Source organism: Idiotropiscis lumnitzeri, chromosome 9 (genome assembly GCF_059441095.1).
Source record: "Idiotropiscis lumnitzeri isolate Australia: NSW breed Sydney's pygmy pipehorse chromosome 9, RoL_Ilum_1.0, whole genome shotgun sequence".
Classification (NCBI taxonomy): Eukaryota; Metazoa; Chordata; class Actinopteri; order Syngnathiformes; family Syngnathidae; genus Idiotropiscis; species Idiotropiscis lumnitzeri.
Genome location: NC_142399.1, coordinates 10,294,848 through 10,582,017, shown reverse-complemented (window position 1 = coordinate 10,582,017; position 287,170 = coordinate 10,294,848). Strand labels below are relative to the sequence as shown.

Sequence of the window (287,170 nt, the reverse complement as noted above, 5' to 3'; positions counted from 1 at the left end):
ACTCATTCGGAAACTGAAGGAATTGTTTAGAAGCTTATAAATAACTCATTGATTATATTAACTAAAGCTATTGGAACACTTGCAGTGCAGCAACAGATTTTATTTGAAATATTTTTTTAATATTGTATTGTATATACTTTGTGAAAAATTACTGAGTTTACTGAAAATTTGTGACTGGGGCCTGAACGATTATACGCCCAGTCGATTTAATGGGCTAGTATGAGCTCATTTGAAATCAGCAAAAATCTGTCGATTTAATTATTTTCCTTTTTAAAAAAAGAAAGAAAATATAAACACATTTCAACATATCTTTGTCAGGACATTCAAACATCCTCCCAAAAACATTTTGGGGCTATTTTTTCTCTCTGTGTTGAAGTTAAGTTATGTGTGAAAACATTAAGGGAAGAAAACAGTTTTATTAATAATTTATTTTGAAATTAATCAGCCAATTAAAATGGTTAGCTGAATTTTATGCTACCAAATATCTGAATCAGATTCGGCTTAAAAAAAAAAAAGAAAAAAAAAAAGGTATTTAAGTCCCTTTAAATTTTTCAGGAAGCTACAATCAAGAGCACTGTCAAGTTCTCCACGCGCTGTTGTCTAATTTAGAAATATCATCCATGTGAAAGGTTCTGGTTAGCAGTCCAGGAACTCAAGAAACGGCCTATCCGAGAAGTCCCAACTCGGGTTCAGGAGATCTGGCAGGAGTTTTTGGCTCCGGGTGCACCCAGTGCCATCAACGTGGACTCCAAGAGCTACGACAAAACCACTCAGAATGTCAAAGACCCGGGACGCTATGCCTTTGAAGACGCACAGGTACGCGACTCCGTCGTGTCCCATCTGCACGCTTGTGGTCCCATAATGTCCAGACGAATATTTGACTCATTGCCAGACGTCTGCCGCAACGTCTTCATTCCTGCTTACAAATGAGTCACGGCGCGTTGTGAAGCTATTCAGTGTAAATACCATGTGACACCCGTGTTGGATGTTTTTATGCATTACTGTCATGCGTTACAGGAACACATCTACAAGTTGATGAAGAGTGATTCCTACAGCCGCTTCATTCGGTCCAGTGCCTACCAAGAGTTATTGCAGGCCAAGAAGAAGGTAACAAATTTACATTTGGATTGTTCTTGGCCGATATAGCGCAATTTGAAAAGGGTGGGTGGAAACAAAATCTTATTTATGTATTTTTACACATTAACAAATAATACATAAATGATTGTATTTTTTATGTCTACATTATAATGTGCTTGTTTTGGTGCCAGTACAACTTTTTCTACAATTCCAAAGTTATTTTCAATGCCAAAAGCTTAATGGATGTCGTGTTCTGGCGCCATCCGAGTTCAACTGATTTATAACAATTGGCTCTAATTTTTTTTTTAACTTGCCAAAATATTACTGCATTTTTTAAATGTAATTTATTATTATAATTTATTTATATTTACATCACAGTAAACATGAATGAAGAAAGATAATGACATTCAAATACGTTCACCCCCGCAAAATAAATCTGCACAGAATTATCCGGATTTTCAAGTTTTACACATGCTAAAGGACAAAGCATCGTCAAATGTTGTGCTTGTAATTTATCTTTATTGTTGTACACATTAAGACACCAAAAAAAAAGTTATTTTATCCTTTATATACCTTTACAAATAAATGGACCAATAGATTATCAGATTTTTATCCAGCCAAAAATCATAATCAGCCTAAAAAAAATTCATACTACTTTTAAAAACCTAAACATTTAAGTTCAACACATACATTTACAAACCACTATTTTTTTTCTTGGCGTTCCTGCACAGGACTGTTGGTTTCATTTCTCACTATATCGACTTAGCCTCACTTAAACATTACCATAAAGATGCCCACGCGAGTTCCAGTGCTGCATTTTCATTCTTCGGGATATGAAAACGCTGCCCTCCTGGTATGCAGTCACACTTTTTCAAAGTGCGTTAGCTCACACGTTAAACCTAATCCCTCCACATCGAGCCAAACCAAAACGTGGAGGTGCTGTTGCTCGCACTTGCATGAGCGCAAGGTCAGCGTACCAAGTTGTGCAAATATCCGATTTGAAAAAAAAAACACAAGAGTTTTTGTCAACACAAAAACTCCATATCAACCCACTGATATCCGTCTTTTGGGAAAATTCCAGCCAGGAATGAAGAGAAGGCGATCAAAAATTTGCATGATTGCAACATTTGCTTTTGTGCCCATGGGGACAAGATGCATGCATAAAATTGCTTAGTATGTATGATACGCGCTGAATAATGTCCATTGTGTGGTTTCTTAATGGTTGGTGACTCTTATCGGCATCATGCGTTTTTTTTAACCATTAAAAACAGCCCCAACAACCGCGAACCTTTCACACCTTTCATTTTCTATCAATATCTTTTGTTTTTCTCGACAGTGATGGCCTACTATTAAAAAAAAACTAATTGTGATGTCACGAATTGGCAAAAATTCTGGATGACGTTGCCCCAAAATAGTTCCTTTTTTTTAGACTAGTTGTATTCAAATAATAAAAAAGTCACTTTTCCGTTAATCTCCTTCATAAATTGTAAACATGTATTTAATTAGCACATTTGCTTATAGAAACAGTCTCAGCCAACACTTATTTCCATGCAATAATGTTGATCATTAAGCAACCAAATAATATCACAAAATGATAGCGCTGCAGTGTATGATATGTACGAACAGGCTAATGTAAATTAATTAAGCGTCGTGCTTTGCGGCAGTGGATGAAAAAAATGAGACTGACCTTGTGCTCATTACGCCAAAGGTCTTCTTGAGCTTGCTGGAAGATTCTGTCGTCGATGTAATTTGTTCATCTATTAGTTGCACCTGCTAGCAACAATCCTGCTAGTTTCCTGCTGATGCTAACGCCACTATGAGATTTATGACAGCTCGCGCGAGAGCGGGGGAGAGAGATTCTCTATAGGTCTGATGTCTTGTGATGCGTGTGTAAAAATAAATACAGCCTACAGACATATAGTCACACACAGCAACCTTCTTGTGGAAAAAAATCGGAAATAGACGTATGACAAAAAAGAAAATTAGAAATCACACTTTAGGAGACCCAGGAATTTATATCTAAACAAAAAGTGCTCTTCACACAATATGACCCCTTTAAGTGCAACAAGGCATTCCCTTTAATGTTGGGTCGTTCTTGAAAGATTCGTTCAAAAAGAAGGAATCTTTTCAGTGAACGTAAGTGAATGGATCACTTCCTTCCTGATTCGTTCTTTTCTCAGTTCATTTGAGCTCAGGAACGGGCATTTAGTCAATCGTCGCGCACGACCAATCAGCAGCCAGGGTCAGATGGACGAGGGATTTTACTGAGCATGCTGCAACGCTATTGGCGTTCACGGAATCAGTGGGGTAATTTCACGTTCGAGATTCAGTGTGTGAACGTGATGCCACGTCCAGTTAACGAACGATTCGGTGAGTGAATGTGCTGCCATTTCCCGCTCACGTACGATTCGGTGAAAGAAAGTGATTTCCTTTCCCATTCACCAACGATTCAGTAAGTGAAAGTGCTGTGCCACCATTCTCGTTTGGACACTACAGATGTTGTTTTTAATAAAAATAATAACGTTAACAATACAGTTACGCCACCTACAGCATGGGATGCTTGAAAATGCATTTTCTCACAGAAAGACCACTTTGCTTTGCCAGTAATGAATAAGTCCCATTTGGCTACGGTTTAGTTTCCATTGCCTTCTGGAACAAAAGCAGAGCTGGGTGTTGTTTCTCTAATCCACCCCCCTCCCGCTCCCCTCCGCTTGGTATCAGGAATAAACCTCACACAGGTTCACAGGCAGTTCAATGTGAGTGACGTGAAGTACACATCCCCTGTGTGTGCAGAAACTATATCTGTGCAGCATAGAACAACCGCAGAGGACAGTCGTGAACGATTCCGAGTTGCTGAAACGTGCAAAGCGCCGGTCAAAGCAAAGGACGTGGCAAACAAAAGAGGCACCCACGCGCCAGTCATACCAATGAGGTGCACAGGGAGGATAAAAGACGCTTATTAATAGACTTTATTTTCAGGTGGGGAGGACTCGGCACTTCATCAGGCCTCCCGTCTGGCATCTAGGCCACAATGAAGAATAGCATTGAATTGTGAGGCTGTCGTCATTCTATTAATCAGCGAGCGCTTCTAATTAGTTTGAGACGCTTCTTCTACTTGATATCCCGGCAAAGAGAACGTTGCCATTGAGGTTACAAATTGTAACAACATGGGCTCACTAATGAGGATGTGGGTTTTCTTTGCTGTAGAATTTTGTTGCAAATACACAAACACTAATAATTATCATCCAACTTTATTTGCACAAGTACCTGCACATATCTTTAATAGTGTGCCGAGACTCTAGGTCTGCACTCCGAATTGGTCTTGAAAAATCCCTGATACTACCGCATCTGTTCTCCACCTGTCATTTACAAACTACTATATGATTCTGTCCTCCCTGAGCGTGCTGTGCACAGTTTGGCAGATAGCAAACAGTTCTTTAGAAAGGTCAACGTTTGCTTGCTTCGCATTTATTGACGCTCCAGTTTTAGTTTACTGTGAAAGCAAACACACAAAGCATAAAGATAAAAAAAAGAATGCCATTGATTGGGTGACAAATCACAATGTCAACTTCTATATAATCAATATTGGAGCACAAATGACGCAGCAAGAAAGAGAGTGTAAGAATATGCACCCAATTTAAAAAAAAAAAAAGATTTTTAATAATAATGAACAAAGTGTCATATTTGAGTGACATGTGTTCAATGTTATTTTCAATTTTATATTTGTGTGTGTTATATTTGACTAAAACGTCATGTTCACCCAAAAGTGTGTGTTTTACAAATAAAACTAATTTTCATCGAAATTATCACGGATCCGTACTTCGTATCGACGAGTACTCAAACATGAATACTCGATCTGAAAAAGTGGCATTGCTGCACCCCTAGTCCTTTCATATTCCTTTGAACTCTGAATTTCATTTTCAGTTATATCATTCAAATTCTTTAAAATGTTTTATATTGTCTAAATAACGGTCTCCACTGTTTATGACGGTACACTTCACACATGTGAAATTCCATCATTTATAATTTATTGACTTGGAAATGAAAAGTGATATTTGCCCAAGTTTCTGCAATGCACATGCTCATAAAAACGTCTGTCTTTTTTCCCCCTTATAGAAGAGCAAGAACCTCTTCTAAAAGCTGTACTTTCCAGGTAAGGCCGGAGAATAAAACATGATGGCTTTTCCGTACTGGTTATGCTTCGATTTTGTAATGCGCTTGTCCTCATTGGGGAACTGGGACCCATCCCAACGAGTATGAAGGAATCCAAATTGAGCGTTATCGTCTTTGTAAAGGACACATTTTTGATGCAGCTCTTACTTTCATGAGATCCTATTAGATGGTGCAGGTGTACCTAATGTTGTGGCTGCAGTATAATACTGTAAAAGCTTTTTTTCCTCCCATAATGCCACTGGGTATTGACTTGCTCAAATAAAAAAAATATTTAATTTTTATTTAGTATTTGGCCGATAACACTTTATACCATTACGTCCAAAAATTAAGTATTTAGGATGTATTAGAATTCTGTTCGGCATTAAGGAAGAAATGTTTATAGCGGTTAGCTTACCAATACGTTTTGAATGAACTTGCGAGCGTTTGAACATACATTGTACAATTTAAATACAAGTGACTGGCAAATATGTTCCAACGTAAGTACATTGGAACACATTTGGGAGTCAAAATATTTTTTACTCCACATTGGCAGCTCCACGTTTCTGTAGCATTTTAGGTTTTTAAAGGGGTCAATTTTTTTTGTATTTCGTTCAGTGATTCTTTCGCATACCACTAGAGGGAGCCCGGGTGCCACATTTTGTGACTCTTCACTGTTATGCAATAAAATGCGTTTTTAATTCGGCCATCTACATATTTGTGTGTTTTTTCACCGTAGGAGAGGACTACCAAGTGACGGACCAGCCGTGTGCCATCATGCTTCAAAAAAAAAAAGAAAAAAGAAAAGGAAAAAAAAATAAAATAAAGAATGCCATCTCTCTCTCTCTCTGGGACATGGAGAGCAGCCACGTCATCTCTCCATCCCCATCGTCGCCTCTCGGCTCAGCTCGGCGGCAAGTGAGCCAGGCCCGATCTGTTCGTCTGTCATCCACCGGCCGTTGCACGTCCACCGAGAGCGGCGGGATGCTCCTTCCGCTCGCTTGCTCCTCTTAGTCACTGACATTGGGGAAAAGAAAAAAAACAACAAGAGGAATCACTGGACTTGTGAGGAAGCTGACAAACTTGGTGGGATACAAAAAAAATATATATATACGGTTTTGTTCCGGTTTCATCCTCACAACCGGATCGGAGGCCTTCCTTCGTTCACTTCGGCAAAAACAAATGATGTCAGAGAGAGAGAGGAAAAAGCGAAAATCAAGTCAATTAAAACACACACAGAAAATAAATCAGCTTCAAATGATAAATCTAGCCAGTGTCATTGCTTTCCATGATGACAATGTCAAAGAGACTTTTGTCACACTTTGGGAAAGCGTTGTGCAAAATGAATATACAATATATATACACACACACCTATATTACTATGATTGTTTAATGTGCATTTATTTATCTATTTATTTTTGCTTGGGAATATTTCATTGCACTCCAATAAATCGGCAGATCATTGGTCTCCACTGCACTTGTAAAAGTCCCATCCAAAACTCCAGGATACTTACTTCCTGTCTGCTGTCTTCTGTCAAACATCACTACGTTTTTTTTCTCTCTCTGCGTTTATTTTTCTACCATATTTAAAGACACTTTGACTTACTTGTATGATTAAAGTCGGCCCTCTGTCTGTTCTTGTGGCTCGTGTGTGCGTGCGTGGGTCGGGCTCCTCGGTCGGCCAGCGTGCAGGATGCGCTTTCAACCGCTAGAGGGGGCTAGGTTACTTGCCAAAGAAATGAAAGAAAGAAAATGGAAGAAGAGGGACCGCTCACGACAACACAGTGGAATGCTGGAGAAAGATTAGTCAGGCAAATGTTTTTACTGGGTATTATTTTTTTTAATCCTTGTTAATAATTACTGCTAGGCGCTTTCAAAAAATGTTTTATGATTTGGTGGCTTTTTCCATTAGGGGGTGTTTTTCCTCTTTTACTTTTCACATTTTTCCCATTTATTTATTATGTATTGTTTTCCTTTTACCCTTTTCCATTCTTTTGGTTTCCCCCCTTTTTTCTATTTGTTTTGTGAGTAGGTTTTTGTTCTTTTGCAATTTTCCATTGTATGGTATGTTTTACATTTAGTTTTATTTTTGTTTTATTTTTCTTCTTTTTCAATTTTGTTTGTTTTCAATTTGCTGGTTATTCCACTCAGTTTTTTTTTCAGTTTATTTCACTTTTTTCCCCTGATTATTTTTCCCCATTTTTTTGTTGAAACAATTGCTCCCCCCCCCCAACCTTCAGTTAATATTTTCCCCATTTCCCCTCTTTCATTTTCAAGTCATTTTTAATTCAAATTCATATTATTAATTGGTCTTTGTTTGTTTGCAGTATTGGCATTTTCTCAGTCATACCATTGGAATGCTCTATAACAGAGAGCCCCTCTCTGCCCTGTTTTGGATGTCTTCCTCCTCTTGCACACCCGATTCAAATGATCAGCTCATCAGCAAGTTTTGCAGAGGCCGGATAACAATCCTGAGCGCTTGAATGAGTTCTGTTGGAGGGGGGAAACATCTAAAAACAGACTGGATAGAGGCTCTCGAGGGCCGCATTTGGGCACCAGTGTTCTACAAGTTATGGTTCATTACACCCTACCACGATTTCAACACACAATATAGCATTTAAGATCCTTAAAATATCATCCAGTGACTAAAGTCAAAATATGATACATCTTCTAAAGTATATATACACAAGTAAAGCTTGGCTCAAGAAAGATTGAAGGGGGAAAAATGACTGTCATTCTTTATCAAGAGGCAAGGACCAAGAATCACACACGCGCTCACAAATAAAAGGAGTGAAGGCTACTTGAATCACACAATGAGCAGGGCCAATAGGAAAAAAAGCCTCCCATTCTTGAGGAGGGAAGGGGCTGGTGGTGATTCAAAGTAAGTCGAAAGGCTTTACAGTCAGTGGAACACTCTCACTGCCTCACGACACAAATACACACACATACACACTGAGAGCCGTGAGATGGTTTCACAGTAAGACCTGGAGCTGCTCTCTAGAACCTTCATCAAGGAGACATCATCACCACAGATGACAGCGATATGACAGACAACTCGGCATTTTCAAGACATTGACTGTCAAAGAAGAGCAAGGGGCGAGGAAGCAAGCCTTGGGGATACTTACGGACTTTGTTGTCATGGAAACCGGAGCCTGGCAGCGGACGCAAGGACCGCTGAAGGTGGAATGACCTGCCCAGACCGCATCCTTGACACGTTACTGTCACGCTGAGAGGTATTACTCATTTTACACACGCTTCAGCACTTGAATGCAACACATGGAGCTGAAATTATGAATCAAATTAAATTAGAGCTGAAATGTTCGCTTAGAGTTTGTTAAATTGAGACAGTGTAGCAATCTGTCGTTTTCATGGGAAAAGAATTGTGCCTAGATTCTTCAATGCTGATTTTTTTTTTTTTTTTTTTTGTGCTTCATTTTGTCTTCGATGGGTGTGAGTTGTGGACCAAATGTTAAAGCAGCTTTCCAAATTTGGGGACATTTAAGAGGTGGAAGAGATATCTTGTGGTGTTTATAAGTTATGTTTATAAAAAAACAAAACAAAAAAAGAAAACAACAATAATCCTTTAGACTACTGGAAAAGGCAGTCCAGATTCCAGAATTCTGTACTTTTTTTCTCGGAGAGTAAACCGATTTTGAGAATTTGAAAAGAAAAACCGCCCTCCCTCCACTACGGCGTCTGAACGAAATTACTCTCCCCAAAGAACTAAACGATATGAAATGGATCGGTCCATTTCTTACAAAAATAGTCACTTCAACTTGTACATAGAAAAAGACGTATTCAGACTTTTGCACTTTTCTATAAGGCAAACCTTGAAAAAAAAAAATTATAACACTCTTCCAAAAGTATTGAAGAGTGTGTGGGGTGGGGTGACGGACACAATATGAAATTCAATGTTTAGGGCTGCTTCCAGTGAGCAGGACGTGACTCCTTGTTCCAAAGCAGCGTGTAATCGGAGCATCTGTGCTTATTGAGTAAGTCAATGTGGGCTGTTTGACTCCCACCGGCGGCCCACCCAGAGTCCAAATCTCCAACTTGAAGGGACTCTGGATAAAAGTGTCGTGCAGAATGACTGTAATTAGCGGCCACAGATCGCTGGGAATTAGCGTTGCCCGTTTGCCGATGACAGTACGTCTCAGTGAGATTAAGAGCGGTTATGGAAAAAAAAAATTGATATGGAACACACACACACACACTTCATAGTTTCACGCAGTGTTCTCTCTTAACGCATTGCACCGCTTAAAGAGCGTTTTGCCTTCTGATCCGTCTTACCGCACCGGCGACTGCACCACCTTGTACCATCTGCGTCAACGTTAAAAGAGGATTTGCTCGCTGACACGTTACGCTTTCTTTAGTGACACACAAGTCCTTTTACCAAAGGCTAAAGATTTCCAAACTGCAGTTTGATTTGGTGCTTTGACACGAGAGGAAAAGGGAGGCCACAAGCCTGCGCTGCATAAAACTGCTTTGTTTTGGCTCGCTTACAATTAATCACACCATTTTGGCAAAATTCAACACCTTTCACTTGATAACATTAAATTTGGTGGGCAGGCCAATCAAATCGTAGACAAGTCATACAATATGGTTTAAATCGGATGTTTTAGGTTTCCAGCCAAGATTCTTTCAAAAACTTGTTCGATTTGTCAGACAATTTGTCTTACTCTTGGCGTTTTCATCCTGGGCCCCACAAAAAATGGTTTAGTTGCGCCCGCTAGAATTTGTTTTTGGAAATTTGCGCTCCTGGAGATAGCTTAAATTAGCCACATAAAATTTAGTCAGCAAGTCTATCATTGGAAGCCTGACAAAAAATTCTCAAGAACACAACGGAAGTGAGATGTGTTGGTTTAATATAATTTTCTTTTTGCCATTTTTATGAGCCCACAAAAAAATGTACGCTTGCTGCCAGATTTGAAGGACAGATTGGCAAAATTAAATTGTGAAAAAAAAAATCTTTTGAGATTGTGCCCATTTTATGCTCCAAATTATCCATTTAAATATTTTGGGGGGGAAAGGCAACTCCCAAAGTCTGACTTCATCTTCATCCCCACAAAAAAAAAAAAAAAAACCATAGCAGGAAAAGACGTGTGAAATGTGTCGTTTTGGTTTAAAGCACAAATTGAAGGCTTTGTTTCCAGATGTCCTTCAAAGACGAACTTGTCAGAGAAAGAGAGACTGAATTTTGACAAACATTTTCATCATTGCGGCTGGACAGAATACTGCATTCAAATTTGGTGGCATGTCACAAAACCTGATAGGCGCTCAAAAATGTATGGAAGCAATAACTCTGCTCATGGTTCTCCCATTTTCCTCAAAGTCGGCAGACTTGCATCAAATCTTCTGTTAGTCACATCTCCCAAATTTCATGACAAAGTCGAAAGGTTAGTGCTCAGAAGTTCGTCCACATCAACCTCATCCAAGAATCCGATTTCAAGCGCTTGCATAAAGCGGCAAACTGTTCCTATAAAACATAAATGTCCAAATGAATCAAGTCCACATTGATTGATTAATTATCTTAATCAATGAAATGACATTAAATGGAATGAAATTGGGGGAATGTTTACGTTTGTGGCTTTTGGATAAAAGCCAAAAGAAAGCAGCTTCAAAGGCGTTATTAAGCGGCCCCCGTCTTGATTGAACACTCGAAACCGCGAAGTATCTGTAATTGGCCGTCATTCACTTGGAAAAGCGTTCCATTTGGCTGCCGGGGCCGAGGCGTTTTCTTGCACTCAAGTCGGTACTTTACAGGCAAAAGCTCAATATCTGAGAGTCATTATCAAGATGGATTGTGGTGACAAACAGGCGGCCCAAAGTGCCTGGAGCAACCTCCTGGCGATGCGAGCGTTTGACACATTGACACAGCCGAGCGGACTCCGCCTTTCTCCTCTCTCCTGGAAAAAAACCCCCCAAAACATTCATCCATCCCAACTGTTAATGCAACAACTGCCGAATGGATTTTGGGAAAATCCAACCATCCAACAAACGCGGATAATGACACACTTCCTCTTTAAGTGGAATTTCGCCAGGCTGTGCGGTCACGCGTGCAAGTGTGAGTTAAACGTAGCTCTCCTATAATTAAACACACTTTGCGGCATGTGTCTGAGGCGCTGCGATAATTGAGACATCGGGTTGTGTTTGTTTACAGTTTCCTTTGCAGACGGGTCGCGACAATGCCGTTTAATACGTCGTCTTTTAAAATATCCTGCCGGGGCTTTGGAAGGAGCGCCATTAGCGTACAGCGATGCTATTTCAAGTGCCGCTGTGGAAAATAAAATGCTGCAAAAGCCTAATGGTTGTTCTCTCTCTGGTATTTGGTTCTGGTATTTGTAATTTCATTAGAGGCCTGAATTTTGGAAGCAAGGTCTGCCACACTCCAGTGAAGCGTGTCCCCCAAAGTATTTGCGGTTGCGCTGCAGTCACAGAGATGTTTACGTGGGCGATATTAGTCGAAAGCAGACGGAGAGGTCGGCTTCGCTTTGGTTTTTTCCACCACAGTCTCCTTCCGCCGGCGGGATCCTGGAATGATTAGTGCAAGCGTCAGACGGAGTGACAGAGTGGAGAATGTTGGGAGGGGAGGAAAAAAATTAAGTTGCGGGGAGAGACCCCAAACCTCAACATCTCCTCGTCCCCCTTCCTACTGTCTCCATACTCAGACCACGAACCGCCCCACCGCAGAAGTCCCCCTCCCTTTGCAAAGCCTCAAATCCCTCAACCGAAGCCTCAGATTGTTCAACCGCAGGATTGATGAGGAGAGCTTGTCAGGACTGGCACCGTCAGGCCCGCTTCTTAGGCGTGGAGACAGGAAGCTCGGCTGCAGACTCGAGGGGCCATCTGTCAAATTGCGCGTACACGGTCGGGCCGATCGGCAACTCTGAGTCCTTTGGGGAGTTTGAATTTCAAGGAAGGGATGCTCATCGGGATGAGTAGTTAGCAGTGCTCCATCACAGCAAGAAGCTTCTATGTTTCAACCTGTGCAGTTTGTGTTGTCCAGACAGCTGACGTGGTTTCCTTGCGCAAGACGGACAAACATTATCCCAAGCTGGATAACGGCTAAAAGTGGACGGATGAGAGTCCGACCAGGAGAAATAGATTTTGCGCTTCAGACCAGGACTTAGACTCATGATTTTTTTTTTATTTGTGGAAATGCAGGGCGTTTTTTTTTCGGTTTATGAGGGAGCTCCATAGCTACCGCGATGATGTAACCACAAATTTGTACGGCACATAAGCTGGAATGGGCCGTAGTCTATCACTAAATCGCTGACCAAAACTCAGAGATCTGATAGTTGGCTCTCTTCAAGATGGAAGGGCGCTCTTAAAAGGCTATCAGACGGAGCAGTCCAACAGTTCCGGCAGGTGAATTTAGGATTCTTCTATTAAGCGATGACCACTGTACTCCTCCTTTAATGAGGGATACCCGTCCCAAATCAGGGACATGGTCCAAATTTGTCATAGTAGTCTACCACTAGCCTACACGATAGCGGGGATCACATGATTTCCTGAACCCACGGGCAACGTTGGTTCAACCCAACGCTGCTGTTCCTACTTGACCATAAATTTTGTACATCTTATTTGTTAGACGCTATTAAATAAGGCAAGTTTAGTGTATCAGAATTTCATTTGGACACAAGAACCCGGGAATTCCTCTGTGGGTACTTTCTCCCCGACGAGGTTGCATGGAGCTCCCCTGGGGGGCGTGTCTAGGAATTCCTAACACATTCGTAGGCCATATAAAAAACAATCAGTAAGTTCAGCAGTATCGCATGTCCCTGACTCAAACTCTGAGATTTGTGAACAATGAACTTGTTCCAAATCCTAGAAATGAAGAAAGGACACATTCAATGAAGGAAGATGCTTACTAGAAATCATCTGGCATCCCAACACAATGGATGAACGGCTGCCGACGGCAAAGTCTAGAGCAAGCGTCACTGAGAAGAGATCGCACGACGACACGGCTGCCATGACATCAGGATCACGAGCAGCACAAAAAGGAGTCAAAATCCCAAAGCGGATTGCCGTTAAGTAATTTGTTCCAGGACCGGGTGACTCGCAGGTCGCAGAGAGGAAGACGGGATACGTTCGCTGAGCGAAAGAGGACTCGCTCGATAGACGCGCACGATGGCCTTGAGGCTTTTTGGTTCGTTGTTGGTCCTTTTCGGGAACATCTGCTCGAAAGATGCTTGAGTGATGGTCAAAAATGTGCTGGCGCAAAACACTGACAGCATGCACGCTGGCAGACGCGGGATCAATTCTCCCTTTATGACGTGAGGACGATATAGAAGACGATCGGAGAGACGGCAGGTCATTCTCAGTGCAGTCTTAAAACAATAGCGTATCAGCAAAGACAATAAAACAAGGACTGGGTACTGGGGGGGGGGGGCAGTCGTCCTTCCCTAATGGCATGCAGATGGGCCTGTCCAATGCCCGCTTACATATTTGCGGCATAGTTCATGACTAACGTAAACAAAGGCCCAATTATTTTACCCGGCGACTAGACCAATAAAAATCAACTTCCCCTTCTCATTATGTGCGCGTAACGACATCATTTGATTGGAGGGCTTTGTTAAATTTTCGGGGAGGGTTGTAAAACCGAGAGAAAAGGCAAACACAGGGAACCCCGACTATGGGTGGGAGATGAGGATCGAGCCCTGCAGCGAACAGTGAAAAAGCACGAGAAATTGACGCCAGCCACAAAAATGTTGAGAATCGCAAAATTGTATTTTCATCTACAGTTTACTTTTGAACTGTACAATAACCCTAAAACAGTTTGATATCATTTCAAACCCTTAAATATAAATGGCTGACGGATTTCATTTAGAAGAAATGCACAGACACGCACGCGGCAAAGACATACATACATACAGAGCTTCTCTCTTCGTCAAGATTTATCACTTTGACGTACTTCGTTCACACTAGCTTCTGTGCTGACATTTATTTATTTTTTTTTAAAGACAATTCATAGTTTTGCATTCTTTTCTGCGACTTATACTCAGGTGCAACTTGCATAAATGAAAATTAGATCTCAAACTCAAACCCAAAATCTCCATTCCTTTGTCATAGATTGGATTTGAAACTTCCACTTCTAACGAAAGAAATCTTTGTAAATCCTTGTCGTGGCAAAAGATCTTTGTTGCGGTGTGAGGCAGCAATCAGCGTTTTTAGCACTTCTTCAGTGAAGCTTGGTGATGATAGTGTCATGACGTGAGCAAGTGAGGCTTGCAACGAAACCGATCCCCTCGTATTTATCGAGCAGGATGAATTCGGAAGGCAATGTGATGATCTTCGAATATTCAGCCAAATGCTTACAAACTTGTCAGATGGCGCGTCACAGTACAGATGGACAATGACTGGAAGCATATTGTGAAAGCGCTTTTGAAGGCAAACAAATGTAATGTTATACAAGTGCCAAGTCAGTCATCTGACCTTCATTTGCATTTTACTTGCTGGAGACGAAAGTGAAGGGAAATGGCCCAAGAACAAGCAGGAACTGAAAACATGGAGAGGAGAGGTCTTACAAAGCATCACCAGCGATGAAATCCATCTGGTATGTGTTCCAGACTTCAGGCTGAAATTGACTGCAAAGGATTTGTAAGTTTATGCAATCCATTTTGAGGCCTAAAGACAAAAATGAGAAGCGTGCAGATGTCCCAATATTTTTGGAACTGACTGTATGTGGTATTGTTGAGGGGTAGATGTCTGGCGGCTGTGCAAACAAGATGTGTCAGAAAAGTTCCAGGACTGGTGTCACAAGAGATACATTTTTCAATCCTCCTGATGTCCAACACACTTTTCCAGCCTCTGCCACACCTTTATGCACTTCTGGAAGAATTCTTCCAGCATCCTCTGGAACTCTGTCGTCACGGCCATCTTGAAGTCGTCCACATATTCAAAACGGTTCCCCTTTGATGACTCCCTTGAGGTTGGGCGAGAGGAAAAAAAATAAATAAAATAAATCACACAAAGCCAGGTGAGGAGGGAGATTACTCCAGATGGGCGGGGGTCTTCTTGGCCAGGAACTGTCAGATCCTCGGGCCATTGTCAGGGTGAAGCAGCCACGAGTTGCACACACACACACAATTTGCCTCTTCTCACGCACTGAACAAATCAAATCTTGTTGGTTGAACGTCTGGCCCACATTGAAGAGGGAAAATTATAGTTCTGTTTGAAATCTTTTATGATGTCAGTCGTTTTCAGAAAAAAACAAATATGTGGATACTGTTCATATATTAAACTATGTACGAATGCATTTCAAATTGCTCTCCTTGATGGATCATTCATCTTACATAATGGTGAGGTGAACAGCGGAGTTTGTGAATAGCCAAGGGTTTGACACGCTGATGCTGACAAATGAATTTCAGCATAGCCAGAATGTAAAAGGTGGTGAGCGTGAACGCGTGCTATGAATCTTCTCTAATGGTGCAAGAACAGATGTTTTACTTTTTGTTCCTAACACACGCTCATTTGTCTCTGTCCGATCTAGAATGCTGTGGAGAATAACCATCGCGGTCATATTGGCCGGGGTGCTCTGCATCACGGCAGAAAGCAAAAAGTCCCGGCCGCAGGGCTACATCCCGTCACCGTACAAGACCAAAGGCAACCTGTCCTCCGAGCGCCACCAGCGGCTACTGCAGCCCAAGCCCGAGGTGCTCTCATCCAGTCGCGAGGCCTTGGTGGTGACCGAGCGCCGCTACCTGCGCAGGGACTGGTGCAAGACCCAACCTCTGCGCCAGACCATCAGCGAGGACGGCTGCCGCAGCCGCACGGTGGTCAACCGCTTCTGCTACGGCCAGTGCAACTCCTTCTACATCCCCCGACACATGGGGCCCAGCGGCTCGGGCCACAATCGAGGCCCAGGACGGAAAGGCCACAACAAAGCCCAGGAGCCGTTTCAGTCGTGCTCCTTCTGCAGGCCGCACCGCGTCACGCAGCTCACCGTGCAGCTGGATTGCCCCGATCTGCAGCCTCCTTTCCGGCACCGCAAAGTTCAGAGGGTCAAACAGTGTCGCTGCATGTCTGTGGACGTGAGCGGCCACGGAAAGCTGTGAAGGCGACAACTCACAAATGAAGCCAAAAAAAACAAACAAAAAAAAAAAAACAGCCTGTCCCTTTGTTTGGAACTTAATTAAGCAGAAGGAGAAGACACAGATTCAATCAAAGACTCGAGGACATGTGAAGAGACTGGTACATGTCAGTCTGGACCTGACATTTTCCTTTGCTACCAGGGGGAGCAGTCCCAAATCGAAATAATATCCTGGACCTAAACTGTGAAAAGGTGTCTAACTGTAAGATGTTCAGAATCCTTCGCCTTGTCTTTAAGTGATGCACAATCGGTTGTCAAGAGGCAACACCCAAAAACTTTTGCCTGTTTGGACACACATATACTGCAAAAACAAATAAGAAGAAACAAACAAAAAATACTGCTCAACATGTTCTCACAAGAATTTAGGAGGAAATCACACAAAAAAAAATATGGTGAACACGCTTCAATGTATTTTTTTTGTATTTGGTTAAATTTTAAGTGTTCTGCATGAACATTGATGAAAATGTTTTTTAGAAAAAATATATTATTTCCAAGAAATTCCCAAATTCACATTTCTCTTGAGAAAATTTGTTTTTGTACAAAATCAGACTAAATTCATGTGAGAACAGGCTGTACTGCTGCATGCGTAATTTAAGTGCAATGCAATATATCATACAATATAAACATTTTACCCATGTGTGCATATGTGAAAAAGTATATTAAATCTATTTCATATAATCCGTTTCTTTTGTGTGTGTGTGGGCGTGTGTGTGTGTGTGTGTGTGTGTTGCCCGGCCGCTAATGAAAAGGAACAGCAAAAACCCACCAAAATGTAAAATTAATGTAAATTATTTTATTCAATAAATATATATATATATATATCTTTTTCGTGGTCAAAAGGTGTTTCATCCAAAACATGTCATGTGATCCTCTTCCTCCTTTAGCACATCGCTCGATGATAATACGACAAAATATCAAAATGAGCCGCGTTAGGATTAAAACAAAGCCAGCGATTTGAGCATGATGACATCACATCACGTCACTTGCGGCCTGTTGAGGATGAGCGGATGCAGAGAAGGGGGGACTAAACACGTGTCCACCAGAATGCAACCAGATAAAAGAGAAGTCATGTTTTTGTCACTTTTCCTTTCAATACAAATATAAAATTCCAAATTATGTCTTCTAAAATCCATGTTGTCCAGCACTCATTTGTCAACTTGTGTCTGTGAGATAAGGCACTGTGAAAAACTGATATCACACTCAAAGAAAAAAAAAAAAATCCTCTCCATATGGCTTTTAAAAATCCAACGCACGAATTCAATGTTGCTACGAATTTGCACTGAGTATTTTCTGGCATCTACGCTCTAATCCCCAAGGCTCGAGTTTGTCATTTGCAAGCAATAATTCAATAAGTGCTGCCAGAAATGGGCTGAGCATTCCGCGCTCGATACGCTTAAAATGGGCCAACTTGCGATAAACAACACTATTAAATTGACTTGTAAAAAATAATAGTTTGGAGTAAAAATGACTGATGCGTCACATCTGATTGTACTTGCGCAGTAGCCTCGGTGATAACCGGTCTCTGCTTTACATCTTCTGGCCCAGCTTGGATTTCTGTGGAAAAGAAACAAGATATATTTTTTTTTTTCATGAGACGACTTGAGAGAAAGCAGAGTAGAACAGAAGAAGTCAGACAAAGAAAATCAACGACGTACTATTCCGGTTGCATGTTTGGGTTTGACATTGTAGGATGCTTTCTCCTTGGCCTGTCTGAAACAATCCTCCGCCATCTTCAGCCTGATGAAAAATGTAGAAACACAGAATAAACATTATTTCTGAAACATACTTTGGCACATGTAAAAATTCATAAAAATTTAACTTGGTGTGGCTGTCTGTGAAATATGAGCCACATTCAAAAGAAAAAAATAGCATATCCTAAATATGATAGGGGAAAAGTAGGACTTTCTTCGTAGAACAAAGTAATATTTTTACACAGCAAAATTAAGCCATCACTTTAGAAGGGAAAAATTATTTTCACTTGAAATTCTATCAGAATTTTCCCAACACAAAGTCAGTAATCATAGGATACAAAATTGCACAATAAAAGAATACAGAATTAATTTGAACTAGGATGAGGAAAAAACATGATCATCATGAGAAAAAAAGTTAGCATTTTCAATTGATTAAAAAAAATATATATATATATATATATATATTACTTTTTAAAGTATTAGATTTCAATTTAGTAAGCGTTTCCCCAGGAAGTAACCTTGTGTCAAAAATATTATATTATATTACAAAGGGTCAATAACAAAATCCCCAAACAGTTAAAGCCTTCAAATGTCGTTTGTCTTCTTTCCTACCAACGGTTTACTCAGGGCCCTTTTGACGAGTATCACGATGTGATCTTCTTGTGGCAGAATGGACCAATTTGCTTTCTGTTGTCATGCATTGTTATCAGCGTATCCATCATAGCACTGGAAGCCAAGTGGATGCTGCGTGTGTTCTTTTCATTACAGTGCCGAAGAATCCGAATGACCATGATAGGATCTTCAGAATGCAAGATACACTTGAACTTGCTCAATTGTTGAATTCTGGGACACTCAAGTAGAATTAATGACAGTCAAAAAGGTCACAAAGGGGATATTACCTTTCCAAAGACAAAACGAAACAAGATTTGATTTCGGACACTCTAAAAATGTTTACGTTCAGCATGAATTTGAGCTGAATGTGCTTTTTTTTTTTTTCTTTCTTTATTTCGCATCTCTAGACGAGCGTAAATGGCACAAAGACAGCCATTAGTTTACTACAAAAATAAAGAAAAATGAAAAATGACAAAAATAAAGGCAAGCTAGTAAACAAGCAAGCTCATCATCAACCATCCATACTTACCGTTCCTTTAGCATCAGCTTGTTCTGCTTCTTCCACTGTTCTTTAAAATCCGTCGAAAACTCATGCCAAAGGCTGAAAACAGTATTGGGTGATGCCTCCTTTTCTCCTGATTTGGGCTTGACCGAGAAAGACGTGCTCAGTGCCAAGAAGCTGAAGGAAGATGAGAACAAAAAAGAAAACATGACCATCCGGACAAAACTATTGAGATAAAACAACAAGTCGGTTATTACAAAAAAAAAAAATTGGCGTCGGCGAGCAAATGTGTGGAATCCAGACGCTTATCTAGGAATTTGATGCTTTTTCGAAACAAAACAGTCAATTCAGAGAACAGACACAGATTTGGACTTAAGTCAGAACGCGCTGTATTGTATCACTTTGCTATGCTAACACAGTAGTAAAGTCATCCATCCATACTTCATCATCGATTCCTGTCTTGGAGCCTTTCCTGGCTCACTTTGGGTGTGACACAGAGAGGAGGATGAAGGTCGGAATGCAATTTAAATTATTGCAATATTAATGAACAATAAATGAACTATCTAAATCTAGCTGAAACTTACTAATTCTTCAGTCAATAGAAGGGTTTGACTTTAGTGCCCAAAAATAATAGTAATGGGAAGACATGCTAATCAAAATTACAACAGATTTGTTTGTTCCTCGCAACCACAGCAACAGCTTGGGGTGAAAAGGAGAGTTGGGCAGCAAAAGTTGTCTTCGGTGTTTGGCTTTTCTTCTGGGTGGGTGTCAAATCCCTGATGAAGCTCAAACTCAAAATCATTCACTACCAGACGAGTAAAAAAATAAAATATATAAATAAAAAAAAAAAAAAAGGATGTTTGACGTCTTTAGCCGTCAATGGCAGTGAATGAGTTAAGATGATTGACATGAACAACCAATAGCATTGATATGGATGGATATGCCAAAGTGTAATGCTCCAAGCCGAATTTCTCATTTGGGAGATGTAGCTTGAACCTCGATGGACACGTGTTTAGGTGTTTTTAGGGAGGGCCACGCACCAACGATCCATCAGAAGCGCTGGTGCCGCGCGATGACGCATGTCAAGGTGTTGAACAGGGGGGAGCCGTTTGCAGTGGATCAATACGGTGGACAGGTTGGGCTCTCTTTGTTTGGAGTGTGCTGTAGGAACACATTCCTCGCCAGCCGTAACAGAAACCTGGAGCCAAGGCTGTCTACTCTCGCTCCGCTTAGATAAACAACGCAGACACCGCACAGGGGGGCCTCCCGTCTACTGAGGCCCCCCCGGAACGATGGCCCGCACCTTCCTTATAACCGAGGGAACCAGAAGCCCTAAACATTGACAAAGCGGCAAGATTATGTTCTTCTGTGAATATGGCATTTAAAGCTTTGTTGGATTTATCATCCTGTGTTGCCTTTGCTTCCAAACTCACAAATCAGGGCTTTGACGCACAAGCGCAGGCCCTTATGTAACCTGTGAAATGGAATAAGAGGAATCACCGACCAGAGAGAGGTGAAGAAGCTGCGGGAAAATCATGAAAGAAAGATCAAGGGCTTACGTGTTTTGAGTGTCGGCCAGTAGTTTCTCCTGCGTTTCCAGCTCAGTTTTGGCTGAAAAAGACAAGAAAAGAAAAGACATTTTGTAGGAAAATGAGAGCCATGCAAGGAATGCGTGCATGGATGAGATCACTGGCCGGCGAACTTGTATGTACACGAGCGTTCCCGCCTGCCACCGTCGCTTAAACCAACAGTCGTCTTAGCCGTCGCTGGAGTGCCACAGAGCGTCTCGAGCGGCGGTTCGCTTCGCTGTTGCACAACTGACAAAAGATACGTGCCGAGTGCGGCACAAGCGCCTCTTTGTGCAGTTGCCTCCAAATGGAGACAGATGGCTGTGCGGTCGTTAGTGCGAGAGGTGCGAGATGGAACGGGAAGGGTGATGAAATTGAAATTAGCACATGACAGTCTACGAGCCCAGCAGGTCCCAATCAGGACCAGTTGGAGACCAAAGAAAAAACATTTCATCGATCCTTAAAGTGTGTTTGCTTTTAAGGGGAGTCAACCTAGTGAGTGACATCAGGACCTGAAGTGGGTTTTGCCGGGGTAGTTCAAAGCGAGTGTCGGCGTGTGAGTGATGGCCTACAGCAGCTCGTTGCGAGTTTTCTCATTCTAAATTTGTTTCTGTGACTGTTGAATTTCCCATTTAACTCGTTCACTACAGAACATTTTGACATTGTCAAAATTCCAGGATTATATTAACACTGAATGTAACAATAAGCTCTTCTTTCACCACGAAGAAAAACAACATTTTGTTTCAGCATTTTGGTTTAGCTTGCACAAAAGGCAGCTATTTTTTCCTCAGTGGACTCACAAATTAAGCTGATCTAATTTCTAAAATGTAGCATTGATGCCATCTACTGGTGGCTTTGCATAAATAAAGTCGGTGACAACTTCAGATTTAATAGCAGATGCAAAACGTAATTGACAAGTATACTCGTCAATGGCAGTGAATGTAATAAAAAGCTCAAAGTTCATCGGCCACTGCGGATCCCCTTCAGGACATTATTGTAACTTCGTGGCCCCATTACAACTTTCCCCGAGCGGTGACCGGCTCATTTGAACAGAAACAACCGCAGGGCTCCCATTAATCACGATATTCAGCGTAACGGTGAAGTTAGGTCAGTATTTTTAGTCATGATTTGTCACTTTGCTAGTCCGTCAAAATATTGCTTCACATGAAACTGGTCGCTGGTGCACAAAAGACACCGCTGCACTCTTGGAAATTTCAAGCAGGCTACAGAGCGCCAATCTCAGCGGCCATCGAGGTCACTTGGAATGGCGGTGAAGTGTGACAGCCTGGCTCGACGTAGGTTAACTTATCTCATTTCTGATCCGCAGGCTGCCTGTTTTCAAATACAAGAAGAGCATCAACGGATTCGATCCAGCGGTATGTTTTTCCCACTTGGTTCATACCGTCACTCGCGCATAATCGTCAAATAGGGAGACAGTTGTCTTTGCGGCCCCCTCACGGTCAATAAATGTATGCTAAAGCTGCGTTAAACTGTCAATGATTGGCCATGAACTAAAGTCAAGTCTCCTCATGGGTTCTTTTTGCGAGGCAGACATGACAGCAGATAGAACAGATAATCTTTCCTGGCGCAAATATATGTTGAGCTCTTATCCCGGGAATATCTGGTTGCGATGTGTAATTGAAGCCAGAGCACCATCTAAAGATCTCGGAGAAAACCCACTGGGAACGGCGCAATTCCACGGCGCTAAATCACCCATCAGCCCACAGTCCCGTGCCTGCGGGATGACAGCTCGTCAATATATTACGATAAATCTGTAAATAATATTCATGGGGCTTGATATCAGGAAGTTGCTTTGTTCCTTGAGAAAGCTAACTAAGTAGTAAAACACATGAACATTAATGAGAGATGCAGTACCCGTCCGATATCAGTTGGGTTCTTCATTAGACAGAGCAATACTCCCCAGAGTTTTCTTATAAAATTGGAGCGCTGAAAGGTGAACCCAAGTGACATTGACCAGTTACGAAAACTCTGACAAAGAACGTTTGATGCAGATGAGCGGAGGACTGCAGACTGAAGATGGCGATAAAAATTTCCATCATTAAGTGGTTGATGCGTTGTTGTGGTTGCCATCAAATCTTAAGACACATGTAGATCCACCCATCCGTTATCTGTACCGCTTCTCCTCGCAAGGTCACTGGAGGGTATCCCAGCAATCTTCGGACAGTAGGCGGGGTACACCCTGAACTGGTTGCCAGCCAATCACAGGGCACACATAGACGAAAACCCTCTTCGCTCACAAACACAACGAGGGGCAATTTAGAGTGTCCAATCAATCTGCCACGCATGTTTTTGGAATGTGGGAGGAAACCGGAGTACCCGGAGAAAACCCACGCAGGCACGGGGAGAACATGCAATCACCACACAGGAAGACCGAAGCCGGAATTGAAGCCAGGACCTTTGCACTGCTCTGTGAGGCCATCGTGCTAACCAGTTGTCCACTGTGCCACCCGCACATATACAGGCAACTGCAAAAGTTTGAGAGGTTTTTACATGAGAAACCACAGCAAATAGAAGACTACGCATATAGTAACTTTGAAAAGATATATTCTTCAAAGTCGAGGCTTGTTGCTTGAAGCCCGCTGGGATGAGAATTTAGCAAAACCACTTCCAGGACAACCACAGCAGTCCAATTGCGATTGAGTTAATTCGCTAAGAATCGACTCCTAAAGATACAAATTCAGTTCTACTTAATTTATCATTGTGGAAAATAAAATTTCATGTGTACATTGAACATTTGTTCAGATTTCAGATGGAAAACCATCTGGGCAACATTGTGAACTGTGGTTAAGCATGTCTGTCTGGCACATCTGTGTCACAGTTCCGAAGTTTGGGGTTTGAATCTCAGCTATGGCTTTCGCTGGTGTAGTTTTTTTTTCATGTTTCACGTTTTCTCCAGGTACTCAAAAAAAAAAAATCTAGTGTTGCGTGAATTGAAAACTGTAAATTATCTGTGAATGGTTGTCGAGACGTGCACTTGACCGCCAACCAATCCACAGACTAAACGAACAGGATGGTTGATTGATTTTTTTTTCGGCCTACTTTCTAACTTGTCAGTCTGATGAAAAAAATTGTATCTCCAAATGTAGCAATTTGAGTGTTAGACAGAAAACAACCAATTTTATTTGCGTCTGACAAAACATGGCGATACGTGCGTTTCCATTGGTCAGTGATGATAGACCAGTAACAATAATAATTTCGCTTAGTAATAATATGGTGAGCAAAACATCAAAAACATCTCACGATTGTTTTTAGAAGAATTGGGGGCGAATGGATGCAATCCCATCCTCTCGTAATCTGGAGGTCTATCAGAAACAGATTATCCTGTGACTGCGCCTCAAAGAGCGGCGAGAGACTTTGTCAAGCGAGCGGCAAAAATGGAGCGAGACCAAACAACGCATTTCCAGCTTGTCCGCTTCCACTGTTATTCTGTGGTTAGTTTCATGGTCAGAAAACAAACAAAGGCGGTTTTAAACTATGGAGCCAGAAACAGTTTAACCCCCGCTTTTTTTTTCGCTTTTGGAGATTAGCGAAATAACAAAAAAATATGACATTTGGCTCTCTTCTTGTTTTGTTTCGAGTCCTCTTTCTACCGCCACAGTGGCGGAACCCCAAGAATCCCGTCTGGAGCCATGTGAGTGAAACTTCCACGCTCTCAATCGTCTCTCAGAGGAAAAACCTTGTCATGTGAATCAAAGCGGGAGCTCCCATATTTCTCTCCACAACCCAGAAAGGGAGCGAATAAGAGAGGGACGGAGGGGAGTGAGGAGGGGGTGGGCCAGCGACCGAGGGCGCCAGGAGCTTTCATCTGCAGACTTGCCTTAAAAAACGGACAGCGAGCTTTACCGCCGAGCCACATATGCTCCGCGTTAGACTTCCTCATTTGAATACAAAAGCAGTCGGTGCGAAGCCTGTGGCATGTTCCTTCAGAGAGATTGGTCACAGTCAGTTAAATGTAGGCTGGGTCAAAGCCAACAGAAGGCAAATACATTTATTGTGATGTAAAAACACCCAGCAAACAATGTTGCGCAATGCTTTGCTGCTGTTGCACTCGGTTGGACAACAAAAGCGACACAGTAGCGCTTTCTCAATCTGGACTGTGATGTCAGTGTTTTGACCTTCAAATGCAGCCTTCTTTTTAGATTTTTGTTGCAGGATGCACGTCAATCATTCTTCACGGCCCTCAAAGTTTTTCCAAATATTTAAAAGCCTGATTATGAAAATGCGCCACTGCACACCCCGCCCCCTTAACTTCTGGGCCATTACCAAGCAAGGATTTCATTACCATGACGACCGGAGGGCGGAGACAGGGGGTTGCGATGAGGTGAAAGACTTGTTGAATCGAAGAGCAATGTGTGATGGGAAAAAAAATAAAAGTGTGTGGCCACGATTGTACTTTAGGGTGGACAAAAATTGACTCCACCATACGATGCTGTCTCTATACAATTATTATACAGTGTCAATTTCATTGGGCAGTGGGTTAAACATCTTTTTGCTTCAGAGAGAAACCACAGAAGAATTGGATGTTAAGATGCGGTTGTTATCATATTTCTAAAATATCAACTATATCAGGGCAAACTACGGCCCGGGGGCCTCATGCGGCCCGTTAGACGTTTTAATCCGGCCCGCCGAACTTGGAAAAAAAAAATTAATAAACCTTGTTAAGTTTTTATTTTTTAAATACTGTGGTTTTACAAAGACATATATATTGTTGTAAAGCTTTTGTTCACTTTCATTTAAAATTAAATGTATTTTTTTTTCTCAGATGAGGTGAGATTACCAAAACACTCCATCCATCTGCTCCTGGTCCGGCCCCACTGAAAAATTTTAGAACCCATTGTGGCCCGCCAATCAAAAAGTTTGCCCACCCCTGAACTAGATCAACATATTTGTGTTGATGTGGTGATGAACATTTTTAAACTTCAAAATGCACTGTATTTAATTTACTGCAGCATTACATAAAGTACAATGCCGGCTCCCAACTGTACTCCTGCAGTAAATAGTTTCAGTTTAGTATTTTTTGGTAGTTTTTGCCCGGCTGACAACAAATCTGATGATGCGTTTGGAGTGACATAAGGAGGGTGGAAGAAAAAAAATATTTAAAAAAAACAAATCTGTTTTCAATTTTTGGGACTTTTCTTCTAATCTGTGATACTGGGTTATTTAAACAGTCATTGAAGCAAAACCATGTGAGACCAAGGCGATGGAAAACCACTTTTGGTGTGGCTGTTGACATCTGAAACATGAGACCAAGTCTACAAGCGGCTTTTTGGAAGATGGATTCTACTGATTATAACAGCCGCATTATTAAAATGAAGCCGCATTGGTAGGGTGAAACGGCATAAATTAAACTACTTTCTTACGACGTCGTTATTGTGTAATGGAAAGCGTGAAAGAGGAAGTGCACATCAATTCATCGTCATCATTTGAACAGCCCTTTTGGTAAACATCTCATTGCAGAGGTTTATTTGATTTAGATCAGCGCAGAGATAGAGAGAATTCAGCAAGGTGACTGTTTATTTATATATATATTTTTTGTTTCCAATATTTCCCCCTCTCAGATCCATCCATTCAATGTCTGCAGTGCTAATCCTCATTGCGTTGGCTGGTGAGCTCAAACCTATCCCGAGGCGGGGTACACCCTGAACTGGTTGTCAGCCTGATTGCGGTTCGCGTATCAAGACTGTCATTCACACTTATGACCAATTTAGCGCGGGGGGGGGCCCAAGTTCGGTCCTCGAGAGCCCCCATCCAGCCAATTTTAGATATCTCCCTCCTCCAACACATCGAATTCAAATGATCAGCTCACCAGCAGGCTGTGCAGAAGCCTGATAAATGAGGTAAATATTGGCATATGCAGGCGGAAGGGAAGAAAAGTGTAAATCAGAAAAGAATAAAGCTAGACTATGTACTGGAGGGTGTACTTTTAATAAACTTTGTGTGGATGTATGTCCTACAGGTCAGAGGAACTCACCCTGGCTAACAAAAGCATCCATCTTGTCCTTGAAAGGCTGCAGGTTGTCTTCCGAGGACAGCTTGCATACTTTTTCGGTCTCTCTGGAGCTCGCTGAAAGAAAAGGATGCGATCAGCATGTGTGGCGGAGCAAATGTCACCACAGGCTTCAAGTTTTTTTTTCTTTTTTTTTTACGCTAAATGCTGTGCAGGCAACAAAATGCAAATACTTTGTTACTGTACTTGAGCAGATTTGTCAGGTAGCTCAAATTTATGTGAGTATTTATATTTGAAGAGTTTTTAAATTTCACTTTTGAAACCAGACTTCTGCACTTTCTGTTCCTGACTTAATTTCCACAGATAATGACAAAGAAAAAAAGTCAACACAAAGAGGCAAAGTCAACCATGATTGCGAGTTTGATTGATTGAGATGTTGGCGCCATATAAGGTGAAAAAACTGGCTAATCAGATCCTAATCAGATGCCCGAGCGACCTCATCTGGATCCTTTAAAATTGAGTCCAATAATTTTATTCTTCATAAGAGGTCTTTTGCTATCTTAACATACGTTCAGAGTACGATATAAACGAGAGAAGCCGGTCACTTTTCAAAATAAAATATTTTTTACCCTCGAATAATAAATAAAGCGGCAGTACTGCCAATTTTTTTTCTTTCATCTGTGCGGCCCGCCGCTAAAGTGGCGCTCGGACCGGTACCGGGCCGCGCGCCGGTGGTTGGGCACCGTGGCTCTAATAGATACACATCTACAAGACCTAAAAGGAGCGAAGGATGTGTTTGTGTATGAAATTCAGAAACCATATGTCGCCTCTCCTAATGACTTCTGCTTGTGTTCTCCGCACTAGCCGAGGTCATTTTAACTCTTATCGGAACACCCCAGCATCCCATTCGGGAAGCCGGCGTCTGTTGGAGAATTCAGCACCCGCTCTGTAATGACGATCTCCGCAGGTTGAGCAGGTGATGAGGTTTTTACGTGCGGTCAGTTTGCGACAACGCCGCCCGGAGGGGGGGTGACAGACAAGTCCATTCTCCGACCCCGACGTGAGGGATTAAATGTTCGTGATTTACAAATTACGACGTTAAAAAAAAAAACAAAAAAAAAAAAAACATTATTTAGCAAAGCGTATCCCACAAGCTAGATTGGTTTAGCAGCAAAGACGCATAAAACTTCCCAGAGACCAGACCTTGCTTGGGGAATTGCCGATGGAGACAAACTCCCGCTTTATTATTTGCAAAAAAATACATTTGTAACCGCCCGAGGACATGTCAGCACTTGGAAAGTGCTGCCGAATGCTTCGAGAAAGAGAAATGAGCCATTTCCCGGCCGTCGCATTCGTAAGGTCTTCACTTCCTTGTCAAAGCGCAAGCCAAGCAGCAGACTTTCTTCCAGAGATCTTGATCAATAAATAAAATGTGTTTTCCATGTGTTTAGCCGGATCGAGGTATCTTCTCCATTTTGAACTAGAAAAGACTATTGCCTTCTGACATGAGGAAGAGATGCTGTTGCCAAAAGCAAAATTAATTGAGAGCTATTGACGATGAAGACATCACAGCATATTTTTTAAATCCGCAGATGCCACGAAAATGACTGACAAACAACGCATTCCTGTTTGTTTGGGGGTTTTTTTTGTCTCCGTTGATGATGACGTCACATTATGTATGGCATCTGAAATCTTTCCTTGTCAGAGGTCAATCAAAATCCCGGATTATGCATCCATTCAATTTCTGTACTGGTGCTCGCAATGAGGCCGAGGGGGGTGACTCACAGGGTGATCCTGACTGGAGCGTCGAGTGGGAAATGACATCAGTTAAGTGAACAACTATACCGCAAATGGCCGTGGGGTGGATCATACGATTTTATTTCCCTACATGAGAGAAATGTCCCTTCATATTATGCAATGTAGTACATCATTATAGAGTAGAACCACCACCAGAATTTGTTCTTAGACCCTAAAGATCGTTGGGTTTCACATGAAAACGTGTTGTTCGGCAATGTGAACCACGAAACTACCAAAGGACCTGCGGCTAGTATGTTGATTTCGCTACATGAATCATGTCTGTGATGCAATGTCGTCCTAAATCAATATGTCAATTAAAACAACCGCCACATTTTTGTTCTGACATGCATCAGGGATTTTTAGGCTACAAATACGACGACTTTTATTTTGATTACGGTTAGTTGGTTTGGCTACATGAGAGAAACATGACTCATCACGATAAAGTACCACACCCACGACAACGAATGCAACCATGTCAGGTTATGTGAAGCACTATCCTACCAATGGCCGCGGACCTTTTGTGCGGAAGATTTCAGTTTTGCAACAAGAACAGGTTTCAGTCGATACAATAAAGTCCAACATCAATAATGAAGATGTGGTCTCATGGTCTCAGATAAAAACTACCAAGCGCGTTTAGGATTGGTCGGAAAAACGTGTGACCCAATAATGCAAACATTTGGGATTTTCCGTGCCCATCCGCCATCTTTGCAGAGGATGCCGCAGGAGCGAACCAAACACAATGTTGAAATCTTGCTATCAAATGTTCTACTCATTTCTTCAAGAGTTTACTCTGGGTGAAAGTAAAAGGAGCAGCGCCATTATGTATGCTGATCTCAATTTCATGAGGAGCTCTGCTGAACCCATGGGGGTCTCGTCCTGAACCATTCACATCTGTTTCTGCTTGTCGTCTCGACAACAACCAGATGTTATCTCGCCGTTGACACACCTCCGCCAATCTGACCGCGGCCGTAGCATGCTCGGCTTTTGAGAAAATTAGTTTCCGTTTCCGCGCGAGAAGTTATGTTAAAGGCCTCATGCATAATTCATGGCTCCACATGTTTTCCTCACGCGTTGCCCATAAACAAATAACACCTCAGGGTCAAGTTAAGCAGCTGGAAAGGCAGGACGGCAAGCGAATGTCCAGGCTGCTCAGAAACAGGACGGTGGAGTGCCATCGGGTGAGCTTACCGGTCAGGTCTCTCCGTAGCTTGCGTAGATCCTTTTCAAAGTCCTCGAACTTCATCTGGGAGGCCTGGAAGAGGTCGTGCGGCTCGGGTAGAGGGTAGGCGCATGTCTCTCTTCCAGCGTTCTGGAGAAGCACAACACACTCATTCATGCAAGCTGGTCCACTTGGGGAAGGCCTCGCTTGTATACATTACGAACGCCGAGCCAGATTGATACAAATGTGTTAAATGGCCCTTGTGCACTTACGGACAATTCAAACAAGTCTGCGAGGATATGTTTGATTTTGCAACACATTTAGGGCAAATTAAGCAAAGAGAAAAAAAATCATCACAATCCTCTCCATCACTGTCGCTCCAAGGCCATTATGAGTTCTGCGAGCATATAACGCAGGTTGATTTTGGCAAGCAGCACTCGGGGCTGAGTTCATCTCATCTGGCGAAAACTAATTATTTACAACAGCGCCTCTTTAGATGGCGTGCCAGCGAACGGACGACCAGTTTGAACGAACCCAGGCCGAGAGATGAAGAGTGAAACGCAGACAGAAAATCGTGAGGCAGCCAGAGAAGGAGAAGGAGGAGGAGGAAGGAGATTTCAGTTTGCCGTATATACGGAAAAGAAAAATAAATAATTTGATAAAGGATAAGTCATTGTATCCTCTGGCGAGAGAGGAGATGAAAAGCGCGCTCTGGAAGGATTTCTGAGGGAATCAGACCCGAACGGAAAAGTGATTCAAATAAACAGAAATGAAAACATACCTCATCAAAGTGCTTCAGATAGTAAGCAACCACGTAGGACAAAAGACTCTGGGAGTTATCCTGAAAGAAAGGAAAAGACCAAAATAAATAAACCCTAATCCTTTATTTATTAATCTAATCATCTCGGAGCAGGACGTTTCAATTTGTGCGTGGGCACACCAAAATAGAAACAGCAGCCGTAGGAGGGGAGCATCAATCATGACATTAGGGGAACAATGTAACAACACGCTTGGCTGGCTGTCATAATTCAGAGCGGGATGTTCTTTATGGATGCAACGCTCGGTCCACCTCCAGCGCAGCGCAAAGCATCATGGCCTTATATGGCGGTGCCAAGGGCAGACTGGGACCACTGTGATATTGAGCGAGAAGAGTAAACACGATGGCCTCTCCTCCAAAGCTCCGCAGCTCATGCGGACCAGAAGTTCCAAGACCGGACTCTAATTCCAGGTTGGGGGAGCCACTGGAGGTCAACATTTTCCGATGACTTTCTCCAGACTATTTTTATATCCAGTGGAACCTCCAAAGCGGAACGCAATCTGTTATTCTCATTTTGAAAACTTTTTGTCCAACGGGATGTAATGTAAAGTGAATTGATTCATTGCAGGCGCAAACGTCATCATACAACATGTGCGGGTAAACAAAAGCAGATTTCAAGAATTCCGTCTAAAACTAACATACATTACTCGCCATATGAAGGCACCTGACATATTCATTCACGTAATCATTAGCATCATACGTTCTGCTTCATGCCAAGTTAATTTCTGTATGACATTGATACTCAATTCATTGTATTGCTCAAAGTCTACTAAGCAACCACTTCCCGTATTTTACGGCTAATAAGGCACACTTAATGTCCTTTAATTTTCTCAAAAATCGACAGTGCGCCTTGTGTATGGATGTTGGAATCAAAGTTTGATGTACTGGTTTGTTTCCCTTAAATGTGCAGTAATGTGCCTTATAACCTACTGCACATTATATGGAAATTTCCAAATATGAGACTCCGCCTTGTAATCCGATGTAGCGCTTATAATATGGCAGTTGTGTTATGAGATCTTATCACATTATTCATGATTGGCATCATTCAACAGTGGCATCACAAAACAATACAAGAAATTGCAAATTACTATTGAGGCCAATTTCAAATAGTACAACTTTTGATTTGGCTTTTCTCGTGAAAAGTTTCCCCCTTCTTGAAGAAACAACATGACAGTTCTGTTCCCGTAAGAACTTACGCTGCTTTTAACATCCTTCAGTTTGGGCAGAATGTCCAAGGTGAAGCCATCAGCCTGCCCGCGGGTTCGATTACCTCCATTCATGAAGTTGCCAAAAGCCAAAACCAGACCCAGGACCTGCAAAACACACTTGCCACTCTGAAGAGACTAAAACACATTCAAATATAAAAGTCAGAGTGGCTCCCATAATAATAATTGAAATTTTTAAAAAAAAAAGTTCAAGATTAAGGTTTGCTCACCTTGCACATTCTTTGTAGGATTTCCATTTTACGGACAATAGAGGTGATGCATTCGTAGAAAGTGGACTGGTAAAGGATGCAGAAGACCCTTTCGGAGAAGTTAGGGATCTCAGATAACTGCAACAAGAACCTGAAGAAGGAATTTTCAACGATGTTCACTTTCATCCTGTGAGACGACATGGTGAGTCGCACAGAGACTCACTGCTCGGGCTTGTCCAGTGGTTTTGCGCCTTCCTTGTCTTGCGCAGACTTGACGTGTTTTGTGATGTTCTCCATCTCGTCATTTTGAGCTCTCTGATCGATGGAAAATGGTTTTAGTTTTTAATTGAAATGATATGTGTTTAAACACAACACAGACGGTCGCTTGAAGGTGGTTCTGGATCTTTGCCCAGCCCAGTCGCCAAGTCAGAGAAACGTGGTGAGCGACAACTTTATGTATACGAACACTCCCATAACATATCAAGAAAACACTTTATCTTTAACACTAAAATCATGTCAGCCACACATGATGATGATGATGATGATGATGACACGGACCGTGAAAGTGCCACCGCCCCGCTTGTCGGTCGGCCTTCGCGTGGATCCTTGGTGGACATCAAAAACCGAGCATCAAACACTCCCGGGGTCCAATTAGTATTCTGCACACCGCCGCCTTCTTCGGGCGAGGGTGAGCTCTCTTTCGCCCTCCTCTTGAGACGTTTTCAAGTGTAAATATATTTAACACAAAGCAGATCCCTTTCAAAGGGCCCAGCAGTGTTTGCCGTAATTGGGGACAAGTAGGCATTAGCGTGTGATCTTTGAATTGCAAGGGCATGTTGCAACGGTTGTTACCATGGGAAATACAGTCCCATGTGGAATATCAAATGCAAAGGAATGTAGGATGATATTCCGTGATGCCAGATTTCGGGCGGTAGTTGGCCAAGTGGTATTCATTACCCGCTTTTCTAGTTCAGGCCAAAGGGAGCCGACTATGGCTAATTCTCTCATTTATGTCACTCCGTTTCCCGTTTATGAGAGTCTCTGTGCACTGAAGTGCAAAGAATACTTTCCAAATGAGCGAGGGTATAATGTCATAAACATACAAAGACATCAGAAGCCACAAGCTATGAAGGAAATCAAGAGGTGATCATTAAAAGATCGTACCAGAGGGGCCGTGGTTCTGACTGACCTGCGTGACATTTCGCTACCGTCAGCAATCTGAGCTTCAGACAGCCAGTCTGGGCCCAGATTACGGCTTGCGATATTGCAAGGGAGGGAGTCGTTTCCCACTATCACTGCCACCCCCCTTTTAATGGCTTATTGTTCAAAGCACAGGAGCGACTATAATCCGCAAGATCGCAGACTGAGCGACTCTATGGCCGCAGAAAGGGGAAAAAAAAGAAAATTCTGTGTGCTCGGTTTCAGTTTGTTTGCGAGCGTGTTTGTGTCGAGCTGAGGCGAGGCGAGGAGAGTGAGGGAGAGCAGCTTTCCCTTTTTGCGCAGCCAGAGAGCGAGCAAGCGAGCGAGCGAGGGCGTAACCATTAGAAGCCCCCTTGCATTCCTCAAGACAGGCTGACTGTGCTGCCAACTGTGGTTTAGGGGTCTGGAGACCCACAGACAGGATGGAGTCTCGCAATACAAAAGGGAAACAATTTGGCTCCTCCACTCAATAACACAGCCCGAGGCAGCGAAGAGGGTGGGGGGGTGTCGGGGGGTTAGAGCGAGCAAGGGCGAGAGTGCTTCCAAATCATGGGGTGAGCGGTTGAGAGGTTAGAGGAGACTCTTGACATGTCGGTTCAGAACGGCAGCTTGTCTTGTTCCCATGATCAACATCAGCGATATGCAGCGTAGCCACGCCGCCCATTTGCGGTTCGAGTTATTTTTCCGTAGAACCTTATCCTCGGGTGCTTGCTGAAAATGTCACCTATTCCGTATGTTTTGCACCCTTTCTTTAATACCCTGACACCCTCTTCACACTGCACTTAGCAGGGTGCAGCGTGCCAACGTCCGTCAAAGCCATTCATTGTGCATTTGGTGAGGGGCCCGAACCACGGAACGGAGCTTCGCGGTGACGTCAGGCAAAGCCCGACAATAAGAGAGGGGCTGACGGAGCAATTTAGTGCCATTTCGGCAGCCTTATTTACAGGTAACGGCATGAGGACAGTGTTGCGTATATCTCAAAGCCGTCTCGCAGGAACTGTATCTTACAATCGAGATCATGGGTGCGTACGGAAACACGCTCTGAGGATGCTCGACTCCACTGCTCGGAAACTCAAATGTGCTGTACGGTTATTCAGAGTGCCCAAAAAAACCGTCAAAGTTGCTTGTTGGTGTATAACGTAGGCTACGTTCGGAAACTCAAGGAACGGAAGCCCTGCCTTTCCCAAACACAGATTCTCTCAAACAAATTTTCAAAAACCAGAACTGATATAAAGTGATCAGAGCATGTATGTTGTGATGGCTTTAAGTGGTCATGTTGACAACCTTTGTGCAAATGAATTAATTTTACATCCAAGTGAGTATGCAATTCTTTAGAAGTACAAGAAAAATTGTGCTTATATTTTGATTTTTCAAAAGTATCGGTACAGCCAGTTAGCAGTATCGGGACCCAAAAAGTGTTATCGGAACAACACTAGTTTTGTGGTATATTTATGGTTTAAACTATTAATACAGGCAATTCCAAACATTTTTAGAGAGGACATTCATGACTTGCGGCCTTTGAATAAGTAGCGGGTGTTTTGAGAGCTTTTTTCACCACCATCTTCAAAGTGGAACACATGCTCATTTATAGCCCCCGTTCTTTATTGTGGGGGCTCCCAACGGTTTTCTACTGCCCCCTTTTGAATACAAGATGTAATTTTATCGTCGGAGCATTGAAACGTACCGATGATAGGCACTGATGCAAATATGATGAAGGCACAATGCGCATGCACATTCTCGGCAAACATTTTGAGAGAGGAGGAGGGGGAGCAGGAGCAAAAGTGGAGGCGATCAGATCCAGCGTGACAAAAACATATTTACCGTGTTAAATCATCGCTCCCCTATTCAGGCCCACTTCTAACATCACACGCTTTGTGGCGAGCCGCTTTGCTTTGGTGCCTAATGCCCATGTCCTTTCGTTCAACCCTTTGCAGGGAGGCAGGAAACTCTGAAGTGAAAAATCTCTTCACAGTACAGTGGTGTCGAGTGGAAAAACATGCCGCTTGATTCTGGAAACACAACAGCCTAATTGAATTGATTTGTTTTTTCTTCTTTTTGCAAAAGTTGAGCTTTTTGCTTTTGAAGGACATGCTATTGTGTGAATTGCGGTTTCACAAGTAAAAAAAAAAAAAAAAACTAACAAAAAAAAAAAACAATGCTAACAGCTGACGCTCGCCTACTTGGAAGTGCGATGAATCACATCTCGCCAAATCCTTCTTCTGTCATAAAATAACATCTAGTTTATTTATGTCGGTGCGGTAAAATGTGCAAGCGTGTCTTTCTGTTTGCCGCAAGCGACGGTTTCAAAATAAAAGCAATACGGGAAGAAGACGGCCAAAACTGCTTAGCTGTGTTCTTGTGTGTTTATGTATTTTTGCGCTGGCGGGAAGGTGCCGAAATGTTTACGGCTCGAGATTGATGACACAAACCGCCGTCTGTGCCAGACTCGTTCGTCTTTCCGTTCAAGATAAAAACAACATGTAACGGTTTCAGAGCGACTGTGAGCCGGCCCGATGTTTTTGATACTCACATTCTCATAAAGTGCTTGTAGGGTCTCCAGATCCACGACTGTGTTGTCCATATTGAGGACGGCTGAGGGAGAAAAGAGACGGCATTAAAACCATGAGGCAACGTCAAAATTGATTGATTTATCGCCAACTAATTGATTATCGACAACTACTTTGGAGAGTACGCCAGCCTTCACCTTGACCATTTGCTAGGCAAAATGGCATGTACATATTTTGTTACCCAGACAACAGGACCGTGCTAGCCGGCTGCACTAAGAGCACCAAAGATAGAAAAATGACCCAACTGAGAAGTAGACACAATGACAGCATGGATTCGATTTTGCCTTGTGGAGGATGCTTGTCAAATTACAAGTACAACTTCACCGAGCATTTGGTGCAAGGCTCAGCATTCACATTTGGACAAAAGTAGGGATTTTCTGTCTGGTGACATGTCAGGGAACCATGTCAAAGTGAGTTGAGAGCTTCATTTTGACAAAAGTAGTGCTTTGTCGCTATTTTTCAGCATTTTGGTGCCTCGTCTACTTTTGTATTTTAATCCAGTTTGTTTTACGTGTTGGTCTTTTTACCCCATTTGTGTTTTTACTTTGTATTTTACCCTGTACAGCGCCCTGGAGTGTCCTGAAAGGCACTTCCAAATCTAATTTATTATTATTATTATCATAAGGAACAATGTTAAAGTGAGTTGAGGAACTTTGTTGACACAAACGTAGTGCTTTGCCACCATCTTGGTCCCAAAAAACTATGTCAAAGTGAGTTTAAAGCTTCATTTTGACAAAAGTAGTGCCTTGTCGCTATCTTACGGCATCTTGGTCGCAAGAAATTATGTTTAAGTGAGTTGAAGAGCATCATTATGACAAAAGTAGTGCTTTGACGCCATCTCTGTGTCAGGGAACTATTTTGAAATGGCTTGAGGACATTAAGACAAAAGGAGTGCTTGGATGACATCTTGTGGTATCTATCATCAAACTATTTGAGGGAGGTGTTCACTGCGTTGCTTAGCAACAAAACCTGTTCATGAAGGTAACCGGTGTCTCCCAAAAACACTTACAGCTCTGCTTACCTCACCTCTTTGCGTTCAGGTAAAAAAAAAATGATGCTTTTCGCAAAGCTGACAAATTTTACCATAAGGTTGAAAGTGGCTCTGCATCTTCACCCGGCATAACTGATCATTACTGGCGGGAGGTGGTTATTATGGAAATGTTGAACAACATTAATGTAACAGTGGGGAACAGCTCACTCACGCACACTTTTTAGTCGTAGACAGAGAAAAGATTTACTGGGTTGTATAATTTCACACTTGATGCTTGAAAAGGCACTCGAGAGACACCCAACTATTTGTACACAGGCAATAAAAAGTCAAATTCCCATAATCCGGCCCATTGATGATAGCTGAGAGCTCAACTGCGGTTTGAAGCTGTACGGAAACACGACTCGTATCCCCAAACCCCGCGTCAACAAGAGGCCACTTTCATATTTATCAGCTCTCGTCGCCGGCGAACGGTTCCGCAAAGTACAACATTAATAGAGAGGTCTTACAAATGTGTCGGTGCAACGCTGACGTGTGTTTGAACTCGCGTGTTTGAATTCCTGCCGTCGCCTTTTTGTCTCGGCGTGAGGACGCAGGCGCCCGCGAGCATTAATCCTTTGAAAGTAAATGTTTAAAGACAAACACAGCCCCCGGGGTCTGCGGCGTTGACGCCGATGCGTTGTTGCTATGTGTGCATAATTGCACGGCAAAACACAACACCAATGCGCTTCATATGTTCGGGGTTTCATCATGCCACCTTAGACTCCCCCTTGTATTCTTGTGCAAGGTGTCAGGCGTGTAAATGGAACAAGGTGTAATTGACGTTCACACTTTGTTTCGCGGTTTGGGTGTGAAACAGCACTGCACTTCATTATCAGTCAAGTGGAACACGCCAACGTGGTGAGACCCACGTTCAAACACGCTTAAAGTTGTACAGTTTGGAGTTGGGCCAGAAATTTTTAACATATTTCGGGAGGCATCACTGATCGTCAGGAGAGGCAACCCTGCATATGTGCTTTGTCGCCCTCTCTCAAAGCAAACATGGTGAAGCAGCATTTAGCTGTTATGCTGCACGCAAACAAAAAAAGATGCCAACAGAATTGGAATTAGACCAAAGTGTAAAAGCTTTTCAATCCAGGTTAAAAACTCAGCCTTTTTTTCCATATCTGCCCCATAAGGCCTTTGAAAGTATTATTAAAATATTTGTTTTCCAAAACCTTGATATCTATAAGATACTTTTGATTTCCTCATTGTAGTTTCCTTTTTTTTTTTTTTTTTTTACATGACTGAGGGTTTCAGTTCAGACTGAAAGATTTTGAAAGCTAATCTAATTAAAATTTTGTTGTCCTCAAAATTGAAAATTGCAATTATTTTTTTCTAGGTCCTCATCCCAAGTATTTTTTTTAACAAACAAGCAATAAATTAATCTGTATTACAATAAACAATATAAAATTTACTATATGTGAATATTTCATTCTTATGTTAGGCTAATGCAAAAATAAAGAATTGAAGCATGAATTAAATGAAAGAGTGTATTTATCATCTTTGACACTCTTACCAGTTTTAGTATAGGATATTTCTACTTTGTTTTTTTTTTGGTTCCACAATTGATAGCCGGATAGCCTGAATTGTACAGCTTTTTGTGTGAGCCAATACCTTACTTAGATTTTTTATTTATTTATTTTTTTTTTACTGGCATTTAAATCTGTTGGTCAATTTAGCATCTCACTCTGATAACTTGCTAGCTTAGCACCAACTGGCTAAATTCAACGGACAAAAATAAAACTGAGGCTATCACAAATCCAGATATTTTTTGCGGGGTTGGTGATGGAATGGATGAAAGGCATTTCATTTATTTGTGTAAAATTCAAAGTCAAGTTCACTCTAGTGAGTTGCTGTTATCAAGAAATGTCTTGGTACAAGCTGTCTTGAGTGCATAATACGTCCCCTTCGAAATTTTGCTTTTACGAGGGAGTCTGTTTGTATTCTGGGATGAATTATTCCAAATTTAATTGTTCTCATTCGCGTAAATTTGTTTTGAAATTGAGTGTTAAGGATTGTGGTCATGCAAGATGGCGGCACGACTGCAAAAGTAGCGCCTTGAACAGCTGATGCAATAAGATCTGCAGAACGTCTTCAGCGTCGGTATCCGACATCTCTTACGAGTCCAAGGATATCCGAAATCGTGGTTCTTCACGCCATTCACAAATAAGTTTCTTCGTTGGCCCGGAGTCTCGCTTGCTTCTCCTCAGGCCATTTGGTTTTCATTCCAAACTGAATCAGAATCTGGCACGCTGTTTTCCATGAAGGCACGTTTGAAAAGATTGCAACACGGATCGACCGGCACGTTGAAATCACGGGATGATCTGGGTGGACACGAGACAACAAACAACAGCCATGTGTTGACTGGTCACTGAGCAACAGCGCCGACATACACAAGGGAGCATCTGAACATGTGAATCACAAGTGGTTTTTCCTTTGGAGATGTTGAAACCATGACAGCCGGCGCCGTCTTTATCATCGGCAAATAAAACGCATGATTCACGGCGTCAAAAGTGACAATTACTCAAGCATGTAAACTCTGGTTCATTTCACCATCTCATGAAAACCTATAATTTTTAATCCTGAGAGCATTTTCTTATTTTGGTGTTTTTGTACCAAAGACAACGGCACACATCCAAACACGACTCCGGACACTATCAGCAGGTTGAGCTTGGACACGAAAATGTCACTTTGTGCTTTTTTGACATAGCTGGGGGAGGGGAACTTTTAATTGCACACTTATTCAAATCTTTTGTGGGTATGGTGTTCCCTTCGCCACTTTGTGAGTCCGTATGGCGGAATGCATCGTTTCAAAGAGAGGAAAAGAGAGAATAGATACCCATGGGCAATCATGCAAGGCACGTGATTGGTCCCCAGCTGGGAGCTCGACCAATGAGAGCACGAGTGGATTTATCCCGTGAGCTTATTGGCTGCGATGACTCACCAACTTCCCAGTCTTGGTCACGTTAACAAAAAAAAAAAAAGGAACGGCACAACGAAACATAACATTAAAAAATGTCGTTCAATTAGCCAGAGTCAACCCAGATAAGCGAATAGTAGTAGCAACGGCGTAATAGAGGCGTACATCCCCCCCAAAAATTAAATTTTACAATTTCAATTTCAAATAATGTTAACTTTTTTAATCCATAAAACGCATGTTTACAAATCTTCAGAAATTTAGCCCTTGCCTACCAAAGACGTATTTATACGTCTTGTTATTTTTTTATGCAAGAGTGTACAGGACGGTCGCACACAGCTTCTGACTGACGGATAAAGGTCGACTGCAATGTTATTTAAAATAAAAATGGCCAGCAGGTAGCAGCAAGTATAAGATCAGCCAGTAATCACCCAAGGGTCATTATGAAGGAGAAGAGAATGGTGGACTTGTAGGAGTGGCCGTGGTGGAGAAGCTTGGTGAGAGCAGAGAGCGCATAGGAGTAGTCATAGTAGTAGTAGCGATGGACAAAACGAAACAATGTACCCTAGAGGACTGCTTTTTGACAAGAAAAAGCCTCCACATCCAAGCAAGACATCAGCTCTCGAGTTGAAAACACAACGAGCGATAACTGCTCAAACCACTGCCGCTCCTTTCAATTTACTCAGTAAAATGGATGCTAGGCAATAACCAGTACTTAAGTCATGTTCTGTAACAAAATAAAACAATTATTTACAACACGCAATCAAGTTTGCGCTACATTACATCAGGCTCACTGTCGGGGTTTGACTAACTTCACCAAAGCTCTTGCGTCGTCTCTCTCATCTTGTTCTCTGTGATATCCAATCAAGGCTAATGGTCTGCTACGGTAAAAGTTGTCTTAACATTTGAGATGAACGACGGTGCTGATGAGCGTGGCCCTCGCGTGCCCTCCAGCGCCGACGTCTGACGGATGTGCTCACATTCAAAACCGAATTGCAAACATTGCAAATGCTTTGCGGGCAACATCACACCTCAGGGTGAATTACCGACGCCAAAAAATTGAAGTAACTAGGATTTTTTCCCCCCACGTATTAAATCCATTTTGATGAAAGCTTCACGCACAGCGAGGCTTCTTTGACGAGTGCGAGTGTTTAGACACGTCGATGAGTGACGACGGCGGAGCAATCATAGACAAACTAAAACAGGAAGACAGTCCGTTCTCGTCATCATCATCTCCCGACTGACATCACTTCGACAAAAGGCGGCTCGACAGGATGGTGACAAGTCGGAGAAAACAGAAGCGCACTAATGCTGGGAGGAAGGAGGCACGGACGCGCTACACGAATTGCAACCTTTTAGATTTGTATAAAAATGGAAGCACGGTGGTCTCGTGCAGAATAAATTTTGATGAAAATTTTGACTGTTGCAGCTCAGTTTTAAGTTGTAATAACAGCGTTCACCACTAGATGGCATACATAATTCAAGGGCGCTTCCAATGGCAGGACTGTGCTTCATTCAAGAAGAAGAGCAAGCAGGTCCTGGCCAGTAGACCAGACCAAATTAGGTTGAGAAAATTATTTTGTTGAATCATGAAATGTTCACCAAACCTTTCTGCTTAGTTTGCTCGGAAACGATATCGGCTATGGAAGATTTCAACAAGCAGAACTTATTATTTTCTGAAAGCTTGTGAAATGCAACATTTTGATGAAATCTCATTTGACAAATTAATCCACTTTTGATTGAAATCCACAAAAAAAAAAAATACTTGGACTTAATTGTTCTCCATTCATCACTCACCATTCTGGATGTCCTTCATGTCAAGATGGATGCTGGACATCAGGATACCGACGGCCTGAGAACGCTTGTTGCTCAAAAGCTTCACCACCTACAATCAATGACCAAAAAAAAAAAAAAACGTGTGAGAGTAACAGCAAAGAAAAAAATAAAAAGAACTAGTGAAAGCATTTAATAATTGACATGTTACAAAAGACAGGATCATTATCCAACCACCCCCTAAGACCCCCTTTTGACATTTTCCTTGTGCGGGAGTGCAACACAAGCCGACTAACCACAAACATTTCGACAAAATTATAATGCTGTCTCGTTGATTTACGACATCTCAATTGACTTTACCGCCACCGTCATCTCCATCAGTCATCTCCCACTCGTGACGAACAACGTCGAGGGCGGGTAGAAAAAAGAAATCGTTTATAATATCATGTTATTAGTCTCGAACCAAGACAAAGACGGCGGAAGGTCACGCTGACGACGAAAGAAAAATGATACGGCTTGAATAAACAAACATTAAATCAGAGACTTTTAGTTTCTCTGAGAAAAAAAAATATGACTGCGGTAATTTTCTCAACTATGATGCCTCCTTTAGCATGTTACGCAATGAGGATACAAAACTGCCTTTCAAAGTTGCTGCCGTCCATCATCATTCTTCCTTTTCAAGATGAGCGCCAGATTCTCAATAGGGTTGAAGTCAGGGGATGTTGCAAATGCTTTAATTGTGCATAGCCCCCCGCACCCCCCAAAAAAAAAACGTCTACCACTGCCAGCCATCCAGACGTTCATCCGTCTGCACCATCCAAAGTTGCACGGCATAGGCGAATACTAGACCTCGTTCAAAATGAGTCTCCAGACCCCGCTGAAAATGTATCTCCTTATGAAATTGGTTAGCGGGTGGTCAAAGTGTAGATTCTGCTCTGACACAGAAAAACTAGTTCACGTTTTTATTTTCGGCAGGCTGTACTGTAATGTTGTTTTCATCGGTCTTAATAAAAAAAAAAAAATAAATAAATAAATCAGGCAACTGCAGCTGATCCAAAACACCTGTTCTCAAATCACTACGCTTGCTTCCTGTAAATTAAAGAGTAGATTTTAAAATCTTGATGCTGGCCTATAAATCTCAAAAATATTCGAGGAGCAAAATACATGCAAGATGTTCGAGTACCCGACAAAGCATCCAGACTCCTCAGGTGGTCTGGGAATGCTCACTCGTGTGTTCCCAAAACCAGAAGCAAACAACGTGAAGAGGCATTTCGTTACGATGCTGCCCGAGAAACTAAACTCAACTGTCACTTCTTTGAAAACATTGTTAATTGCAGCATTCTCGCAAATTTTGTCTTTTATTTTTATTTTAGATTATCTTACTGTGATTTTTGCAATGATTTAATATTATATTTCTCTTTCTGCAATGCTTTTAAAGCTTTATGTAAAGCACATTGAATTGTCTTGTACATGAGATGTGCTTTACATATTGACATGCTTTGCCTTTCCTTATGAAACCAATCAAGATTTCAAACGACAGTCCACATTTGGAATTTTATAATAAAACAAACTTCACAAGAAAAAAGTCGGAATAATTTTCATCGTTGTGTTTGAGAACATCCAAAAGCAGTTGCCACGCTGCCATGACCGCTGGGATTGCATCGACCACATCCATCAATTTGTCTCTCCTAATTGTGTCATCTGTCTCTCCTAATTAGTCATTCATCTTTGCTAATAGTGGAACGGACGGCAGCAGGGAAGAGAGAATTGCTTGGTGATGTCCTCGCTTTTAGGATTTACAGGAAACAGAAAATCCTGGATCATGCATCTCTTTGGTAAAGCAATGCTTGATGCATAAAAAAAAAAAAAAATCCATTGTTGACCTCTACAAGGAAAAATACATAAAATAAAAAAAAAATAAATAAATAAAAATAAATACAATAAATAAATAAAATAGCCAGAGAATGAACAGTCGGTGATTTTAGGCATAACGGTACAAAGCATTCCTTTTGAAAGCCAAGAGCTTGGTACAATTACACTTAGACAAAATCTGGTTCAAAATGTTCAAACAGAAGAAAAGAGAGCACAACACTTTGAGGCCCATGGTTGCAAATGTTTGGCGACATCGCGACGTTCACAGAGAGTGACGAACGGAAGATTAAAGTGATTTAAAGTCCACTTAACTGTTCTCAGAACTCCTTGATATGTTTAAATGAAAAAGAACAGAGGGCGGATAGCAAAAAAAAAAAAAAAGAATTCAAAGGTTTTGACATGAGATGGCACCCAGAAAAGAAGTCCATTTGACTTTTTTCTCTTTTTTTTTCCGCAATAAATGTTCAAGGAAGTGTCCAACTTTCACTTCAACGGAAAGTTTTCGGGAGATGTTCACATGTCGCTTGGAAGTCACCCACTCCCATGAAATCATTTTCATTCCTGAAAAACCACATTTCCTCTTCGCAAACTGTCAGATGAGTCCTCGCGGATGGGAAAACGCACTTCCCCGGAACAATATTATTTGTGCTATTTGCGACTGAAACACGTAATTTAGCTGTTAAATACATTAAACATACAAATTCTGACAAGAACATGTTTGAATTGCAGATCAAACATTTCTTCGCTGGCTGATTGATGGAGTTGCATGAAGCATGCTGGCAAAGAGAGACGCTCTGGCTCAGAAAAGTGAATCACACAGCGAGCACAATGGGAGGAACCACATCATGAAATACGGCTCCCAGGCCTCACTTTCTTTTTCTCCCCCTGCTCTCGATGAGGAGTCATCTCCACCGTGAGGTTTCTTTTCGCCGCACGCGAAATACTGGCCGGCTGCCATCACATGGTCAGGCGTGAGTCTGACGGGAGCCAGAGCTCACGCCACATAACTTGCCTGCCTGCCTGGAAGCACTCCTCAGTGGGACGAGAAAAGAGCCCTGAGGTATCCCCAATCACAGGCATCCAAGTACATATCTCTATTGGAGTTTTCAAAGATCCTACCTGCTTGGCTTTGGATTTGCTGATCGTGTCAGAAATGGGCTTTTTCTTTTCTTTGACGGCACTTTTGGAGAAGAGATCCACAAATTCTTCAAAGTCCACCGTTGGTTCTTGAATTTTCTCCCACACTAATGAGCCGCTCTGCCTATAGAGGGACAGAAATTATGTGAAGTGAAGACACAACAAATGCAATACCGCACAAAAGCTATTACTTGGTCAGTTTTAAACCTTTTCGACGGCAGTGTTGGCCTGTTAAAATTTGCTAGTGTCACAAAGACCAAGAAAGAATCCACTCAATTGCTTGTACAAATCCGGAGGAAGGTCTAATCTGAGATTCGAGGATGAACCTTAGAACTGTAAGGTAGCCACGCTAACCACGAGTCAGCTGTGCTGATTTATGAATTGGGAATTTCTGGGAATTAGACAGACTCATTCTCGATTTGACTGTTGCATAACAATTCATTTGCGGTCACAGTGCCCGGACTGCATCGCATCCATTTTCCGCAAGGTTTAGCATCCCTATCGCCTCACAGTATGCAGCAGATCTTTATCTTAAGTGGACAAGTTTCCTCTCTCCTATGAGGAGAATAGCGCAGTGCCAGCGATGCCTATCTGACTTTGTGTTCTTACTTTTTAGCGTGCAGCTGAATGCGCGTCCAGTAGAGGGGCTTCATTGGCTTGGGGGGCTCAATCACAGCCTTGGCAGGGGCGGCTTCCTGGACCATTGTGGAGAACCCGGGGCCCGGCGGTGGAGGCAGTGGGGGGCCGAGGCCTGGGGGCGGAGGTGGAGGAGGTGGGCCCATTCCGGGAGGTGGTGGCGGCGGCGGGGGGCCCATACCTGGGGGAGGAGGAGGTGGGGGCGGAGCTCCAAAACCAGGCGGTGGAGGTGGAGGTGGAGGAGGCGGGGGACAGGATCCAAACCCGGGTAAAGGTGGTGGAGGAGGAGGACAGGATCCAAGTCCAGGTAAAGGTGGTGGTGGAGGAGGACAGGATCCAAGTCCAGGTAAAGGTGGTGGTGGAGGAGGACAGGATCCAAGTCCAGGTAAAGGGGGAGGTGGAGGAGGGATTATCTTTTTCTGCTGCCCCTGCTGACACGTGCAGACAAAGCCCCCCTCAGGTTTGGGGAGGCCAGTGATCACATCCAATTTACGCCCATCTCCCAGCGGCGAGGTCTGGACAAACGCCTCCTGGCTCCTGCTGTCATCCCCGCTGGCCTTCGTGGAGGAAACCTGCTGACTCTGCAGCACGGCCATCTTCACACGCAGGTCAAGGATGGTCTTCTCCAACTGAGCTACGATGCCGCCACCATCCTCGGAGGACGACTGAGCTGACTTTAACCTGCTGGGATCTGTCTGTCAGCGCGCAAAGCACAAGAAACCATGACCAAGTAAAATATACAGTGCTTAACACATTCATCAAACCAATGTTGCCTAACCTTTACTGAGCCAAGGCACATATTTTACATTTGAAAAATCCCAAAACGAATACTGAAATAATAAGGACCTCGTCTCAATTTACTAACAAATTGACTTAATGTGAACTCTCGGTCTGTTTAGTTGAATGTAAAAATTGACCTAGTGACAGATAGTAAAATATTCTTAAAATGTGCAAATCCAAAATCAGGGTCTCACTGTATTCTGTTGGATGAATGGGAAAATTGCAATACAAAGGTTAATTATACTGAAATGCAAGCTACTGGAATTTGCTGTGCCTGTCACTGTACATCGCTGGCAGAGATTAACTAAGATTACGTGTTAAAAATGGCAAATTATTTTTGGAACAATTGAATGAAACTGGATAATTTTCTGTGACACACAAAAATGACAAAATAGCAGCCAGCTTCATGCGATGCTTGATGCGTCTATTTGTTCAATCAAACACATCCAAGCTTGGTTCTTTGTATGGTGATGGACTTTTCTGGACATAGTATCCATTATCTTGCATATGAATCCCAAAGATCCAAATTAAAAAAAAAAACGAGCCAAGTTTTAGCTACATGCAGTCTCCAATGTCTAGACTCCAACAGACCTCATGGCTCCAGACTGGATGAGTGGGATAGCGAGAGATTTGACCCCACAGACAGCGAGTCTCGTTGGGCCTCAAATGAGGCGAGGGGCAGGGTGGACCACAAAGACCACAACACATTTGAAAGTTGTGCTCACATAGTTGAATGTAAAGTCAATGTTCAGCCACCCTCTTATTTATTAGTTCCTGTACTAAACAAGGGGTCCCCTGTGCTTGGTCAAATGAGACAAGACTGCCCTCTGGTGGCAGCTTTTGGATTTTGCGAGCGTTTCCATATACAGAAGCAGTATTACCGGACATGCCTAGCCAAGATTTTGGGTCATCAACCACACAAGGCAGTATCGTTGACTGCAACTAACCTGAGGGTGAGCTGGTACTGCCGCTTTGGCCTTCAAAGGTACCGGTAATCTGGAACTTTGTGCTCTGGCTGGTGTCCTACCACCGTAGAGCTCCCATAGGTGCGAGGACACAGGCAGCCCCACAGTGGCCCAGGTGTACAGCTGCTCCCCCTGCATGCGGGCAAAACATAATGCCAAACACAAGGTTGTGTGTTGATAAGTCACTTCCTATGACAAAGAAACAAACTGCACGTTCCCTCTTTCCATCCAGAATTATTTTTATGTAGCGCTTGTCCTCATTAACGTTGGGGCTTCTTGCCAACTTGGAGCTTTCCATAGGACTGGCATTATGGACTAGCATTCTATTGAAATTTTTTATTTAAATGTAACAACAGTTCTACAGCAATTTATGTGTATTGCAAGTGAACATGTGGTTTCTTCATATAAGGAAATCAAACCTGAATTCATATGTTAGCAACTTTTTTTATTTTTAAAATAAAATGGATTTATCAAATTATTTCTATTCATTTATTTTTTGGTTTTGTAACCCTCCCCCCCAAAAAAATTGTTTGAATAATCGTTCAATTGTCACTAAAATAATCTTTTGTATTTTTTTTTTTTCATAATTGAGCAGCTCTACCCTTTATTGCAACCACATGTTGTGGAATATAATTCATTTCAACTTATGGCGTTGAGCTATCTTCAATTAGCTAACAATGTCAAGTTTACCGGAGACTTACATAATTTTTCAAATTAAATTATGCCCAAACATATTTGCTTTGGCCAATTAGCCAAATTGATGCCAAACATAATATTAACAGCATAAAATAAAAAAGGGTTTCTTTTCAGGAGTAAATGAAATGCAATGTTATTTCTTTCTTTCAGTTAACACCCTGCACTTCAATTATTACAAACAAAAGCACAACTCATACCTAATGTCTCCCTGAAGCTAATTCATTTCAGTCACTTTTGCCTTATGTCCAATAAACGTAATTAAATGGTCCAGTGTTTCCTTCCATTTATCCCCCTCACATGTAAAACATCCGTCGCCATCTCTAGTATGCACAGCATGATTTAAAAAATAAAATGCAAAAGTGAGACAAATTGAATGCATGTTGGGCTGGGTTATTTCTGTCAAAGCTGACTAATTGAATAATGAAGTAGTGTGCCGGTCTAAACCTCAGACATTTCCCGGGAAGAGCAGGCGGGCTAAGATGGATGGAGGCACGTGGCGCTCTTACAATAACACGGTCAGCAGATGGTCTACGCGAGCATCGCTGATTGTGACCGTGTGAGTGGGTGTCGGAGACGTTTTAATCCAGTCATGCGCGGAAAGGCCATGAACATGGAGGAGAGTGTTTCAGGACGGCCTTTTGTATAAAAAGAATGGCTTTTAACAGGAAGCTCGCATCGCCGGAAGAGATTATGTTGAAAAGCGAAGCAACTACAGCGCGCTTGTGACCACTCTAGGTTTTAAAGAACGATCGACGAGAGCAAGATTGTAACATTTGACCTTGGCAACATGCTGACATGCTCAATAAAATTGACAAGAGTAAATTTGCAGAAATTTGTGATGCTTTTCTAGTATAAATTGTATTCATCTCCCTTGCTAACTACGAGGCATAGAACTAGCAAACAGAAACAGAACAAAAAGACCTAGCTGAGAGAATTCAGTAGCGTCCAGAGTTTTAATTGACCGTGCATTCAAAGGAAAAAACAAAACTTCAAACCATACCAATACCATTTGTTATGTAACACTATTACGGAGGCATCATGCCACCAACGTAGCAGCTGACGTTAGCTTGTTCACAAAGCTAGCAGTATCATAGTGTTACGAGAGCTGCTGTTTTGTTGAAGCTGGACATTTGCTTTTTGTGACTAGTTATCAATATATTTTGTATATTTTGACTTGGGGTGGATCCCATAAATCTGAAAACAGATGTATACTCTATTTGAAATAGCTTGTTTGAAAGAAGAAAATTAAGCTAGCTCTTGCTTAAAAAAAAGAGAACATGCAGCATGTGTCAACTGAATTATTATTATTTTTTTAATGATTTTGATTTTTTTTCCCAAGAATATTATGTATTTATTTATTTTTGTTTGACCTATAAAAGTTCGCGCAATATGGATTTTACCATGAGTTGTATTTTATAGCCACGAAGAAAAAATGTTCACTAAATTATTCCATGGACATTATTTTGATGAAAAGCTGATGTGATAGATTTAAAAATTTTTTTTTTTTAAAAATCGAGGGCATATAAAAAAAAGGCAGAAAAGTTTACTTACATCTATGATTACAAAAAATTGTAAGTTTGTTGACCAGTATAATTAAGAGAAACATATTTTCAACTTGTCCGATTTCAGTGTCTCAACATTATTTTGACTAAAGCACAGAATGTGACTACATTTACCACCTAAGCTCACAACCGTAATGAGGACAACCACCACAAAAAAAAACAAAAAAAAATGAATGTCTTGATACATGAAGGTGACGATATCAAGCAATGCGCGCTATCATGTGAATTTACGTTCCTATTTGGGTCGTGCAGGCTTACATTAAAAGCGGGTTTGGCGTCGCCGTGGCGGTCACCGCCGTTGTCGCTGAAGGGGTGCAGCAGGCCCTGAGTCAACATTCGCTGACACATTTCCTTGGCCTGCTCCTCTGAGGATCCCTCATCCTGGTTCATACACAGCCTGTCCAGCAGAGTACGGCCTGAAGACAAATTTCTATTAATGGCGGCAAGACTGTTATGCTTCAGACACAGAATGCGGTAGATTAAAGCCGATTGTTTAAAATAGACGTGAGAGTTTGGGATGTGATAATTAAACACTCGCGTGCAAACTCCTGCCACTTGCTGTGGAGGTGTTAATGGTGCTGCTCCACTTTATATAGAAAGGGAGAAAAGTGCTCATCTTTGTATCTGTAGATGCATTATGCTCAACATAAATGTAAGAAGTCGCTTCAATTAGTTTTAGCCTCTTTTTGAGAACGCGCTGGTGCTGATTTGTGTGACTTGACGTGATAGTAAATGCTAATTTTCAGGAGGCCATTTATGGTGTTCTGTAATATACGGTATCATTAAGTGGACAGACTCGAGTTAATAATTATGGTTTGGATGAACATTTCACTTTTTTCACATTCTGCTTATGTTTTTCCATACCAGATTTACTGTAAACTTCAACTGGGAGCGACACACCACTTGAAGCAAGCACGCTAGGCCTCTTATTGGAGAACTGTACGAGCCAGAGTCAGAACAGGTAACGAGCGCTAGCACTTTAAAAAGTGTGTTTTAATTGCTGCTATATTTTACCCATATTGGAAACAAAGGATAAATCGGAATTTAATCCAATTTTTCACTGGCAACTTCATTCGGTAAAGCAACACATTCTGATGCAATCCAATACAAGAGCTGTGCAAAAAGCCATTCCACAAATAACTTTGAATATGCTATATAATTTCAACCTTTTCCCCTCTGAGAACCCATATCAGTATCGTGCAGCAAACGCCCCCCAAAAAAATGAACGGGACCTATCTGGCAGCGTCAATCAAAACCGAGCATCGGTAACTTTGCAAAGGCCGAATTTTTGATGCTCCAGTCCCGGGAGAAATGGAGTTCAAGAAATGAAAGAGAATAATGTCAATTTTTCCTCATGGCTGGTTGTTGCAAATAATTTGGGCTCTGCTACCCACTTAGATGTCTTCCCTCCTCGGGGCTGCGTGTGACCTGAAAAGCTCCACAAATTCCGCAGCATCACATGCAGTGCAGACGGAGTGCATGGTAAGACAAATCAGCACACACACAAACGCACGCACATATATATATATATATATAATGTCTGACTTTTTGAGATTTGCTGCACCTAAATGCCGCGAATGCAACTTGTTTGTTATAATAATGCGCCTCTTTGTCGGGTTCAGTCTGATGAAATGTGAAATGACGTCACGTCATGACTCATATTTGCCACGCAGATAAACTGTCACTTTGGCTCAGTGTCTCCAATGATGCATTGTGGGTAAATGTGTGTATTGCTATGTCGTCTCACACACACACACACCCCCGCACACACACGTACGCGCACACACAGACAGACAGCAGAAAGCAGCTGAGCTCATCCAGCGCATCAGAAGGGGAACAAGGTGGCATTGTTTTAATAGACAGGCCTCATAATGACAAACTCAGTAGAGAACATGGACTGTTTTACTCGGCCTTCACATGTAATCGGATTTTCTTGCAATATTCATGTTCACAATGGGATTTTTTTTTTGGGGGGGGGGGGGGCTTTAGGCTTGAATTCACAATGCAATTATGAGAGACTTTTTTTTTTAACTGCTCCATAATAATATTCTTGTGTCAAATACAGATTGAGCTTTAAAGTACATAAATGACGAAAAACCAGCACAGCCGCATTGATGTAAACGTCAAATACGACACAGTGTGACCAAAAAATGCATTTTAAAAAAAGGAAAATTTTGTTGTTGGCCACTAGAAAGACCAGGAAACGAAAACATTTTGTCACAATATTGCAGAAAAAAAATTGTCAAGTGGTTGCACAAAATTGTCTGAATACAGATTCACTTTTTTTTAAAGAAGACTATACACTTCAAAAAAAATTATCTGGACTTCGATCATTTTATTTTGCACAGCCACTTGACAAAGTAAAATTGAGTAAGTTTCATTTTATTCAGTATACGCACGAATAAAGTATTTAGGATTGGGGATGAATAAGAATTAAAAAATCAAATGGAATGTCTTGGTTTTTTTTATTCTATTATTTTCTTTCTTAATTTCATTTAACAAAAATGATTTTCAAGAAATGAAATTTTCAACATCTTCAATTCGAGTTCCGACATTAGTAATGTAAACCTCGATGCGCCATTTATAAAAAAAAATATGTAGCATATGAAAATTTTAATTAATTTAATTTAAAATTGCAAAAGCAAGACGGCGACAGACTTCCTTGAAAATCTGTGAATTTACAATTTCAATTTTCGTGTCTGTGTCCAGAATTTGAGGACATTATTTATTTATTTATTTTATAGAATCGTCTTGTGAGTCACATGCTAGCCTTTGTGGACACATTCAGTGCATTACAGAGATTAAATAAACTAAAACCTGATGTTTCTTTTCATTAGATTTTTTTTAAAATTATTTTTAATCTGGTTTTCTCAGGGGCACTTTGCAACTTCAGCAGATGTCTTGCTTTACGCTCCACTTCCAGTGGGACACGCCTCCAAGCACTTCTTCATTCATACTTTATTGAGCAAGTCTTGAAAGGCACCATGCTAGCGTACATCAATAATTTAATAAATTGGTCTTGTGCTAACTACTCAATACGTTCAAGTGACTGTTTACGGATCAAAATTCCCAAGACTGAGACAGAATTTGGCAAAACCGTTTTCAGAATCACAAACGACGGATGCTTCATCACGACTCACCAGAGAAGATGTCCAGGTAGGAAGCTGCCCCCCTGGGCGACCTGGAGTGTCCATACGGGGCTCTCCTGGAGCCCAGTGTCCAGTAAGCGCCAGCTGTAGCTCCCTTCTCCGGTTGCTCCTGTTCCAAGAAGACGGCTCCATCTCCGCCGTCCAGCTCTCCGCACCAGTCCGCCGATGTGCCGAGGGGCCCCGCGATGGAGCTGGACCTCTGCTTGCGCCCCCTCACTCCCTGGGACCCTTCGGGTTCACCCGTGTCGGTTCTCCGAGGGACACAGGGGCTGGTGAGCGGCGAGCCGATGGGGGAGGTGAGTTGCCTGGTGGTGGTCTTCACGTAGGAGGGGTGAACTGGGGGGTAAAGTTTGACTGTGGACGGGGAGATGGCGGAAGTTGGTCTGGTGGGGCTGTCGGTGGTCAGCAGGCTGATTGATAGACTGCTCTTCTTCCTCAGAGACAGGAAGTTACATCCGACATTGTGGTCTTCCTCCTGTCGCTCCGAAGACAAGTCCATGAAGCTTGCACTTTTGTGTGCAACCACGGGCCCTGCAGCAGCAGGTTCGATCTGGACACACGGCACATCTGGTAATTTGCCTTGAGCAGTCCAGTTATCTTGACTGCGACGCGAGACCGGGATCTCCAGATCATCGTCAGCACTCTCATAAGAGGAGGGCGTGGTGGTCAAAGTGTCCGGGAAGCTGTAGGTGCTATTGGTCTTTGGGAAAAGGCTTCCACTGCTCCTCTCCGTGTCCGGCGCCGAGGACGGTCCACTCTCACTCAGTGATCCGGGAACGGAAAGATCTCTAGTCATGAGCGCGCTTTCGTTTGTGGACTTGTCGATCAGACGGGAAGCGACGTCCTTGTCGAAGCTCAAAGCTTGGGATGGAACCTGCTCGGCAGGACTGATTCCTTGGAAAGTCGAGTCTTCACGCTGGACCCTCATGGCTTGCTGGATGTCCGACAAAAGATCTTCGGTGTCGGCCGCAGCCGAGTGGAAACTGTAGATGTCCACATCGGATCCCGAGCCGGCCTTATTGTACGATTCATCCATGAAGGATTGCTGGCTGCCTGCCGTCAAGCGGCTCAGATCGCCCTCAAAATCCGACAGCATTCCCATCTCATCGGCAGACAGGCTGGCCTGCGTTCCGGGTTTAAGACCTGCTTTTGATGACCTTTCGTTCGCCAGCAAGTCATCCTTGGACAATCCCTTGGCCTTGGAAGTCTTCCTGATTTTCATCCCGGAGAACACTGAAACCATGGAATCCGACTTGGATTTCTTCTTCTCATTTTGCTCCCCTTTGCTGGTCTTGCCGGACTTTTTGGATTTCTTTTCTGCTTCCCTCTCGCCGGCCTCGCACGAGCCATCCTTGCCTCCTCCGCCATTGCCTCCTTTCTTTTGCTTGGCCTCCTGGTTGCCCATGCTGCGGAGCAGGCGGACCCCCCTGGCTAAGAAGCCGTGCTGCTGGGGTCGAGAGTGGGCATGCGGCCGGGCGTCCTCGCGGGCTCCTCCGCCAGATCCCGCCTGGTTTCGCAGCGCAGTCGAAGGCAGCTGCGAGGAGGCTGCTGCCGATGATGACGAGAGGAGGCGGAGACTGGCGCTGACCGCCGCGGGCTCGCCGCCACCGAGGCTCATCCCTCGCTCGCCCCCCCTCCCAGTCAGGACTTCTCTGACGCTCTGATCCCCATCCCCCCTTCGCCCCTCCTTTCTGTCCCCATCTGTGCTCCTCCATTCTGATCTGATGCATAACGGGCTGCTGTTGGAGCGTAGGCGCCGCTGCCCGGAGGGTAAAGCGTAGAGATGCTCAGGAAGACCGGAAACGTACGCCGCTTGCGGCTGTTGCTGAGGTCCGAAAGAGTGCTGTTGTCGGCGCAGGATGCTGGTGGCGCTGCTCTTCCGCTTGTCTTTGAAGGTGCTGGTGAAGAAACTCTCTTTGAGAAAAGGAACTTGAGTCTCCACGGTCTGAATCGTCTGCATTTTGGTGTCTGTGGCGTCACCCTCGGGGGAAGGACTGGCGAGGTTCGCTGACGGAAAGGGAGGAAATGGAAAAAGTTTAGTTGATTCATTTGATTGCAAAGCCTCTTGAGAAAAGAAAAAGGCTAACGTTATGTGCTTTGTTTTTTTTTGTATTTTTATATTGTGATGGATATTTATTCAGGAAAGCAATCAGACAGGACAAAAAAAAAAGCGAAAGCGGTCAGGCAGAAAAAAAAGAGTACAGAGCTAAAATTGAAGAATAAAAAACTGAGGACAAAAGGAAGATAAAACACTACGTATGACTACTGGTTCTATGCTCCATTACAGGGGTCCTCAATCCTATTCCCCGAGGGCCGTCGTCCCGCCTGTTTTCCATCTTTCCCACCTGGTTCAAATGATCAGATAATCAGCAAGGTCTGCAGAAGCTAAATAATGATACTGATCATTTGAATCAACTGTGTCACAGCAGGGAGAAATGAGAAACAGGACAGTGGCCCTCGAGGAACAGGATTGAAGAACCCTGCTCTGTTATAGGGACTGGGAAGCCAGTGCAGCACCCTGTGAGGAAGGGCTGCAACAAGGAGCAAATAGAAAAGCAGAAGACAAGGCAGGACGGGACAGGGAGGTGACAGGACAGGACAGGACAGGACAGGACGGTGACGGGACGGTGACAGGACGAAATGGATTTTCAACTAGGTGATTACAGTTTAAAAAATACAGTGTTTGCATCTGTTAATACAGATTAAATTATAGTAAAAGGAAAAATAGGAAACAGACATAATTAGAAATTTAAAAGCAAAGCTAAAAGAAAAAAAGTATAAATAAAAGTTTGTTGTTAATTATGTTGATTCAAAGATAGTGACAAATGTTTCAATTCTTGCATACAATTCCACTCACAGACTAAGCGTTTGAGTCTCTAAGTGTCCTTAAGTTCTCTGAAAGTCATTATGCGATTCAAACATGCTATTATTATTGTGAATATGAAAATGGAGAACAATTCATTTCTAATATTTTTTCAAAATTACTTTTGTTTTCTCTGCTTTGCTTCTGAATGTCATTAACTGTTGTTTTTGTAAACGCTTGTAGGTGTTGTGTCGTTACTAGCTCTCTGTAGCAAATGTAAATAGTTTATTAAATTTAGTTGGCAGAAGTTCTTAAATACATCACTGAGACGTTGAGTGAGAAATTCTTGTTTTCCAAAATACACATGATACCATTTTGCAATCTCGATGTCAGCTGACATGTAAATACAGAAGCTGAAAGTTAAAACCTTCACTTTGAATTAAGTCTTATTTTCCAAAATATATTTGTTAGCTTTTTAAAAGTATGCCAAGGTTATCACGCCTTTGGGTGTGGTGCAGAAAAAAAAGCACAGGCCAACATTCATGATAAGATGTACTTTCTCTTCATGTGATTTTAAATTTGACTCAAGTGTGCCAAAAACATGACAAAATATAAATCGTACAGGCGGGATGTCCGATACGTGGACAAACATGTCAAAGAAAAGGTTCAAGGATTTAAACCCATGCATTGAAGCTTCCCCCTGAACGCCTCCAAACATGTGCTCACCTTCTAATCAAACAAAGCAACTTTAAAAACCAGCATTAAGTTAAATGTTAAACACGATCAAATGAGAAGACAGAAAGGAGAGTGAACTTGCCTGAACGCAGCGCTGGCAGACTGACTGAAGAAAACAACACAAACGGCTGTTTGTCCTCTTCTACAAGCCTCTCCTTAGCCGTGGGTCACATGAAGTTGCTGTTTGCCTCATCACATGTCTGCTTTGCTCGGCCATCTCCCATTAGAACCCCCCCTACCACCGCCACACCCACACCCAGCAGTACCTTTAAGGGCAGCCTCAGCTATGAGAATCCAACACCAGTGGGAGAAATCACAAATCACACATTAAGGGCTCATGTTTGTTGCAGTGTTATGTCACATTGTGGAGAAAGAAGAACAAACACATGGAAGACAGCAGAGTGATGAGTGGCACACGTCCTGGTGCCGCTTTGTAGGCCGTCCCATTAATCAGGGCACAGGTGACCCTGACCAAGGCATTATCCAATCAGCTGTGAATGTCTTTGGTTGGTGTCTCCCAACTTCTATCGGGGCAGGGCACATATTTTGCATTAGAAAAAACTGATCAGTGTGGGAAACAGAACTTGGATTTTGGAGAAATTTGACCATTTTAAATGAAGCAAGGTCTCTAAACCATTAATTGATCAAAATACTTCTCAATTAATTGGATAATCAATTACCTCTTGATGACATGACAAATGGCTGTATTGCAAATAAAAAAATAATTTAGCTCAATGAATGTCAGCAAAGGTTAATTGTATATCTGTCATCTGGTGCAGTGGTTCTTAAACTTCTTACCTACAGAACCAAAAATATTTTGCTCTCCAAATACCATCATAATGAGCAACATTAAAATACAGAAGAATAATAAGCCAAAGCATTCTGCAAAAATAAGGTATGGGTTTTATTCCGAAGTATTTTCTGCACTAATGTAAGCTAATGAAACATTATGCACAATTGCTCTTACATATTTAAAAAAAATGAAGGTGAAATCGGCTTTTTGTAAAATTGACTGCACAAACATAAGTTGAATAAAAAATGTTATCAAAAGAAATATTTGAAAGGTCTGAATGCTAAGGTATTGTCGAACACAACTGTACTGGATTTTATTTCAAGTTCAAAGCACAGAACTTGGGGCACAGTTTGAGCATCAAATGCATTAATTCTTATTGACCACCAGAGGGAGCAAGCGCGCCACTCACCTAACGTTATGCCTGTGACGTTACGTTCACAAGTGGCAGGTCAAAGTGAACGAAGCCCCAGTAGCAATAAAATAAATTCTGGAAATAACACACGACTAATTTGTGAGACAATCATTCGGAACAGTTTATTGACTTAAAAGACGAGTATGATTGGCATACTGGAAACGTAACAAAAAGACATTTGAGTTCACCATGTTGACATTCCGGACATTTGAGAACAAATGTTCCCCACCGATGTAAAAAGTCTGTGTTGAATGCATATCAAATACCGAGTGTTGAAAGAACAACTTTTTTCTTAATTTTTTTGTATACAATACACAAAAGTACAATGGCAGCCGTCCGTCGACGCCTTTGTACAATATTCATCGTGACACATTAGGGTGCTGCAAAGTGCAAGCAAACTCTGTACATAAAGATGGACACAACAACGGCAGCTGTCAATCATGATGTCACATTCCCTTTTTATGCTAACAAATTCATCCATCCAGCTTGTGTTCTCCGAGCTCACTTGAGGCGAGAGGAGGAGTGGTCACCAGTTGATCTCAGAGCAAATAAAAAGAAAAACAAACATTCACACATATTCATTAGTTTGTGTACACATTATATTTCATGGATTACGTATTTTAAATGAACTCTGTATCTAACATCTCGGATTTTGGGAGTGATAACTTGGAATTTTGAGTAGCGAACAGTTATTTTGTAAAGTGTGGTAACTGAAGCATAAATGTATCAAATTGCGTGCTTTTTTAAAGCATTTAAATCAGGGGTGGGCAATTTTTTTGATTGGCGGGCCACAATGAGTTTTAAAATTTGACAGAGGGGCCGGATGAGGAGCAAATGGGTGGAGTGTTTTGGTCATCTCACCTCATCGGAGAAAAAAAAAGACATTTAATTTTAAATGAGAGTGAACAAAAGCATTACAACAATATATATCTCTTTGAAAAACCACAGTATTTAGAAAATAAAACATTAACAGGGTTTATTCATTATTTTTTTTTCAAGTTTGGCGGACCGGATTAAAACATTTAACGGGCCGCTTGTGGCCCCCGAGTCATAGTTTTCCCATGGCTGATTTAAATGATTCGTTAACTCATTTTCTCCACCAGTGTGACTGCTTTGTTGTCTCTGTGTGCCCTGCCATTGACTGGTGACCAGTCCAGAAGGTGACCCGTACCAAAAATTAGCTGGGACAGGCTCCAGCTCACCCGTGACTCCAACGCGATATCGAAAATGGGATTTGTGAGTCGTGTTCAATGTGTCCTCTCCAGCATTTGTTTCCTACAAGGTGTGCTGTTTTTGGCCTTTTCCACAAGTGGCCACCAAAGATTATTCAACAGTTTAAAATGAACATTTTGTCCATATTTTATACACAGACAACCCAAAAGATTTCAAGACGTTTTGATCATGTGGATTAAAATCAGTCTATAAATAAAATACAGTTCATAGAAGCAGTATACATGGTATCATCAAGTTGGCGTGGTCAATTCCAATCAATTACAGAAACACAATCTGAATGATAAAAGATTCCCTTTTCTTTCTTTTCTTTTTTTTTTTTTTTTTAAAACAAACTCTCTTCTAAAGGTTTACTGGGCTTGTGAGTGAAACCGCACTACAGGCGAGCTCAACTGGCAGTGAGCATGTAAGGTACTCCTCTCACCACTAGAGGGTGCCCTAGCTCCACAATTAAGCCCCAAAAAAAACTATATTGCATACAGACAAAAGCATTATAGCAGAAAGTTCAAACAAGGCCGTGTTCGACATCTTTGTATGTGTGAAAGCTGCAGAAGTACACCAACATAATATCATCATCATCATCATCATCTTTATCACAATGACATCAAGTACGTGAACACAACCGGATGTACTCGTCGCCGCCATTGTTTCAAAAAGCACAACAATCACATTGCACATGACAGCGGTTCACTGACTGTGGTGCCACAGTACTCGTAAAACGAGAGTGATTTTCAGATTGGCTCAAAAGTTCAAATTGACGAGCGCAAAAATAAAAACTCTGTCAGATACCAGGGAAGAATATTTTTAGATCCCATCAAACACAAGTTATATCTAGGTAGGAAGGCAATGCACAGAAGATTCGATAAAAAAAAAAAAAAAAAGAAAAAAACATGCCGGTCAAAAAGTCGAGGCCCAGTTAACACAACACATTGTATGCCTTGGCTTTTGGTTACAAATTCCAGATGCAAAGTTCCGTTTGTTTACAAAGGCAAAAGCACTCAAGTCCGCACGTGACAAATCTAGCTCAACACGAAGAGAAAAACGATAAGAAGCAACAAGACCTAACCGTGTGACAAAGCTTTCCTTTTACCCTTGAGTCAATTGCACTTTAATACTCGCGCCCAAAACTGAAGACGTTGGGTTCTTTGTTAAAGCCCTTTTCAAGCACAACTCACTCGGTTTCCTCAAAGATAAACCTGCATGAAATGGTCGATGTCTTCAAGACCAGATAGTCGTCTTGCGTTTCTGCTAACACCTTGCGCAGCCCTTTGTTGCGTGCACATGGACATGAGGACGAACATCGAAAGCACCTCAAATGCTGCGGGTGCCCTAGACAAACTCCCGAATTTTTCATTCCATCATCGCGCCACTCTGCCGTCCCTTACGTGGACTCTCGGGGAATCCTCCTGTGGAAGACCACAGACTGCCTTTGCTGGAACTGCAGTTTCCGGCGTTTTCTCTGGTCCCAGCGGCACAGCAGAATCATCTTAAAGGTCGTACGGAACGTCTTGTTGCACAGGGCGTAGCACATGGGGTTGACGGTGCTGTTGACGTAGCATAGCCAGTAGCCCACGGCCCACAAGGTGTCCGGAATGGCCGCTTTGCAGAAGGCATTGATCAGGACCATAATGTTGTACGGCGTCCACGTGATGATGAACGCAAAGAGAATGGCGCTGAGCGTTTGAGCGGCTTTCTTCTCTTTCACTAAGGACATACGCTTTCTCTTGGAGATCTGAGTCCGAGCTCGGGCCGCAAAACGCTTGGCGAGAGCTGCCTCTTTGAACGACATCGGAACCGAGGGCGATTTGGTGGATGTGCCGGCGGCGGTAGAGTCGTTGGCCGCGGCCGGCGCGTCATCCAAGGAACCAGAGTTCGAGGTAGCCTGGATGGTCGGCAAGGACTGGATCTTGCGCGAACAGAAGCGTTGGTGGTAGCTGTTTTCAGAGCTATTAGTCCCATCGGGACTGGTGGACGCACTGGCGTTTGTCGCGACCGTGTCCAGGCTGTTTCTGTTGTATTCCGCCCCCCTTAGTGGGTCCTGTTCTGAGGCTTGATCCAGGTCCTCGCAGGAAGTGAGCTGGGAGTTGACAGCCGCCTTGATGCCAGGTAGGCTGAGAACAATGGAGAAAATAGTGTGGCTGTCTCGGCCCCCGCAGTCTTCGTCATCGGATGAGCCCGACTGGTCCAATGAAATTGCGTTATCGTTGTTGTTCCAGCTGTCACTACTGCTTTGGTCCGGATCTCTCTCTCCTTGCCGGATACTGCCAGGCCTCCAGGATTGAACCCCAGGCCAGCAGTGCAGGCGGCTGACCAACTCCCGACAGGCGCTCTTTCGTTGAGACAACCGGGTCAACTCGTAGCTGTTGCAACTTCTGGAACTCCCGGTATGACGCGCAAAACGGGCTCTGTCGACCCCGCCGTTGCCGTTTCTTGCCGCGATCCCGCCACCGCCGCGGGCCCCTGAACCCTGCAGTCCGGCTAACTCTTTGGAGCGGTTTTCAGTCTCCTTGTAAATCCGCCAGTAAAGCACACTCATGATGGTCACGGGCAGGTAGAAAGCTGCCATGGCTGTGCAGAAGGTTATTATGGGCTGCTGGAGGAACTGAATGTAGCACTTATTCGGCGGCACTGTCCTTTGACCCTCAAAGTACTGCCACAGAAGGATGGCCGGAGCCCATAGAACCAGAGAAACAAACCAGGCCAGCCCGATCATGATCCCGGCTCGCTTTGTTGTCCGTTTGGCCCGGTAAGTCAAAGGCCTGGTTACTGAAAAGTAGCGGTCAAAGCTGATGACCAGCAAGTTCATAACCGAAGCGTTGCTGGCCACATAGTCAATCGCCAGCCACAGGTCGCACGCCCAGTTCCCCAAGGCCCAGTAATCCATCACAAGATAAGCCGTGTAGAGGTTCATGGAGATGACCCCTATGATGAGGTCAGCCACCGCCAAGCTCAGCAGGAAGTAGTTGTTGACCGTCTTTAGTTGGCGATTGACCTTGAAGGACACCACCACCAGGATGTTCCCGATGATGGTGACCAGCGAGAGCGTTCCCGTCAGCAGGACAATGAGGACCACCTGCCACACGGTGTGCCCCCCTAAGGGATCCCGGGCCGACGTCCCGTTCCCACCTTGTGATTGGGTGGAGTTTAAAAGGGAATTCACAGAAGAGGAATTGGCGCTTGGGGTGGTCACGTGAAAAACCAACCATGGTCCCGTCCCCGCTTGATGGAAAGAATTGGCTTGTGGAGACAATCCTACTGCTGGGAAGGTGTTGGAAATCAGGAAGAGACCAGAAGAGTCTGTGCTGTTGGAGGTCATTGTTATGTCCTGGCATGTTCTGATGAAGAGAAACAGGAAAGAGGGAGAGAGACGGAAGGGACACGGGTGAACACGTCTTCTCAAAAAGCAGTTGCGTTAAGTGTCCACTAGGTGACGGTAGAAAGCTACTTCATCTTTGATCCCATTCACTACTCACTTATATAACTGCTCTCCACTGCGTGACTGATAAATACTTCTGGACAGTGTGAAATCACGTTTTATAGATTCCAGTCAATATTATTATCAGATTAATAGACATACTGCACACCACTTATTTTAATCATCCATATAATTTGCACTCATTGTTCAGATGGGACTGAATGAGTTTATTTAATTATTCAACATTCATATGCATGCAGTTTCATACACGCTACATAATAAGTGTATATTTCCGCGAGTCATCATTTTAACATTGTCAAGAATTTTGTATTTCCCACTTTGCACTAATTGCAGACCATATGGATTACTTTCCACAAATAAACATGTAACATTGTAATTTATATTCTTTTTTTCACTTTCCATTTGATTAAAATTTAAAAATTGCTTCTCAGTGCTACTTTTCACTGAGTAACACCATGAGCATTGTAGGGTCAGGAAGCATTTTGAGGTAAAACAGCGCAAGAAACCAAATCCCCCCTCCCCCCTAAAAAAAAAGATTTCTTTCCTCAATTTATTAATATGCTTATACCTGTCAGATTTTGTAACATCATGCACAGTTTGCACATTGAAGTGTTAAACCTAAATAAAGCAAATATTTCTTAAAGATTAAATTAAAATGCATTAACTTTAAAAGTTAAATACAACTGAACTGTAATTCAGGCTGTGATTCGTCTGCGTGCCACAAGAGGGAGTCTGCATACCATGCCATACTCTCGGAATACTTAGCTTCTTTATTGAGCTATTCATCTATCAATTTTGTCAAAATGTAGCTCAATTTGTCTACGAGTGTTCACTTTAGAAAGGTCCGTAAGGACAGACTGAATGGCATATTTCTCTTGATTTGAGTTAAAAATGAAGCCACCATTAGTCTATGATTCAGAAACACGGGCGTGCTACGCAGGCACTAAAACGAAAGCAATGAAAGACTTGATAACTAATGGCGCGTAAGTGGTGTTTGCAATTTAGTTTGAGGGTCACTTAAGTAAGCCCGAGCCAACAACAAACATGAGATCTCGCTTTTCCTGTCAAAGCAATTTCTTGATAATTGCATTATACATTAGTTGAGTGGCACCATGTTTTGCCTTGTAACTACCATTTGCATTCAAATGTTTTGCACGTCCCAAGCAAAACATTGCATCGGTTGCCGAGCAGTTATACTGAAACCGGATCTCACCTTGCTTTGATCCAGGAGAGGAATAATGATGCGTGTTCCAACGGGTATCAATGATTTGACGATAGCACCAGATATCATACTAGAATACGTACTATATAGGTAAGCAGAGCTGCATCGTGTTTGGTTGGCTGCACCAATTAACGCTTGCTAACAGGTTTCGCGTCTGATATGTGGCGTGCAGTGGTGGATTACTCGTTGAAGATGTTGTTTGTGATACCATACCAGATTTTCATATCGTCATATACTCATTGTTATTAAACAGGAAATTGTTATAAATAGCGAAAAATACACAATACGCCTCCCTTAAAACTGACAGGCAGCTTTTGTGATGAGGAAGGGCAAGGAGGCAGAATCCAACCAGGCTCTACACACAACTTTGAATTATTAAAAAAAAAAAAAAAATCCTGATAGGCACCACCACTCACACAATGCCACTTGTGCACAAACACGAACGCATCGAGCAAGTCATCCCACTGGGAAAGGTATTTGGAGCTGACAGCGCTCCCACCGAGCAGGTAAAGAACCCAAATAGCCCAAAGCAGCAACACAGCTCAGGCACATCTCAGTGTGGGGACTTCATAATGTTTGGGCTCATGCTGAACTCCGCGTGAACCCTATATATACATAGACATCTATATTCTAAGAGGCAACATTCTTAAGGCGGCCACTTACGGGTGTGACAGCAACACATTGGTGTCACAATCAAATAGAAGCGGAGAGCTTACCGCAACAAAAGGAGCCAGAGTCACGACTAGAATTGGGTGGGTTGGGGTGGGTGGAGTGCAGAGTGCTTTTCAGGGCGCAGCAGAAAGAAGCAAATGATGAGATGAACCGTACGTATTCCTCTTGTGACTCTTTCTGGAAATGTTTCCATAGAACTTAAAATTCATGGCAATGTAAATAAATGGTTGTGGCATCACTCACTCACTCTCTCACTCTCTCTCTCTCACTCTCTCACTCTCTCACTCTCTCACTCTCTCTCTCTCTCTCTCTCTCTCTCTCACTCTCTCTCTCTCTCTCTCTCTCTCTCTCTCTCTCTCTCTCTCTCTCTCTCGACAGATAGATTGTATATTGATAATACAAATTATTATCAGGATGATGCAGTGTAGTTATAAACATGTTATAAACCTGACAGCTTGAAAGTGGAAAATGACATTAGTTATGCACATTTTAAAAAAGGGCTCGTACATAAAATACAGTGTGCACTTAATATCATAGCCAATGAGTGTAAAGTAGGCCGGTGAATCTAACGGGTGTTATGGGAGAGTCCAAACAACAATAAATTGGCTTCTAAGAATAATTACAGACTAAGACAATTCCAAAACATTTGACAGACTAAAAGGTATCCAGTAGACATATTCTGGAAAAAGTCTTCACAGCCAGCACACATCAGCATGCACTTGCATGTGTTAAACATTTTTTAATTGGCTCAAAATGTGTCGGCGTGAAGATAGGAGCTCTCCCCCTTGGGCTGCTGTAAACACAAGCGGAAGTCTTGCGTACCAGAAGGATCTCGAAAAATCTGACAAATAGGAAACGGGTTCCATCCGGAGAGCTGAGACAACGCCATGACGTCTCACTATTTTTGCTCCCCAAGTCCTCCGTTGAGATCGCAGGTTATATCGGTGGCCACAAGCGGAGGCGACGCTGACTTAACGAGACGATAGCGACCGTTTGTCACTCAAGAAGTCCTGCGCAAAAAGAACGCCTTTGCCTTATTTCAATACGGATAACAAGTGAGTTGTTGTCGTTTGTTTTCAAAGTTGTTTGTTAGTTGGAGCCAAGATGCAATTTGGCCTCAACATTAGCAAAGCATCATCCACCTTTTGGGATTTTGAACATTTTTTTTTGTCATATGGGGCAGGACCCACATGCTGTGTATCAGTTGAAGGTTCACTTTTATGGCAGTGGCGTGGGATTTGTGATCACATGAAACTGAGCTTGTGTGAGAAATGTCAAGCCAATCAAACCTTGGAGGTGCGGCCTGTGAAACGCTGCGACGGTAGGGCCTGTATAGCAAAGTTTTAGTACCACGGAGCTGATTGCTGAGAGAAGTCAAATTTTTACGACCCTGAATGGAGGCGTTCAGAAGAAGTGGAAGAGGAAGAAGCCACTTGGGGTAGGGGGGGGGGCAATATGCAAATTTGGGATTCCTATAAAAGGTCTATAAAGAAGGCTGAAAAGCTGACGTCCAACTGAAATGCAGTCCAATTTATCGAAATGTTGAATCAAAATTGTACAATTGTAAATATGTCCATTTTTTTTTTCCACGGGAAATGAGGAATGCAAAAGGTGGCGAGAGGTTCATATTACGGCAAATATTTTTTAGTCCGAGCATTTTCTGATTTAAAAGGTGGAATTTTGGCAATCTTGAGATGACTTAAAAGCAGAAAATAATTCTCAAGAAGTTCTGAATTATAGATATATATTTTTTAATGTCTCACTCAATCGTCTGTTTTGAGCGTCATACTCATGCCGACTGCTTCATTTGCAAATGAGACCTTTATCATTTCACCATGTTTATAGCGTATAATTTCATCACGACTCGGTGAATCATCACCGTCAAAATGTTTGATTTTCTATTGGACAAACACATCTGCTGAGATGTGAATGTCCTGCTGATCCTTAGTGTGCTGCAAATGGCCCCAAAGACTAACAAATCCAATGACGTGCTGTACAAACAAGACTATAACACGTTATGACGTTATGATAGTTTGCTCGACCGTACGAAGCCGTATATTTCCAATTTCAGGTCCGTAGGTGTGATGGGCTCAGGTACACAAGGGGAAAAAAATTCACGATGATGTAACACCACGCATCAGGAATCCATCAGCAGTGACCGCACCGTATGATGTCCGCGATCACCCCCCCCCTTTCTAGGACTTCATGCTATGTTGCTGGGTTGAAAATAAGCACTTTAAACTCAAGACTCATGTCAATCAATCTCAAAAGTTCATTCTAAAGCGGTACATGTTACATAAGCTAATTCGGAGATAACTGTGCAGAATTGCTGCCGTACAGGATGCAAATTATCGCTGAGTGACCGCAGAACAGGAAGTACACGCTGATTAATCACTCGTTGACAACGCACACACCACGTTTGTGTACGCACGCACAAACGACGACCTAGTAGAGTACTTCAAAACCACTTTGCCCGTTGCAGATCATCAGGTAGAGCGTGGAAATAAACCGGTTTCACTTCCATCCAGCCGTTTATTATCTGAAGTTCATATTTATTCAAAAATCTATATTGTTGCTCAACTCGCACACCTGGGTGTTATCGTTACACATTGACCAATCTAAAGTGTTAAAAATGACTTGCTGATTGAACAAACGTGCCAAGGACCAATCGCCATTTACCTATTTTCTGAAGCTGAGTCATTTCCTGAGTCCTTAGCAAAAAAAAAAAAAAAAAAAAGGCAAAATGGCCGCCCCCCCCGGCTGGCTAAAAACGTGAGGATTATGCCATACAATAACATAATATTATTCAGAACGCCGTGTTTCGATTAGCGGGCCTGCGTAGAACATTCTCGTCAAAAATTTGTGGGGCTTTACTTCCCCTTTAATACATAATATATATTATGTCATTTATTCATCACCCAAAATCTCTGTAGGACAGGAAAATTCTTGATACAGCAGTACACCACTACATTTTGTAAATTAGAAGTAAATGAAATGTAAATGAGTAATTCCGTGTAGCGTACCTGAGCGCATCATTAGATAACTCAAACTATTTATCAGCAACATAAGCGGCGAGAAACGAGCATTAAATGTGCGCTTGAGCGTCCCGGCTCCACTAATGAGTTGAGTTTCTCAAAAATTGCTGTGGATAAATTGATTCGCTTTCACCGTAGCGTGACTGCTTAGCTCGTTCACCTCGGCGAAGCACGAACGCAGACTCCTCCAAAAGACGGGAGAGACTTGAACTTCTACATGAACTTCCCCTTTTAGCACTTGAACATAAAACTCTGTTTGTAAAGGAAGATAGTAAAGATAGTAAAGGTGAAATCTGTTGCTGCAAACTCACCAAATGTGACATCCAGCAGGGCATCCCAACCACTCCAGCAAGACATTTGTAGGCTCATAAATGTCCTCAAACGTCTCTTTATTGTCAAGATGGCGGAGGAAGGATTGCTCAGTGTAAATAGTTTCAACCAACTGAATTTAGTCACCTCATTTGACCAATATCATTGAAATGAACCACCTGAAACGGGCGCCTACATGTTTTGGTAAAATAATGACGGATTGGCAAGTCAAGGCATGAATTCAATGTATGGACCAGTAGAAAAAATTAAATTAAACAGTGTATATTTAAACACTGTTTGTTTTTTTGTAATGAAAATGAGCTAACTTAATGCTAACATTTGATATGAAATGCCATAGACGGGCTAATGGAAATTAGCATTCTGCATATCTTCCACAAGATCTCGGTGCCGCCCGACATATTGCGGCAGACGATTTGGACGGAGCCCTGTAGCGAACAGCTGAAAGCCTTGACTAATTAATACCCCCCGCCAACCCCACCCCTCCTTAAAGAGTTTTTAATTGCACATAAACGCCATAAGATGGTGGCAAATCACTTAAAACCGAAAGGATCATAAAGCGTTAACATGTCACAAAACCACGTTAGAAAACGACTGAATCCACTCGTTAAATTATTCATCACAAACAAAGCACTTTCACATGCGGCTCATTGGTAGTTATTTGTTAGCATGCCGGCCTAAACAACACGCAAGGACCAATTGCCGTGACAACACACGGCAAAATAAATAAATCACACTTTCCGTAATATGGTGACGGTGTAGTAGACAATAAGGAACATTCGTATGCAGAACCAGAATCTGGCTTTCTCAAAATAAAAAAGAAATTTAAAAAAAATTGCGCGCAGGACTCGTGCAAGAGCACAAGGCCATGTGTCAAGTCCTCCCCACTGACAAGAACCAGCCAAGACGGAAGAAGATGGATTTGCTGCAACTGAGCGCAGATCATCCGACTTGGCTCTTGAAGTTGACACATTGTCCGTGAGGCAGATTTAAGGGAGGGAAGCTTTTGCTCCTCGCCATTGGCTGCAAGCCAAGAACTACGCCGGCGTGCACTACGGCAAGGTGGAGGGGGACCCGGACGGCGAATACGGACGGACATCAAAAGCAGGTCGACCACGAGCCTGGAGGGGAAACCATCTGCTTGGTCCATCTCTCCAGCTGTCTCTAATTACAGACGGGAATTGACCAACGGGTAAATCGTGCACCGACGTGAGCTTATCACTTGCGTTTATCTTTGACTAAGTCCCACTTAAAACTATTATAGAATTTGCGGCTTTTGCAGATTTTCCCTTTAAGAACTGGATCGTCTGTGTGGAAATTAAAGATGATAGGCTATGTCTGTACGCCAAATCCCTCCGGCCGCCCGATCTCGTGCTTTGGTTTTGTCCGTCTCGTCTGTTGCATGCTTCAGCCCACGTTTTGCCTACTCAAAACATTCCACCATTTGACTGTAAATTCATTTTATTCTGAGATTTAAAGCTTGAATGTGCTACGATCTGTATGTTTTTACTGTTTTTGAAGATAGATAACACTTTGTCAATAGTACTGTGTGCAACGTACTTCAAAGTGTTAATTATTAGTTTTGTTCCACGTACATGCGTGTTAGGAGAATATGTGATTCAATTTTTGCGCGGTGACAAATTGTGATCATACCAAGTAACCGTAGTCTGATTACTTTACCAAGTTACATGTTACTGGTATCACTGGAGGGCGGTATTATTTTTCTTTCAGTTCAGATATTTCCATCTGTGACGATAGACGCTATCATTGTTTCCTCGATTTTCTGTAGCCACGTGTTCCCATTAAAAATTAAAAGTGAATCAAAATGCGCCATATAAACACCTCATTCGGACTAAAACGGCAAATCTGAATTTTATTTCATTCGGGTGGTATTTTCCTTTGGCCAATCCGGACAGTCAGGCTGTGTCCGGTTGGAATAGGTCACATGAACACAGCTGACCAGCCATTCCATCTTCGGAATGGCAAAAAAAAAAAAAAAAAAAAAAAAGTATGTGCAGTTAAGATGCCACATCCTTCTTAATCCATCGCTTTTAATATGATATCAGCGCACCCCTTTCCCGCCATAACAGCCTCGACTGTCTTTCCACAAGCTTTGAAAGTTGTTTTTAAGTGCTGTCATCCCGAAGGTGTTCCATCGGGTTGAGGTCAGGACTGCACAGGCCAGTCATCCACATCCAACTCACTCATCCATGCCGTGACGGACCTTGCGTGGTGCACCGGTGCGCAGCCACGATGCCACAGCAAGGGGTCAATCTCTCGGTTATGCTGAAGGATTTCGCTTTCACTGGAACGAAGACGCCATCCGTATAGTTGTTTTGTCAATTGGTGCGCTGTGAATAAAATTGACGACATGTTCCTGTTTTCTCAAATGGTGGTATGGAATCTATGATCTCGCGCCTCAGGGAGATTACGTCTTAGACATTAATCACTTTGTAATTACCACCTGGAAACGTTGCAGCGTGGCTCGCTCCCTGCGAGCCTCAATGGCCCTTTAAGGAGGCTTTTATCGCAGCGTGTTTTTCGAGTGCTCTCGCCGTGTATTCAGCAAACACCAAACACCAATGGGAGAATGTTTATGATTGTTTGAAAGTGGGAGGAAAACCAAGGTCACAAGTTCAACGCTATAAATTATTCCGTGCTAGGCTTTTTTTTTTTTTTTTTTGTCGTCGCTTTACAGTAATCCGTCTTTGTTTTGTTATTTTCATGAGGTTTTTCACCGAACTCCGTGTTGATATGATAAACGAGAAAACAGTAGAATGCATCCGAGCATTAGCAAAGACGTTAATTGGCGTTCCAATTAGCCACTTTGTTGGATCGCGAGCATTTCGCTCTCCTTTTTTGGGCTGTCTCTGTGTTTTTCAATAAATAAATATTGTGCATGTTTTTAAATGCTCGTATTGGACCTGCTAAAAGAGAAAAATTTCATGACGGAACAACACTTTGGCATTATTTTACATTATTGAACAATTCCCATGAGCATATAAGTGCTGTGGATGTGATGAGAGTGCTTTACAGACTTCATTTGGCGATGAGTGGGCCTTCGCACTCACGTTTCGGTGACAAGTCCTCAAAACGGTCATCAAATTGCGACTCATCCTCCAGCAGGAGTACAAATTCAAGTTCTGGAATTCACCCAAAATGGCTGCTTCAAACCAAAATGGACTCGGCTACGTTCCATTTCGGGGATTTTCTAACTTTCCGCAGAGTACATCCGGGTGAGTTTTTGGGGGTCATATTGAAGACCTCAAAATTATTGCTATGACACACGCACTGAGGAAAGTTGATAATTGAGAAATTAATTGGAAGAAAAATACACAAATCCAAGAGGGCCTCGGCACTATTTCGTACTTGGGCTAAGTTGATCAATTCCGGGTAAGTTTGTAGAAGTGGTTTCAAGATTTACAAGTTGAATTCACGAATGTTGCTGTTGGTGGAAAATAATGCAGAAACAAAATAAATTCCAACGAAATCTGTCCGGTATTCGACGACAGAATCAGCTCGCATGGAGACCTCCCCGCCATCAACCTCACCCCCCCAATGGTGTCGTGACGCAAGCTTGGCCAACAACAAAACAGCAGAGTGAAGTTTGTTTATTTATTTATTTGCTGTTCACACGTTCAGTTTCCACGCCAACCCGCGGGAGGCGTGCATGAACTCTTGCGTAACGCATCATTTATTTAACACCACATTTGCAAGTTTTCAGATATTTCGGTCCTTGCACGGGCCGCAATCCACCTTAAGTTTTTTTTTTGTAAAATTGATGGAATGCTGCTTGCAGCAACATACTGTACCGCATAACAACCCTTTTATGAGTCAGACTCAACATGTTAGGTGCAAGACATGACCTCTAAAGGATTGCTCTGTGTATTGGACTGACAAAGTCATGCCAGTCCCTTAATACCAGGAAGCAGCTCAGCATAATTATTCTGCCTAACCTTGTTTATTCTCCTTTATGATCCCGGGCAGCCAGGAGTTGCTCTTTTATTGAGGTGACTCGCTGCTGCTGCTGCAATCCAGATTAGTGGAGCAGAGAGGCTTCTCACTCTGGCACCGACAGCTCCAGGAACAGACGGCGGCTTGACGGGGGCTGGCTGCACGTACGAAACAAAGCGGGGAACTGGAATCATAAGAATATTCATGAGAGTGAGAGGTTACGTCGGGTGCCAGGGATGTCTGCAAGTGGAATCCCGCTGAAAGCAGTTAGCCAGAAAGACTGTTTACCCCCCCGCCCCCAAAAAAAAGATGCATTACATGAGTAATTTAGACATCACTGTATAATTTAGGTTCAGCTCAAAATAAAAATTGCGTGATTGCAAAAAGTGACCTCATTTAACCAGGCTGGGATAATCATGTTCATTTTATGTTCAAATAAAATTAAATAAAATTAAATAAAATTAAATAAAATTAAATAAAATTAAATAAAATTAAATAAAATTAAATAAAACAGCCCCCAGGTTGAACCTCAAATGCAAACCTTAACATGCTAACTCAATTTGAGCTTCTCTAAACTTGCTAATGCATTAAATATCCAACCGTTCAATGTTTTAATACTTTCCGCAGCTGAATTGGAGCTGAAGCGCAAAACTGACAAGCGTTGAGTACAAACATCGACCAGTCCTTACAATTGATATTCAAAACTAGTCATGCACTTCACATTTTGACATCCTGAGACTAAGACAACACCTAACAATTGACCAAACAGAAAAAATTTTTTCACTCTTGATGGCGCTTTTGGTTTAAAAAAAAAAAGGGTTTAAAAAAATGCAAAATCAGTGTACGTTCACCCCAATGTTGAAAAGAGAATTCCATCTTGAGAAGTTAAAAAAATGCAACTGGTTCATGAAGCAAATTTGAAGCTTCGTTTTCCCAGCATTAAGTCTAGGATTTCAAACAGGTACTTCAAGTGACACAGCAGGTGGTAACAGAAATAGAGATGAGATGTGGCAACAGGAGAGGCAACTCGGGCAATTACAGGTTGGGAATCCCCGCATGGGGCCCCCATACGAGCTGTTATTAGTTGGTGGCTTGTATTGCGTAATGTGATATTTGATTTGGCCATATCAACGACACGACCGGAAACATCAAGATTCAAACATCTTCCTAATGGGCCAAACAACTAGCATGCTTATCTTAATGTTTATTTATTTTATCTAATTGATGCAATGACTGAGTTGTCCGATTTTTGTATCTTTTTGGAGTGCTCCGTGTTTCTTCTTGCCGGTGAGATTTGGACTTAAAATAGCAGGTGAGAAGAAAAATATAAACCAAGATGTGTTGTGAGCAGCACTGAAGGCTCATGGGATTTCACACACTTCCTCACCTCTGCGGTGGGTCTCGGCTTCTGACAGTCAGAGCAACAAGCGTCTGGAACTCTTTGGACATGGCACTCGACTACATCGAGAAATGCCTGTGCAATGTGAGCGTCACGTGAAGAGAAATATCAAGAGTGCCGAAGAAAAACGGGGATGTGTCAAAGCGAAACGCTTGAAGATGCCTAAGCTTCCAGCGCTGCCTTCTTTCGTTCTTCCTCTTCCAGTAAATATGCAATTGGATGAGGGCCAGCGCATGCCTGGCTTCAAAAACAAAAGTGGCTGCATTATAAATTAGCCTCGAGTTTCTTTTACGGTCATGTCAACGCGGAGCGCCGTTGGCCGACCGACGGCTCAATCCAAACTTTGAAATACCAACCTGCCAGCCTTGGCGATTTGTTTTCACGTGACGGTTAATTCTGCCGTGTGACGCTTTGTGCCTGTTTGGGGGCCTTTGGGTGAACACACGCAGATGCTACACACATGTCGGTAACGGGCAATGGGCGATGAATCCTTAAAAGGAAGTGCAAACGTACGTCTATTGGAGGCATACCGGAGAGACGAGGGAAGGGTGGGGGGTGGTGAGCGTTCACACTCGCTGGAGTGTAAACAAGCTTGAGCATGACGAGAGGACTCTTGAAATGAGACGCATACAAACCGATAATCGGGCAGAAATTGAGTATTCCCCTGAAAAGGCCTGACGGATGGATGCCTAAAACAGACTATGGGGAGGATTTTTTTTTTTTTCCCATCGGGAAAAACAACCCTGGGCGCTGCCATGGGCAAGTGTGCGGCAAAGGATCCTGGAGGTTAAAGTAAGCTAGTTTAAACTAAAAAGGAAAAGCGTTCCGTCGCTTGACGCGGCAACATTAGGGCGTCGGTCGTCTTGGTACGCCCCGCTTTCAAAGTGTGAATATGAAGTCTTTTGGACGACATACGGCGTAAATAAATCGCTTTATAAGTGCACTCTATTCACCGTTATGATCAAATTGGATTCTTCATTTTTGTTTTTCAGCAAAACTGAGCTCTAGTCAGGCGGAATCCTCACATGTCAAAAACTGCAACTTCTCAGGAAGTGGGAAAAAAACCCTCATCTTTCTTGAGTTTCCAAAGACTGCCTCATAAAAGTCCGTACTATACCGTATATTGCTATCATATACATACATACAAAATCATGCTTGATTGCAAAATGATTACACTGATCACGAGAGGGTCATATGGTGCGCTCACAATTTTCAAGGAGGACAAGTAAGTGGAAAAAAAACAAAAAAAAAAAAAAAAAACCTCTCGGTCTGATTTTGCATTTGCTGCAACGCGTAGGCACCAAAACAGCAGCAAGCCAACAGAGCTGTCACATGTGACGGAGCCCATTGCTACAGAACACACGCGCAAACACGCACTTACATAAGAACGCCACTAGAAATCGAGGAACTACGCATACCGCGCGCTTCTCATTCGTTCACTCAAGACATTTACAGGAATGCAAACACAGACGTCGTCGCGCTGTCATCGCTCGAAAACGCCAAAGAAGCAGACAATCAACAAAGTGATGGAAAAGAGTCAGGACAACTTCAAGTGGAAGGATAATTTCAAACTTTCAAATGGGATCGAAGCCACCATAGCAGAAAGTTAACCACAAGGAAATGAACCGTTGAATGTTGCAGTGATGGCAGCAGAAGACTTTACTAAAAAAAAAATAATAATAATTAGGATACAGTTGATTTTATTCTGCGTGACCACCTGACCATTTAAAATTGCGTGAATTTAACATCAATATTTTAGTGGGCAGTTGTCATGGTAACGAATGGCCTAGAAGTAAATGCTCACCCCTTCTCCAAAAAAAGTCAACAGTTATAATTAATTAGTGATAAGTAAAGTTTTGAGTAATTCTTGATCCTTGAATAAAGTGGTTCTTGAATAATAATACGTTGAATACAAAAAAGTCATTTTAATCTTGGATTATGATGATGCATTTATAACTGGAAAAATATTCTTTTGTCCACACTCCAATGAGATGTGAAATATGGACGCACCGCACACACCGTACACCAACGGGCTCCTCATGCCTCCCCTTGCTCCCGTCAAGCGCACGGCAGCCCCACAGAACACCCCCCGATGCATATATTCCATCCTCTATTTCAACCAATCACGGCAAACCCAGGTGACGTGACTGTACCTGACACCAGCGCCTAAAATAGCTTTTAAATTCGATTTCCCAATTCTCCAGAGGGAAGTCATGGTGGTTTCATCTCATCTCCAAGCTCATTCTGTGATAACCAGCAGCACCACATGAACACCGCGTCGTCGCAGCCGCAGCCGCAGGCCAAATCTGTTATGGCAGCTCCAAGAAAGAAAAAAAAAAAAAGATGACGGAGCTGTTGCAAAGAGGAAGGCCACAGAACACCCGGACTGCAGCCGAAGCGCCATATGAAATGAAACACTTGGAGTTGGCGAAAATGGAGGATTAGCTACAATCAACTGAAGTCCGCTTAAAATAAACTTGACAACCAGTTTAGCCAAAACTTAATTTGAAGTATTTTTTTTCAACAGTGGTGTTGAAAAACTAACAATTTTAATGAAACATAAAATAAAGACAACCTTTCTTGACTTAACGTAAGTCATTATTATTATTTGAAATTCATTTCAACGAACATAAATGACTACTTGTTTTTATTAGAAAAATAATAATCATAAATAAATAAATGAATAAAAATTCTAGATTTCATTAAACATATTTTATTGCCATATTTATTTCTTAATATTTTCATGGCAAACTGTTCATAAATACAACAATTCAATTTGGGGACCTCGTACAGAGACAAAGCCTTGTGGGTCTCTCTTCTAACGGACTGGGTGTCGTTTTTGAAGCTAGATAACACTTTGTCAACAGCACAGAATGTACAGGTACATATTTTTTTTTTAGCTAACAAAAACGCAAAATTGTGACTGTATTTCAAGATTGAAAACGTGAATCTTCACGTGGTCGACAGGAATGCATATTGAGAAGTCTCAGAGTGCTTCAGTTGAAGTTCTAGACCCTGTTTAAATTATTTTTATAAGACACCGTTTTCTTTGTGTCTTCAGCTAAGAATGGGGTCTCTTGCTGCATTTTATTATTTGAAAACTGTGATTGTCAAATGTCAGTTACGGGCACTACCACTTAAAAATGAATGTTATGTGGCACTTAGTTTTTTATTTGATTATTATGATCGTTAACCATAATATAGTCACAAATTCTGACTTTGCAAATCAGAAAAACTGGAAATGTTTGGGTCACATGTTGTTTTCTAACGCAAGATCGCCATCATTGTTAATATTGTGCAGTATATTTCTTTGTGGCTGCACATTAACAACACACGGTTGAGCACGATAATGTGGAATGAAGCAGCAGGAGCGCCGGCCGGGTTGATGACTTCTCACTAGATGTGATCAATACTCAACGTCCTTGCCAACGCAGCATCTTCGGTGCACTATTTTGGACTGTGGCTGTATTCTTGTTCAGCGCCGTGCTATTATTACTTTCAGCCGGCTCTGACCTTCAACTATCAACCGGCTGATACTGAAACCACTGAACGTTCCGCAATTAAAACTGTTCTGGTGAGACAGCCTGGCTGAGGTAACGTTTTTATTTTGGAGTGACAAAAACAACAACAACCATGCTTAATTGTATTTTTTCTTTTCTTTACGGCATGTTTTGGGCTCGGAGGACTAGAAAGTATAAAACACCATAAAGAAGCATGAGCCTTGAACGCAGGTCGTTACATTTTCAATTCCCATTACAGCATTATTTCCATAAGCAGCGTTATTATGAAGCGCAAAAGTCATTTTCCAATGCAATTGTTGCTCTTGTTAATATTACTGTACATTTAAACACTCGGTTATTAAAAGACAATTAAGAAATGTGCATGCATAAATATGAAATACCATTAGCGAGACTGGCCTCTTTCGATTCCACATTCAGCAGGTGGCGGTGCTCCGGTGGCCTCACAAAGTTTATAGCCTATAATTATATTTTAGATATGATGAGCTGGCTGTTTAATGAGGCTTGAATGGTAAAGTAATGGATCTGCAAAGAAAGAAAGAAACTAAGAAAATAAAATCATCCAGGGCAGCAGGGGGCGACGACGAGAAAACGCCATGAAGACACAAATGTGAAAATATCAGGACGGCGATCCGTCCAATCACGCCCGAAGGCTACGACAGAGCACGAGAGGCGCCAGGCGTCCAAACGATGCAAAAAAACCCACGATGCTAAATCACCGCCGGGCTAATACGCGGCGTCATAAAAGTGCCAGTATTTACGTGGGCCCCTGACTGATGATCTGTGGCGTGTAATAGTCGCCCTCCGCCGCAACTGGCAGGGACATTAGCAGGATGGAGAGTGATGAGAACGCTGGCTGATGACATACGTACTGTACCCAATGTGGCTAATAAGAGTGGGAAGGTACAACATCCAAGAAGACGACGTGGGTGGCCTAGCCATAGAAATCATTCTCAGCGAACCAAATTGCAGCTTCTAATGATTCTCACGATGCAGAAAGAAGTCTCCCCCTCTGGTGCGATTAACTTCAGGCTTTGCAAAGTGTTTCCAAACTTCAATTTTGGTCAGGAAGTTGAAGTACGGACAAAGACCGAGTCACATGCACAGTCTTCAGTTAAACTACAGTTTGTTTATTGCACGCAATGATTATCGATCGCAAATTTTGAACAGTTTTGCCATTTTTCGATTGTCGGTCCCAACTGTTTCTGAACAGGTCACGGTAGGAAAATCCCTTTCAACTCTTTCTTTTACGTTTGACAAACGTAAACTATTTGCACACTATTCAGCAGTAGTATTTTGTAGTGTGTGGGCGAGCATGTGTGCGTACGCACATTACCTTGCTGCTTCTAGTTCCGAATTGAAATGAGCTCCCTCAACGTTTCTTTATTTTGCAACACCCTTTGCGTAGATATTATGTGCCAAACAGCTTTGATCAATCACAAGCGGCTTGCAACGATCGCATTTCCAGAGCGCCGCAATGTTTTCGTAGCTTACACGCATTTGTGACACACAGTGAGCAGTGGATGCAGATGGCAATTGACATTGGTGACAATTGACGTCGATGGCACTTCTGGTTAGGATTGTCACTGAAGGTATTTCATGTCAAGGATCACATTTTAGGGCTCTTTTCATGAAAAGTGCGGCTGCGCTCAAGGGCACGTCTTGATTTTCATTCCAGTAGAAGCCTCATTGTGCCTGTTTAGGAATTTAGTTCATCTCTGCTATGCTGGTGCATTTTCATAGGAAATTCTTAGGTAAAGAAATTGTTGTCTGGAGAAAGTGATGAACTAAAACTAAAAATAAATCTCGCTAATTTTGGTTGCACGTTTTTGATATAATTTGTATAGTTGGGGTAAACATCGAATAAATCCCTCCTATAGTCTTGTGGAAAAACATTACTTTCTTCACAAAGTAGAACAGAAAATGTCATCACATGACCATAATTAATTACAATAAATTTGCATCAAAATGTTTACTTAAGTCATGATGTTGAAGTTCATTTTGTCACGTTATTCATATGCTACCATACTGAATTATTATTATTATTACATATTATGCGTGGAACACAGGTGTTCCCCTTAAGAAAGTTCACCAAAGAGGAGAAAGTTGTACATCAAATCTAATTGTATTCACTGTAATGACAGGAACCATCATTCCAGTACCTCCCCCTCGAAGGTCCCCAGCTTGTCTCGCTTTCGGGACGTCAACCGCAAGCGAGGAGGCTTGTAGGCCCTTCAGCTTATTTAAACAGCGCTGAGAGCGATTATATTAGTCCAAAGCTGAAGTCAGTGCTCGGAGATAAACAGTGAATATAAGAACAGCGTTTGTTCCCGCAGAAGCGAGACCACATCTTGCGATGGAGAAATTCAAAATAAGATGTAGCTTTGATGGCTTCATCTTCTATTACTTAACTGACGTCGGTGTCTCGATGACGACAGAGCAAAAACGTGGGGGGAAAAGGAATGAAAAGAGAAACATATACATATATATATATATATATATATATATATATATATGACTCTGTCCTCCTCTGCTTTGTGTCCATGAGCTGCGACAGGAGACTCTGTAGTAAACTCTGTGCTTCATTAAGTCACTTAAAGATCACAACATAAAGTCGCCCGCGTGGGGTGATGCACTTCCTTCACTGCCAGCCACACGCACTTTTACAATGACAATCAGATTTATCCGGTTTATACAGCAGCGATCAATAAAAATTGAGTAAACACACAAAGAGTTTGAACCAGGAAATTAAGGTTGAATCCACATCCGGGATGTGAGCGATTAATAGATGAACGTGAGCCTACATGACCATTTTGTTTGTCTAGGTGATGTCATCAGGCGTCCTCGTGCATTGTGGGCAGTCTCCTTTGTAAACAGTAGACAACTCAAACAATTGATGTTGATCAAATGTTTTTTTCATTGCGCGACTGACAGTATTTTTGATGTGGAAAAGACAAATGGAGCTTTCCTGGCAGATTCGTCAACCTCTCACGTTATGAGCCTGAGCTCCGACCATGACTTTCACATTTGCTCTCTTGTACATTGGTTATCGTCATAACATTTAATTGGCAGCGTTGTCATTGCTGTCGATTATTTTCCACATCAGCTTTTAGGGAGCTTCAACATTACTGGAAATTAATTTTAGCAAGCGTGTTTACACCCGTGAAAACGTACGAACTTGGGGGTACCAAAATTGACTCCAAAAAATGACATTGTCAGAGATGACCTATTGCTAGAGTTCCGTCTCAGCGGATCCACAGTTGCAGTCAATCTGTCTTCATAGAATCAGACCAGAAGCAGTGACATCCCGCCTCAGGCTCAGTAGACTTAGCCAGCGCCGCTGTTAGATCATGTTCACATCTCGCATTAGCTTCCCAGGTGATCGTCAGCGCCATAGAAAACTGGCTGTGGGCATAATGGCACTATGTGGAAAAAAAAAAAAATCAGATTCACTTGTTCATGTTGCTGAGCTCCAAATTTGTGTAAAGTCGACAAAGCAAATGGCTCCAACCGGAGCAACCCTCACAAGTCACAAACACGGTCTCGAACCCAGAACATCTGAGTCTGACAAACTAACTATCAGGTCCCATGCCGCCAGAGAAGGACAATTCAGATCTCATGTCTCTTGTGAGGCAACCACCTCGGCTGGTGTGAAACAACCATATTCTTGTGTTATTCGTGTTGTTTTCTCACTTCTCTCTCTTGAAAGATCATTTAAGGCAAATGGGAGACGAGTTTTCATACAGTTTCTCACTTTCACACCATTCAGCCTCAATGCGACAGAACATCTGAACTGTGGCTTAAAATAACAGCTTCAGTGCATGAGAATATTGTCATTGCCATGGCAACCGACATTTTTCAGCTGTATCACAATCATCCAAAAAAATATAGATTTTTAAATGCCGATGCTGTCTTCTACATGAAACAATATGAACTCAAGGTCAAAATAATATTCCTCCTAAAATGTGTCTGGCAGAGAGAGAATCAGGTAACGGGATATTAATTAACATCCCGTGACCTGATCAAAAGACTTAAAGAGATATGAGGATAAAAGAGCAATGACGGACGGACCGAACCTGCGATTAGCATGTTCAAACACGCTCGTCATCTTGTTTATTTTTATCTGTTCAATCAAGTTTGCCACTAAATGACGAAACTCCTCGGCACTTATCTCTTCATATCATCCTCGTGTGGATGACAGAGAAGACTCGACCACTGAAATAGACTCTCTGGAACAGTCCGTAAAAAGATTCAGGTTTTGTTTAGAAGGCCGGAGTTATTTTGTTTGATTGGCAGTTAAGCACCTGACAGAGTGGCCATAATCTATGGTGTGCCGCAGGGGTCAGTTCTTGGTCCTCTTCTGTTCTGTTCTTTTATTTGCATAGGACAAATAATCCACAAATTTATGTGTCTGCGTCACCAGATGACGGCAGCCCAACGAATGTGCCAGTGTCTGGAGCAAATAAATACTTGGATGAGAGAGAACTAAATGAAGACAAAATTGAAATTATTTTAGCAGGACATCCGCCTGAAAAGAAATAAAAACATTTGACTCCAAAAAGGGACTGGGGCTCAGGAAATAATAAAAATAAAAATAAAAGTAAAAATAATAATAATAATCAGTGGCTCTATTTGACAGTTTTTTGTCGACAGTTTCAAAATGAAATCAACATTAACGTTCCTTTTCCCGGTTTTATTTGCTTATTTCCTTAACGCTTGCTCTTTTCCAAACAGCAACTCCGAGTTTGAGTTGTCAGTGATGCTCCCTTGAACCAACAGGCCTGTCAGGTTAATAGCTGTTGACTTTTCATTTCAAATTATTTACAGTTCATTGTCACAGGATACTCGCAAATGAGTCGACGGCCGTTCTGCACCGCGAGCGCCACGTCGGCTTTGCTAAGCGACATGTTCAAAGAGGAACCGTCTTCTCCTATTAACCATCTTTTATTGCAAAGAGACTCCTCGTTTATCTTTTGTACACGGCAGGCTAGAAAAAGAAACTTTTACAGCAACGCAATGGTTCCTTGCCAGCCCCGCCCCCAAAATGATTTGTGTTAACTTTGACAGACTTTTTTGGACTGCTCAATAAACAGCATTCCGTTTTATGACTTTCGCTGTGCACGTCAGATGTCAGGGACAAAACAAATTATTTGTCTGGCATTTGACAGCTAAATAACAAAAACTTTTTTGTTTTGTTTTTTTCCAATCTGTGTTATTACACATTGAAGGACAACCAAACTTTTGAATTAGTTATCCGCAAATTGAACTCAACACGACACGACAATGTGAAGACAAAAGTGAAGTATGGAGTGCAATCACCGCTTAGTTTGCTCCCCAAAACTAATTTGATGATGCCGTGGAGATGATGCAATTTGCATGCAATGCATAATAAGCGTTTTCCCAAACTGGAGTGAGACTCCTTTTTCGACAGACGCATTTGAGGCGGCGTGAGACGACACTCACCAGGCGCAGCACGTGCATATCCAAATAAGATTCAGGACAAAAGGGGACTTTGCAAAAATAACACTCAGTCGGTGCTGAAATGCAGAAAAACACAAATTTAGATCATAGCCAATGCCGGAATTTTGTCCCTACCGTTTATGCATTATTCAGTGAAAAGTTAAGCAAAATCAATTCTGGGATCTGCGCGTTTTTTTAATTAAACCAACAAAATCAAAGAAATAGGTTATTACTGAGATCGATGTAGCTATATTTTAATAATACACAGAAACAAAACGGGCAAGAAATATAGGTGAGTTTTGATATTTGAGAAGCTGTTGGCAATGATCGCACCAGTCATTGCACTTGTGCATTTTGGCGAGAGACTCTCCACACTTTGCTTTTCAGCCACAGATACTGAACATATGAATATTGACATTCTGGGCCAAAAGTCTCCCTCCATCTCTCTCGCTCGACCTCCCTCCCTCCCTCGCCCTCTCCATCTCTGAGAAAATCAAACAAGAAGATGAACAAAAAGGTACAAATGGGCTAATAAAGACAGAAACACACGACAGCAGAGGTCGCCAAGGCCAACACGGGTGCCCAGTGAGCCATCGTACAATGATGTGAGGTGAAGGTAAAAAGGAGGCAAAATATAAGCACATTAAACAAAAAAACAAAAAACAAACAACAGTGACATCCTCTAATGGAGTCAGGCGATTATGTGTTGAGGCACTCTGAGCTAAATAGCGTGTGACTGCCTCGTGTGTCCATCATCGAATCTCTACGGTTAATTAACAGCCAGTTCCACCTCACTACGCCGCCTCGTCCTCCTCTATGCTCCAGCACCAAGTAGGGAAAAAGTTCCGATTGCCACAATTGCATGCAGCAGCGCTATTCCTCTCTATGGGGCTGATTCTTCAATTCCAGTTCCAAATTATTCATGGAGCGATATCGGAATAATAAGTCTTAGTTAAACAGCAAGTTTTTGGGGGCATCTAACAAAGCTGTCGTTATGAGAAGTCCCCGCCTTGCCTTTCCAATAAAAGGATGTTCCTTTGTTCCCCGGGAAACACAATGGTGCAGATAATACGAATAATACGACGGCGAGGCTCCTTTTATCGAGTCGTGCACTTTCCATCAAGCCCCTTTATTTATTTTGGATTACAATGCTGACATTCATTGTGTGCGCTGTCATTCAGAGTCACCCGGAAAGGAAATAGAATGAACACCCCACACGCATTCACACTTGCTGCAGTCATGCTGGGAAATAATCATCTCTTCAAAAAGCTTGTCATTTGCTGAGCTAATTGCACAACAGGGGGATGATGCTTCATCTTTTGCGGGCTCATTAGGTAGCGCAGGTATTCATTTGAGCCCGACTCCTGGGCTGAATGATAATGGATCTGCATCAAAATGTCTGATGCCACATTGCTTTGACATTACCAAGGCGTTACTACTCACCCTTCGCGTTAATAATGAGCGTATTTTGAATTCGGGCAATCACGGACAATTAAAGTGGACGGCCTTTACAAGTCAGAGTCCAGATTTAATAAGACAAGTGTGGCCCTTGGCAAGAATTGTTGGTCTAAATCACGTTTCGGGTTGTCATTTGATGCGTTAAATGGCTTTTGTAGTGCTCGGGAACAGCACAGGAGGCCAAAGGCGATTAAAACAGCAGTAGGAATTAAGGCTGCGAGTAGGGATGAACGGGCACTCGTGGCCTTTTTTGCAAGCAGAATCCACGATTATGAAACTAGAAGGCTTAGGCAAAAAAAAAAAAAAAAAAAGCTTCACTATTTAGCATCGCCCATCTGTCGAGGATCGGGCATCATTTCCACCAATTTCCAAGTAGGAGTTCATCCAAAATACATTTTTTAAACCAAAATGGCCGAATCCCCGTATGGGTCTTTGATGCATTTCAAGCCCACTCAAAATTGTGTTGATCCGAGATCCTTGAATCTTTTTTCAAATTTTGACGCCATCCTCCACCCACAATAGACAAAATTTCTCATCGGGACTCATTTGCACAAATTACCAAGTGAAAGTTTGCTAAAGAACAAGCGCAACAATAAGCCTCAAATGGGCACTTAATGTCCTACTAGCCTTCATTGTGACGTTTGGGAGTGTATCTTGAGAAAATACTTTTTAACCAGAATACCGTCACAGGTGTGGGTCAAACCCAAACACAGGACACTGGATTAAAGGAATACTTGGAACTTACTTAAGAGCTGCAGCAACCGCGGGTGAGTAGCAATAAAGTTACCTTCAAAGTCCTGATAAGAAGTCTTTCAAGGTTGCGAATTATTTGTGGCCAAGGCATGAAACGCTCAAAAACAAACTGATAGCAGGACGGGGGGGGGGAGTTTATATTTTGTTGTTGTTGAAGCAAAACATCAAGCAGCTATGGGGACAGGCAAACATGCTAAGGCAGAACTCATGGTCGAACGTCAGAAGACTGAGGGGAGCTCAGGTAATTTATGTGTTTGAATAAATATGAACCAAATAAATTCCAAGATAGCCCTAAATACATATTTGTTGTAAGAGCAGGGGTGATAAATACCAATAAAAGTAGTAATTCTGCAATTTGTAAGATAGAAAACTCTGGTCACAAGGCATTAATGTTAGCATTAGCGCTATTGCTAACACACTACAGGAAGTATTACAAGTTGTGTCCAACAGATAAACGACCCCAAAAAGTCAGGTCGCTGACGCCACGAAGTGTCGTTACCACAAGACCAACTGCCTGAAAAGCAGACGTGGCATCTGTAAAGCTGACATTTACAGTTGTGTTTAGAAATGAAATATATTTTAGCGTTGATGTTTTGCATTCTTTTTTGGGCCGATTCGTTCAAAACAGTGCGAGGAGGGGCAAAGTATTTTCAGCGCGGAAAGGCTGGGATAAGATTTCATGCGAATGGTGAAATAATGTTCCCAATGTGGGAGGTGAGACAACACAATCAAGTCGAGTATTTAAAAAAAAAATAAAAAAAGAACAGCACCCCTCGACCCAACTGAAATGTGAGACATTCATAAAGCTTAAACATCAGCTTGTGTTATATATTTTAGAGTCGTCTTCCTCCGCCTCCCACGTCGCCGATGGACGCGCCGATTGCACAGCACATGCGACACAACACAAAACGAGCTATTTCCGTCTGTCGGGTCAGGTGTCGGTTACACCCGCTGCGATTGTGTCTTTGCTGATGTGTGCAGTCGCAGTCAAGCTGAACTTGACGTGGCTCGCTGTCGTCTATTATGCCACCCGAACAGAAGGCCGTGTGGGTCACAACAAATCGAATGACGCAGATTATCTCTGTGGTCGCATATGCAAATATATTCTGTTATTATTTGTTCAGTCACTTTCCGAACAACTTTAAGGTTATTTCCAGAGCTTTATTCAATGGAATTCGTCTTTTCGATGATTTTGGCGCGTCATGAATATTGAGTGTCACGTTGGCGCAGGGCTGGCGACGCAAAGGCATTTATTTCCGCACATGCTGCGACTCCTGATTAAAAGCGCAGAGAGTTGAGGACTGTTTGGGAATACGCTCAATATTAGTCTTCGTCCTCAGTGCAGCTGCGTACAAATCCGCATCAGACCACATTGTGACGGGCCCCTGCTTGAGGTAGTGAGTAGTATTTACCATTCAGCGTTGCATCTTTGGCCACAAATTAATAAGCGGCGTGCCCGCCCGCCACCTTTGCCATCAACTTTTGCATTATGTCTTTTGAAAAAAAAAAAGGCCGCCAAGCTGCTCGGGGCGGTGAGGTTCGTGATCTCTGTTGACGGCGACGGACAATCGCCACCGTCTCCGAGCTCTTTGTCTAAGCGTGGTGCAGGTGCAGGCGTATAATCACTTCAATTCGTCGAGGGCGAGCCGCCCAGGATTAGAAGAGATTCCGCCGCCTCGCCAATCGGCCCGTTGGCACGGCGAGACACATCGTGAAAAAAAAAAAAAAAAAAGTGAGAGATTGGCCCAGCTAAGCAATACAAGCAGTAATGTGAGCCAGACAGGAAATCGAGACAAAAATCTATGAGGCGACCAGTCGTGCGGCTGGTTTCATTGACGCTAAGTCGGATTGACTTGCGCTGCGTTCGTGCTATATACGTTTTTTTACTCGCTTTGCTTGGCTTTTGAATGACTTTGCTGTTCTGCTCGTAAATGCTTTTAGATGTTCTGCTTTTGCGACGCACATTGAGTTGCCTGTGCTATAGAAATAAAGTTTCCTTGTCTTGCCAAGGTTAAATGTGAGCATCTGTTGTCTTTGCTTTTGATGAGAGGCCCTCAGGACCGCCTATGAAATATTTCACCCTTGAAGAGCCGCGAAGAAACTCTGAACGGACAGACTTTAAGTCCATTCCGATCTAATGATGAGGACTTCAAGTATAATGACACCTTTGTTTCTCAACTGAACGTTTCATTATCTCCATTATTTATTTCCCCATCGGCTTTTCATTCAAACAAGCTCAGTCAGGGATGTTTTATTCAAAGGATAAACATTTTGAACAGTAAATGTTTGCTATGTTAATGCGCCGACCATTGGGACGGATCTTACCAAGGTCAGGACGTTAAAGAAAATACACAAGTGGACATTTCAAGGTAAATCGTTATCCCTGTGCGTGAGGATTTAACAGCTGAACTGCTTGCTGATCACAATCGATCTCCATATATACGCCCACCCAGTAGACCCCGCCCCCTCCCCCACCCCCAAAACTCTTTTAATCCTGCAGGATGCAACGTAACCTCAGTATTGGAAGCTCTCCAACAGCGGAGTTGCTCATCCTAAAAATGCTGATGGAAGGATTTTGGTGCCATCTGGCCACCACTGTGAATATAAAAGTGCATCCTTAAGGTCATTTCTGACTAAATAAAGCACGGTGAACCAAAAAAAGCGTCGACGTGAAACACACGAGCGGCGATGTAGGTTCAGTTAAGGTTCATATTTGCTGCTTGGTGAACATCTTCAGCGAGCACTCCAGTGCATTTGGCTCTCTGACAAGCATCCCCAGGGCAGACGGAATCTTTCAGAAAGGGTTTTTCTCCCTCCCGGATTGACGGAATGCATTAATTACGGGCGGCATCGTTGCCTGTGCGATAACTCACAGAGGAAGCAGCCGTGAGCTTTAATGTAGTGCACTAATCACACGGGCAGTTATCTCAGTTGATGGACAAGGTGCAGCCAGCCTTGAATGTTCCGCGGAAATTAAGCAGAAAAATAATACATTAGAGTTGAAGCCTCATTAAATCACTTTGAATAAGAGCTCTATGCTTGACTAATCAATAATAAGCCTCAGACATGGAAGGTTAGATTAAAAAGATACGAAATTGAGACATATTAGGAATTATTTTACAAATGTTAAACAGTTCCCAGTTGTCTTAGCAGACCTTTAGAAGGACTACACACACGATTTGAGAATTTGGAGCCGCTTGTTGCGGGGCGTATACACCTTTAAGAGGGCGGGGCCTGCTGGGAAGGTATGTGAGGCTGTCAAGTCTGTGTGTGAGTGGTTGGGTGTGAGCTCTGACCAACAGCAGCGTCTATGTGAGTGTGCTCATTGCATTCTCAAGACAGTTGGATAAAAAAAATAAATAATAATAATAATTCAAAGTGGGTCAAAAAGGGACCAAAGCAAATTAAAAAAAAAAAAAATCAATAAGTCGGGTCAAATGAGCAACCCAAAAAACAATCCCAAAATTGGGATGTTTTGTGATCTACTCCCAACCCCCAACATTGGGTTTTATTTTGTGGTTTATTCGTTTGAACCGCCAAGTTTTGGGGTAAATATAAATAACCCAAAAAGTGGAGATGATCCACTATCAACCCAGTACAGGTTATTTTGCTTTTAGAGTGTGTGTTTTGCTGATTTTCTGGTGTTTAAAAAGAGATTAAAAAGCGCATAAGCGACTGTGGCGCTCCTTTCACACGTGCGAGGGTATCACAATAAGGATATTGTAAAAAAAAAAAATTTCTATAAAACACAGCTTCTCTTTCAGGTACTCAACATATTTTGGGAAATGAGACATGATTAGGGTGTAAAATGTCCCACCGCAAAACACAACAATCCATCTTGTGATTCTCCTTGTGACGCACACAAACTCTTTATCAAGCGATCTTGACCTGATCAGCTACAAACAAAGCACAAGAATTTAACGTGGCAAGTTTGTTTGGTTTATTTCCTGCCCGAGGTGGTGATGTAAAATAGCAAAGTTGTTATGGTGGCTTCGAGCGGCGCTATCGCAGATCGGCGGCGGCTGATGCAGCTGCTCCCTCGTAAAAAGCCACTCTTGCAAAGCGCGGAGAGGCGAGGAGGCAGGTAACGAGTGGAATTAGCTTGTTTAATGGACGGGCTCGGCTGCTCGGGGGAGATCTGACCTCGGAAGTCGACTAAGTTCTCGCCTTCGCTGCTGACGGGCGACGTACACGCGGCATTTTTATTAGCCAGGTTAAATTGGGTCAATTGCTGCGAGTCAAAATTGTCACATATAAGCTTCTAGTTTTATTTCCAATTTATGGACGCAAGGATAAATAAGAAAGACCTCCAACAATGACTGCATGCCATTTCCTAAGACATTACCACAAACTTCTACAGTCCTCAGCTGACGAATCGCCCAGAATTTTAATTTATTCATCTATTTTTGCACAATTATTTCAAAATTAAAAAACAAAAGCTCTCTCGTGAAGGTAATATCCTTTCAGTGGAGATTGAAAGCTATTGTAAGTGAGCACTTGGAAGGACAAGTCGCAGCAATTACTGGTGCTCCTCTGTGATTGCGGTAACGTAATTACACAGGACATTATTTCCATTGATGAAATGACTGATAAGCTGACACGGAGACCGACTTGGGGGGTGGGGGGAATCGATCATTTAGAGGAAGCTTTATTGGACATAGACAATGTTGGCCAGGCGAAGTAATGCAATCATTGGTTTTCTGTAAAGTGCAGCGCGGGTCACACGGTGGTGGCGAGCAGTCAGACGCCCAAACTTCAAGCCCTACATTTATAAACACAAACAATTTATTGCCAACAGTCTTTTGTCTCCATTTCGTAGCTCGTCTTAGCTGCGCTGCTTCCAATCATTAGTGGGTTATTTTATTTTTTTATGTTTTGCCCAATCAGATTTCAGCTATGATATTTTCCCAACGCCTTCAGAATCTCGACTGCTGACGACAACCACACACACACACACACAAACACAGTTGAGATTGCTGTTGTTGTTTTTTTTTAACCAATCAGAAGTTGGATTCACCACTCAATGGCGTCCTCTCACTTGTTTGGCCACAGGTGTCAAACTCTGGTCCTCGAGGGTCGCTATCCTGCATGTTTTACATGCTTTCCTCCTTCAACGCACCTGATTCAAATGATCACCATCGTTATGAGGATTGTACGGAGCTTGCTAATGAGCTGATCATTTGAATCAGGCGTGTTGGAGGAGGGAAACATCAAAAACATGCAGGACAGCGGCCCTCGAGGACCTGAGTTTGACACCCGTGGGTCAGGCTACGTTTGTCCCGCTTATTGGTGGAGCCTAAAATGTGCAGAAACAAAGCTATCCCTCGAGAGTCGCTCGCCAGCCTGTTTTTGATGTCTCCCTCCTCCAACACACCTGATTCCAATGATCAGGATTGTTATTATTAAGCTTGCTGATGGCTGGATAGAGGATGGAGACATCTAAAACTGGCTGAATAGGGGCTCTCGAGGAGCGGACTTGGTCCTACTAAAACCCTAATGATGTCTTGAACTGGAATCATAACTAGTCAGACCCAAAATATGGCTGTCTCAAATTGGAATTACAAATAACTACAAAACTGTTGCAGATATCCGTGTTTCACATACCAGATGAATCCAAGTGAATTTCAATGAGAAACCCCATAGACATGAATGTCAACTGTGACGCCATTTCGGACGGGAAAGAATGTCGCAGTGGATATCCAAAAGGTTCTTTTTGACCAGGTAAAAGTGAATTACAGATATCGTCAATAAATATTTTGTTGACTGTTAAAAGGTCCTATTCAAGGACAACATTGTTTTTTTCCGTGGAATTCCCAAATCAATCGCTCTGAGTGCAAAGGATTACAGTAAGTTAACATCTCTGAATTCTAAATAATAGCTAATTGCAAATTATCCCAAGCCTCCCGTCCCCAAGCGGGTGGTGATTATGTTAATTGGAGAATATTTCCTCTCAAAGTGAAGCGAGCAGGTGGAAATTCCTGCTCCAAGGCAGCAAAGCGGGGACGAGTGGCGCGGAATAAGCGGGAGGCCGGATGGATTGGCAAGTACGCACGCGTTTATCCGCACGGCCGTGTGTCGGCATTTGGTATCAGGCCTGCAGACGCCGCTGCCATTTGCTCCCCTGCCAATCAAAGGCCGCCGAGAATGTCAGTCCCTCAGAGGATCGCGTTACAGGCAGCTCACCTGTCAGCCATCGCATCCTCCTCACCTCCTCGCGAACATACCGGCGCATTCATTAGTCACCAGGCGTATTGCGAAGGAGAATTTTGGAACGCAAGAAAGATGGCGGTATGTCACCCTCGGACAGGAATTTGCAGAAAAATATAGGCAGTCGACTGAAAAGCCTCACCGCAGCTATCTGAAGCATCTTTTGATCACATATCGTCCCAAATTTGAAAAGTTGTACCTGTTAAATATCTTACCTAACCATGTATCCCGCTGCTTCTCAATTCGGCAAAAATCGCTTCAAGCGTTAACATGTGATTATCAATCCAGCAAATGTCATTAAAAAAATCAAATAAAATCTGATACTTACATTTCGAAATGAAAAGTTGTAGACGAGCAAAAGGGCATTCTAAAAATGTTTATGATGCTATGAAAGGGTCACAATTTTCCTTTGCAATGCTGCAATTAGTACAAACTTTTGCTGTAATTAGGTGCAGTTGTAAAAACATGAATATTTACATGAAGAATTGAAGCCAATACAGTTACATTCTTCATGTACATTTTATTTTGTTTTATTTAACATGACCTGCTCAAAACGATAAATACATCTGCCTTCATGCTTGTTGGCGCTGACTTCACTGCTTCCGCCATTTTGTTTTGATACGCTACTTTCGCTTCGGGACAAAATCTGCGTAAATTTATGGGGAAAAAGACATTCGTAAAAGTACCGATATATGGTTTGATGAATCAATATCGGGCTACGAAAAGGAAAAACGATACAAATAGCTTTGATTTCTTTTTTGTTTTTTTTTTAAACCCAGCCCTAGTAAATGCGCAAACAGGTAGCCATAGCATATGTTGGTATCAAACAAGTCATGAAAAATCGGCGGCTAAAGTTCCTGTGACATCACCCTGACCAGCCATCACCTGAAAGAATTCACTCGCAAGTGATGAGCGTAATTACCGGGTGAAAAAGTTGTTTGCAAAAGAACACTAAGATGTTTTTGTTTTTCTTTTGGCGAGAGATAAGAGCTTTGTGCATTTATCATCGCAGAGGGTCGAAAAAGTGCCTGGCGGGAAAATGGCTTTTTCAAGCTATTGACACACTGGTAATGAAGTGTCTTTAGGTTCACTAGCTTTAGGTTAATGGAAGCACATCAACAAATCACAACAGCAGTTGGAGATGCTGTTGCCTGTGTCTGTACATGCCCCAAAAAGTACCCCCACTCATCCGATTCCAAAAGGTGAAACGAGGATAGCGGATGATGTATTGGCCATCATCTGACACTTCAATCCATCAAGGGTCAGCTCATTTGTTTTAGAAGGAACTGATAAAAGATGACTCATATTTCCAGATCACGGTCACCGGTGAGAATTTTGGTGTTTTATTACGTAAATGACCCGACTGCTGCCTGAGAGTGGGGCGGAAGTGCAAGAAAGGCTCGCTCGAAGACACATTTTCAAAAAATAGGTCGATGAGAAAATATTTATTTGGTTGATGGGTGGGGGCAGGCAATCCAGAACTTTGTATCCAAGCTGGTAAAAGTCAAATATCCATAATATGCTCCCCTGATGGATGACACAAGTACAAGAAAAGGCCTTCAGGTGCATCGTGGTGGGGGGGCAGGGGGTGGAAAAAAAAAAAAAAAGGTATCCGTCACAATTGCATTGCTGATTCTGGCACAGATTAGCATAGCCTGTAAAGAATTGCTGATATCACTAAAACAGGCTATACTAATTAAAGCCAGAATCATCAATCACCGATCTTCGGACCCGGTCATCCCTCAAAGTGGAGGAGTGCGTTTGCGTTCCGAGCTGAAGCTGAAGTTGGAAGTGAATCAAACGTTAGTGTCAGGAGAGGAGCAAAGAAGACGGCTCGAAAAAAGAAAGCTTATTCAGGGCTGAAATGTGACCAGGTGCTTTCAATCCATACGTCCCTTTTCACGGCGGACTAAAGGCTTTGAGGAGTCCCAACAATTTGTTTGCCGTCCGTCGCAACGTGATCGACCACAATTCGGAAGTAGAGAGCAAGTCCCGAGGACACATTCCGTGTTCCCTCGCTTGCTCTTATTCATCACACAGACGCCACGTCAGAGTTGTACGGCATTGCAAAGCCGACTCCTGCTTTGTAATGACACAACGTTGCCTCAGTTTGCTTCGGTTTGCTCTCAGAATCTTTTGTCAAATTAATAAGCACGCGGTACAGCCGTTCATCAGGATTGTCCCACAAGCCCGAACACTTCAATTCCTGACCCGCGTCAGTGACAACTTATCATCATGACCGTGCAGACCAAAGATCAAATTCTCACCACCATGTTTTTATCATGAACTCAAGCGAGAAGAAATTTCTGCGGAATTTTGTAAACCAAATACGAAAACTGATATGTTTGACGGTCTGTTCGACAGAAAGGGCTGACACGAGACTCCAATTTGATGTATTGCCGTACGAACACGACCTTTACGTAGATTTGTCCCGCTAAAAATGTGTGATTGTGTAATTGTATTGAGGAGACTTTGTTGCCTATTTCAAAAAGGTTGATTGCTTCTTTGATACTTTGATTCAACTAAGAAGTGTGCCAAAGAGTGCCATACGTGGGCAAGTCCGCAGCAAAAGCAATCAACCGGGCCGGCTATTACGAGGCTGAGCAGGAAGAGGCGAACCTAATGTGGACAAGCAATAGAAATAAAAATTAGTCTAAAACCAACACATGACATTAAAAGTAAAAGATTGTAACCTCCAAACAATTCAAAACAAAAGGAAGTATTGCTCGAAGCATTGTCACTGTCATCAAGAATTCATCCTCCCGGGATAACAATTTGACTGCATTGCGCGTTCACGACGTCTTTTGTGGTTGCAGCAGCATTTTTGGGAAGAGATTTAGCAGAAGATGCAGATGGCGCTTGACAGGTTTAGAAAAGCAAAAGAGCGCTGAGGGCAGTTTATCGCTGCGCAAGGTGGAATTGTTGACATTTTTTCTTACTTGTAGGAGCAAATGGGGTCTGAAAATGTGTTTTGGGATAATCCCCAATGGAGAGCACGGAGCATTAAAAATACACAGCGTTAAAATCTTGAGTAGGAACCGTTGGGATTTGGGAGCGGGGGAATTGAAGAAGGTAAATTCTCACGACAACTACGTTCGTGTTCACGTTGCGATCTGGAAAATGGAGATACCCGACGGACACAAACGAAGCATTAACTTCTCACCATTTCCAACGGTTGGAATGAAAAATATATAAGTTGGATTTCATATGTGCCTCGGTAGAAGTATGGGAAATCAATTTTCAAGCCGACGTGATCAAGTCAACCGGCTTTCTCAAGGAAAATTAAATTGAAAAAAAATGATAATGCCGTGAGGTATAATAACTGAGCAAACTTTATAAAGACACGTAGCCGGAGGGCATAACAAGGAAAGTCAAGTCAAAACAAGAAATGAGAAAAGCGGCCAACAAAAGTGTGCGCTTCAGGAAAAGCGGTCACCGGATGAGTTATGAAGGTGACACTTTACTTTTTGGAGCTGTGCAATCCGGTCGGCAATCTAATTAGAGTCATTACACGCTACCTCATGTGTGCGCGAGCTCGTCCTGGAAAAATAAAAGTCAAGGTGAGAAGAGACTGGACGCTAACGGTCATTGTTTAGTAAACGCTGCAAAGCTCTTGTTGTACATCTGAATTTTAAAACACAGAAAACTAACGGTAATTTGAGGATTGTTTTTTTTTTTAAATGTTCGGCTTTTCAAATGATTTTAGACCACCACGAAGACAAATAGCTTCATTAAGTTCCTAAAATAGTGTCACTATATTTTGCTTTGATGCATGTCACCATACATATGAGCGCACTGCAATTCGGAAAACACGGAAAAAGATCGTTTGGAATTAGATTTCAAATTACCAACGGAAATTGAAATTTATCAGTCATTGGTTGTTGCCACACTGAACATGGTTGGGAATGCTACATTTACACTCGCGTTACGTTACATCGAGGCAACGCGAAAAGCTGCGATTGCCGTGGATGCCTGGTGATATTTCTAAAAGTGTTCGGCCGATTCAACCTGTAGATTAAAGTCAGACTGTCGGGGTAAATGAGCTCTGTGATTGGCTGTTAGCTAGCGAATCAGTGCACTGGACAAGAACCGGACGTGACCAAAGCGGAAAAAATGTAAAAATTGAAGCTATTTCCAGAGAACTAAATGAACTTTGCTCATTTCACATCTCCTCAATGGACATAACGGCTCGCTGGACAGAAGAGTGCGAAGACGAAATAATCACTCTCATTCACGAAAGACGTTATTCGACATCACCGTGAATGGCTAGGTACTACTTCTCACGCATGTCCGGATATCCAAATAAAACAAAAACCGGGACCAAAAAGAGACTGGACAAACTAGTGAGAAGGGCCAGCTCTGTCCTGGGCTGCTCCCTGGACTCTGTGGACTCAGTGGGGGGCAGGAGGATGACGGCAAAACTGTCATCAATGCTGGACAACCCAGCCCACCAACTCAATGACACTCTGAGAACACTCCACAGCTCCTTCAGTGAAAGACTGTTACACCCTCGCTGTACCAAAGAGAGATTTCGCCGCTCCTTCCTGCCAATTGCTGTCAGACTTTTTAACAAGAACATTGGGTCAGGCCTACAAACGGGAGGGCATTAGTGCAATTGTGCAGTCCTAGGATGCAATATACACTACTACTGTATTTCAGCCAAAGGTGTACTTAAATATTGACCAATGATGTATTTTGTTTACCATTACAGTATTCTTATTACAGTACTTTTATCATTGCAGTATTTTCTATCATTGCAGTACTTTGCTATCATTTCAGTACTCTTACCATGACAGTACTTTTATCATTGCAATATTTTTATCATTGCAGTATTTTCAATCATTCAGTAGTTTTTATCATTACAGCGTTTCCCCCTCTGTATAATGGACAGGCATTAGGAGTGTTTCCTTACACTTAGATACGTTTATACTGTGTATATTTGCATGCTTTTTATGAATGTCTGCTGCTAATGTTATACATTAACGGCTACATTACGCCGCCGACTCTGTGTGATTTATATCTTTGCTGCTGTAACACCTAAAATTTCTCCATTGTGGGACTAATAAAGGACATCTTTATCTTTATCTTTATCATTCTACTGGCTGCCTGCGATTGAAACATGAGTCAGCAGGTATTCCTGCACAGGAAACTTTTGTTTGAAGGGCTTTCTGCGTGGCATCTCGCAACGATTAAAATCGAGCCTGAACCTTCCCCTGAAAACATAAACGCCATATAAATTTGGCCAAACGTTCCCGAGCAGCTCCATGGCTTGAGACAGGTAATTACAGTGGAAGGAATGAAGTGACACAAGTGGTTTATCCGCGTCTTCCCGCCTTAGCCCACCCAAACGTGCTTGTTGGTATCTCTCGTAACACCAACCTCTCGGCAGCGCCCGGCCAAATGAAGTGCACGCTGAATTCTATCCAACGCTCCGCTGCTCGTAAAGCATGACTCACACGCAAACACACGCACGCATATAAACGCACGGCGGGCGACACGTAAACTCGCTGAACTCCAAATCACACTAAAGGCATTTACATTCGAATCGCTTCGATTAATGAAAATGATGGCTTTCAGTTTTGCGCTGTTAGTTTCACTTCCGGAGACGTTGCATTGTCGACAACCCCGAGCTAAGCCAGCAACGGAATACATGAATGCAAATGGAAGCAACACTTGATTTCCTAACGGCAAAAAGCATTTTTTTTAATTTTTTTTATGGGAGATAAAACCGTTCAATCCTTTAACCGACTCATTGACAAGCAAGAATTTTTTTTTCTTTTTTTGGGGGCGGGGGGTCCTCTTTAAATGTGTGTAAATGACGCTTTTTGTCATAATATTTACTTTTCCGCCAAAGTGCTCCATTTTTTCAGAATTGACTGACATGTCTGTAGAACGTTTAGACCTCGTTCCCAAAACATGATAAAAGGCAAAAAATGTATGCAGACATACTATTCATTGTGCAGATTCCTTTACCTGTCGTTGAACATTAAAGGTTTTTCCCAAGGATCAATTCCTTGGCCCATTCTTTTATGTTTCACAACACAGCGTGTTGTATCCACCAAATAAAATTTTAGGCACAAGCTCGTATGGAAATTGGTGTGCAAATGTGATTTATCCTTTCCGATTTTGGATGCTTAAGCAATAAATATTGTCGCTTCGCCTTGTGGTGTTCACGAGAATCGAAACGGGCTCAACTTACCAAACATTTTGAGGAGGCGAAGTGTCACTGGAGGTCACGTTTCAGCCGGATGCCTTTCAGTGTCACCGTTGTCTTTTGGGGGGGCCAGACCATCCTCCTCGCGGTGGATCATGGCGTCTACGTGGCAGGCAGGGAGTAGAGAGAGGGTACAAAAAGAAACATAAAACACTTGTACGTGACTAAATTTGGAAATGCGTCTATGGCACCCGTAAGCAAAAAAATAATCCAAAACAAGTGCTGAAACAACATAATGTCCTGTGTATAATGTACCACGTCACTCCCAAACAGCTCCGATTGCACCAAACCATCACGTTCTTTATTTATGCAATGTGATTTCATCAAGGTTGTTCTTGAGTAGAGTAACGGGCGCTCCAGACTGGATAATACGTGTCAAAGGAAAGAATGGCACGTCTTTATGTCTCGTGAAGTCTTCATGCCTTATATAGCCTCGGTCTCGCGTTGCACATTGCTGGATGGAGCCAGAGGTGGCGGTGGTGGTGGGGGGCGGGGAACCAAGCGCACCCAAAGACAGACAGCTCATTAGGCTCGAGTCTCCCCAAGTACAAGGACACAATAATGGAGTCACACTCAAAAGAGATTTGTTAACACGGAAGTTGTGTCTCATCAAAATGGCCTAATGTACCCACATATACATATATACGTGTACGTTTATGTAGTGCGCGGACAGACTGAGGCAGTGTAATAAGAGTCAAGGAGATGACCAACAAAAGCAGCAAGCAAAAGTGTCTCATTTTCACGCTACAAATTGAGCCGCGAAAGGTCAATGAAGCAAACATTCATCATCTGATAGGAGGAAGCGTGACATTTATCACTTTGGCACCGCAACCATTTTTAATTATTCCGACGTACTCCACAAACCTTCTTAAACAACATGGGAATTGGCAACAAATTTCATTCAAAGTAAGTTTTAAGACAACTTTTAAAAATGGGAATTGAGGGGGCTTGCCTCATGTTTAGAGGGAGCTCATTCCAAAGAGAGGGAACGGCAACGGAAAAGGCTCAATCCTTAGTCTTCCGTACCTCTAATCGGGTCTGGTTCTCAGGTCTGAGGCAAGGTGCGTAGGGGTGGACCATTTAAATATTTGAAAACAAATAATAGGATCTTAAAAAGAACTCAAAATTTTACAGGGGGCCAGTGAAGGGACGCCAAAGTTAGAGTTATGTGTTCCCTCTTACGAGTAGCAGTCAAGAGGCGAGCAGCAGCATTTTGGGCCAACTGGAGACGCTTGATGGAGGATTGGCTGACTCCAAAATAAAGTGCATTACAGTAGTTTTTCTTGATAAGGTTGGCAAATTCATTTGATGAACAACATGGAGCATGAAAAATAGTCATTTGAATTTTTTTCTCCTCATTATTGGGATTATTATTTTATTCAAGGTCCTCTTCGTTTGTATTTTTTTAAACAAATAAAAGCAACACATTAATCTATTTTACAATAAAGCTGAAGTACACTCACATGATTTGATCTCATCGGTTAGGCTCATGTTGTAAAAAAGGCAAATGAAGCAGAATTAAAATGAAAGACGTTTTTTTTTTTATCTACGACGTTTAGTGTTGATAAGATACAAAACACTTTGACTTGCAGTGTTCACTGAGACAGCTTCACAAAATTCTACCAATCAACTCAACTTTTCACGTTTCGTGAAACTATGATCTGTAACAAGTAGAGATTGTTTTGTTTCTAAAAAACTGCAGCCTTTGCAATTTGAAACTTTCATTCGACATAATGTCCATTGATTGTTCATCCGTATGACAGATTGGGCCTCAAAAAGGTCAATGAAGTAAACAATCCTCGTCTGATCGGAAGCAGTGTGACATTTCTCCCGACCATTTTTAATTATTCCAACCATACGCTACTCACCAGCACGCCCCCTTTTCACATTTCAAGCCTCACTAAGCTTTCGTTAAGGACATAAAATTTCGTCTCTTTGCCGCTGTTGCCGTTTGGTGCCACATTTCCGCTCCCAGAATAAATCCCAAGGTATGGCAATTAACTTGGCAGCCATCCGGATGGTGTACAGTCGCTCATCAGTCATCAGAAATAGAAATAACTAGTGCACAATGTGGAGAAGAAGAAAGGTCATGTCATTAGATGGCACTTCACTACTCTGTCTTGGAGCAAATTACTTTCCAGAAAGAAAATCTTTCATTTGCACTTTTTTTTTTATAAAAAAAAGAGGTGCGTCAATCGCTCATATGCATATCAGTTGGTTTAACCATGCAGCCCAACAACAGCTAATTAGGTTACTGGATACACTTAAAAAAATTGTTGAATGCACTCAATTTTATTTGGTCAAGTGGCTGCACAAAATAAAATCATCCGGATATTTTTTTTTTAAAGTGGATGTAAAGTTTACTTGTGATCAATTGAATGTGTGATTTTATTTAGTGCAACCACTTGGCAAGAAAATTAAGTAAATTCAACAAATATTTTTGTTGGCGTACAAAACAGGCAAAAAATGTGTCCATTGATATCTAAAGCCATCATAATTGCCGTTGAGTACATTCTGCTCGTCGGCTGTTTAAAATATTTTCATGAGTACTAAGGCTCGTTTTTGCTGCGGCCTCGCAGCTCCTGAAGGAGTGTGCAGGCTCCTCTGCATGCATTATGCAACAGTCCGATGTGAAAAATGCAGACTTGCTGACGTGACGCATATTAAAGCAGGCCGGCGGCTTCCTTCCGTCAACAGAGTGGCGGGCACCCGAGTAGCGCCCGCCATCATTCCTCCTCCTTATTGCCCAGCTCCGTCTCACTGGGAGGAATCAACCAAATGCTTTTTGGATTTATTTCTGAAATTACATTGATATTCCTCTCGGTGCTGTGTTCAACACAAGTTGTAGTAGCAAATGAAGAGAGAATGTGGGGAAAGGAAATGGAACACTGCAGCAAAGTGGAGACTCTGGAGTATAAAAAAAAAAAAACGCATTGAAAACAATAGACGCTAACAAGCAAGGTTGACAAAATTTCCTTCCTCATATTCAGGTCAAACATTAACCAAAAAGTGGCTGATTGTTGCCATAAAACAGACCACTGCAGCAATGTGGAGACTGTGGAGCATCATCTTTACTTTGATCATTTTGAGCAGCTTGCTTTAAATGTTACAATGTGTGATTTACATCACCCATATTCAGGGATGGATGAATACGATACCTGGTATCGGTATTGAGCCTTGCTTCAGGTATCATAATAATAATATAATATAATATAATAATAATAATGTAATATTCCCTTTATTAGTCCCACAATGGGGAAATTCGAGATTCGAACCCAGGCCTCCTGGGGAGACTGGGTCCTGAACGCAGCGCCTTAGACCACTCGGCCATCCTGGCAGCCATACGCTTGTGGAGGCTGCCGATCAAAAAAAAAAAATAAATAAAAAATAAAAAATACCTGACATCAATCAAGTCCGCCTCTGCAGTAGTTAGCGCTATACTTGACACATCGTGAATCATCATCTGTTATATCAAAAACACGAGTAGTATCGGTACTTGGTATCAGTCACCATTCAAAGAGTGATCACTCAGTCCGCAAAAAAAAAATGGTGGTATCAAATTTCACTACCCAAATGGAAGCGGGTGACCTTGTTTTTTGAGCCGGGCAAAAGCATCAATGGAGAATGGAGTCATGTCGAGAGGACTGAATGAGCTTAATGCCACAAACAGAAATTAATTAGACCGATTTAACGAACGCTGAGACTGCCGGCGACATGAATCGATGCAAGTGACAAGTGCTGCGGTTCCTAAATCGACGCCGCAGCCAATCCTCCCGGTGAGACAATCGGGCTTCAGAATTATTTATGAAGGGATATAAAAAAAGAAAAAAAGAAAAAACGAGAGCTTTCTGGCATATCACAAGCACCATATTTCACTTTCTCTCCGCACGCCTTTTTGCCTTGTTCTGCTTAGAAAAAGAGGAGTCGCGAAAAAGACAAAGGGGAATACACGGTCACAATAAAACAAACGCATGAGACAGACAGGCAGACAGAGGAGAAAGGCGCCAATCTCAAAAGATAGCGTCAGATTAAACACTCACAAAGGAGCAATAAAAGCACCAATAGTGTTTGCCCAAGTGGGACGACTGTTTTTTTTTCCCCCCAACTGTGCAGTGTCCGCTGTATGTATGTGCGGAGTGAAACATTTAAAAAGCTCCCAAACGAGCATTATTTAAGTTTCACTTTTTTTCTCGCTCTCTCTCTAAATCAGACTTTTTGGATTGTGGGCAGCGGACTCTTTGGTGTAACTACAGCCGAGCATCACATCGTGCGACGCTTGCTGCTAAATGAGCCGTCGCCGGTGGAAGTGGAGCACTTGGCAGGAAATGAAAGCAAATTGATTAGGAAACAGATGGAAGAGGGGCTGACTCCATGACAGATGCCGACGCCGTGAAGCGAGCAACGCTGGAGACCACCAATAGACGCTCGTCATAAAATATTAGCGATATTTGCCTTTCAGCATGAACTCAAAACGCGATATAATCCAAACAGGTGAACTTGATATGACTTTCTCTAATCATTTCATTCCCCCCCCCCAAAAAAAACAGGATGATTGAAGGTAGTGTACAAAGTGCTATTCTGTGCATGAAAAAAAAAAATCGCCACACTTTGAGCTACATTTAAAGAAGAAAAGTAAGATCGCCACGATCCACCCCAAGTCGTCATGGTTACGCAATCGTGGGTGCGGCATGCATGACCAGTGGCTCATTTTCATGAGACAATAACAACCCCTTAAAACAGGCTCCAGGCATGTTACAAAACACACACAGTAAAACCTGTCTTTTAAAAAAAGAAGCAGAAAATAATCCTTCAGACAAACAATTTAAATTAATACAAAATAAAACATCAATGAATGCATTACGACTGCATGAATGGACACAAATATTTAAAAAACAGCGCTCAGGTTAACGCAGTACAGTTTTTACACCACAGATTGTTAAATCAACAACTCTCCTACAGTGTTAAAATTAACCGATTACTCCAAAAACTAATCGATTACCAAATTAAGTGACAACTTTAATAATCGAATAATCGTTAAGAGCTATAGATTCATTTAAATTTCTACAAATCCTCTGATGTCAACACATCAACAACTCTTTCGTTTTAACCCAATCGGCATGTGATGTCACTATGACATCCATTGGATGACTTGGAAGACATATTGAAGTTGAATAGACATCACATGCCCACTGGGGACCTTCGCAATCAGAAAGTGTGCGCAGGTCACTTATAGCAGCATGAGGTACTTATAGCTTTGATAGCAATGATCCTTGAAGCCACACATACAAACAGAGGCGGGACATGATTGGCCGTGCAATAAATGGCTCGTTAAGCTTCAAAATACCTGCTGGCTTCACACTACAAGGCCATTCAGAAAAGGAAAAAAAAAAAGATCGTCATCATAGCAGATGACTCACAGCCAGCGGTAATGACCGTCAAGCACGCATACACGCGTGTACGCAGAAGCGAATGGGGTGAAAGAAGCAGTCAAATACAGTCCTGACATTTTCGATTGTATTATTTTAATAATTTTTTTGTGTTTGTGACTTGCTACGCATTTGACTGGATGAGGATGTGTGTTTATTGTTCTACTTATTTATTTTGCTCAAATGGAACAATTTTTTTTGGGGGGGGGTGAAAATATTTATCCATCTATGTTCCAAAGCACTTGCCCCCATGACCTTTGCGAGCAATTTAGAGCTTCTCTCAGCCAAATACGGGCGAGAGGAGAGGGACACCCTGCATTGGTCGGCAGCCAACCGCACGGCACATTGAGACAAACAAATGTTCACACCCATGGCCAACTTTGAATCGACTGCATGTTTCAGGGATGTAAGAGGACGCCAGAGTACAACTACACTGCAATGGCTTTAAAATGGTTCTGCGTGTCACAGCTAAGTATGTTGAATTGGATTAGGTGTACCTTATAAAGTGAAAAGAGTTCTTTTATGCTGCGATGCTCTCACAGCGAGAGCAAAAGATGAAATGGAAGCAGCAGAAGCGTAGTGAATTGATCTCTGGAATGTTCTCTCACACCAGGACACTTCACACTCACTTTTTGTAGGCAAGTGTGCATCCTCATCACGTCTGCAGCCTCTTTGTTGTCAAGCGCGGGGTTGTTTAGTGGCAATGCATGACTGAGCAGCAGTCAGATGAATGCGCTCAAAATATACCACAAAGTGCAAATCATCTGGGAGCCTGAATTAGAAATTCTGAAGAAATGAGAGCGTTCTCTTCACATCATTAACCTCAGGGTAACGCATTGACCCCGCCGCGGCGGCCCGATTCTCATCGCGTTCAGTCGAGTGAGGGAGAAAAGTGGGTCAGGATTGAAATGGTTGCCCCTTTTGATGCCTTAACGCCCAATGTCTTTCATCTCGGGCAGAGCAAAGGAGAGCGAGCCGAGCTGTCCAAAAACTCAATTAGTGGCGCTCTGAAAGTAAGTGGACAGCCTAAGAGGAGGCGTGAGGCGTGGAGGTGTGATCTGCGGTGGAAGAAACAAATGGGACGAGCGGAGCCGCCATAAAGAGGTTTCAAGGATGAGAGCTGCTCTCGTGAACAAACAGGAAGCTAATTTTCGGGATTAATGTGTCATCGTGTGCAAATAAGCGCCTCGTCCCTTGATGATCGCAACATTCCGTACGCGATTAAAAGCAGCCTTGTCCACAATAATGTAGATAAACCAACATGAGCTTCTAACACCCACCAAAACATCCTCACTGACACTCAGACATTCAGCAAAGCCACTATGTTCCAAATATTAACTAATTAGATAACTAACTAACGAGCTAAATAGATCAATAACTCATAAAATAGCTAGCCTGATTATTAGATAGGCAGTCGCTTGCCTACATATATACTAACATTAGCTACAATCTAACTACCTAACTTTCCAGCTAACTACTTACTAGCCAACTCGCTAACTACACAACTAGCTAACTATGTTGCTAGGTAGGAAGCTAACAATGTAGCTAGACAGCTAACTTGAGTTAGTGTGTAAGCTAACTAATAGTAGCTTGGCAGCTAACAAACAACAAATACTAAACAAACTAACTGACTTGGAGCACGTTCAGAAATACGTTTCGAGCGCGTACTGGTTTACTCCGACTGGTCAGAAACTCAGAGCGTTGTTGAAATGTGCCGTTCGGTTATTCAGTGTGCACCAAAAAGAGAGTGCCACGACATGCTTTAAGCGTGTTCCGAAATTAACGGGAGGAGAGCGCACTCTCCCGCTCCGAACACACCCAGAGTAGTGCATGGCCATCAGAATTTATTTCAGAATGTGTCCCATATAGCTAGAAAGAAAACTTACTTTGCTAGCAAACAGTCAAGCTTACAGAATTTGCTAGCCTACATCTACCCTCCATTTTTCTAGACTGGGGTGTGCTGGAACCAGTTGACTTACACAATCGCTCTGAACTGAACTAGACATTTATCAATTATTTAAATATCTAGACAACTACTTTGCAAACAACCTCCATCACAAATTAGCTTGACCGCTCGAAAACTTGCTCACTAATAACAATTTAAAAATTTTTTTTTTTTTTAATTTTTTTTTTAGACGTGACATTTCCCAATTTAGGCCCAGTTTGACCCTGAAAGAGATTGATTGTTTTTCCTTTATTTCCTATGGGAAAAACATGGGAGGAAAACAATAAAACGTAAAAAAAAAATTAAAAAAGTAATAGTTCCTTAATATCTTTTGGGGATCGCGGTTGCGTTGATAGAACTGGCACGAGAGACAGAGTTTAAGTGCCAGTGTCGTCCCAGCTGTGATGAGCTGCGGTGAGAGTAGACACGGACAAGTGGAGGCCTGAGGCGAAAAGATGCTCGCCTAAATTGCAGAGCATCTTTTCAGCGGGCAGCGCTGACATTCCTCTTGACGCACGCCAATGCAAAACGCACGCAGGCACAACAAAACCTTGAGCTAGCGCATCTTTCGACAAGATTTTGTCCATTCATCCAGAAAAACATTTGTGTGGTCACATGTCACTGATGCAGAATCTTCTTCAATAAACTCATCCTAAAAATGTTTTCGCAGACCTTGCTTTGCGAAAAGCAAAAGTTGGTCAAAACTCCACAAGGGTCGTATTGGGGAATCTTTCTAAAGGAAATTTGTGCTGAGTCATTTTAAGCCCCAACCCCCCCCCGCCCCCCCTTAAATTCTAAAAATAAAAAAATTGAAGCTGTGAGAGACCAAAACATCCCGTTTTCATGGCAACACTTTGAAATAATCAAACTTTGATGTCATGATCCGCCCGCATTCACAAAGTGAGTCGATGGGTGAAACTGGTCATGGGGGGGCTGGGGCGGCCTCCGGGACGAGTGACTGTGGATGCGTTTGGTACATTACACATCCAGCCAGGAGTCTTCACTTTTTCAAACAAAGCAAAACCTGTTTCAAACAGCTGAGGTCTTTTTGCCCGTTACGACGCCGGCATTAAAAAAAAAAAAAAAACTTAAACTGTGACACACACACACACACACACACGCGCACCCCCCCCCACACACACAATGCAGTAAGCCAATCGGGTTGAATAAAATTTCCCCCTCGAGGTTCCCGTTTGGCTCATAAACAGCAACGATGAAACTAACTCCGAAACCATTGCTTCAACTCCCAAAATATTTATGTTTATTCATTTCTTTTTAACACACTTATTTTGTCATCAAAGGGCACACAAAAAAATTAATTGGCCTTTTCTGTCCTCGGGAAGCAGGCGTCCCCCACAGCAAGCGCAAAGGGTTGACGGCGAGCATCAGAGCGGCTTTGAAGTGATGGTCACGAGCTAAGCACAGACGGACAGCTATCAAGGCCACCGCGGATGTTTCGGTCCAATGCCACACAACGTGACTGTCTGGTCTGGACACTTTATTCATAATAGAATGATACTGAACCCCAAATGCAATCAACAAACCCTTACAGTCACGTAGCTGGTCATTTTATATGAGCAATTATCTGTAGATGGGGTAAAAAAAAAAAAAAAAAAAAAAAAAAACACAGAGGAAGACGACAAACCAGGACAACGGTAGTGCACTGCCATGACAAAAATGATGTTAGCCCACTTGTTGCTAGGCAGAATTCATAGGGCAGCATATTAAGCTGTTTTGGGAGCAAAAAAACTTCATCCATCCATCCATTATCAGAGCCGCTTCCAATCATGAGGGTCACGGGCGAGCTGGAGCCTATCCCAGCTGTCTTCAGTTCAGGGGTACACCCTGGACAGGTTGCCAGCCAATCGCAGGGCACACAGAGACGAACAAATATCTGCACTCATAATCACTCCTAGGGGCAATATAGACTGCAGGGGTGGGCGAACGTTTTGATTGACGGGCCACAAAAGGTTCTAAAATTTGATAGAAGGGCCGGACCAGGAGCAGATGAATGGAGTGTTTTGGTAAACCTCACCTCACCGGAGAAAAAAAAAAAATAGATTTAATTATACATGAAAGTGAACAAAAGCATTACAACAATATATGTCTTTGAAAAACCACAGTATTTAGAAAACAAAACATTAACAAGGTTTATTCATTCAATTTTTTTCAAGTTCGGCGGGCCGGATTAAAACGTTTAATGGGCCGCATGTGGCCCCCGGGCAGTAGTTTGCCCACCGCTGATTTAGAGTGTTCAATCACCCTGCCGTGCATGTTTTTGGAATGTGGGAGGAAACCTGAGAACCTGTAGGAAACCCACGCAGGCATGTGAAGAACATGCAAACTCCACACAGGAAGGTCAGAACCAGAATCGAACTCTTCACCTCTGCACTTTGAGGCGGACGTGCAAACCAGTCGCCCACCGTGCCACACAAACACACCGAATACTGAAAATGAACATGGAGATGTGATTTTTATTGGGTAGTAATGTGCTAGTTGCCAACACAAAGCTGTCTGAATGACAAACAAGGGGCTAAATGCTTCTCGCTACTCTGTAATAAATACAAACCGCAATAAGACAAAAGGAAAAACAAGCTCACTCCACCCCGAAAGCTGAGTCCAATTGGTCATAAAGGCTAATCTGCAGTAAAAGAAATGCATATAAAAAGCAGACACTTCTGTCTCTTGGGGGGGGGGGGGCGGATTGTGATGTCAAATTGACTTTTGAATGGCTTGCAGACAAATAGTTGGTTGTCTGGAGTGGCTGTGCGCCCATTAAGTGGGAAATGAAACAACCGGGTAAATCTTTCCTTTTCATCCCCGTTTGCTGCAAATGTCTCCGTGAAGGAGCAGTTTTGCACTTCTTCTTGACAAATGCCGGACTCGTCACAGACCTAGCAATATGGGCGGCACGCTATTCAGTTGTCAGCCAAGAAATTGGACGCCTAGCGTCTTATAATTCTTGATCCTTGGCGGGTATTGGATGAAAACATGTCACAGGTGAAGAAAACATGCCATTATAATTTCCATGGTACCTTCCGAGCGTCGTCCTCACATCGAGCCTGAATGCGAGAGAGAAGCTCTTTCGAGTTGATGTAAACATGTTTGAGAGGAGGCGCCGTTAAATAAAAAAAAGTTGTAGTTTAAACGTCTGTGCAGTCAGACGTGCCCTTTCTCTTCCCGACTTAGCATGAAAAAAGGTTGTGTTTTGCCGTCACACTGAAGTTTGACCTTTCTCATACGAGGGGCCGTCCAGTGCGCTGTAATATGACACCGGGGGTGCTGCAAAACCAGTGTGTCATATTGTGAGGTTGCATTGTTGTGGCTGCCTGGCGCATCATACTATTCTCCGTGTTACGGTTGAAAAGATTGCACGCGAGAGGGAAAAAAATAATAATGTAAAAAATGATTTAGGGATGGGCAAGTCAGATTTGTCAAATGTTCAGCCAGTAAAACCACAAAAACACGCACCAGCGGGCGTATCCTGATTAGAAACCCGTTCACTCTCTCCTATTTGTTTGCTGTTCCGAATGAAAGGAACACAGAAAAGCTTCTGCTCGTGTGAGTCTTTAGACGGAGTCTTAATTCTGCGGCGAGCTGCGAGTGACAGCGGCGAATGAATGATTCATGACGCCCATTGTGGCCGTGCAGTCGGGAAATGGATTTGACACAGCCGCTCAATACATATTTTTCCCATATGACAAAAAAAAAATAATAATAAATTCACATTGAAAATAAACACCATGTCGTTCTAAAATGCCATGTTCAGGTTTGCAGGAAATGATCACTTCGTCTGACAGAAAGAAGCTCCCCCGTCGTGCATTATAAATGTGACGGATGGTTTGCAGCTCGACGCACGCTTCCATTTGGATTTTCAAAGGCGGCACATCCACCCATCCATCCATTTCATACAGATGAGGTGGCTCGGGCATCTCGCCAAGAATGCAGCCTGAATGCCACCCTGGTGAGGTGTTCCGATCGCGTCCCACGGGGAGGAGACCCCGGAAATGACACAGGACACGCTGGAGAGACGATGGGCTCTTTTTTCGTAGGCAGCGCACGTAGGCTTGGGCATCAAACCTGCAGCATCTTCCTTTTGCCTGTTTGGAGATTTGGCAGACCCCGCCGAGTCTTTTACATGCTCCTGGCGCACCTGACTATTTGGTGGCAGTGACAAAAAAAAAAGCAGGTCTAAGTTGAGGTGCAGCTCGTATAACACTATTTGGGTGGATTGGATCAATAAGTGTGGTGTCTGTCTTCGTACTTTGTTTTAATTGTGACAACATCAGGCATCAAAACCTCACATCGGCTTTGAACTTGCATTTCCTTATAAACGCACTTTTGCATGCATTGGTCTCCTGTACGGACTCCAGTGAGTCCGTTTATGCTGCCGCTATGTAGACCGTGCGCCTTTTCTGCACTGATTTTGAAGGTAATGAGAGGAACGGCTTCCATTGAGCAGGAAGCAAGTTGGCTGTGTTTACTCCCACAACGGCGAACACTACCGGCTGGACTGAGAACGCCTCGGGGTCGCCCCACAAAATCTGGACCCAACGGAGACTAGAGAAAGAAATTTGGGCTTTCCTGCCTAAAATGGTACCAGCTCAACTGCTTTTATAAAAATAAAAAATAAAAAACTCAAGTGACCCCAATGAAGACAAACCTGAAAGAAATTGAATGGATGAATGTGTGACAATATTCCTCACTTAGTTCCCGGGTTCCAACATAGACCCTGAGGAGCAAAGTCAGGACTCGGCCGACAGATTCACTTGAGGTGCACAAAACCGTCCAATCGCAGCACGTGCATTTTCCATTAAAGAAATACACTGTTGTGTTCTGACGGATGGCGTGCTTGCAGACAAGTTCTGGCTGCCTCTGAATTCCCGGCACATCGTCGGAATACAAAAGCTCTTTTGAGATTGGCACACGTCTGCAAACCTCTTAATCTCCCGTGTCCACAGATCACCAGCGGGCTGTAAACTCAGCCGAGCGTCACAGATCGCAATCGTGCTTCCCCGGCTTCTATTTTAGGGCGGATCATGTTTTACGCTTGCAAATGTTACATCATGCCCTCCCCTGCTGCAACCTTTGCCTTTCCTGGTTTTTTTTTGCCACAAAAAGATAGGACTTAATTATTCAACACAGGATCATTTGAGGCAAAACAAAGACGTAATTAAAGGCTCTGCAAAGTAAGGATGGCCTCAAGGATCCATTCATTGATTAATTGACCTTTCGAATTCGGCTGATTTATGTGAATGGCCCCTTCAAGCAATTGAGGCAAAATGGAGTGCGCTTCTTGCCGAATAATAGAGGCTCCGTTGATCCACTCAACTAGTTTGCTGGCTAAAGAAGTCCAAAATGAGCGTCAGCGATGGGAAGTTCACTAAAGCAGAACTCAGGTCAGCGTTAGTCTGCGCAATACAACACTTGGAGTAAAACACCATTTGCAAACATTCAAATAAAAATATCTTATTCTATATTTCAAGGTTGACTAACAATGACCAGTGAGTGGAAGTACAAGCCATGGCTCTTCAATCCTGTTCCTTGAGGGCCGCCGTCTTGCCTATTTTGTATCCCTCCATGCTGCAACACACCTGATTCAAATGCTCAGGATCGTTATCTAGCTTCTGCAGGCCTTGCTGATTATCTGATCATTTGAATCAGGCGTGTTGCAGCAGGCCGAGATGGAAAACGGGCAGGACACCGGCCTTCGGGGAACAGGATTGAGGACCTCTGGTCGAAACAAATCCCTCGGAATTCTTTTGAAACTTGCGGAAATAAATGATCAAAGGTGGGTGGCTACATTAGGCACCAGAGTGGCTTTATGCACATTTCATTGTCAGTTATTAATACAATGCTTTGATGAAGCCATGGCTTTTGTGAAATGTTCAGAATTGCCGAATTAGTAGTTTTAGCTATAAATGAAGCATAAGTCTCTATATATGTCTCTCAGTCAAAAAGCACAAAAGATTTTGAACAGATAATAAGCTCCGACCCATGTGGATTTTTTTTAGGCCGATGAGGCAGATTTGATTCCGGTAACTGATAAATTGCTCGATTAATTGAAAAAAATATATATAATTAATGAATTTTTTTTTCCTTTACAATAAAATATATAAATTGCAGGAAAAACATATGACTGTTTTACAATACTTTTTCAACTGAATCAATTTGGCAAAAATTGCAAGATATTTTATTTTATTTGCATTTTTTGTTGTTGTTGTGATGTGTTAATGTTTCAGAAAAAATGGGTGAAAATCTAAAAAAAAAAAAAAAAAACTGATTGTCCGTTAGGCACATGAGGTCGTCTGTCTTTTAGTAAGATTTTCCGAAATGTCTCTGCAACCGTGCAATATGGAGCGGCAAGCCTCCAGACCTCACGCCAACCATCTTCACGCGTCACTCTGATGGATGAGACGGGAGCAGAGATCAACGCACCTGGCTGTCTGAATGAGCCGAGCGTTAGCGTGGGCCGCGTCATGTCACTGCCGCTCGCTGACGAATGGGCGCAGGAAACACAAAAGGCGTGTGGCCTCGGCAGGGATTTCGTTTCCCCCCTCAAGGGAATTGAAAGCTAATCAACGCGAAATGAGCGTGCGTGTCAAGCTCCATCAATCAGAGAGAAAATAGAAGACAAGTGCAATGAGCGTTGGCGTTTGAGCCAAATAAAGAAACAATGGCCCACCAGCGCGTTGGGAAACTGACAAAAATATTCCAGGCCTGTGAGCCGGTACGACATGCAGACCTCCGAAGAATGCCGAAGCAACACTAGCCGTAAATCAAACGGCATTTGGGCTCCGACGGGTCGCACAACAATGTGACATAATTGCAGCTGCTCCGCTTACTTTATTACAAAACAAACTAAAAGCGAGCAGCGTTTTTAACAAAGCATGATTATATTAGGATTTGAATTGTCGCCGCTAAAACCAGGATGCTATGATAACAACGTTACATAACACAACGGTGAATGTTTACGCTCAGCTAAAACGGAGATGGGTGTCATTTTGCCGGGAAAATGACAGAGCAAAAAAAAAAAAAAAATGGCTTCTAGTTGAGGCGGTGCTGAGGTGCGACGCTGCTTGAGAGAGCGATTCCCGTCGGAGGTCAAGGGACGCGAAAAACAAACAGCTGTGTCTGAAACTTCCGTCCACACAGTTTGTTCTGATTAAATAACTCGATTAGAACACACTCGCTCCCAGCAGGCTTCATCCTTCAAAGGTGTTTGTGTGTGCCGGGCAAAGGGACAAATGTTATTTTAGGAGCCTTGCGTCGAGAAAGCTTTTTTTTTTTTTTTTTCTTTTTTTTTTTCCAACGGTTCATATTTTCCCCAAGGTTGGCAGCTCAGGAACTTAATTTAACGCAATTTACAATTTGAACTTTTCACTTCTGCCACCCATGTGCAATCATATTTGCTCAAAATATTCTTCTCTCAGTTTCATACAATTGGAATTAAAACTGTGAGGGGCGATGAAGGGGCCCTCGCACCCCCCATGCAAAGGATTCAAACTGGGATGTTCTACAATCTCTTGTGCTAATTCAGACAACTTCAGACCCCTCGACAGAGACATTTGGTCAACTTTTAGAGTTTTGTGTTTTATGTCAATGAAATGTTTCCATGATGCTCCACCCACACACAATAACAGGAACTCAAATCCTTTTTCGTTAAGTCGAACCCCACTTCTTTAAATCAAAATGGCCGACTTCCACTCTTTTCAGGCTTGAGACTGGTGAGGTTTGACTTTGTAAGGTGAGTTATTTGGCCGAGGAATAGCAATCCATACATTTCAAGAGGGCCTTCGAACTAGTGATGGAAAAATGAAGCTTCAAAATTGCTTCATGAACCAGTTGTTGTATTTTTGGAGTCCTGTAGATGGCACTGTTGGATTAAATAAAGGTTTTAAAAAATGGCAAGTCATTGTGCTTTCAGACCAATATTGAACAGAGTGCCATCTACTGGAATCCAAAAATACTGCAACTAAGCAGATTTTTAGCTTCATTTACCCATCACTACTTCGAACTAGCCAGTTAGAATTAGAAACCTAAGAAGATTTTTTTTGGAGGAAAAAAAAAAAAATCTCAGCGCATAAAAAATGCCAATGAACTTTGATCCAAAGTCGACGTAGGCTTCATGCATTAGCAATTATTAGCCGCTAGCTTGGAGTCAAAGTGAGGCGTGTGTGTGATGCTGCATTGAAGACTGCTCCAAAGTTTGAAATATCGCACTTTGAGCATACGGAAAACAAATCTCCAGTCACACATAAACATTTTTGGCAACTGCAATAAACGAGTATTTAATCGCTCATTTGACAGCCAGCGGTTCTGACAGCAAATCAAATCATTTCAAAAGCTTTTGAAAATTCATCACGTGGGATACTTTTGCGCAGTGATGCAATAGCTAAATATCTTCACACTTGTCCTTGACAACAACGACTTCATTGAAAACACACTGATAAGCTCCCCAACATTAAAGGACAACACATAAATGGAAAACTGAATGGCATCAGAAGATGATGCACTCATCCAAAATCCGTCCTGACCGTTGGTTGAGGTTGTTGCTGCCAAACAAGCTCAACCAAACACTTTTCTCAGCCCGCACTGATGCTTACATGTGTTGAATAAAAAAACGAATGCGCACATGCCCGATTCCCACCAATGTCCAATAAGTGGAGCTTAATGAAGAATCGGATAAGTAGCAGGGCGGGAATTAAATAGGAAGCCAAACATTGTCTTGTGGACAGTGCAAACAACCTCTGCCACATCCTGATTATGATCAATGGATGTCAAAAGTCGCCGCTGTTAAAAAAGCGAGCGCGGGCAAACAAGGAAGACGCCTCGTTTCCATTGACCCGGTCGAGAGGTGGCTCTGTTTTGTTGACTGGTGAGGTCATCTTAAGCGCTCGGAACGACAAAGCGAGAGCGGAACGTGCGTCACATGGTTACTCCTCTCCGGTGGTTCTCAGTGGGATTAAATACACAATTGTGATGAGATGGGATTAAAGGGCGAAAAAAAAAAAAAGAACTGCTCAACTAATATGATCCGATCGCCTTTTCAACTGTTTGAGTCGTTAAGGAGTGAAAATAACAAACGGGCAATCGGAGATCCGACATCATGTTTTGGTTCATGGAAGAAAAAAAAAAGACGAAAAAGAAGATGTCGCTATAAATATTTTTCTTCCTTCCTTTTCCCTGCAGTTTTTTTTTTTTAATTCAAGACTCTCTTACTGTACGTTATGGACGGATGCTGCAGCTAAATCTCTCTGCTCGTGAAATTTCTTCATGAGATATATTTATATATTTTTTAAGGTATGATGGACGACGGGTTAGCACGTCAGCCTCACAGTTCTGAGGTGTAAGTTTCGATTCCAGCTCTGGCCTTCTTGAGTGGAGTTTGCATGTTCTCCCCGTGCTGGCGTGGATTTTTTCCCGGTCAATGCATTGTAGGTTGATTGGACACTCTAAATTGCCCCTAGGTGTGATTGTGAGCGTGGATGGTTGTTTGTCGTTGTGTGTCCTGCGATTGGCTGCCAACCAGTTCAGGGTGTACTTCTCGACGACAGCTGAGATCGGATCCGGTACCCACGCGACCCTCGTGAGGGGAAGCGGTACAGATAATGATGGATGAACTTTATTGGTGTTGGAGTGCGCCAACGCCGCCCTTTGTCATTGGCTCTGCTCATTATCCATCCATCCAATTTCATTATCGCACCGGTGAGCGTGCGCCAACCTCATCTGACTTTAAGCGAGAGGTGATGTCCACCTTGGCAAAATTGGCAGCTCGTTGCAGGGCATATTGACAAGCATTCACAATTTAGAGTCTTCAACGTGCCTAACCTGGATGTTGTTTAGAATGTGAAAGGAAGCCAGAGTATATGCAGAAAACGACAGAGATGTTCCAACAGAGATTTAAACCCAGATCTCCAGCCTGTGAGGCGGACATGCTAATCATTATTGCAACTTGAGGTGGGCAAAATCCAGCCATCCCTGCTTGAGCTGCTCTCTCTGCTGCCTGGACGCAATGTCTCCATTTCGCTATGCCCAGATTGAAACTCAATTCAAACAAGAGCAACAATAGTTCCTTCATCCTGGGCTGGTACGGGTCAGCAGGACAAGCAAACTGAAGCGTCATCTCATAGCCCAAGTTTGTCATTTAGATCCAGGCTTCATAAATCTAAATTGGGCTGCCGCCATTTTGTATTTTCATGTTTACGTTGTGTGGGGGACTGAAATATTGATGAACAAAACTCCAGTGTATTGCTTGTATATGCAATAAATATGTCCAGCTCGAAAAGACAGCAAAGAGCAAGCTAATAAACACTGACACTTTTTTTTTTTATGCCAACACAACCCTGCCAAAAGAAGTTCAGTATGGAGCAACGCCAAGACTTCATGCTAGAATTTGTGTCTTGTCTCCACCGACAAAAGCAGCCTGTCTGCTCTTCGCTTATGGAGAATAAGTTTGTCCTTCCCAGTTTGATTGAGATCATTTCTGACGTCAAGCTACAACACTTGGTATGGCTCCTGCTCACATTTAATATTGCAAATACTGTACTCTGAAAATCAGCACCATGTGGCAATTTTATTTAGAAAGAACAACTTTGAATGGATTTTGATGAGGCGCTGATTCGAGAGCAGCAGCGGCGTCATTGCCATCGTGCAATCGCCATCTTTAGTCGTTTTTAAACATGGCCAGCCAAAACATATTCTCATATTGTTATCGGTGCTAACGTTACATTGGCGTGAAGCACTGGGACAAAGTTTGCCTCTCGCAAAAACAACGGATATCATGTTTGTTCATTGGTTAATTATAATGATAAAATATAAGGCTTCAACAATCTAAAAAATATTAAATATAATTCCATAATGGGACTAATAAATGTTACCTTATCTTAAATTGCAATTGGGAAAAAATGTACTAATACAAAATAAAATACAAATAATAACAATAATAAAAAATTTTTTTAATTAGAATAAGCAAGATGTGATCGTTTTGGGCCGTAAAAACAAACATTGCACACAACTCAAAACAGTAACATTAGCGCTGACGCTAAATGTTTGCACAACACAACTTGTTACTGGCCACAAAATGCCGTTCTGCATAATGCAACCAAACTAAATCGCAAGTAAAATTCTGAAAAACAATCAAATCAATTCTTATTTGCCATGTTGCTGCAATCGAAGTTCTAAAGGGGAACTTCTGGAGAAATTCTCTGAAAGAACTCCTCGGACGGCCGTGACACACGCTTTCATGTAAATGTCAGCAGAGGTTTCGTTTCCGTGGGCCTGCGGGCAATGTTGCGCTCATTCATTTTCCTAGACAGATTTCGAGCCTCGGGGTATTCACTCCCGCTCTCATTGTGACTGCTACAAGTGCTACTACTGCTCTGCTACGTCAATCAATGTCAGGGAAAGAGACGAACTGACGTGTGACGGCTACACTGACATTGAGAGCTGTTACTTGGCTGTACAGTGAACCACAGCCATTCCGCAGATTTTTAAGTCAGCGTTTTGTTTTGTTTTTTACCGCATAACTAGATTTGAGCCCTTTAGTGTAGCAAAGTTGTGAGCGAGAGTTAGCACTTTGGTTTAAAATGACCGTAAGATTCATGCTAATTCTAGTTAGCCGGTTAGCAGTAAGCAAGTGGACTTTCAGTAGATGAAATTATATGGTTTGGTTGAACGATATACAATGTTTAACCCTCTGTTGTTTATGGCTCAGTTTTAAAGCAAATTTCAACTGAGAGTGACAAATAAACAGCTTGAGGCACACACATTTTGCCTCTTTGGAGAACTATAAGCTACAGCTAATAGTCACAATACTTTAAATAAAAAAGTGTGTCTTAAGTTAAAATGTTTCAAAAACCTGAACCGGAAAAATAGCAGCGCAAATCGTATATTGTGCGGCTTGGACTGGAATTGTGCACTGGCCAATTACCGGTTAGATGGTTTAAAAGACAAGATTTCAACAACCGCTAAAACCGGCATGGTGCATCTCGCCTCAATGTTATTGGCTGCTTGCAGAGATTAAGACAATCGCAAATAAAAAAAACTTTGAGGTTTCTCCTTCTTGGCTGAGCAGAGAGGGGAGTGGTGAGAAGTAACACACACACACACACACACGCACACACACGCACACTCCCATGCACACGCATACGCACACACACGCCCACACCCACACACCACAAGGAGAGGGAGGGGAGTAGGAGCGAGGCGGGAAAGAGCAATGGCGCCAAAATAAAATAGATTGTGTTCAGTGGATAAAAAAGAAAAATCTGCTTTTATTTACACAATGTTCGCTCACGGTTATTATCCGGTCAGAATCTAATATTGTCCCCCTTTGCCTATTTGGAATGTATCAACTGCGATACTTTGAGGTTTTCACTGCACTTCCTGCCAAAAATTAATTTGACCAATCAGGTGACGCTTTAAGTCAGTCTTGCAATCTGTCATGGCGTCTTCCCCAAAACGGACACAGGTGCACAATTTCCAAATTCATCACAAACGCTTTGCCGTCCGTCGCCTGTAGTGAAGCAGCTGTGTCTCACGGCAACTAGGCCCAAAATCTTGTCACGCATTCAGCTGGCAGCGGCATGGCGTGCAAACTCCTTCCCATTGCTCGCAACACAACCAAAATGTCAAAGTTCCGAATCCACCGTAAAGGAAAAAAAATGCTCAAAAATGAAAAAAAAAAATAATAATCCATGAAATTTGAAGACGCTCAATAGAAAATCGTGATTAATTCATGAAGTGTCCCCGCTGCCGTTGATTTGCGCTTTCCCGATTAAATTCAGAAAAGGCTGATGATTGGATGTCTCTTAAAGATGGCCATGCTTATCCCTACCAGTGCCACTCATCAATGTCAGCAAACACTTTTGGCATGTTTACACGTATGATGCTTCAACACACACAGTTTAACATCGTCTTTGACAGACGTCATTATGCAGGATAACCTGCGGTCGCTTTGAGAGAAGCCGCTGAGTGTGTGAGTGTCAGACGGTATGCTCCATGACTGGAGGCAGTTTGCTTCTCAGTAAAAGCCTTCACACACACACACACACTCATACACATTCGCTTATGTCGTGCTGATGATAAAATATTTTGTGGAGATAACACAAGATGAGTGCAGCATTCAGGGCCACAGTGGAACCTTGAATTTGGGAGGACGTGGAAAGGCAGATAAAAGCAGTGTTCCCGGAGAGCACTGCACAAAAGTAGAATTACAGTTGCCAAAGAGAATTGATTTCAGTTGAAAAAAAAAATGAATAAAAATGTTGATTCCGGTGCGGTGTCAATTAGCGGAAGACAACAAACAACCTAATTTGCTACTCACTCGTCTTTTATCAACACTTGTAAATTGTGATTGATGAAGTCTCTCGGTGACTTGATTGGGACCAAATGCTCATATTGTGCTTTGGGGCTCCTATATTGTTTTATCGTTGTCTTCTGTGAGTTTCTATACAGATGCAATTATGATGATATACGAATTGTCAAACACGGGAATTTTTTATATATATATATTATTATGATTGCCTCGTATCTCAGAATTCAAAATGTCTCCAAATGTGGAGCCGTGGCCAAGAGTTGGCCAGATAGTGACGAGGGGTGGCCAGGCCACTGCTGGCCACCATGAAGCTCCGCCCCTGATGGACAGTTGGCGGTACAAATGATACAACACAAGATAAAAAGAGTAGAAAATTCCAGATGTCACATAATAAACTTGTGCAACTTGTTCCAACACGTTAGCTCTTGGTCCACAATGTTTTCTCTGGGCTAATTCTATTAAGCGCAACATAAAGCCCAAACACTGGCATCGGCGCTAACTTTAAGAACAGATTTGTTTTGTGCTACTGTATCGTTTTTTTTTTTTTATTCCCACATGAGCGCCTTCCATCTGTCTTGTTTTGCACAGCACAAGTCATCAACTTGTGTTTGCAGGCATCGAGCCGCCTCTTTCCTTATGCGCCCTCTTAAAAAAAAAAAAGCGTTCAGCTGTCACTGGCAGGAAAGCAGAGGACGGACGATCACGGCCATCATTATCTTGACTTCAACCTTTCAACCACATGGTTGAAAATCATAGAAAGCGCTCGCCGGTGCATAGCATCACAGATCCCTGGAGCAAATTTATCTTCGTCCAACTGCATACGTTTTATGGGAAAGTCAAGTTTCTGGATCTGGATGCCGAAGAATTAGAAAAGAAAGACGCAGAAAAAAACAGTTGAATCTGAATGAGCCCTTGTGGAACAAGAATATTTTTCAATGGAGGAGGTGTATTCTTCCTCCCTCTTTTATTTTTTTGGAGTGAAAATTTTCTTTAAAAACAAATAGCGTTTCACTTATTTCTATATTGTTGGCAATCTACGTACTAATTTTTAACCACAAACTGGTTTAAAAAAAAAAGAAAAAGAAGGGAGGTATAATTTAGTGTTGGGGCTGGAACGGATTAATTGCATTTCTATTCATTTCAATGGGAAACATTACCTCAATTTCTGAATGGTTCAGATTACAAACTGGATCACAGAACCAATTGAGTTAGCAACTTGAAATTCCTATGAGTTTCTAAAAAAAAAGAATAAAATACAGTTCAGTGCTAATTTAATTCATCATTATGCTGTAGTAAAAATGGCGTGCTGGTGGTGTTTATAAATCGATGTGTAATCTGATCATTACTGTGAGTAGCCACCACCTCACTTGATTATAAATAAGACGTCAACATGGGTGCAGATGCACCCGTCACCTTAATTGATCCCTTTCTGACATACTCTCATGACATTTGTTATTGACGAAATGAGGCTGATTTGTTATTGATTTATTTAGCCGCTGTAGACCGAGCACGACGCAGAAAAGAGCAGTCACGTATTAGACATGAATCAGAATTTACCGAGCGAGGGAAAGGAAAAGATGACAGGGGAGGAAAAAAAGAAGCGCTAAAATAAAAACTGTTTGAAGCTTTGTCATCTGTGCAGCTCGTGCAGCGTTTGTATGGAAATTGTCAACCGAGTAGCGGCCCTGCAGGCTTTTCTCTCAACTCCTCCACCCATCAAATATGTGAGCACGCTTCGATTTTTTGGGGCGCGGGCTGTTTTTTTTCCAAATGTCGTGGTGTCAAGCCATGTCAACAAAAACACTTTGGAGTTGGGGAAACAGGTAGAGGTTTTGTGGCAATCTTCCATCAATCAGTCAATTGGACATCTTTGAATGGATAAATTGATAAATTGTTGGCTGTCGGATGCCAAAGCAACAGAAGACGCACTAACACCCAACCATGAGGTCAATATTAAATTACATAATGCCACATCATTTTCAGAATTGTGTTTCCCGTGACCTAAAACGTTTCTTTTCCAAGTTAACAACTGGTCCAAATGCTTCTTTGAACTTCAACGCGTCACCCTCCCTTGTCCTTGCCCATGCCCCGATCTTTGCACATCAGCGCACACACGCGTTTCTATTATCTGGCGAGGTGCGTGCACTGCTGTGTGCCGAACATACACAATATCTCAAGACAAACATGGAGTGGCACCGCTAACGGCCCTAAAGTGAGCGCCTAATTGCCGCTGTGCGTGTGACAGCGAGATAAAGGTCGAAGACAGACAGTGTCAGTGTGGCATGCATCATTAGTTTGCAATAAAAAAAAGTTTCCTTGGTAATATAATGTACGCGTCATGACGGCAGTCAGCAATTCCAATGTCAACAATCAAATATTTGTGTCAGCTATAACTCATTCACGACCAGCCGAGTGGGGGAAAAAAAAAAAGCAATTTGGACGTCTTTAGCCGTCAATGGCAGTAAATGACTTAAAATAGGATTATGAGAAAACACCATCTGGGTTGTATCCAAATTAATGGAGGTCACACATCATGAAGAATTTAGCTTTTCGGTTGCTAGATAGTTCCGAAGTGGAGTGGGTGGGCACCCATCAAGTGGGAAATCTTTAGTGAGCGCCCTATTTCTGAAAAAAATTATTTTGATAGCATGTGGGAGTGGTGTGACGTAAATGAGCCGAAACGGGAAATCACTGGTCAGCTCATTTGCATAATACCACCAGCGTATCAAGTTCCTCCGCTGCACTCTCTCGAGCGTCTATCATGTCTGAGCCAATAGGTAAGCAGAGCTGCATTGTGTTTTGTTGGATGCAGAGAGTCACATTAGACATTTGCTTGGGATAATCAACACATTTGATTGCTCGACAAAGTTGCCAATGCAGCGCGGTAATTTTTGTGTGCTGATGTCTCCACCGCACACGGAATCCGTACATGAATTCATATTACCGTACGAATAAAATCAACAATTTCTAAATAGTTTATTTAAATACACTCTGGGTATGTTTTTAAACCATTATGACACTCAGACAAGATCTTTACACTTTCAAACTCTACAAACAACGTAAACGCATACTGCGAGAAAAATATTGTAAATATTGTAAAAACAGGAATCCCTCTACTAAGAGTAAAAAAAATGTTGTTGTTTCCAAACTAACAAACTTATGAGCTCACAATATCAATAATCATGCCTAAAGATCTATATTTTCGCTCTTCGTAGGTGCGAAAAGCAGGATCGAAGAGGACTTGGCATTCAATAATCATCAGCAAAAAATGAAATAAAGTACTTCCTCTTTTCAATCTTCTTTTGTCTAGTTTAGCGTCACACTCAATATTGTGCCAACATCTAACGGTTGAGAGTGATATTACACCCAAAATTAACGCGAGGCAGAAATAAAACACAGATAAATTACTCAAATCAATTTGGTGATGAATTACTGCCTCCACGAGGGAAAATGCAACCCATCTTGGTGGCGAAAAACTATGTTCAAGTGAAGAAAAGAGCTTCATCAGGTCAAAGAATAGCCTTGACCAATAGGAGATAGTGCTTTGGCGCCATCTGGTGTCAAGGAAGTATTTAAGATAAGATAAGATGCCCTTTATTAGTCCCACAATGGGGAAATTCGAGATTCGAACCCAGGCCTCCTGGGGAGACTGGGTCCTGAACGCGGCGCCTTAGACCACTCGGCCATCCTGGCCTTTTGACGTGAGTTGAGGAGTTTCATTCCGACATAGGTACTGCTTTGCTGGCATCGATTCGGGTTTCCCCGTACCTGCGTTAGGAAAGCCAGTGAGGGACTCGGCTCCATCCAGGCTAAAAGTCATCATTAGCACGGATGAGCAGACGTTGGTCGGCCTCTTTCACAGACGACATTTAATGGACGACTTCAGTGGTTACATGCTATTGTTTTAATTATGGAAGCCAAAGGCCTGCGCTTGTGCGCCGTCTAAACATAGCCGCCACCGCTCGCTCCACTGCGGTCTGCGAGGCTGCGAAAGTTGATTAGGCGGGCTTTAACATCAAGACCAGCTCTAATGAAACCCAATGGGGGATGTCAGCCCGTCTGTTGGACCAGCTGACTCCTGTAAAATAGCAATCAGTGGCTCCTACGACTCTAGACGAGGAAATTGCTCAAATGGTGCCATGCTGTGCCCGGGTGGCCTTGACGGAGGGGCGGCGCGGTAGGACGGGTCATGGTTGTTTGGGGTCGCACAGCTGTTGAAGACAGCAACCGGCCCTTTCAATACGTCATAAGGTGAAGCGACACAGCGGCGTATCATCTTTTTACTTACAACGACCACCAAAAAAAAAAAAAATCAATTGTCTGTAATTAGCTTTCATTTAAGCAACAATTTGCAAGTGTCAAGCCAGTAGGAAGCGCCACCTACATGTCATTATCACACCAATTATATATCCTCCTCATTTGAATAAAATTAAAAATAGCTCAGCGACCAAGAGGAGGAAGTATCACGACGCCGGAGAGGCTTTACAAGACTGACAAGTCAAATTAATTTCCTCACCAAGCGAGTTAATTAATTCATTAAAACGCTACGGTTTTGTAATATAGAAATTAGCAATGCATTGTATGAAAACAAAAGTGGAGCTCATCTACTTAATAACCTCCCACATGCCAAATTTCTCTGCCCACTATTTCATCAGCTAGTCCGAGGAAAATCCAGAGCCACTTTCAAGCATTGACTGGATTCCAGCTGCTGGACTACACTGTATAAAAGTCTAACCTGCAAAAACAGAATCCTGTCAAAGTCAAAAGGTAAGCAGAGCTGCATTGAGTTTAGTTGAGCGCATAAATTAGCTCCTGCGAAGTGGCACACTCGAATGCTCAGTGAAGTTGCCTGCATGGTTGCAGCAGAGGCAGAGAGAGGTCCACACACACAGTGTAGCAAATGAAGTGCTGCCCGCAAAAGTGAAAATAACAATGCCTTTTTTTCCTCACCCTCCACACGAGCAGTATACGGGGCTGGGTGTTAAACTGCTCCCGAGCATCTGACAGGAGCGCTGTCTCAAAGATGCTAATTTGAGCATTCCTAGAAATAAGGTGTGTTAAGTGTGCTATAATTTTTGCGACTTTAAGTATTTTGACAAAAGTACATAGAAAACATTTTATTAACACACATTAAGAACTGTGAAAAAAAATAAAGCGCACAATGCTGCTGGTCTCCTACAAACACATTTGTTAAACCAATAAACCGCCTTGTGTGCGCAGTAAAATGATGAGCGATTGCTCAATAAACAAGCAATGTTAGCAGGTCCTCAGCCTGTGGCAACCGCAATTAAATAGGAAAACCTCACATATGGCACAAGTGGGGTCATTCCCATGTGGGAGCAAGTCAGAGCTTGATTCTCCAGTTGTTCCAAAAATTATATTATCTATTTACTTTTAAAGAATGCGTCTTTCTTCATCTATCTATGTCAGCAACATACACTGACAGGCAAAACAATTCAACATGTTGCCGTTCAGACGACAACACACGGACCGAGTACATCCATCCATCCATTATCTGAACCGATATATTGTGACTAAATGAAGACCAGGACATTATTTAGGGATGTTTATCTTTTGTGACATTTTTTTGTTTGGCGGGTCGCCGTGGTGATTTTTTTTCTCTCATGCAAAATAATGGGCACGCTCAAAAGCGTCCACCCACAATTTGAAGGGGGCGCATCATCATCATGAAGATCAATACAGAGGTGGAGGAAAGTGCAACAAGAAGGATCTATCAAGCTCGGAACACCCTGTTTGCCTTCTTGTCATTCGTAGTCGAGTCTGTAGCGGGGAAGTCCAAATAAACACATTCCTGCACCACCTCCAACACACCAGACGCACAATCAGTGTGTGTGTGTGTATGTATATATTTTTTTTTTTTTTGACCAAAAAAAAAAATCACAGAATGACGTATGCAAACTGTGTTATGCTACAATAGCTTCATTTGTTAAGTCCAGCTCAGTTGTATTTAACTTTTAATTTTTTGTTTACATATTTTAGCAAAATTTGTACCTTTTTATAGTAAAGGAATCATTATGTACTGTAAGCTCAGTGCTAGTGTCCAAATTGTGCTTAATGCTGTAAAGCCTTTGCCTTGTTTTTGATGAATGCTGAGGCCTACTAAATTACTACTAATTACTTACTGTATATATGCATATATATATATATATATATATATATATATATATATATATATATATATATATATATATATATATATATATATATATATATATATATATATATATATATATGCATATATATATATATATATGCATATATATATAATATATATAATATATATATATGCATATATATATAATATATATATATATATATATATAATATATATAATATATATATATATATATATAATATATATATATAATATATATATATAAATATATAATATATATATATAATATATATATATATATATATATATAATATAATATATATATATAATATATATATATATATATATAATATATATAATATAATATATATATATAATATATATATATATATATATAATATATATATATATATAATATATATATATATATATATATATATATATATATATAAAGAGTGGTGTTGATAAAACCATGCAACCATCAGTTGATGTCAAACCCTCAACTGATGAATAACTGCAGCCACCGTGGTCAGAGGAAAATATTTGCACTGTGGCACACACACGGATGCCATTGCCTCTGCTCTTAATCATCACCGCCATCACCACACAGCATGGTACATGGCAAAACAAGCCCAGTGTCTCTCGTGCGGGAAGCGGGTATCATTCCTACAACAAGCGTGTGGCCATGTACGGGCATCACAAACAAATAAGATGGCAAATTGATGGAACAATTTGCCACAGGGATATTTGAAGTCTTCTCCTTGTACTTATTTTTTACGAGTAGTAATAAATTAGGCTATTTGGTAAAGGGTGACATCACTAGTTTACCAAACTTTTACAAAAGCAAAATCAGCCTTGAGCATCATTCAGCCATTTTTTGCAACTTCAATGCACGTCACGTAAACTTTTCCAATTTCCATCCGCTTACCTTTCAAACATTGGCTGCTGCGCACAGAACGGGACAGGAGTGACAATCCAAAACAAATCAAGCCGGTCCGAGTCCACTGGCGCCGTCCCGAAGAGGATGAGGAGGAGGCTGGGCGCCTTGTGCAGAATCGGAGTGGTGCGTTTGGAGTCAGGCAGGCAGCGAGGAGCGAGCCCGAGCGCGCTCTGGATGTGTGTGGAGACAGCACAGGCAGGAGGGACGTCCAAAAAGACGCGCGCACGCATGCATGCACGTAGAGGAGGCGCGCAAAGGAGGCGCGCCCGGATTGGCCAGTGAGGCGATGACGCGCCGGCAGGTGACTCCTCCGTCCGATACGTTTTAATAATGTCCGCTCGGTGGTGCTTCATTAAGAACACTGAAAAGAAATGATGCCATGTTAGTGCCCTCAGGAAAAAGCCGTGCCTATTACGCGATGGGCATAACATTATTTGATATTTCCACGCTTGCCTCTGGCTTTTATTCACCAGTTGTTGCTTCACTCGTACTCTAGTTTGTAGTAGCAGAAATGCACTGCATCATTTTTTTTTCAAATCACCCTGCAGTGAGTAAACTCCACTATTAAATTTAAAGCGCTTGAAATAATATAAAACATAACATACTGAGACAACAAGAGCAATTGATAAGACCCTCGTTTTCAGTAAACATTTTCTTCCATACTAACACACTTAACTAATCTCACACTAGCTATCAATAATCGTGCTCAAAGTTGTACATTATCAAATTAAACTAAATTCGTCACTTACTGTCGGCATAGAAAGCAGCGTGACAGCGTGTAGTTGAATAACATTCAAGAAAAAAAAAACTCGGCTGGGCTGAAGTACTTCCGGTTTCGTTCTTCTTTCAAATTTGGTCTCAAAATTAAATAAGTGTGGCTGCCATCTAACGGTCATGAATGAATTACACACAAAAAATTGCGTTTAGAATAAAGTTAACTCTACCAAAAAAAAAAAAAAATCACTGAAACAGAAGGACTGTGAACTTTGAACCCGCAGCAGAGGGAGGTTAATTGAATACTGATTAAAATAGTTAAATCATGAGGAGTAGGAATATACGATCATGCGGCACAAGAAAACATGCTCCATTACTGCCATAATTACTGTCTTTACTTTATTCTTTACTGTCTGCATTTTTTATGTAAAGATTTACAACAATGAGGACTTTACTCTAAGAGTAGCGAACCGACAGCCAAGCATAAGAATAAATTGTTTCCTCAATATTCAAAGTAACAATGGGAACATTAATTAGACAATAATTGTAGCCCAAAAGACAGCGATGTAAACATAAAAACAAGAATAATTGTGTCCTCGCAACACCTTTTTCGTGCACGATCATCCAATATTGACAGCATGCTCCTCCCACGTTAGACAGTCAAGACAAAACTATTTGCAATTTTGCTTTGCCTGTCTGAGGAGGACACCCGAATCCAGTTGGGACTCATTTGGGAAATTTCCCTGATTAGAAAAGTTCGGAAATGTTTGCTTCAAAGCAAAATGGCTGACTTTTTCCGTTTCCGTTTTGCAAATAGGCCCTTGAGACTTTTTTGTGGGTTCTGTTATGATAGAAATGCCCACCAAAATGCGTGTCGTGTTGTGGAACTGGTATTCAGGGTTTTTTTTTTTTTTTTTTTAATTCTTTTCTGAGAGTGCTCGATTTTTCAAGGGAGGTGTTGTGTTTGGGACCCCTAAAACAATTTTTACCAGGCTATGTGTGCTTGCAAGCATTGATGACTTTCGAGTAAATCTACTTGTACAACTTGTACTCAGAAAAATGTGAATTCCAAAAATATATATGTAAAATAATAATTGTGGTTTACTCAATTGTTGTGACACTTGCCTGAGAAGTAATTCCCGTCCCAAAGCCAATGTTTGAACATATTTTTTCTAAACAAATATGGCACCAGGGCTAATCCTGACAGGAATGTGTGTAAGCCAATTACAGCTGTTTCTTGTGCAGGGACCCGAGGAATGGAGCCTTGCAGTTTGCTGTTCAGCCTCACTGCGCGCTTTCTAAAACACGCACGCACACGCTGCATGCATTTGGGTGAAAACGCACACGCTTGTCACAGGGATGCATGAACGGGACATCCTTCTCTCACTGCAATGTGTTTTATGGCGATGCAAGTTTACAGGCTTACATAAGAGGGTGTCTGCTATAGGTGAGAAAGAGGTCAAACAGATGCTGATCTGGTTAGTTGCAGCTGTTGACAGTGATGCCGGTAATGCGTTGCTAAAGTTGTACGTTACTCAATAATGACTCATTACTCGATTCTCTATTGCCAGTAAGCTGAGAAAGTGAGTAAGTTAAGGCGCAAGTTATTGATCACCCAGCTGCGCTTTGCACATGCAACAAAACTAATAGCTAAAAAATAATTAAAATTAAGGAGGTAAAACAACAACAACCACTTACGAACTAACAGTCAGCATGATGGGATGAGGTCAACCACAGGGGAGTGACGGTCTCGTATGCGCCAAATCACGTTTTCGGCACTACTACATCCGTGTCACATACTGCACGAATGAAGGAATGTTTTGTTGCCTTTGTAATAGCTGAAGGTAAATTCATGAAGGATGATTGTGCACTCCATACTGTAAACAAAGTGTTATCTAGCTTTAAAAAAAAATAAAAAAATCAACTTTGAAGACTGATTTGGAGATGCAGTAAGGCTCTCTCTCTCTCTCTCCGCTCTCTCTCTCTCCTCTCTCTCTCTCGCTCTCTCTCTCTCTCTCGCTCTCTCTCTCGCTCTCTCTCTCTCTCTCTCTCTCTCTCTCTCTCTCTCTCTCTCTCTCTCTCTCTCTCTCTCTCTCTCTCTCTCTCTCTCTCTCTCTCTCTCTCTCTCTCTCTCTCTCTCTCTCTCTCTCTCTCTCTCTCTTCTCTCTCTCTCAGGAAGAGGACCTTGAAAAAAAAAATATCTTAAATTGCACAAAAAAAAAAACCACTCAAATAAACACAAGTGAGTCTGCAAGATTGATGAGAGTCGGGAGGTGCCAACAAACTGGCAGCGGCAGCAGCGGAGGAGTTGGACACTTGAGAGCAACTCACCTTCTTTCTATAAACACACTCCTTCGGTCCGAGCTCCGCGTTGGCTTTCCTGCAATTTCACACCGTCTGACTCCACCGAGAGCTGCATGAACACACTGATAACCGAGGCACCCGGTGCACGCTCACCTTGACGGAGGCCCTCCTCCTCCTTTGCCGCATTCGCCCGACTCGTCAATCTCCGGAGTGTCAACAGAATATCAGATAACGGGCAAATAAAGTGGAACTTGCAAAGAAGAAGTTTTGGTTTGCGTGATACCTGCCCCCAAAAAACGTAAAAGAGGATTTTGTCATGTTTATTTCGTAGGATTACGGGCCAAACGTATTGCGCGGGCCCACTTATTCCAAAACTTCTTCTCAGGTTCACTCCAGACTGAGTATCCAATTGTGTGAATGTGAACAGTTGTCTTTCTAGATGTGCATCGCGATTGACTACTACTTTTACAAACTCCTCCAAAAAGACACTTGCATTGTATGTTCTTTCAGTGATTTTAATTTCTTTACTTTGTGTTCAAATGTTTCTTCAACTGTGTGAAACACATTGTGCTAGCTTGTGTAAGAAACGTACAGAAATAAAGATGACTTGCCATGCCTATCTTGAGAAAAAAAATCCAATATTAAATTGTGATCGTAATATTGAGGGGGGATCACTAGTCGATTATTTTTCAAAAGCCTTCAGCGCAATTTGTTAAGTGGAGTTTAGTTGTATTTAACTCTTTTGTAAAAAAAGATGTTGCATTTACTTTTAGAAGTGTTTCATTTCAGACATTTGTGGGATTTTTTTTTAGTGTACATTGTGAATAATCATTCACTTCAAGTAACATTTTTTGTTTCTTTGTTTTTTTAAATTTTCTATATTCGAGCACAATGTTACCACTTATTTTGCCGCTTTGTTAGCCTAAGCTTTTTTTTGGTCCCAGCATGTCAACATTTTTGTATGACTTTTACATATTTTTAGAATTTAAAGTCATGCAAACTTTTGCTACTCAAACCAAGTTTTGAAATTTGCTTTTTATTTCTTTTTTTGGGTGACATTTAAATCCAAAAAGAAGTGCAGAATTCAAAGGAGCATCATACTGTATATGATGTTACGTCGACAACACAAGACTTCAGTTGTCATGTTCTATCTATCTAAACTATGTTCTCCTTAGTGAAACATCCTCTTCAATGTCTCGCGACAGCAATCACAACTCTGCATTATTGCTCCATGATGTGGTCTATTCCATCTCCAAGCATAAAGTGATTCATTCCTTCATGTTGAAGGCGACCTGACGTTGAACACGGGCTGCTTGAACCTGAATTGATTAAGGTTGATTTGTGCAAGTGAATACATTTCCCAACAAATCCCGACTGTGCGATGAACAAATGTCTTTCTCCTCAAGAGCTTTCTTTTCCATACAGAAAGCGGGGAGACGGTCCATTGTCAGGAATGCGTCGTTTCTGTAGTGACACATTGAAAAGCACTGGTCTTAATTTGTTTCAGGGAAAATAATCAGGTGCGCGCCCGAGGTGTTTTGTTTTCCTTCCACATGTCATGTGTGCGCTTCCCGTATGCGAATACTAAATCACGTGTTCAATTATCCGATCCGACCTTATTGTCGGCTCTCGCTTCATCACCTTCAGAGTTTGTTCTCCGCCTCGTTTGCCTTGTATAGGCATCTCTTCATCCATCATTCCTGTGAATAAAAGGTTTAATCCTCGCACTTAACGTGTTCATGCGAGTGTACATTTTAGCACCTTGATCAAAGCCTGACGCTTTTATCTTGCGGTTGGGAGAATATACAAGCCAGGTACTCAACGACGGCACTCCGGACATAACCTTTTGCGGGAGGAAGCAGTTGTGTGAGCATGGAATGTTAATTTGTGGCCAGGAAATAATAATGGGTGGTAACAAAGCAAAACATAAATGGTGCGCACCTTTGCAGGCTTCAGCTAAGTAGCGGCGAAAGCCACACGACAGATAGGGGGAGTATGATTGCATTTTATTTTTAGTCTGATAAACATAATAAACAGACATTGTGAAAAGCATATTGACAAGAACAGAATAAGAAAAGACACTTACCTGAAGGACGTGACAAAATGAGGGTTCTGATTCGAGATCAAGGTATGGGGAAAGCATTTGGCAATCAGCCGGTAATCGCACAGAGGCCAACAACCTGCGGTGAGACGCGTTGCGCTGCAGAGAGCAATCACAATCAAAGAGTGTTTACGCGAACGGACAGCTGACGTAAGAGTCAAGTCCATCCATGCGCCGCTTGAAGTGGGAAAGGAACAACGGAAAGCCCCTCAGAAATGAGTCGATGCGTTGATGACATTGCTAAGTGCAGTGTGAAAAGACATACAATGCAAGTATACGGGGGACACACATACTGATTTTTAATAACTTCACCATTTTTTTTTTTTTAAATACAAAAACAAATGACGGAAAAACTATTGAACAAGTTTAACGTTCAGATTGGTTGGGACCAACTGTTTTCTGAGCAGATCAGGACGTGAAAATTTTCCGGATTATACGGTACAATACAATGCAACTTAATTATATGTCGGGTTCATTTGGTCCTAAATTAGCTCCACGTGTAGACTGCCCTGAAAATAGAAAATAAGAAGAATAAGAAAGAAATAAGTTGTTTGACTCCATCTTGTGACCAAGGAACAATGTTGGAGTGATGGGTAGCATTTCAGTAAATCAGGCCACAGCCAAAGTTGTGCTTTGTCACCATTTTGGGGTTGCTTTAATTAATAAAAACATTTTGGGTGGGTGATTTTAACGAGTCACAGCAGAATGAGAAAACGCTACGATTCAGAGTCAAACACAAAATAAAACAGCGAATAGGAAAGTAGTAATTGGTACTTTGACATGCTGCAAAACGGCATAAGATGGTCCTCACATCTAATATTGTAAAATTAATTGATAATTTTTTGTATTTTTAATGTTGAAATTATTTACATGGGAATTAATTTTTTTTAAATTCCAGCAACAACTCAAGGATTTTTGCTGTTGGCCTCAGGCTCGGTGGAGGTTTTAAAAAAAAAACAAACAAAAAAAAAAACAAATCAGTGCACAGGAAAAGTCAAGTCCTCCGGCCTTTGCTATTTCAGTCCATTAAAACATCTCTCCGCATCCAAATGCAATTTCCATCTCAGCCTATCCCATCAAACTACTTTAGAACCTCCGCAAGATGTCAAATTCCTCTTCATTAAACCCGATAAAAATCAGAGCAACTGCACAAGCTCACTGAGAAGCACCCGGAACGCCAGGCCAGCCGCTCCGCCGAACCATCTGCCGCCAGTCAGCATGCTGGAACAAATGCCAGATTTGCCAGAATTTTTCGTGATGATGATGATAATGGAGGCATTAGCTGATGAATAAACATCAACAGAGGTATGGATCGCACTTTTCGATCAAAACCACCGGCTCGCAAATCTGGTACGCTCGCTTGGTCTGCAAGCGCCGCAAGACACGCGTGATCCTCAAAAGTCAAACATGGCCACACCAAGAAATCCCCATTGTAGGCAGCTCTTAACTGTGAGCGTGCACACCCCCCCCCCCACACACACACACACGAAGCAATAACATGCTTACAAACTCACAAAACAAATACGCACAAAAATGAAAACACAAAAACAAGCACAAATACACACATAGAAAACAGACACACACACAACACAAATGCAAAATACAGACACACACACAACCAAAGACACATTTACACAAACACATGCAAAGCACACACACGAAAGACAAATGCAAAAACACACTCACAAACAACTAAAGGCACACAAATGTGCACAAACAAAAAGCACAGATACACACTTAATGCACACCCACGCACACACACACAAATGCAAACACATACACACACACGCACCCACACCCCCCGCACACACACGCACACACGCGTGCACACACACACACACACATTCAACGACAGGCATACAAACAAACCACACACACAAATACACACACACACACACACACACACACCAAACACCGAACCACACTTGAACATACACACACGAAAGCGCAAACACACACACATACACACACAAATAAGCCCCCCCACAAAACAAATAGGTACAAAGTTTAAATTTGCACATACAGTAGAAACACAGACAAACAAAACACGCAAACAGACGCACACACAAACAAAAAAAAAACAACACACAAAGACAAAACACACAAACATATACCAACACATGCGCACACTCTCACCCGCACATACACACACACACCAATACAAATGAGCACAACCAGGATGGACAAAAGCTTTTGTTTGCACCCAAAAGGCCGTTTTCCTCCTCCAGGCAGAATAATGAGGGCTCGCCCAATCTGGCGTGCCAGTGAGTGACTTGAGGATTTGCAGCACGCCCGCCTCAAATGATCAGTCAATAAGTCGCCAAAAATGCCATTCCACTGTCATAGAAAGCTCAGCTCGGTGTCCTCTCGGGGCACAAGTGCGCGCGCTTGATAAGCAATGAGAGCGTCGCAGTGAGAACAACAAAGCAAATAAACATGCAAGGGCAAGGATGGATGGCGCACTAAAGTGGAGAGTTTTCAGGCCTTATATGTAGCGCGTGACGAGCCAGGACAAAAAAGAAAGCGCTCCATTCTTGGCTGAGCTTTGCTACGGACGGCAGATGTTGACGACATGTAGCTCCCCAAAAAAAAAAAAAAAAAAAAAAAAAAAAGCAGCACTTGAGATCCAAGCGATGAGGAGACGGGTGTTCAAAATCCATCCATCCACTTTCTGTTGTGTGAGTCCTCATGAGGTTCGCGACTAAGCTGGAGTCGATCCCGGCGGATTTGGACTGCTTGCCAGTCATTCACAGGAAAAAAAATCATCCAATCCTTTTCAAACATCAACTTCACATTTGTGAGGCAGACGTGCTATCCACCATGCCGACTGAGGGGGTAAAAAAAAATTACCCAATACAAAAATGAAAACGGGATGCGCCGTACTTTTTGGACTCTCAGTCGCTCGGCATTTTCATTTCATTTATTTTACAAAAATGCGAGTCCAAGAACAGAAGAGCTTGGACTCACACCGAGGGTCCCTGAAACCTAGTCGTGCGTGTATTTAGAAATACTGCCACTGTTTCACTCTGACACATCCAAAACTCAGAGTGTTAATCAAAGTGCCCCAAGCGACAGGCAGTAAAAATGCAAACAGTTCTAGAAAGTGATGCGGATTGGTTTATAAGACAGGTTACGTTTGGAAATTAATGCGAGGGGAGCCACATGCTAAACTAGCGACACCTCACACATTCGTGCCTTTCGCTTCTTCTTCCGTTGAACAGATTGGCAAATATCTTCGTTGCAAGAAAATCAACACGGTTGAACAGCGGGAATTTGGAGTGCCATTCTGGTGGTGAAGAACTGGAACGGAGCCGCTCGCTACCGTGGCATGCTCACGGCTGTCTGCACGCGTTTACCTTTTATCTCTTGGCACTTAGACAATCAGGTTAAGTGCTGATGAATTTCCTCTTTCTCTGCAGCTCGACCACAACTGCTCCTGGTTGTCAGGCTCTCGTTAGCTCGGCGTGTGGGAGTAATCAGAGGCATCGCAGTCGAGCTTGCGCTGAATGAGCGTTGCAATCGCTAGCGGATCACTGCAGCTTCGATGCCCCGGAACTCCGCTCGCCGTTCTTAGAAAAGACAAATGGATGAGTGATGGACGTAAAGGTTTTTGACAGCAGAGACAGACCAAGAAAGCAAATATTAGGAAAAAAAAAAAAAAGGAATATATGCCCTGAATATGCCCAAACCTACAGCACAAAAGACAAAAATAGACTCAAGACGTTCCCTCTCTCATGCATGAGTGCCCGTTTTTCTTTTCTTACTGATGCAACGTCAAATACTACGACTTGAAAGAGAACTACAGAGGACGCTTGACAGTCCTCGGCCCGCTGATAGAGTTTGACTCCCTCCCGAACATAAATTCTTAATGCTTGGATAGCTTTTGAGTCTCGCAAGCTGGCCGACGAGAAGCCCCAAAAAAGGCTTACATGCTTCCTCTCGCTGCAGAAAAAGTGTTACGGTACAAAAATCCCAATTGGACACTGACAAAAAAAAAAAAAAAAAAAAAATCAATTTTGCAGGTTTGATTCGAGCGTCTTCTAGGCATGTGCAAGGATGCTGGCTAGTTCTTGTCATCCTTGACGCAACCATGACAACACATGATCTCGCAGAGAGGAAAATAATACTTGAATTGAACGTGCAAACGGGACTTTTTAGCCCTATTTAGAAAATTTGACACCATGTTCCATTTACATTAGCTGGCCTATTTGGAGTTCCTCAAAGCTATGAAATGGGCCCCAAAACGCTCTGCTTGAAACTAAAATGGCTGACTTGCTGTTCAATTGTGGGCATGGATGTCTGAAATTTCTTTTAGTAGGTCCTGTTATGCTAAATGTAAACTGTATTGATTTCAATTATGTTGAGATCCCCTAAAATGCGATTCATTACCTGAAGAAAGCCGATTTGCCCCGAGAAAAATGTAGAAGGAAATCTTTCAAAAAGTTTCGCACCACACAAAGTGTGAGAATAAAAACCACAAAAAATACAATTATTTTTTGTTTGGGTGTTAATTGATGAGCTTCTCATCTTGTTTTTTTTTAATTGCATTCCTTTTCATATGCCACCCGACTGAATTTCAATAAGAAGAATCTTGGGCAAAAAATGTTTGTTTGTTTGTTTATCCCAACTCGTTACATTTAAAATGAAAAACATGTTTTCTTGCAATCACAGCTGAACCGTGAGTAGTCGTAGTTTTTTTTTTTAAGGATTCTAAATTAATCAACAGGCATCTGGAGCAAACAAACATGCCACAAACAGGCTCGGGTGCAATGTTTGTGTTCCTTATTAGGAGGACAAAGAGATATGATGCGCTCACTGCAATTTGGGATGTGCGAGCGGCCCAATTAGCGCTACGTCGGGTGCTTGGCATTCTCATCTCCTCCTGTGCCAATCATCATAATGCAATCTCAGCAGACGCATTAAGCCCAATTTAGTGCCATGCATACAAGAAGTCAGATCATGCAAGATGCTTCAGCGTTTATATATATATATATATATATATATATATATATATATATATATATATATATATACATCCGCGCCATCAAGTGGACTTGTCAACCCTATTTTTTATTTTTTTAAGCCAAACTCACACACAATAATCAAGTTTTATTTGAGCAGGAAATCCCCCCCACACCCCCACCCCTACTCCATTGAGATCAAATTCAGCAAAAATTTGAGTGTCAGACGTCTGAAAGATTCATACGTGACCGTGTGGTGTGGGGTGTGTTACGTTTTTTTTTTTTAGTCCCTGATGCAAACAATCAGGCCAATAATTGTACATTTTAAAGCTATTAGATTTTTACAATCCAGAATAGCTTATGAATATTTACGTCACACAATAAATAATTTTTGGGGAAATCCTGCAAATGAAATATAATTGGTGAGGAAAAGCACGGGCCTCTGAAAAAGAAGAACACGTATCGTTGTGACTTGGTCCTAAAACAGTCAAATTGAACTGAAAATGAATGGAATGAAAACTGCTCGGCCTTGGATACCAAAATATATCCATTATTTTACAAATTCATTCAACTCTCTTTTTGAATTTAATTTACAAGTGAAATGCGAAAGACATGCAACAGATGTCTAAAACGACGATCCAAATTTGAATCCACCTGTGTTGCGTTGCGGGAATCGCCGGGTCAAAAGGATGCTCCCAGTTCATCAAAATAATGAAGCCCCACTTGGACTCCATTTAACCGCCGTGCCAAAAGGGGGGAAATTAGCATGTTTTACGGGAATTAATATGTGGAAAAAGTCAACTCTGGCAGCGAGGAGGGCGAGAGACGAGCAGCATACCAATTTGGCGGTTGGCACTCTCGCGTTTTTGCTAATCTACTGCGGCGAGGGGATTAGGAGGCAGCAATGTCCCGGCGTTTGAACCCGATAGCCACACCCGCTCTATCGATGCCGGAAGACGTACTTGTGGACGGCCTCGTGGGGAGGGGTCAGGGGGGGTTGGCGAGGACAGACAGGATCCCGCTGACTGATTTGAGCAACAGGTTGCAATGCTGCAAATGCATTCTTTGAGTTTGACTTGGAGAATTAACTTTTTTTTTTTTGTCACTGAACTGGAAATTTTAGTTGTAGACAGCGGAATACACAGGTTATCTACTTTTTTTGTTGTTTTTTTTTTAAAAATATGTAATGTGCCATAAAAATCTTGGAAGTTGTAGCTCAAATTGAACAGTTTTTAACTGCTGTGATGTAAACTCGTCTGTGAGACCAAATATTGTTGAATTATGAAATGACCATACGGCTCATTTAAACAATGACCGCCCCCACACCTTTTATTCTGCAACTACGACTGGTGGCGAGGCTTGGAGAAGCTCCAGAGCCACTTTCAAGCCACGCCTGAAGTCCACTGTGACCGTATCATACCGAAGCCAAAAGGGAAGCTGAGCAGAATTTGCACAGTGAATAAAAAAAAAAAAAAAATGCTTTCTTTTCATCTTTTCTGCAAGTAGAGCCGGTCGGCTTCTCACACACCCCCCTGCCTCGCTCTGACCCCGGTCGTCATGGCGATGAAAGCCGTAGTCCACTTTGATTCGGCAATACGGACAGGACTGCCTCTCCAAAACGGGTTGAGTTTCCGGCGGCTTAAATCTTGATACAAAAAGTCTGCTATCAATTTTTTTTTACCTTTGAGCAATTCTGACGCAAGCGTGTTAAAGAAATGTGATCAACACAAATGGGAACTGCTTTAAAAAATGCACAATAAATCCTTGAACAGTACATTGAGTTGGATGAACGAGAGGCCATATCTTACTCGACACCCCCCATAAGCGTTTCATTTTGCCTTTTAACGCCTCGACTGATTAATCGATAGACATTCTTCTGGGGGAGGTTTTTAATCAGAATGGCTTGAAATGTAAATGTTCCCTTGACGGGAATTGACAAACAAGGCACAAAGCATATAATCAACTTGCAACCGAATGAAGACACCAGCCTGTGGGCCTACATTTAATGTAAAGATGCAAAAAATTCCAATGAAATAAAAGTGCGGCATCATACAAAGCTGACAACTGTAAACAAAAATAAAATAAGGGAAGAAAGAAACAAAATGATGTCAACAAAGATCAGCAGCCTTGCAACACGCACAGTCACAATCCAAATCAGGAATTGATTGCAAGACCAACAAGGATGCGACACACTCACACACACATCTTCACCAAGTTGTGATGTGATGCGGCTTTTGTGACGCTGACCACCCGAGTGGACAATAAAAGTGAACGCACTCGCCGACAAATTCATCTCTGAATGTCATCAATCAGACGCGACGCAGCGCACCCGCCATCATTGACACGGCAAATAATCAGCTGGAGGGCTGAATAAAAAATACATTTTATGGAAAAAGGTATTGGCCGAACATGGTCAAGCATGACTACCACCTGAGACGGGTGGGGGGGGGGCTGTAGCGCCTCACAATCTCGTAATCATGTAGAAAGCCGAAACAGTAAAAGCTTGGAAAAGGTCGACAAACTAAAATGAGGAATTAGACGCGCTCTGATAGCATAACCCTTTTCACACAAATTACCTCCAATTTGAGAAGATCAAAAATATATAATAATAATTTTAGTCTTGTAACTCTGACGCAAAGCTTTTCTTTTTTTTTCTTTTTTTTTCTTCCCCCAGAATGAAAAATGACATTCACTCGTATTGACGCGGCATTTTGTGTGCAGCGCGCATTTGCCAGGAAATTCAAATAAGTGCACCAACAGGAAAGCAGATTTGGAAGAGGCATAAAAAAAAAAAATCAAGAGGAAGGCAAAAAAGGTAAATGGCTTTTGTGAAGCTTTTGAGAAAGCTACATTGTCGGAATTTTGATGAATACATCTTTGATTTTTTTTCACCAAGATTCCAGATTGCCTTGGATGCAGTTACTTGATGTAAAAATCGGCTTACAATAAACTCGCACCCGTGTAGAAGAACCACCCCCCAAACCCACTCTTAGAAAGTCCTTTTATTTTCTCCGTACTTGTCTATAGTACGTTCCCGCTGATTTGCTTGTATCCTTTAGTGTTCATCCAGGTTAAAAAAATGATGCTCAAAGTATTTTTGAAATCGTATTTTCAAAAATCTTGCTTTTGTACTGAATGCTCATCCAGTCATTTTAGTAAGCAATTTTTTTCTTCTTATTTTCATTATGTTGTATATGTCATGCACTATAAATCAGTGAGTCTATATTTTTTTTGTACACAAAAGTTTTGTTTCTGATTAAGGTACATGTATAAAATTTTTTTGGGTTCGATTTTTTTTATTCCCAAAATGAGCATTGTGGATGAGATTTTACAATAAATAAATTCTTTCGAAGAAAAAAAAAAAAAACCTCTCCCTGCTTTTTGATGAACACTTGAGCCTACCATCCTACTCTATTCCAATGAAGGCCACGATGGAGATATTTGGAGTACTTTTTTTTTTTGCTCGCAAAACATTTTTCCAACCACTGCAATAGATCACAAGAAAGAAAATGCTGAGGCAAATGTGGACCAGCCCAGAGGATATGAAAGACAAATTAAGAATATTTATAACGAGGATTAGAGGATTTCATTGGCAAGCGCTTATCAGATGCGCTTTCCCGCGTCGACCGTGAACTTTGATCCTTCTCCCCCGAAAGGAAATCTTTGAGATTAGCGTCAGTCATGAGCCGAGTCTCGCGGTGACGTGTGATAACATCGGCATGATAACCTCGCCCCATTGAACAGCCCTTCCGTGACCTTGACGAGGGGGGGGGGTCGCACATTCACGTGCAGACTGCAAAATGTCACAAAATGTACGTTTTGCCTATTTTTTTTTTTTAAGCGTTTCATACGCCGTTGACTCTCTCCCGTCACCACCACACACAATCGGTACAAGCTTATCGTTTTTTTTTTTCTTTTCACAGAAGCTTCGTTCCCAAATGTCCATTTCCCCCCGCAGCCCATTTTGTGCTGATGCACTGTGCTCCGTGTACAGAGTTTGATGAGACACTTTGAAAAAGTGTCCAATTTTGTGAGAGGGTCTGGAGAGGCACAAATCGGAGCTCGGGACTTAATGACAAAAAAGCTTTTTCAATCTGCATCAAAATATTCTGAGTGTCCTCCTTCAGTTATGTTCTATTATCATGCATTATTGATGGAACATGAAGAGCTCTGAAAGAATTCATTAACAAAAAGTCGTTTTCCAAGATATGAGGGATGGTTAATGTCTTCTTATCAATGTGTTTCATCAGAAAATTGCAGAAATGATATTAGAATTGACTGTATGGTGAATGGGATTAAACGGGGGCTTCATTAAAATTAAGTCGTTTCGCGTGTTAAATTGGCATTACTAATCTGGGGGCCGTAATCTATCGGCAGTGTAATTGCCCACAAGCGGGCAGAACCGTGGATTTAGTGGTTAGCTTGTCTACCTCACTGTTCTGAGGTTTGGGGTTCCATTCTCGGTACAGTTGACGGGTATTGATTTTGAAATTTCTAAATATTATACAAATATATATACAAATTCCCATTTCGATCCGATTTTCGATTCACTTTGATTGATTTTCGATTCAATCAAATATTTCACACAGTACCAATTTGCCTTTCGTGTGGAGGTCATTGAAGTTCCAAAATTGTCCATAGATTTGAATGTGCTTGATTGTGTGCCAAGTGTGTCCTCTGATTGGCCACAACAAGATGACACAATCGGAAATAAGATAGTAGTAGCGGTTAGCCCAATTCGCTTTAGTTATTAGTTAATTAAAACACAGAGAAATGGAAAGAGGGCAACAGAAAAATTGAATCATTTGTTTTATTCGTTCCTTTGTCAGTCTGTCAAAATATGCCTCTACGTGAAACCCGTCCATGGCACAAAAACTGTTTTTGGGCCGCTGTACTGGGATGAAAAATAACAATGATGTTAACTTTGGCACCTGATTTGTTTTGTTTTTTTCAATATTTTTTAATTAGAATTTTTTTGGGGAGTTTGTATTCTCCATCTCCCATTTTTGTGGAAAACACATACCGGAAGTTTGTGAGCATTTTTTTTTTCTCCAATGCATTTCAATTGACATCAATTATACGCATATTTTCGCTATGCGTGAGCCGGCCCAGTCCCTCGCCCCGGCGAACTGCGGGAGTCCACTGTACTGGCAAAAATCTGAAGTCGTTCAACCCCTAATTCAAACGTGACCTTTTTGAGCGGGTCATAACTCTGCATGGCTGGGTGAGGGAAAATAAAAATGGGTCACTTCCCAAACTGCCATGGTTTAAACCCCGAGTGAACCAATTTGCCATCCTCAATTATTTAAAGGAGCACCTGTCTCCTTTCGCATTACAATGAATCAGATCGTTGCGCAAACAGTCCCCCAGACAAACTCAGCTGCAGTGCTGGCAAAGCACAAGACAAAAAAAAAAAAAGGTTCCCGGCCTGGACAAGCAATGACGCCGTCACTCAAAGTATCTCCGCACTGGTCGCTCGCCATGCACCATTCCTCTTACTTAGTGAACCTCATCCAGCCAATTCTTGGCATGCTGTTGTCCAATCTAAATGGTAATTTAGAAGGGCTCTTCTCTCATCACTGCTGATAATGCGTGTTTACTGCAAGACACATACTCCATACAAAAATTAAAACTCTAATGAGAACGCATAGGTCAGTCTGACTGTCACGAAACAATACACACCCAAAAATACGATGCTGCACTGTAAGGCCAAAAGCAGCTGAGATAAGGTAGGATTTCTGTCTCCACTCATTGTTTTCCTGAACAACTCCACCTTTACTATTTAGCAAGGAACGATACAAATGAACGTTCCATATTATGAATGCACGACCAAGAGTCTGCTCACATTTCTCCACGTCCCCGTCAGGCAGGCTTCTAGTTTACTTCCTTCATCAGTATGGATGGGGTGAGGAAAGAAAAAAAAATGCAGCAGCCTCCAGCCGGAGCTTAATCTGAGAGGCACAACTGGCCGTGAGGTCCCGCAGAGTATCAAACCAAGCGGCATGTGATCTAATGGGCCGGGCAGACATGAGCTTACAAAAGTGAAATCAGAGAAAAGTGCGGCTCATATTTGATTCGAGGCTCTCAGCCTCAGGTACGAGTGTCATCCGGGCCGACGCTTCCACCCTCCTCGTCCCCGTCTCTCCTCCAGTCATCTCGCATTGATTTACACCACGGATTACGCTTCCATGATAGATTTTGGGGGGAGGGGTTGCGGGCGCGACATCTTCAATATGACGGAGACTATTTGAGGCGCTATTCAAGGCCGTGTGTAATCATTCCACGGGGTCGTCTATGCGTATCCATCTGCCATATGCCTAACCTAAAGCCCTCTGTCTCAATTGCTCATTACGCCTCCACATACATTATCAGACAGGCTGAATAATGCAGAGCTGCCGGGTATGATCCATATTTTATTGATTTTGCATAGAGTGTGATGATAAATATGGCTGCATTAATTTTTCCCTGCATACCGGTCACATCACTTCATATTTTTTTGTCTGCTAGAGCCACAATATATGTAATCAATAGTACAAAAGTAGATTATAAGTGAGGGAACTCTACGGTAAAAGCATGCATATTATTCAGAAGGATGGTACGGTATACGGACGGGTATGGACGAAAACGTTCACTCAGGTAAAAAGGGAAAAAAAATACAGCAAAATAAGGAGGAATGGGTTCGATCACCTTGGCTCAGGCTACAGTTATCCTCAATCCTGTTCCTCGAGGGCCACTGTCCTACCTGGTTTCCATTTTACCCGGCTGCAACACACCTGATTCAAATGATCAGATAACCAGCAAGGTCTGCAGAAGCTAGATAACGATCCTGATCAGGCAGGACGCCGGCCCTCGAGGAACAGGATTGAAGTCCCCAGTTTGAGCAACTCCGTACTTGTTATTCCATTGGATTGTTTGATACTTACAGTTGTCAAGTGTAACGCGCACCAGAATTAAGACTTCATCACCGTGTTAGCGGTGATATCGAAAGGAAGCCGTTCTCTGTGGACACTCTGTAAATACAGAGACATCAATAATTGGGTCAATATCACTTTAAAGCGCCTTTGTTGTCCTCGTTAGAATCTCTCACGTCATCGTAGCAGAAAAATTAAACGGAGGTCTTATCGTAAGTGGACAAACACCAGTGCAGTAAGACTCTTACAATGTGGTCAAATGACACTAAACCAAAATGTTAGTTTGATTTCTTTGCTGGAAAAATTGCCGTCTGTCCTGTCATTGTGGACTAACTGCCAATTTAGGGGACCCTTTGCTGTTTTTTGTGAGATTGTCTTCCTTCAGTAGACACTCGTTTTGTAAATTTCATCATTCCAAAAAAAAAAAAAAAAATTTCAAACAGGACAGTAAGTTTGTGCCCATGTTGCAAAATGAAGGTCCGCCATGCGCTAATTAAGTGTTCACAACAGCCAAAAATGTCCACCCTGTCACCAAGCAAAGCACACACATAATCACGTGTATTTATAAATTAACGGTTATTTATATATAAAAAAAAAAAAAAAAAAAAAAAACACTTACTAAAGAAAAAAAAAATTATTCTAATCTTCACGACCAAGACAAAGACTGTGAAATGAAGACAAAAGGCTGTTGGAAATAAACGTATACAATTTCATACATATTTTAAACGCAAGTTATGGCTTTTGATCATGTTTGGGCCAGCCGCGAAGGCTTTAAGGGCTTTGCTTACATGTCCGCTGTCAACATATTGTTTTAAATGAGAAGAAAAAAAATTCTGTTTTATAGTAGCAGAGAGAGAAGAATCAAAGAACCACATCGCCGGATAACAAGAAATAGTTTATGGAATAGCTATTGATAAAGAAATAGGTCGGATTTAAAGGAGATTTATGAATTTTAAATCAAGCATTTCAAATCTTAAAAAGCCCATTAAAATTCAAGCAGCTTCCTTCATTTTAAGCTTGCATAAGTTACTTTGAACCGGATGTTGTGTTGTGGCATTACAGCGCTACCATTTTTTTTTTTTTCCCCCCTCTGGCTTTGCCGTTTCACGACGTGACGCGTAACACTGCGCAGACATCAGCCAGCTTTTCACTTGTACACGTCAAAACAAACGACAGCGGCGTATGCTCAAGTGTTGAACGGCAGTCTTTCTGGCAGCCCGTCGTTGGTACGAGAGTGTGAATGAGACGGACAGCTTGTGTGATTCAAAGGACTCATAGGCAGCGCGCCTGCCAACGTGTCACATACCGTTACCATTGTACGCTTCGACTGATCACATTTTGGGCAGCCGGTGTAAATTGAGAAAATGTGACACAAGCTCACGTGTACACCGATCCATCTGGCTCGGGCGCACGGATGGCAAGAACACAAGAGAAGCTTGGCACAAGGAATCCATCTTGTTGACAATTAACTTTGATTGGACACTACGCACGATGGGCATTCAATTTGCACAGGCCTGCCATAAAATTAAGGAACGGTAGCCGACTGATTGTTTTGGAGGAAAATGAGAATGTAAACATGGACGTGGCAGAAACAACAAAGACCGAATTATACCACGGCGACTGCGACGCCAGCAGGTTATTTGAAAAGTGGGAAGGATGTTTTGGGCACGCTTTGCAAACAAATTGTGGAATGAAGCACTAACTGGAAGGGCTTTACTTAACGAATCAAATGTCACAATTGTGCATTGGCCATCTGAGTTTGGAGTCGTCTTGGTGGTGATGATGAGTGGCCGGCTGTCAGCACTCGCATGAAGCGAAAACGTGTTGAGTTACAAACTGCGTAGCTCAGGGATGTGCGACTTGCAACCAGTCTTTTGGTTTGATCTCATTATTGATTTTTCTTGACATTTTTTGGACACACACAGACACACACGAACACGAACACACTCCAAAGTGAGATGGGATTTTGAGGAGAGAGCTTTTCAAAAAAGTGGCAGTACAAATTCCCAGACTGCCAACTGCACAACTGTCATCGCAGTGATGCTCTAGCATGTTTGTCCTCCATTGTCAATTTAGAAAGTGCCACAAAGTCATTGTATAACATTGACTTTTTCATAACTGAGACAATAAAGAGCAATCAATAATAAGCATGCTAATTGGCGCTATTAATCAAGGGGAACAAGTAATCAACCAAGACGCATCGACTTGAAGGCGCCGTGACTGCCAACCCAATATGCGTTTTAAGCTTCCACTTATTATTCACTAACTTATCCTGTCAATGTCACAAAGACATTAAAAAAGAATTATGGCATTTTCACTCACGGAGGCAGCACTTCATACACTATCGTGCGTGGAAGTGGCGCTGAAGTGTTCCCCCTCTATCCCCGAGACTCTGGATCTTCACCCAGCCTAGCTGCTTAAATCATGAAAGGAGAAACTCAGTGTAAAGGTGTTTATTATGTAAATGAGACTCATTTATAACAGAGCAAAATGTCTCGCTCATTTTGCATAAACAAGCTATTAAAAAAAGTCAATATTTCCATAAGACGTCCCCTTTAAAGTTTTGACGATCCATTTTGGCTGCCCTGAGCACGGAGGGAACTGTTAGCGCGCTACATGGTGGTTTATAATGAGGCCGCAAATGCGCGGAAGATGAAGGAGGGGGAGCAGAAGGCGGGGAGCAGGGGGGGGGGGGGGACCATGAGAAGGACAAGAAGGATCCTGGAAAGATTGTAATGACAGACAAGGAGGGCCCCCGAAAGTGTGCTGGGGAGCGGCGAGAGAACAAATGCCACGGGGAAAGTGTTTATTTGTATGTCACACTGGGAGAAAGTTGGCGGGGGCTGCGATTAGCCAGACAAATGATTTCAGTCCCAAAAAACATGAGCGCACGTGGCTGTTAACCTTAATTTGGATTACGGGGATGTGTAACAGAATAAAACAGACTTTTTTTGACAGCTGTTTTGATGAAAGGTCCACCCCCCCCAACAAAAAAAAAAATGCTCATTTTCCTGTCACCGAATTCTTGGTACATCTAACGTGTGAAGGGGAAACAACATCAAAGTCTAAAATCGAGTTCCCGTTAATTCAGACGTGAATGCGGAAGGCTGCAGCAGTATGTGACATTATCGACAAAGGCTTAAGACCGCTCGGGTTCCCTTTCATCCCAGCTGATCTTCATATTGCTTACGGAAACAGTCTCCCACAGGAAAGAATTCCCAGCACCGTTCCTGGTACATTTTCCAAACGTAGGATTCCTATGTCAACACAAGGGATAACGCAGCTTCAATATTTACGGTTTGTACTCGAGAATAAGTATTTGCTTGTATTTTCCGGCTCATTATATTTAGCACAATGACCTACTGCAGCAATGAACCACTAAATTGCATGGCAAGAATGCACAATTTGACAATTTGGCAATTGACAATGGAGCTATAATTGCACAAATTGCTTTCAAAAACAGCACCCAGTGTGCTGACATGGATACAGCTGAGGTATGTAAATGGAGGAGAAAACAATTATACCTGTCCTGTGTGTTCCGTTTCGTCTTTGTTAATGAGGTACATCAAGAAAAATCTGCAAAGACACACGAGAACAAATGACGCTGCCGCTCACAGTATCTGAGTGAGTGCTGTTATTGTGCTGGTTATGAAATCCGTTATTGAGATTTGGGGTATTGGTTAGTGTGTTCACTTGCGTCTCGTTTTCAGTTGGTAGATTTATGAGACGAATGAGCAAAGGCGTGACCGCAGAGACGGCAGAAATCAGTCCAAGATTGCAAACACACTTGATTACATGACCAAAGTGTTCAAATCATTAGTGTAAAAAAATATTCAAATAGACAATGCATAACTAGATTTCAGAAGAACTAGTTAGTGGGGACCTTGTTAATTCATCATTGGGCTTGATTTTCTTAAGTGCTGTAAAGCTGGAATGGCCACTGAACTGCGCTGAGGCGGATTGGACCCGATGTTGGGAATTTCACACTGTACGACGGATCTGCGAGAAGGAGGGGTGCATCGCAGTGGGAGTGGTCACAGCTGACTTCAATCGTGGCCAATGAAAGCGTCTCCTTTCATTCTCTTAAAAATGTGGCGTACTAGTAGTGCATTGGAATCTCGATATTCAGCGAAGCACATCCGCGCCATCAAGTGGACTTGGTCAACCCTTGGTCATTCGTGTCCTCCCACCACAGTTGTTCCGCTCTATGAAATGATTTTAAAAATATAATAAAATGATCTCCAAATCGGTTTGCCAAATTGGCAACAGCCTTACGCTGATAGGAAAATAGAGCCCATGAAGTACAAGCAGGTCATTTGCAGTAAAAAAAAAAAAATATATATATAATATATATATATATAATATATATATATATATATATATTAACTTGTTAGTATTCTAATAAAGAGTCATTGGTGACCGTGGCACACATGCACACGGTGTAGTTTGACGATTTTTTTTGGTAAAGCGCAACAAACTCACAGGTAGTTGGCCATGTTGTGCTCCTGCAGAGTGTGAGTCTCAAAACCGTGAGGAACTTTATCAAAGTACTCGTTCCCCATTCCACATATAAAACATTTGGTCTGCAGGGAGGGAGAGAGGAATAAATGTAAAAACTTGACGTGTTATGGGAGTTCGGTCTCGGTGTTTAGTTTACTGGCACCACACTGTAACCAAGTCGCTCATTCTTTTCAAAGCCACTGTCACACTTCTCCTGAAAGGCAAACAGCCTGAATAGCAAAATGAATTGGGGAAAGCTGCCAGGTCCATGCAAATAATTTGTATTCTCTGCTCAAACGCACCAATCACATGCTGCACTCTGCTTTTTAGCGCGTTTTGGGGTGGAGAACAATCGGGAGCGTTCCTATTATGGGAACGCATGTTTGGCAAATTATAAAACGGCAGTAACACAATTATGAGACGACACTATGACAAACTACTTATCCCTTGTTATTATTGGAATTGAAATACATCAGTACATGACTAATACAAAAGAGTTTAATTTTAGTTCCCCAGTGGTCCACAAGTGCCGTGCCAACTTTGGACCGGGCGGAGACAGGCCGCACAGATGGAAATAAATAAATAAATAAATATATAAAAAAAACTTGCAGTACTTCCGGTCCTTCCCTATGGAATGAGCTCCCATTAAATGTTAGGCAAGCCCCCTCTCTGTCCATTTATAACCCGTTTTGAAGACACATTTTTATTCTTTAGCTTTTGACTCGACATAAGACAGTCGCTGTTCTGCTATTATTCTGGTATCTATTGTAAATGTGTTTATGTGTTTTTATTTGTGTTCTAATGACCTGGTAATTTGTATGATGGCATATGGATAGTGCTTAGTTAGAGCTCCAGCTGTTGTGAAATGCGCCATATAAATAAAATTCTATTGTATTGCATGTCAAGATGCTAATTGTGTCGGTCGCATTAGGCTGATATTAAACCCACAAGCTTGCAAAATGATTGCGCTCTTCCCAATAAGCACTTGATAAAGCTTTATGGTCAGCTATTCATGTTCACGCACCCTTTCTGTGGTGCCTCGTGTTGGCACATTTGAACTGGATGCTGCAAATATTTATTCAAATAAAAACGTGGCTTCATGTTTATTACCAACAAAATACACAAGTTTTTGCGCTGCTAGTTCATGCGCGTTATTATTGTTCTACACTTCTGTTGACTTACCATAGCGACCATATTAAGGTACATAAGAAAATGTAGTGGATTTGTGTTTGTTGTTGTTGTAGCATTTTATTAGTCAGGCATCAACACCCTCCACCGCCCTGCCCCACGGTTGCCGGTCCGCGGCGGAAAAAAGGTTGGCATCCACTGTTTTAGAGTGTAAAGCCAGACAGCTATTTGTTGTGAAAGCCGTATTTGAGGATTTAAAGCACTTGGGAGAACCCTGAATGTCGGTCTGTGTGTGTGCGTGTGTGTGAGAGGTACTGTCACACCTCACCTCCATATCCTCTTTCACCTGCTCCTGCTGGTCACGCAGCTCCCCAAAGGCATCAATTATCAAGCCTGGGGGATAAAGGGAGGTTGTGTTTTCTTTGCATTTGTTGACTCGTGAAGGAAAGGTGGATTTAAAAAAAAAAAAAAAAAATATTTGATAGTGTTTTATCACAGTTGACGCTAACCAGCTAGCATGTTTTTTTTAACATACACGATGAAACAATTGGTTATCTGAATCACATGGATTCCTTGAAGCTGGGATTAACACACGCAGTGATAAAAAAATTTATGAAATGTGAGAGAGGCTCAAATTTGGCCCGATTATCGTTTTCACTTTCAGAATTTTTTTTTTTTGCCATTGCGGATGTTCAGCAAGCGAGTATTTCCTTTGCGCCTTGCTGCCTTGCTACCACGGGTGAAGCATAAAGTGCTTCTCATTCAAAAGCCAACTCACCTTGAATGATAGCCAGCAGGATGACAACAACAAAGAAGAAAAACGTGATGTCAAAGACGATACGTTCCACCTCAGAGTCATCACCGGCGGGGTCCTCGATCTCGTCCCCGATTCCCCCTCCTGCGCGAACTCCCACGTACATGTGGAACATGTAGCACTGAAACAAATGCCAAGTCAAGTCCACAAAATGCAGTTCCATCATTATTCAATGCCAGGCCTGAACATTTTTTGTTTTCATAGACGAGCACAGGACTGTGTAATCGATATTCTTCGTCTTTTGACGACAATGCCCCAAAAGGATTTTGTAGACGTGCGTGAGGCAGGACAAATTGAGAGTCTGGTTGCCTAGCAGAGATCAAACCTCGCTCTCACAAGCCAAGGACATTTCTTTGAAGAAACAAGACCAAAAAGTGCACAATAGCTTTCAGTGGGGACTACGAAACTAGAACTTTTCTGGTTGTTTATTTGTTGTTTTCGTACCTAAGTCTCATACGGCAAGTATTCCCCATATTAAAGAAAGACAAAAAAAAAAGTCAACTTGTCCATCAATGCTAAAATGTGCAGCATCTACACGATATTTGGAAAACTGTGGTTGCTCAAGTGCTGCTCAACGTCAAGCCTACAAAATACGACAGTAACTGGGAGTGAAGATTTCAAGTCGGAGCTCTCCTGCCTCTTAAAATAGAAGGGATTTATTCAAATGCTATTGCCACACGTCCGGCCATGAGTGACAAGGGACTGCGCATCAGAATAGAGCGGGCGGATTGCTACGGTGTTGTGACTGGCCAAACAAAGAGATATCATATCTTAAGCAGATGCTTTTTTTATCCTGCTGTCCATTATTTTACAGAATAATGGTGGGAGGAATAAGAAGTGGATCACCGACGACGTGTGGCTTTCCAGATATCGGGAAAATAGACACGGCCGTGACCCAGAGTTGGATTAACAAAAGAAGTGTCAATCAAAACTGATGATTATCATCTATTTTAAGGCAGAATTTGGGAGCACGATATTGGATCTCTTTAGATTATGCAGGTGTACCTAATAAAGTACTGATGCCGTAAATTGTATATCGTCAACTGTAAAATGTTGTAAGCGATCATTAACCTAACCGAAGAGAGTACACATTGAAAAACACGTCCAGGCCATACATATAAAACAATAAAGCGAAAAACACCAAGTACCACGTTAACCGAGTTGAATTTGCATTCCTGACGCTGCTGTGTAAACTACAGAATTTTCCGGACTATAAGCCACAGTTTTCTATGTTGAAAAAAATTAGGTACATAAAACAGTGCCTTTTAACATGGCAACAACTTTGCTAATTAAAACAGAACAGACCCAAGAGAAAAAAAATAATAAATCGAGATTTATTTAGCATATTTTCTGAACTTTATAGCGCCCCTAGTGGTGAAAGAAAAATACACAGAAAAGCCACACTGTTGTATTAGCCACCATGGTTCAAAATCTAGGGAAAAAATAGCCGCTTATAGGCCAGAAAATACGGTTGTTCTGAACACAGCGCGTACCCGTGATGACCCCCAATCCCCCGCTCATTTAACTCACAGTAAGCATGTCGTTGCACTTCATGTCTCGGGCATCCTTGTCGTCGCTCTTGTCGTAAAATTTGCGGAAGAAGTTGAAGGCCACCACCGTGTAGAGATAGACCACCACAGCCAGAAGGCCCAGAGTCAGGACCAACTAGCAAACACCCACAAACACACACACACCCCCCCCCACACACACACACACACACACACAAGAACAGCAATTTTGGATTATCATCAGAAATAGTCATTTACTTCAATCACTTCTAATGTTAACTTCCTTTGCAAGAATACAAACCATAATAAAACTAAATCCTGCTTTCTACATCAAGAAATGTTGACAGGAAATTGCATACATACTGGAATCACTTAGAAAAACACACACACCTGTTTTCCGTTGTGTGTAACAGAGGAGAGGATGGTGCGAAGAGTCTTGATGCCCATGGCGATGTCCAAAAGATGGGCCGCAAAGAAAAAGTTGTTATAGTGTCCCAAAACTGACATGGCCATGTAGCAGGCCAAATAGAGGAAGGACTGCGGCAAACACATCAAAGACACAAATAAAAATTAGCAGACGGCATGGAGACCAATGTGCATTCGAGATAAGGCTCAATCACAGGATATTCCGCTCATCGCTGGGGCGCGGCGTCAATTTGCATCAAACTACAATCAGCAGCTCACAACGTCAAAACAAATGAGGAATCGTCGGCAAAATATTGAAATGTGATTTATGCTCGACTCGTGTTATCTGTTCACATACATTGCGGGAAGTGACCGTTGGAGAGCGAGCGAGATCGTACGCTGGCGAGCACAGCGAAACCCAGCTCGACTTACATTGTCAGTGAGAACAACTCCAAGTTTCCAGACCTGGTACTTGACGTCAGTGGAGCTGAACCTGAAGTAAAAAAATCAAGAAATAAAATGACTGAATGCATCACTGCGCACATGGAAGTAATACACCTTGGTTCAATTTGTACCACGGTTCCATCATTGTCTAGTTCCAAGAGCCTCTTAAGATGCATCTAAACCAGGATGTCCTGTTCTTTTCTCAAGTAAAATGGTTTGGATCTAAGAGGAATACCGTATCAAGTGGGAGTGACTAATCAATTAATAGCCCGTTGCCATTGTCTGTCGACAGTTACATGGAACAGGATGTGCCCATGTGACCTACTAATTGCAATACCTATATTAGAAAATATTATAATACCGACTTCTTCCAAAAGCACCATTTTTCACGGAAACACTCGAGTCACTCAATGGAAAAAGCCAACGAGGGAAAAAGGTGACATTTCAGTACTCACAGAGTGACCCAGGCAGCATCTTTCCGGAGCCTGTTCCTCTCTGATCCCTCCGAGCTGAAGTCTAAGGATGCCTGGTCAAGACCAAGAAGTTCACTGATCTTTTCGCGGCCATAAAAGTCTCCATACTTGTCCATCACCTGAAAGGGGAGAGGTGGGTGTTACATTTAGAGAGCTAATTGAAAAAAAAAAAGTGTCGCAATAATACCGATGTGACTTGATCAATTCAAGTGGCATACAACATGCGTGTCTGCTCTGAGCTTGCGGCTTCGCCTATTGATTCATCAACTTTCATACAAAAGCCAAAATCAACAGCTCAATAGAATGTAAAAAAAAAAAAAAAGTCAGCACGACCTCCACGGTGGACCAAAGTGAATTACCAGAAGCACTTATGGACATCACATCAACTGCAATGCCGAAGACTCTTAAAATGATGCACAGATGGTTGAATTTAATAATTACTGCTCGACATTTGACTCGAATTCAAAAACTAACAAAACGAGCGATTGTTTCCAAAAGCACTCATCTTAATTTTGATATCCATATCGGCGCACCTGTTTTTCGAGAGTCAGTGTAAAAAAATATCCCTGTTGAAATACAAACGAGCATGCCTATCTGGAAGGAGTCCCATCTCATCACAATCCTCGTTTCAGAACTTGTCCTGACCAGGTAAATGCTGACGTTGCAGAATTGTGTGAACTCAGCCAGGAGCTGTTCAAGGGACTACCTCTTTGAGTGAGAGATTTCGAACAGTGACAAAGGTGTTTGAGCTGCGTAAATGTAGACACTTCTGATAATAAGGTGATGAACTGATGGAGTCAAAATCTGACAGTCGATGGGAGTGCGTCATATTTAGATGCCTCTCCCTTGGGAGTAGTCGGGACCGATTGCTTTGAAAGACGAACGACAGCGTTATGATTCAGTGATAAGAGCATTGGTTTAAAAAAAAAAAAAAAAAAGTCAGCCAAAATTTTAAGTGAAACTAAACTGAAATGTATTTTTTCATTTACATAAGTAGACAATGCTTACTTAAAAAAAAAAAAAAAGACTTTACCTTTCGCTTCACAAACTTATCCCAGTAATTACCCGGAAACGATCTGAAAAAACAAACGGTGCACAAATGTTAACATGTTCCATTCAATGGAATATGCGGCTTGTGAACATGAACGTACGCCGTGTTAATGACCAGTCGATCCCACTGGCCTTTAATGTCCTCCTCCGGCGGCTGCTGTGTCACATACAAGCCATCAAACTCAAGCCTCCGGGCCACTTCCTTCTCCCGTTTGAAGATCACCAGTGGTACCTGGCGAGCACATGCGTTGAAACAACGCAGCCATTTTGGGTGCTGTAAAAACGAAAAAGCACTCGCGGGCCCGTCCGATGACGCGATTTGAGCGGTTGTACCTTGAGGCAGTAGTAACCGATAATGCAACAGAAGGAGATGAGCGTGTGCGCCACAGCCAGGAGCTGAAGTAATGGCTCCATGTAACCACTGCTTTCTTCCAACACATAATTAACGCCGCTCTCATCTCCGTCATCCATTGAGCCAGGTGACGTGTCCGCTTTCTTTTCGGGGGACGCTGGCAAAGATTCCACCTGGTAAGATGGGGAGAATCAAAATGTTTGGTCAGGAAGGAGTTGTCATGCAGAATCAAGTAAATGTTCCAAAAAAATTTAGTTTGTCTTTTATTACTACTGTCCCATCTTGCTTTGATTTTTTTGTGGTTGATCGTGTGGTGATTGTCATTATTTTGCTTGTCATGCATGTAAAATTTAATTAAGAAAAATAAAAAATTGTGATGTGTCTATCTGCAGCAAAGGTCAATTTATGTCTACCCAATGGTGTACTTTGATTTTAATTTTATTCCGTAATGTGCCCTGCATTCGCACTGACCTTATAAAAGAGGAGGATAAAGTTGATGGCAAAGGTGACAAAGAGGGACAGCAAGCGCATGTTATAATACGTCCGGGCAAAGTAATTCTGGAGGAAAATGTAAGAACATTAAAGCGTTTGCTCAACTCTATAACATGGAGGAATAATTATTTTTTTTATTATTTTGAATCTGACCAGCAGGCTCTTGTGCTGAGCGCTTATCATCTCGCCGAAAGCGGAATGCTGGCTTCCTGCTTCCTCTGATTTATTAGAGAGCCTCTTGGCTTTCCGTTCATCCTCCTCCGCTATTGTCTCCGCACATGTCTCCCATCTGTAACGAGACAACGGGAGGAGAGGTCAAATAAGCTCACTTGAACAAGGGAACATTTGATGCCCTACATTGACATGATTGTAACGTGACTTTTCGAAACAGCAGCATGGTGGCATAGCGGCTAGCACACAGATTTTTTTCCAGTTTGACTGAGTGAACAATGCAGTCTACTCTCTAAAAGAAATCACTAACCTTTCTGATTCAGGCATCATCTCATCCTCGGCTTTTTCCTCTCCAGCCTTGAGCTGCTCACCAAAGAAAAGGAAAAAAAACACAAGTGTGAATCGATGGTGAATTGACTGACTCGCTATTTTGCAAGTGATACAATTGATAGAATCAAATACCAGATGCTGACGTCTGTCAGAAAACGTAGCTTCAGCGGGGCTGAGCAGATCCGTGTGACTGCTCGTCATGTCTTGCGTCGCGAGGCTGTACTGTCCTCCGTCTCTTTTCACTTTGAGGCCAAATATGTCAGAAAGTGCGTCCATCTCCCTGGTGGAGGTCACGGCTGCCATCTGCCTGCTCTCCCGCCGATGGGAGGAAGCGGCGGAGTGCCGCCTTTGCGGGTCGGCGCCACTTGTTACTTCGGTGACCTCATCAAGCGTCGGGTCGACAATACCACTGAGTAAGTCGGATACGGTCATCCGTTTGGCCCCCTCTATGAGTCCGGAATTGACAAAAGCTACGTATAGCACATAGCTAGCGTTGCTCAGTGCAAAGCAAAAGCACCCGAGCAAAGTCATGAAAAGAAATCTGAGGAGTGCAAGAGATGACAAGAGGACATCCTTCAGGCTTATTTTTGAGAGAGTGCGAAGCTTTTTGAGAGACATGAGTGAAAACCAAAAGTGAGACGAGCAAAACATTCCCTTCTCGTCCGGGCCTCGTTCTTCGTTCTCCTCTTCTTCTTCGCCTCCATGTCGCTCTCCACTTTCAGAGCCGGAGATCTGAGCCGCCAGCTGCATCTCGAAGATTGTGTCTTCGCAGAAGTTGACAAACATCTCCATTTTCTCCTTCTCGCCACCTTCGTTGACCACGTCGAAAATGAACTGCCGCTTCGACTCCTTCACCTGAGGCTTCTCCCACTGCGTGCGGCTGGATTGGCTGATCTCAAAGTAGATGCGTTCCATGCGCTTGCCGCCGCCGAGGATCTCGATGCGGCCTAAATAGGGTTGGAAGTAAGTCAAGACACACTGGGCGAGCTCCAGGAAGGCCGTCAGCCTTAAGTCGTTGGGCATGTGTTCAGACAAATTGGTGAGCAGCACGGCGATGCTGAAGCCGATGTCTTTGGCCGGCTCATGGAAGCGATCCACGAAAGCCTCGTAATCCAGGATTTCCCTGTCGTCCGTTTCAACACATGAGAGGAGGAAATGAGTGTCATCTTGTGAAAACTGCTTGGAGGACTCCATGGCTTTCTGGAAGTCCTTCCTGGAGATGCAGCCCTTGCACTCGGGGTCAAACTGACGAAAGACGTCCGAAGCTGTGAGGTCTTTAAGTTTGAGGAACATGTCGAAAAACTTGAGGATCATCTCCACGTTGCTCGACGATTCCACCAACATGTCCACCATCTGCTTTCCGATCATTCCATTCACAATGTTACCTGCAGGGATGAAGTAAAATTAAAAAAAAAAAATCATCATTCTCCAACATGAGCTTTTTCAAATAATCTTAACTATCATTCTATAGCTTCATAAGATGTGTTAAATGTTGCCCGCTCGGCATGCATTGCAGCCTGATCATCCGAGAAGGGGGGATTCCCCCATCTGTGGTTCCTTCTCAAGGTTTCTCATTTTTCCATGGATGTTTTTTGTTTGTTTTTTTTGTTTTTTAAAGTTTTTCCAGGCCCTCCTGGCAGTTAAGAATAGGGGATGTTGTTAATACCGAAAAAAATAAATGCTCACCGAAAAAAAAAAACTTTAATTACCAATGTTAATAGTTCAAAACTAAATATACCAAAACTACGATTGAACCAGAAGTGTGAGGAGCCTTGCAGGTTGTAAAAATAACATTTACTACTTTCCTATTGGGCATTTTCTCACATTTTTGACTCAGTGATGATTTCATTTTTAAATACATAAATATGTACCCCAATAAAAATCTTTGGTTTGACACACAAGCGCCACCACAAGTCAGTAGCGAGCCAGACTTTGCTCTGCATCTCTTGAGTCGATTACATACCTTCTAACATGGACAGCAAAAACACAACCATGTCCTTTTGTAAATCCATGAGCTCTTTTAGAAGCTCTATTTGCCTTGAATCCTGCCCCCAACCCAAAGAAATAAAAAAAAAATAAAAATAAAACCATTAAAATCGGAAAATTGAGCGCATTTTTTCATTTCAGCATCATTTCAGAGGGTAACAATTAAGGAATGGACATAACCTGCGAAAGCTTCATTTGCATATGTGCAAAGACGTGGAGGAATCCAACCACGGCATCCCACAGACGACTGTGAGCGAGACTCTGCTGGTTTCCATTACACGGCCCCTGCGGGTAAAAAACAACCAGCGGGAGATGCTGCATTATAAATGAGTACAGAGACTATGTGAATCATTGCAGAAGTGGAAGACGACCGACCTGTATGTATTCCGTGAGTGTATTGAAGACCTGCTTAGCCACTTTGATAGCTTTAGAAAAATTGCATTGGCCTTGTGCATCAATAGCATTTTTTCCAGAGTAGTACCAGTAGAAGTCACTGATAGACTCCTGGGGAAGTAGTGTGAAGACTAAATACAACAGTTTTATTTCGAAACAATAAAAGCAACTCTGTGGTATGATTTCTTCATTCATACCTGTATTCTTAGTAGATAATCCACAGTGGAAATAATCATATTGACGGTAGTATTGTTGCCCGTCTGTGTTCTCAAGTAATTCTGGAAATCTAACACATGAAATTCAAAGTGAGAGTGACATAAAATGTCCTGTAATCTCAATGCTTGCACCAATTATAAATCTGTGCAGAGTTCATTAAAATGTCTCAAAGCGGGAGGAGGGGGAGAAGCAATAACCTGAGTTGTGTCCTTCACAAAGCAGCTGCAGAAAACGGAACAGGTCGCAGGTTAGCTCTTCATCAGGCATCACCTTCTCTACTGGGGAAAGAGGACGAGAGGTCAAGAAATCGAAAGGTCGCGCGAGAATCCAATGAGTCCCGCTTCATAATAGAGATAAGGCAACATTGTATTGAAAGGAACGGCAGCTTTCCATATGAATGCGCTACCTGAGCGCTCATCCGTGGCCATGCCTAATCCTTCAGCTTTGTTCTGTCTTTCAAATGCGTTCAGATCCAGTACACTGGGGAAACACAACTTTGGAAGAATTAGCATTTCATATCCAAAATGCGATTGGCTAACAAGTTGCTGTCGGTACACTGACCCACCTACATGACTGCAGGAGTCCAGCCATGCTTTGGAAGAAGCCAACATCTCGTTTTGCTCTCAAATATTCCAGCATTTTCTATTCAAAACAAGGCAAGGTGTGATTAGATCGAAGGAATTATACTTCCCTTGAAAAAAGTAATACTAATTTGGGAGAAGACAGACAGGAACACCATCTTGAGGAGTGACAGACCGTGTATTGGGGCCGATATTTGGCATTTTGCCGATGAGCAGCATTGACCTTTTTTTTTTAAAATGTATTTATTTATTTTTTTTCAACTTTCCAGTTCGATAAATTAAAAGCTGGTTTAAATTTGGCTCGCTCCAGCACACTTCTCTCTCTCTGGTGTGCTGGTGACCCTGCCTGCAGAAGCAGTTTGGAACGCCCACAGCACCATCTGATTGGTTTCTTGCGTAGTGGGTAGCAGCCAATCAGTGGTAAGTTGCCTGTTTGCTTTTTCACCTCAAGTCACACGCAATACAGGAGAGTTACCGCGAGCAGAGGAAGGTGAGGCAACAGACTTTGACGAAATTTTAAGAAATGTCAGTCTAATTCAATTCACAACTAATGGAAAACTATTTGCCGTCGTCAATTTTAAAGAGATGTTTGTTTTGATTGAACCAGGCATGCAGCTGAGCCAGGGATTTTTACACCATTTACCCCTTTTTTCAAAAAATTATTATCGGCCTCCATGACTCCTAATACTCTGTATTGGCATCGGCCCTGAAAAAAGTACATCGGTCTATCATTAATTACTAACTAAGAACGTTAAGTCTTGACGATAGAATTTTGAGAAGTCAGACAAGACAAGACAAGACACCTGCTGAACAGTGGCGTTTCCTCCATTGAGAACAGCAATACCCAGCTTGAGAGTTGGAGCAATCATGGAGCCCATGGTCCCTGATGAGGAGTCAAATTACCACAATCACTCAAAAACACTTCATGATTATGATAAAGCGAAATGCAACCTTTACGAAAGGCATACGAATCGTCTCACGAAACAAGAACTTTCTGAGATGCTTCACGTTTGCCACGTGTCCCTCAGCTCATACCTTTGCTGGCGCTAATAATTTGCAAGACCATCTCGGAAGCCCCACGAAGATGCAACCTGGCCTGCTGGTACAGCAGCTTCTGCTTATCCATCTCTTTCTCCTGAAACACAAACGGGACCATTTTAGTCGTTAAGGCGTTGTCGTAAGATGTACGTGCTATACGGAAATGGACTGACTTCAAAACTTTGCAGCTCCTGTTGTTGCTCCTCGTCATCTCCCCGATGGCAGCTCTGCGAGAAACAACAGGTGGTGACGCAAAGCAGCAATTAATTAATATTGACAAGGTAAAGACTAACCAAATAAATGATGACCTAGGGCTGCTCGGTTATGAAAAAAAAATATTAACCACGATTATTTTTGTAATAATTGAAATCACGATTATAGAAATGATTATTTGCTTGAGGTACAAAAAAGAATGCACAAATGGAAACAATATTTAAACAAATCCAATTTATCCTTCTCTTAAAATCATTTAAAAGCAGGTGCAAATGTATAAATTTCATTTTGGTTTCCTTGTATGAAGACACATTGCATTGGCGTTTACTTGCACGTATCATAAATTGCCATAGAACTGTAGCAACATTGAAATAATTTCAATAGAACGCTCAAATTCTGCACTCAAGTAAACACACTATAATATCAGACATTGGAAAATTAGTACTATTTTACCAATATTTACACCGTATTTTCCGGACCGGCATATAAGCCGCAGCAGCTCTTCTTTGGGGAAAAATAACAACAACAACAACAAAAAGTTATACAAGCCGCACCAGGCTATAAGCCGCAGTTTTCTATAAAATGAGTTGTTTACTGCATGTCCAGAAAGATTTTGTACTGTAAATGCACATAAAGGTACATAAACAGATTTTTAAAACAGTGGCTTTTAATACGGCAACGACTTTGCTAATTAAAACAGAACAGACCCAAGAGAAAAAAACAAAAAACAAAATTTATTTAGCGCATTTTGAGCGCCCCTACCAGTGAAAGAAAAATCCACAGAAAAGCCGCACCGTTGTATTAGCCACATGGTTCAAAAGCTAGGAAAAAAAGAAGCGGCTTATAGTCCGGAAAATACGGTAAAAAATTCTGTATGTAATATTCAATTTTTATGATTGCACCAAGTTTGTAATCGTTGAGTGGAATAAATCAAAATTGTAACTAAATTTCTAATTAATTGCACAGCCCTATGATGACCCAAAAACGATAAAGCTGCATTCATAATATGGAAACATTTAAGAATCCTTTTTCTTTAGCTCACACTCTTTTCTATTACCTTGGACATTATCTCCACGTAGGAAACGTAGAGCGAGTCGATTCCAAGATCACTTAGATTGGAAGGCACATGAGCTCATATAAGCTAAGCAGAAAACGTGAGGAGAAAGAAAGAAAATGTTGCAGGATCTTGTATCAGGACAACACCTCCTTTCTGTCAAGGCGCTGCAACTGAAGAGCGTGATGAGCTGTAGGAGGGGATCCATCAGGATGGCGCCATCTCTTTTCTCCTCTCGTCTTCCTCCTGTCAACTCCGTCACACAGTGTTTCTGTGGAAATAACGGCCAAAAAATAAAAAATACCATGAGTCCCCATTCGCTGTATTTTTGTGCAAAGCCGACGAGAGTGACTTAGTGTGCTTGCTGTCAGCCAATTAATTCTACGGCATACAAATAGGGATGAAAAGATCAATAAAGAAAAAGCAGTTATTTTTCCACATCTCTTGCCATCGATTTTGCATTCCCTCGTTGGTATTAATTCAAAATAAAGTCTTTATAATAAATGCAAAACATTAAAAACGGAGGCCACAGTTTTAGACCACTTACAGCTAAATCCTCCACAAGCTTCTCCCCGAAAGTGTGCTCCTCGGCTAATATCCAGGATTTATTGTAGCCTTGGAGGAACAGGTTGACGGCTCCGTGCCTGGGAAGTGAGAGGGACGTTTGAGGGGACAGCAAACTCAACACTGGCAAATATTTCTGTTTGTGTTTGGTGCATGCAAACAGCAGATTGAAAAGCAGGCAGCAGAGAAATAAGCTTTTTAAACCACCGTTTGCCCAAATTGCACGATGTTTATTCATAGTTGTCGAGAACCGAAGGACACGGGAGTTTTCGTTCCGGATGGAAATTAAGTGTAGTTTCTTCAAATAGTCACGGAATTGCTAAGAAAAAAAAGTTGCATGAATCCATCCATTCCTTTTTTTGTAGCGCTCGTTGTCATTTGGGTGAGGTGGAGTTTATCCGTGTCGCCAACTAATCACAAAGCACATACTCTAGTTTATAGACTAGGGCAGGGGTGGGCGAACGTTTTGATTGACGGGCCACAATGGGTTCTAAAACTTGACAGAGGGCAGATGTATGGAATGTTTCGGTAACCTCACCTCATTGGAGAAAAAAAATACATTTAATTTTAAATGAAAGTGAACTAAAGCATGAGAACAATATATATGTCTTTGAAAAACCACAGTATTTAGAAAATAAAACATTAACAAGGTTTATTTATTTAATTTTTTTAAAGTTCGGCAGGCCGGATTAAAGCGTTTAAGGGGCTGCATGTGGCCCCCGGGCCGTAGTTTGCCCACCCCTGGCCTAGGGGGTCGGCAACCTGAAATAAACGGAGTGTCAAAAGAGTCATTTGGACAGTCTCACACGGGGAAAAAAAGTCACCTGGAGCCATAAAAAACTGAAGTGAGGACATCAAATCGTCAACAAATCAGGATTCAGCAGAAGTTTGTACCTGGGCAGGTTGTAAAGAGGTGCCATCCTCAGACAGGCCACCACGGCTTGCTTTCTCTGCTTGGACAAGACTTTGTGCCATGTTGCTCTTTTGTGCTTGTGCGGACGTTCCACCTGCACATCAAATCCCAGACAGGAAAAGGGAAACAAGGTTCGGTGCACATTTAAAAAGCAACCGACCCGAATGATTTTCCTAAGAGCATTCGATTCATTAATCAGGAATTGCTTTCTTCAATGTCATCTCAGAATTCAAACGAGGTTTGGAATACGAGGCACGTTTCTTCTGTCATTGGAAATCAAAAGCTCATTTGAACTAAATAAGATAAAGATAAAGTAGCAGCACTGAGAGGCAATTATTGACAAAGTCTTAAAGACTTAAGGCTGCCGCTTCTCAATTATCATCCATCTGAAACAAATGATGCTTTTCTTTGTTGAAGCGGTCACCTGATCAAGGTAATGGAGGACTCGAGCAAGTGCCACGATCTTGTCCACGGTTGTCTCCAAGGCAGGGGGGGAGCAAAGTGTATTGTGGGCTTCTGAATTAAAGAGTTCTCTGTGCAGGCTGGTTGGTGGCTTCTCGTGGAGGGGGGGGGGGGGGGGGGGTGGTAACAATAGCACATTTTATTTATCCAGTTGCAAGGTTGTGGAATCGCAATCACCGAAAAGTATTTGGTGCCGGAGTGAACCAACTCACGCTGCATGCACACTGCGCCTTCCATATTGTGTGACAAATTCAAGTCACGGTGTGATGCAAGAATGGATTTTACAGGCTACAAGAGCATTACAAAGTCTAATTAACAGCATTCTTGTTGCTTGAATTAAAAATCACGGCTACTCTGGCGTGTCGGCGCGCATGCAGGATGTCGAGAGAATTTACACGCACTTCATTCAAAAGACACAAACCTCAAGGGCAAGTGGGGATATTTTGTGGATGGGGGAAAAAAAGGAAAAAAAATGGCAGACTTTACCTGATCAGGAGAATGTAAAAGATATTTATACACACAGTCACGGATTTCATCTTCAGTGTTCTTCTGTGAGAAAGGGATCAAGTTTTCATAAATAAGATACATTTAAAAAAAGGGCCCAGAGGACACATTTGATCATATTGACGCTGATGTTTTCAGTTTGACTATTTAAAAGTCACTTGGTCAATAAACGTGACAGTCAACACACCGAAGGAAGAACGAGGTAATGATGACAAATCCCCCCCCCCCCCCCCCCCGGCCCTCCTCCCTTTCAACCACACAATTGTTGTTTTCTTTTGAAAGTGATCCATTCTGGAATACATTGGTAATCATCCCTCGTGCAGCAATCGCATGGCATGACGCCCACATTAGCAACCAACCTGAGCGAAAGCGCTCTTAGCTGACATGATGAGACTCTCGTTGCTGGGAAAACAGACCCTGAGTCCCACCGGGAGAAGTCGCTTCACCGAAGCCACGATGAGCGAAGTGTGTACGGAATAACGATCGCCCTTCCTCTTCGTCCTCCGTTTCTCGTAGTCAAGCTGCAAACGGAATATGACACGACACTAGTGGACCGCTTCATTTTGAGGACCGCTCGTGAATGCAGGCTAACCTTTGATGTGTTGTCATTGACCAAGAACGCCAAATTGTTGATTTCGTGTTGCACCACGTAGTTCTGTTCTTCCCACTTGAAATTCTGCAGTGCGACACCAAATGTGGTACGCAAAACGACAAGTCCATCCAAAACAGCGGTGACAAAAGACAACAATGTTTGACCAACTCACATGAGATTTGGCCCAGAAAATAAAGACCTCTGCCACCATGCTGAACAGCTGCTCAGCGTCAGCGTTTGGCTCTTGCTGCCAACGGGTCCTGAGACGGACGGATTGAGCAAAAATTGTGCAAGGAAGCAAGCAACATCCACACTATTGGAATAACGTCTATTTTTGCACCTAGAAATGTTTCAGAAAAGAGTTGGTGCTAATATCAAAACTATTTTTCTTTTTTTTCCTTAATTCACATTATTTCTAATTATCATTAGAGTTGAGTTTGATACTTCAGCCCAGAGGTCCTCAACCTTTTTTCTGCCGCAGACCGGTTCATACAAGTCCAAATATTTTGTGGACCGTCAAGTGGTGTTTGCTGGCACTTGCTAGCCATCAGTAGCCACTAACGCCCAAGACTTGTGTTGTGTCATACAATAACAGTGTAATTAACTAGCGTTTTGTTATCGTCCTAAATTAGCAAGTGAATATGATTTTGGCAGAGTGTTTTGTTGATGTTAGCGGCAATTACGTCTTGGCAATTAAAACTGCGACAAAGCAAAACGGAAGTCAAGGTCGCCATTACTAGTGATGGGGAAAATGAAGCTTCAAATTTGCTTCATGAACCAGTTGTATTTTTTGAATCCTCTAGACGACACCGTTGGTTTAAATAAAGGGTTTAAAATATACAAGTCAGTGTGCTTTCAGCCCAATGTTGAACAGAGAGTGCCATCTACAGGAGTCCAAAAATACTACAACTGGTTCATGAAGCAGATTTGAACCTTCATTTACCCATCACTAGCCGTTACGCCACCACGAGGGCCAACTTCAAAGTGAAAGTCTTCTAAGGCAGTTGCATCGGCATCAATGATGCAATGTATTATTGTTAAGCAAGCTTTATTTTGAAGTTAGCCATTGTAAAGGCGCGGTGTTCGTATGTTAGCGGCTTCCTTGACAAGTCTGTCTGAATTTGAAATGGGACAAGAGAGAAAAAAAAATAATGCATGTGTGATCCATGTGAGCGTTCAACTTCTTCTGCTGCTATTATATGATTGCCGAATAATCATGTTCCCTTAATGTGATTACGCACAGTTTTATTTTCATCAGCCATTGCGCAAGATTGTGCCCAAACAGTGGTGCTGATCACGGGTCAAAGACGATCCGTTGCACCACTAGTGACGGGTCCATCATAGATGGTTGTAACGGAGAGAAGCAAAACAAGATATTTTTTAGCCTCAAAAAAAAAAGAAAAAAAAAAAGGACTGCAGTTTTTTTTTTCTTTCATTTGTGCGGCCCGGTCCAAATACGTTGGGGACTTCTGCCTAAGCCCATTTCCACCCACCATTAGTTGCCCATCTTACCGATTTGAATCCACAAAAGGGATGAGGAGAGGATAGAAGGCGTAGAGGTCTCGCACAAGAACGCTGAACTTCTCCTGGATCTGCAACTCTGCTTCGGACGCAATGAAACCTTCTGCTTTCATTCGCTCCTCTTCCAACAGCACACTTTCCGCCCTCTTCCTCAGCTTATCCATTAAAGGGAGGAAGTGGCTCTTCAGCAGCTCAGCGCGGGCTTTGCAGATGATTGGCTGGGAATGGACTGAGATGCACAATACCCACAAAATACATTGAGCTTTATATCCCCCCTTTTTTTTTTACTACAAGAACAAATTGTGCGAAACATCAGTAGAAACGTGTGATCCACCTGCCAGCTGCTTCATCCAGTCAGCCTGGCTCGCACCCACGTGATTGTGGATGATTCGGAGAATGTGCCCCAGAAGGTCGCTGGCGTGCTCTGGAGTTACAGATGTGACGACCGGGCTGTCTCGCCACCAGCGGGATACATAAGCGCACAGCATCGGCAACGTGACGTCCGTGACATGGGCATATTGGGCCTGCCCAGCGGCGGCGCCTGCATCCGTCAACTTCTCCGCTTCCCCCATCGCTTGCCCCAGAGAGGGCAGAAGAGGGCACATTTCTTCCACATCAACTGGCAACCCCAGGTCTAAAGAAGGTGGGAAAAAAGAAAAAGTAAAATAAATAAATAAATAGTGTCCATTACAAGTGTATTACAAGTTTATTACAAGTGTAATACCATCTCTTTCAAGTGCACTCATTGTGTTGTAGATGGAGTGAGGGTTGTTTTGATTGATGCCTGGCTCCAGGAAGCAGACAGGAAAAGCAGCAGTCAGTGCTGCTAGGCAAGCACCTGCTGCTGACCTCTGCCTGCATGGAAACATGCTGTTACACAAGTATAGTCATCCATTTTGTTCTCATTAGGGCTGCGGAAGAGTGGGACGGCCTGCACGATTGACTTGTATTTTCACCCAAAAATTCAGTTCACGGAAAGTGTTATATTGAGCCCGATTTATTTATCATCATCTTAGGATTGATTGTTGTGTGTTTAATCAGTGATTGTATAAATGTTGAGTTACTCAACATTGGCCCGACTTATTTTGCTGCTTGGATAGGCTCCTGCAGAAATTGAAAGTAAACAAAAGTTAGCAAGTCAGATTCTCTGGACAAAAAAAAATAATAATAATTAGGAAGGAAGAAAAAAAGGGCAACTCAGCACAAGCAGTTTGGTGTGAAACTGGTTTTGCAGGTTTTGGGCTCAAATCTCAGTTCAAGACTTTCTGTGCAGATTTACCATGTTTTTCCAGGGCCTACAAAAAAAATAAAAAATAAATAAATAAATAAATAAAAAAAGCAAGCAAACTTCATAACGCTGAGTGCTATAGAAAATGGATGGATGGATTACTTTACAATTGATGATTTACCCAATAACTGATTGAGGAAATGTCCAAAGGTTAAAAGCCGCTTGAGAGTATTTCAAATGCATGTAATAACTATATTGCACAGCTACTGAATGTGTAGCAATGTGTTTCATAACAAGGCAGTACCCGTCCACGTAGACGCCGCTGGCGGTGCCGAGCGAGTAGAGGCCGTTAACGATCCTGTAACAGGACGCCTGCGCGCTTCCCACTGGAAAAGACGAGGTGACACTTAAATCGCTTAAATCCTCATAAGAGACATACTCCAAGGGCAGTTGAAAGAGGGAAAGGTGAAGCGGCACAATCACAGAGAAATGGACTGGCGAGACGAGTGCTGATGCAGGAAATGGATGATCCCTGTGGAAGGTCATTATATTAGCGAAGGAGACAAAAGGCTCACGCTGCTCTGTGGCCATGACTGAGCCGCTTCATGTGAGCTGACTTCAAACAGGTATGCAAAACAGCTGCTAATCTCGGCGTATTATCTTTCCGTTTCTTTTTACATCTTCACTGTGACTGAACGCACTGTCATTTGCTCTACAAACACAGGTGCATTTCACATTTGAATATGATGGAGAACTTCTAAAACTTCAATTTAGTCCAGCGATTTAATCCCCCCCCAAAAAAAATGTAAAATCCTGTTGCAGGAAACGAGAATTATACGTTGAAACAAAAAAATGTTTTTAACATAAAAACGTTATTTAATGAAAAAAATAGACATTATTTTGTAAACTACTATAATATTTGCTCAAATTTGAACAAGATATCAAAAATCGAATCAGCTTTAAATTTTTGGTGAAAAATTCCATTCACTAATATGTTAAAGAGTCAAACAGGAGCATCGCAGTGCACATTTTTATACATTTCCAAGAGAGTCAATACAAACACACCAGCAGGAAAACACATTTGTACACGCCACAAAACAAACCAAGAGGAGAGGAAGGCCAAACGAAAAACATGTCATGCACAGGTGGCAAACTGAATCAGTGAAATAAATTCCTTTGTCTAGAACAGTCTTGCTAATAGAGATGCACCTCTATACAGACTGTACAAATGAAATTAAAGGTAGTGCTTTCTCCTCTCACCTAGAAGGTCAACACCATAATTGTGGCTGCCGAGATGCTGGAAGAGGGACGTGAGCGTAGGGAGGAGCACGGAGGTCGTGTAACTGAGAACCTTGGCGACGCCTTTCGCCAGTTGACTGCGACACTGAGTCAACGAGACCGAGGTCGCCGAGAGGTTTTCCACGGTCGTCTCCAGATCTGACGCTGCCGCTTCGAAGAACGAATACAGAGACTCTCGGACGGACTCTGGGGCTGAATTCATTAATGTCCTGTTGCGATAAGACAACAAATCAAAAAATAATTCATTGCTTTTGAACATCATGCTTAAACATTTAAGGAATCAAATCTTCTTCTTACTCTCACATTCCAAAAACCTGCAGGTTAATTTCACTCAAGACTCCAAATTGTGAATTGTTGTCTATTTTGTGCCCTGTGATTGAATACCGAGCGGTCCAGAGTGTCCCCTAAAGTCAGCTGAGATAGGCGTCAGTGTGACACGCGATATTGAAAATGGACGACTGGATAGCTAGTGACAGTGACGTGAAGTGCTACCTGGCATCCAACGCCCGGGCCAAAGCATGCAGGCAGCTTGTGACAGCTGAAGTTTCATTTCCTGAAGTAAAAAAAAAAATAAAAAATATTAGATGATAGCATGACACATATGCAGAAAAAAAATATATCAGTGATAGCCAGATATGACTGGAAAGTACAAAAAAAGTGAAAGGCAAGGTAGCAACAATGAGATGATATCGGGCTAAAAGCTTCTTTTCACACGGTTCTTACCAAAAAGAAAGAGCCTGTGTCTTACTAGAGCTGCGAGCTTACAAAAGAGGCTGGATGAGATAGAGGGGGGGGGGGGGGCGAAAGGAAGAGAAAGGAGTGAAACTCAAGCACAAAAAAACGGATTAGAAAGGGAAAAAAAAAACATCTGCAAGCGGTAATAAAAATATGATTCGATGGGATCGACACATGCCTTGCAATCATTTCTTTTTCCTTTTCGGAGGCGGGGCTTCTGTTTATGTCCGACGAGCGCGACACAGACAAGAAATACAGTCGGTGGCCTTTCACATATTCTTCCAAAAGCGGCATGATAACCTGTCGACAGGGTGAATAAACAAAAATGTGTCAGCTTCTTCCCACCGTCGCCAGTGTTCCCCTTCAATATTCCAAAATATTTCCCCGCATCATTACACTAAAAAGACAGTTCTATCAACTGTGGAAACCATTCAACAAATCAGTGACCAAGACTCATTTATGGATGTGTGTGTTTGGCGCGAGTGTTTGTAGTGGAGATGTGAGGCATGACTGTTCAAATATCTCTTTCCGTCTGCTGCTTTGGAGGCAGAACGGCGTGGGAAGCTTTAATCGATGTCATGATGGGAATCGACATGCCCGCATGGATTTCTGAGATGGCTAAATAAATTACACAGCCACAAAGGATTTTTCACGGGGGATACCCGTGGCAACCATTTAACAAAACTAATTAGATGATAGAATTGCAAAACTTGACTGGAATGTCAGCATCGGTGGTAAAGATTCCGTATCAGAAGGATTCCATTAGAAACGGACGGTCTTCGTGTGTATATGATCACAGGCAAACCTTGAGGAAGAAATGAACAGGGTGCTGGTGTGATGCTCTCTCGCCTTTAGAGGTCTGTCCCCTGGCTTGCATCACCTCTGGAAAAAGAAAAAGAAAGAGAAAAAAAAATGACAAAGGAAGTGACATTTCTAACATGAAAAACACATTTGTCTGTTCTAGTCTGAACAGCGTAAGGATGCGTCAAATTTAAATGAGCCCAGAGCAGGACACAGACTGTGGAAATTATCATTTGTATGACATTTAAAAAAAAAAAAAAAAAAAAATGACATCAGGTAGATGTGGTGGTGTCATCATACTTTGCTAATACAAGGGTCCTCGGTGTACCACACCAGCAGCACAACTGGGATTTGAACAAGTGGGAACATGTTACTAAGCTCCCCTAACGCAATAATGAGGTCACAAATGCAGTAGAAATAAGTAAAGGGAAAAAATCTTCGGCAATCAATATAAAAAGTCTTCTTGTGCCGCGTGTAAAACGAGGACCCCCCAAGTATTGTCAAAGACACTCTTTTTGGACTGCATTCATTGAACTAAAAGTTTGACCTAGCTCCAACGTGTGCTCCTGAGCTTCCTGTGTGTAAGACAGCAACCGCTGGAGTAGAGTGTGGCCAAAACAGTTGGCTGTGGCCGGAAAATCCACATCGCCATTCTTGCGATCCCTGCCGAGAGAAATGAAACCTATTACAAATGCAAGCAGTGACCAACTTGTCCCTCGCGTTGCTTTTTTTACTGCAAAATCCTCAAATGATGATCAAACTTGGATGCCAAGCTCCGTCCACCTCAGATGGCAGAGGATTTGTAATTTGGGAATTGTTTCAGCAAATTTACGAGAACGAGATTGTCAGGTTGAATTTGTTTTAGCTTCGAATCAAAATGTCTGACTTTCGACTCAATTTTGGCCATGCATCCTGAAGACTTTTTCCTACTTTTAATGACTGACGTGTGGAACTTTCCAGAGGACGCTATTTCGGAACTGTTACGAATACTAAAATAACAGTGAATCCTCGCATGCTCGCCATTTTGAAATTCGCCTACATGCCGATATTTGGCATTTATCCTTCGTTATTTGCTGGAAAAAAACGCATATTTGCAGTTCTTGTGGCTATCGCTAATATAAAAAATATATATATCAAATATATGGCAACATCTGCCGGCCAAGTGGAGCCAAGTAAATACTGCAATGTTGAATCAAGGGGAGGAGCTTCATGTAGTCAACCCATAGCCATGTCTAATATAAATAATTGCTTTGCTGCCATCTGGTGGCAAATATAGCCAATTACAAACCTATTTGGGAGGGCGTCAATTAAGTGAACAATTTCTGATTTTCATCAGTCCAATTCTTTCTCTATTCTATTTTCAAACAGTTTCAGAAAATGTAGATGCTGTGCTATGCTGTCAGTATGCCGAAAAAGTCTTGAGGACCGCCGCATTCATATTCCATTGTCAATGCAGGAATTTGCATTGGCAGCAAGGAGCTGACACTGTCCTCACCTCCACACTGTGTACCCGTTGAGCTGAAGGAATTTGAGCACATCCTGGGCTCTCTGCCGGAATTTGTGCTTTTCCTTCGCAGTCAGGTTGTCAAAGGGCACGAGCACCATGTGCCCACGTCCCCCTGAGGAGACAGAAGGGTCACAAAAATAATACAATTAGTGGGGGGGGGGGGGGAATCCACCTTTGTCTTACTCGTCGTACTCCACAATTGACTTTTATTTTTTCACTTCCAGACCCGCTTTAGATGAGATCGGAGTGCACAATAAAATCAGTGTGACTTTCACATAACTGGTATTTCCTACTGTGACCTTTTAGAAAATGGACGTGCCCTACCCTGCTGATCAATCTTCTATTACTCTCGGGGAAACAATTGCTATAAACCCTCCAGGTTACTTTCTAACAATGACTCACAAAGTTTGTCTTTTTATTTCATACAAGTAATTGCGCTTAAATAAGCCAACTTCTTTACACTACATGTGAAAATTGAGTGCTCGGATTATGTGGTCGATGAAATGCACACGCCATTCATTTGCAGTCTGGACACGGAGGGGTGAACTGCTCTGTAGGGAGTCTTAGAATCTCCAGAAGTCTCCAATAACAAAGCAAAAGGTTGCTAAATTTACTGCTTGTTCCCTTTTTGTTTGTTTTTTTTTTTGTTTTTTTTCCCTCAATGGTTGCTACTGGTGTGGGGAAAGTCACTAAACATATCTAGCTCTGCTCAGAAGTTAAAGTCAGATTTTTATACAATATAACATCGGACAGATGGACATTCATGCAGTGCGGTCACTGTAAGGTGGTAGCAGTCCAACAAATTCATCTGTAGCTCACTTCCAATGCAGTTGTGCCTTAAAATTTAATGGATTGTGTTTCAACATTTAATAGTTGAGACAAAGGGAGAAATGGGGCAAAGAATAACATATCCTTAAATTTGTCCTATTTGTGACGAGCAAAAGACAGATGTGCAGCAACACGGCATTGTCCACAGACACATCTAGAATATCTGGCATCGTCAAGTTCAACACAAAAAAAAAAGTTTCAAAGGAAACTGAAGCTACAAATGAATAATGTGCAATCTCTTAGGCACAAAAAAAAAAAAAAGAACTGAGCCTTTGAACAAACTTCTTACTTGGACTTATTAAAATGAAGATATTTTGATGTTGGATGTTTTATTTCAGCGGATTGAACTCGGACCGCCCGCTGCTCCCTCCGTCGTACGGAGATATCTTTCAAGTTGTACCATTGGAGAACAAGAGCTCGCCTTGAGGGCATTGCTGAAACGATTCAGAAAGACTTCCCAAAATGTCCAGGGGACCTCCACCGAGCCACCAAATTGTGCCCTGTGTACTTGTAACATTTATCACTATCAAACGTAATTTACATTCACATCTCAGCAGCATGGTGTTAGTTCGCACGTCTGCCTAATAACTCCGAGATTTGGGGTACCAACTTTTGCTCGAGTCTTCCTGCGTCTCGTTTCTTGCCTCCATATTTCTCGATGATTAATCTGCGGACTGTTAACAAACGCTGTCATGTCTTGTATTAATCATCCAGGCACTATTATTTTACATTTCAAGGTCTAAAGCAGCTTTGGTGTTCAGCCCAAAGAAAATGACGATACATGGATGAGGCCTGATCAAAAAAATAAATAAAGAGAGACAGAGAGAAAGATAGAAAGAGGAAGAAAGAAAAAAAGAAAGAAGGAAAGAAAAAGAGCATGAAAAAGAAAGCGAGTGAGAGACTAGAGATAATTATCATTTGTACCTTTACTCTCCTGATCAAGCTTCTTCCTCTTTGCCCAGGAATTGTGGTAGTTTTCAGCCAACTTTTCAGCCATAGCCTAAAGTAAAAGGAGAAATGAAATTTCAGGGCGGATGCAGGTGAAGCAGTAGGGAAGAAATCGTTATTACTCACACACTGATCCCATGATAAGGTAATGCTGCTTGTGTCAAAGGGTTTCGGGCTGAAGGTCGACGCCCCTTCAAAGGACAACTGAGCGCAAGTTAGAAAAGGTGTCAATAACCTCCAACCGGGACTGAGTTGAAAAAGATTTGGAATTGCCTATAAATGCTAGATTTTGTTTAATGATCGCTCAAAGGGTTTACCGCCAGTTGGAGACGTGTTAGGGAGGACTGGCTGACTCCAAAATAAAGTGCATGCATAGGACAGCATGGAACGATGGCATGGATTACCGTTTCTAACACTCACCTGACCGGACTGCGAGATTCTTCTCAAGCAGGTGTGCAAACCAAACGCATCGCCTTCCATGGAGCGCTCTATGGTCCACCCGAAGGCCAACATACTTTTGATCGTCTCCTTAATGGCCCAGCGGTATGCTTCTTTGTCCTGTTAGGCCGCGGAAAGACCAACAAGACTTGTGTGAACCGGACATTTGTCAGCAGGGAAAACGAAAACCATATTGACTCAAATAAGCAAGAATTCGGCAACAGAGGTATTTAATTTTTTGTTACTTTCTCAGCCAACGCCCGGTAGGGCTTGAGGAGGGGATGAACCTTGGTGTTCTCGCACAGCTGCTCCCCATGAACCCAGCCGTTGGCAAACTGGCAGACAGAACGAGAGTTCAGCGATGAATTATTACAAGCACATCGCATGCGGACATTAGCATTAATGCATTCCAAACACACACAGTAATTTCTCAACAAGGGGACAATGAAGGTTGACGCTTCTACCTTATCTAGCGACCACTTTTCATGAGAGTGCTCGGCATATTTGTTCACCACAAACTCCAGCCTCTCCGGCACCGACACACTAAGGAAATTAATCATATTAACATATCTAAATTGAGTCTTAGTCATCAACTTTGCCCTGCTAATGCACTATTATTCTGTTGACGTGTAGAAATAAAAAAAAAAACAAAAAAAAAAAAACATGGTCAGCTTCTTACGTACTTAGAGGTTTCTACAGGTTGCGGGTCAAAATTCCCGTCTGGATTTTTGACCATTTGGGACACGGAACGCAGGTCCAAATGGTCAGGAGGAAGGGCCACACCCATTGCGCCGAGGCATTGGACACACAGTTTGGATAACTCGGGCTCATATTGCTGTAAAAAACACACAAATATGTAGACATAATAGATCTATACAGTATATTTTATATGGGTACTTTGAAGCAAAAGTGAATGTTTAAATAATTCAAGCAAAGTTTATGGACAATTACAAAACATAATGGGGCACATTTTTCATAATGTGTCAGATTTATGGCAAGCAAGCGAGCTCGTGTTCCTTCATTAGAGCCTACGCGTGTAAACATGAGGCTAAGTTTCGCAAAAAAGATAAGTCCATGCAGAAAGCGAGGCACAAGGACAAATTCTGTGCGATGTGATTAAAAAGTGACAGAAGGTGACGAGAAACCAATGCTTGCGGTTACGTTTCAATTAAGTTTAAGGTCATGGAAAACTTGATTTGTCTATTCACAAGGTGAGAAAGTCAAATTATATTGATTCACAACACAGTAGACAGTGAAATATTTCATGACTTTCTTTCACAACATTAATGAGACAAACATCTCGTTTGTAATATAGAAATTGGGTAGCAATAGGCCTTCATGTTTTTTATAAATCCGTATGAGTTCACTTTTTGAATTACAAGTTGTGAATTGTGATCAGTCTGAAAGTCATTCTTCAATGTCTCCATCTTCTGAATGAGTCAGCTAAGACCAATTTCTAGGATCGGGGGAGGGAGCGCCCAAGTCAAATATCATTTGGATGAATGTTGAATTGTCTTTACCTTCTTGGCCAAAGCCTTAAACACGCCCCAGAACAGTTTCAGAGACAAGTGCAGCTCCTCTTCAGAGGCCAGGCTGTGGTTTCCAAGCCGGCCAGTTAAAGAGTAGTACTTCCATCGCTGCTCGTAATGACTGGTCAAAAGCTGCGTATATAACAGAGATTGTCGTGAGTGATGCATTTTTGCATAATATATAAAAAATAAAATAAATAAATAAAAATACATTTTAAAAAAGGCGCTTTTTGCAGTTACCTTTATCGGAATCTTGCTTTGGTCTGTGAGAGTGGGAACATCAAAGACGAGACGCCGTAGAAGAGGCTGCATCACAGCCGGTTGGAGTTTACTTGGGAGATGCAAGCGAATTTGCAAAGAAAATAAAAATAAAAATTAATAAATGAAAAAATAAACATGCATTAGTAGGACACAAATTTCAGTGTTACATGAAAAAATTATTAAAAAATTATAGAAGGGCCATTTTTAGAAATCATTTTTAGATGAGGTTCAAGTAGAAAAAAAAAAGAAAACTATTTTTAAAATGTGCACTTAAATTGATTCATTATTATAATTTAGCAATTTAATTTAAATTAATCAGTGGTTTAACAAAATTAACACAAATTATATATATATATATATATATATATATATATATATATATATATATATATATATATATATATATAAACAAAATGAAAAATAATACTTCAAAATTTCTGTTTTATTTTTATATTTCTCATTTTTCAAGAAGATATAATGATGTACATGATAGTTACTGTAGCAAGATGAATCACCACTCACCGACTATCATATCGTTAGAGAATGAGGAATCTAATTAAGAATTGTCATTAGCAAAATGATGATCAAATGTATGATTTGGTAATTAGAAAATTATATCCGAATCATGGCAAAACATTGTTAATGCATTACAGATGAGCAGGAAAAAAAACTGTGCAGCCAGGGAGGGGCAACACATTGTTGTCATTTTTCTTTTCCCACTTGGTATAATGTAGCGTGGGTTCTCTCACCAGACCCCCAAATGTATTTCTTTTTTTTTTTTTTTAAATCCAAGTGCACTCAGAAATCTAGTACAAGGATGTTATACCTGCACACAGCCAACAAACAATCCTCAGTTGTGTCCCTCTGGGCTTTGGTTAAGCTTGAGGCCCTGGAGAGGCTGTAGATGGCCTGGATGAGAGAATCCATAAGGGCGGCGTGGTCCTCCAACACGTTGAGGAGGGCGGAACACTTGGTGAGCAGCGGAAGCACAGCTGAGCACAAGTATCTGTTGAGGGCCAAGGCCATGTCGGTGGATCCAAAGTCATCCTGCCATGAAAAAAAAGCAGTTCGGCACTGCACTGTGAAGTCAGGAAATTAGATCCGAAAACACTCAACTATGTTTTTTTTCGATAGCGCTTGTCTTCATTAGTGTCGTGGAGAAGCTGGAGCCGGCAGCATGTTGGTGAACCCCCCCCCCCCCCCCCTTCCTTCTTAATATTTGTTTTCTTATTTTGTTATTACCGACAGTATCACTACTGTAATTAAGATTATAATTATTGGTGTTTTTATGCCTTTTGTTGCGATTGACACCATTATTTTTCTTAATCATCTATTTTAATTAGTATGTACTTGCACCTGTACATACTAGCGATGTAATGATTCACTCAAGCCTCAATTTGATTTGATTTTCGAGTTTGGGGTCCCGATTTCGATTTGATTTGATTTATTTATTTTTTTTGTCTTTTTTTTTTTCAAAAAGATTTGACTGTTATCATTACAAATCCTTTTGAGTCAACTCTTTTATTTATTTATTTTTTTTTTTCATCAATGCATATTTTAAGCAGTTTAAATCGATTTTCGATTAATCGTCACATCCCTAGTATCATTTATCACTTCGGTTGTGGTGCCAGTTTTATTTACAAGAAGTTACGCATCCATCAAATATAAGGCCTTGGTATTAGAGAGAACTCCAACATAAAAACTTGTACTCGGACTCAGAAAATAAATGATATTGGTGCATCTCTACTTGTTTAAAAGCAAAAGAAAAAAGAAAACTTTGGTGCAAAGTTCTCAAAAAGATGCAGAGCTCACCGTGTCGAGAGAGACGGCCATCTGAAGGTCAGACAGAAAGCCGCCTTGAAGCAGGTGGAGGAGAAAACTCTGCTTGTCTATGCCGTACACTCGTTCCACAAACAGAACCATAGCCGCCTTGTGGTCCGGGCAAAACACAGTTGACAAGTCGGGCTCAACAAGTGTACCATCTGCAAAAGGAATTTCCAGCTTCACTCATGAGCGACGTCTTGCAAACAAGATTGTCAAATTGAGCGATCCTACTCAACCTTTGGACAGCGACGGGGTCTGAAAAGAGATGCTAATGACTCCCTCAAGATCCTGGATGGGTATGAGTGACCTCAGAATGGCCCGCATGCGGATGGCTTCTCTTTTGCCTCTTTGGATCAACTGCAACATTTCAGAAATCCAATTAGTTGGCAAATGTGTGCGATGATCTGTACTGTACGCACAGTTAGGAAGCGCACCCCAGAGGGACGGGCAAGTCAGAAAAAAAATGTTTTTTTTACAACCACATGGCAAGCCAACAGAGCAGGGACTTATCCTTCATCTGTATTTGATTTATCTACGGCCCAGTATGTTCCTTGTCAGTTGCTTTGTACTGGCATTGTGTCGGAAAGACAATATTTTTTCCGCTTCGGCGCCAAATACAATTACACAAGCCATCAATGTCAGAATGCCTCAGCAGAGGGAAACAGACAACATGTGGACTTCCATCCTTCAGTAAAATAGGTAAAAGCATGTCAAGCTTTGCTTAGAACAGTTCTTCTAAATTATTTTATGTTACGCCCCCCACCACCACCCACTCTCCGCCGCAACTATAAATAATAGCATTTTCGCTGCAAAACAAACCTACACCGGAGAGTTAATAATCGCTGCGCACAATGGGTAACGAGAGCACCACTGCCAACTAGTGGAGTGGATGTGCAATTACACTTTATAATAGTAGGGCAGGAAAAAAAGCATCTTCCCCAGGGTCACACGCACCTCCCTCAGCATCTCAGCACGCCTGCCCCACTATTTGAGAAGCACTGGCTTCTAAAAAGCAGCAGCATGCAAGTCCAGTAGGCATCATTACTGGCAGCATCAGTGGTTATCGACATCCGGAATGGCAGCTCAAGTCTGAGGAAAAATACTCACTTGCATCTCTGGAGCGCAGCGCCCCAGCAAGTCGATAAGGGCCGAGTAGAAGGTCATGATGGCGTGCCCCATATGAATGAGGTCATCCTCACCATCCTGGACAGTATCACTGTATCAGGAAACAATGACAACAATTACCATAGTGTCAGTAATCGTATCATTGTGAATTGTGAGTAGAATTAAAGGCTTATCTCTAGAAAATATGGCTTTAAAAATGATGATCATGGGTGCAGCGGCAGCATTCAAGGTACAATCCTATTGAGGACGAAAACTATAGAAAATGGATGGATGGTTACCATCTCACTAAAAGGGACTAACATTGTTGCATTGGACTGGTAGGCCATGCAAGGCCCATTTCCAGATGAGTCCTCTGATATGCTGATGGCCTCTTTCATGGCGGCGAGGAGGCCGTGTCCACCGTCACCTCGCAGGGCAGGACCAAAACACTCGGGCCGACGAATCAGCAACTTCAACACCAAGTAAGCGTTCTCCTCGACACTTTCACCTGTGGTCCAAGAGCACACCGGTACTGTAGTGCAAAGCATTTATTCCATATAAAAAAAAATTTGCCGCCGATAGAAGTGGGATGACTCTAATTGCAGGAGAATATATTTATACATAAGACACATGGAGCTCTAATGGAAATACCATTGCAGAATACAGCGAAACGTAGAAAATCCAGGTAACGCTCCCCTTCCACAGGGTTCCATCCAATATCAGGGTAGCCTTTGGCCACAAGCAGTGAGCAGCTTTTCAGACCACAACCGGCAAGGTAGTGCACCACCTGCAAATGAGAAAACTTTGTCGCTGGAAATAATAGCTGCAGGGAACCAAACGTTGATTTACTCAAACATGCAAAGAAGGAAAAGTTCAAAAAAGAGTAGCGGTAACTTGAAGTTAACACAATATCGTGGCATTCTCTGTCGGCATGCATTGGCGGTGTACCTGAAGCTCACTCGCTCACAAAACAAATTTAAAATTTGCCCTCAACGCACCTTCTCTAGTTCAGGCTCCCTCAAAGCGAGGGCCAGCTCATTATTGTCCATCACTGAGGCGGCTGCCACATCCAGAGGAGTGGCCCCGCGCATTGATGGGGAAGCTGAGGAGGAGGGGGTGAGAAAAAAAATTAATAAAATAAAAATCACACACAAAACACAGACTCATGAACATAATTTCTGGTTGTTGAAATTTCATGAGATCACTTTCAAGGCTGAAATTCATGAATACAAAGACGAGGAAAAAAAAAAAAAAAGTGTTCATTTAATTTTTTTTTCCCACGCACACGTTGAAATCGGACATTACCGAGTCCAACGCTGCTGTTTTCTAATAGGTAGCTGAGGTGCTCAAAAAGGGCTCCCTGGTTGAGTCTGCTGATGCGGCAAAAATAACAAAGGAATCGACAGCAGCTGGCCACCATCTTCGGAAAGGAAATCTCCTAGCGGAATCAAATACGGTTATTTCATGAAATGCACAAGCCCAAGTTTCATCTCAAAACACAAATTGCTCTAACCTTGGATTCCTTCTCTCCGAGAACATTGACCATCACCTCCATGACTGTCTCATGCATGCCCAATGCCCTCATTAGGTTGGGGTGCTGGTAGAAAACCTTGTTGTTCATGATATCTCTGTCTCAGAGACAAAATCACCATTGGGATTAGGTTTGGAATTCACAAATCAATACCATAATCGATCCTCACCCTAGTCTTCTGATCATCATCTTTTCCTCCTCATTCCCCATACGGACGCTGAGTAGCGAGCGGATTTGGCCCAGAGAGGACAGCAGCGTTATGGTGTCTTCCACGGAAGCTTGACTAATTGTATAGGCTTTGGAAAGAGGGGACGCCATTTGCCCGTCGAGGCCCTGATATTGGCGGTGGAGCAACGAGAAGACGGCCCTGACCAGGCCGGGATCCTCCATCTCAGTCTCTTGAGCCCAGCGCAGCATTGTTTCCGAGATCAACATCTTGAGGGATTCTGAAGTGGAGACAGGAAGTTTAACTTCACTGTTATTTTCTGAAAAACTGCATCGGGTGGCATCCTGGTGCCTAGGAAACAATTTGGAGTGAGTTCAGGAGCTTCATTTACACCAAAGTAGCCCTTTGCCGCCATCCTTTGTTTTGTGGGTGGAGGCATCAATTACTTCAAGATTTTGTTTGATTGCGGCTGGGCTGGGCTCATTCTAATTTCTCATTTATATATTTGTCCATTTATATTATTCTGTGGACGTGCTGGCATCCTTTGTAAGTTCAGCTCCAAAATTTGCATTTGTATCCCACATTATTACAAATTCCTTCTTGATTACTTGTTCTACTGAAGGGTGACATATTACGGAAAATTTACTCCTTTTATTTCTTGTATAAGAATTGTTGCATCTCTGGGGTGCCTGCTCACCCATCAAGTGTGAAATGAAGCAATCGCGTAAATCTTTTGTTTTCTGCCAATTTATGAAAATGTGTTGTGAATGCAGAATAGGGCACCTCTGCCCCACTATTATTAAACCCTTGGGCTGACTTCCACACCCACACTAAGTTCCTCTGGCCATCACATGATCAGCATGACTGGGTGAAGATCCAGTGCCACATACAAACCATGGTCTGACAGGACTTTCCGAATCACCCGCATCTCCCAAGGCTACTATCATGTAGAAGCCAAAAGGTAAGCAGAGCTGCAATGTACTGTTGTGGCGCATAATTTGTGAAGACGTTGAAGCAGTGGCGAGGGCCACGACTTGTAACAATAAATAACTACATTGCTGCTGTATGAGTACTTACTGGGAGTCGGTGGTCGATTATCCTCCACTTGTGCGGGCATCCTCTTCATTCCGAAAACTCTCGCCACCAGGCTTAAAAGTTGATCCTTTACCGATGTTTCACTATACTCGGCTACTTCCAAGGCGCCGTCCGATTCAATGCCTGTGCAAAAGCAGTAAAATAAAATGAAGCTCACTGGCAGATAATCACAGTAAGTGTCTTCTCAGAGCTTCTTCTCGGCTCACTGAGTTTTATGGGCTCAGTGAGGACGAACAATAATGCAGCGGAATGCTAATGGAGAACCGACCGCAGTGGACGATGAGGAGCTGGTGAAAGTCTCGCAGGAGCTGTTGGGTTTGCGCAGGACACGGACTGTTCTTCTGCTGGTCGCCATCTCTGAAGCTCAGAAGCATGTTGATCTGAGGCATGAGGATGAAAAATGTCAACGTGACAATAAGTGACACCTTGTAACATTCAACTTGGAAAAAATATTTTAAAAATAGTAGTGAGATATTGTGTAATAATTAACTGTATTTACAATTTGGAATTTGAAAATCATGTGACCTAAACATTAAAATTTGTTAAATTTTCATTTATAATTAAGAAAAATAGTAGTTATAATTTATTCATAATGTACCATTTGAAAAAACGTACAGCCTGAATATGAGAACCCAAGTTGAAAATATAACATAGGCAACGAGAAGTATTTTTAAGTGTGGCGCCCGTGACTTGAAAAGGGGTCATTGTTAGAGACGGTTAAGTTAGAACCTGTTCTTGCGGAGGCGAGCGGAACTCTTTGGTCTTGCGGGCGGTGAGGGCGGCGGACATGTTGAGTGCCTGCATGACTTGCTTGTAGCGGAAGCGCTGGTTCTCCTGCAGTTGGCCAACAAAGTTTTCCGAGAAGGCTACCACAGCTTCCACCCTGTGGCGCACCTGCATGTCGCACAGGTAGGTCAGCACGTTGCACAGCTGGACAAAAAGAGAGAGAGAGGGACAAATATAGTAGTTGTCTTGTGTACGAATGTGACAATTTTTTCCTCCTATGTGACACATTTTTCCTTTTTTTTTATTTTGGTGTAGGGAACAACAACTGTGAGTTTGTTTGTTTTTTTTTGGTGCCCGAGTGAGAGCAATTTTTGTGTGCCTATTCTGCGTGAGAGGAGTTTTAGCATGAGAGGGAGGTTTCTTGGTGTGGGAGAAATGTTTTTTAGTGTGCATGAGAGACTTTTTTGGTGTGTGAGAAGTTTCGAGTGTGCTTGAGAGGTTTTTGGCATAAAATAGGTTTTGATTCCTCTGTGTGTTGGGGTGTGCTGGTGTGTGTGTGTGTGTTGACTTGGTGGGTGTATTTGTTGTGTGGAAGCAAAATTTTTTTTTTTCAGAGTGAGATTTGGTACGTGTGAGTTTCTTGGCTGTGTTTGTGTCTTCTTGTGTGTTTTCCCCCCTTGGTTCCAAAGATAAAATGTTTTTGTTTTGTTTTTTGGAGGGGTGAGCGCAAGAAAGGTTTTTTGGTATTTGTCAGAGTTTTGGCCTGTGAGTTTTCTTAGACTTTTTTTTTTTTTTGAGGGCAAGCATGAGAGTTTTCTGGGGCATGGGAGAGGTTTTTGGGTGACTTTTTTGGTATGTGGAGTATTTTTTGTTTTTGATGAGTGTGCGTTTGTGGCACTTCATAGGAATCTGTAACACTATGCATGCAAAGCAAATTCCACTCTCTGCAATCACCTCAAGTTTGACCGTTTCTGGAAGCTTCATTTGGAGCAGTCCTTGTTTGGGATAATGTAAATGATCTCCCAGCTCTCTTGCAGCTTCTTCCTCCTCTTCCATTTCTACCTCTGCAGCGAAGACTCCAGGTTCAATTAGTTTGAGAACTTTTACTAAGTCCTCATCAGTCAGGACCCCCACTACCAGAAGAGTGTGGAACAGCTTAAAAAGGGGAACCAGTAGAAGCTCCATACTGCCACCTACAGGGTCCCTGACACCGCGATGCACAGCCCACACCGCTGCAGTCAGCATCTCCACGGTCAGGCTCTTCAGAATTCCCAGAGGGATTTCAGGACTGCCACTGCAGGTTACTTCCCGTCCCATCACATCAGTGCTGACAAAACAAGGCCTGGAGAACCGCATTTGTGGTTTCAGGGAAGCGCCTCCGCTAATGCTCGGGATGCATAGAGGAAGTGGACATTTTCCCCCAGTGTCGTAGTTTATTGGATAAAGGGTGATGTCACTAGTTTGGTCTGACATAGGGACGATGTATTCGTGGTGCATCATGAGACGTGCAGAGGCATGGCTGCTGAGGTGAACCTAAAGAAAAAAAAAATCCATCTGAGAGACCATGTGTTCCAAATTGAAGGATGAGGTGAAGCATGAGCTGACCTGTACAAGAAGCTGATAAAACGCCGAGCGAAGTGGGCCAGGCAGTTGAGGATTCTGAATGGCGTGAAGGAACTGCGACTGGTCAACGTGACTGCAGATGGCGTGGCACACTTTTGCATTGCCCAGGGCGCATAAAGCGCAGTAAAGGAGGAGGGTGTGGTACTGAAAGGTCAAGATGTCATCGAGCTCGGACAGCTCCAAAATGTCCACGCACCTTTGTCAGAAAATGTAAAAATATGGCGACGTGAGCAGATTAAAGCTGAGCAATGTGGCATTTAAACTGAATCAAATAAAATTGATGATTAACCAGAAAATAAATCCCATTGAGACGAATGGCTTTTTTTTTTTCCAAGTTCTGTTTTCCCTTCAATAAATAGAAAAAAAACAAGTTTTGCTTTTTGGATTTTTTTTCCCCTTTTAATCGTCAAACCAAACGCAGGCTTTTAAAATGTTTTCTATTTCAGCATTAACTTTATCAATATCCAGAGAAATGTTATTTATTATTGTATTGAAAATAAAAGTGCATCATCCTTGATACACTTTAGTACAACATTTTAAATAACATTAATAAAGTAAAAATATTTCCTTTGGATTCATGTAATAATGTAACAACAAAACACAATACAACTTTATTTCTATAGCACATTTCACAACAGCTGGAGCTGTCACAAAGCGCTTTGAATAAAGGTGCTCCGTCCATCCAAAACTCATTCGTGTGCCTGCCTGAAAATGTTAACAAAATCCTGTGCAGAGCACAATCTCGATAGGTGCCTAGTTTTAATTTAAAAAAAAAAAAAAACTTTGTAAAGGCAAATGAATTGAACGCATACCTAGAACAATTCCTCCATGTCTATTGTGGCACTTGTAACAAGGATAGAGAAGTATTTCTTGGCTGTATCACTCAGCCGTGGGGAGTTTATTTCACGCTGCTCCCACTATTGAAGTGGCTCAGAACGCGGGTAAATGACTGCTTTTACAACGTATTACCAGGGGCACCACGTCCAGCGGCTGCCTTCCTTTTTAGTCGTATGCAACAATGTGTGTTTCTTAGGAGGAGTTTTCAGGCTCCCTTCCGTTGTTCTCCTGGGTTGCGCAACGTTTGCTGCTGCATGTCTTCGTTTCAAAAGTTGGAATAATTGACAACCTGCTCCCATCGGCTGCAACACCTTTGAATGTGGTTTTTTTTTTTTCGCTCATTGTCATACGCTGCAAGGATGAAACCAATTTTAAAAGACTGCAAAAAAATGCTTCTTTTGATTAACATTTAAGGGTGGACGCACATCGAACTACAGAAGCCGCTCTGACGATTAAAAATAATAATAATAATAATAGTTCTGACCCAAATAATAATTTATCCATACATTGATTAATCACCCAGCAGATCCATTTAATTAAGTGAGTTCTAGAATTTCATCCGACCTGCTTTCATCTGGGATTTGGAGCGTCATGACTTGAAGCGCCTCAAGGCATTGGACTCTCCAGCCGTGGCGCTCATCAGGACGGTCGACCATCACCTTCAGTGATCTGTCCGGCACTCGTGTCCACGAGACTGGCCTCAGATACTGCACCTGAAACCTGGGCGGGCATTGAGGTGCCGAAGTGGTTCTGAGGCTGCGAAGCAAGCCGGCCGACAGCGGCATCACATTCTAGGTGGATGGCAAAACGAATTAAAAGGAATTGTTATGATTTCATTACAGTGATGTGTTAAAACTTTTCAAGGTAACCGGCAATCGTTTTCTATTCAGATGTGCCAGAATTACACTTCAAGTGGCACAATTGGGATATGAGTCATGGCAGCATAAATGGAGGGAATCAAATATCTTTATTTCTGAATCAGGCTGCTGCCAAATGTAGATAAAAATCTGGCACAAATCATCTTAGGGTTGATTAGCGGTGTGTGATATTGTCTTTTCCACAATTCCTTACAAACCAATAAGCGTTTTACCTTAATGCGTCCCAGTTCAAATTGAAACATGTTGCTGGTGGTGGGCTTGACAAAAACAGCAGGATACAACGTTGTATTGGCCTCGACCTGATTCATGAAACAACATTTAACTCACTAGTTAATTTTAATATAATGCAAAAAGATATCACAACATGCCGTGAATAAATCATAAGAGTCGAGTAAGAATAAGAGTCCCCGTTTTGCTGTGTAGCCTACTTGGTAGAAGGTAGACATCTCCACGCCACTGGAGGTAAACGTCAACAGCCCAGTGGCCGTGTCAATCAAACAACCAATTTCCAACCCAGCACTCCTCCGGCTCCGAGACAAACCTGTCGCCTCACCGGCACAGACCATGTAACAGTTACTCCTCTTCACACTGTGGGTGTTGAGAGGACTGTCATTGTAAGGCAGTTGCTCGCTAAGTTACACCGAAAATGTAAAATTGTGAATATGGCACTCGGTGATTAAATCATTTATAACGCTGGCTACAAAGCACTAACCTCTCTTGGACTTTGCCACTATCGTCTCCGAGGGTGACAGTCACTGTCAGGTTATCGTCACTGTCAAACGTCATGTCATGTTGATGAAAATCAGGGGTCACCCATCCCACCCACACGTTGAAAGGCTCCTGGTTTGGAAGAACTCTCACTGAGTAGTAATACTGAAAAAGAGAAAATCACTTGGTTTCATTGTCAGGGGAGGTGAATCCTGATCGAGTCAAAGCGAGTTTCAAAATAATCATTCTGTTTTAAAAAGCATCACGTGCAGTTGTGGGTCGAAGATTGCAAATTGTTAGTGTGGCAGTGCAGAAATGTGTTCGTTTCCTGCAAGCATAGTCATCAATGTGATTGAAGCAAGACGAGACGATTCGGGTCTTACTCCGGTGGACTGAATGAGGTGATCAGCGTTATCTTTGTCAACTAGGACGTCCTCGAGGAGCCGAGCAGAGGAGTTGCTGCTGACCAGGCCCGGTTTGGTTCGCTTCAGCATGAACCTTCAAAGAACACCTTCAACTGTATCATGCTTTTTAGTCTTCACGTCGCAGCTTTTATGCTTTGAAATATCAGGTGACTGCAACGCAGCACCAATTATTGGCGTTTTCTCCACAGCCTACCTTTGTTTCAGTCGCGACGTTTTGTCTTGACCGTGATCCTTGTACTCAAGCTCTTCTCTTGAACCAGCAAAGCTGTGGGCCGACTTCATCAACACTTCAAAGTCAGAGTCCACCTCCTCCTGCTCTCTCCTTCCTAAAAGGACCACATGAATTAATTGCAGCAGGGCCCGCGGCGAGCAGAAGCAGAGCGATTCTTCCAAGGTCGGGAGGTAATGAACAGCAAATAACCGAAGGCGGATATCTCGAAGAATTCAGTTAACATTTTTGATAACTGCCCATCCATTTTCTGCACGATAGGTATTTTATGGGGGTTATTTGAGTATCCTATTTTGTGATCTGATGTCCCACTATGCAAACCTGGAGAAAAAGAGCTGGACGCCATTGGCAGCACTCCCCCCACCGGGCTGCTGAGGACGGCAGCACACTGGATGGACATGCCGAGACGGTAAAAGCCCATTTCGCTGCCTCCGCCGTGGTGTGCCAGCAAACGTTGTGAGACCCGCAGGCTCGATAAGGAGTCATTTGAGCCACTGACTCTATTGACCTTGAATGAGATGCAAACAGGATATAGAGGATCAGCTTTGTCAATAAACCAGTGGCGAGAACAACACAGGCTCCCAGAGAGGCTTGTCGAAACTTGCGTCATCTTAAAGTGGACACAGTATGGAAAATTGACTTTTGAAAGGCTTGGATAGACCAAGCTGGGTCTCTGGATTGCTGGCCAATCCATCAAGTATGAAATGAAACAACCAAGTAAATCTTTTTATTTAAGAACCTTTTCCGTTCAGGTTTTCCACCCAGATCGTCACTAGCTCGGCTTTAAAAAAAAAAAAAAGCAGCCTAAAGTCTGTGCGCACCAACCTGCAAGCTGGGATCATCTGGGAGTATGGATTTAAACTGTGCTTGCTTCCAGCTCATCCACAGGGAAGGCTCTCGAGCCATATTGAAAGCAAAAGGCTCATAACCCTCCTGTAGACCGCACGCACTAAAGTACTGCAGGGAGCCCTCTTGGCGGCCCAAGTTCAGCCTCACCACTTGGTTCACACCCACACTGACCACGGGGAGCAGGCCTCAAATGTCAAGAAGAGAAAATAGAATCATGTATTTCCGAGCCTGACGGCTAAGAACATTCAGTGCAAAAAAAAATTTCATGAAATAATTACCATCTCTGACGTCAAAATCCTTTGCAGCCAGCTCTGATCCTCGGTCATTAAACAGCAACTCTCCGTTGAGCGTGACCATCATGGTGTTTTCAGTCATGTCCACCAAGCAACCCACCACATCCGCCCGTTGCCAGGAACGTCCCAGAGGCTCTCCGCCCTGATGGTACCACCGAGCCTGTAAGAATCAGGAAAGACGGAGGGCGGCTTTTGCGTCAGTCATGTCAAGAAACAACATGAGTCATTCAGATTTTATTACTGAATGATTCCCCCCCCCAAAAAAAGCCACACTGTACTTTAAAGGTGTCAAAGAATGATCAGGTGGGGAGTGTTACGATTATTGAAGCCTCACCTCAAATCCATCAAACACAAACGCCTGGTCATCTGAGCCCAACTCTTTATCAGGGCTGCATCCAGGCCTGGCCCAGCCAACTCGCATTTTGCCCGCAGTGACTAGTTCGCATTCAAAGTACCACTTCCCTCGAGTCACGGCGAAAGATTTATCTGCTCGGAACACTCTGCACTTTTCACGAGAGAAGAAGGAGCCGTTTGATAACATGACTGCAAGAAGTCAAGACAAAAGGACACGTTAGATGCGGGGCTTTTTGTAACAGGATTGTGACAATGTAAAAAAAAAAAAGTTATTAGTTCATTCACGTTTATCTGATCTCATCTTAATGTGGCCGCAATATCTCTGAAACTTACTATTTTCCTGGTGGAGGGTCTCCAGACGGTAACCGTAGGCCAACAAGGCGCAAACTGACTCCTTGACATTTTTTTCTCCCATTTTTCTACTCCTCTCATCGAGCAGGCTGTAGGGCACAAGGTCTGGGCTCCTCTTTGAATTGCCTTCCTGAATTGGAAGTGCAAAAAATAGGAAACCTTATCAACATTTGTATTGCCAGAGAATACTGGTGCTGTGAAAATGTGATTACGACTGCACACAGATGTTCAAATGTGATTCTCCCTTTCCCCATCACAGCACATAACACAAACCTGTTGAGCGCCGTAAGTCCATCCCTGCTTGATACGCTCTCTGGCCCAAACGTTGTGCTCATTCTCTGCCAGCAAGTTGACCGCTTCCTCATGGGCGGGGCTTAGGAAAACCTGGCTCGCATCTACCGGAACTGGTCTGTAGCCACCTGGCTGCTGGTACCTTGGAGACCACGCAGATTACGAAAAAAAAAGCAGTGGCAGCAACTTTTATTGCGCCAACGCACAAAGTTTACATTTCCAAACAATGAGCCGTCACTTTTGCTGTGTACTGAGTCGAAATTTGCTTTTCAACAAGGTTTTAGACAACATTGCTCAAGCAAAGGGAAAAAAGATTGTTTAGCAATTAAGAGAGTAATGCCCTCATATGTGGGCAAGGAGAGCCACAGTCACTGATGCACGGAATGAGAAGTCACACACAAAAATGCAAAATGCTGACACTAACAAGGAGATGCTGTAGGCCACAACTCACGCCTAAACGCTCACAAGGGGACCAATCCCGAGGTAGGTTTAATCGCAAAAAATAATAAATAAATAAATAACTAATAAACACATCAAAACAGCAAATAAAAGTCGATTAAATTGGTCAGCCGTTTGATTTTTCTGCCCAAATGACATTGCTTGCAAAGATTATTTGAATAAAAAAAAAAAAAACATTTTCTACCATTAAGTGAAGTTGGATAAATTAATCACGACTAGAGACATAAATGAGGAGTTACATTAAAAAAAAAAATTACATACCTGTTGGAGAGTCGCATGAAGTGGATGCGATCCTGTGTACATTCATCATTTAAGCCAATGTGGAAACCAAGAGCGAGAAGAGTCCTGCAGAAAATTCGCATGTAGATTTCGTTAAATCCAGAATGTAAACGAACTTGCCGTGGAGGTGACAGAACCCACATGAGGATGTCCTGGGCAGTCTGGAGGTTCTGGTTCCTCTCCTGATCGGGCAGCTTGGAAAACTCCACCAGACAGGGATCGAGTAGCTTCTCGTCGTCTCGCTCCTGTGTTTGATGAAAACTCCGATAATAATTTCACACTGCAAGCGAAAACTTATGCCAACAAGGCAATATTTTCCTTTGATTAATACAGTGTAGTTCAAGAAATATTCGTATTGTGTTCCCTTCTTACATTTCCTTGAGACCATCCGAGATCAACCCTTTTCATTACCCAGAGTTCGTGGATGTTCTCAGCGATTTTATCTCGGATATCCTCTAATTGCAGAGGGAGTTCCACCTATTGAGGTAACGCAGATGAAAACATTTTTAAATTCGTAACAGTATAGATGTGTAAAAAGCAACTCACCTTTATCTTTTCAGGTAAAGAAAGAAATTTACCAGGATTAAAAGGTGTTTTGTGTGTTAGAATATGCATGAACACACCAAGAGTGAGCAGTGTGCATTTTGGAGGTAATGAAATAAAAACGCACCAACTGGAAAGGAGATTTGGGCGTGAAAGGAAAACATGTCGTGTCACACGCAGTGTGCATATTTGAATATTTGCGAAGCTTTGTGAATTCACTTGTGAAATCTCCATCCATTTCAATTTGTTGCAAGAAGTTTGGCAAATAAATCTTTTCTTGTTCTACATTTTCTGGAACACACTGTACATTATAAAATATCCAACACGCCTCTATAGAACTTTACCTTGCTGATGTCGACCGGTGAGGGAGAGAAAGTAACCGTACTGATGGGCTCAAACGGGCCAATCAGATCTCGTATCCCATCTTTGCGATCCAAGAGGTACTTATGGCACGGTTCTACCTTCAGCTTGACCTTCGAGAGCAGAGCCTCAGAACATGGCACAAAACCGTGCGGGGGAAGGAATCGAAACTCCCCTTGTTCCCCTCCAAACAGAAACCGAACCCTTGTTTCCCCCCAAAAAAAATAAAAAAAAAAAAAAAGGATTTACATGTCATAATGGGGTGTCAATCAAAAGCTGAACATTGGCAGGACTAACTTGACTCCAGGTGAGAAGCTGACGACGGGATGAAGAAGTCCATCGAAGCAGAAGTTCTCTAGCATGCCCTGCACAGGGAGACCGTTGACCCGAAATGAGATGCAGGGAGCACTGAGGTCCAGGCAGCAGCTGACCACATCTTCATCGGTCAGAAGGTGAGGAAAGGGTGAGCGCACTCTGCGGGCCACGCAACCTGAATGCGCGAGACAATGGTGGCGTTATTCAGAGGACGCAGTCGAGCAAAAATATCACTAATAACAATCTTAGCAATATTAGCTTTCTAATTTACGATTCAAATCCGCTTACCTTATTATGGTGGTACGAGAAATCCACCTCCGAACCTGCTTAATGGAGCCCGTTTTGAAAAATGTGCAAATATAAAAATTTCTTTTTTTAAAAATTATTATTATGATTTATTTATTTTATTTTTCACGATTATGCCATTTTTTTATCGTTGCGTGTAATAAATAAAATTGAATTTGGAATAACTGCACAGCCCTACATTCTGTATTATATTAAATATGAAATAATCTCGTGCCCGCCCACCCACCAAGTGTGACATTTAACATCCATGTAAATCCATAATTTAATTGTGAAGAAAACACATAACATGCGACTTGAATGTGATCCCACCTGACCATAAGTGAAGCCCATCAAATCCAAAGGAGCAGAGGTCATCTCCCACGCCGTTGCCCCCCCAGCCGTCTCCTCCGGTGGGCCTGGGCTGGTAGCCGTCGATTTGAGCCCAGCCGACGCGTAGGTGCGTGGGCTCCGCCGTGAGGAAGGGATCGACGTGATCCACCACCAGCTCGTAATACCACCGGCGCGGCTGTGCCGAATCCTCCCCCGGAGACAGGAAGATGTTGGGCCTCATGCTTTGGTGTTTTTACGAGCAAAGGACAGAAAAAGGAGCAGATAAAAGGAGAGTGACAGGAGGTGAATATTGCTCAAATGTATTCAGCAAGTTTTCTCTATCAAAGATATAAACGTGCCCTTTAAATCATTTAAATGCGGAAGGAAGATGAAAGAGAAATATGAACACAATTATTGGGCAATCCATCCTTCACATCGCAAAACCTTCACCGGATGTTATGTGAGAGCCCTACACATATCAAGTTTGAAGTGCTCAAATGTGGTTCTTCCACTTTAAAGGGGAAGTCAACCCCCCCCCCAAAAACTGTGAAACTTTCTGTTGACCGAAAATGACATCACAGTTGCTCGAGCTCAAATAACGACCAATTATGACTCACCTGTTGTGTGAAGCTAAGCCATGAATCCCCCCCAATCAAAACGTGACACTAATGTGAAAATGATCACATTAAAGTGTGATAAGTTTGACGTGTGGCTCATCTTCGGGTCATTGACTCTAAATTGCCCATTAGTGTGAGTCTATACGTTTGTCTATGTGTGCTCAATGAATATTTACAGACCACTGATGGATGTACCTTGCATCAACCTGTTAATCCGAATGAAATAGCAGACCATAAAAAAATGGAAGGGTGTTAAATGAATACAATGCCTATTGTATTTCGACATCTCTAACTACCAATCACGTCTTCGCTTGACTCCGAACGAACGTTCTAAATGTGACGACGGTTTTTTTAAGGCGCTGCTGAAAAATGGGAGGACAGATGGAACGACAACCTCAAACTAAAAACGCCGGCGGCAAAGAAAAAGGAGGAGAAGAGAATGTCTAAAAAGATGACAGCGCCACATCCAGTCAGAAGTTTAGAAAGAAAAATAGCATGTAAAAGGCGAAAATGCCAATGATTAACATTCACACTGCGGAGCAACTTTTCCCCAAAGTGCCATCGGAGGAGACATCTGCGTGGGGCTGATTCTCAATTTAAAACAAGAAACGGAGACACCGACGGAGACAAGTAATTAATCATTAACTGAAGAGCAGCGGTGAATAGAGAAGTGGCGCGGAGCCGAGAATGCTCAAGTATCACACGCAAATAGAAAACTTCAAGGATGATAAGCCATGCGCGGCAAATAGATGAGAGACGCAGGCGAAATCCACTCCACGCGACACGCGGCAGACTTCAGTGTGGTGTTTTGTTGTCGTCAAGGCTACCGGTGGCGTCGCGCTCAAAGGGAGAAGAATCAAGGCGCAAGCATACGCAAGGCTGAGTTGCCGTGTTGATGCCCTGATGAATTGCTTATGAAAAGCCTTACTCACCGACAAAAAACATTCAGATCATCCATAAAGTATGGCGGGGATTCTTTTCATTTGAGTTCATACGAATCATATGAATCAGCGTGATGGAATGTGCAAAGCAGGTTTAAGGAAGCGATTTGTCGCTGATATGGACAACGAGGAGGTGGATTTCCCTCATTGACAGCAACTTGCGGAGGACACAATTCACAACGAGACCAGGCCAACAAGTTTTGAACGAAACTTTGCTGCTAAACTATATGAGGTCAATAAAATGAAGGTTTTGCTAGGCCGGCGTTGGAAATGAGAACCTGTTCTTAACGGCCTCACCTTGACAAATAAATAAATAATGTTCAAGTGTGTATCCACTACTAATTGGCCTCTTCGAGGCTTATTTTTCAATCGGAGTTGACTTGTGCGATTTGAGCTTCGAGGCTCAGATTCTGCTGCCATTCCGAAAGCGCCAATTCAGTATTTTCCTTTAAAAAGGGACATTTTTTAATTGACTTTTTTTGTCGGATGCACAGATATTTGCTCATGATAAGCGGCACGTACTTGACTGTTCAGTGAAGTTGCCAACAGTGTTTTCCAACCAAAGGTACCAGTGCCCCTAGTGGCACACGAGCACATCACAACGTCTATGTGCAAATATTTCATATTTTATTTCCAAGGTTCAGAGAATGAAAAGATGGATGATCAGAAAATATCTTGTCGTTTTATAAGTCTGTCAATAAAATGGTCTGCATGTGCCGTGCGCTGCAAATTGTTTCCATGGGATTCTTGATAATTAAAGTTTAAATGTCTGTTTAAAGGGGACTTATTCAAATGAGGGCTAATTTTTGTGTTGAATGTTAAAAGTTAAAAATATAAATATAAAAAATATATATATATATATATATATATATATATATATATTATTTCTAATTTATATTACATATTTGTTTTTAACGCCATTCTCTTACATTTGATGTGAAACCAAGGAGACAAAATAAAACGATTTTCAATTACTAATGGGTTGTGTTATGCCGAATCCACAATACGTTTGAGTGACGACAGGCTTCAACGGGGTACACAAGACAAAAAAGGTCGGGAACCGCTGGTGTAGTGTATAAATGCTGCTTCCATTAGAGAAAGTGATTTTTTTTCTCCCCTAATTTCTGGGCTCTCACCAAGTTGTGAAGGTAACAAAAGTTGGACTCACAGCTGAAACTGCTGTGAATGGGGCATGGCGTCCAATCATGAAACAGGCCCACCCTTTCAATTTTTTTTTCAACACAAGTATTCCTATGTAATGAAATGGATAACTGAATCACACTTAAATAGATAATTAAAGTTTTGCAAGAATGTTGACATGAGTACCTGGTGACCTGATTAACCAGACGCGTTTGCAGCAGCAAGTCTCTTTCGGGCAGCAGATTTTCACAGATGAGGTTCTGATTGGCGCGCACAGCAACGCCATGGCACACGCACAAAGAAGAAAGCACCTCCAGCACCTGAAAGGCAACCTGTTAACACTTGACCCAGCAACAGCATCATGAAATCAATTTGTCAATCAAAAACATTTTTTTTCATTAAAAATATGAAAATGCTTACGCCGGGACTCCCTGGACACAAAAAGTTTGGGAAGCACTGCCTCATCAAGTTTTCTGTTTTCAAGCAAAAAACAAACGAGCGAACCATACCTTGTGGTTGCGTCCATGCTTGTCTAGAAAAGCGATGATCGACTGAATGTGGCCCTCTTTGATGACATTAAGTGCTTCGGGGCTTTCCACCAGAACGCAGTGCAGAACCTCCAAAACTCCTGCGCAAGACACAGGTAAAATCGAGATATGAATTATTGAGTATGTGTTATGTCTGGTGTATCAAAACTTTGTGGGGGGAAAAAAAAAGGTTTGTAAATTAGCGATTTACCCACCAGAAGAAGCCTCAAGTCCGTCCAGTCTGCTAATGAGCCAATCGAGTGAACTAGAGAAATGAGCACAGTTTGCCCGATTTCTCCTAATAAGCGAGGCTGAGCACACAGACAAAAAAAAATTATAAACACCTGATTTTTAGAGAAGGATTGCTTAAAATTCCAAAAACTTGCGCTACCCAAAAGCTCATAAAAATGCCCAAGGATGCTCTCCCAATTTTCTCCAGCACCATTCGGCGTAACCTCAGCAAGATGCGAAGTGTGACTATCCTGATGTAGACGGTCGATACATTCCAATACCAACTCCACCATTCCCTGAGAGAAGCAAGCATACATTAAAAATGCATCAAACATTGCATTGCGCCAATTTATTCCAGCTCACTTGTTTTGTCATTTTGTTATTGCTTTTTTTTTTCTACCTCTTCTTGAAACATGTCCTGCCGACTTTTTAATGCGGTTTGGCTGTTTTGTCGAGCTTCGTGGCTCTGCTCCTCCGGTGGCGAGTGGAAAAAGTTTATTAGGTCTTGGAGGCCGCGAGTCACAATCGCCACAGGTGAAATGATCGGCTGAAAGTTTTCTTGCTCCTTACAGGAATTAAGTTCCCTGGAAGAAAAGGTAAAAAAAAAAAAAAAAAAAATCACACATTTGGCTGAAAGAAAAGAGGGTGCTATAATTATTGAAAAGCTTTTTTTTATTTATTCATTTTAAGCATAACGACTCCTCTAAGCATGAGGCATTGTATGGGATGCGTGAGTGGTGTCCCGTACCTGATCAAAGTCGTGAAGGTGAGCGTTGCGCTCCGTATGAGGCTGGCAGTGTGAGATTCTTCCCTCTGAGACAGAGACAGCGTCAAGCCGTCGTCCATATGACCCTCACTGTGCAAGATAGCCTGGAAAAAAAACATCACTGAAGATGAATTCCTCAGGTACGTTTCTGTCTTTTAAACCGGTATAATTTCCCAAATATTACACAACCAGAAGTGAGCCTCTTTCGTAGCCAGATTTAAAAATGTGATTTTACCTTTCGCTGAGCTCCTCCCATACACGCCGACTTGCTATCAGTCGCTTGGTAGGTGAGCCACAGGCCAGAGTCGACATGCTGAAGGTAACAGACGGAGTCTCCGTATTTGATCTCTGGGGATCCCATGCCATCCGCTTGAGTCTTTGTTCCAGACTCCAGCTTTTCCTAAAGACAGTTTGATTACATTTAGGTCGATGCGCATTCCAATATTTGGCTGAATAAAATCCCGATAAGTGATTAATCGGTCGATTAATTTAGAAAAAAAATAATTAATGTAATCGTTTAAACGTTCTATTAAACGTAACACTAAAGATTTGCAAGTTATGGGAAAGCGCAGAGTATTACTTATCCCCCCACCTTGGCAGACCGGAAGCAGAAGGACGTTGCGATGATGTCGGCCTTGTCCCGATCGACCAGATGGAGGCCTCGTTCGTCTGTCAGGCCCAGATAGCGACCGGTTGTCATGTGACACAGTCGAAAGGGCTGCCCCCAGCTTGTATGTCGGCCGCTCCACCTGGAGAAATATTTGTCAAATCATTACAAAATTTAAACAGCTTTTTGATAATTTTCTTGGACCAAGACAAAATGCTTTTTGTCATCTTCCCGAAACTCTATTTCAAAGGTCTAAGAACCTGATGGGCTTCCTTCTGCACCGAAGCATTTAAGTCATATTTTTTTTTTTTATGAAAAATTCTGACTTAAATGTATCTAACGTAACTTTTCCCTCAATATTGTCTAAAAAAAAAAAAAAAAAAAAAAAGTACTGACTTCCACTGTTGATGTGAAATAATGCCACAAGAATTCCACAGTGAAGAAGAGGTGGACTTGTATAACACTTTGCAACTTTTGTCAGGTTACGTCACCACCGAAGAAATGTACCAAAACCTCCCCATTGAGTTTTATATTGCTGAAATCACAGGAGACCGCACACCAATCCCAACCGAGAACAAAGACATACTGCAACACAATTTGATACCTGTGGGCCCGTTTCTACTTACACCACACGCAGGATCTCCAGCCTCCAAAGTGAGCGGGCATGTCTGCACGCTGATCCAATCTCATACTGCATTATCCTAGATGAAGAAAGACAGCAAGGGCGTTTTGTCAGGATGACACGCCAGGGAAGATTAGTCCTTGCAACTAACCTTTGCCGAACTTCATCTCGCTCTGCCGCGGGAATAGTCAGACATGCGTCGGTGTGGCTGTGGAGAAGCCTGAGTGTGTGGCCCCCCCTCAGGTATCCTGGAAGCAGACGATATCATCCCCGCTCAAACAGGCTCAATACAACAAGGATGCAAACTACTCCTCGTGTATCTCAGTAATCACAGGCGCGGCATTTGCATCCAGTCCTAAATAGCAGCATTTAGTCATACTTAGGAACATTTAAAACAATTACCATCTGATTAAATAATCATGGACTTTTGAATGCTAGCAAGTCATTAAAGTTTCAGTAGGGCGAGAGCGCAAAGAAGAGAAAAGTTTGCCTTGAGCAAGTCCACTTGCAGAGCAGACGGGGGCAACGCTCCACAGGGAGTGCCGGAAGGCTGCATCCACAATCAGACTGTCACCCAAGCCTCGGTTGTCACAAGCCGTGCCACAGGACAAGTGCTGCAAAGCCACAAAGAAATAAAGAAATAAATCAAATAAAATAAAATGCCGCAATACAAGGTAATCCGGCCACTTATTTTTCTATAACGCCGTTTGGATGATTTTGCTGAGAAAACCTGAGATAGAAGGTCATTTCGATTCATAAAAATAAAAAACAAACTGAAAAAAAATGTCCTCAAACTCAGAATTGAGGCAAATGAGTCACACAAGCCAGAAGAGAACACTCATCTGGATCTGCACCAAATGCTACCTTCATAGATCCTCATATTCCACATATGTCTGAAATGGAAAACCAAAACGCCATCCACGTGCGTGTGTATATTGCTTCTGTGACAACTTGTTTTCCCTCACTGGCTGAATACATCATTCAAACTCCACAACGGTAGAGCTGAAAGCCGAACCTCTGAACTGTCAGTCAAGACACGCTAAGCACTAGAATAACAAAAATCTCATAATACTTACTGGAAATTAAGGAACATTTTAGAAAGTCCACTGATTTACCAGATATCTCTCTGAGGACACATTGACCAGGATCAGGTCATCGCCGACGCGGACTTTCTCTCCCTCTGACCTCTGTCTGGAAGCTGGATGCACTGTCCACCAACAGGCCTCGCCTGGAACACAAACACAAGGCAAAAGTCCAATTCTATCAAACGTCGAATGTCACCGGCCTCCCTAAAATGACCTACCCGCTTTATCCTCCCGCAGGCCCACATCAAAAGCGAGCTTGTCAGAGGAGGACTGCGACGTGGACAAGCAGCTGAGATACTACAAGGAGAATGAAGAGCAGGTGATATAATTCAGCGCAAAACAACAACAAACCGCCGCCATGTTGTTTGAAAACCTCGATGACTCACCATGCCGCTGTACGAATGCTGGAAAAGCACAGCCTGGCCGTACAAAAGGGTGCGATGGTTTCCCCCAGCTGCCTGCAAAGCACATTGACACACATTTATTGAAAATATGAGTACATGATCCCATTCATTGAGTTGAAAGGTTGAAGCACTCCCCCCCCCCCCGCATCGCCGCATCTACAGTGTGTGGAAATGAAATGATAAGCGAGAGTGTGCGATAACCTCTGCGACCAGGTTTTCGCTGTGTGCTAGCATCTCCTGCAGCGCTCGCACAGACAGACACTGGACCAGGATGAAGCCGCACACGGACAAGTCTGGCGGAACATTCTATTGGGAGGGAAAAAAAGAAGTTGTATGAAATGCATGCACTGGAAACTATTTTAAAGGAGACGTATCACTCATTTAAAGCACTTCCTAGGGCACTTGTGTCAAACTCAAGGCCCGGGGGCCAGATCTGGCCCGCAACCTCATTTTATGTGGCCCGCAAAGGGCAAATCATCTGCATCAACTTCCTGTTTCTAGGATATCTTCTTCACTTTTAACAACACTGAGATATGAGATATTGCCATTTATTTGTTACCAATCCTCCCCTTTTAAAATAAATTGAAAAATTGTTGACCAATTACTTACTAGCTTCTGATTTCAAAACTGGCTTTCCAATCAATTTATATGGGTTCACAGTCATACCGGCCCTCTGAGGGAAACCACAACTACGATGTGGCCCGTCCACAAAAATGAGTTTGACACCCCTGTCCTAGGGAGTGTTGTCGGAGTTACCTTGAAAGAGTAACTTAAGTTACTTTCGTGAGTACTTGCTTTGAAATGTAATTTAGTTAGATGAAAAGTTACATTCAGAAGATAACGACAACCTGCTTGACAAAAATGACAGTTGATTGGAAGGGAGTTTCTAAACGCTGACATTTTTTTTTTTTATTAAAACTAAAATAAAGGTAACCTTTTTGACTTATTAAAAAGAACTGAGCCTTTTCAGGATTCCACGCAACATAAATTTGCTCGTAGTTAAAAATAAAAAAAATTAAAAGACAGGCTTGTCGGGTGTGACTTTGAAAGCATACATTTTTTTCTTTCAGGTAGTGCTTTTGAAGCTACGTCGGTAACACTTTATTGAGTGTGCAACAAACTGAAATATTTTTGTTTTTATCTGACGCAAATTCTAAATGGTGAGTGTACTTTGATCCTGAAAACACAAATCTCTCTCTTTCCTCTTGCTGTTTAAGGACACACGAGCTGAAAACGATGCACTCCCTCAAACAAAAATACCCCCACGATGCATTTCACTTTTGTTCAATGCCAAAGTTTCCATTTCTTACGTGTTCTATAATGTATCAGGTTTCATCTCTAGTTTTTTATTTGATTATTCCTGAATTCGTTTTACATTTAAATACATTACGTACGTGAAGCAGAGAGCGTACTGTTTATTTTAGATGTCAATTCTATCTCAGCTCTGCTTCTTGCAAACAAATCATCGTCTCTGCCTGAGTGAGTAAAAGGTGCTATGCTCGCAAATAACTACTCACAGGTAGAAGATAATAAATTCTTCAACGTAAAGCTTTTAGTAAAAACTATTGTGTGGGAAAAAGAAGCATTAGCTCAGTCATTCCTCAAAAATGTGCAGATTTGAAAGTAACATACTTCTCAGTAACACATTACTCGCACCAGCATTCCGAGGTGTCGAAAGCAAGGTTAACCCGACGCTACTAAGCCGCCATTCCCAAAATCTACCAGCTGTGGGATATTGGCTGAGTTTTCCTATAGTCTATTACGGTATCTGATTCGAGAAAGTGTTTGGAGTCCGGGAGGTTCAAAAGGCGCACTCCAGGTCAGCCTGCGGTCAAACATGAATGCCAGTATGCTCCCTCCGGCCCCGTCGTGTTCTGATAGTGTTTCTCATGTTTTTCACAGACTGTCAAGGCTTTCTACAGAGGTAATGTGGAAGCGGGGCAGCCTTGGCGCACATTTGTGGCTGAGGCAGACTCAGATGTCGCTTTGATGCGGGCTTTATACCGCCTCCAGAGACGGAGTCAGAGAACATCGAAATGGGGGGAGCGTTTGGTCACGAGGTGGCATATACTGCCGCACAATAAATTGATTATATTAGTTTTTCTGTCAACAACTAATTCCCTCGGCATTCCTTCTACTAAAACACGCGGAAGAGACAGTTATTTACATACACACTGCAGACCGCCCTATTACGTACTTTAAGGTTTTGTTAAATAGTTTTACTATTGCTGGCTTGGGCTTTTTCTTCCCCTTCATGACTGCCATAGCCAACTTTTGGACAGTTTAAACACATAGAACATTTCTGTCAAAGTACCCAAAGGATCAATAATGACATAATAGTTTACTACTTTGTGCTTTGTTACCATGGCAACAAGGGGCAGCATTCACGCTACAAAAAGCAAAAATACATGAAAATGTATTAAATCTACGACTATATGTGAACAATAAATAATTGTTTTTGACAGTGTGTTGGAGTTCTGTCCAGACACGATGACAGAGTGGAGCAAGGAAGAAAAGATATCTGCAATGAGGTGGAGTATGTTAGCTTTACCTTGCAGTTGGAGGTGGCCTCCAGCCTGCACAGCCGGCTACCAAAGCCCTCAGCAGCCAGGCAAACTTTCACATGTTCCTCCTGAGAGGTGAAGACACTCTGCAGGACCACTTCATCACCCTGACGCAAGGAACAAAATACAGTCCTAAATGGTAGTGAAATTCTATTATTCAAAGGGTTCAAGCAGCTTCTGTGATGGATGTTTTGAGAGCGGACGCGACCGCCTAACTGTGTATGTGATCTAATGGCAACTGGATGGGTGGAAAACCTCTCTTTTGACAATGACAGGACAAAATGAGTCTCCAGTCAATCTCTGCCACCTCTGTCAAACTTATCTTCATTCAAATACCAAATGGACAGCATGAAAGCCATCAGGCCTTCCGCATCTATTTAAGGAACATTAGCGCGAGACTGCAGATGACCGCGGTCCGGCCAGAACCACCAACACCTCTTAGTGGCCAGGCTGTGTAGCTCCATATTGGGAAGATACCCTCATTCCACTTGCCCATATCAGCAGCACTCTGCAAGCAGTCAAACACACTGTCCAATGCGGAGATACTGCTAGGTCTTGAGATGGTTATCAAGCATAACCACATCCAACAAGGTTTTCATTTGGGTAGGTTGATTTGCTGTTACATTTTTTTCCCCGTAAATCAACTTATATCCACTTTTCATTAAAGATGAGTGATCTTTTTTAGGTGTTTGTAATGACAACTAAAATAAATGTGCAAATCTAGTCTGACTTACAGTACATAAGCTTCTGATCTCCCATCCATAACACTTAGTGTGCTCCTTTCAGATAAGAACATGTTTGAACTGGACTACTGTGATAGCGTCACACCAAAGTTGGTCTGTGCCGAGGTAATCCAAGCAAAAACAAGGCTGGGAAATGCACTCATTGTGTGGATTCTGTGCATGAAATGATGAAATATTGTATTCTCCAATAAACCAAATGTGAGTTATAATAATAAAGGCGTGCAGCAATGATGGAATGTAAGGTTAGTGAGTCAAATGTACATGAGGAGGCAGTGTTGAATGTCACTTCATGGAAATTGGGAAATTACTGCGAATAACTTTTCAAATATTAAAAGTAACAGAGAGGGGGGTGACATTTAGTCTCACTGTTGCTGTTTAGCTACATGTTGCTAACTGTTGCTAACTGTCAGTCATTGACTTTAATTGCGAAGCTATGCTAACAATTATCATGAATAACTCACAGTTCGTAGAAACTGGAAGTCGTCTTCGCCGTCGCCCGAGTCCGACATTATTTCCAAACTTGCTGGCAGTTGTAAAAGTGCGAGATGAAGTGAAGAAGTTAAGCTCCAAGTAGCAAGTGTGAGTTATTAGCGGATACCGTGTGTCCATTGTAAGTGGGCGTGGCCGTCAGACAAGGAAGCCATGACGGTCGCTCACATTGGCGGGAACAAAAAATTGAAATCTAACGAATCTTACTTGTATTATTGGCAAATACATGTTATGTGTAAAGCACTAGCTATTTTTCTTTTAATTGTAATTTATTTTATATTGTATTATGGTTCCTTTTTTAATTTTATTCATAATTGAGTTGAAAAAATGGTGGGAGCTTTTTTTAATTGAATGAACAAATACAATGAAAACAAAACAAAATAATTTAACATTCCAAAAAATCAAAATTTACACACGCACACACACACACACACATATATATATATATATATATACATATATATTTTTTTTGGGGGGGGGGGTCACGCTTATTGGTGGTTTTTCCCCTCTTATTCAAGTATGATGTGGCTAAAAATAAAAAGGGGGAGGGGGAAATCAATGCAAATATCTATAATCATCTATCTAGAGCAGGCATGTCCAAAGTCCGGCCCGGGGGCCAAATGCGGCCCGGGGTCAAACTTAATCCGGCCCGCAGCCTCTGTAATAAAATTAATACATTCTGGCCCGCACATATACAGTACTGAGTGCGCGCTCTTCCTAACTGCTGTTCTTAATTTACCCACTAGAGGCAGTATCACTACAAGGCATCAGCCCGGGTGACCTTTACCCCCAATTTATAAAATGGCGACAATAAACAAAAAAAGGAAAGTTGACTGCGAGTGTCGACGCTTCAAAGATGTGTGGAAATTGGACTATTTCTTCACAGAAATACGTAACAACTGTGTCTGTCTCATTTGTAAAGAGACCGTGGCTCTTTTTAAAGAGTTCAATGTCAAACGACATTACCAAACGAAACACGCTGACATGTATGACAATTTGACCGGGGAGGAACGCAGCAAGAAATTGGCGCAACTTGAAGCGGGTTTATTCTCACAGCAGCAGTATTTTGCAAGAGCCCGAGAGTCAAATGAGAATGCCACGAAAGCTAGCTACGAGGTAGCAACACTGATCGCGAAGCATTGCAAACCTTTCACCGAGGGTGAATTTATCAAAGACTGCATGATGACTATGGCGAAGAAAATATGTCCCGAGAAGCAGCAAGAGTTTGCCAAAGTTTGCCTGGCACGTAACACCGTAGCACGCAGGATTGAGGAAGTGTCGTCAGACATCAAAAGACAATTGGGGGTCCAAGGAAAGGAGTTTGATTTTTTTTTCGCTGGCTTGCGACGAAAGCACAGACGCCTCGGACACTGCCCAGTTGCTTATTTTTTTGAGAGGAGTGGACAATGAAATGAACGTTACTGAAGAACTACTTGACCTGCAGAGCCTGAAAGCCCAAACGAGAGGAACAGACCTATTCTCTTCTGTTTGCGCTGCCGTGGATGACTTAAAACTCCCGTGGAATAAAATTTCTGGGATTATTACGGACGGCGCACCATCCATGGCTGGCGAACGAAGTGGATTAGCGACACTAATATGTAACAAAGTAAGTGAAGAAGGGGGTAGCGCTGTAAAACTCCATTGCATCATTCATCAGCAAGTTCTGTGTGCCAAACATCTCCAATACGAACATGTTATGAAACCGGTGATAAAGGCTATTAACTATATTCGCTCCAGAGCGCAATGCCACCGCCAGTTTCAACAGTTTCTCAGCGATGTTCATGCAGAATATGGAGATGTTGTCTATTTCACTGACGTGCGATGGCTTAGTCGGGGTTCTGCACTGTCGCGCTTCTACTCTCTTAAGCAGCAAATCTGTGAGTTTTTGGCTGAAAAGGGACAACCTATGCAAGAACTAAATGACCCCATGTGGCTAGCTGATTTGGGTTTTCTAGTTGACATTACAAAGCACCTTAATGTCCTGAACACCAGTCTCCAGGGACCAGACGGAGTCATAAACCAACACATCAAAGCCTTTGGAATCAAGCTCAAACTGTTTGAAAGACACCTGTCGCAGACCCAGCCCAATACTGCACATTTCTCAGCGCTGCAAGAAATCATAATCAGATTCCCAGAGAGCAATATCAGTGCACAAACGAAGAGGTACGCATCAGATATGAAATCTTTGGCTGAAGAGTTCACACAACGCTTTCGGGATTTTGCAGCTATTGAGAAGGACATCGCTCTTTTTTCATCACCTTTCTTCGTGGACACAGACAATGTTCCAGCCCATTTACAGCTGGAGCTCATTGAGTTGCAGTGTGACGCCGAGAGCCGTAGTCGGCACCAGCAACTTTCTCTTGCCAACTTTTACAGAGAGCTGGATAAAGGCAGGTTTCGAGAGATTCGAGAGTTTGCTAAGAAAATGTTGAGCTTGTTTGGGTCGACGTATTTGTGTGAAAAGACATTCTCTGTAATGAACTTAAATAAGAGTCGTCTGAGGACACGGCTCACAGACTCTCATCTGCGAGACATCTTGCGCATTAATACTTCTGCCTTTGAGCCAGACCTGGCCTTTGTGCTGCAGTCCAGATCTCAGTATCACCCGTCACATTAATGCAGGCAAGTCATTTGTCATTAAAATAACTGACTTAATTTTGTTTTGTTCAGTCACAAATTCAGACAAGTTGTCGGTTTTCATTCCAGAATAAAATTTTCAATCAACATTTATATTTGATATGTCATATATATCAAATTAGTCCTGCACTTGTGGTAATCATTTCTGTTTTTCAAAAATTCTGTGGACATTGAACTCCCATGATGATAATATAATTCATGTTCATAATATAATTCATGTTCAAATATTATTTGCACTCAAGAGTATAATTACTTCTGTTTAAGAATAAAAAGTTAAGCAAATATTCAATTGCATGTGATGTTCATATTTCAAATGAACCAAAATACATGTTTGATGGTTTAAATGCAAATAAAAAAGCAAAATGTGAAACACAGAATCGCTTGCTAAAATGTGTTTGAATATATTGTTGTTTATGCAGTGAATGTCAGCCGAGGTCGGCCCCCTCCACATTTTGCAACTTCAAATCCGGCCCGCTTTGCAAAAAGTTTGGACATCCCTGATCTAGAGGATGTAAAAGGTTTACACACTTCTGTTCAAATGCCAGTATTTGTGGTTTAAAAACTGAATCAAATTTCATAATTAAACAATCTCATGCTAAACAGGAGTCGGCAACACCTGCCACCATTTTAACTGCCCCTGATTAATACCAAATAAATAAACTTAAGCTGTTTGCAGAAGCCTTGAGATTATGTGCTAACTAATGTCTGAAGAGAACAAGATCACATAGAACACCAATTGTTTGAATACCATTTATTTCATTTTGTTCCTTGGGTACAATGACAAGTGACAGGAGAACAACCTGGCTGTTGTTGTTGGCATTGGCCAAATTCAAGTTAATGAGTGTAAATCTAAAAAGAAAAATATGTTGAAACATGCATGAGCAAAGGATATTTGGGTAATAATTCAACACAACAGTAAAAATATTTAATCAGCATATACATTAAAAGCATAAAAACACACGAATAAAAGTTCAAGAAATTATTTGTCTCAATATACTTTTGTGTCTTGTGTGTAGTGTATGCCTTTAAAGCATAAGTGATTTTTAAATATATTACTTTTGCATTAATGAAATGGTATCAGGCACTGAGTGATCATGGTATTCCCAAATGGTAACTGCAATGACTTCATCTTTTAAAACAATGCATTTAATTTTGAATAGGAATATTTCAGTGAATGAAGCAAGCATCTTTCAGCGGGCATTTTACGAATCAACTCAAATATTCATCACACTTGAACCTCCTTTAGTCACAGATTCCCTAAATTCTTAAATGAAGACAAATGTATTGGAGGAGGCTGCCATGTGAGGGGTTAGAGGTCACTCTCCCCGTAGAGGGCGGTGGAGAAGGCCGTGTAGTCCAGCGCCCCCGGTGGCGCTCCTGGGAATCTGTAGGGCGGCATCCTCATGATGCAATATTCGGCTTGCTCGGGAGGAAGTTCTCTCCTCAGCTCCTCCACCAGTATGTACGGCTGTGACGCAATTCAAAGTCAAGGATTTGACAAACAATCAAATACTGTAAAGTGGTACCTTGACTTACAGAGTAAAGATTGTTTTAATGACCCATCTTAAAACTAAATGTATTCAAAGTGTATATAAAATCAATTTTCCCATTTGAAATGACACAACAGTGAATCTCCGCGATGTGAATGGGAGAGGGGCCCGAGTCATTGATAGTGAGAATCTGTTTGTTTCAACAGTACCTTGGTACCACAATGGCACAAGAAGGCCTCAAAGTCCTACTTTTGGCTAAATGAAGCTCCTCAACTCACATCAAGATAGTTCCATGGCACTGAGATGCCGCAAGATGGTAGCAAAGCACTACATTGGTCGAAATGAAGCTCTGCAACTCACTTCAACAAAGTTGCTTGGCAGCAAGATGGTCACAATGCACTAGTTTTGGCTCACGTCAACAACATTTCTGGGCACCGAGGCACTAAGGATGCTGGCAAAGCAATACGTTTGTGGAAAGAAAGTACCTGAACTCAAATCAACATAGACACTTGGTGCCAAAACGTCAGAAGATGGCAGCAAAACATTACTTTTATTGCCTTGGCATGGGCACAAAAACAGCGAATAGGTGAGTATTTCAGCAAATAATTGAGTATTGTTTATTCATTTATTTATTTTTTTAATCTGCAAATATGTGAATGCCGAATTGTTAATATGCGCACCTCCAATCTCGCCAGTGATCAGCAACCAAGCGACAGGTCACAACTCCAAAAAGCTTTTAGGTCGGGGCAAGTCAAGGTCACACTTTACCAAACCTCTTATAACTTGGAATGTGTTTTTGTCTGTGTTGCTGTCATTCCGATTCCTCAAACACAAACCTTGTCAGCCGCCAAAATCCGGAAGGACGCCACAACTTGCTCTGCGGTGTCGGTATCAGCAGTTTCTCTGGTCATAAAGTCGATGAAAGACTGGAAGGAGACGATTCCGGTGCCATTGGGATCCACAAGGATCATTATCCGGGCGAACTCCACCTCGCCCTAAATAGGACAGACAAAGAGCGGTTCTGAATATTATGTACACACAAGCTATCTGCCAGTGATTGATTGCCGTCCGTGCGTATTTAAAACACCTCACCAAATCGTAGCCCATAGAGATGAGGCAGGCTCTGAAGTCATCCGTCTCCATGGCACCATTCTTCTTCTGTGGTAGGAGGGGGAGATCATATTTAAGTTATGAACAGGAAAAGGAAGGCTAGATTTACATTTTGGGCCTGCATGCTTGATTTTAATTGAATGTTTATATCCAATTGTTTTGACCAGGCGCGTAAATAACTCCACAAGAGAACACAGTAGAGCAAATAGTAATACATAAATAATAAATATTAGAGATATTTAATATTTAATACATTTAGTTGGCCTGAGGTCAGTCTTCCCCCCAAATGAGGTTTGAGGGAGTCTGCTAGCAACAAGCATTTTGCTTACTGAAACAAAGGACATACCTCGAATGTAGCACATATAGACATCTTTAACTCATTCACTACCACCTTAGAAAAAAAATTATCTTTGACGTCTATAGCCGTCAATGGCAGTAAATGAGTCAATTGTGCATGCTTTCGTTGTAATTTATTTATTTATTTTTTTTTTTTGTGTTGTTTGGGCAGACTCAAGTGTCATTAGATCAGATGGGTGGGTTCGTTTATATCAAACTGCCATTGACTGGGTATAACATGTATATGGGTATGTGTGTTTACGCTGACCTCACCATGGCAGATGTGCAATACTTATTGGACTTGTATCCCAGCTAAACATATTCGATACATTTACTTATTTATATACTCATGCTGTCATGGCACATATCCTTCATTGTGACTCACGAGAGAAATATAGAGAAGACATTATGTCACTTGAGCCATACGGTGTAAATAGACTCCAGATGCCATTGAAGTATCTGACTTGGAATATTCAAAGATTAAATGAACACATACGTGATGCAAACAGCGTACGGCAGAGCAAGCAATCGCAATCTTTACCCGATCAAAGTGGTTGAAAGAAGTTCTGAATTCATTCATCTGCTTCTGGCTGATGCCCTTGGCGTCGCGGGTGAGGATCTGGGTTTCGATCTCGTTGATGGTGCGGGCAACGGTGGTGAGGAGCAGCTCCCAGCCAACGCGGATGTGCTACACACGCAAAAGCATAGAAGACAATACTCTGACGACAATAGACAATTTATTCCCCAAATAGTGGCCTATGGCTAGCACGGTGTCCGAGTGGTTAGTACTTCACTATTCATGGTTCAGATCTTGGCTCCAACTGTCCTGAGTGGAGTTTGCATGTTCTCAGCTTGCATGCATGGATGGAAAGTCGATTGATTTAATAATCTTGAAATCTAGCTTCAAGTCCATGAAATAGTACACTCTTTGTCCTCATTTAGTAGAACTGTGTCAACGTTGCTTTTTTTTTTTTTTTTTTACTGCTGTGTTTATAAATCATATAGATTCATTAAAAATGCATTATTCATTATAAATTCTCTGGTGGTTCACAAGTAGCAGGCTCTTTGTTTGAGATGACACACTGCTGGTGCTGGACTACACACAACTAATTTCGGTGGGGTCACCAACCTTTTTTGAGAGCTACATTTTGAGTACTGATTAATGCAAAGGGCAAACAGGTTGGTCAGCACACATATCATGTAAATGATTTCTCACAATAATTATCAACAAGGATTGAGCAAGGTTGGAAATGAATAATCAATATTGCAACAATTTTCAAATGACAACATTCCTAGGAAATCACAATGCCCCATCACTGGTGCGCTATTTAGACAGCAGAAGGCGTGGCACCTGTAAAGCTGATGCCTATGAGGGTGCTAAAATACAGAAAAAAAAAAGAAAGACCCTCAAGGTTATTGAAACGTTTTTTGTGAAGGAACAAAAGCAAATAACACATCTTTTATGCAAAATTGTACCTCCATGGTGTAGTTGGTGTGCTTGTTGTCAAACACCAGCGACTCCTGGATGAGCTGGTGGTCACCCTCCAGCTTGTCGATGTTGGGCTTGTAAGCGACGATGACGTGCTCGCACTGCTTCAGTTGGGTCATCTGGTCCTCCAGCGTGCCGCCGATCTCCAGGGAGCAGCGGCCAATCTCCTGTTCAACAAGGTCAATTACTTCCGTTGCATCATCGCAATTGCTTTCCAAATACCACACAGTCCATTTGCCTTTGTTCTGAGCAAATCGTCCGCATATTAAAGTTTAGTCATGTCACCGTGCAGTTACGAGGGCGTCTCCTCAATGACCTACTCTCTTTTGTACAATGTATTTAAATATTATTATCCTCCAGGAGATGGCCATAAGCGTATGAAAGCGTCATGTCATGTCTAACCTCCATCCTAGTCTGGATCCAGGGTCCGATTAAATTAGCCTGCGCGGCAAACTGCCGTCTCAACCTTTCATGAGAATGCTGGCGTGCCAGCTCTTCCTGCATGGCGCTGTCTCGCTGAGGAACCAACTTCTTGACCTGAAATAACACGCACGGAGCTGACCACGCAGCGAGAAACGTTGACGTATGAATGGCTTTCAAAGCGGCGACTACCTTGTCCCATTTGGCAAGGAGCTCGTCGGTCGTGATGGTGCTGTAAGGGTTGATAATGTTGGCCTTGATCCCGTAGCTTTGGGAGATTTTCTGCACCTCATTGTGGATTCCCAGGATGGCCTGTCGCTCCGCATCCGCCTCAGGGAGAGTCGCTTTGAACTGCTCGTGGGCCGCAATTAGACTCTGGAGAGCAGGCGAAGAGGAAGAGGGAAGTGCTGAAATGCTGTTAAAATGTCGACGTTTTGTCAGGTGTGATCATTTTCTTCAGTGTACATATTCCACACGGCGAATCAGCAATCAGTTGCAATTCCAATCACATGAAACTAAGTTGGAGAATGTTAAAAAGTAAATTACCGTACTTTTTTATTAACTGACTTTAAGTTCTCTGGCTCTCAAAATGTTACTTCAATATAAGAACTCTAACATTATTAGAGTTAACTTTACACTACTGAGGGAACGCTGTGATTTATTTTCTTCCGTTTAGTAATAGTTTTACTGGATAAATGGTAGGCAAACGTGGATGTTACTTGAAGCTTACATTAACTGCATTCCTTAAAAAGTGGTTGTGCTACCAGATATTTTGAATGGAATTTATTTGGCCTCTGGATGTTTTATTTTATTGTGATTAGTCTCTTATTTTTATTGGGTCTGAATAAAATATGTATTTTAGAAATAAATGGAGAAAATATCAAAGAAAGTGCAACTCATTTTAATGTAATTTAAGGAAAGATACCATATCAGGATCGTTTTCGGAAAAATCAGAATACAAAATTCTGTCCGCATTGCACAGCCCAAGGCAAAGTCAAAAGTTGATAAGTGGGAAAGAAATTTGTAAATTTGAAAATAAAGTGGTATTTTGTCATTTTATTCTAATTATCCCTACATCCATCCAACGATTATAATTAATGAAACAAGTATTTAATAAAATTAATCAATTGCTGAATTTTTATGTAAAATTGTTTTTTCAAAAAAAAAAAAATAAGATAATATGTAATAAGATAAATGAATAAAAAAGAAATTAAAATTGAATAGCCTACATTTACTTAACCAGTTTTGGTAGAGAAACTAAATTAAATACAACACATTTACCATTTAACCCAGGGGTTGAAAATCAACTCGAATAGGTTACTAATTTTAGTTTTACTTTTAATGTAAACAAAAGTGCTTTATCTCTTCTACACTGTATGTTGTCCGAAGCACTTTCCGAAGCCTCATATTCATTATTCAAAAATCTTAAATGAAGACAAGTGCTCGATAAAATGGTGGATGGGTCAATGTCTTTACATCCAAAAAAGCGTCGTCGTCCATTGCGCTGTGAGCCTACCTGGACTTCCTCTAAAGTGTGCACCATAAACATGTCCTGCAGGTCTTCCATGGCCCCCTCCATCCAGTTGTTGAAAGGAGCCGAGCGCTTGGCAAACTCCAGGAACAACTGGTCGATGGTCTCCAGCAGCTTATCTGTACGCTGCAACAATTACGACAGGACATAAATCCGGAAAGATAAAGACTCAAAATGTCCAAGTTGACCTCTTCCATACAAATCCCATTGCTCCGCCCCGACCCTCACATACACACCTGCTATGACGACTAACCCCAAAGAGAACAACATTAGCATGGCCTTGTTAACCCCAACTTTGGCTCGATCGGAGGGGGATTGTGTTGAGAGGGATGTAGACAGACAACGGGCCTCTGTTGCTGTCATTCACACTTAATCCTCAGACCTTTTCCTGGGACCTCATGCAGTGGCAGGTCAGGAATGGTCAGCATGGATCAGAGGAAGTGGCCAGTGGGACTGGAGCCAGTCATAGGCCACATGATGACAGCCATGTCTCCATCCAATACCATATGAAACGCCTCGGGATATTTTTGTCGAAACCCATCCCGCCATCTACTCATGTGGATCATTAGCGCCCTCTGGTGGAGCCTTGTCACACATGCCAGCACATCCTTATGACGTGAAGGCAGGCGCAATCTGAGTTCTTCTTGCACATGTTACTTTAATACCGCTCACCTCCAGTGCTTCCCTCCTTTTCTGGGTCAGGGTTCCCAGCCGGTCCCACAAGTCGCAGATGCTCTGGCAGCGGTGGTTAACAGCTGCCACATCATGGTAGTCCAGCTCACTGCAAAAGAAAACATGGACCTTGATGATGGAAGTGGAATGCAGCATTTTCTTAAAATAATGTAAAAATAATGAACCAAAACCAAACTATTTGGGCCATGTCCACTCAAATATTCATACTGTATATTTTACAATATTAAAAAGAATAAAAAGAGATTGCCCCCCCCCCCCCCACACACACACACACAAGAGCCAGAGTGAAGACTTCTGCCTCCTGTGTTTTTGTGGACTCCCAAGACATCAAATTTTGCTTTTTAAAACCTCTGATTGGCAAAAATACACTTAAGCCTCAACGTCATTTGATTGGTGTTTATTATTTATTTTTTAAGCCCAGAGATAAACCGATTTATGTTAAAAAAAATCCATGTACGTGTAGACTTGAATGAGTAAAAATGTGCGAGTGTGGCTGCGTACTTTAGCTCCTGCGCAATGGCGGCAATCTGCTCCACTCTGTCTTGGTGGGCTGCCAAGTCGCTCTCAAAGGCCTCGTGTTTTCGAAGCATTGCCTTTATTTGTGTCAGTGTGGCTGTTTCGTAATCCTTCAGGGAGAGCAACATTTCTTTGCCTGACAGCACACATTCGGGGAGAAAGATTAGAAGTTGACACAGATTTTTCTCATGGTTCTAATGAACACTGTGGCGACAACGGACTGACTCGAGCTCTGCACAAGGTAAAAACAAATGACGGAGTATTCAAAAAGAAAGAACGTGTAAAGACATAAAGGGCAGATGCTAAGCGGATGCCAAAAGTCTACACACACCTGTTTAGGTTTAAATGATAAATCATTTCACAAATTTTTTCCACCTATCTCACATCATGATTGGCGTAGCTTTGCGAGCGTGAGTGCATGTCGCGTATGTTGTTTTTTCGTCACAGTTCGTTCAAGGACGCAAACGGTTTTAATGGTCACAAACGGTTTTTCTTGCGTGTGAACTTTTTCATATCTGCTTTGTGTACAACTGCTCACCACTGGCCCAATTTTCATGATTGGTGGCTTTTTGGCGAAACTTTTCGGCCAGGTGGTCCAGTCTCTCCAACCTGCGAATCTCCGTGAGCAGCCACTCCTCGTAGCCCTTCTCCGCATGCTCCAAGCCCTGCCATGCTGTGGCAATGTCCTGTAGGCACAATCAACGTGTCTCTCTCCTGTCCTGGCAATTTTCATGCCAAGTTCACCAAATGAAGGATTTAGAGTTACTTACAGACACCATTTTGCCCTCGGAGGGCATGAAGGCGGGCCGGTTGCTGATGCGCAACTTGGTCTGCAAGGTGTTGAAGTTGATTTCTAGCTGGCACTTCTCCTGCACCTTGGGAGGCTTGTGCTGGCGTCTGTAGTCCCGGAAGTCCTCCAGCTTCCTCTGCATCTCTGCCATCGTCTTCTCTGAGGTCCGGTTCTCCAGCCATGGAGTGGTGCGGCGGATCCACTCCAGCAGCTTGATGGGGCAATGCAAAGAGAATTAGGATATAATTAGGGCATGATGTGAGAGGGAATACCACGATATCGCTTTGCGGGATTCTTTTAAATAGTGGAAAACCAGCAATTGTTGCTCCTGTCTGATTTAAAAAACAATTATCTCCGGATTGGTTTTCGTATGACGGCAATGGGAGTCTAAAGTTGTTTTGAATGCAAATTTTGTGGAGGAAAACCTGACAGCTCAAACCAAGATGATTATAAATTGTGCACCGCATTCTTATTCATGATTATATCTCTCGACATATCTGTCAAGTAGATTAGAATTCCCGCTGCAGTACAATTACTTTTGGATATTTAGACTATATCTATTGAGTTTTGTTCTGCCTACAAACAGCTTTTTTTTAATACGCAGTTTAATCAGTGTCCCACAATATGTGTCATAAGACTTCCATTCGTGAATAATTTATCGATAGGGAAAATCTGAGGAGGAAAACAGAGAATCCCTCCTGAAATCTTTAAAAGTCCCACTTCATTCATCAGGTGAAATTAATTATTTATCAGCCACCCTTTGCGCTAATTACTCTTTTGTCACAACATGAGAATCTAAACATGAATGTCTACTTGCACAACATTTTTCATCATTCTTACCTGGCTGGCCAGTCTCTCATACTCTTCCATCAGCTTCTCATTCTCTTGGTTAACACCTAACACTTTACAGATTCTGTTGGCAGCCGTCTCAGCCTGAGGGGGGGGGGGGAATATTTTGTTACAGACAGTGACTGTGGGACATTCTATCAGTGATTTCAACATTGTTCTCAAAATATCACTTTTAGATTCACTGTCAGTGATAAATCTTAGCACAAACTTTGTCAAACTTTTGACACATAAAAAAAAAATCTTGGCTGTCTATGTACCACCAGAACAAGTAATCGATAAAATAGGCCATTATAGCAGTGCAACATTCTGCACAGTATGAGCATTTCATTAAACGAGACTCAAAGTGTGGTATGCAAATCGTGTTTTATGATAAGATGATTTTGCGAACCTGCTCCGCGCCAGCAAACGCATGATAGAAGCAGGACACATACGTCATGATGGCTCTTTCGTCAGGCTTGGGGGTGTTGATGATATCTGTGGGGGGGAGGTGAGGTCAAGAAGGGAAACGAGAGACATTATCCTAGTGGACGGATGACGCCAAAAAATATTGCAATCATTGCAACTAAAATTGAAAATGCAGCTGCAAGCAGTGATGAACGGGCCTTCGTTTTACGGCGGATTTGCTCATTTACTTATTAGTCCATTTTTGGCTCCTTGAGACAGTTTTTATCTGACTGACATTTGAACAGTTGGGGAAAAAAAAGCTCTTTTTTGATTTCCTAAATGATTACCTTCAGCGTCAAGCATTTTGGGAATGTCCAGGTGTTTCTCCGCTATGTCAAAAGCCAGGTTCAGGTTCCCCAGAGGATCATCCTAAATAAAGGAATACAATTCTACGTGACTAAACAACAATGTCAGACTTGAAATGCCACCGGGGCTGACCTTCATGCAACGGTGGACACGTTATACGTCCTCATCACTTGCATGCAACGCTCATCTATCAGAAGATCTGAAGCTAAAAAAGCCCATGTGACTAGCTTTTATTAGATTGAAGCGCAGCGGTTGATCAATAAGGCCACTAGTGTCTCAACGGGGAAATCAATAACGTTTTGGCGCAACAATCGCGGAATCCACTTAATGAGTGCTTTTGTCATTAATTGCGTTTCACATCAAGCAATTTATCTTGTGTGTCACAGTGGGGTGTTAAATGTTGACAAGAGCCAAGCAATCTGCGCAGTTTTTGAGTAAATCCAACAAACACATTCACCAGTGATCCCGTGAGAACCGAGCATGTAGATTTGGGGTGCTTTTGTAGAAGAAATTGAATCTACCAAGTCCGGGAAAAAAAATAGCTGACCAGCAATACAAAAATTTGATAATGTTATCTCTTGCTTATTAAATAAAGAGTTTGCTATTATTGATAATAGTGTACAATTTCATTGTTTGAAAAGTGAAGCCTGACTTTCGACAGTCATCATCCTAAACGCCTTCAATTTATGTTCTTAAAATGTCTTACTTTTGGCAACGACAACTTTAATCAGATATAGTCCACTTTTCATTAAAAAAAAAAAAAATAAATAAATAAAATAAATGAAATAAAATAATAAATAAATAAAATAATAATAAAATTAAAAAATTTAAAATAAATAAATAAATAAAAAAGTGTCAAGAAAGTGAACCATTAGACTGGAGGTGACTACCTGTAATATTAAAGTTACTACTTAAACTTTATTCACCTAAATACAACTTTACTCTCGCAATACTGTAAAGCTCCACTAATTGCAAGGGACAGGGACCTAACCCCTCAACATTTTTTAATAATAATATATACCACACTAAATATACCACAAACTGTCATCCCAAAGCACTTTGATGTACTCCCCAGCTCATCAGATAACATTACGCTTAGAAATAAATAGGTTACAGATGATTTCACTGTGGGTTCACTGAAGTCTGAGTATGTGTCCAAGTACAGAGTGTTGGGAGCGGTAGCTGAAAACGTCCCTGCTAACTGGACAGTCTGTGTTGGTACACAGCGGGAAAGGGATCACGCGCAAGTTCTGCCACCATTGTTCTCTACACTACAAAGGTGGCAGCTCGCAACATAACAGGCAAGGCCAGCTGCTCCTCGATCCAGCAGAGGATGACACGGAGGGATCAGATGATGCCAGGATGGATGCTTGGATAGACGGGAGGACACCTCGCGGCTCTATGCTTCAACAATGCAAGCCCAACAGGCACGCTCACCTGGAGCCAAGCTCAGCAGCTGCACAATGACATTGTCTGTAATCTCAAAAGTCCATGGCTGACTGAACGTGTGTGTGTGAGCGGGAGAGAGAAAAAGCAGAGGAACTTAGCAGAAAAATTCATGATGCGCCTCGTTGTGCTACTCCACTGAGCGAGTGTGTTCTTCTGAACTCTCACGAGGCCACGCAGGCTCTTGCGGCGTACGCGACGCGACTGTAATAGCAGGGGCGAGGCCGAGCTCCGCGGGGTCGAGGCTCATGTTTCCGTGAGCGTTCGAGCCGGTGTTGAAAAGCCGGCGCTTCTGGTTTGCGAGGCTGACGACGGATGAGTCACTCCTGCTGAACAGCCACTCTGGCCACGCTTGGAATTAACGTGGACAATTGTGAGCTCCCATCAATAGAGTTTGCCGTTATGTGTTAGCATCAAGCTAGCGGACTTCAAGGTGCGGCATCATTGTGAGCACAACATGAGTTGCACCTCTAATGAGATCCATCACAAGTGATGCATCCGAATTTCCACTTTCCAAAGACAAGAATGCACATTTTGAGTGACACGAACAAAGAGGTATGGATTTAAGATGATTTCAGCAGCATATGGACTTCTTGTTTAAAGTGTTCTGTTTTTTGTTTTTTTTAAGAGTGGCACGACATCCTACACAGTAAATTTAGTAGAGTACACTTTACTTTAAAATGCTCTATTTGGTTCCAGTGAACAGAATCAAATTTGAGAGTAAAATTTTCAGTGTCAAATTCTCATATTAAAATTTAACCCTGAATTTTACACTGAATATTTGACTCTCAAATTTTACTCTGTATACTGGGACCAAATATGGTCTTGTCCGATTAAAATGCACTCAATTAAATGAAATGTATTTTATTTTAGCTTGCTATTTAATTTAACTTAAACTCGGCTGGTGGGGCAAAGTCTGCTTCACACTTTTGAGGTTCTGGATTCAAATCAATTATTATTATTATTATTCAAACTGAACACCTGAGGACATGTTTTTATTGTGTGTCCTGCCTTTGGCAGATGAGACAACCAGGAACACTTTGACAGTGTCAATCACAACAGCATTACGCTAAGTGCATTTTTGTATTCATTTTATTGCTGGTGAATTTACAAAAAACGATCAGTGTTTAAAACTATTATTAATTTCAACTCAATTCTCAGTGCACAGTTTAGTCTTTTTGGGGTTTTTTTGTATCCGATCAGACTGTGAAATGTTATTACTTTACTGCGTGCGCATGTCAGTCAGTGTTAGTGTTTGGGGGCTGACACACAGCATCCCGGGTTACGGGTGACACACACGCACGACACCTTGCTGAGCTTAGAGTAGTCGAGCAGGTCGGGTCTGTGTCTGTGAATCAGGGCGCAGAAGGCCAGGCCGTCCTTCCAGCTTCACCGGCCAATGAGCAGAGAGAGCCAACATGTCAGTTTACAGAGGCATCTTAGCAAATCAAGCCGGCTCCTTCAAGCCCATTAAAGGCCGTCAATTTTAGGGATGGCAACAATTTTTTAGCTAAATTCTTCATTTTGTGGGAGACGCTTGTGCGATGGGAACTATAAAGTGTGATGTGATTAAAATGTGTGTTGATGAAGGAAAAGATTCGGAAACATTACTTTGGGAGGTCAAAGGTTGACTTACCTCACATGGAAGTTCTGAACATTGACATTCCTGTAGGGGGCAGTCTTTCTTTGACACCACAAGAGGAGGCCCTCTTTGGCAGATGTTTCTGCACAAATGTTAGTGGTACAATAGCAGCTTTTGTTTCACATTTGCACAAAGTCATGGGTGCTTCTTTAGAATAAATTAATAGATTTTTTTTTCTCCAAAGTGTTTTATCCGCTCACCTTCAACTGAAATGTCCTGAATGGCAAAGCGGAGAATTATTGTCCAGATCATTCCAAGTGTCATCTTCACATTCCCGTCCACAATTTCTGAAACGCAAATCCTATTAGCAAACGTGATGGTAAAACTTTCTGTACTATATGTTTTGCAAAGGCTTTGGGTACCTTCAGCGCCAATGGAGACCAGTTTTACGCCTTTGCTCGTAATGAACTCCAGTGCTTTGTTGACGTTGGCAATCTTGTGAAAGCGCATCTTCCCTCTGTCCGGCTTCGATAATCTCTCACCTGCCATTGTGGGAAGGTCGTGAGCAAATACTCCACACATTGAGGGATCATTACAGAAAACTGTTCAAAATGTGTAATCTGACCTGAGATCACTTCCAGAAGCAACATGAGTTTCAGTCCGTTTCTCAAGTCTTCTTCAATATTTTCAATTTGAGTGCCAGCTTTCCTCAGATGAGAGTTACACCAGGCAGTAAAGGTCTACCGGAACAAAGACAAGACGACAGAATGTAATCAACGATCAGACCGGTGCAAGGTTCCAGAAGGACCAGGACTTATATCAGGTATGGACCAAAAACAACAATGCAGAGGTCACAGACAAAACACAAAAGTTTGAGACCATAGATTTTGTTTGGGTTTTTGAGCCTTGACAACATTCCCTTGAACAAAGCCCCTCCCCCCTTCATCCCATTTTATATCAACCAATCAATGGACTACAGTGTGTCTAGCTCCAGAACTTAGATGCTGGACTTGAAATAGATCAACTGACTATGACCTGTGGTGTTCCCCAGGGGTCAATCTAATGGTAAATCTGCACATGTTTCCAGTTGTTGTATGTTGCTATAAAGTGAACCTGTTACCCGTGTCCTTACTGGAAACAAGAAATCAAGAGACTGGAATTCAATCCAGCACTGCTTGTGTACAACTCTTTTGATGGTCTCGCACCAAAGTACATCATTAACAAGTTAGAGCCATATGAACAGGCTCAGGCTCTGAAAAGCTCTCCAGCAAGTGCCTAAAGTACTCAGGGCTAAACACGGTGACGCTGTTTTTCTGTTTTGTGCTGCTGAAATCTGGAACAGCCTTCCAGAAGATGTGAATAAGTCCAGGCTGAAAACAGTCGTGTTCGGCTGTGTGTATTTTGCTGCACTCCTCGCTTTTAATTAATCAATGATTATTGAGATTAAATTATTTTATTTGCCTTATTTTAACTTGATGCGGCTGTTATGCACTTTTTAATGTGTGGTGTACTAATTGTGATCTGCAAATCAACTTGCGTGGCCTAAATTGAGACTTTTCATCTTTCATACTTTTTTCTGGCATTTTTGTTTGGTGGCGTGCCGTGGGCTTTTCTAATAAAAATGTGTGCCTGTTCCCAATTATGTCTGGGAAACACTGACCTATCCTGATTTAGAAGTGTCAAAGGTCACCTCTTTTCATCCAAACCATCAGAACAAATGTGCTTTGTGAGATACTGTAAACCCAGTTAAGATGGGATTATTGTCCTTCTCCTCTCCTCCTATTTCTGTCGGGTCGCTCACTCGCCAACAATGGATGAAGAGCCGGGAGCCGACCGCAGAGCTCAGCATTCCGGCTGATATAAGGTGTTAAATATAGAGTGCTCTGGGGTGCTTCATGATAAGGGACCCGCCGGGAGGGAATAACGTCAGAACGTGTCGTCGTGTCAGCGAGAGTGAAAATGTCATGTGGTGGACGGAGAAATTGTTCCCTGTTGTCCGTCACTGTGTGAGCACTTGAAATGTGATTGGTTACAGGCGCAAGGTGTCTCTCTTATCTAAATCATTCTTCGAGGTCACCCTCATTTTTTGAGTTACAGAGATAATAGAACACCTTTAAATAAGTGCTAGAGTGGCAAAAATATCGTGCAGTATCAGGATTTTACGATTAAATCGGACATTTGGTGCTTGAATGAATCACACTAGAAATGATACCATATTTTGAATATAAAGGACACCTTGATACACAAATTGTGCTAAATTCAATATTGATTCTCCATTTTCTATCCAGTATATCTTATATTAGGATCATGGGTGAGCTGGAGCCTATCGGAGCAGACTTCGGAAAAAGGAGAGGTCCACTCTGTGCGGGTTGTTTGTCGACGTGCCGTGCGATCGATTTCTACGGGCGTAGCTGGGAGAGAGTCTACCTCACCCACAACTGGAATGAGGACACGAATTATCAAAAAAAAAAAAAACAGATGGATGAAATCTTTTTTTTAACAATACATGACGCAATTTGAGAAATCATTTTCACATCCATGCCTCGCCTGTGGCTGTCAAATACAAATACATTTTATCATTGAGAGCAAAAAAGGCCATCAGATTTCACAGAGAGATCCCCCACAGGGTGAGTGACTTTGAACTGTTGCCATCCTCGTTAAGAACCGCAGCCACCACGGGTGCACAAAAGCGGATTCGGAATAGAGCGGCAAGAATCCCGCGGCCCACGTTTTCCGAGCACTCAGACTCACCATCATGCGGTGATGGCCTGGACTAAAAATATTTATGAATCACGGACAGCAAGGAAAAAGTCTGTAAGTCTATGGATGCCTTTGGGGACCTCCAAGGATGGAAAATAGATGAAATAGTCTGACTACAAAAACATATTCTTTTGAATGGCTGTCTTGTGCTGTCTTCACTCTGCCTTTTATTTACGTTTGTTTGACTTGACACTGCTTCACGGTATATTTCTGCAAGAAATTTTGATAAAATACAACCGAATGGAAAACGTTTTTTTAACTTCATGGTAAAACAATAGAAACAAATAAAATATATTTAGAATAGAATAGAAAAAAACTTTTTGTTCAGACTGAGTACAAGTACTTAGACTTGAATTGTCGCCAATACCAAGTGCTGATTCCGTCTTTGAATTGTCATGAAAATGTGTTCTATTTTGTATTTGCGCAAAAGATGAATCAAAAGTGGTTGAAAAACAACTACAAATTCAATACATTGAACACTTCGCACCTTTTTTCCGCCAAACTTTTGCGGACCGCCAACAGGGGTGGGTTCTCGCCTCACATTGGGCAAAGCGAGCTTCGTATGTGGTCATACATATTTTGCTAGCCAATTCACCAGAAGTACAGCAAGTTTTTTTTCTTTCATCTGGGCGGCCCGGTCCAAAGTGGCCCACGGTCCAGTACCAGGCCGTCACCTGGTGGTTGGAGACCACTGAAAACTAAAATGTCTATCAGAATAGAGTTTTTTTTTTTTATAAACAACACTATTTTGTCGAGCAGAATTACTCAAATACGTTTTTTTCGTCAAATCCAAAACTCAAACAAATGTCTTTCTATACACACTACTGTCCAAATTTCAGCCTCGGCTGTTCCCATGTGAACTCTCACATTATTGTAGCATAAGGGAAAGGCTGCTCGAAGTGACCCTGGGCAGAGCTGTGAATGTTCACTGTGAATATGTCAGCCACGACAAAGTGCACAGAACAACACGACCACCACGGCCAGAAAGAAACTTAAGCGGCTACAACAATGCTAAAGCCACATACTCAACCACACTCACTCAACTGCACTTAAAATAGGAGGGAAAAAGTACGTAATGGAAAAACTGCTAAATATACACATCTGATCTGTACTGTATTGTCAGTACCTGCCACAAAATAAGGCGTGCAGGTCACTACAGTATATTCCGTGTCACACTCTATTTCTAATCCTTTGATGACCTTATTTATCAGATGAGAGGCAAACAATTAGGAAGAATTAAGGGTAGTTCAACACTACTGTTAATGCTAATTGGTGTTACTAATGAAGTGTTTAGTGTGTCGACTTTACAACATATTTAGTGGGCCCCAAGCAAAATTGACTTTTGTAGGCCGATGACGATTTTGATATTTGGCAGAGATTAATCGGCTTATTGTTTTTTGTTTTTTTTTGGGTCCCTTAACACTGAATAATTTCAGGCAGAACACTTCACTTGTTTTACAATACTTTGTAGTATTTCTTTAAGTTTTCAACAGATAAAAATGTACAAGTCCAACAACAACCAGAAAAAAAAGCATGAACTGATGAATTTAACTTTAAATCCAGCCCGTGAATGTATCCAGCACATCAGCAATATAATGAGTGAGGCAAAACATGTTTTATGCATGATGCCCTTTAACGTCTAATCATATTTCTTCTTCTCCGTGATTTTCTTGTCCATGAAGTGATGAAAAAGCTGAGACATCATTGTCACAAGTCACATGTCATCTTTGACAGAAGCATGAATATAAACCTTATCAACATCGGTAATATACGGTTGCAGATTGCGTCTTAAAGGGCGCACGAGAGAATGGAGAAGGACGTAATTGACAGACAACATTGTTTTTGGCAGCCATGCGCACGGTCATTATAACACACAAATTGAGACGTATTCATTATAATAACAACACGCTAATAATGCACTCTGAGCATGAAAATAAATCAAGAGTAAATTTCTATTTCTAATTCATTTCTAAATTAAATGTTTTTACTTCCTTCCCATACCTTCTGAACAATATATATGTTTCATAAGAGATTAATATTATATGGGAATTTAATCACCACAACTCCGGCTGTTGTTTTTTTTTCTTGAAAAGGCCTAATACTGCCCAATTTATCGTCCAGCCGATTATTCGGACGGGTCGAAATTTTTAGACACGCATTTGCTGTGCTGTTTATGAAATTACGAAATGTATTCAGCTTCTGATTTGTTTTCACAAACAGCCTTGGAGTGACATTCGATTTGTTCAAATCTCTAAACAATTTTCCCTTGGGAAATAATGAGTTTTGAGTGATATTTCCATATACACTGCAGGCTCTGCTGCATAACAAATCAAGCACTTTCTTAACGAGTAGTCAGCCAACCACCAGGGGGCGAACACGGCCTCAGCTTCATTATAATGTCTCATCACATGCTGAGTCACGGCGAGAGAAGAAACTTGGAGAAAAAAATTGGAGATGAGAAGCATCATGGTGACGAGCTCGTGTCGCAATAGGGATAAGCATTCATTTTCTGGATTTCTTTCGGATATGATTTTAAGTGATGTTGAACAAACTAATAGCATATTCAGTATTCAGTTCGCCCTTGATAAATTGTGAATTCTTGAGCAAATCTGAAAACTGTTTACATACGGCTTCTTAAAAAGTACAGCAAAAATGCTGTTGTTCTCCCAAACATGATGAAACACTCGGATGAATAATCATGATAAGTGATTAGCATCTTGACCATAATAGTGCACCTCTATGCCCCCCGGTACTTGTGTTGCCACAAATACACCGTTTCCTCATCCCAACCGAGATGTGGAGAGGCTCGTGGAGGTTCAAGCACTGGTGGCTCCAGCTGTGCAAAGAAGCCAAGTCATAAAGCCCTAAAATCAACTGCCAGCATGGGGGGCCCAAGGCTAAATTCAGTCAGGCTGGCGCGATATTTTCTGTGCGCTGTCGCTATAAACAAAAGAATTCCGCAGCAAGGACAACGGGCTTAGCCCTACTACAATGCCCGCCCGTGGCGGTGGTTAAAATTAGACGCAGCGTCCATTCTAAATCCCGAGAGCATCATCATGTGTTGGGAGCATCTGTTGACAGCTCGCATTCCGAGCATATCGCCGGAGAGGGAGCAGAGCCGCTGGAAAGAAGGGTTATTGTGAGCCTAGCTTCCACCCGCCGCTGCTGGAGTCCATGACTGGAAATTTAGCACATTTCAATTCATTTGGGTTCAATTTGGAGATAACTTCCTCCATCTATGCTGGCGATGTACAGTGACAAGCAGAACATTCGAATGCAGTTGCAGTTAACCTGTGCATCCACCTTTTGCTATTCTAATAATCTGTCCTCATTAGTTGAGCAACTACAACCAACAACTAGTGAGGCAAAACTGCGTAGAATTGTCATAGCGTTGTGGAAAAATATTTCTAGAGACACAGTCGTTCGACATGTGCGCTGAACTGTTAAATACTCGTGTCTCAAAATCTCTGTGCGCATTAGACCACAGAGGTTAAAGCAAAGATGGTGAAGTTGCATTTAGGTGTGACGCTGCAAGCAAATGAATAAACTGACGACAGATGAAGTCAGCCCGAGTGTAAATACTTTTAAATTCAGATTGAAAATTTTGTTTTTTTTTTCCCAAATCCCTTTGATCATACAACCAATTCTTTGAAGCATTTTCTAATCAATGTCACTAAACGGTCTTGCAGTTTTTTGAGAAAGCTACTTTTTATTTCTTTACTTAGAAATGTCTGAATCTCAGTGTTTATATGCTATCATTCTTTAGTCTTTTAGTAATCATAGCAAGCTACTTTTGTTTTCTCTGCTTTGCTTTCAAATGTCTTGAGCCGTTTTGTTTGTCAGTTTCTTGACGTGTGAAGCACATTGAGTTGCCTTGTGTTTGAAATGTGCTCTACACTACCTTGCTTTGTCTCACGGGTAGCATAACAGCATGCTACTCGTGAGGCAAAACTGCACTAGTTGACAACTGCGCTATTAGTACGACTCATGACATTACAGCTGTCTATAGTTGCTTAAATAAATAAAAAATTAAAAATTCAATAATTGCAGTTTTGCTGCACTCGTAGCTGTCCTACTATAGTGTGCAGAAATGTCAGACAAGCAGTGGGGAAACGTTACTAGCAAGACAGTCTGAATTGTCTTACTTGTGGGGATAACCCAGTACACAGGTGTTAACTTCAAGGCCCGGGGGCCAGATCCGGCCCGCCACACCATTTTATGTGTCCCGAGAAGTCAAATCATGCACGACTTCATGTTTCTTGCTAAAATACCAAAATTGCAAATTGTTTTCAGTTTCATAATATTGCAAGAATTTTGATTTGTTTCCAATCACACTTTTAAAATGAATTGAAAGGTAGTTAAACATTTTCCTGGATTCTGATTTTAAAAACTAGTTATCCATCACTTAGTTGTGTATATAAAATAATAATAATATAATTATTTAGATGGGTTCACTGGCATAATGACCCACCAAGCAAACCAAAACTGTGATGTAGCCTGCGAGAAAAACGAGTTTGACACCCCCAAACTAGTACATGGAGCTGAACCCGGGTGTAAACAAAAGAAAAGAAAAAAGAAAATCTCAAAACCCATCAAACGTCGTTTATTCAAGTGTCTTGGTTGAGGGTTTTTTTTGAAAAATTTTTATATATACGTCCACTACATGGCAACTTTTTTGGACTTACTTTCCTCTGCTGTTGCTCCCAGGCCGGGTCGAGCAACATGTCCCGGTCCCACTCGTCCTCCTGGAGCATGTACTCATCCTCGTAGCCGTTGTCGTAACGCACCGTGGTCTCCATGTGGGTCATGGTCATCATCTTTAGGGCCTTTCAAAACTCGACTTCGAGTTTAAAAAAAAATACAAATTAAGTTGTTGTCAAGAATGGAAATCTTGTACGCCTTGTGACTCTTCTCTCGCTCTGGGTCCTACACACGCACGTTTTGCCCTTGTCCCCCCGACCTGACAGACGTCTGGCCCCGGTTGCCTCGAGCTTGACGGGAGCAGAGAGTTACCGTTAAGAGAGGGTGGGGGGGGCGGCGTGGTCACGTGACCCACTCATATCTTTCCGTCGAGGTTCCGCGCGCGTCCGTGTGCACGCGCACATATAGAATAGGACACTCGAACAAAACTTCATAAAAACAGCTTTTAATGTCTTACAAAATATAACAAATAAGGGCTGTCATAACAATAACACAGAAGAAATAGTTTGGATCATATAAATAAAATGATTCTCCCTCGCAAAACCCATAAAAAAAAAAAGCACCAAAATATTGGGAGCGTGTTTAAATTAAATTATAACTCTCGGTTTTTCGTTGGATGTGTGCACTAGTGGATATGTTAATTTAAGGGACAGTCCATTCATCCATTCATCAATTTTCCATCGACGCAGGTGTGTGAGAAATGTTCCAGGACTGGTACATCAAAATAAGACCGTCAATGGGCGGCCCGTGAATAACGAAAAAAGCCAAATTATTTTTCTCCGTTATAAATGCAATGAAAAAACGTGAAAGAAAACACTTCATAAAACAACAACAGTTTTCCTCAACAGAGGGTGTTGGTTGGTTGCCCCCTCAAACAAAGAGAAAATATATCGGGGTTGGAAAAAGAACCTCACGTACCCAACTGCAAGTAAGCGGGTTTCACGTTGCAATGATGCCTTGAGTTTAATTTGTTCCGTGACTATGCTTGTATCTCAAATCCTCTTTCCTTGTTCCAGCCCCCTCCCCCACAAAAAAAAACATGTTTTATTGTACAGTGTTAAAACACACAGCTATTGCTATTGCTCTTACATAACTTGGGAACTGTCAATGCAACACAAAACTACCTAATATAATGTTCTTCCTTGTTGTTATTCTGAGGGTCAGTTGGCAAACCAGCTTATGGGCGCATGACTGCCACAACCTGATATTGTCCTTCCACTGCAAGTGAACCAATGCAAATTTAGCAGTGGTGGTCTAAAGTCCACTTCGTATCTAAAAAAAAGGTCACATCTTACATCTTTTAAAATCTCACAAGTCAAGGTACTTCTATCTTAAAGCACCACAAGTATTTCAAATCCAAACTACAATTACACTTTACTCAGCCAAACCTTCAAGAACTTCTGGAACCTTTTAAGGTTGTGCACATCTCTTTGTGCTTGGGGTAGGGGGGGATTACACAGAGCCAGGTCAGGTGAATAGGGAGGTTCCTCCTGTACAGGGATGATCTTATTGACAAGACAAGGAAGTGTCAGATGCTCGGGGCACTGTGAGACAAATGACGTGGCATCTCTCTGTAGACATGCTGGCTGCTTGTTTGGTCAGTTGTAGGGGGAAACTTGTAGATTGGGTTTCAGATATATATTATGTAACACCAGTCCTGAAACTATTCAGACACAATCAACCATTCTCATTCAGACCGTTGGGCAATTTAAAATCTTCAATGCATTAATTTGTAATTTTTTTTTTGCTTTATTGGGATGTGGGAAGAAGTACCTGGATCAAACCAATAAAAGCAGCGGAGAACATGCCAACTCCACACAGCAGAGATTCAAACCAAAAACCTTCGAGCTGTGAGCCAACCGTGCTAATGCACTGTGAGCCAATGTCAATGGCTTTGCGAATTGTCGTGCAATGAAATTGTGTAAACCTGCGAGAAGGTATGTGAAGGAGTGTATGAGTCAAAGCTTCTTAAGAATGCCAACCGGCAGGAGTGGTGGTGGTGTTGGGGTGAGTGGTCGTGTTTCCTCCTACTGAAGAAGAGCATAGCCACAGAACCGGAGGTCAACGGGAGTGCAATGATAAACACAAGGGAGTGAAAAAGGCACATGTGGCAATCCAGAAACTATCTATCGCAGCGACAACGACGCTTTCCTGATTCCAAACAATCTCAGGGCTTGTACCGCAAAGGCTGGGAGGAAATATAGGGAGTGTTTGAGCTCTGGGGAAGCGAGCCATTTGTACCCCAAGCATCCATGATATGACATCTGTGATCGGCGGCAGGGTGCTCTGGGTGGGGCGGGGCTTCTGGGGGGGTTGTTTTTGCTTCCATCAGTCAGTCTCATTTAGACCACATGGTCGCCGCCACTCTTGGCCTCGTTCATGAATCCATTTGTTTGATACTAAAGAGCGGAGGGGACAAACAAAATTGCTTTCATTATTTACTCATTCACAGAGCATCGAGGCATTCACTTTGAGGAACTCACCCCACTTGTTGCCCACCAAAACAGGACAAGCGGCATGTCGCGTGCTGTAGTCGCCCTCCCCACTGGGAAAGAGATTGTACCAGAACACAGCAGAACCCTGAAGCCCAAAAAAAAAACACACATCAGCCACAAACGACACACATAACTGAAAATGGAGTCCCCAAATCGAACTTGGCTCTCTCTGACCAACCAATCAGAGTACAGAAAAAAATATGACAATTGTGGGCTGGCTAGCTGTCTCTTTGGAGGGCAAATTTGTTTTTCTGATTTGTTGAAGAAACAATCCCCATTATTAATACAAACTGAGTTACATAGGCAAGTGATTCAAAATTTAAAGGCACTGGGAATTTTTGATTCACATGGCGACACTGTGACTGAAATCTGATTGGATAGACAAATCTAGCAACTATGTACAGTTCTGGAAAGCAATGCAGCCAAGAGAAACACTACGCAGGGAAGAGACTTTTAAATCTCGGCATTTTTAACTTGTTCTCATAATTGTTTTAGCCAGTCTATTATTTCCCCCATTGATTGCATGAACTGTTGGACATAAATGAAAACAATATCATGCGTCACATAATGGAATTGAGATTGTAAATGTAGCTAAGAGCAGTCAGGGGCTTGCTGGCCTCTGACATTTCAATTTATTGATCTGATTTCATGAAAGGGTAAAACAATAACATGCTAGCGTATGTGCAAGCATTCAATATTCAGTCAGTCATATGGTAATTGTAACCTTTTGGGGTGTAACTGATGCTCCGACATCTGGGAATACTGTGGCGCCCCCTGCTGGCACGTCACTCATCTACAACAGGAATGGGAGAATCAACTTCAATGCTCCTTATTTTGTTCTCCCATCACTCCTTGCTTGTTCATAAAAATAAACGATGCATCCGGCGGGTATTAGAATCAAGTACTCACGTAGAAGAGCCACGTTGCTATGCGGTTGCCCGTTCCCAGCTCTTTGAAGGCGTCGGGCTCGTCTTTCTGCGGCGACACAATGAAAGTCAAGTTTAAAGTTGAATTGACTTCTAGGTGAATGCATGTGTGGACATACCCTTCCGAAGTCAAAGTGAGGCTCGTACTGCCCGCCAACGCCATAATTTGCAACCTGTCAAATCCATTGAGCAAGAAGTCTTGATCTCGTTCGGGTTCAAGAGTACGTTTTAATGTAACACGCGGCCATATTTGCACACAGAGGTCAAGTCCTGGGCATATCATTTGGGGTTTACCTGCAACTCTTCTGCAGTATCCATTTCTAAACCGGTGAGATCCTCGATCCTCTGGTTAATCCTTTCGATGATGGGATCTTCGTAGCCTGTGAGCCAAGCGCTGGAAGAGAGCAGGGCCGGGTGAGAAAGAAGAATTCCCAGCACGGAAGCGATAAACAAAATCATTAAGAAGGAGCTGGCGGCAAGAGGTGTCATGCTGAAGGAAATGTAAAGCATAATCCCTGCAAAAAGAAAAAATAAATGGCTGCACAGAGGCGGAAGCAAAATAAATAAATAAATAAAACGGCCCAAAATTCAGAATCTCCAATCAGCTCAGGGTTCGGGGTTGGTGAGGCAGGAGGGGTGATTTTATTCAATACTCAAATGGAGTTTTTGAGTCTTGTTAAGGGCTGAGACCAAATGGGACATATCATTATAATAATTTCCACATCTAAGGCATTTTTGTGCATGCAAGAAGGTAATAAGTCATTTATATTTCCACCATGAGTCTTTGCGTCATACGTTGGAAGTAAACATGAGTTCGACGTTCTCGCATGCATCTTGCACAAATTCACATTCCGCTGCGCATTCCTTGAACGTGGAAGTAGATGTGAACAAACAGAGACAAGGAACTTCCAAAACTTTGCACTTCCATAATGTGCACTTAGGGCTGCTTTGAGAACAATAACGCAAATGATGAATATGAAAAGTAACATAGCGTTTAATTGGCCGAGGCTGACCACCAAATCCCCCCACGTTATTTTTCTAAAATGAACACAACTATAAATGTAGCACATTTATAGCAAGTCTAATCGTCTCGGCTTTGGCTATCTATCCAGCGACCGATCTCCAGTCTTTTAGATTTTCTGTCTTTACTTTGCTGATATGGAGGCTGAGGAAGCATAGCAGAACTGCAGCAGCTGTAACGAGCACACGAAAGAATGCAGCAGAGCAGAGATTCATTCCACAGAGGAAATATTCGTTCTGTGCTCGACCTTGAGTATTTCCGCAAAGAAATGTCATTGGCCACACCTATTGCAACTCTGCAGAGCCACAAATACCCAAGAGAGCAGATCTGACAATGCGATAGTCTCAGAAAAAGCGAGAGTGACATTTTGGATTTTTTTTATTTTATTTTTTTTAACCAGGCTGTGAGCAGAGTCCACATGAAGCGTTTGCTTGACCCGTTACCCCTTACCTCTTGGAGACTCTGTATAGGGCTGTAGTAAGCTTCCCAGTTTGGGGGTCATGCACCGTGGCTCGCCTTAACTACGGGAGTTTCCGCCGCGAGGTGGATGTAGAGGGTGGACAGAAAGAGAAGCAATACACCAGCGGACAGTCAGAAAGGAGGAGAAGGAAGGAGAAAGGAGGGAGAGAAAGAAAAAAGCAGAAACAGTCACTAGTGGTCAATGTTACTGCTTAAAAATAGCCCCGAGAGTATGTTTCATGAGGCATGACTTGCACTTTCCACTCAACATTCATTTGGCCTCTGAAGCAGCTCCGGGCTAATGAAAAAGCGACTATGTTAATATCAACTATAGCAGAAACAAAAAAAAAAAGGAGGATTAGGGGGAGAGGAAGAACGCCACTTCCTCCGTTTGCGCTCTGCCCTCTGTTTTGGCGAACCCTGGATAAAAATAAAAACTTACCTTTTACTGATCCTGTACGACGCAGTCTCCAGCACTCCCGTGGTGGGGTTGGAGATGGTAGCCCTGCGCAGCTGTGAAGCCAGGCAGAGGGTTTACCACACACATGCCCATGTGTGTGTGTGTGTGCGTCTAACTGTGCTCTACGCTCACTGTCACGTCCTACTGAGGCCACGAGCACAAGAACACGACTAGTTTGCTTTGGTCTTGTTTTTAAAGGAGCCATATTGTGTTTCTAATTGCTGGTGAACAACAACAGTGGTGCCCCGATTTGTTGTCTTTACGGCATTTACGGCACATTATTTGAAGGTCTTTGACAGACTTTTAAAAATGATACAAACAGAAATAACACACTGAGAGAGCCAGAGCAATGATAACACAAAAATATTTTCCAAAAAGTGTAACAGAGTACCTACCCCTCTTCGTTGACCATAAAGAAAATCCCCAATCTTACAATTATACAGTACAGCAATAATCACGCTCAACAGCCATCGCTTTTTGTAGGCGTAAAAAGCAGAATTAAAGTGGTAACTGAAATTATATAATCTCAAACAAAGTAAATGTTACGCCATCTAGTGTTCCAGAGTGGAATTACACCCAATATAATTAAGAGTTAGGCCAATAGAGTGGTTAACTGTACAAAAAGATTTGGTACAAAAAGATTTGGTACAAAAACAGGAGGGGGTTTTCTGTATTTCATTCCAGCTCCACATTGCGGTCCTGCTGGAGACACACTTTAGCCACTAGGTGGTAGTAAAATACAAACAAGGGAGAGTTTCACAACTAAGTCACTTAGTAAAATGCAGTAATATTAGTTTTTTTTTTTTTTTTGTTTTTTGTTTTTTTTTGCAATAGATAATTGCAGTGGCGTGCAAAGTTGGGGCACCTAATGGAGGGAGGCATCCAGAGCCAACAGCCCCTTCGTCAACGATAAACATTTCAGTAGGCAGCAAAATGATTTTTGCCAGGCAATTGACCAGACGCTTGTCCAATTGCCGCCACCCACACAACCCAGTCGTCAAGCGAAAAACGGTGTAATTTAATTAGTGCACAAACCAGAATCCTCAGATTCAAGAGTGACATGGAGGTACTCCCAAACAGTATTTGGCATAAAAACAGTTTTGAGAGGACTTACCCTCGGCTTGGCCAGCTCCTTGACCTTCTCAATTTCTTTGTCAGAGATGATGTTGAGGAAGCGGACGATGTACGGACTGTCCCACTCGTCTTGCTGCTTGACCGGTCCCAGCAGATAGAGAGGGTTGCGATTGTTGTCATAGTAACGGCAGAACAGTCGGCTCGCCCTACGTGGAGTCTTTTGAGTAAAGGAAAACAGGAGTTCAGAACAAAGATGTCCTTCCAAAATTTACAAATTTTTGTAAGTCCTTCTCACCATTTTGATGCCTTCCCCGCGACACAACATTTCATACTTCTTCCTCTCAGGCATCAGGGTGAAGGATTTCTTGTCCTTCTGCTTTTTCTCCTTCTTGACTGGCTTCTCTTTCTTCTCAGGCTCCTTCTCAATCGCCGTGTCCTCTTTTTTCGCCTTTTTCTGCTTCTCCAGCTGGAACTCAAAGTACTTCACATTGCCTTTGGCCCGCTGATGTTCTGGATCTAAATGTTGTGGGGAGAAAAAAAAGGGAAGCCAACTGCAACTGCTATCAAATGAAGACATCTTAAACAGAGGTGTAATTATAACCACCCTCTCACGTTAACTGAATAGCATTTTTCTAAAATATCTGGTTTACTTGCTAAAAATTACTTAGCAAGTAAAATGTGAGTTTTGGGCGAGGAATAAAACCGCCTCTTGACAAAACAAAAATCTAGTCCACCAGCCACATCAGTTTTGTTCATCTGAAAATTTGGTGCAGGGACTAACCCAGTTCAAGGAGCCTCTTGGTGTACCCCAGGGCGCGCTCCAACTCCCCTTGCTGGTAGATGGCATAACTGAGGTAGTCCAGCACGGTGACCTTATCCACAGTGGACTCTTCACCGTCGTCGAGCTGCTTCAGAGCCTGCGCCATCCACAGCTCCGTGTGGTAGTAGTCAACATCCGTGTAGGCGATCTTCCCCAGCTCGTGACAGTCCTCTGCCGTCATGACAGTCTTGTGCTTTGCTCCTGATGTGCACACAGGGATGTTGACATTCATACAACATAGTGCATAAAGTAAAGACAAAGGATATGTGGTGTGGTTCTATTTCAGTAAACTCTTCTTTGTTTTGTGCTCAGGACAAAGCAAAACAAAATATTGCTTTGTCATCATCTGCTGACATCTTGGTACCAAGGAACTATGCTGAAGTGAGTTGAGCGGCTTCATTTAGATTAAAGTAGTGCTTTGTTGCCATTCCGTGGACTGTATAAGTAATTATAAACCTATTTAGGTGGGTGTTAATTAGGGATATGTATTTTTTGAGGCCGTTGCTGTTTCCCATATTTGGCAGAATAAAATTCAGATCACTGATTAATGAAAAGAAAATACATAATGAATAAAATAACGGAACTAAGCTTTTTTTTTTTTACCTATACAACAGAGGGAATGCTAATATTGGCAGATTTTTTTTTTTTGTGGGGGCGGGGCGCTGATATTTATTGTGGGATATTTGAATGTATTATCTTTGTCTAACGTTGAAAAAAAAATCATCAGCCAATGTTTGCAAATACTGGCCAATAAATTTGTCGGGCACTAATTTTTTTAAAATTATGTAGGGGGGGGGGAGCATCAAATGTCTCCTTTATGGATGTAGTTTCCCCCCCGGAAAGTCTGACTTCATAAATGCGTGTGCATACCCGGCAGGTTCCCTGTGGAGATGGTGTTGGCGTCCAGTTTGTATGTGTCTTGCAATCGGAGGAGAGCTTTGGCCGCGCCGGTCTGGTCTTCTTCCGTGGGAAAGTAGCGCCTCTGGATGGTCAGGTTGGAAATAAATCCTGATTGGACAGACAGGAAATGATGTAGCACATGAAAGCTACTAAAGGCTAAGTAGTGCGATGAGCGTTAATATTTCCTAACCATCTGTGGTGTCGCTGAGGACGAGACTCTCCAGATCCCCCCACTCGGTGTTGAGCCTCTTCATAAGCTTAAAGGCATTGACGGGGTGCCCCAGGAAGCCCTCTGGGTCTTGCGTGGCCGCAGCCGTCAAAGATTCCATTTTATCAGCCCACCTGCCAAAGAATGCAAGTTAGCTTTCCACTTCGAATGACGATGTCGATGACGCACTGACTTTTTGACCCGCTCCAACTTGTCCTCCTCAGCTCGGATGTAATCCTTGAGGGATGTGACGAGGTCTTTCTCGGTGAACAACAGATCTGTCATTTGGCCTGAGGAACGCATGGACGACATTAACAAACATTGACATGCATGGCATCTTTTGGGATTAAAATGACACTTTTTACCTATTGAGGTGAAAAAGTCGTGGGCTGACACCGACGGCTGACAGCTCAGCAACAGGAAACACCAACATGGCAGCAGTTTCCTGCAGAGAGGTGGATTGAAAAAGACATTGACAAAAAGAATTATTGAGGATGTGGTGGCATCTCTCCCCAAACGTCTGCTTTAACGCACAATACATCTTCTGCAGACGGCAAAAAAAACACATCATAAGGTCATTGGTCACTGCTGTTTTTCCCGCCTCTAATATTGATACGATATGTCTCGAACAATCAGTTCCTCTCTGGGGCAGGTTGTGACAAGCTCAATTTTTTAAATTCCAAATGGATTTTGATTTAAAATGTGCATCATGACATTCTAAAATCCTCGGCCTCGCAGTTCAGGCAGGTGCGTCGATCATATGCGATGTGAAGAAACAAGTTGGGGACGATTATTTTACCTCTCTCTGAGCTGCATTTTGGATCGGTTGGAACACAGGATAAATGCTGTCTGAATTGAAACTACAAATGTGCGACAGCAATACATTACCAACTAACCTAATTTGTACTTTCTTACAACGTAAAAAAGTCAGACACATGGAATGCATACCGCTTCAAACAGACTGTCTAGCGGAATTAAAAAGAACAAAAAAATATATTTTAATTTTAGATGTCCAAAGGGTTTGTGGCTCCCGCAGTTTCGTTTATTAAACAGTGACAAACGAGACCAGGCACGGTCCAGATGCAAAATGTACAAAAACTCAGCGCCGCTTAAAGTCCGAAAACTGCCATTATCGTCACAAAAACGTATGTTTACATTTCTACTTATGCTCACATCAAATTTTGAGCCACAGAGCACCCAGGCGGACAAAAATACAAAGAAGAAAGAGTAGTAACGGAAAGAACATCTCACAACCATGAAGTCTGAGGTTCGGCCCAACATGGCATTTGCCATAGTAAATATTGAACAGGTTTAACGATTTTTTGATCGTCAATCCCAAGTAGAGAGGTGTGAAAAAAAAATCACTTAATACCCAAACCACAAGAGAATCGTAATATCCATAATTTTCTAGAGACATCCGATAATCTGGCCTTTGCTGATTTTGATGGCAAGGGAGAGAAAATCTTGAAATACAACAAATTGTCTTTATATAGAAACACCACTTTTTAAAAAGCATTTGAAAAAAAACAATGGAATGTAATAAAAAAAAATGCCTTGTATTCTGCAGTTGAATAACCGAAGCTGTGTCTCAAATTTAATTTTGGCCAGGTTTAAACAGGTAGCTGCTTCAGAGAAACCAAAGGCCAGGCATGTGCGGTGACTGCCAAATTTCTTGGAGGTGTGAAAGTGAATGGCTGACTGACTCTAGACATGTCGGGCCAGGGATTTCTTGCTGTAAGGCCAATCGGCCAATGGCAGCTGCGACTGACTGCATGTGACCCTCTACAAAATAAGCACAACCGATGATGCAGAAATGATTTCAACCAGTCACACCGTGCTATTGTGTGTGACAAAAGAAAAGTGTTGTTACTTAGCAGCACATCATTTGGATAGAAACACATCAATACAGATTTTGGAATGGAACATGTAAAGACACTCTCAGAATACTCGAAAGATTATTCTGGAAGCAAAACAGACGCAGGTTTAGACAGGTTCTGCCACGGGGACAAGCTGCCAGAGAAAGTAAAACCTCATGTGGCTTTGCGATTTAGGTCAGCGGCAGGGCAAAATGAAAACAGAGCTGCATGCTTTTTATACCTTCTAGGAAGCAACTTACCACCCGTTTCACCTCTCTTACCAACACAGTGACATTAGTTTTGAGTTTTCCAGAAAAGACCATCGCAGAGATTCAAACCCTTTGAGTCAAAACGGTGACGCATACATGCACTATTGCACCACGGTGCCCAAAACAAGCAGTGCATTTTTTTAGAACATTCTCAAATTGTGTGCAAATTTGATGGCTATTCTTTTTCATGTTCAAGTAAGCATTGGGTGAGAATTGTTAGACCATTAATGCTTCAAAATTAAGTTTAATAACCACCATTGCAAATTAGGCTTTGAAAGCTTCAGGACACAAAGCAACAAAACATAAATCCTGAATCTGAAGATGATGTCCGTGACAGACCAAACATAAATATAATATACATATAAGAATATTATTTTGTATCTTAGATATGTGCCATTGGCAAGCAGAACAAGTTAATTTTTTATCCCATCTCTGTACTTGCAAAAGTACAAATCAGAGGTATGCGTCGCTGTAGTTTGTCTTAACTTTGAAACTGATTCCACGTTCATTTGTGCTCGGATTCCCGTCATCTCCCCTATTCAGATCAAATACTGAATAAAATCAAAACATTTTCAGTGTGTTTTCATCACAAAAGGCTGCACATAAAAAAAAAACGCATGGTGGAGTCCTTCTCTCATAAACCCCTTTTTAATTTAAACCAAATAACTTCGAATCAATAATAAACTATCGTTCTCCAACTCTCAGTGAGCTTTGTGATTCTTAAAAAAAAGAAAGTGTCCTCCAGCGTCTCCTAGGGCCAACTTCTTAAGAGCGAGTGGAAGAGGACTGCCACGTCTTCGCCCCTCCCCGGCCGCAGTGACTGGGAGTCTTGTCGGATAAACATGACCGATTACAAGTGCCACGCTTCGACAAATAAGCATAAAAACGAGCGAGTAGCTTTTGAATCGATTCTGCACTTTCAGTTTGCAACCCAATTTTGCTTCCCTTGAAAAGAAACCGCAATAAAACGAGGGTTAGCTTTTAGCAACAACTAGCATTCAAACTCAACGATGACACATGAAACGAAGATTATTAATGACTCGGCGACGTAACTTTAGAAGACATTTCAAGGCGTTTGTAGCGACAAATAAAACACCAAGTGACTGTCAGTTGGGCTGAATAGTTTTTTTAAAAATAAATTTTAAGTAGCGCACTGCGTAGCACAGAAAATTCAATAGCAGTCGCAGTCCACGTTGTCTAGGTTACCAGATTATGCACCGACAACAAAATTGTTCTCTTTTACATGAAACGATGTTTTGTCATTCAAAACCACCTCGTTAAAAGATACAAGTTTAAGGCACTTTCCAGCTAGCTAGCGTAGCCTAGCTTAAAAGCACGAAGAGCTGCACAGTAAAAGTAGATAATTGGCTCTTGTAAACAAACTAATATGACAGTCATGTGTCGCGTTAAGAGTGAAAATATGTACCTGAAAAAATGCATCGTGGTTGTAGAAAAAGTGTCCCAGTGTTCAGTAGGCTCGATTGTGCAGTCAGGAGAGCGAAGGGAGATGGCGAAAGTCAAGAGTGGTGTCGGTGGTCCTATCTGATACGATGTCCTGACGCACTGTTGGACATCTCCTGGTTTTTGGGGGTGGACAAGCCAAGACCTAAAAGGACTACGTGCAGACTCTCACATGCTTCCCAGCCTCCTCGGCTTTTGCGAGGGGGCCGTCGTTTCGAATCTTCGGGGGAGGTGTCATTATGAATGCGGCGACCGATGAAGTACTACTTTGGGTTTTAGAAATAATAGAGAAACTGTACCATGCCACATGTTCAAAACTTGACTGGCCGGGAAAAGGGGGGTATTAAATGATTGTTTTGCGTGCTTTTAAATCATTCTATATTCTTTTTTTGACACCGTTTGGAAATACAGACTCCCTAGTTCCCCCACATTCCAGAAAAATCCCTGCAAACCAAAACGTGTCTGGTGGGAGGGAATTCCTTGCTAAATTCAACAGGGTGGAGTTCCGTGCGCATGTGCGCGCGCCCGCGCAGGAGCGTCAACTCAGGATGACTTCAAATGTGTGTTTGGGATGCAATAATTCTTAAGTAGCATCTGGCAGGACTGCCTCACTAAACATTACAGTAGTTTGGTGAGTCATTCATTAGGCTATTTACAGAAGCCACTATTCTGGCAGCAGGGTACATTTTGTGCTTTGTGGTTAGCGCGTTTGCCTCACACTCAAGAGGTTCTGGGTTTGAATCTCCGATCAGGTGCTCCTGTTTCAAGGGTGCGTTTTTTCTCAAGGTGCTCCGGCTTCCTCCCCACTACATGTATATTAAAGTCATTAAAGATTTTGTGCATAAGCGTGTGTGGTTCTTTGACTAATGAACGCTGCGATTGGCTGGGAACCAGTTCAGGGTGTAATTCAGACAGCTGGGATAGGCTCCAGCATCCCTGTGACCCTCGTGAGGAGAAGCGGTCGAGATAATGGATGGATGAATATATGAGTGTGAATGGTACTCTCAAAACTGTTGTGGGTGAAAAATAACCAAAACTGGGTAAAAAAAAAAAAAAAAGGACCTATGTAACTCATTTAACCCAGAAAGTTGGGTCAAACGATTAAATCATAAAACAAAACACAAAATCGGCTTGTTTTAATAAAACGACCAAAAAATTTTGTTTTGTATGAAAAAAAACGTCAGCATTTTGTTGTTTTGTGATTCATTCACTTCTGGGGTAAATGAAAAAAATAAACCAGTAACGGGAACTTAGTGCACTTTAAATGAACTGTTAACGGTTCATTTTTGACCCAGGTGTTTTTAGATTGTGCCCTGAGTTTGACTGGCGACCACTCCAGGGTGTATCCTGTGCATGTGACTGTCACAAACAGGTGTCAAAAGGGGGAGAAAAACAATACTGTTTGTTTTACTTTCCCACCTTAGTTGGACACCAGTGAAGTCCGAAGGGAAAAATCTATAATGACATTGAGCGAGACTTTGCCTTATCTGTGTTTCCAAATGTGTCATTAAGCACATATTCGACATAATCCACAGATGGTGTCACTTTCTCTGTTCCATTAGTTAAAGCGACACTTAATGAATGTCTATTCACAATTTTGTATTTCATGAGAGGGGAGGGGAGGGGGGCAAACAAAGCTGGACCAAAGTCCATCGGGACAATTCAAGTGCACCGCTGACGAGGTGAAAGAAGCAGCAGGGAGGCACGTTCTGTCCAATGAAAACTCTTCAACAGAGCATTTCTTGCTATATTTCACATTTCTACTACAACCGTCTGCAAGTGAAATGTGACTTCAAGAGGCCTGCCGGTCGGTGAGTCAACTCCTACCTTTGCCTCGATTGATTGTTCCGTCTGTATTTGTACTTTTCATTTCGAATGGAATAAATAAGACGGTTAAATAATGCCTCGCTGTACATGCCAGAAGTTAATTGTAAACACAAACTGATTAAGTGGTAGAAACATCTGCGCTTGTCTGTTGGGTTGGAAGACTTTCTCATTTCCCACCTCTGACTCCAGATAACAACGCACCACATTAATGGTTGACGACGGCGCGCAGAATGCCAGCGTGCCTCTTGTGTGAAAGGTAATCCTGTGTCCTTATTCATGTTACACTGCCTGTGTCAGGGATAGGCAACAGTCCTGAAATGTTAAGCACCGCATGCTGCAATGCATGCTGGGAACAGAGGAGTGGCTGAAAAGTAAAGAAATTACTTTTTTTTTTTTCATTATTCAGTAGAACCGTTGACAGTTCGTTGAAAGTCCATTAAGTATTTTACATCATGTTGTCCGTCACTCGTGTAGAGTATTACTACGACAGTTTATTTCTTAAAATGGCATCACGTGCAGAAGCGGGCATGTACATAGGCGTCACAATTGTTACCGCTCTTTGCCAGTTTGGGGTTCCGTCACAAAAAGTTGCACCTTGGAGATCAAAAATCAACCCCCTACGATACTCCTTTTTCTGAAAGTTTACAGACGATTCTAACATGTTATGCTGTGTCCATATATTAAGTAGCAGACCTTTTGCTCATGAACGTCCGTATTTGTTCATGTGTGTTGTGGACGATGGAGAAGCTGGAGATGGTGCTCGTCCACTGTGAGGACCCTTTCCTCCAACCGTGCCTTGAGGCCCCTGGTGTTCACCCTCTGCACGGCGGTCGTCTTCCTGTACGGCTTGGCCGACAAGCTCCGCTCGTTTGTAGCCGGCATCTTCCTTCCCCAGTACCACTTCCCGTACGTGGCGGCGCTCTGCTTTGGCCAGGTTGGTATCTGACGTCATCTCACAAACTGTTTGTTCATAACTAACTAGATCAGGCGTGGGCAAACTACGGCCCGGGGGCCACATGCTGCCCGTTAGACGTTTTAATCCGGCCCGCTGAACTTGAAAAAAATGAAATGAATCAACCTTTTATTTTCTAAATACTGTGGTGTGTCAGAGCGAGATATTTTATCGTAATGCTTTTGTTCATTTTCATTTAAAATTAAATGTATTTTTTTTCTCCGATGAGGTGAGGTGACCAAAACACTCCATCCATCTGCTCCTGGTCCGGCCCCTCTGTCAAATTTTAGAACCCACTGTGGCCCACCAATCAAAAACTGAATGAGTGTCTGTTTGCTGTGCTATCAAGGTGCAATGTTGGGCCTGTGTTTAACGGAATACTTCACAGTTTTCGCATGCAAGTGAAAGGTTGATGCAAATGACTGCATTCTGTGAAGGACAATCACTGGAGCGAACCTTGAGCGGTGTAGGGGGTGAGAAGTAACTGTGGAGGGTATGTAAACAAGCAAAATATGCGGCATTCTGTAGCACGAATACCGCTCTCAAGGTTGAAATGTTAACAAATGTACATAGAAATGTAATACACAAGCTGTTTAATTGGTAACATTCCATTATGTTATTACTGTGTGTTTTTAAGAAAGGCAATATTATAGAGTGATATTTTAAAACCCGTTAGTAATAAAAGCTGTACTCTGACAGGTTGACCAGTCGTTCGTTTCCATGAAACAAGACTTTGCTTGATTTCTAAGATTTGACCGAAAGGGATGCTGAAACAAAACAATGCTTGCAATCCATTTCAGTTCAAGACGAAAGTTTTCCAATGACCTTGTAATTCGCAGAACACAGATTGTGATTGTTAAAATTCAAACATCACTATTTGACGCGCCATCTGCCGAGTTCTCATTTATCGTTTGCCTTGGTGCTCATTAAACACGCCATCTGTGAATATCGATTGTTCTCCTTTAATTAAGATGAAGAAAGGAAGAAAAAAGTTGCTGTGCAGTTCTACACATCTATAAACTACAACCACAATTACAAGCCCACGGATCACATTCTCGTGCGCATGTTTTTCTTTTCCAGGTTCTGGTGTCAGTGTTCTTCTTCAATGTCCTCCACATCCTGGGAGTGATGCCTCTGAGGCGGTTCAGTCGTCCATTGGCAGAACGTCTCTTGGTGCCGTCCATCTGCAGCAGCGTCCACTTTGCGCTCGCCACGTGGGCCGAGGCCAGCAGCTCATATGCGGGCCTCTTCCCCCTTGCCCTGCGGCCGCTGCCTCTCATCACGGTGGGCCTGAGTTTTGTGCTGAAGGTGGCAGCGCCACCGTCTGGCCACACTGCTGTCCTCGTGTCCATTCTGACCGGGTCTTCTCTGGTCTTCACAGGTCATTCCATTTTCTCTACTGGTCATGGAATTTGCAGGTTCTTACTTATGACATTTGTAGATGTCGCATATTCAGCTCACCTAACATTTATGTTTCGAATGTGACACTGGAGTATCCAGAGAAACAAAAAGCAAAATCCCTAGATTTGAACCCAGGACCTCTCGACGTTAAGGCCGACTGAGGTCATAATGTAAGGGGCACTGCTGCAAATATTAAATATAATAACAATAATGATTGTTATAGGGGTTGTGGTATTACCTTTTTTAAAATTTGTCACCTCCCGCCCTAAAAATGGGCATCTGGCCGTGGCCGGACCGTTCCGCCCTCGGGACGGACAGCCCCGCTCTGAACATCACACACGGGGAAAACAAATTCGACATTACTTGAGTCCATTTGATACCAGAAAATTAATTTTGATACTTGTGTCAAATACTAATTACTGGAGTAATATTCTATAGGGTGACTAACGTCCACCAAAGTTCCTTTCTGTTCTGATACTTCGACTTATGGTGACTTCTTTCAGCCTGGCGTGGTCTCTCAGTCGTGGAGCCGCTTGAGTACATGTACGCGCCTCTGGCCGTCATCCTCCTCGGCCTCTCCCTGACTTGGCTGTCTAAAGTGTCTGAGGCCGAGCGTCGCCGCCTCCCCGCCGACGACCAGTCGTCCGCCTTGGACATCTACTACACCTTGCTGGTGAACCAGTGCTGGCTGCTGGGCCTGCTGTGGACGCTGCACCCGGACGGCCCCCTGCTGGCGCTGAGTCGGGCCAGCTGGCACAGCCTGCTCTTCCACGCTTACCTGTTCGCCATCCTGCTGCTGGGGATGCTCCTCAATTTTGCCGTCGGCATGTCGGCGCTGAGCATCTCACCGCTGGCCGCGGCGCTGTTACACTCGGCCAGGCAACTGGTGCACCCGTTTGTACAGCTGCTGTGGCCTTAGACTGGCATTTTTTTTCAATATTTAATATTTATTACCTCGGTCAGTGAGGTAACATTCTTACTATTTGCTGCACCCGCATCTTTGTATCATCACTTATCACATCACCATTATAGAAACCACTAATACTGCACAAAAACGCAATCCAGGTCATGTCCATCATCTGGAGCAGTTGTGAATCAATATTTATCGAATGACAAAAACATTGAAAATTAAATCCTTACCTTTAGAGATGCCGATTATGAACCGTACTGTGTGCAGATCGCTACAGATGAGTATGCTTGTCGAAGCGGGCTGTAAAAGGTTTTGCTCTGTCCAACCAGAGAACGAGAAAAATGCTGACGTTGACAGGCAAAACTTTTCTTTTTTTTTTCCCCAAAAATGTATGTTTGCCATCTATGTAGGTCAGCCACTGAGAAAAGAACGTTTTAAAACATTTCTTGAATTTTGCCATACATGCATCCTATTGAAAGACAAAAGACCCTTTCATTGCAAAAATATTTATTGTGTTACAGTATCTATTATTTCATTAAAAAGTCAACCTCGGAACAATTTAGTTACATTATGTTATATAATCAAAGCAAATGCAATCTTGAGTCTTCCCTTTGAGGAACGACAGTTTCCTCACACTCGCCGCTCACTATGAGCGGTCCGAGTTTGGGGGGAGGTGTACCCCCAGACTTTGCAGCAGGTTGGAGGCGGGTCCGGCCAGCCCTGCCTGGCAGCTAAGGGACTCCATGAGGTTGGTGACCAGGTTGAGGTCTATGTCCAGAGGTTGGATCTCCTCGGCATCCTCGGCCGCTGCGGCTGGGCCCGGGAGGCCCTCTGTGGCGGGCGGTTGGGCGGATGGAGGCGTCTACGGAAAGGAAGGGAGGTTTTCATCTGGGATGTGGCGTTACTTATGCAACTTCTTTTTGGCATTTTCATTTGCATCGGTAGAACATCTTTGAAAAATACAGTCACTGTACCCTTCCATCCATGTTCTTACCGTCTGATTAAAGCTCTGCCCGACATGCGTGTTCATCAGCTCCTCGTCCATCTGGTCCATGTATCCTTTAAGCGTGTCCAAAGCCTCCATCCCGTTCATCTGCGCAGGACCCGAGGGCCCGTCTTCCACGTCTTCATCGTCCTCCGCAACTCCTTCCCACTCATCTTCGGAAAGATCATCCGAATCTAGCGTTTCTTCTTCACTTGGGTCTGAAGAAAAAAAATTAAGACAGATTCAATTAGTGTGAACGGGAAATTTCAAACAAATGTCAACTTACCTAATATTTGTTCCATTTCTTTGATGAGGGTTGATATGTCGAGAGAAAAGGGAACACTGCAGGAACTGTGCCTGCGAAGAAAGACAAGAACAGAATATTTTTAAAAGTGCCACCGAAAAAATGCTTTAGCTCTCTGAGGACCATTATGAATCGAGCTAGAAGTGTTGAAAAACAAGGGAGAAGCTTTATTCATTTAAATGGGGAAAAAAGTAACAAAATAACAGCTAAGAAACTAACAGTTTGTAAAGATTGAATGCAAATATTTTTAACTTAAAAGTTAAGTACACCTCCAACTGTATTTTGGCAGTTCATCTTTTTTGTGCCACTAGAGGGAGCCCATGTCTCACAACACTTCAGAATCACTCCATTTGACAGAAGCAGGTCTCACGATGGCAACTCGGCCCCCAAGTATGACGACTTGGCATTGAGGAAGCGCTTCATCTTCTGGCTGACCCCCACCAGACTGTAGCCGGCCACCTCAGCTTCTTCGCCGTCCTCTGTCTCTGTACTCCTGGCGTCTTCTGTCTCGGTAGGCTGAGGACATTTGGCGGTTGTAGGCTCCGGTCTGGACCCGCATCTTTCCTCAAGCATGCGCTCCAAATCCTGGCCGGTGACATTCAACCAGTTGTCACCTAATGATGGCCACAAAGAAAGATAATATTAACATTTGATTTTAAGTGGAAGCCGCCCGCTTGGTTTATTGTCATAACAATAAAACCGGACTCGCCATTAGCTCCAATTGCTCACTTGCATGAGATGAAACAAATAAAGAATGTATAATTCTTGATCTTTAGGATGTTTTGAGGAGCGAATGTAACATTACCACATTATTCACCCGTTAGATAAAAAGCATGTTGTATTGTGATGCAGCATCATTCCGAGCCAGTTTGGTATTGCACTCACTGTCCTCTTGGGGGAGCTGTTGCTCTTGTTTCCTCAACTCCTCCACGTTGATGGGCCCACAGGAGCTCAGCAGTTGAAGAACCTCCTCCCCTGGAGACATGTCACTGCAAGGCATGTCAGTTCAAGATCACATTTCTAGCTTTTCAACCACCTTGCAACTTAAATAAGACATGAGACATATTTTACTGTAGCATTCCAACTGAATGATGGAGTATTATTGAACGAGCTGGTATTGTGGCACACCTGGCCTGGGAGTAATAATTAATCTTCAGAATGACCATCAAACCTAGCAATGCACCACCACATTCGGGGAAAAAACAAAAGGTTTTGTAATTTATCATCACTGTGTCACAAGTCAGTGATACTTGTTTTTGATTTGGTTGTATTTAGGAAAATTCCCTATGGAGGTAGTGTTGCATGACAGAATTACTCATTCGGTACAGTTGTATTTAAATTTCAATTTCAATAAATTGGTATGTCTTATCATTTATTATAAAAATATTTATAATTTTTTATATTCACGTGCAATACAATTAGTTTGAACAATTAAATACAACATTTTATTTGCCTGTATTTAAGTGTAGTGCTAAAGTTCAATCATATACACTGTTGTTACAATGCCTTAATTTTTCTTTACTCTTTGGCTTAGCATGCTACTGTATTTTATTGTTGGTCAAGAGGGTGGTAGTGGCGGTGGCCTTCTATTTCACCACGATATAGGCGCATTCAGCTTTCTGGCATGTTGAGGTCCCGCAAACGATAATTACTTTGTAGGAACAGTAATAAAATAGTTATCCCAAGAGGATCTAATACAGCTTCTTAAAAACAAAGGAAGCAGGAGTGGAAATTGAACATACGTGTTTTCGACACACGCCTATGTGCATGTGCTTTGTATTCTTGATAAAAGGCTCACAAAGTTCTCACCTGGATTTTGAGGCGACTGACTGTTTAAAGAAGTTTTCCGCCGATGTCATCAACTGTCTCCAACGTGCCGAACCCTCAATCTCTTCCTACATTTCAACACGAAAAACATAATTATCTTCACGGCGGACACGTGCGTTAACGTAGCTATTCACAAAGACAAACTAACCCGGAAGTAACCGTTGCTCTTCAGACTTTGCAGGAATCCTTTCCACTGAGGGTTACAGCTCACCGAGGAGTCGCCCTCGGAAAACGGCAGCCTGCACTTAGCGCACAAGATCTCAAAGCCATGAGCCTGGGACACACACACCCAGGGACAAAGAAACACACACATAGATTAACATTCATCATACAATATCCATGTGCTGTAGTAACAATCTCGTCTCACCAGCTTCATGCCAAGCTCGTGCGCTTTGTACCGTGGGTCCGAGCGTGTAGGCGTGATGAAGCCGCTCCTCTTGTCAGGAACAAACTGTTGCTGCTGCAGCTGAGCGTACAAGCACCGAGTGAACGTCACCTGAAAGAACACGCGGCATTTCAATGTTAACGACCGTCAAGTATCACTGTGAAATCATGTAACAAATTCGCCTACCGAGGTTAAGACCCGCGTGTCAGGAGGAAAGTTGTTGAAATTTCTGCATGCCTGCAGGTCGACGGGGTCCCGCAGATAAAAGGCGGACACGGCGGGGGCGACTAGGTTGGGCCGCTGCGCCAAAACAGCAGCCACACCCGCTGGTACGAAGCAGTGGGCGCGGTGCTGGCTGGCTCCAATCTGCTCTGGATACCTAAACATGAATAAATAGTAAATCTATAAGTGAGCTGAGCACACTCAGACAACCGGGCCCAATTCGAGCCTTTTTCCTCCTTTCCGATCAAAGTCGGTACACTGCGTGTGTTAACTTGATTTGGAGATTTAACAATGATCACTGTCTGCCATGACTGTTTTCCAAGCAAATCAAGGGAGGAAATAAAATGGCTATGAAAACACCCCACACCACAAGATAATTGCTCAACATAATCTTTCACAGACATACGCAAATTAGACCTTTGTCGGCTCAAATTAGGCCGGATTATTGTGTGTACCCCACTAAAAAAAAACAGTTACTCTATATTATTAATATAGAGTGCATTGGTGCCTTTATTCATTATCTAAAATGATCTCTTAACAACACAGCCAGCTGTGCCTCATTTTGGTGTCTCCTTAGTGAAGGACACAATCTGCTGCGCTTGTATATGTGCATGATGTATATGACAATTTAATTGCCGAGAGTAGCCCAGGAATCGCTCCTAATCAAATATATAAGCAGTTTTGGCCTGGGCCAATGAATACAAATAAAATAAATTAATAACAGATTTACTTCGGACATATTAGCCTACTTCCTGTTGATAGCAAGGATAGGCAAACACGCCAGCGACCCTTGTGAGGATAAGCGGCTCAGATAATGGAGGGATGGATAGACATTTGTGATCTCTCACCCATGCAGCCGCTTATCTAGGGCCCGAGTAATCTTGGGACTCGCCCGGCATGCTTCAGGCTGTGAAGAGAGTAGCGCTATACTTTGTTGAACACTTGGTACCACATCCTTCGGTATCCCCGTCGGATTGGAACGTGAAAGGCAGGGAACGAGATGCAACGCACCACGGTAGATGAACACCTGACAAAAATAAAACGAGTGCAACTGTTATATGGCAAGCTTCTTTCGAGTGTCGTTGAGTCTGAGAATTTTTGAGTCCAAGCATGAGAAGTATAAAGTTTAAAATGACATCCGTAAGAGCATTGTAACCGTTGTACTTGAACGCAGCTGATCCCAAACACTCACCCTGTTCTCACTTGTGTCCGGATCCAACCATTTAGGGAGATGATCTGCTACTTCGATTAGAAGAAATTCACCATCGTTGTCCTCAATTCTGCCCAAAATTAAATACATAAAAAAATCAAAACAAGACAAGAAACTGACTTAAAACATCGCAGGTATAGGCCAAGAATTAAAATAATAGAACAAGTGTTTCCCCACCTGGCAACAAGTCCCGTAAAAGCCTCTGTAATTTGCTTCAGAAGGTAAACAATAAACCACTCATCCTCCACGTTGTCGCCAAACTGGGTGCTGCCACCGATATGAGCCGGAACACCCGCTAAACAGAACAGTAAAATATAACATAAGCTTGCAGTGTGGACAACAAGCCATGGGTAGATACTGGATAGCACTGCTACCTTTCTCAGGATAATACTTGAGGTTAAATGGCTGATTCTGCCAGATGTACTGCATGGACAGAGGAGCAATTTCGGCAAGAATCTCCGCCACAAGACGCGAGAGGTGTTCCTCTGTGTGTTGAATCGGAGAACCGGCCGGCTGTGTCAAGAAGAGTTTATACTGGACTGCGTCCTCTTGAACCACACTCCTCTGGAGAAAGTCCATTGCTTGCTACAGAAAAGGAGAAACAAATCCACGTGGGGTAAAGGTATTGACAGTAATTCATAAGTGCGATGTGCAACTCATGCAATAAGTTAAAAATCTTACTTGGATTTATTTGTAAGACGATATTTAATATAGATATTCAAATTAATATTGCTACTTTTATTTACGACATTATCTCGCCATTTCTCCCATTCCTTTTAGCCATGCGTCCTTTCTCTAAATCTCCTCGACCCGCCAAATCGAAAAGAAAACGTTCCTACAATGTGACCAACATGGCCAAAATAGTTTATTGTTGTACTTTAAAATACCAATTTATTTTATATGAATATAATAAATAATAATAATCGTAATTATTAATTAACGGTCTTTTAATGAGTTTTTTTTCATTTTCCAAATCAAGCAACGGTTAAAAATAAAAACCGACCAATGGCAGACGGACATATTTTAGAAGCGCGTCGTTGTTAACGCAATGAAAGCTGGGAATTGTAGTTGATCACGTGTTCCGTGCCGGGTTAAACCCAGCAGCGTAACCATGACAGCCGTGTTGTTGGCGGTGCTAACGCAAATAGCATAGGCGCGCACCGAACGGAAGATAGCGTGAATTCACTCGTTTAAAGTGCAAACCAGTAGAACGGGTGACTGTCAAACACACTTAACGCATCAATGACAGGAAGTGAATTTCTGAGGAAATAGCGACGCTGCTCGTGCCATGTTAGCTAAGCTGCAAAGTGGATCTGCTACCTAACGTTATCTTCCGCGTTCGGAAGCCAGGCTAGCGTTTTGTGGAAATGTCTTAATTATTCGTCCGCCTAAGCGGTGCCCTGCGGGTTGAAGATGCGGGGACGACGAGGCGAGGAGAGGACTTGAGCTTTTAGACACGGAGGGAAGGAGAATGATTTCACGTTACAATAGGAGGCCTGTATCGCACAAGCTTGAGATGTAAGTATGAAACATGACTAACGCTATAATAATTGTGGAGCATCATACCCGTTGTTCGCATCTATGAACTACCCCAAAAATACCCCCCCCCCCAAAAAAAAAAATCCGCATTGTTATAGTAAAATGCTGTTTGTGGATCCCGACCTTGTAGTATAACATTAGATTGGACGAGATCCTCGATTTACGACGACCCGGGGTTACAAACGACGCGCAGTAAACTACAGGTTGCAAAGTGTCGTCACGTGGCACAGGAAGGCAAGCTCGCTTACCGCCGTCCATAATATTTAGAATTTTTTTTTTTACATTTATTCTCGAGAATTTCCCTTTTTTTCTCCTCTTGTTTTTACATATCTTTACTTTAATTTTTCTAATTGCGTATTGAAAATTAATTGTCCATTATACAGAATGCATGTGTTTTTCTATGCAGCCGTGGCCTGTCTCGCAGCAGCCTGGACCACCACCCTCTCCCCGAGGAAGCAGACCGCCAAACAACCTCTCAGTGCCCCCTCGATAACGTGGAGGAGGCCATATCCATCCGCAACAGGCGAGGCAGCCTCACTCCATATGCAGGCAATCGAACAAGAGAGCTTGAAATGCGAAACTAGATCCACTGCGTAGATTAATTGATATCGTGTTGCCTCCTTCAGATGTGCAGCTAAAAGAATAACTAATGAAGACAGCTTGATTGAATATTCTACGACTTTGACATTTAACCTTTTTTTCCACACTTGGAAACACTGCCTCTGATTCTGTGATCGACCCCAAAACCCAGACCAGAGTACCTGGAAAATATATTTTTTTTTTATGTAGTTCTGAGACATCTGGTGCTTCCAGCCCCTCCGACTGTCCCACTGTCATCTCCGTGGACTCCAGCCAGTCCTGGTCGGGCATCGACAGCTCCACAGACACCGGCGTGTCCACAGAGAGGAGTTCTGTCTTTTCTTGGGGCTACGATGTAAGACTCCGCTTCCTCAGTGCACTATGTGATGTCATGAATTTAGTCACAGAAGAAAATCCTAAACAGATACGCGTTGTAAAATTTTAATTACAGATTTGATTGACATTCACAGACTATGTGGAGTGTAATCCGCTTTGTTTGTCTCCTGCTTCTGTGTATTCACAACACCTGGGCCCGATGGGTATTGTTTGTAGGCACAGTTGATCCGATAAACTTTTTTTTCTCCCCCAACTGCTCAGTATTTTATTTATTTCGACTACCTCCGACTGATTCTAAGAAACAAAGCTCGAAAATTTTGCATATTCCAACCCTGCTCGAATTCCAATTGAATAACGAAACTATTTCTGATAATGACAAAGTTCTGGCTCTGCATTCATAGGGTTCATTTTTCCACATTTGCTTGTTTTATTATTTTTTTCAACCACTACAGACAACGAATTTTAGGCATTTCAAAATAAATGTCATCAATATGAGAATTTGTATTTTTTTTGTAAATGTATTTTTTACCAACATGAAAGATAATTTTCAAAACAGGTTTTTATAATGCCATCCTAATTTCCCCAAATTATTCATCCAGTATTTACTGGATTTTCTATGCAATAACGACAAAAAAAAACCAAACAGCTGGAGATGGAAAATTGTCATTGCACAAGCATCGAATAATCACTCATCTTGGTGGAAGTAACACCATCTTCCTTCCATCGCTTGTCCCCGCAGGAATTCGACAAGGCGGCTTCCCGCCAAGTGCAGCAAATGTTTGATGAGATCGACAAAGAGCTGTACGAGGGTAAAGGCAGCGGGGAAGGGATACTCCCGAGACTGCAGGAGGAGTGTCAGCAGTGGGCCACGCGTTTCCCTCATCTTCGGTTTGTCTCTCACCTGCAAAACAGCACTTCATCCTGTCATGAAAAGACAGGTTTAGCTGTTTCATTCCTATCCGTTGTGCTTGTGTAACTCAGGATCCTGGGCACTCAATTGGTGTGTCCCAGTGATGAGGGCTTCCAGTGGTACGCGACCTCCGGGACGGTCGGCAGCAGCTCCAGTAGTAGCCTGTCAGCGTCCCAGCAGGCCATCGAAGGCTCAAGTGAGAAAGATGACAAAAGCACAGAGTGAGTTTTCGCTTTGCTTTGACATACGCTCACTGACGAAATATTAGCTACACCATCAGTCTATTACTGGTCACAACAACGAGAACCGTCACAGTCTTGATTGCTCTGTGAACTTGTCATCATGATGCGGACGATATTTTTGTTTGGTGCTGCCTCAAAATGGCAGCACTACATGAAGCTCCTTAACTCACTTCAAAGGAGTTCCTTGGCACTGAGATGCCACAAGATGGCGCCAAAGCCTTACTTTTATATTAGACATAACTTGAGCGTACATGTGATATGTGTTAAAAAAAATTTTGGGGTGACTCTGGAAATTGTGGTTGCATATTTTTCAGGCACTTGCTTTTATTTCCTCACTTAGAAACTTCTCGCATGCTCACAATGCCCAAGCACTGCTCCTTGTCGTCATAGTAACAAAAGCAGTACTCACCAACGACTGGACAGTATAGGTGGAGAAAACGGAGGTGTAAAGTGTATTGTCGTTTTTTATCTTTAGGGTATTGTGTCAAATGCGTGTCAAAGCCATGTTATTAATACACCTGGTAAGTGTCGAAAAAAATTGGCTAAATGCATAATACGTCTTCTTTTTTTGTGGGTCCTAAGGTTGAACGTGCTGGGTCGGAGCGCGGCACTGCTCAAGTCCAACTCAGCAGAACTAAACGGACCTCTAAGCCTCTCAAGGGACTCCAGAGCCAGAGTGATCGAGATGGAGGGCCACATGGAGGAGTACCTGGCCTTCGACCGCATCAGCCTGGATGACGAAACGGAGCGAGCCTGCCCCGAGCCGTGCCCGAGGCGTCGCTGCATGCCTCCCGTCTCGCCCTACCGGTGTCGCCGTCAGGCGGTGCTCGACCATTTGTTCGACGACGTGTGGCGGCAGCTGGTGGGCTGCATGAGCGAGCTGGTCCACCGGCAGTGGGATCATCGCACCTCCAGTATGACCACCTCCTCTCTGTGTTTGACGTTATCCAAACAAATAATTGAAGTGATTAGTGGTAATTGTGTGATTGGCAGGTGATGAAAAGCCTTCTGTGAACTCGAGTCCAGTGCCGCAGAATTCCGTGACGTTGTTTTCCGCAGTTCCAAGCATGCTGCCTAAACTTGGCCAGACCCGTGCACTGGCTCCGCCTCCACTGGCCCCTGGCTTGCCGTTTCAGGTATGTGACTGCACTAAAGAGCATTTAAATATGAATACACAAACTGGCAGACAAGTTTTATGTAAAAAAATAAAATCTTATGTGTATGTGAATGATATAAATTTACTTAATTTTTTTTGTATGACCTTCGCCTACATAGAAAACAAAAATTGAAGCCTGCTGATGTTACGTCAAAGTGACACATTCACACATCTCGGTAATTTAGAATCTTCAATGACCCTGAGAAGGATCTTTTGGGGAATGAAACAAGAGTATGAAAATTCCACGCAGAAACAACAAACTGATTTGCACCTTCGGCAGCGCATGGCTATGAGGCAGACTTGCTAACCTTTAGTCCGCCATCCTGTATGAATAAAAAATGTGATGTTTACGGATTCGTTGGTACAAATGAATTCAACTCATCAGTCCTGATGGGAAAAAAAAAATTGCCAGAACCTGGCGCCAGTGATTTATTTTCAGTCCTTTTGCTCCGCCAATGCTCCAAAATTCATGAATTTGTATCACTGTGTTTCCTCTCTTACAACCTTGTCCTCTTCATCTGCTTTTTTCCTCCCTTCGTTTTCCCGCTACCTTCCTCACGACTATCCGCTGTCTCCCTCACTTAAAGAAGTCGAGGGGCTCAAAGCACAAGTCCCGCCGGAAGCCCCAAAAGCAGAAAAGGCCGCCCAGTGTATGTAAATTCCCTTACTCGGAGCCACGATGGCGGCGTTCTGCTATTCTGGCTCCTCGTCTTTTAGTCCTAGACTGAATGTGCTTGTGCTTGTCTATTAACCTGAAAGCAGTTGAGGAATTAACTGCATCTTTTCATGTGTCCTGAGAATGCGCTTGTTTTATTTCAAAGTCTTGTGAATGTTGTCGTGTTGGTGGCCTTGCAGATTCGTGAATTTGGGCTGCTGCACGGAAATTAACTGAGAAGGCGCTGGCTGGATTGTTGATATTAAAATGACTAACCATCGAGGCACCGGGCTCCTTCAAGTCAAATTCTACAGGAGTCATCTATAATTGTTCTCACTTGTTTTTGTTTCTCTCACCAGGCGAGTAGGATCACGATCGGAGGCACCCAGCAGAACCTAAATGACCTCATCATGATCCACAGCATTCCGCTGCAACAGAGGAACATGGTCGTGCTGGACAGAACTCAGTGCGAATTACAGTAATCACAATAAAGACACAGCACCACCCAAAATAGCCAAAATGGATCCCACAAAATGTTTTGATCACAAATGAGCAAAAAACAATTGATCACAAACGTTTAAGATCATTTCAAATTCATTTTACAATTCCCCTTAAATATCAAACTACAATCTAGTCATTTGTCACTCATCTTTTCATTCATTCCCTCTGCAGGGAGCCGGAGGAGCGAGGCCCCCTCAGGCCAGGTTCGGGCATGACGCCCGTCAGCAGACCCCGCCCTCGCCGGGTGCTGGAGCAGAGCTCGTCCTCGCTGAGCCGCCCGCCCCAGTCGGCCCGCCGCAGAAATCTGGCACCCCGCACGCTCCAGCCCCTCGTACCCAGCCTCAGTCAGTCCAGTGCGGCCGGATCTATGGATGAGGTCATCCGGGGTACACGGCTGTGAGTTGGCTCACTCACATGCTGAATGTCGATAAGAATCATGCAAGGCAGTGTTTTTTTTATTTATTTTTTTTTTTTTAAGTACACTCTCTTTAAACTTGTCTGATAACGAGAGAGAAAATCCAAGCACAGGAAAATGTGCAAACTCTACACAGAAAGCACCAAGCTGGTTTTCAAACCCACAACCTCTCAACTATGAGGCAGACATTCTGATCACTCGTGCACTAAGCTGCTTGCCATCATTTCATCTCCGCAAAACAATCTTACCTTGTTGCATTTAATAAACTATGAAAATCTGAGCTACCCCCTTACTGCCAATCGAGTTATTGCTTATTGCCGTATTTTGCTTTATTTGCCTTCTGTTTTCTTGTATTTCTCCAAAGACCCACAGCCAGTGATCGCCTGATGTCTCCATTGTTTGCTCTGAGCAGGAACACGCTCCTACCGCCCATTGGCGCCGGAGACACAGAGCAGTCCAAAACTGCTCAGGTGACATCATAACAACTTCCAACGGCAGCTTATCAACTCCTTATTGTTTTACCACTTGAGAGAAACTTAAAGAATTTGGTCTCATTTCTCCCCACCAGCGCCACAAAGGCCCATCCAGCCGGGCCCACAGCGCCCTAAACGACGAGGTCGCCAGTTCAATTCCGAGGGATCGCCTCTACCCGTTGGACGTCTTCTCCCGACCCAATACCACACATACATACAGGGTATGTCATCGCCTTTGTGGGACACATTCATTTCCACATGTGGTGTGGTCTGGTCTGAGCCCTGACGATACCCCACAGTCGGACACCCCTTACCGGCGCTCCTTCACTGTGCTGGACAACATCGGACAAGGGAAGCCTGGCAGAGCCTCGGTGGCCACAGGTGGGACATTTTCCTGGATTGTTTACACCAAAAATCTGGCACTCGGAAAACCTGAAGTCAGACCTTCTGGAAGGCCAAGTAATCCTAATTTAGATTGTACTCTCTTGTTCTAGTCAAAAGGTGTTAAAAATGTCATTAGAGACCACGTTGTAGTTATGGGCCATTATGACATACATAAAACAATGTTTGCGTACTTCTGAATGTGTGAGGCGGCAAACTTGAGCACCCACGCAAATGCAATTTATGCGTGTACCAAGAGTGGCCCACTAATGCCAGGAAAGGCCTACTAGAACAGCTGAACTTTACTAGGCGTTCATTCGAGGCACTTAAAATGCTGGCAAGTGTGTGCTGACTCGCATTTAAATTTGATTGCGATTACTTAATTCTAAACAAAGCCACATTACATTTACATGAGGGTGTGTAGACTTGTGCAACTATGTCGGAGGAGGTAATAAACAGCCAGGACATTTGTAACCATCTCTCCGTGCCTCCCCAAGACTCCCTCGGGATCGGCGTGACCGGCGTCAGCCTTGGGATTGGCAGCTCGTCTTTCCTGGAATCATTTTCCCACCACCCGCTGGGCCGCTGGCCAATCAGGGACGAGGACCAGGAGATGGACTTTCCAGCCTTGCACCCAGGTTAGTCGACAGAAAAGAAAGTCACATATCCGTAACTAGTAAATGTCAATCACTTGGTAATCAGGGGTGAGCATCGTCAGTATTTTAGTCTGACCCACGTGGACCCAGTCCGTCCCTTGTCAGCCACTGCCAACGGCGTCGAGAACATGATTTCCTTGTCATACGCGGACAAATAAAAAAAATGAATTATTTGGCTCCTTGTCAGGTGTGCGGCACCTGTGTGTGACGTGGTACCGGCAAGTTCGTTTGTCTGAGTTGGACTTGAAATAGTGACGAAAACTCACAGACGGATGCCTAGCTCTGTTACTGATATACCCAAAACCAAAGTATTTTTTTAACCTTGATGTAATGAGAAAAAATGTCTGCATTTCTTGTCTTGTAGCGCCACTGGTGCCCGTGTCCGGCCCACCTCGGTCTCACAGTCGGGGCGGCGTCTCATCCAGACCCAGCAGACCGGGACTGTAGATGCTGGCTTCCAAACGTCTCCAAGCACTTTAGACTTTCTTCTTTACACTGTATCGACAAACAGCACAGCCAAGCCAAGCGCCCACACGTCTTTTGTTGTTTTTACAGAAATGTTTGATACTATTGTGCAACTTTGTTAAAGGTCTATTTTTGTATTTCAAATCAGCTTCTGTGGCTGCCAAAAGAAGAACACTCCGAGCTGGTGTTCGTGTGCTTATTTTAACGTAACATCTGCTCTCGTTTATAACTAAGCAGGCAAAACGCACTCAGCGAGACAGAATTGCATGTTTTGTGCTGCACTTCCACACACACCAAATGTTAAATTCGTTACCATTTTTTTTAATACTGCAACCCATCATGACAAGGTGAAAAAACATTGAGACACCATACATCTTGATTTCTCCCCAAAGCTTTAATATTTAATATTAAAAACATCAAGCAGGTTGCGGAGGAAATATCTTTCAGCTCATGATAATCTTTTAATGACATGTGACAATCTGTTCTGAGTTTACTTTGGAAGTAAGGAAAAATGCAAATTATTAGTAAGTGTAGAAAACAACTCAATCAATGCAAGTGATGAACAAGTATAGTCATTTTATTGCCCACTTGTGACTGACAACATAAAACGCACTTCTATTATATTACATCAGCATCAACATTACATTTTCAAACAAATAAGATAATGGTGCTTAACTACGTAATGGCAATCCACCATCTTGAACTGGTGGAAAAAAAATGTCCATAACCTCGAGTCCGAATGCGCCTCACTTCTTTCCCCTCTTTGAGGATTTTTTACCCTTCTTGGAGTACTTGGCCTCCAAGTCGGACAGGAAGTGATTGAAGTTCTCCTCCCTGGATGTGTGTTTTTGCTGCACAAAAATCAATTAATGAAAGTTAATTAACTGAGTTAAAAGCAAGCAAAGCAAATGTGTACAAATGCGTTTGCAACCTTGATCATCATCATGAGGCTGTCGTCGTCCTGGCCGAGCCCCATCTCTTTCTGCATCTCTTCTGCTTCTATTCGCTCTCTGTCCGCCTGGAGTGGAATTCACATTTAGGATCCCGGATGGGAATTCTGTGCGTGTGGTGGTGTTTATCACTCACCCTCTTCCTGCGAGCCCTCTTTTTCTTGTCGCTCTCCTGCACAAAGGCAGGGAATTCTTCCACCTCCCCATCCTTGATAGCGGCCCGGATGATGTCGCCGAGCCTGGGCTCATCGTCGTGGGAACTGCACAGCGTCGAGGCCAGGATGGCGTCCATGTCTCCCTGGTGCTGCACGTACAACAGCAGTAAGTCCTTCCTCTCCTCGTCGGAGCCCTTGTATTGCTTCTCGAAATCAATGATGTCCTGCACGGTGATCTAGAGGACAGACAGATTGGATGGACAGTGTGTAAAAATGACTTTTTTTTTCTAACTGCCTTTTACATCTTGAGCCCACCATGATGAATTTAATCACTTACCTTAGGGAAGAGCAGCCTCCAGTAGTCCTCCCAGCAGCGATCCTTACTCAAAATGTCTGACTCCTCGTCCACCACACCCTGCTCATCGTAGACGGCCCGCTGTTCCTTGTCGCTCAGCACTGCATACAACTTGCCTAACACCTGAGGGTGGATGAAGTTTAAAAAAAGGAGGTGAGAATCATTCAGTCTATCAGTTCCAATTATTGATTTTGTGATATTGTAATGATGCATGTATTATGCAGAGAGCCGTTTGTAACAGATTATTTTTTTATTTTAAAATGCCAAAATAAATTGTCAAGTGAAATGCATCTTTGTTCATCTATGGATACCAGCGACGTATAGTGACAGGCAAAACAATTAAATGCTTTTCCACTTGATGGCAAACGGGACCTATTTAATAACCTATGTATCCACTTTTTTTTAAACCATTCATGCAACAAAATGATACACAGAACAATGTTTCACAAGGTGAATTCGAACAAAATAGGCCAATTTCTCTCTCTTTTTTTTAAGTGTACTTATTAGTGAGCACCTTTCTTTTGCTGTGTCAATCCAGCCACCTCGCACTGTGGCGTTGTGTTCAACTAAATATTTCACATGGAGAAAATTGACGGACAAAATCGTTACAGTGTACTTTACTGACATATGTTTGGTAGCGTACCAGTGTATAAGCCTTAAGAGTGTCTTAACCGTCAACGTGTTCCGTTTCACAGCGAATTAAATATCAAATTCGAAGAGATACTACGCCACGTAGGTGACAGTAGCTAAAGGCTCGAAGGAGTTACCTGGAACTTCTCAGTGGCCAACGGGTCGTCGGGGGCCCGGTCCGGATGAACCTTTAGCGACACTTTGTAGTAGCTCCGGCGGATCTCCGCCTCGGTCGCCTCCTTGTTGATGCCCAGCACCCCGTACAGGCTCGCCGTTTTAAACAGCTCCTCGCACCGGTCGAGCAAACCCATTCTGCCGTCGCTTCGCTTTGCTTTGCCCGATATTTTTGATCCAGGCCAGTCGGTGCTGCTTTGTTTTTGTTGGTGCTTGACAGTTTTGGCGCGCTGGACTGCGACATACATCCGCATATGCACGAACGTACAGACGTCATATTCAAACGTAGTGTGCTATTGGTTGCAGTGACCTATGACGTCATTTCAACGCGACAGACCTTGTGACAGAACGTTGTTAATGGCAACGGAAGCATCATAAGACAAAACTTTCAAATTGATATGTTTTACATTTATACTGTATTTTATTCCTCCTTGACAATCGATACTAATAATATTTTTGTAACATAAATGTTGGGGCGATAGATTGTAGCGTGATTTATTTTTCTCTGTCACAAAAGTATTAAATTACTAAATACGTTTTTTTCCCCCGCCAAAATGTACCAGTCAAGTGATGTCATGGACCGAGCGCCTAAAACGCAACAATGACGTCATGACATTTCCTGGACGATATTAACACTTACCTGGCATCACATACATGTCACGTTTTTTTGTATCCTAACAGTCACCTGGGAACATAGTTACATGGTATCTGGATATAGTACCCATTACATTGTATTCTGTCCAAGCATAAGTTTCAAATAAAAATGCATCAGACCTAATGTACACCAATTTTAAGTTTGTAAACAGGAGGCGTCCTGGAGTAATTTACAAAATATAATGGCTAGCCAAACATCTGCGCGAGTTTGGGCAAGGTTAATGCATTCAATCCATTTCACTGTCAAAAGTAGCTTGCCATGGTGAAAAGGTCAATTGTAACTTTGTAGTGAAGCACGTAGAGATACCGTGGTATTTATTAGTGCGTTTGAGGCAGCACAAGAATTCAACGACGACAATGAGGCTATAGTCACAAGTATTTTTTTTTCTCTCCACTAATTCATGCGAAAAGCACAACACAAACATACACACAGTTGACTTTCAACTCTTTGCACTCTTGCTGCGTTGATATAATAAGCAGCACCAGTAATATACACAAATCCTCCCCCCAGTCCCACGCTGCCCCCCTTCCCTCCCACATGTCTCAGATGTCATCCAATTATTGCCCCATCTGTTTCTGTTGCATATTTGGCACACGGTCTCTGTTGTTGTTTTTTTTATGCCTGTGTGTTCTGACAACACAAACCTCATCTGTCCTTTGTACTCGCGTACAAAACGAGCACTTGGACCGCTGCCACGTTCTTATCATGATGGACGGTGAGAAGCAATGTGAGCATTCTCTTGTAAATATTAAATAGGGATAATATGAAAGTTTGCTGGTGTGCGTATTCTTCTCGTGCCCTCAGAAGAAGACAAGTTGCCAGGCCATCTATTGCTCAACAAAAAAGGAACAGATCCTTCTTTCCCACAACAGTCAAATGGCTTCATTCTCATGGTTAGTCCACAACCCTCCTGCAGGGGGCGGCATCTCAGCACTCCTTCCTGGTCTTGACTCTCTTGCTGGCGTACTTGACAGGGATCCCCCAGCGTCTCATTAAATAGACATCAAACACATAAGAGGTCCCTGGCTCCAGGCTCCCGATCACAGCCGTAGTGACGGCCCGCCTCGGGTTGAGCTCCTGGAAATACTTGCAGAGAACCCTCTCCGTATCCGAGCGGGATTCCGGACCCAGGCAGGATGCGTTGAGGTTGTCCTCATCATGTCGGCCCCCCTGCTTTCGCTGGTACACACAGTAGAGGCTTCTCTCCTCTGTGCCCATCCAGGCCAGAGTGACAGTGTTGCACCCACGTAAGCGGTTGAAGGATTTGACTTGCAAGGTGGACGGAAGAGATGGGACGCCCTTGCGGTGGTAGGCGGACGAGGTCTGCAATTTGACCGAAGCCTTCAGATCCCCCGGTAAGGCAGCGGTGGAGCTCTCGCTCATGGCGGTTGCTTCCCTTTCTAAGTGGATAAGATAAACCGGGCTTCCCTGGAGCCAAATCTGCACCAAGTCCTTCCCCACGGCCTGGGTGGTCAGAACACGAGCTTTACTGGACACGGTGATCTTGAATTTGCTGCCCCCTCCGCAGCTCTGCACGGTGAGGAGACCTCTCTGTTGTGAGCCATGAGGGCGGAAGCTGAAGAACTGCTCGGCTCTTGGGCCTCTGTCATGGAACGTGACCCACCTCAGCTCGCCTTCCCTCAACGTGGTGACAGACGGCCGGGCTTCTCCGTGGGTCCGGGCGGATGTCCCCTCATAGGCCGCGCTGGTCACGTTTACCCGATCCCTCACAAAGACGTCAAAGTAATACTGCGTGTCAGGTACAAGCTCGGAGACTGTGCAGACGCTCTCTGTCCCCTCGCAGACACACCCGAGATCCCCGTCAGAAGATGGACTCTTTTCCTCCAAGTCCACCTCCCACTGCTCCCACCACCACTCCTTCAGAATGGGCCATGCCGTCACGCTCCTCCTCTTCTCCGTCTTCTCTCTCTTTTCATCACTCTCCTTTCTGGAGGTCTCTTGGGCCGCGCAAAGGCTGGGCAAGTTGCGTTCGGAGTTGACCAGGACGCAGTAGTCGTATTTGTCCAGAGCGGGACCACCCAGCGAGGTGCTGGGAGTCCAGCTAAGGGTAACGCTCGTCATCCCCACGCCTAACGTGTGTACTCGGCGGTCAGCCGGAATCAGTGGGAAAACGCCAGAGTGGCCCGGGTCTTGGTGGAAGTACACTGTGGCTCTGCTACTCTGCCGCTTGGAGCGCAGCCTCAGGATGTAGATGGACGCATGGGGGGACGCCGGGCCACTGTAGGTGTCCATTCTGCTGCCGGAAAAAGTGTGTAATTTCTCCTCAGTCCCAGGACCCCTCCACCACATTTCGGGCGCGCTCTTTTTGGAGCTCCCTGTGGGGGGGGAAAGAATAATATTGAACAAAAAGTAGTACATATATGGACCAAAAAAGGAGGACCTCATTTGGAAAACTCTTTTGATGGTTTGTATACAAATAGTTCGGTCTCTCCTGCCACCCATCATCTGGGAAATTAAACAACCAACTAAATTTATCATATTATGAATGAAACAAATTAATTCGAAAACTGTTTCAGTGAGTGCCATATAAAGAGTGGAAGTAATGGACGTGTCCATGTAAGGGAAAAAATATATTTGCCATCACATTTTGTCCAGTACCAAAAAGTGCCTCATAAGTTAAACAGTAACTGATATTTAAAGCAACACAAACTCACGGAACACTTTTGCTTCATCAAAGTACAAAAATACAAAATCATTCTTGTTGTTTACGTCCCACATTTGCAGACGTCAGATGAATATTCAATATCAGCCCAATTTTTCAAAAGAGGAAAAAACTCCAAATAATGAAACAATAAAATAATAAAATACATTTTAAAGTGTGCAAACCTCAGTTGAATGATGTCACTGGTTAAATGGAAAAAAAAAACAGGCGAGGAGAAATCTCTCTACAAATGTTATGGAATCAAAGTGAATAATTCACACTGGCAACGGGGGACCCGCCAACTGAGGTTCTGAATAATTCATGTGTCGTTTTATGATGTCATTTTTGTTACTTTACCATGTGGAGAAGCTTGTTTGGCTGACTTTTGAAGGAGTCCACCAAAACCACACACAGGTGCCCGTAGCACAAATGCTAATGCTAACACAGAACATATCCTGCCTGGTCCACAATTAGACTACTATAGAATTCAAAACACTACACAACTCTGACTTAGCAACAATGCTATTGCTTATGCTAACAGAACACTAGAATGGCTGATACACCGATATTATAGAAACCAAAACATGGTACACAGCTTTAAACAGAACACTTAACAACAATGCTAACACTCACACAAAACAAGACGTGTGCTGGCCGACAACTCGAAACAGTAACTAAAAACATGACTGTACCGTACCCCTGCCTCGCACTAATGCTAATATTAACACAACACAGGATGCGTCCTGGCTGCTTTACCAATTTTATAGAAGCCAAAACACACTGCACAACTTTAAAATGAACATTTAACAACAATGCTAACGCTAACACAAACAAGGAGTATCCTGTCCGACAACTCTAAACTGTAACTTTAGCCCCATTATAAACGCTAACACAACACAACACAACAAGGAACTTTAATGTCCAATGGATAAATTAGTTGATTTGAAAAGCCTGCACACCCCTGTTCAAATGCCATTTTGACGAATAATTTCAAAGGTTTTTCCACCGTTAATTTTACCTGTGAGTTAGAATTGAATGGAAAAAAATGTGAGAGGTAAGAAACTCAGTGCGAATGGTTGTTGTCAACAACTCCGGTCCTCGAGGTCACCTACCATGCATGTTATAAATGTTTCCCTCCTCCAACACACCCGATTCAAATGATGAGCTCATCAGCAAGGTGAGCAGAAGCTTGATAACGATAATTTGAATCGGGTGTGCTGGAGGAGGAACACTTTTACAACATGCAGTTGGAGGAAACCGGAGTTGGAGACCCCTGGTACTTGGCTGACGAACAGTCCAGGGTTTTCCCCGCCTCTTGCCAGCTCACTCGTGACCCTATTGTGGTGTAGAAAATGGATGGATGGATGGATTTGGTTTTAAGTTTGCAGGTCTTGTGGTACACTCACACTCCTGACTCTTGAGAGGTTTGTCCTTCAGGGTGCGTGCTGCCAGGCTCCACTCGATGGGGGAGTCACAAGGGCTGACGGTCACGGTCATGGCTGGTGCCTTCCTCAGTGTGAAGTACATCCTGTGGACCAAGTTTGGCTTGAGAAACTGATAGCCGCCACCAACAGACAATGCAATCATGCTTGTTGCTCTACCTGCGAGTGCGTCCTTTCGGGAGCGTCACTGTGGTGATCTTCCCTTCCGATAACCATGCGCTGGGCCAGAGCGTTACCTCATTCTCAGGGGCTGAGGCCGAATCAGCTGAGGGCCACGACGCACTCCAGAACAGCACCAGAACTGTACCAACTTGGGTCAGTGACGCCAGTGACATCTTTCCCGTGTCTTTGCTTTTCTCAGCCACTAAGTCTGATTGTCTCTCGGTTCTAGAAAGACGCAAAGGGGAAGGTTGTCAGTCATCACATCAGATGATGGTCTGTCATTTGATGTGTTTGTGTGTGAGTGTGCCACTTAACTGAAAATCGTTGACGACTTTGGACAAAAAGTCTTAGTACAAACCTCTTAATCAATCAGTTGACCAACCCAACTAAGGTCCATGCTAAACTTTCAGACCGGGTCGTCTGGTGAATGGACTCAAACTGAATTGAATTGACTCAAAATTGGGTGTGAATGATTTTTTTTAACTTTAAGTTTCCTGTTCTCGCCAAAACTCAGCTGAGATTTAGTCTGCTTCGCTCGTGACAGTAAAGACCCTCATTCACAGCTGCACCAACAAGTTTCATTCACTACAGTCTGCAGAAGAAGGAATAATCCATTGCATGAGAAAGGAGGTTGGGGCAGTTGAAGTGATTTTGACAGAAGGTGTTTTAAGTGAGCGAGTTCAGACTAAAGCCGGGGTGAGCAAACTTTTTGATTGGCGGGTCACCTCACCTAATCGGAGAAAAATGTTTTTTATTTTAAATGAAAGTGAACAAAAACATTACAACAATATATGTCTTTGAAAAACCACAGTATTTAGAAAATGAAACATTAAAAGGTTTATTCATTTAATTTTCTTCAAGTTCGGCGGGCCGGATTAAAACGCTTAATGGGCTGCATGTGGCCCCCGGGCCGTAGTTTGCCCACACCTGGACTAATGCAACAGTGATTGTTTTACATTGAAGAAAATTTCATTAATAAGATTTTATGACACATTTAGGGTCCCTGGTGGATCTCGAGGCCGCAAGCAACTGCCTATGTTTTCTTAATGTGAAGTCGATCTTTGCACTTTGGATCCAGAATCATTTTCAGGCAACGGCTGAGCGGCAAAGAGTGTGAAAATGAGTGTTTCATTTTCTTCTTCTTATTATTATTATTATTATTATAAAATGGTGGAAATAAAATGTGTATAAATGCTAATCACAGCTATTCTGATAACCTGACAATCCATTTCTCTGTAGCTTTAATTCCTCATTATGTGTACTTTTTACCCCTTTGATCGCTGGGTCTAATCCTCAACCATATATACTGGCTTTAATTAATCGACCATTAGCTCGGCCACTTTTGGACCCAGTGCTGGGTTAGCTATTTCACCCAATTTGGGTTACTTTTGACCCGCCAGTTTTAAGAGTGCACCCTATGACTTGTGCACCCCCCCCCCCCCAGGCGGGACGCTAACGCTTCAAATCTTGTGCTAGTAAAAATGAATTCATCAATCCCGTCAGTGCCTTCGATAATCATGGACGAAACTAATTTCCATTGCACTCCGTACATCTATTTTTGTGCCGTGCAGGTGCACAGAGCCTCGGTTCACTTGGCTTACAGACTCAATGATTACAGGTCTGCATTTACTTTTCTCCTCCCCGGAGAGGCCCACGTTTGTTCAAAGTGATGGCGTCTCCGCAAACCGACATGAGCGCCTTTCCCTCTAACAAGATGTTAGCGCCGTGCCCCCGCAGATCAGATGACAATCGCGGCAGGAAGAACCACGGAGGCGGCGACACGTACACACATACACACACATCTGAGTCTTGCGGGACGCTCCCGGATTCCAAACTCTATGAGCTACAAAGTCGCACAAAAAGAGGCGGCGGTGGCTCATTACTCTTGCACGGAGAAATGAAGGGAACTGGTGGGATGTTGTTGGATTTTGGAGTAATTAGAGGGGAAGGATAGTAAAGGGGGGAAGATGGTTGGGAATGAAAAAAAAAAACAGTCAATTCGGTTGACGTTTTAAGGACAAGCTGATTGACTTTCATACAGATTGTGTGTGTGTGTGTACAGCCGCTGATGAAATATGCATTTGGCTGCTCGGCAGATGAATTTTCATAAGGCAAAAATGAGAGAGAGCGAGTGCAAGAGCGGGAGCTTAGTGAACTTAACCAGCGGCCTCTATAAATACACACGGCGTCCACTTAAAACACTGCAGCTCACCACTTTTGATGGCCCCGCTGGCTTTTCAGATTTAAATATATATTCCCCGCTCCTTTTCCATAACTCCCTGCTGTTTATTCCTCTTCTTCTTAGTCACTTGGTTTGTTGATCAGATGGAAGCCAAAGGGACAGGTTGGAAGCCGTGTGGTATCCATTCACACGTCCTATTCGCTTCCCGGACCATCTGCCTTCTGGTATTTGTACGTCGGGAGGGATTAAGTTGCATGGTGGTACTTGTCTTCCCATTGAGGCGGAGAGGACGGTTGACAAGGTGACGGCTGGTGATGTTTACCACCTGGCCACGTTGTCTTGCCTTATCACTCAGACTTTTATGGAGCCATTCAACATGCATGCATGCATAACAACCCCCCCGCCCCCAAACAAGTTAGAAGGCATCTTTTCTTACCGTCTCCTCCGTCGTGCAGGCTCTCCTCCGACACTGGGATGGCATCAAGTGAGTGATGGAAGAGGAGGAGGAGGGATAGAGGAGGAGGAGTGGAGGGAAGAGGAGGAGCGACTGGCAGGTTGTTGTTTCTTCTTCGCGCATGCAGGCTCTTGGAGACAACTCCTTGGGGGATGAGGAGTCACACTGCAAAAAAAAAAAAAAAAAAAAAAGTGATTAAATAACAAGAAAAAAATGATTGAAAATGAGGGATACACATACTTAATGAAAATGATGATTGTGGAAGAGGATCATTTGACTCAGTAAGATTGCTTTAAAGTCCCAGCAAATTTAAAATACTTGAAATGATTGAATGATCAAATTTGGATGGTTAAAAAATGCCAAATTTATATAAAAAATAAAATCAGGCCGTTCTCTCCACTCTCAAACATTGTGGGTGTGTTCGCTGAACATGCCGAAACCACAGCGCGCTCAGCTGTCAACTTTCAATCAAATATTACTTCTAGGATCTTGAAAAAATGGATGCGTCGTCATCTAGCACCTTTCTTATGCTTTCAGGAACTACAATTTTAAAATGCTAAAATATTATGGAAAAGCCTGGAAATTGATCCTACTGGATCTCCACTATAACAAGGCGCTCTAAAGCGACCACGCCATCGTGAAGCCCCAATCCACACGTTAACAAAAAATAAATAAATAAAAATCCCTCTTTCTCACTCCTCCGTATTTGTCTGCATGAGGTGCCAACAGTCTTAGCTGACAACGGGGCGCTCATTAGCGGTCATTTCAGTTTACTATCCAGAGCTGCATTTTTGGGTTGTATGCATAGCTAGCTTGATCAAAACAGTGTGTTTATAAAATTTATTTTCTTAAAGGGGAAGTCAACCCCAAAAAATGATTTAAGCAGTATAATCCTCCCGTTTTTAGCCAACCGGGGGGGGGCGGCCATTTTGGCACCTCTGTCTCAACTGAAAATGACACCACAGTTGCTCAGGGTTCAGCTAACGACCAATCATGGTTCTGCTTCATAAAACAGTTGCGCCGTGATTGGTTATGTGTGTGATGTTATTTTCAGGCGACAGAAAGTGAAAAATAATGGCCGACCCCTGAGATGATTAAAAACAGGTGGGTTTTGCTGCTGAATTCATATTCCACAAATGTAACATTAATCAGAATGTCATGTTTAGACAAGTGAAGGTGCTTAAAAGGTTTTATTGGAAAGACATTTTTTGGGGTTGACTTCCCCTTTAAAGCTCTTGAACAAAAGCTGCCAAATGTCTTGGCAGCCAACGATCAAGCATATTTTTTTTAACCTATTGCCTTGATTGTTGATAATTAATCTTGCTTGGATGTAAGTTTTTGCCGTGGACGTGGCAGTGGCTGTTTTAGTTAGGCATCTGCGTCAATGTCATCCAAATCCGCCTCCTCCTTGTTCTCTTCCGTCGTGTGTCTACCTCCTGCTGTGGTGAACGCTTGCAATTTGTACAGGCTTGTGTGTTGATGATGAGGTCACTGAATGCATGCAGAGGAAGAGCATGAGGATGAGGAGGTTTTATTTGATGTGCAAAGCGGTATTGTAAAAAAAAAAAAAAAAAAAGTGAATTCTCCCGATAACATCTGTAGGAGGCGGGCTGCAGGCGGACGTGTTTTTAGAGGTGATGCTGACTTTGGGCCCGTTATCGCCGCGCTTGATCGAGGCGCTCCCGCTGCCTCTAATTGAACATGTTGAAAATGCAAAGAAGAGCCCATCAGACATTGCATGGATTTTATGCAAATGAGTTGTGTGTGAGTGTGTGGCATTCAAAAGTCATTTGAAGCCACGTTGGCTTAATCAACACCGTGTCCATTTTGGGGCCGTTTACCTAGCAGAGGTAAATTTGGAGACAAAAGACCAATTAGCAAATAAATGAACACCTGCTGGCCACCCCCGTCTTTCAATGTCTAAAAACAATTCATTTGCCTTTTACGCTAAATGTGTTCAGTCTGTGGTGCGAGGTGCTCTCCGGATATTTGGTCATTCTGGATATTTGGTGATTAATGTGGACTTAAGTTACCTCTTAATACACCACCACGATCACGTAAAATAAGATACAAAACCACAATTTAATAAATATACGTGGCATTGCATTCTTGGATTAATTAAGAAAATTAATATAAAGCACAGACTAGAGATCTGTAAAATAATTGCATGTACTCATTATTGATGTATTTCTTTCTTTTTCATGATGCAAGCGAGGCTCCGCCTCCCCTGACAATCTCAATCTGACTTCACATTTCCGACCACCGCTGAAATGCAAAATTACACACTTTACATACAGTTTGTTTAAATTGCTGGAAAAAGCTTATTTTTTTTTTACTTTTAACCGCCTTTGAAATGGAGTCAGAAAGTCGCATTTTGCGGCTATGTGCACGGTTCGTTCAACTTTTACGCTAATTTGCTGCTACATTTTGTTTCGCGAACACTCTGCAATAATGGCCAATAATTTCTATTGGTGTCATCGTGCAGAGCGATGAGGAGGAAATGCCTCAGACATCAGAGTGAGCGCTAAGAGGATTTCTATATGGGGTGGCGGCCATATTGGGCGCTTTATATCCCGTGCCTGGAGATGAAGTGCGACTCTCGAGTTGAGGGGGATGGAGGGCGTCGGGGTCCTTCTGCTTAGTGGCTCCCCTCGCAAAAGGTGAATGTCACTCTCTTGAATCAATATCATCAGGAACATACAAGTCGAGACACTTTGTGTGAGGACCCCTCCCCCCGTCCCCCTCCACTCTCTTATGATGGATCTCGTTGAGCCGGTACTCCAGCGCAGGCCTATTGAGGTCACTCTGAATGGGACCCCCATAAACACCCTTACTGAATGTTGCCCGTCGTCCCTTCCCTCTTCGTCCGTGGCTTTCAAGTGGAATTTCTCTAGAATCTTTGAGCTATGAACAAACGCGTCCACAACCGCTCGCCTTTTTAATGGAGGGTCCTTTGCGATGCGGCTGGATTCGCCTTCAAAGTCTTCCACGCTGGATGGCTCGCCGTTGGTTGGCCCACTTTGTACTGGGAAGTTGTGAAAGTCGGCTGTCTGGCGGCGGCAGATATGAGGAGGGAGCGCGTTTGATGAGTGGATGGTGATTAACCTTGGAGAGATTAATATGCGCATGCAAAGGATATGTGATATGGAATGTATATCACCCTTCGTGTACATAATTGGCAACCCGGCGGATCTTTAAGGGGTACCCGAGTCCGGTCCTCAACAGCCGCTATCCAGCCTGTTTTAGGTGTATTCGTAGTCCAACACACCAGACTCAAATGAGCAGATTTTGATAACGAGCCTGATGATTTGAATCAGGTGTGTTTTCTCACACCTTAGTGCAAAAAGTGATGGACACACTTTCTCTTGGCCTGAATATTTTCTTTGATCGCTCCTTTTTTTCCACCAATGGAGCCCCATACCCTTGTGTGTCCGTTAAATAATTAATGGACATACATACAGTCGTCTCTCTGCCGGGGCAGAGATGTTAAATCTCACTTGTCATAATTGCAGCAAAAGCAGACTTTTCATCTATTATTGATGGGCGCTTACATGCTATATATAATGCAGGGGAAATGGGGGCCGTCCTATTAAAATATCACTTTCAAGGGGTTTTATTTTACTCTCACTTTTGTGGATTGACACCGACGTGGGCGTGAGGGGGGGCGGGTGGTGGTGGTGGTGGTGGGGGGGGGGGGGGTTAATCTTTATTTTTAACACAAGCAGGCACCCATCTATTCCGATGCTGTCACTGGATGTGTGTGTGCGTGTGCGTGTGTGTGTGTGAGGGGGGGGGGGGGGGTGCCGCAGATCACATCAGCACCCGAAAGGGACAGGGGGGGCGGGGCAGAAGAGGGGTGGGCTGCAAGGTTAAAGAGGGTGGTCGGTGGGTGGCGCATACATCATGTCCGTCGTCTTGCGTCCAAACGAGGTGTGACAAGAGGAGCGAACGGCTCGTTTGGAAGCGTGTGACAGGGAAGGCAAAGCGGGATTAGGGTGAAGCAATCTTCCGCTGCCCCCCCCCTCTTGGAGGGCACAGAGGGGGGGGGAGGGAATCTATTAGCAATGATGAAGAAGCGGAGGAGGGTGAACACATGGTGAATACGAGGTGATAAGGAGGAGGTGTGTGTGTAGACATCAGGGGTGGCCTTGACTTTACATGTTTTTATTTCTCGCATAAAGAGACTACCAGTGGGAATAATGTCGACGACGGCGGAGATGATTTACAGTATCTGAAGCTGGCGGAGCGTCACTCATCATTAGCAAATTCGTGAGCAATACCAAGCGTTAACTCAAGTTCAACGAAAGTCCACTCTGGTTGGAGACGTGTTTTGTTGAATAACACAAAATTGTTGGTATCAAAGAAATGCATACATTGGACACAAAATAACTTGAATCTGACAAAAGTAATAGTAAATAGAAAATTGTCAGAAAAATTTACCAATGAAAAAAAATGTTGTCTCTTCATATTTACGCAAAGTGTAACTTTTTTATTTGCTCGTAAATGCATTTTTTTGGTTTAGTCTTTATTAGTTTTAGTATTAGTTTTTGTTTTTCCCCCCAATATAATTAACTTGTATTTAAGTAACTTGTAACAAAGTAAACTACAATTCTCTAACGACCGTTTGAGCGTCTTTCTTCTGTACGCGCATCACAGTAATAGCAAAATGAATAATTATTTAAAATGAACCCCAAAAGCTCACGTTTGACATTAATTGACAAAGACAAATACAAAGGGTATTTTAACTATAATTCTTGTTTTATGACTCCAACTCACCTTTGACACTGAGGCGAGCGTAATGAAAAACGGGGTGGATAAAATCACCTTCGACGATCTGGCGACGTACACGAGGCTTAATGCACTTGCAATGCAATTGTCTGACCTTGGCGGAGGTCAACAGTTTCGCCTCCAAGATGCTATTCACGCTTTGGTGTGCATGATCGCAACCTCTCTCCTTTTTTTTTTTTTTCTCGCAGCTTTTTCCCTCCTTCCATCAGCCAACACCCCGCCCCCTCCCCTCTTCCTCACCATTCTCCATCTCCGCCTCATTTCTGATCCATTTTTTATGCATTACGCCATCACTCCCATTTACTGTGCATTTCCTCGCAAGTCTCCCAAACACACTTTTTACATTTCACTCCCGCTCTTTCCCCGCTCCGTTTCCTCTCATTCGCCATCTTTATTATCTCCTTGCCTCCTTTTTCTCCCTTCACATACTTTAACCTTCTTTACAAGGTGCCATTAATGTAGCCCTCACTTTTAATCACTTGTTATTAAATTCTTTTGTGGCACCAACATGCTCAAATGTCAACGATTTTATTGAACGATACTGAGTCAGGCTGCATGTCCAGACATTTATTTGTGGTATTTTTCAAAGCATCATTACGCCACAGACACCAAGCGGATGTGATAAATGAATGGTATATTGGTGAATAAAAGAGCTGAGTGAGCAGAAGTCAATTCCATCGTGTCGATGCACCGAAAGTATTGACAATATTCATTCGACACTGGTAGCTATCTGATTCACGATCATTAATAATTAAGAATCAGTTGATGAGCTGATGTATTGAAACATTCATATAATTAAACACAATTTTCTCACAAATGAGTGTATGTCCCCCCCCGGGGAGGAGATATAAAAGCCAGGGATGCTCAGGCTAATGACACCATCAGACTTATTTAATGGAGTCTGTAAAATGTCAGGATCAGTCTAGCTAATAAAGACCAAGCACTGTGTTGAATTTTTAATAAATGAGCGCAATTTATGACATCAGCAAGGAGGAGGAGTGACCCACCAACATGGCAGCCTTACTTTCTCGCGCTGGTATAGAATAGAGTGATTGGACATTTGCATAGTCACGTATTCTGAACAAAGAACAATGTTAAAGTGAGTTGAGGAGCTTCATGGAGACAAAAGTAGTGTTTTGCCGCCTTCTTGTGGCAGTTACTAGTAACACACGGTTGTTCTACTAGTGCGCTCATATTGTTCAATTACCATGTACTAGTATGCTAGCTACTCGTATGGCAACTTTGGTACACTAGTAGGACGACTACATCTTACTCGTGCGAAAAATTGCTCTCGTTAACACCTGTGTGCTAGTCGTCCTACGAGTGATAATATAAAATTCTACCAGTGGTAGCATCTACAAAGTTGTAGTACTAGTGCTTTGTTTTGCATTGCTATTAACATTTATGGCAAAATTGTAAAGTTCAGAAATGTCAAACAGTAGTGGAAAAAACATTACAAGTCATTTTACTAGTGCATTTTACTTGTGAGAACAAATAGCATACTAGTTCATGGATCTTAAGAATGATTTTAAGGTTATCTGATATATGCTCAAAAAGCAGTAACTCGTTTAGAATTTTGCAAACTAGTGACACAGAGTCGTCCAACTAGGGTGCGCAAATCATCCAGTAGAGGGAGAAAGCATTGCCATTTATTAGTGCGCCCTTGTTGTTCTACTAGTGCGCTGAATTGCCTGACAGGTGATGACAAAGAGCATACTAGTAACAAGGTCCTTAATCTGGACATCACGGATATCGGATTTCCATAGGGTCACATGTATTGACGGAAGGGGGAGGCAGGAAAGAAGTTTGGCAAAACGGATGGTGAGATGGATGTCATGCCGGGAGGACAGCATGGTGGGAGGCGCCGTCTGGATTCGGTGTGACATTATTAACCCATGTTTTGTGGGTAATAACGAGGACATATGGCATGGAGCAGGCTCGCCGATATGTAATGCAGCTTCAAGCATGCTCTGAAAATGTAAACAAGAGTATTCAGGGATGTACGGACCTCCGGGGACAGTATCTTGCTCTGAGATGGTAGTCCAAAGACGCACAACTAATGGGGAACTTGAAATTGGCTTTGCAAAGTGCGCAGATTACTTTTGATGTCTGCAACAAGCGTGAAGCAAGCAACACTACCTGTAGTCCGTATTGGTCCATCTTGGCGCCCGTGACTCCTGGCTGCACACGTAAGCAGAGGTTATAGGCCGCCACGAGAAGTTGAATCGAACATTAAATAATTTGAATTCATCTACAAAGTTGACACTTTAACTTTGACAGACAACCCTAATAACAACACGATGTGCACAATGATACTAATGAAATTTACCTCTGTAAATGAAATAATAATAATAATCCAAAACAGCTAGTTTCTTGCATTACATCATTCAGCAGGACTGAAAAGAGGATATTAAGTTACTCTTTTTGAATAATTTAGTGCTTATTGACCAAATTCGAGCTGTGTCCAGCATCCCCCCTGTGAAAGAGCACAAAGGGCGGTGACAAAAACATGCCATTTACAGTAGCTCTTTACCGGCCACTCATGTCGCTTGGGTCTGGTGAGGTCAGTGTTCGGTTTCATTGGGAAGGAAAGAGAGCCCTCACTACATTGTTTTTCCTCTGGTAGCCTGTTCTCTCCAGAAGCTGAACATAAGTTCTTTTTAAATATTGAATCAAACCATTTAGAATGGTCGAACATGCAAACTCCACACAAAAACGCTATAGTTGAGCTTTTAAATTGTGCCCTATTCTATCAGCCATGTCCAAGATATGGCTGTTAATAGGTAAAAAAAAAAATCTTAATCGGCCTGGTGTTTTTATGTTTCCATTGAAATGATAAAAATAACTAAAAACTATCTCGTTTGGCGATGGTTCTGGTGTCATTGAAGGCAACACGAGTCCATATAGTTCAGTACCATTCAGGTGTTGTCTTCAGGGATTGAAGGAAAGTAGAGCGTTGCTTACATTTATCTGACGATTAGGAAAAAAAGTGATTAGGCTCATCAAAAATAAAGTTAAAATGCTTCCCTCTAGTGGCTGAAATAAGCAAATTACAGTTGGGTCACCTCCATTTCCCATTTCGGGCACCCTCATGTGGTTACATTAGACAACAGCAGTTTGGCATAAGATGTCAACAGTACAAACTATAACAAATACCACTGGTGTAAAATAAGTAATAATGAGAAATATTTTAAACAGTCATAAACTGTCAGCATTGACACATTTTTTGTGAATGTTTAACTCTAGGCTTTTAAATTACATTTCCGCAATTCCAATGACGTCACGTCGACCGTAACCAGAAAGGTTTCGTGTAAACAAAATTCGAAACATGTCAATTATAATCTATTATCTATTTAATTCCATAAAAAAACAAAAAACAAAAAAACATTCAACATTGTCACACTTTGGTGGAAGGAGTCTGGTGTTGCGGATGACGGTCGCGCTCCGCCCCACCAGACGGAGGGAGGATGTCGGGAGTGAGAGTCCTCCAGAGGGGTCGCTCCTGCTAGTGGTCGTGTTGACACTGACAATTGCATTTCGAGCTTTTCGCCCCCTTTTTTTAGATGCCAGTATTTAGTTTTACTTGCTTTTGACTTCTCTCTTGTTCGGTTTCGAAAGCCCAACATCACTCACAGGGAGGAAGAAGTAACGGACGGCGCTGCGGGACATTGTTGACTGGAAGCATCCGTCTGGAGCTCGGCTGCTACTTTCTAACATTTAGATATTTATTGAGTTTTTACTTACCACAACGCCCTATTCCTTTTCTCGTCTATCTCCTAACATCTACCAGATTTATTTGGACGTAGAATAATCTCGTTGAACTTGGGAACAAGTTGCTATGGGCTAACCAAGCTAGCATCTTCGAATCCCAAGCAACAAGAGGACTGTTTACTGGCGTCTTGTGTGCTTTTAACCCAAGTAAGTAAAATTATATTGCTTGTTTATTATTCACATTTATGTATTTTCTTTTAACTCGAAACACTGCAAAGGCCGCTTTTATGTCTTTTAAAAGAATAGAAGTGCGATGTGATTTGCTGACGTCACTCAGTAGAAATCATTGGAATTTGGCACAATGCCGTGACCGGCTTTTGCCATGAGTTTGTGAAATAAACAAATTTTGCATTACGTACTCTAACATAATATAGTTAACATATGAATCATTGGTAGTGGTGTTACAAATAATAATTGTTTTTTCTTCTTCTATCTGCCTGTCTTTATGAATGCACATTTTCAATATTGTTCGGAACTGTTGTAGTTCTAACAAAACTTGTTAAAATTTGCATTGCATCTCACTAAGAGACGTTTGGGCCCATCTCCTCTGACTATATTCGGTCACGAAAATATTATTAACAGCTCTCAGCAGATGTACTTTCCTGCAAACATTTTTGCAACTCTTGTATTGGACTTACAGGCACTGTATTTCATGTTTGTATTAAATCCAAACAGACAACTGGGCCTCTGTCACATTTCCATAAAATCACTAAGTAGGTAGCACGTGTCATGATTAAAGAGTAACCAAAGATGACCCACATTCCACCTTGTAGCCCTCATGCTGTAAATTTAGATCTGGTAGGCAGGAGTTCAAATATAACTCAAGGTTTTTACTTTATGCCATATGTCACCTTTTCATATTTTTATACCATGGCTTAAGCTACTGTCAGTCAAATGCATAAGCGTGTGTGTGTATTTAAGTATCACCCCATGCAGTCCAGACAGTGCAAAGTGCCGTGACATCACGTCAGTAGATACACGTGTGGCACTGCCCTGGTAGAGTGAGAACGCGTGTGTCAAACCCACGTGTGTGTTCTGTACACAACTGTCGGCTCTGCTTCTGCAGCGTCACCTTGGCTGTACCAGCGAACAGCTGAATATCTCCAGAGTGTACGACAACAACCCCCAATTTGCTTGTCTGTCTTTGCTTTTTTATGTCCTCTTGCTTGTTGATCTTTTTTTTGTTTGTTTGCGTGTTGTGTGTGGTCCGAGCTGTGGTCACATAGTCACTTCCTGCCTTTGTGTTGAAACAAGACCACAGGGCATGGGACAGGTGTCCTTGAGGATGGCAGATAAGGTGGACACTGGACAAGTATTTTTTTGCTGTCTGGTGGTTGGAGTGATATTTTTTATAGATGCTAAGACTAATAAACATTTGTTGTAAAGAAGCCATAAAGGAGCCCAGATAACTCAGTCCCAGTAAGTCAGTCCATAAAGACGGAAGTTCCAGGGCGGAGTGCCGTAAGGGGGAGAAAAGTGATGACAATTTTAAGGGCCTATGACTGACCTAGAAAACAGTATTTTCGATTTGAGACTTTGATGGAGAGAGATTTGCTCGCTGATCTTTGGCCCCTCACAGATTCAGACGTTTCCATCTTCAGACCCGTGGCGTCATCAGCCTTCTTAATGACTTTATTGATTCGTTCCGCATTGCCGGCTCTGATGCTGCATCCCCAGCAGACATCAAGCAAAGTAGATGGCATTCTCTACCGCAGACTGGTAGAAAATCTCCGATGTTTGCTGCACATGTTGAAGGATGTGAGCTCTCTCAGGAAATGCAATTGACTCATCGCCTTTTGATGAAGGTTGCGATTAGTAGCCTTTCGCAGCTGACGTTTGGCAAGATGCAGAATACGCCTTCGACTGGTTGACAACCACGTAACGATTCACATCCACTTTCACACAATTTCAAGCAAATTGTGTATGTTATGCATTTAAAATACAGAGTAAATTGACATGAACATGTTCCATGTGAGATTTGAACCATCATCTCCCGACTGTGAAGCAGTTTTTCTAATCACTACCATGCATGCTGCCGTGAGGGTGAATATAAGATTAGTTGCAACATACCCAGACGAGGGGATCTTTCTGTTGTTCTGTTTTAATATTTCATCCTTCACTATTCCCTCTGATGCAAGGCAAACAATTCGGTGCTGTTCCAACTTAGTGTTGTTTGTCCATAGTGGAGTTGGCGGTTTTGTTTTCTACTGAAGCTTTGATCCTGGCCTTCAAACCTAATCTTTGTATCCTAACTAGTGTCTCGTTCTTATAGCGTTGAAACAACAATATTCTGAGGCCAGTCTGAGTGCATTATATGAATCCCCCGATGGGAGTATTACTCTGTTAAGCTTTCACTGGATCCCCGTTCACTTAAATGGAAAAAAAAAAATCTTTGCGGCCTTAAAGACGACTACCCTGGTGAGTCACAAGCAAATAAATCCCAGAGGAGTTGAACTCTGAGAGCAATCTCCGAAAACGTTCCATAGGATGCTTAGTTAATCTTACGCCAGGCTGCCTTGGTGGCAGTTTAAACTCTCCAACGGGGTGAAGCGGCGATCTTATCGACAAGGTCATGCCGGATGATAATGAACCGCGGTTACGGCCAGGTTACGTATGTGCCTGCGTTTTGTGTAAGTACCCAAAGCCTTGTGGGTTGCTTTGACTTTTCCTCTGATCCTCCTTGCCTCCTCGCTCTCGCTCCATGTGGTCTGTCATCTGAGCTAAACTTAGCCTCGCTGATCACGTCTTATTCATTCCTTCGGTAAAACCGCAGATGTGAAAAGCTCCGGAATAGATCAGCTTGCGGAAGGCAGATTCTCCGACGGATTTGCAAAGTTGCCTGTCGCTCCCCCCAGCATCCTTCTTCACCCCCCATCTACTTGAAATGATGAGCCCCGAAGATGCTGGCAGCGATTTACGCTTGCTTACGACGACAGATTAACTTCTCTGAGACTTGCGCGGACAATTAAATGTGGCTCCTAAATGCATATTAATCTCATCAGTGGGGCTCAAGTCAAGGTCAAATAGAAGAACAGTGACAGCAGACACTTGCTGGTGTGCTTACTGACGATGACATTAGTGACTCCATTCATCCCATTTTCTATCGCACTTGTCCGCATTTGGTTCGCGCGTAACTGGAGCCCGTCCCAGCGGACTTTTTGGCGGGATGCACGCTGGACCTGGTCGCCTGTCAGTCGCAGGGCAAGTAGACACCTTTGGATTATTTAGAGGCAGCACAGGGGAAAAGTGGTGCGCACGTCTGCCTCTCAGTTCATACATAACATGAACAGGAAGCGCTTGAACAGAATGAAGAGATACCAAAAGTTATACGAAGAGAACATCCTGTCTGAGAAGGGCGGGGGATCATCGACTTTGCTTTTATTTATTCTCTCTGGCGAGCTCATGACATCACACAGCAGCATGCATTGTACACTGACAGCTTGATGTGGTTTTCATCTCTTTGCCGGATTTATGTTGATGGTTCCGCCTTTTGATTGTCACGCCGTCGTGTTTCTGTCACCGTTGAGGATTTTATTACTTTAACTTATATTCAACCTCACCGTCACCTCTACCTTACCTTGCTTTCCCTTGAAGCCAAATCTGGAAATTCAATGATTTATATTGCGGGGACTTTGTTTTTGTCCCCAAGCAGAAGGCAGGTCCCACCAATGCGACAGTAAAACTTTTATGTCCCCACCAGACATAGAATACTGGTACACAAACACACCCCTTTTAGTCAGTGCACTTGCCTCTCAGATGCTGCTTTTCAGTTTTGATAATGGTGGAAACAGGATGGCTAACGCTCACCTTCTCAGGGTAAGTTAAGGTTCTTTTTTTTTTTTTTTTTTTTTGCAATTGCGGAAATATTTTTTATATTTGCTTTTGTAATCTTTTCTGCTCTAGGGTGCCACACCCTCTCCATCTCCACTTGTACCTGTCGCCATCCTTGGCGTCATGTTTGATTAGCGCCGCTTAGCATCAGAAGCCCGCTCAGCTGGGTGTTGTTTTCACTCAATACACATTAGCCCGGCGTCAGCGTTGCTTTCATCCCCGCCTCATTCTATTAGCCGGCTCTAATGGCACTCTACTAATCGCTTCATGGAGAGCACGGCAGCCCAGCCACCGGCCTGTCCGCATGACCGGTCCAGGTTATGAGTCCCCAGAGATGACGGGGGCTGTCGGTGTGAGCCACATGAGGCTGCACTTTTGTCTGCATAGAAAGGTGAGAGTTGATGTTGGGCTGAGTCGGCTTTTTATGTTTTGATTCACTCATTTTTACGTTGTTCAATGTTGCTAATGTTCTCCAGTGAATTTTTTAATGTTTTGATTTTTACCGTATAGTTTGATGATGATGGTACTTATCGATTAATCGACAACTAACAATGTAAATGTAAATCAGCTTATTTTTTCCCCCCCAAAAATAATAAAATATATAATATTGCTATTCACCATTTGATGCTCGTACTTCAGCTTTAGAGGCATATTTTGCCATGTCAATGCAAAAGTTTACCTCCTCTCGGACAGGATAACCTCTTCATTCCCTCGTCATTGATGAATCCCAATTTCATCACTCTTCGTATCATTTGTGTCATCCTAGAAGGTGGCCAGGGGTTCGACAGATGGCCAACACGCTTTACTGCCCCACCTCCGAATGTGTGTCAACCCGTTAGAATCTCAGTGCGATCAGTGGTGATCAGTGCGGTGACCCACATAAACGCCCATCACAGCAAATGTGTTACACTTGCGCTTCTCTGTGATGTGAATGAAACTTGAGCACTTGTATGGTCAAACGCCAAATTGGACCCATTCAACGCAAAGACGCACGTCCGTCCCGGGGGGGCAAAGAGGCTTTTGGCGGCGCGGCGGCCCTGCCGAGGCATGTTGACCTGATTTCCTGTGTGCCTCGACGCGTATTTGCCCGTGTGTGTTTATTGATGCGGATTAGGGCGGTCAGACACTCATTTGCCAGCGGCAGAGTGCAAGTGATTGTAGACACGTGTGTTTGTGCATGGGAATGTGGGGCAGCGCGACATCCACGTTTGACCCCCCTCTCCAACCCGGATACATTAAATACGGATTATATTTCCTGAATCTGTAGTTCATCTTCTGGTCAATTGTGGTGCACCAACTGACACAATTGTGAGTTTACTGTAAATGGATGCAGCAATAGGTGACGGATTTGTTTTTCTTTTCTGAACACACGGACCAACCGGATGGATCTAATGTGCGAGCTCATCAACCGACACATCTCACTACAACTCTCCCACCTTTGACTTAGCCCATTCGTATTCGTTAAAGCCGCGCTGGCCTTCTTCCCAGATTCCCTTTCATCACGCAGCTATTGTGTATGTCGGCCCCTTTTGTTATTGACCCTGCGTACGGGCGCCGTGTTCGCTAAAATCCAGGAGCGGCGAGAGGTCAGGATTTGTGGAGTGGTTTCCATTTGATTCGGATCGAGAGTAGCCTGTTTTTTTTCTATTCAGAAAGGATACAATTGTAGCTAGAATTATCCATCCATCCATTATCTGTTCCGCTGCTCCGCACGAAGGTCATGGGCATGCTTGAGCCTATCCCAGCTGTCTTCGGACAGTAGGCGGAGCAAACCCTGAACTAGTTGCCAGCGTTTCGCAGGGCACACTAAGACAAACAACCATCCGCGCTCACAATCACACCTAGGGACAATTTAGAGTGTTCAATCATGTTGTTCATGCATGTTTTTGCAATGTGGGAGGAAACCAGAATACCCGGAGAAACCCCACACAGGCACGTGGAGACTATGCAAACTCCACACTGGAAGGCCACCGCTTGAATCGAACTCTGTACCGCTGTACTGTGAGGCCATCGTGCTAGCTAGTCGTCACTGTGCCGTCTAGCGAGAATTAGACTTGCCAAATTGTAAACTACTTCATTTTTCATTTAATTTGAGATAAATGCATTATTTATTAGCAAGTGAAGGAAATTTTCAAAAAAACATGGAAACATTTCTGCATTGCACTTGCAGTAGCTTTTGCATCATTCTGCAACAAAAAAAACAAAACAAATGTGCTCGTTAGTAATAAACCAAGTACAGCAATAGACATTCTGTGCATATATATATATATATATGTGTGTGTAGAATTAGAATTAGAAATCCCTTTATTGTCATTGTACTCAAGTGTGCAACGAGATTAGAGTACATATATATATATATGTGTGTGTACATATATATGTATATATATATATATATGTGTGTATATATATATATATATGCATATATATTCTTTACATATAGTGTCCAAACTGTGCTCATTAAATCACTTGAGAGCGGGTGCGGCGGACTTTGCTACAAACTCTCAAGTCACCTTGGAAAGCAGTCGCATGAATTCTTAATGCTTTCTCTACGGCAAGCAGTCTTTCAAACGCAGACATGCAACCGCTCCATCCATCATTTACAATTATGATTATATTTCTGTTTCAAGGATTTCCTTCAAGGTGGGATCAGCAAATGAAGCAATTGCCAGACAGAGATTTGCTTCTAAAACTTAATGTCTGTTTTTTTTTTCTTTTCTTTCTGCTCCTTTCCCAGCTGTGTGTGAGTCCATGCCCATCCATGTCTTCGTTGGCGTCTAATGGAAGATAAAGTATCGACCAGCTCTGCCATGGTTTCAAGACTGCCCAAGTTCGGTGGGCGCTCTGCAAGTGGTGGGGCTGCACCTTTGACCAATGGTTCGTCTAGCCAGGATGCCAAGACGGCTCCTGCTGCAACACGCCCAAATGGCGGCATTCGAACTTCTCCCTTTTCCCTGAAATGGAGGCGAGATGAAGGGACGGCCCCCTCCAGCCTTAGCGCCCTCACCAGCCCCGTGGACGGAGGTAAAGAGAAGACAAGACAACTTCCTTCAATGGCAAAGGAGGGAAAGACTACCTCCCCAGGGACGCCGATAATGCGGAGGTCAGGCGCATTGGTGGTGGCAGCCTCCAGCCCCAAAAGCGTCCCGAAGCAATCCTTAAAAATAGCTCCCAAAGACAGCATCAAGCTGGGTCAAAGCTCTCTCAACGGAGCACCTAAAGCAGACCACGGTGACACAGAGTCGCGCCTCGCACGCCCCAAGTTATCCTTGTGCTCGCCAAGAAGCAACTCCCAAGACCGCCTTTCCCAGTCCAGCGAAAGCCTGAAGACTCTAGAACTGGAGAAGATGGTGCGCTCAAACAGCTTCACGCACTTCAAGCAGATTCCGTCTCCCAACAGCCAGCCTATGATTCGCTCCTTCTCCTTTAACCGGGCCGTAGAACTGGCCAAACCTCTGGCCAACACTCAACTTCGACCGCCTCGGAGCAGTGTCCTCAAACCGCCTCAACTCAGCAACGGACGATTAAGTTTTGGACTTGGGGCCATGCGTGCTGGCCATGGAGGTTCTGGGTCTTCGGGTGGCGGGACTGCGGATGTTCAGTACAGCCGAACACCTGCGTCTGCCTCCTCGTTACCTGCGCCATCAGCGCCCCCCACTCCCCGAGCTCTGAAAAAGCCGCTGCTCTCCACTTGCGGTTTGAACAAGTTATTGGGGAATAGTAGCGGATCTTTGGGCTTCAGGCAGGCAAAACCTGCACAGGCCAAGCCGCAAAAGACCATACTTCCAAATTGGGTTAAAGGAGCCGGCAAATCTTCGCCCATCCCTCCACGCGGAGACGCTGAACCCACCGGAACGGGTGAAGAAGCAGACGGTCACAATGACACACATCAAAATCCAACCGATGGGGCGGAAAAAGAAGAAAGCGGCGTGCTGGGGCCAAGCTCAGATCAGGTAGTTGGTGATGGTCCGGAAGACATGTCCTTGTCTTCTGCGTCATCCCTCGACAGAGGAAACACCAGCGAAGACTTTTTAGATGACTTGGACAGTGTCGGCGATGTTTTTAGTGACGGGGACCCGCACGACAACAAAAAGATAAATAGCATTCTCAATGAGACCAGTAATTGGGATCTGGAAGGTAAATGAATCAAATAAATCAGCCTTAATTTTCCTCACATTGGACTTGGTTGTTGACTTTTTTTTTTCCCCATTTCATCCAGGCCATGATGAAGAAAGCCCTATGCAGGACTCCCAGGGACCGCTTGTGAAGTCACCGGAACTAGGCGATGCCTGCCAGGCTTCGTCTTTGGAGCTGTCACCCTCCAACAGCTCCGGGGGAACTTACATGTGGGACGAAGAAGGTCTCGAACCACTTGCAGGGCCTGGCACGTATCCGTGCGATCTGTACGACAACTCTGAGCTCAACAGCATAGTGAGTCCCACACCATTTACATGTACTTGAGTACCAGTAAGCCTTTTAAGTCTCTTTACTTTGCCATAACGCATCAGGGTTCAAAACTACAACAACAAAAAGGAAGAGTAAGCCTGTTCCCCTTGAATCGAAAAGTTCTTCAACTAAACCTTTTGAAATGAGGTCATATTCTGTTAAACTATCATTTATGTAAGATGGTCAGTTGCATAATTTGGCACAGTCAAATTATGTTATTATCGAGATATTGTCGGTGACTGACTTCCACACAAAAACAAACACTAGCAGATGAACAATGAAGTCAGTTCTAACTTCATTTCAAAACTCATGTTGTGCGTTTAAAGACAATACAAAGCAGATTTGTAGCACAATCGATTTTTTTATTGAATGATGAACTATAAAGAACAATCATTGAATGTCCTTTTTTTTTCACGCATTAAGATGCTCAACAGTGCTGTACTTTGAGCAGTTGGACACTCGGTGCCCAGCCCAATGAATCACAGGCATCAAACTGGCATCTTGCCGGTAACCAGTAACAATTTCCAGTGAGCCAATGATCACTTTCCGGTTGGCAAGCCTCACACAGGATTTTATTGGCTGCTTTAAAAGCCGCCGCCACTCATTCACCTCCTTGCTCATTAGGCCAAAGAAGAAATCCCAGAGTGGAATGCAGCTTGTGCTTTAATAGCATTTCCAGCCTTTTGGGAAATTCTCTGTGTTCACGTACCATGGCACCTGATCTCGGGAACACATAAAGAGCTTTCCGCAAACCAGATTAGAAATTGGATAATAAGCCGTGTCTTTTTTGTACTTACAACATGTGATATGGATGTTCAACTTGATCACAAAGAGAGAGAAAATGGCATGTGTGAGGCAGTCCATTAATGAGACAAATCAAAAGTACAAATTTGTGATCAAATTGTCATTCAAGACGTGGTCATTCTTTTCTGGCAGTAGTTTAAGAATTTTTGGAAGAAAACGGGGCACATTCAGATGTTGTACTATACACCATTTCCTGTACATGTTCCTGACAGAATGGAAAAAAATAGTTTGCCGGAATGCAAGAGTGCTCTTTGCTGCTCTCAGCATAAGTACACATGCCTCAAGCATGCATATCCGATTAAAAGTCATTTACTTTGTCTTAAGGACATTGTATCGTTCTACATTAGTGACGTTGCTATCATGTGCTTTACTTGAATTTTTAACATTTCTGTGAACAGACCATGAACCTTTTTTTTGCATGCATCTTATGAATTTATGGCCTTTGCCTCGAGCCAAATAAAACGCCAATAATTTACAATTAGACTGCTGTTTCTGGTACAGGAATAGAATTAGAGAGATACGTTTTCATACACTGTAGTAATATAATTAGTCCACACGGTGGCGATGTGCCTCCATAGCGCACCTAAAAGTGTCTTACTGCACTTGAAATTGCTCCCTTTTTTTAGGAGGCGGGGCTATATTTGGCTCCGTGCAAAATCACTGTGAGCAACCTGGGCTTGATAACGTTTCCATGACGTACAATACAGTGCGCCAAGGTGCCCATTTTAGAATGTATTGATTATTGTTCATGCGTTTGAAAGTTTGTTGTCTTTTGTACTTCAGTTGGCAATTCTGTTTTACTTCTGATTTAGACACAGCTGAGTATGATTATGTATTTAAAACACGTGCACAATGTTTTCAGCTCTGAACGGCACCAGAAAAGTCACATAAACATGAGGATGTTTTTTTTTTTTTTTTTTTGGTCAATTTCCTCAGCGTTCAAATTTGAACCGATTGTTGATGAGATCAGTTGAGTATTTGAAGGGACAGGTACCAAGCCTTGTATGCAAAAAAGCATAACATGAACCTCCTCAACTCACTTCCTCTGCACCAAGACGCCACAAGATGGCACCAAAGCAATATATACAGATCTAAAAAAAAAACTTTATATGATTGTAATATACCTTCAATGAGCTTCAAATGACTTGCAATGTTATTTCTATTTTTAAATCTGTTTGTGGTACCCAGGATATCCTGAACAATCTGCACAGCCCAGGGGTCGAAGAGGTGGACGACGATGACCTCATGCTGGATGTGGACCTCCCAGAGGATGGTTTGCATGGTGAGCTCACACGCTTCATTGTCGTGTAACAGAACAACCTCCAGTAAAGGTGGTGGCAAACTATGGGGGGGTATATTCGTATTCTATTTCCAGCAATATGCTTCCGCGGCTTATTACGGCTTGATCAAATCCCTGCTCGGCTGTGCAACATCTGTTTGAATGGTCTCGCCGTCTATTGTGACGCGTATACGCTTGCTGAAGAGTTATTTATAGGCTATTTATCGCGCTGGAAATGACAGCTCGGCAGCAAACCAGCATTGAAGAGGATGTTGCCAGCTGTCTGGAGCGTGTCGGAGCAAACAGATGAAACACGCACATGCAAGCACGATGAACATTGAGGTGCGGCGGCAGACAGTTTGATTGCCTTGACAAGAGTAATAAGGTGATTAGTCGAACGCCTCTTTGTCCCTCTTCACATCCTCGTCTGGCGCTGTGACGTCAGCGCCATTGTAGCCTTTTGTTGCCGTTTTCATTATCGCTCTGTGAAATTCCGGACGCTTTATAGTGGAGTAAAATGGCTTAATTGTATGTGCTCACAGCAATCAGGTCATGGTGATTGTGCTGGCAGCTTTATTATGCCTTTATCAGATGGTGTGTCGCATATAAGAGAGAATGAAGGGAGGGGGCTCAGAGACGTTGACCTCACCCGTCGGGAATTATAACGACTTCTGCGAGGATAATTCGCTCCTGTCAGCGGCGACGCAAACGCCTGCCTGGCTTGTTGGTCGCGCCAGCTGATGTGGGATGCCTCTGACGCAGCGCGACTTGTTATGTATGACAAGGCCTCCTTCAGGAAGCTCCAAATCTAATATACGGAGGTCATCTTCGTATATTTGCCTCGGACCGTATATGCACAAGCTAATGGTGATGGACTATGTTAAGTTAAACCAAAGATTGTAGTTTGTTACCGCCGCACTTACTGTTTTTCATTCAAATGTTTTACATTTACAGCCAAAATTAAAATAAAAATTATAATCAACTTGTTGGGCAGGTTAGCGAAGCATCACTGCGGTGTTTTGTCGTCGCTGTCAAAATAGATATCTGTCTTAAACCAAAGAGCCCGTGTATATCTGATATAATCGGGTGTAGTCCACGACCTAGCTTGCAATCTACCTCCACAAAGGTTCAAATGTCCTGTTTGTGTGTCTAAACGGCTCCGGAGGCGCAGTAATTCACTTCGGTGGTTGTTGCGGACGGCTGCTCTGTTCAATTGGATTCCTTAAATGCTGAGAAGCTGTTTTTGTTTTGACCTTACGGGTACCGGTTTTATCGCCAAAATGACCTCAAAAGTGAATCAACACCAACGGAACATGAAGTGAACAGTCTCATGTACCCGAGTGTTTTCTTGTGCTGCTGCAAATCGGAGGCGGCTTCACTCGGCAGCCTCACGTCACGTTAAGATTGTAAACAGTCAAAGACAGGCAAGGGAATGTTCACTCTAGAGGAATGTGACTGGCATGCTGGTCCCCTTCCTGCTCCTTTTTTGGGAAGTGTCCATATTTATAGCCCCGTGTGTCGGGCCAAGTACCAGAGGCGGCCCACAGTGAAAGTCAGACAGGGGCAAAGGAGTCCATCTTAGATCCAGCCCACAAGGCTCAGGAAGGCGGTTTTGTTTTGCCGACAGAGTCTCCGCAGGCCCTCCCTTGCTCTGTCCTGCATTTCCTCCCTCCAAGAGACACCCTGACTCTGCCACATAACAGGAAGAAGCCGAATGGGAAGACTGGGGAGCCAAATCAGAAGCGGATGACAGGCTCGTGTGTGACTTTTTCTTCCAACCCAGCTGTCAGGCCCAGTGGAGGCCCCTGGAGTTTCCTCTAAACTTGGACTCTAAAGCACCAGCAGTCTCTTCTTCTTGGGAGGTCCAAACCTGACAACGCCGGCAGGGTGGACCGGGGATTTGTGCCTAACTTACTGGACCAGGTGGAGCTTTCTTTACATCCTATATTGATGGAGCTCTCCTAGCTGGATTATATTCCCGTTGTTTTGGCTTCATTAATGACTTGGATTGCGTAAAATTGCCGGAATGTAACACTTGACTCTGAAACAAGCTGTCTGCTCCTGCGTTGCATGCTGACACTTTAGGTAAAGTATTCTAAGCAGCAGCATTTCCACCCTGCCGTTATTATTATCTTCATTTGTGCGTGTGTGTGTGTGTGTGTGTGTGCGTGCGGTTGTTCCTTTCTGTCTCCCTTCCTTGTTGTAGGCCTCGCTTTTCTGGGAGGGAGGTCAGCCTCTATTATTTGTCAGTTTTTCCCTTAGCCATGGCTCATTTCTCAGCTCTATTCTGCCAAGAGTCTCCAAAGACTCACTGACTTTTTTTTTCTTTTTTTTTTTTGTGTGTGTTTGCATAGCGAGGAGAGAGATGGAAAAGATCACGATGTGCGTGCTGATATTTTAGAGCATTTGAAATGTGTACAGGCGTATTCATCTCCAGGAAATATGAGCAATAGTTTGTTTTATGTGTGTGTCTGTGTGAATCTGCCTGAAAAACAAATTCCTACCTTCCTTTTTTGCATGGCACGTCTCATCTTTCACAACAAACTCAAACCATTTGCAACAAGCTTGAAAGGCTGGTACAATTTGTTTTTCTGCACAGAATGATATCTTTGGCGTGCCTCACCATATTCTTAACTTTTGTCGTAGACTTTGACAGGATGTCCAACGGTGAAAGCGCGCCCCGTCGACTGGGACAGCGCCGTCTGCATCACCGCTGGAATGGGCCCGACCACTTCCCCAACGACGGCAGGTTGGTGATCCATTTGGTTTCCTTAATGAAAAGATGAAAGTTTGTGATGACATGATGTTTGGTACAGGTGATTGTAAATCCCAATTTGGTCTCACAACAAGGCGGGCAGGACAGGCAACTTGAATGATTCGATAAACAATAAAAAAGAATAAATATTGCAAACTCTCTGCCTGGAAGCTTCTCACTGATCATTTTTCCAACTTTTAAAGACACACCAACATGCAACATCCCAGATATTACAGTGTGGAATTTGAGGATTGCAAAACCAATTGGACAGCAGCTCACGTTGACATTTGTTGTCTAGTTCTGCAAAATCAATTTATAATCGACCAGATAATTGGTAGAATAATTGATTCTAAAAAATTTTAACATCTGCAACCCGAAGTGGAGTAGATATGCTTCAGCTTCCTTGCAAGATAATGTGTGACAAAAAGACAATGTGTGACCTGACAATGAATTCAACAAAATAGTGAATAACAACAAACAGCGCCTTTCAAGAGCCAAAGATTTGTTGTTTTTTCTTTTGCTGTTCTTTTGACAATAAAAATGCAAACTATTGCTTATCGAGTTGACCCCCATGTGTACTACAATCTAACTAGCAAGGTCAAAAGCAATCAGTTCTGGGATGCAGTTCGCCTTTCACAATTTCCTCTCCACGAAAATAATGGAAATGAACCATTGCAAGGTCCAGCGGTCAATAATATAAAACCTGTATTAGCTGTGCAGGTGTTTCGTACCATTTTAAGATTCTTAATTCTCACACAAGTGTAAAAATAACCACTGTTGATCCTAAAAACGTAAGATCAAACAAAACAAAAAACATTGACAAGTACGGTGATGCTTTGAATGTTTGTACGTAACCTCTAACGTATATTCTGCTTTGATGCTGCTTTTCCCAGAAAATGTTGGTCCAATTCCAACTTAGGAGGTTCCACTGTGCTTAACCTTGACTGTTTTGTCTCTCAGGGCACCGTTCTTCCATCACTACGACGGCCTCAAGTCTTCGCGGATGTCTTTACAGGCCGCCCCCTCGGATGCCAGGCAACACGGCCACGCGCCCGTGCCCGATGAGCTCTCGCTGGAGCACATGAGCCAGGACTGCAGCTCGGTCAAGAACCAGCTGCTCAGGCTGAAACACCTACTGCAGGTTCGACCCTCGTTATTAGATACGCCCGACCGGCTTGGCCTTTTTACGTGCGCTTTGCGCCTTCCTTTGTGCTTGCCTGCGTTTAAGTGGGGAGTGCGAGGAAATCAATTACTGAGTCCATCTGTCTCAGTTGCAGGAATGAGAGAATGGCGACAGCAAGAGCCAGATCAAAGGATGCTCGAAAATGAATTCTGTTGTTGTTGAATGAATACACTCATTGGCCGCTTCATTACCTACACACTGCTTGGTGGCATACATTTTATTTTACCAAGCGCGGGAAGGATTTGGTCCATGTTGAAATGATAGCGTCACATAATTGTTGCAGATTTTTCTGCTGAACATCCACAAATGGAATCTCCCATTGCACTGCATTTTAAATGTTGCTCTATTGGATTGCAATTTGGTGATTACAGAAGCATTTTGAGTACAGCGTGTTGAGGTAGCCTTTACCTGGGTTGTCTTGAGGTAGGTTGCGTTTTTAAAAGGATGCCCAGTTGGCACCAAGCAGCTCAAAGCGTGCCAAGGAAATATTGTACGCATCATTTAGTGGATACAAGGCAGCTTGGATCCGTTTCATGTTATTCATGCTCAATTCCAATCCCAACATTGGAATGACTCAACAAATCAAGAATGTGTTTCTCGTCTAACTGTAGCCTCAAGTGGATATTTTCTGTTTGATTGAAAATTCTGTGTAAACCTTTGAAATAAAATCATCAAAAACATCATCTGAACTTGCATACAAAAGCCAATTTTTAACTCCATCACTGATTTTTGCAAATGCGAGAGACGAAGGAAAACATTTTGCTCTGTGTTATGAACATCACACTCATAACGACATCTCCACCCATGTCATGAGTCACCTCCCCCCAAAATGGATGAAGTACCAAGACTGACCTGTAAGAGGCAGCACGGTGCCACCAGGCATCCAGGTGTTCACAAAATACAAAGAAGAGAAGTTAAAGAAATAGAATAAGCTGTTAGTTTATTTGTAACTGATGAACAGATGCACAACTTGGATTCAATTTTCGATTGTAATCATCGAGCAGGTTTAACGATTACAATTCTTGGCCAAACCTTTTTCCAAGCAGACCGGAGAGAAAAAAAAAAGTCACTCTTAACACAGAGCTGGATAAGCGCTCGGGATAATCGATTATAGACATTCGACAGTTAGGCCCTTGCTGACCAATCAGAAGGATAGAAAAAAAATCTGCCCAATAATCAGTATGCATGGACCGCAATTCAGATGAACGCGTGGTAATTTGTCTACCCAATAAGTTGGCCTCTCAGTGTACTCATACAAGATCCACCTCTGAACTACCTTTTGGCAAAAACAACAAAAGAAAATGCATTACTGGATTTATTCAAGCAGCTCGCTGACATTTATGCTTCGTTGTGAAATAAATGCGTTGAGTAGACTCTGAGATTGGGCCGCGGGCTGTGTCACTGGTGCCTGGCAGTCCAAGGCCGGCGGGGTGTATGTGTGAAGGGGTAAAATTATTCCACCTCACAACATTGCTCTTGAGGGGTGCCCTACGGCAACTGTCATTGATCGTGCTCACTGTGTACTTTCTGCGTTTCGGTGTGTATCTGTGTGTTTCCAGCTCGAGGATACGGACTCGCTGGCAGATGTTGCGGGGGAGATTGAAGGCAATACCAATACTGTATCCCAGGTAAGAGAAACAACATTTATATATATATATATATATATATATATATATATATATATATGAACATGTGTGTGCGCATGTCTGCAGTTTGAGGAGCTGGTGAAGCAGGTGCACACCCTGCGAGGAGAACTTCGGAGTCGAGACAAGACCATTGTTCAGCTCACTTTGCAGTGTCAGCAGCTACAGCAGCATCAGCGAGAACAAGCGGTAAAGCAGACTTTTTATGGCTGCAACATTCTTTGCCAGCATTCATTCCCCCATTTTTTTTTTTTAAATGCTCACAGAAACCAACCGGAAAAAATTCAATAAATATTTTGAGTCGAGGTTTGGGATTCCTATTACGTATTTTGACATAGAAGTTTGAAAGTTTAAACATTGTGACGAGTCCCTCAAGCTACTTAATGCCATTCAAAATTAATTACATTCTTGGTCTGGTTGCATTTTCTTAGTTATGAAATGGAAAGAATTAATCACTCCTGAACATGTACAAAACATCGAAGTGAATATCATCCAAAATATTGCAAGTTTCGTTCTTGTATTTTCGTTCTCATATTTTTATGCATGCCTACATACATTTTGGTGACAATCCTTTACGTTTTTTATCCAATAAGTGACAGAATGTTGCCACTGGACAGGCAACTTTGCACGTGACTATCATCCTAACTGCGAGTTTCGTGCGAATCTTTTCAGACAATGATTCTCACATGCCAAGACTTGTGCATGGAAAGTGGGGGGGGATAATCAGTTCTGTTGTACAGATGAAGAGTTGTGACCGAAGTCGCATTAGAAGCTCGCAGGCTGACTGCATTGCCAGCCATTACATTGTTAAAGTCTCTCCCTTGTCCCCTTTCTCCTCGGAAGAGCATGAAACCTGACCCGAGCAGTCATAACCAAATTATGGGAATACTTGTTGACGCCATCCGACATTTTTAGAGTACAATAGACCGGTAAACAAGCCTGAAATGAACAGTTTAGTAGTGTACAACACGCTCAGTGTCACAAGGATCACGTGAAGCGGTCCAAAATGGCTGCGTACAGGCGATATCATTGTTTTGATACGTAATCGACTTAAACCTTTTTTCTGCAAATCAGATGCCATCAATGTTT

The 287,170-nt window shown here is 42.6% G+C and overlaps 14 protein-coding genes across 25 annotated transcripts in view; 5 read left to right on the top strand and 9 right to left on the bottom strand.

Moving 5' to 3' along the window:
* Window positions 1-101,148, top strand: part of rgs7a (regulator of G protein signaling 7a) — a 147,194-nt gene extending 46,046 nt beyond the window's left edge. For 2 of the 3 annotated variants that reach the window (XM_088305385.1, XM_088305386.1), the window contains 4 exons: window positions 630-816; window positions 1,018-1,107; window positions 5,194-5,230; window positions 5,966-6,863. In XM_088305385.1, the coding sequence (XP_088161511.1) occupies window positions 630-816; window positions 1,018-1,107; window positions 5,194-5,214 (298 nt within the window). In that variant the 3' untranslated portion in view covers window positions 5,215-5,230; window positions 5,966-6,863. Of the gene's footprint in view, window positions 1-629; window positions 817-1,017; window positions 1,108-5,193; window positions 5,231-5,965; window positions 6,864-101,131 lie in introns of those variants that run through there. The other variant, XR_015845139.1, reaches the window with a different exon arrangement.
* Window positions 7,976-16,996, top strand: grem2a (gremlin 2, DAN family BMP antagonist a). The gene is made up of 2 exons (XM_088304753.1): window positions 7,976-8,459; window positions 15,719-16,996. The coding sequence occupies exon 2, from the start codon at window positions 15,720-15,722 to the stop codon at window positions 16,281-16,283; it is 564 nt and encodes a 187-aa protein (XP_088160879.1). The 5' UTR covers window positions 7,976-8,459; window position 15,719; the 3' UTR covers window positions 16,284-16,996.
* Window positions 17,092-54,143, bottom strand: fmn2a (formin 2a). Its single transcript, XM_088304839.1, has 17 exons — window positions 52,122-54,143; window positions 49,240-49,397; window positions 46,706-46,855; window positions 44,952-45,673; window positions 44,325-44,466; window positions 41,358-41,445; window positions 35,577-35,638; window positions 32,070-32,161; window positions 31,868-31,997; window positions 31,629-31,775; window positions 30,397-30,456; window positions 29,645-29,765; window positions 26,684-26,776; window positions 20,683-20,734; window positions 19,151-19,300; window positions 17,974-18,055; window positions 17,092-17,872 (listed from the first exon to the last, which is right to left on the bottom strand). Exons 1-17 carry the CDS (start codon window positions 54,088-54,090, stop codon window positions 17,846-17,848), a joined length of 4,245 nt encoding a protein of 1,414 aa, XP_088160965.1. The 5' UTR covers window positions 54,091-54,143; the 3' UTR covers window positions 17,092-17,845.
* chrm3a (cholinergic receptor, muscarinic 3a) lies at window positions 56,993-123,878 on the bottom strand. Of its 3 annotated transcripts, none has more exons than XM_088305382.1 (4): window positions 123,512-123,878; window positions 95,744-95,860; window positions 70,752-70,933; window positions 56,993-61,438 (listed from the first exon to the last, which is right to left on the bottom strand). In XM_088305382.1, the coding sequence occupies exon 4, from the start codon at window positions 61,417-61,419 to the stop codon at window positions 59,485-59,487; it is 1,935 nt and encodes a 644-aa protein (XP_088161508.1). In that variant the 5' UTR covers window positions 61,420-61,438; window positions 70,752-70,933; window positions 95,744-95,860; window positions 123,512-123,878; the 3' UTR covers window positions 56,993-59,484. The 3 variants fall into 3 exon arrangements, with proteins under 3 accessions (XP_088161508.1, XP_088161509.1, XP_088161507.1); XM_088305383.1 differs by having other exon boundaries at window positions 70,752-70,907; XM_088305381.1 differs by lacking the exon at window positions 70,752-70,933.
* Window positions 123,879-143,011: 19,133 nt separating this feature from the next.
* LOC148330191 (ryanodine receptor 2-like) lies at window positions 143,012-193,346 on the bottom strand. The gene is made up of 97 exons (XM_088305058.1): window positions 193,250-193,346; window positions 193,103-193,177; window positions 192,462-192,618; window positions 192,105-192,269; window positions 191,852-191,973; window positions 191,504-191,687; window positions 191,264-191,399; window positions 191,088-191,183; window positions 190,855-190,973; window positions 190,532-190,665; window positions 187,648-187,889; window positions 187,015-187,207; window positions 186,702-186,921; window positions 186,187-186,291; window positions 185,956-186,059; window positions 185,797-185,880; window positions 185,059-185,218; window positions 184,768-184,915; window positions 184,415-184,623; window positions 184,066-184,240; window positions 183,764-183,972; window positions 183,260-183,446; window positions 182,903-183,035; window positions 182,668-182,782; window positions 182,289-182,449; window positions 182,005-182,164; window positions 181,789-181,875; window positions 181,263-181,489; window positions 179,844-180,057; window positions 179,193-179,771; window positions 178,242-178,442; window positions 177,781-177,892; window positions 177,495-177,635; window positions 176,421-176,697; window positions 176,234-176,348; window positions 176,026-176,158; window positions 175,719-175,822; window positions 175,372-175,507; window positions 175,042-175,228; window positions 174,724-174,832; window positions 173,853-173,973; window positions 173,605-173,774; window positions 172,619-172,839; window positions 171,772-171,862; window positions 171,523-171,663; window positions 170,686-170,837; window positions 170,467-170,545; window positions 170,248-170,337; window positions 169,985-170,122; window positions 169,691-169,768; window positions 169,541-169,616; window positions 167,777-167,900; window positions 166,829-166,944; window positions 166,286-166,362; window positions 165,659-165,780; window positions 165,469-165,518; window positions 165,238-165,298; window positions 164,707-164,954; window positions 163,751-163,832; window positions 162,943-163,073; window positions 162,553-162,852; window positions 162,210-162,447; window positions 160,870-160,957; window positions 160,698-160,781; window positions 160,465-160,626; window positions 160,088-160,150; window positions 159,564-159,692; window positions 159,121-159,233; window positions 158,210-158,306; window positions 157,812-157,933; window positions 157,666-157,717; window positions 156,569-156,622; window positions 156,393-156,492; window positions 156,161-156,240; window positions 155,342-155,418; window positions 155,183-155,256; window positions 154,974-155,054; window positions 154,758-154,846; window positions 154,543-154,671; window positions 154,348-154,452; window positions 154,145-154,226; window positions 152,314-153,566; window positions 152,162-152,214; window positions 151,834-151,969; window positions 151,660-151,746; window positions 151,170-151,361; window positions 150,938-151,068; window positions 150,820-150,862; window positions 149,769-149,905; window positions 149,302-149,362; window positions 148,855-149,001; window positions 148,487-148,621; window positions 146,921-147,077; window positions 146,471-146,535; window positions 144,997-145,097; window positions 144,039-144,090; window positions 143,012-143,771 (listed from the first exon to the last, which is right to left on the bottom strand). The coding sequence occupies exons 2-97, from the start codon at window positions 193,171-193,173 to the stop codon at window positions 143,676-143,678; spliced, it is 13,944 nt and encodes a 4,647-aa protein (XP_088161184.1). The 5' UTR covers window positions 193,174-193,177; window positions 193,250-193,346; the 3' UTR covers window positions 143,012-143,675.
* On the bottom strand, window positions 193,173-198,403 carry LOC148330190 (ryanodine receptor 2-like). Its single transcript, XM_088305299.1, has 9 exons — window positions 198,356-198,403; window positions 197,139-197,258; window positions 194,789-194,893; window positions 194,570-194,743; window positions 194,402-194,480; window positions 194,214-194,326; window positions 193,608-193,712; window positions 193,250-193,271; window positions 193,173-193,177 (listed from the first exon to the last, which is right to left on the bottom strand). The coding sequence occupies exons 1-9, from the start codon at window positions 198,401-198,403 to the stop codon at window positions 193,173-193,175; spliced, it is 771 nt and encodes a 256-aa protein (XP_088161425.1).
* A 3,360-nt stretch (window positions 198,404-201,763) lies between these two features.
* On the bottom strand, window positions 201,764-221,762 carry actn2b (actinin, alpha 2b). The gene is made up of 21 exons (XM_088304260.1): window positions 221,468-221,762; window positions 214,648-214,762; window positions 214,445-214,564; window positions 214,283-214,369; window positions 214,077-214,164; window positions 213,749-213,827; window positions 210,976-211,057; window positions 210,633-210,718; window positions 210,236-210,328; window positions 209,376-209,606; window positions 209,144-209,291; window positions 208,591-208,741; window positions 208,069-208,177; window positions 207,382-207,522; window positions 206,058-206,240; window positions 205,848-205,982; window positions 205,433-205,612; window positions 204,498-204,644; window positions 203,603-203,668; window positions 203,347-203,505; window positions 201,764-202,488 (listed from the first exon to the last, which is right to left on the bottom strand). Exons 1-21 carry the CDS (start codon window positions 221,597-221,599, stop codon window positions 202,330-202,332), a joined length of 2,691 nt encoding a protein of 896 aa, XP_088160386.1. The 5' UTR covers window positions 221,600-221,762; the 3' UTR covers window positions 201,764-202,329.
* A 150-nt stretch (window positions 221,763-221,912) lies between these two features.
* LOC148330188 (prolyl 4-hydroxylase subunit alpha-1-like) lies at window positions 221,913-233,813 on the bottom strand. Of its 3 annotated transcripts, XM_088304688.1 has the most exons (16): window positions 233,398-233,813; window positions 230,212-230,291; window positions 230,040-230,136; window positions 229,829-229,980; window positions 229,609-229,746; window positions 228,700-228,939; window positions 228,214-228,434; window positions 227,959-228,135; window positions 226,827-226,897; window positions 226,376-226,441; window positions 225,199-225,298; window positions 225,024-225,077; window positions 224,888-224,953; window positions 224,703-224,771; window positions 223,967-224,063; window positions 221,913-223,882 (listed from the first exon to the last, which is right to left on the bottom strand). In XM_088304688.1, exons 1-16 carry the CDS (start codon window positions 233,409-233,411, stop codon window positions 223,812-223,814), a joined length of 1,713 nt encoding a protein of 570 aa, XP_088160814.1. In that variant the 5' UTR covers window positions 233,412-233,813; the 3' UTR covers window positions 221,913-223,811. The 3 variants fall into 3 exon arrangements, with proteins under 3 accessions (XP_088160814.1, XP_088160813.1, XP_088160812.1); XM_088304687.1 differs by lacking the exon at window positions 226,827-226,897 and having other exon boundaries at window positions 226,376-226,446; window positions 233,398-233,812; XM_088304686.1 differs by lacking the exon at window positions 226,376-226,441 and having other exon boundaries at window positions 233,398-233,805.
* Window positions 233,814-235,120: 1,307 nt separating this feature from the next.
* On the top strand, window positions 235,121-239,544 carry LOC148330187 (uncharacterized). Its single transcript, XM_088305624.1, has 5 exons — window positions 235,121-235,243; window positions 236,007-236,193; window positions 237,292-237,495; window positions 237,593-237,629; window positions 238,116-239,544. The coding sequence occupies exons 1-5, from the start codon at window positions 235,149-235,151 to the stop codon at window positions 238,529-238,531; spliced, it is 939 nt and encodes a 312-aa protein (XP_088161750.1). The 5' UTR covers window positions 235,121-235,148; the 3' UTR covers window positions 238,532-239,544.
* Window positions 239,013-244,278, bottom strand: ecd (ecdysoneless homolog (Drosophila)). 2 transcript variants are annotated; one of them, XM_088305622.1, is made up of 14 exons: window positions 244,137-244,278; window positions 243,830-244,040; window positions 243,633-243,750; window positions 243,438-243,525; window positions 243,094-243,272; window positions 242,210-242,402; window positions 242,006-242,134; window positions 241,787-241,912; window positions 241,621-241,706; window positions 240,697-240,800; window positions 240,182-240,425; window positions 239,794-239,864; window positions 239,517-239,725; window positions 239,013-239,384 (listed from the first exon to the last, which is right to left on the bottom strand). In XM_088305622.1, the coding sequence occupies exons 2-14, from the start codon at window positions 244,032-244,034 to the stop codon at window positions 239,169-239,171; spliced, it is 1,968 nt and encodes a 655-aa protein (XP_088161748.1). In that variant the 5' UTR covers window positions 244,035-244,040; window positions 244,137-244,278; the 3' UTR covers window positions 239,013-239,168. The 2 variants fall into 2 exon arrangements, with proteins under 2 accessions (XP_088161748.1, XP_088161749.1); XM_088305623.1 differs by having other exon boundaries at window positions 244,205-244,270.
* Window positions 244,279-244,546: 268 nt separating this feature from the next.
* On the top strand, window positions 244,547-252,666 carry fam149b1 (family with sequence similarity 149 member B1). 3 transcript variants are annotated; one of them, XM_088305491.1, is made up of 15 exons: window positions 244,547-244,973; window positions 245,401-245,517; window positions 245,784-245,928; window positions 246,649-246,797; window positions 246,891-247,040; window positions 247,644-247,975; window positions 248,055-248,197; window positions 248,808-248,867; window positions 249,232-249,338; window positions 249,545-249,769; window positions 250,153-250,258; window positions 250,357-250,482; window positions 250,561-250,642; window positions 251,140-251,280; window positions 251,663-252,666. In XM_088305491.1, the coding sequence occupies exons 1-15, from the start codon at window positions 244,927-244,929 to the stop codon at window positions 251,743-251,745; spliced, it is 2,013 nt and encodes a 670-aa protein (XP_088161617.1). In that variant the 5' UTR covers window positions 244,547-244,926; the 3' UTR covers window positions 251,746-252,666. The 3 variants fall into 3 exon arrangements, with proteins under 3 accessions (XP_088161617.1, XP_088161616.1, XP_088161618.1); XM_088305490.1 differs by having other exon boundaries at window positions 248,805-248,867; window positions 251,663-252,642; XM_088305492.1 differs by lacking the exon at window positions 248,808-248,867 and having other exon boundaries at window positions 251,663-252,644.
* On the bottom strand, window positions 252,139-254,296 carry dnajc9 (DnaJ (Hsp40) homolog, subfamily C, member 9). Its single transcript, XM_088305493.1, has 5 exons — window positions 253,991-254,296; window positions 253,206-253,346; window positions 252,850-253,104; window positions 252,695-252,781; window positions 252,139-252,614 (listed from the first exon to the last, which is right to left on the bottom strand). Exons 1-5 carry the CDS (start codon window positions 254,279-254,281, stop codon window positions 252,510-252,512), a joined length of 879 nt encoding a protein of 292 aa, XP_088161619.1. The 5' UTR covers window positions 254,282-254,296; the 3' UTR covers window positions 252,139-252,509.
* Window positions 254,297-255,229: 933 nt separating this feature from the next.
* Window positions 255,230-261,641, bottom strand: ndnfl (neuron-derived neurotrophic factor, like). Its single transcript, XM_088305050.1, has 4 exons — window positions 261,567-261,641; window positions 258,946-259,173; window positions 258,751-258,872; window positions 255,230-257,018 (listed from the first exon to the last, which is right to left on the bottom strand). The coding sequence occupies exons 2-4, from the start codon at window positions 259,119-259,121 to the stop codon at window positions 255,610-255,612; spliced, it is 1,707 nt and encodes a 568-aa protein (XP_088161176.1). The 5' UTR covers window positions 259,122-259,173; window positions 261,567-261,641; the 3' UTR covers window positions 255,230-255,609.
* Window positions 261,642-269,839: 8,198 nt separating this feature from the next.
* ccser2a (coiled-coil serine-rich protein 2a) overlaps window positions 269,840-287,170 on the top strand; it is a 31,892-nt gene continuing 14,561 nt past the window's right edge. For all 3 annotated transcript variants that reach the window (XM_088305215.1, XM_088305217.1, XM_088305216.1), the window contains exons 1-8: window positions 269,840-270,290; window positions 276,709-278,108; window positions 278,191-278,402; window positions 280,410-280,503; window positions 283,147-283,249; window positions 284,216-284,396; window positions 285,998-286,066; window positions 286,151-286,270. In XM_088305215.1, the coding sequence (XP_088161341.1) occupies window positions 276,752-278,108; window positions 278,191-278,402; window positions 280,410-280,503; window positions 283,147-283,249; window positions 284,216-284,396; window positions 285,998-286,066; window positions 286,151-286,270 (2,136 nt within the window). In that variant the 5' untranslated portion in view covers window positions 269,840-270,290; window positions 276,709-276,751. The remainder of the gene's footprint in view (window positions 270,291-276,708; window positions 278,109-278,190; window positions 278,403-280,409; window positions 280,504-283,146; window positions 283,250-284,215; window positions 284,397-285,997; window positions 286,067-286,150; window positions 286,271-287,170) is intronic.

Coding starts and splice junctions, on each gene's coding strand:
- fam149b1 (XM_088305490.1), top strand. CDS start 244,927: ATGATTTCACGTTACAATAGGAGGCCTGTATCGCACAAGCTTGAGAT. Junction 245,518..245,783: donor GCCATATCCATCCGCAACAG/GCGAGGCAGCCT, acceptor TTTTTTATGTAG/TTCTGAGACATCTGGTGCTT. Junction 249,339..249,544: donor GTCGTGCTGGACAGAACTCA/GTGCGAATTACA, acceptor TTCCCTCTGCAG/GGAGCCGGAGGAGCGAGGCC.
- dnajc9 (XM_088305493.1), bottom strand. CDS start 254,281: ATGCGGATGTATGTCGCAGTCCAGCGCGCCAAAACTGTCAAGCACCAA. Junction 252,782..252,849: donor AGAGGGCTCGCAGGAAGAGG/GTGAGTGATAAA, acceptor ATTCCACTCCAG/GCGGACAGAGAGCGAATAGA. Junction 252,615..252,694: donor GCCTCATGATGATGATCAAG/GTTGCAAACGCA, acceptor ATTTTTGTGCAG/CAAAAACACACATCCAGGGA.
- LOC148330188 (XM_088304688.1), bottom strand. Junction 226,898..227,958: donor AGGAGCTGGCCAAGCCGAGG/GTAAGTCCTCTC, acceptor CTGGCTTCACAG/CTGCGCAGGGCTACCATCTC. Junction 225,299..226,375: donor CTATACAGAGTCTCCAAGAG/GTAAGGGGTAAC, acceptor GCTCTCTTCCAG/CGCTTGGCTCACAGGCTACG.
- LOC148330191 (XM_088305058.1), bottom strand. CDS start 193,173: ATGCAGTATGAGATTGGATCAGCGTGCAGACATGCCCGCTCACTTTGG. Junction 176,698..177,494: donor TAATCGACCACCGACTCCCA/GTAAGTACTCAT, acceptor TCTCCACTTCAG/AATCCCTCAAGATGTTGATC. Junction 167,901..169,540: donor GCTTGATCAGGAGAGTAAAG/GTACAAATGATA, acceptor CTGTCTCCTCAG/GGGGACGTGGGCACATGGTG.
- grem2a (XM_088304753.1), top strand. CDS start 15,720: ATGCTGTGGAGAATAACCATCGCGGTCATATTGGCCGGGGTGCTCTGC.
- LOC148330187 (XM_088305624.1), top strand. CDS start 235,149: ATGAAAACTCTTCAACAGAGCATTTCTTGCTATATTTCACATTTCTAC. Junction 236,194..237,291: donor CGGCGCTCTGCTTTGGCCAG/GTTGGTATCTGA, acceptor TTTCTTTTCCAG/GTTCTGGTGTCAGTGTTCTT. Junction 237,496..237,592: donor GGCCGCTGCCTCTCATCACG/GTGGGCCTGAGT, acceptor TGGTCTTCACAG/GTCATTCCATTTTCTCTACT.
- LOC148330190 (XM_088305299.1), bottom strand. CDS start 198,403: ATGTCGGACTCGGGCGACGGCGAAGACGACTTCCAGTTTCTACGAACT. Junction 194,744..194,788: donor GCGAAAACCTGGTCGCAGAG/GTTATCGCACAC, acceptor CACACACTGTAG/ATGCGGCGATGCGGGGGGGG. Junction 193,713..194,213: donor TGTCCTCAGAGAGATATCTG/GTAAATCAGTGG, acceptor GTGGCTTTGCAG/CACTTGTCCTGTGGCACGGC.
- fmn2a (XM_088304839.1), bottom strand. CDS start 54,090: ATGCAGACGATTCAGACCGTGGAGACTCAAGTTCCTTTTCTCAAAGAG. Junction 49,398..52,121: donor CTACCTGGACATCTTCTCTG/GTGAGTCGTGAT, acceptor ATTTGTCTTCAG/GCCGTACTCTGCTGGACAGG. Junction 45,674..46,705: donor CAGTACCAGCTCACCCTCAG/GTTAGTTGCAGT, acceptor GCGCGCTGACAG/ACAGATCCCAGCAGGTTAAA.
- ecd (XM_088305622.1), bottom strand. CDS start 244,034: ATGGACTTTCTCCAGAGGAGTGTGGTTCAAGAGGACGCAGTCCAGTAT. Junction 241,913..242,005: donor ACGAGCTTGGCATGAAGCTG/GTGAGACGAGAT, acceptor TGTGTGTCCCAG/GCTCATGGCTTTGAGATCTT. Junction 241,707..241,786: donor AGAGCAACGGTTACTTCCGG/GTTAGTTTGTCT, acceptor GTTGAAATGTAG/GAAGAGATTGAGGGTTCGGC.
- ndnfl (XM_088305050.1), bottom strand. CDS start 259,121: ATGTCACTGGCGTCACTGACCCAAGTTGGTACAGTTCTGGTGCTGTTC. Junction 258,873..258,945: donor CCGAAAGGACGCACTCGCAG/GTAGAGCAACAA, acceptor CTTGGTCCACAG/GATGTACTTCACACTGAGGA. Junction 257,019..258,750: donor ACCTCTCAAGAGTCAGGAGT/GTGAGTGTACCA, acceptor CCCCCCCCACAG/GGAGCTCCAAAAAGAGCGCG.
- actn2b (XM_088304260.1), bottom strand. CDS start 221,599: ATGATGACCATGACCCACATGGAGACCACGGTGCGTTACGACAACGGC. Junction 208,742..209,143: donor TCATGAAAATTGGGCCAGTG/GTGAGCAGTTGT, acceptor GTGTGCTGTCAG/GCAAAGAAATGTTGCTCTCC. Junction 203,506..203,602: donor TCTCTATGGGCTACGATTTG/GTGAGGTGTTTT, acceptor TGTCCTATTTAG/GGCGAGGTGGAGTTCGCCCG.
- chrm3a (XM_088305382.1), bottom strand. CDS start 61,419: ATGACCTCCAACAGCACAGACTCTTCTGGTCTCTTCCTGATTTCCAAC.